This window comes from Odontesthes bonariensis, chromosome 15 (genome assembly GCF_027942865.1).
Source record: "Odontesthes bonariensis isolate fOdoBon6 chromosome 15, fOdoBon6.hap1, whole genome shotgun sequence".
In the NCBI taxonomy this organism is placed as follows: domain Eukaryota; kingdom Metazoa; phylum Chordata; class Actinopteri; order Atheriniformes; family Atherinopsidae; genus Odontesthes; species Odontesthes bonariensis.
The window spans coordinates 5,645,335-5,933,692 of record NC_134520.1 but is presented as its reverse complement, the minus strand read 5'-3'; the positions used below and the strand labels follow the sequence as shown (position 1 = coordinate 5,933,692).

Sequence of the window (288,358 nt, the reverse complement as noted above, 5' to 3'; positions counted from 1 at the left end):
GGAGGAGCAGATTGCAGTTTGATAGACGGCATCAGAATCCAATCATTGTGAACGGTCCGTTCAGTATGATTGGATAGTGTTTTTCCTAGATTGTACGTTCTAGAGGCCACTAAAACTTTTCATATTAATGTCAAAACTTTTAATTAATTGGTTGCAATGGGGGTGTGAAGAGTATTTCAAGCAATATGTAAAAAAATGTTCCAGAAAAAGATCCCCTACCCCACCTTTAACTCCTGGACACTTTTTTATCAGATGTAGTATTTTTTATGAGGTCTTTTAGAGGTTGACGATTTAGTTCAAAGTGTGGAGAAACGAAACTGCAGCATTGGTTGAATGAGATGTCATATTTGTTTCCCTTGTGATTAGCATAAAAATATTCATAATTGCAGAATACAGTCTGGTTGCATAACAATAAGTAAACAGAATGTTGAATCTTGAATGCAGTAGGAGAGCAGACTTCCACTTGTTATCTGTGGTCTCTTAGCTCTGTGTAAATGTCTGGCTATTTGTTTTTATACCATAAACTGACTGTACACCAACATATAAGGACTTCTATTTGGTCCCCACAGGTTCAGACTGCTTTCTGAAGGTTAAAACTTGCTTTTAGGGTTAGCTCTAGCAATAAGTGAAAGGTTAGGCATTCCCCTGCTATTGTAAAGGTTAGGAAGGAGTGGATTACGCCAAAGCCTTGATGCTTAGAAATGTCTAACACTAAGCAAAGTAAGAGGAAAAGAAAATACAGGCAGAGAACAGTCTCATACAAAGGGATCATACATTATACATTTTTAAAAATCACCATCTTTAAAGTTTCAAGAGATAGATATGCCACAAATACATCTATTAGGACCATGCTGTGTATTTTTCAATTGACATCCGTATTGTAATACATATATCATCTAATGTGAAGTATCATTGAATGCAGTGGACTTATACCTTCTTATGTTTTGTATTAGTTCCCGACTGAGAGGCAAGTGTAGTTTCCTCGGCTAAACGCTGATGTGACTTAGGCCAAAAATAATTTTGCTGGCATGGATAAAAGCATAGGCAACCTCAGTCTGCGGATGACCTGTATTGGCTTAAATATGTCACCATTCCATGTATCCAAGTCGTGAAAGACAGAAAACATGAAATTCACCTGCATGTTGGCAAATTGCTTGCGTTTGAGAATACACAGGAAAATAATTGGGCACTATTGTTTCAAGATATGAAGCATAATATAATATTAAGGTAAATTGAAAGCCAAAGCTTGAATGGTTCAATTTATAAGAAGTACAGAAAGTAGAGTTTCTTTGCCAACAGTCTCAAGAGCTTTGTTTCGTCACTTTCTCAATGACGGGTACTCATGGTGTATTTAAATAATAAAAAATGTAAAGATTACCAGTTGAACAGAAACTCCAAAGCAAAAATCTGAAAATGTGTGAGGTACAGTCAGCAGTTCCTCTAAATACGCACAATAATTGCTGTCAGTATTTGATATAATTATACTTCTGCTCATCATGTTCCTCCTTATCAGACATATGCAAAGGTTTCTTTGCTTGGTGCTGCTGCGTTAGAAAACTGGCTTTCTTTATTACAAGAATAATGACAAAAACAATTACATCACTGAGCTGGACCACTTTAAAGGCCCAACATCTCTTAGCTTCAGAGTAAAAGTGTTGACTAAACAAAGCTGTAGAGCTTTGGACAGGAAACAAAGATTTGCTGCTGTGTTTGGGACCAATGTTCTGTTGCATGACCAAATTTTAACCTAGATTTAACAAGCCCAAATCCTCAACCATCCATCAGTTCACAGCTGCTATGAGGTTTTTGTGCTGATATGCTGTGTTGGGTTTTCTCCAAACGTGCTGCTGTGCATTATGACCAAACATCTTCACTTTGGTCTTGTCTATCCAAAGGACATTGTTCCAGAAGTCTTGTGATTTGTTCAGCTGCAACTTTGCAAACCTGAGCTGTGCCCATGTTTTTTTTTTAGAGAGAAAAGGTTTTATCCTGGCAACCCTTCCAAACAAGCCATATTTGTTCGTTCTTTTTCATCAACATTTAAACATGCTGAGGCCTATACAGTCTGAAATGTAGCTCTTGGGTTTTTTGCAGTTTCTTTGAGCATTGCACGGTCTGACCTTGGGGTGAACTTGCTGGGATGTCATCTTCTGGGAAGATTAGAAACTGTTTCTAATGTTTTCCACTTTTGTATATACTGTTGGATGATGGTTTCTAAATAGTTTAGAAATGGCCTTATAAACCTTCCCAGATTGATGGGCAGCAACATTGTACTTTTTCCACATAACTGTAAAAGATAAAGGCCAATGATCCATTAGTGTTTGAATGATTTCTGTAAACAAGGGGAGGATTTCATTCAACACCATCAGGTGCATTATTTGAAATGATGTATAGAAAATGATGAGGCAACTAACTCAACTCAACAGATAACTCAACAGATGATAGAACTGCAGCTACAGACATAGCAAACAGACTAAATATATCTCGTGTCATACAGGAAATAACATCATAAGGTCATGTCATGTCGTTTTGTAACAGAATATCAAAATAGCTCTTTTAGAACAACAGGAACACATTGAAATTTCTTTTCTTCTTTTCTTCTTCTCTTCAAAGAGATTTGGAAAAAATTATGTTTCTGCTGTGATCTGCTCTGTAGGCATCTGAGGGAGTTCCAATTAGGTTCTTCACTATGCTACCTGAGCTGGTAGAGGCGTATTACGGTCCCAACATGGGTTTGGTCACACATCTTCAGTGCCCTGTCCAGAGGGAGGAGGAGATAGACGAGGAACAAGGTGAAAAACATCCTCTTCATTAAATGAGTGGTCATAACTGAAAGCACAATGAATTGCCTGTTTAAGAAATCTTAAAGCTCCCATATGTCTTTGTATTGCAGAATCCAACAATCATCCACCACGCCTTCCACCCAGGAACTTCACAGCTGATGGAAAAGAATGTGAATCTAAGACTTCTGAGCAAGCCAGCAAGTCTCTGTCAGAAACCTATCAGATGAGACTGCAGCACATGGACTTGTCCATGTACGGTCATATTTCTAATAAACTGCATCACAAGTTGTAACTATGGCCACCATTGAGCCAGTCCACATCTTGCTGTTATCATCCCTCTAACGTACCAACAGAATCAGCTAAATGTTTTTTTCTTTTATTTCTTGCTCTCTTTTTTTATGAGATTGTGAAAAGTACTTTTGACTACTCAGTATCTTCTCTGCAGTAGACAGCAGTCAGAGAATCTTTGAGGAATACAGACATGGGAGCTAAGCCCTACTAAGAACCAGGCCAAGGAAAAATGGATCTGAAAAATCTCAAACCTCAAAGAGGGTTATAAAGTGAATTTTACACAACCCTAGTTTTGCATCAGATAGTTGTTTACTTTGTCACTGTTTTCTTAACCAAAGAACATCCAGGTTCGTACTCTTCATTGCTGGCACGGTTGCTGCCCTGCTATACTGCTGCTAATCAGCTGTGACTCAATCCCAAAATACAAACTACGAAATGATAAAAATGAGTGAAAAGCCTGGAAAAGCACATACACTTATCATCTTTTAAATCTATGCAAAAGTAATGCCCAGCAGTAAGAAACAACTGATGAATTAGGTGATCAGTAGCAGGACACATAGCAGAGCATGCAGTGATGCCTGGCAACATGGACATTGTTCGGTTGAGAAAATAATGAAAACTGATAATAGATATTGTTTACTCAAGCCACTATGAAACTTTTGAGGCCTGAGTTGTTTTAGACGGTGAAAATGTTCTTTATGGCCCCATTTTGAGTACGTCTTAGTTTAGCTTCCCCCTGTCAGAATTGCTCCCTGATTCTCCAAACAGAGAGCACTCTGACCAATGTCCATTGATTGTAAGAATCTCACACAGTTCCAATTAAAAAGAAACTGGAACATCCCTTTAATTTCCTAATATGTTATATTTACAGATTATCAGAGGAGCATCAAATGGCCATCCAAGAGTACTTCAGGACCTCAATCTGCTTAGATGCTGAGCAAGCACAGAACGGTAACCCTAACCTGCCTGGCCTGAAGAAGCTACTCATGGCAGTCTGCAAAAATCTAAACAGGTATTAGATTAGATATTTGATTTTATTCAGAGTGTTTTGTGTGTAAGATTTGACCAAGTTCTGATATCTTTGCTTGGCAGTGAAGTTACCCGAATCCTTCCATCTCTGGAGATCCTTCATAGAGCATTGGATCAGCAGCTGTCCCCTGGGATTGGCCCGTATTCAAAACAAGTTGGTTTCAACCTTGATTCTTTTGTAGCTTTATCAACACAAATGAAAAATACTCATCTCATTATGTATTCTCTTTTTTATTTTCAGATTTTTGTTAATTCAGGTCAATTCGTATCCTACAGGCTTGAGCAGCTAACAAAACTACTTTACTCAATAGAGGAAAAGGTAAAGTACCAGTCCTTGTTCTTGTTCTTTGGTTATGTAGTTTTCTGTCCTACCAAGAGATGATCTTAGCAACGGAAGACAAATCACTTCTGTATTTCTTTTTTTCAGGCAAAAGGTTCTGTTTTTGAGTCAGTTGGATATGACGGAGGGCACAGGAACTCTATCATACCAGTTGTTATATTTGAGGTGCTTCCCTTTATTTGTTATCATATAACACAGCAATGAGAACAACAACAAAAAAAGAGATCCATTATCTTGAGGATTGCTGTTTAATCTGATGAGATTCCTCTTTTATTGGCAGGTCAAGCAAGAATCTCTTGGTATTTCCACAAAAATGTTCCTGAAAGTGGATGTTGAAAGTGGAAAGCTCTACTTAAAGAAATCAAAAGATGGGCCTGAAGACAAATACTTTGTTCACAATAAAAGTAAGGAATCTATTATCTGATTCATTAGTATGTTATCTTAGTAATGCTATTCAAGCAATAGTCAACTCATCCAGTTTACTAAATCTGATTTTTATTCACTTTTTGCCATTAAATGATCCCGAGAATACTCCTGACTGTCTCTTTCACCATGATGATCAATTTAAGTGATCCCAAAAGCCTTAGTCTTTCAGTGGATGTCAATGCAAGTTTAGTATCGATCAGCTAGTTGCTGACAAAAACACTAGAATACATAGAATTTTTCTTACGTCACATATCAACTGCATCTGCAGACTGGTATTCAGTCACACAAAAATAAAAAAAGATTGCTTCTTTCTAACTTTGTGCTCAGATTGTTCAACAGATGACGTATTAGACCAGTTTTAGAGCTGTCATTTTCTATCTCAACCCAATAAATTAACTATCTTGCACTGCAGCTTAGTTTAATATAGTGTGAACTGCTAAATTGTTACTCACCAACTCTAAATTTAAAGAAGTCACTGTTGATTGGTTGCATGTAAAAAAATTCAGAACATTTGAAGAATATATTCAACACACTGCACAAAATGGGATGTACAAAACCAGTCACACAGTTATCACTGGCTTAAAATACAAATCACTTTACATTGTTTTATCTAATTTTCAGATGGGGCAGGATAAATTCCCCAAGAACATTGTAAAATAAAGATGTGAAACATATTTCATGCCATGAAGGTCCCCCTAACACAGGGTTATACAACCCGCGGCTCTTTCATCTTTATGCTGCTGCTCTGTGTGACTTGGGAAAATAAATTAAAAAGTATCCAATTGAAGTGTATTTTATTTGTGTTAGTTTGTTTTATTGTAGTTCTAAATTGGAATATTATTGTGATCTTGAAATATTAAAATAGAATTATATATTTTTTTTTTCATCGCTCAAAATATTCGTCACACTCGCCGGAAGCCAGTATATGCCCGCCAAAACGCTGTGCATTTATCGAGACTTTCAACCCCAGATAGACCAAGTATGGAGAAATGTAGGAAAAACGATCTGAAGAAAATAGAACATTTAATGATGCCTGGGCAGATTCATTTGCATTTAACTCGGCTTGTTTTTTTTTTATTTTCATTTTTTTAAGAGTTCAAAATGTTCAAAATGTGTTCATTACATAAATAAAATTTCCTTTTCTCTGTAGCACTTCATGGATTTCGTAAACAACACACTATAATTGTTTATACAAAGCGTAAAGGTAGAAAAATAATGTCTTCTTTTAGATGTCGAAAAGTATTTGCGGCTCCCAGTGTTTTCTTTTCTGTGGAAACCGGGTCCAAATGGCTCTTTGAGTGTTAAAGGTTGCCGACCCCTGCCTTAACCTAACCCTAACCATTTTCCTAAACTTGAACAATCAAATTGTGAAAATGAATGTAATGATGTAAAACCAAATAGAGTTTAAAAAAAATCCAAGTCCACATAGTTAACTAACAAGAATCTCTTGGAAGCAATTCCTTGTATTCTGTCCTACCCCAGACCACACAGCCTCCATATGCGGACTCTTTGGCCCCTTTCTGCCTTCTTCATGTCAGTGTCCAAGAATACAAATCAATACATTTTGTCTCATGATAGTCACATAAATTGCCTTGAGATAGGGCTGGATGTAGTCTTAAGGAAGACTATATACAGAGTTACACAATGGCTATTCACTCATTTTAATAAAAGCAGCTCAGTTGTTTATATGTTGAAAGGTTTCTAATGCTTCCACCATGAGATAAGACAGGATGTACGTTGAATGCAACTGGGTGTCGTCTCGTAACTTTCTCATTAGCTGTTGGGAGTACTGTGCTAAAACACCATACTGTACCTGCCAATGTGGCAGCATTTGTCAATTAATAGTCAAAAGTACAAAAAGTAATAAATCCAAAAGACTGCAAAAACAAGGACCTGCGGGTTCTATTAAACCAAGGGAGTTTATAAGCCACAATAAAATTAAATAAAGAATTTTCAATGAACTCAGAATTTTTTTTTTTTAAATAAATCAGGCCAAGAAAACAGTCACCAATGAGGTCATATGGATCTGTGCATACCCTTATTTTATTCCCACCTGCAACTATATGTTCGTTTGCCAGAGGAGTCCACCGACAATACCCAGGTCAGACCCAGTCACCCGCTGCCCGGTCCCAAAGCCAACCCTCTGCCTTATATCTGTCATGCCAATTAATTAATGAACTTACCTTCTTCTTGGGTCAAAGGAACATGTTACTGACCCAGGCTGAAGTGTTCACATCAAACAGATATAGGCTGCTGCACTTCAGACTCGCCGCGGTTCTTTGCTCTGGTTGGGTCTCTTTGTGTTTTGACCCTCACACTCAAACCAAGCTTGTTGACATTGTCACTGTAAGCATGCTAGCATGTAGACTTTTCACTCATCTCATCTCTGTATCTAACTGTCTCATAGTGCTGCTAGTATTACTCTTATTCTTGCTTTACAACAGCTTTAAGAGTTCTGTCATTATTCCTCAGTCCTACAGTTGGTAAAATCCCAGAAGATGCATGCCAAACTTACAATCGTGGCAGAGACGCAGAAAGAGAAGATTTTGAAAAAGGAGTTTGTGTTTGATGACACAAAGGTAATCATCGTATTCAATCTAATGCCAGTTGTGTTTGGGATACAGATCTGTTCATGAAGTTTGTCCTAATTCTTGTTCAGTTTTTAAGATCTGATCTTTTTTTTTGCTGTAACTTCAGAAAAGAGAAGGCTTCTGTCAGCTGCTTCAACAAATGAAGAACAAGCACTCGGAAAAACCTGAACCAGACATGATCACAGTGTTTGTTGGCACCTGGAACATGGGTAACAAAAATATGATATTCAGCTATTGAATACATTTGGATGGACTGATGGTATAAAAACTGATCCTCAAACCCACAGGAAATGCTGGGCCTCCACAAAACATTGACTCCTGGTTTCAGTGTAAGGGCCAAGGCAAGACACAAGACGACACGGCAGATCACATCCCACACGATCTTTATGTGATAGGGAGTCAAGAGGATCCTTTGGGTGAGAGGGACTGGGCTGAGACAGTGAAAGGTGTCCTGAGGAACATCACAAACATTAGCTTTAAACAAGTAAGTACTTGTGACAAAGTGACAAAGCAAAGGCAAAATTTTAGTGCAAAGCAAAACTGCATCATAAAGGACATCTCCAAACATCCAGGTGGCGATTCACACCCTGTGGAGCATTCGGATTGTGATCCTGGCCAAGCCTGAGCACGAAAACAGGATTTCCCATGTTTTCTCAGACAGTGTGAAGACGGGGATTGCAAACACTTTGGGTAAGTGGTCCCATATTTACACAAGGCATAGAATGAGCTGTCATAAAGCTCCACATGAACACTAGCACAATCTGGGACTATTGATTTGTTTGCAGGAAACAAGGGAGCAGTAGGAGTGTCTTTCATGTTCAACGGAACATCTTTTGGCTTCGTCAACAGTCACTTGACCTCTGGAAGCGAGAAGAAGCTCAGGTGAGGAGCAGCTTACACTTCCTGTAGCATCAAGTATTACGTTATATATGGATATAACTAAGGGGGTAACTTTAAGGATGTCCCCAATACTTTTCAAAATCCTATATTTGTTGTCCTTTAATTGCCTGGGTGCATTCATAGCACCATGACTGCAGTATATAGGGGCATTTTTCCCTGAAGGATTACCTCTAAGGTTATATAACTATGGTTATGCCCACTATGATTGCGATTTAACGTCAAACATTACACCTTTGTTTACTCATTCACCGACAGTAATTCTCTCAGTGATTAACAATAACTGCCTTATATCGGGATTTTGCTTTATTACTCACAGATATTGAGTAATTTTAGCACAAGTAATTTGTAGAAGTATAACTTTGTTTGAAATTTTAAGCGTTCTATAGCGGACCTTTTAATTCATTCACTTGCACAGGTTCCCTTTGAAAAAAAGTGAAGTGCAAAAGATTTGGTGTTTACATTTCTTGTGTCAGTTAAAAGAATGTACATCTTTACATTTTTCTTTATTATGCATACAAAACCACAGGAACAACAATGCTCTTTTGTGATTTCAGAATTAGAAAGCTATTTCATTTAATACTTTCTTAATCACTTGAAATTTATTGTTTTTCAACAAATAGAAAAAGGAGACGCAGTACTACATTTATATACAGACACATGTGCCTAAATTCAGTGAAGCACAATACGGTAAATTAGGTACACTGAACAATAAAGAAACTAAAGTAGAAAAGGGGGGTTGGGGGTGGGGTAGGAGGGACCATGTGTAACTGAATGAGACGAAGATTCAGCAGAAGTGTGGATCAAGGTCTACGTTTATATATGATATAAATATACAGTATGTTTAGAGCCATAAGATGGCAAATATAGCCCGTTTACATTGCCACAGGTTTTTGTCTTTGAGTTCTGGAAAAGGTGAGAATATTTACAAACAACATCCATTATATTTTTTTTCCACAGCTGTTGTTCAGTTAGATGGGATGCGGCCCCTTCACTAACAATCATTTCTAGGAATATTTGAAGCCTCTTTCAGTTTATCTGCATCCTTCCAGTTCATTGGTATCAGTCTTTCAGCCAGCATATATCCAGTAGTTACAAGCATCAACAACATTAACATCTTTTTTTTCATTACTCAGTTTGACCTTTCCAAATACCCAAGGCTTAATTAGCAAGATTTAAAATGTCCTTATGAAGAAAGTAGCTCTGTGTTAGAGCTGGAAGATGAGACCAAAAATGTTCCATCTCTTTTAGACCAGATGGCAATACAGTGATATCTCTCCAATTTCTACAAACATTTACTTTGATGATACTGCTAATGATATTATATAATAATAAATATTTGAGCCCTGGGTGATCCTTTAACAACTGTTTGCTTCTCTCCTGCTTTGTCCTCTTATGAACTGTATAATAACACAACTGCATGCCAAATTAAGGTGATCTTATTTGGATACTTTTCTAAATAGCAATTACAAAAATAGCATAAAAACAGTCTTTTGATGTTGGCTGCATTTATGTAAAACCACTCACTAGCTCACCTGTGCAGCTCTTTGCCATAGTCAGAGCATTTACATGAATAAAGAAAAATGTCAGATTATTGTGCTTGCCCTTTCAACACCGAAAATTCATGTAAACACCTTAGCATGACTGAAATCTGATTAATTCAGAGAATGTAGCTGGAAGATGAGCACCTCTGTTAAATTCGATCAAAACTGGCCTGGGCACTCAGTGCATGCTCTGCAGTTCACTGAAAAAGAAGCCTGTAACAACAGAAAAGGAAAGCATACCTCTCATTTGTAAAAATAAGTTAAAAATACAGTGTGTATAAAATGTGCAGAGCTGCAAAGATGTCCAATTCACCACTCGACATGGAACCAATTTGTCCCCAGCTAAATTTTTTTGTCAATTGCTTTGTCAAACAGAAAAGTTCAATACTAACAAGCTGAAAAGGGGGCATATTGACATGTATCGTAGTGGAGATGGACACACTGCAGTCAATAAATCAATTCCCTCTCCATGCATGTATACTGGGACAAGGAGAGTAGTCAATTAAATGGCCTAGTTGTGGCCTGGCTACAACCATAGCTCAACTTAACTGTGCATTGAAATATACTGACTACAGGATACAATGGATATACTTACCCTCTCAAATAACATAGTAAATAGCCTAAAACATGCTGAGTACATGAATAGAAAATATAGTTATTTAAATTATTAAACTGTTGCCCAAACATGTAAATGTAAAGTTCTCCACCTAAATTATATTTTTTGTCAAAAAGGCCAATTGATTTTTTTTTCTCTATCATGGCCATGGTTCATATTTAGTGGTTTATCTATTTTTCCTCTTACCCCCATGTATGTGTGCACTGCTTGTTAAAGAGAAGACACATTTTTCTGCAAAGATTTGATGTGCCTTTGAATTTCCAGCCAGTGCTAGATCACTCACTTCGTCATTGTTTTACTCGCTGTTTTGTTCCTGCTTTTGTTAGCGTTAGCTTGCCTTGTTGGGAAAAGAGGGACGTGGCAGGAAAAAATCAGTGGTGTGAATCCCGGTTTCATGGAATCAGGAACTCCTTTGAAAAACATTTGTCAGAGAATATTGTCTGCCACTACATCCACAAATTCAAGTTCAGAAACTCAACCAAGCAAAGTCAAAAGCAAACAACAACAACTGTTGATGAAGGGGAACCAGAAACACTGCCTTGCACACTCATTCAAAGACATGTACCTTTTTTTTTGTTTAGTTTAGTTTGTTTAGGTTTTGTGAAGTATTTTCAGTGTCGTACCTGCAGTGGGCAGCAGTCCGAATGCTCCCTGTTTTGAGAATCCGGAAGGAATTCTAAGGGAAGCTGCTAGAAACGAGGATAGGAAAAGAGTGAATTCTCATCATCTAAAACAACTCAAATGTTGTAAACTTATAGTGATTTAAGCACATGATGGGATGAGTAAGGTTTTTTTTTTTGGAAGAGCAGAATAAGCTCTACTTTGTTGATCAAAGTGAGAGTTTAAAAAAAAATGTTTTATCAAAGGATGTTCTTCAAGACATGAATGTTTGGCTAGCATCACTATTTGCCCAGGAACTACTTCTTCCCGGAAAATAAGTTTTTCTATCATGGACAAAGTCTTTGCATAATTATATAGAGAATGTAGTTGTAATTTTGTGTGGTGCTTAAGTGAAAGTTGTAGAAATTAAGAATACTGTCACAAATTCAAAAACTGAAATACAAATTTCTGCCACAAAAATGTTTTAACTGAATGAGGGAAGAGCTTGTTCGCATCTTAAGAAATCAAGCTGTACCACAGCATGGCAGCAACACAGAGTCTGTCTCTGTTCTCGTGTACTGCATCTAATACAGCTGAATTCCCAAGAAAGCTGGTGTATTTTGCATATCTTTCTGTTTCTATTTTCAGACAGCAAAACGTCTCCAGAATTGATAGTGAAAAGCAGTCCATTAAGACTCGTGTTTTGTGTTCCCCCACAGTCTCTTCTGAGGCTTCTGAGGCTCAGCACTAATGACATTCATGTTCACAGCATACACAATCTTCAAGTCCAATTTGCCATTCACGTCTTGCGATTGAAAAACTCCCACTTTGATTGGGAAATACCAACTTCCCTTCTGCAAAAACCTCTGCTTCAATGATATGGATAACTTATACATCTGTGAAGAGGTAGTATCTATGTCCAATTAAATAAACAGGTTTTGGGGAGAGATATTATTTCTCTTCTAGGGAAGGCCTTGCATATTTTAGCAAGACAATGCCAAACTACATTCTGCTGGTAATATGCCAGAATGAAGTCAAGTTGTCAAGTCCTGTTTCTTAACTTTTGTTTGTGTGTGTTTGTGTGTGTGTCTGCGCACTGCCTTTCTATGGAAAGCATAACCAATTTAATCCGAATGCGTCAATTCTATTATTCAAGTTATTTACTCCATTGTGCTCCTGTCTCTGAAACCATTTTTGCTGTAATTGCAGGCGGAATCAGAATTACACCAACATCCTGCGATTTCTGAATCTCGGAGATAAAAAACTCAACCCCTTTGACATCACACTTCGCTTCACGCACCTCTTCTGGCTTGGAGACTTGAACTACCGTGTTGAACTTCCATCTTCAGTAAGTTAATGAGAATTTTCCTTACAAATCATCCAAAGAATGAGACTGTGTAGTTAGTTTGTTATTGTCTTGTAACATTTTCCCTTGAAGTTAGAGATCCAGCAGTGCTGAAGCAAAGTGCCTGGTGTATAAATGAGGCATGCTGGTTGTCAGGTGTCTGGTCTCTCAGCTGCTAACATTTAGTCATGAAAAGTGACTGTTTCCCTTTACAGGAAGCTGAGAACATTGTGACAAAGATCAAACAGCAGCAGTACCAGGAACTCCTTTATAAAGACCAGCTCAACATGGAGAGGAATGATGGAAAGGTCTTCCTGCATTTTGGTGAGCTTTGGAAAACACAAATAATCCAGACATATTGTACTAATTTTTTGTCATTATAAAAAAAGTGTTTTCTTTTTTTTTTTTTTATGTAGATGAAGAGGAAATTACATTTGCACCCACATACCGGTTTGAGAGAGACACAAGAGAGAAGTATGCCTACACAAAGGCCAAAGCCACAGGGGTAAGCCTCTGTTTAGTCAGATGTCTGTTCCTGTCCTGCCCTGTAATGCACACACAGAAGAAGCAGCTACATCACTGAACATAGACCTCATCTGGCTTTCTTGGTTTAAGATATCCAGGTCAGAGTTCAGGTGAACATTTGATCTCTGGATTGGATTCAGGCCCGCAAGAATGTTGCTTATTTTTGTCAGCTCATCCGTCACACACCACACTATTCACCAGCAGAAGTTCCAAAACTTTCAGCCGTTCTTTATTTTTTAAAGTGCATTGCAGCTTGGACTATGAAAACTGTTACTCTTTCAGTATTTTATGCACTTATGACAAATTCAATTTGCAGACAAAATACAACTTACCCTCATGGTGTGATCGCGTCTTGCGGAAGTCATACCCACTGGTTCATGTCGTCTGCCAAGCATACGGTGAGTAGTTCCCAGCTGTTAATTGTTGGTGCTTTATTTTTCAGAAGCAAATACTAAATTAATTCCAATTAAAAGAAACAGACCATATTTGGCTGTTTCACTTCCTTTACTTTCAAATGATTGTATTGTCTTGTCTTTTAGTTTAGGCTTTTGGTATAGGGTTAGATTGAGAAGTGTAAAATATTCTAAAAATTAAATATTTAGCTATTGTTTGCATTTAGCTATGCATTTTGGAATCCAGTATTAGTTGGGCTAAGCCAGACCAATCAATTCATATAGGTCAACATATCAACGCATCACTAAATTATGAATGAATATGCACAGGACCAGTGCGTTGCTTATGCTCACCTTTCCACATCCCAAACATCTCACATCTCACTTTGATTTTGATTGGATGAGTGTGGATGTAGCACTGCTTCGCTCTTTTTGTTGGTCAAATACTTTTGGTAACTGTCCTGTTGAAAAATGGTGGCCCCATTAAGTGCAAACCAAATGGGACGGTTTGTTGCTACAGGATGTTGTGGTTGCCATGCTGCTTCAGTGTTGCCTTCAGCTGTGACCTGAACGAGAATAGCTTCAACACACCAACAAAGCCACTCCACACCTTAACGCCTCTATGCTCAGCAGCGGACATAACTCATGTCTTGTCTCTGCCACTCACAGCAGCTAGAAGATGAAGTCTCACCTTACCAAGGTCCAGATTTCCTCGGATTCAATGTTAATTTCTTGCTTTTCTTGGTCCAAGCTGTTCTTCTCTTATTTGTCTACCTCAAGAGGGATTTCTTTGTCTATTCATGGTCTCACCAACAGTTAATGTTTAGATATGTCTTTGACTTTAACTCTGGGTTAGGATTGATGTGGGCTCTTATCTGAGGTGTTATCCTCTGGCAATACTTATAAATCTAATGATCATTTCCTGAAGGGATTTTTAGTGTTCCATTTCTCATGAGTGAAACCCTCAGCACAGCGTTTCATGGTTTGCGTGACAACACTCACAAAATCTTTCAGTTTAAAGTTATCTACATTTTGTAGACTTATTAATCTTCATGGATCAAAGGAAAAATGTTATATACCCTTTTTTTACAAGTTGAAACAATTTCAGTAGGCCTTAGTGAAATGTCTGTGCCATGTTTGAGTCAAAATACCACAGAGATAGTCCGTCTTCTTTTGTAACCATGAATTCATAGATTTTTTTTAGATCAGCTTATTTCAAGGCGTGGAGTAAGTAACCCACTTTCTATACTCCACCCTTCTCTCAGCACAATATTTTTGTATGAGAGAGCATATAAATAGCGTAAGAGCATATAAATAGCCTAAGTAAATAGCCCAAGAGCTCAGACTACAACCCACCAGACTGGTAGAATAGTACTTGACTCTCAATTCTGTTCTCAAATACATTTCCTTTGTCTGGAGTTCAACCAAAGACAATTTGTAATGATCCTGTACTGGTTATCAAAACACGTACAGACAGAGTACGATAATGACAAGCTGGCCACTTCAAATACTGGTCAAAAATCATGTTGAACTTCCTCCATCTCGTATCAGCTCCATAAACCCACAATACTGATTAATACTGATTTTACAATTTCATTTTTACTCTAATATAATGCTGTGTTCAATTGAACAATACGTGAGAAACTGGAATTTCCAACTTTTGACTTGGAAAAAAATTAATACTGCCAGAAGTCAGATTTCCTTGTAAGGATATACAACATTAGACAAACTTTCTCAGCTCATTTCTTTCTTATGTTAAGTGAATGGTACAGCTACTGATGAGAATTTGCTGTTAAAAGCAAAGCAGAAATCAAGCGCAAGAGTTTCACAACAGCAAATGCAGCAAGGTATGATCTTGAAGTTGGGTGGCGATAAAGATCACGATCATTTCCTCTCATGTGACGTAGAAATCCACTGGAAATCTAAAGCATTCAGTGAATGAGCAGTTCCACAAAGGGCTCCAATCAAAAGACCTAGGAATATCGTATATACAACTAACAAAACTGCATTAGGACAATTAAAGACACGTGTAGAACTGTGCACAGAAACCGACACATACAAAATTAATTTTTGGAAGAGCACTATAAGGAAGTAAAGAAAAAGAGAATGAGGCCAGCTAGCTTAATATGAGGGATGTAATAGATGTCTTAGCACAGCAGAAAAGTCAGATGATGTAAATTGAAAATCTGTTTTGGCCTTGGCCACAAACATTTATAGACTCTGTCTACATCTGTGTCCTGCACTGCCCATCAGTATGATTTTATCTGCTGTCATGCTCCCACACCAGATTTTGTCACACAGCTCCTGTTCTGTTTTCGTGTCTTTTACAAATATGATATTTAGCTGTTGATAGTAATTATTAAAGCTGCAATTGTTTTTTATTTTTTTATTTTACTCACCTCTGAAATGACCTTATGTTAGTGTGATGTTTATTGTGAGACTGAAACGTGTCACTGGGCCCCTGCTGGCTAATATGCTTTCGTTGCACCACAAGCTTTATTTTTTGTTATTACAGTTTGAATTTCTAGTATTTTGATGGTTAGTAATAAAACAGATAAATGCAGAGATGTGCATGTTGCTCAGATGGCCATGGGGCCAATGTTCCAGTACTTCATGGCACTTTTTAACACTGTGTACCAAATAAAGAGGACATTCCAAAGGAAGTAATAAAAAACTGAGAAATGAACGTGAACCCGTTCATTTTGAGACTGAATTTCAAACGGCGAACTTTGAGCATTAATTTTTTTCAGTTTTATCAGTGTAAACAGATCTTTGAACTAGCTCTTCTGATGTCTGCGCTTGCACAACACTGCACATCTGTCACTATAACCAAAACTCAACCAAAACCAAGGCCCTCAAAAAGCTGGCGCTGTGTAGTATGCAAAGCTGTCATCAAAGCAAACAGTGGCCACTTTAAGTAATGTGAAATATAGAACGTATATCGGCTTGTTCTCACTGTTTTGCCCACTGTTGCATTGAATGTGTGCCATTTGAGTTTATTCTACACTGCTCACTTGAGCAAGCACGTTCAGACATTGTACTTTGGTTAAAACAGAGCTGTTCAGACAGAGCACGTTCAGACATTGTACTTTGGTTAAAACAGAGCTGTTCAGACAGAGCACATTCAGACATTGTACTTTGGTTAAAACAGAGCTGTTCAGACAGAGCACGTTCAGACATTGTACTTTGGTTAAAACAGAGCTGTTCAGACAGAGCACGTTCAGACATTATACTTTGGTTAGAACAGAGCTTTTCCTGTGTAGAAATCATGTGGAAAACATAGTTTAATTTCGTTTTTTGACAATAAAACTCCCATTTAGCCAAACTGTTTCACTCGCAGGTTGCACTAATGACATCATGACAAGTGACCACTCGCCAGTTTTCGCCTCATTTGAAGTGGGAGTCGCTTCGCAGTTTGTCTCAAAGCACGGTAAGGTCACCAGTCGGAGTCAAGCATACATAAGTTGCCTCAAAACTGTTGTCTGATGTTTTCTTTGTTCATTTTCAGATCCAAACAAAGCATCTCAAGGTGGAATACAAATCATGAACTGTTTGGCCATCTTGGCGACAAAATCGAAAACAAAGTTCTTCATTGAATTCCATTCAAGTTGCTTGACGAGTATGTTTTGTCTTTTTGTTGGCCCGCATGTTTTTTGGATTCTTCTCTAAATGGGAAAATATAATTTAAACAAATATTTCCAACAGAAACTATGAAGACTTCAGAAGGAGAAAACACAGAACAATCTGACGGCTCCATAAAAGTTTGGTTTGGCAACCAGGTTGAGGTAAAATTAGTTTTCAGTACTCAGAGTGAAAGATGATTTTTTTCCGGCAACTATCAATCGTTCACTTCATTGCCTTTCATCTTTCTTTCCAAGCTCATCCCCATCATCTCTGACCCCGAGTACCTCTTGGACCAGCACATCCTCATCTGTGTAAAATCGACAGACTGCGACGAGTCGTACGGTAAGGAGCTCTCATGCGCGTTGTACAGTTTTTCGTTGAGCTGAGTCGTACTTACAGTCAGCCGATGTGTTATTCTCAAAGGAGAGGGCTGTGTTGCTCTGCGGGCTGCCCAGTTCTGCTACAGGGAGTTTCAGATCACACTGACTCACCACGGAGAAAAGACCGGCACATTGACAGGTGGCATCCAGTTACGCACCTCAGAGGGCAAACCCACAGAAAAGTTATATGGTGAGGCTGGAGATCATCTCAGAAATTACAAGTTGAAGACCTTTTTTATTTCTTAAAACATCTTGTCTCATTCTTCTACTCTTTCAGATTTCATCAAAATCGAAAAGGATGACTCCGTCCCCTCAAAAGGCAAAGCTGGAGATCCCAACAAGTAAGATATTTTTCACATTATTGTAATGCAAATCACATCTCAAACTTGATTCCAAGAGGTAATTATTTTTTCTGTCTTTCAATTAACAGGTCTTCCATCGCACAGGCACATGATATTTCTAACCCGAATTACATGGGAGTGTCATTCAAAAGTGGGAATGCGATAGATAAAGGCTGGAGTTACAGCATCCCACCGCGAACTATCCCCATTGTGGGGCAAGGGGGCAAAGATCCTAAAAAGGCTGCTTATGATTTGGGCACACGCAGTCAAACAGGAAAACTTTCCACGTAAGTGACAGTTTTTAATGCAAATTAACTACAGGTTTGTTTTATTGCTGATATGATTCAATACAGAAAAAGTTGAGATGATATGGAAAATGCAAACAAACAGAAAATACAAGAAGTCATTAGCATATATCAATTTTTGCATTTCTGGACTGCACTACATTCCAAAATAAGCTTTTAGGACTTTGTAATGCTGCTGTTCTTTCTCACAAATCTTAAAAGATTTTCTGGCACCAAAGACACCAGTGCATGAAGAATTCAGGTTACTTTTCTTTTCATTCTTACTGCAAACACGCCTTAAGGTGTGAAACAATATGGAGTCATCATTGTCACTCTTTTTTCATTTCAAAACTCTCCACAGATTCTCTATTAGAGACATATCAGAACTGCAGGCAGGCCAGTCCAGTACCCGTACCTTCTTGTCCTTTAGCCCTACCCTTCTAATGTGTGCGAAACATAGTTTTGCAATGTCCTGCAGAAAAACGTATGGATTTCCCTGGAAAAGATGCCGTACAAAATGCAGCATATGTTACTTTGAAATGTCAGTGAACTAATATATTCCATATTAATGCTGCCATCACCCAAGTGAGAATAAGCTTTGCCGAGGGCACTGATACAACCCCATACCATAAAAGAGTCTGGCTTTCAGACTCGTTGCTGATAACAGTCTGGATGTAAATTTCTTCCATTTCTTCTAAAAAAGAAAGATTACTGGAATACTTGGAATACTGCTTGGTTTGACCAAAATACACATTTCCACTGATGCTCCATATCAAATGCCTTTGAGCCCAGAGAAGCTGACGCTGCCTCTGGACAAAGTTTACAGAAGGCAAAGTTGCATTGGTGGATGTAACTCTGTATTGTGGTGCTTAACAAAGATTCACCTGAGTAATCCCTTGACCATAAAGTTATTTCAGCTATTGATTAATGAGGGTTCCTATAGCGTAGCTGTCTAAGTGATCAAAGATTCTTAGTGTCCGGCATAGCTTCCGCCTTGCCCTTTCCTTGAATTGTTTCATGACATCATCAATAGGAGAAATATGCAAATCCCTGCTAAATTCTACTTCAGGAACATTGTTTTTACCCATTTCAATGTTTTTCTAGTGCATTTGTTTTGACACCAGAGATCCTCTGTCCATCTTTGTTCCTTCCACTCATTTTGTGGATACTACTTCTGCTCAAAATCATACTTACCTGTTGACACCACCTGTTTAAAATGACATCATTATTTTGTTTTACCATATTACTTATCTTAAATTGCCCATACTTCAACTGTTTTTTGGAAATGTGTTGAAGGCCTGAAATGCAAGAATTGATGCATATTGCCAAATTAAACTTAAGTGGACAAGAAAAAACATCATATATACCTGAGTTCATACTTTCTACAATAAAATACAAGTAATATAAAATGTAGGAATCAGTCCTAGTTTTTCTGATTTCGAGTTTTGGGAAGTGATATTAAATCCTTACTGTGTGATCTTTTGTTTGCAAGGGGTGAGGATGAAAAGGTGTCAGAGATGTTTGACAATCCGCTGTATGGTTCAATGGGAAAAGCACACAGCCGGTCTAAAGACCAAGATCATCCACAGACAGACCATCTTACACCCACAGAATCACAATTAGCTTCCTCCAAAGTAGCAGATGGAGACACTGATCGCCCCCCAGTGCCCACCCCACGTAACCGCTCCTTCACCTGCTCTGAGAACAAACCTCAGGCTCCAACACCCATCAACCTGACCCCATCAACATTCAAGAAGCCGGTGGTGCCCTCCCGTTCGGATAGTGGGATGGCACAAAACCGGCCTCCATTGCCTGCCAAGTCCCGACCGGAGCCCCAGACCCCCAAACCCAGAGACTACAGAGACAGCTCTGAGCTCCCTATCAAACACAGACTGCCAGCAAGACCTGGGCAGCCACAGCCTCACAAAGATAGTAAGTAACGCTCTCAGATTTCCTGAGTGATTTAATATATATGATGATGCAAATTATTTTTCTTTCTTTAGTGCATCCAGATGTTCCCAAGACAGGCCGTCCTATGAACTGAGATCCAGATACAGCCACAGTTGGCATTGACAGAACAGCTTCCTGCCCAACATGCCCAAAACATGAAATATACAAAGTCAAGCTAGCCAGTAAAGATTATCACTGTGTACCACTGAAGAGTGGCAACTCATTTGTCTGCACTTTGGGAAATACTTCTGTTTTTTTGAAAGTCGAAAGTATAAAGACGGTTAGCAGTTTTCCTCTGTTTCTAGTCTCAGATTTGTTGAGAGCGCCATACTTTCACCAACATGTTCAGGTTTATCTAGGTGATACTCAGTTGGTTGCAATTTAAAAAATTGCCACCAGATATCACTAAATCCTTCACATCGCTCCTTTATGGTTACATAAGCACGAGAGACACATATTATATCTGATGTCTGCTAAGCTAGCATTATAAATAAGGTAAGAAAATGGTCTACGCTTTCATGAAGTTTTACACTATACTGTGGCCGATGAATGTTTACCGCACAGTATTATCTTGCGCAAACATTGACATGTTTGCCTTTGTATGTACAATAATTGCAGAAATAAATTCGAATTTGAAAGCTTGATTCGACTTTGTGGTTTTTTTTGAACAGCATGTCATGTTCTGTGCCTGTGAGCCTGACAAAACAGCTTTGGACACCAGTCAAGTACAACAATACTAGGTCATGTGCTTCCATCTGCTGCTTCCCTGAAGAATTGCATGCTTCAACGACTCATTCCAGTTGATTATATTCAAAGTATTCTTTGATAAACTGAATTTGATGTAACATTTACATTAAGATATCCGTGATGAAGGGGTCCAGTTGACAACAGACCCTTTTGGGTCCTGAAACCAATCATTTCAAGGAAGAGTGAATCAGTTATCCTTTGTTTACACACATGGTAAGCTTGTAAGAACAGGGTATGTCCTCTACACTTTGATATAATCTGAATGCATATGACAAAAACATGGCATATTTTTGTGCTGGACCACATTGCTCCTTAACTGAGTACCTATTTGTAGGCTTTCCTGATCATTTTCCTGAGTGTTTAAGGATTTTCCTGGAATGCCCTGGTTTAACAAGCCTTTCCACGATAATATTGAGTGTCCCTCTTCCAATGTTGACCTGTAAGAAAAAATATTCACTTTTCTGGTATGTGACTATATGTGGTGAGTTGAACATAGATTAAAGACATCCAGCAAGTTTCATCTCACAGGCTTTATTTTAGGTTCTTCATCTTACAGTTATCATGTAATGTTTTTCGGGAACAACATTCATCAAACAAACTCCAGTAAACCTACAAACCTCAAATGGTGCAAAGATCATGCCTCTTTCAAAATGTGAACATTGAAAATGCATATAGTTCCCTCTCGCTGAGGGGGCCGGTATTGCACCCATGTACGTCACAGCAACGTGCGCCGAGGGTTGATACGTCATCAACGGCAGACGCAGTATCACAAGAAAGCCACCGCAATAATGGTAAGAAATCTGTTCGAACACATGAATATGTTTTATAGTTTACATTAAAGATTTAATAAGACAGTCTGTGATTTACTTAGAGTTAGGTGTATTGCATTGTGTGGTGTATAGTTTGCTGGCTATCGGCAAACCTCCCTCATAGCCCGCTGCTAACAATAACGTTAGCGTGTCGTTGTGTTTCTCAGCTTTTCTACTCGTTTTTCAAGTCGCTGGTGGGGAAAGACGTGGTGGTGGAGCTCAAAAACGACTTGAGGTGAGTTTTTACAATTTAACCACGGAGCGTAATAATATTTTTACTGCGATGTCCGATGATTATTTGCTAAATAAAGCGTGCTTGCTGCTTGAAGCAGTGTAATGTGGATGGTGGTAACAAGTGATTTTTTTGTTTTTGTTTTTGTTTTTACACCGAAGCTTTGAATTAACGTTACACTGAAGTCAACTAAAATTTTTATTTTTATTTTTTTTTTGTCGTTGAATTAAATAGAGAGGTGTCCCTATATGAAACTGTATCAGAAATGCAATGTGAATGGACGTTGTAGAGCTTAGGAGTTTATCCAATATAAAAATGTTATTTTATTGCAGTGTATTGTAACATGAATATCCATCAAATCCTGTGGTCATTTCTATCCCCACATCTATGTTTCAGCATCTGCGGAACTCTTCATTCCGTTGACCAGGTTTGAAATACAGATTTATTCACCATTGTTTAAAACAAAGCCTTTCAGATATCACATTATTGTCCATTTTTTAAAAATGTATTTATTTAATTGAATAATCAGAAGTCACCATCCTTTGTGTGTTTCAGTACCTGAACATTAAGTTGACAGACATCAGTGTCACAGACCCAGAGAAATATCCACACATGGTAAGTTTCACTGCCCGGCACCTCTCATCCAGCTTTCTGCCAACATGTCAGTCTTAACCTAAATGTTGCTTTAAGGATTGCTTGTAAACCCTGGGCTCCTTTCTCTCCAACTTTATCAAACAAGCCAGAGCACGGCAGACTGAAGAACAGTCCTTAAAGTGATGGTTCGGAGTAGATTCACCCTAGGGTCATTTGAACAGTGACATCCAGCCAAGTAGCCCACTCAAAGTTTTTCCGATATTGGCTGAACATCAGCTGAGTTACTGAGTTATCCCGAATAGCTTAGTACAAGCGCTAATGGACCCTGGCAGTATCTCCAAAATTACCACACTAAAATCACATGCCATGACACCAAACTTCTACAGTAGTACAAATATGGTCTGTACTCACAAAACGTCACTTCCTTGATCTGGGAGCTTCAATGTAAGATGAGGGTTGATCTACTACTTTAGACAACAAAGTATATGCTATATTCTACATGAATTTTTATGTTGTAGAGTTGTGAATTTATTTTATCAATGGAGAAATTGAGCAGCCTTGCTTTGTTGTCTACAGTAGTAGATCAACCCTCATCTTACATTGAAGCTCCCAGATCAAGGAAGTGACGTCGACGCAGCTTTAGCAGCAGAGAAGCTATTAGGCTTGTGTTGATAATAATAAACTCCTGGACTATGTACAAACTTCCAAATGCATCGTTTTGTGAGTACAGACCATATTTGTACTACTGTAGAAGTTTGGTGTCATGGTATGTGATTTTAGTGTGGTAATTTTGGAGATACTGCCAGGTTCCATTAGCGCTTGTACTAAGCTATTCGGGATAACTCAGTAACTCGGCTGATGTTCAGCCAATATCGGAAAAACTGCGGGTGGGCTACTTGGCTGGATGTCACGGTTCAAATGACCCTAGGGTGAATCTACTCCGAACCATCACTTTAACCGTGTTGCAACAGAAAAGCAAATGTTATAGTGCTGGCTAATAAAGCTACATTGTCCCTAAGAAAAAAGGAGGTTTTCCATAATATTGCATAACTAAGCCATTATTATTTATTTTTTTTAGTCACATCTCTTCCAGAAAATTCCAGAGGAGAAATTTCTCCCACCTGATGATTGTTGGCCAGGTTGTCCTCGGCTGTTTCATGGTTATCTGCTTTTAAAAATGTGACATTTAAACTAACTTTGTGTATCTTGACATTTTCTAATGGTATGGCATTTACTGATAAGCGCTTTCTTACATTAATGTGTCAAACATCCCCCGTCAAAGATAATAGATTCTCCTGAATCTAGTGAAGTTTGTCTACATCAATCCACACACCTGCACATTTGGAGGTCCATGGAAACCTATATATTTACAAATCAGTCTTATATATACAAAATGGCAAATGTGCAATTTGCCCAGTTTGAGAAAACGAGAGGGTTGCCACAATAAACCTTGTCTTAATCACATCAACACAAAGCAAATGCACAAAAATTACGGATTTCTTGCGACTACTGCTATTCATTAAAGTTTAATTGAAGTACAAATGAAACCTCTTGACACAAATATGCGTGGCACATACAATGCCTCAGCAATTCTGTCATCAGTTGTCTATCGAAAGCATTGTGGACGTACAGGACGATTCTGTGTTTTTTGAAGCTGTTTTTCATCGTCTTGACATCAAACTCTGCCATGTTTTAATGTGCTCCAGCTGTCTGTGAAAAACTGTTTCATCCGTGGATCGGTGGTCCGATATGTTCAGCTGCCGGCAGATGAAGTGGACACTCAGCTGCTGCAAGACGCTGCGCGAAAAGAAGCCATGCAGCAGAAGCAGTGATTGGGCTGCGGGGTGGGCTTCGGTCCGGGGGTGGGGACTTTTGTAACGATAAACGATGACGAGTTTAAGTTTTGAGTTAACTTCATTTAAAGATGGAAAAAATGTCAACAGTCCGTACAGGTCTTGTCATCGAGGCTCTACTTTAACACGGACAACTTTAAGTGCATTCCTGACATTAGTGATCAATGATTTGCAAAGCAGTGCTTATTGGAAATTGTCTGTACCTCAGTGGCAGTTCAGAGATGATCTTTTGTTTTGTTGAAAAGAAATCGATCCAAATCCAAAATAGAGTCCAGAGAGCTGAGGTAAAGATCTGCTCTGATGTTTATGTTGACTGTCTGCTTACCTTGTAAAAAAAAAAAAGACTTTTTTTTTATGCCACTTGGAAATAAAAGTTATTTATATTTTCATCTTGTTCAGTGACTTTTTTTTTCTTTATGGATTATCTCAGAGTTTTCGCCCAAACTGAATATTTAAAAGAAAAAAAAATTGTCCTTTTAAAGGAACTGATTTTGGTCGTGTCGTATATTGCAACCATGGTAGAAGTTATTTTGTAACTGACTGCATTTTTTGGGGAAGTAAAGATTCAAATTTCATGGCCTCTTTGTGCCAGTCGCCTGAGTCGGATTACTGAGATGACTGAAACTGACGAGATCGTCAGGAAGACTCATCAGTGCGGCCCGAGTGATGTACATCAAAGTTTGTGTCAGCTGAACGTGATTTTTAAGATTTACAGATTGATTTTGATACCAGTTACACATTAAACCACTTGCTTATGGGGATAGTTTTCTTTCCTTCTTTTTACGCATTTTTGCTACAGTTCCATAAACATCTATATGTCCCAAACATTGTGATTTGTGTTGGTTTTTCTGTCAGGTTTGCACAGGATAGTTGTGTAAAGTTAGCAGGTAGAAACCGGATTAATTATATTGTTTTCTCGCAGTGTAACGGCGAGTGTTTGACATGTTTGGATTTTGAGAAGAGGTGGAAAAATATTTGCCAGCCTTCAAAAGCAGAAGAAAAAAAAAATCTTTCTCCAAGCTTTTTATTTTTATCTTGTGCTTTAAGGGAAAAACACTAGCTGTGAAATCTTTCTCCAAGTCTATTATGTTTTTAATGGCCTTATTATCCATTCATTAAGCCATCCATCCAATGTTTGTTTTTTTGCTGCTTGTCCACATTTAAAGATGAAATTTCCTGCTGTTTTCAGTCTATCACCCGCTTTACGAAATGCTAACAAAAGAAAAAAGAATCCCATCAGTGTTATAAGACCAACATCTTTCTTTAACTCATTGTTTTGGTCTAAACATAATCAAAAGACATCAGAAAATACCCATCAGTGTGCAACAATTCTCAGTAATTCAGCTCATTATGTGACAAACAGCAACTGAAAAGTGAGAAGCTAAAACCACCAAATGTCTGACGTGCACACAAACAGTTACTGAGAGTCAGAGTAGTTTCCTCGATTATTTGGCTTTCCTCAACTGTTAAATGCTGAAAAGCACTGACCAAAACACTCTGGAACCAACTGCTAGTTATGCCTGTATTGCAGGATTAAAACAGTCATCTTCTTTAAAGCTCAAAGTCTCGTGTACTTTGTGGGTACAGTTCATGGTTTTATAGTCTAAATTTGTGAACTTTTTTTCTTTTCCAAAGTTGCACATCGTGCTGTTTGGACTACAAGATGTCATCATTGTAGCCATCTGGACTCAGAGCAACATTTCAGGAACAAGTGAATCCTTCTGCCCACACATTCATGGTCATCCCTCTCAAGCACGACAAACTCTGGTGTCAATACATAGAAATCCAGAACCTTTATTTTACATTCATACATCTATAACGTTGTACAATAATTTTAATGCAGTTTAAAAAAGCCCAATCCAAAAAAAAACTAAACAAGTCCTGAAAATTTACAATGATAAAGTTGCATGTTCTAAGGTTATTGACAAGCATATAGAAATATATATACACACACACACACACACACACTCTCACACAGGGATTTAGGACAAGTGCTGTCCTTGAGTTGTACCTTAATAGAGCTGGGCTGAATGGAGAGGAATTCAGTCACCATAGAGAAAGGCACATTGAATACACAGTGCATCTACAAACAAAAACCTTAACACTGACACAACTTTACTGTAGGATTCTAGAACAAAGAGCAAAAACTGTAAACTTTCACTTATGAAAAACAAATGAACAAAAACGAATTTCACATCTATACAAATACATCTGAAGCAAAAATGTTTTTCTTGGTCAATACAAAGCAGTACCTTGAAATGCAGTTCAACACTAAGATTGGCTCTGCCAGCAGAGAGCAATCCCACAGATATATTAACACAATATGTCACAATATTTATGTAGTCGCCCTCTTCATGTACGCTAACGACAGTAAGAGTGTACCTCATGCATATCTTCGTCAGATGGCAACAGTCATCTGATATGTTCCAGACTAAATCCTACGCCATGTTTTTTTTTTTTCCCTTTCGTGTGAATATGGCAACTTGACAAGAAGCGACACGTCTGTACATCCACATAAAACTGTATAAACAGCTTCTTTACATCCGCAAAGCCCGTTATCTTAAAATATATGTACCACTCGTCGATCAAAATTTTCAATACTTTCAGAAAAGTAAGTTCTCTGATATAAAATACTGTATTTTAAAAAAAACACATCGTTTACATTCCGTCCTCAACAAAATAAAGCTTTATATACGTACCCTCAAAGCCTAAAAACACTCCCAACATACACATATATATTCTCGTATTTATATAGAAACAATAAAGTGACTAAGAAGCCAGAAGTGGCTCTACGTTCACATGTAGTGGAAACCCGTTTAGAATGGCATACACAGCCAATTTAATTGTCTAATGAACACAGTGTGGCACTACAATTTAGGATGATTGTACAAGTTGGGGTCTATAAATGCCATGGTCAATGCCTCCGTAAAAACTCTTTTCCTCGTGTAGCTCAGCATGCCTTTGTCAAGTCAGTAGGCATGTCTGCTGTAGACATACGGTATTGGATCTTTGTGTTAGTGATGGCACCGTGCTTCTGTCGAAGATGCAGCCGGAGCTGACTCTTGTGGCGGAAGTGCAAGTTGCATTTTTCACACTGTAAAAGACAGAAGAGTGGCATTACTTTCAGGTGTTCTTGTTGCGTCTTAGACTTGACTTGAGAGGATTTTTAACTTCTCGAGGAGTAAATCGTGTCAACCTACATGGTAGGGCTTCTCTCCCGTGTGTATGCGCAGGTGGCTCTTCAACGTCTGCAGATGGCGGAAGCGTGTTCCACAGATCTCACAGGGGTATGGCTTCTCACCCGTGTGGATCAACACATGGGCACGAAGATGAGCAACCTAAACAAGAAATAACATGAAAATCAATCAAATTCGGCCGAATGTAGACATTTTTGACAGACATGAGTGGCTTTCAGAGCAGAGCGAACTATAACTAGTGAATGACTTAGCTAGTCCCGTCACACATTGATTGAACTTCTGAGCCGACACACTTATTGTACAACAAACAAAGTAACTTATATTTAAATATCAAGCTGAAATGAACCACAGCCACAGTAAGCTGCTCAGAAGCAGCAGAGTTTCAAAACTAGGTTCAGATTTTTTATGAAGGGGGTCACTACCTGCACAAAACGAGCTCCGCACGTCTCACATTTGTATGGCTTCTCTCCTGAGTGGATGCGAGTGTGAGTTTTGAGGTTAGCTGGTCTGTTAAACTGAGCACCACAGATATTACAGCGATACGGCTTCTCTCCTGAAAATAGGAAATCACTTAAGAATTCTGCAACAAACACACATGAAAAGCAACACATGAGCAAGTGGAATTGCTCTATTTTTAATAGATTTTTTTTTACCTGTGTGGACAGTTTTGTGGCTGGCAAGGTTGCCCTTGTATCGGAATGCAGCTTGACAGCGGTCGCATTTGTACGGCTTGTCACTGTGTACCTGAAGCATATGCTGCTTCAGAGCTTCATCCTCAGCAAACTTGGAGTCGCACTCGTTGCAGAAGAACGTACCGTTTTCTGTCCAGGAGAAAAAAGTAAAAGTTAACTGCTGCTCACACGTAGCGCTGAATCAACCCTGATGTGAAAAGAAATCACACACGCACCACAACTGGAGTCTGAATATTCAGAATGAAGCTCTGCCATGTCTTCTGATAGGCGGGACCTGGACGTTTTGGGACAGACCTCTGAGTGCTGTGGGGACTGGGAGCCGCAGGTTGAGCAGTTGAGGCGGTTCAGGTAGTGTGGAGGGTGGCCATCGCCATTCCTCAGCGACCCCTCAAGTGCACTGTAGATAGACAAATTGTTCAATCTAAACACATATTTCATAATATAAGTAATCCAAAAATAAAGTTTCAAAACTGGTCCTGTTTTAAGTTTAAAATTGGGCGAGGTAAATTTAAATTGAGTGCTGTTTGTTTTATGAAATAAATTAAATAATCAAATGGCCTTAAATGTCCACCAGCACCTTATGAAAATGGAATAAGCTTGTTTTTTTTTTGTTGTATTTAAAACAAATGCCGTGCTGTGCTTCGTAAAGAAACCTCACCTGTTTATGATGTTGTTGAGACGACTGATTTGCGGCACAGGCAGATCCTCGCTGTGGTCACTGCTCTTGCTTGTGGTTTGAGGGTCGAGGTTCTCTGAGTCACTTGGGTGAAGGTAGGGCTGCTGGCCGAGCCGCTGAGGTGAGCGAAGCCCGGGATCCCTCAACCCCACCTCGTCCTCCTTGGCGCTCTGGTTCAGCACGATGAACTTGTACTTCTTCCAGTTGCGAGCTTTGGGGTCCGGCATACCTTGTGGGCCTTGTGCTCCGCTGGCTTGGGAGAGGCTGGCGTTCTTGCTACTGCTGGACTCTGTCGGGGAGTTGGGCTGGCAGTCTGATTTGAGGGGGCTCTGCGGGCTGCTCACCAAACTCTTGCGTCCAGCGGAGGAGATTCCCAGGGGATAGTGCTGATTGATAAGGTCCTCCTCTGCCTGAGGAGTGTGCTCTTTGCCCAAGTCTTTCTGGTGCTCGAAGGTCAGCACTGGAAACACACGCTTCCTTGAGCCGAGGCCAACAGTCTGGCCGACACCCTCGTGGCCCTCCTTTCTCATCTCATCGTCTCTCACTACCTCCCTGGAAGCGTAGGTGGTGGAGTGAATGATGCCGGCGGAGCTCGTGCCAAGCGCCCTGGCGTATTCTGCCCTGATGGCATTGGTGCTGTCATGTGGAGAACAGTGCTTGTGGTGGATGCCACTCTTTGAGAGGTCAGCAAAAGCGTTTTTGGTATCTGTCAGCTTGCAGAGAGGAAAGGGGAATCCTGGCATGGGAAACTGCCCATAGAGAGGGTAGTTGCTTGGGGTGCTGACCCCAGTGAACATGTTTGTGCCGTAGGGCCTTCCATCCCTGAACGGAGCCATGCGGCTGTGCAAACTGTCAACAACATCATGGGGCCGATAAGCATGGACATCTTGAGGTAAAACCAAGGGACTGACCAAAAACTCATCTCTAGGAAGCTTGGCAGTCGGATCACTGTGCAGAAAATGAGAGGTCTGTAAGCGTACAGATGCTGATGATCATGGATTTACACTGAATTGTTATGGAGCTTTGTTCTACCCACCTGGATTTAATAAATCTGTGGCAGGTGTCCACCACGTGGTCCATCTGCAAGTAAATGGCTGTATTCATGATAGCCATGATCAGACTCTCCTTTAGTGTGAGTCGGGAGGTGTACATAAACTCCAGCAGAATAGCAAAGCCTTCTGGGTCCACCTTTGGGTCCAGACTGATAGCATTAAGGTTGCACTTGTGGGAGTCAGTGAAGATGGAGTAAAACAACCCACTGCAGAAATTAGACAGGAAGAGACACAAGATTGTATGAAAATGAGTCACTTATTCTGCAAACAGTAGCTGAAAAATTTACTAAAAAGTTAAATGTTTAAATGTCACGCACCTGCAAGCCATGAGAACAGTCTTGTGCGCACGAAACTGCTGTCTGTTAACCAAGATAGTGACATCTGTGAGAATATCTCTGCTTCGCAGCCGGTTCAGGTTGAGCAGAACATCACTTGCATGGCGTGTGAACTGTATGCAGCTGTCTGCTGCACAAGCCATTTTTTCAAGTTCTGCAAAAGGGACAGAGGACATCGAGATTATTTTGCATTTGAAAAAGTACCTCGATGGATTTTTGCTGCAATTGCACAACGCATCTATTAGTTTTAACGGCAGAGAAAGGGGTTATCTCGATCAAAAGAAATCTGAACCTTTCCAAAGGTAGCAGATTAAAAACAAGAACAGATTCACAGATCACCGGAAGGCGGCGCCCTTTAATAAACAAACAGCGTCCGGACGTCTCAATTTCCACCTTAAGAATAATTTCTCTCCCCTCACTGTCAGAAACACTGGTTGACAGCCCAATATAACAAATTCAATTCTTATTTTATCATGAAGATGAATTAAAAAAAATTTTTTTTTTTAAAAACGAAGCACATTTTCAGTCGTAAAAATATCCATTACATATAATTATATCATGACTTTATATTAGAAAATTGGGAACTAAATGCTACTTTAAATAAAAACAAACAGACAAACAAAATTCAAAAAAAATAATTAGCACCTTAGCATTATTAAATTTAAATTTAAAATGCAGTGTAAGAAAGTTCAATCTGCCTTCAGCGCGGCGGGGTCGGCTTTCCGACCAGCTCACGTCTGACAGGGTGGAGAAATTAGGGAAATTATTTCTGCAAGCATGCTGACTTATTACTGAAAACTTTTAACACGCGCGCGCTCACATACAACAAACAAACAAACATCCTAATTTCGATTTCAACCGCAAGATGTCCTCGCCATGACAGAGTCAGCCAAATAGCCCCGTGCAGGTGACAAGGTTATAAGTAACAGTTTGCTTTGGAAAAAATAAAAGAGACAGTCAGTGTTGTTGTGAAGTCCAACAAATCACTCTGCCAATAAACTGCGCTGGATTTCTGGCTCAATTACTTTATGGAAGCGAAAGCTAATACTGAATTAACCCGAGGAAGAGAAAAAAAAAAGTTTTTTTTTTTTTTTTTTTCTAAACACGGAGGCGGATTTATGACAGTATCTTTAACTCAATGTCAAGAGAGAAGTCTAAAACCGGACACGTCTCTAAATAGAACCAAGACACCTAAAACTGACGGACTGGTAAATAGTTACCTGCTGCCGCTTAAAAAACAACCAGTAACGTGGACAAAATTAACTACCCTTTTAGGAAATCTTTAACGAGGATTACAGCCAAATAACTTAAGTCGTTTGGCTTTAGTGAGAGTGAAGCCTGCCGTTTAAATGCCAATGCATATTTTAATCCGCTTAAAATCGTGCTAGTCACAGTTTCTCGTTTTATTTGCATTTTATGGGCCCTAAATGGAGACTGTCGCTGTTCTTTAGCATAATTACTACGTAACCGAAACACTTAGGCGACACAGTATGTGAGACACCTCTCGCAAAGCCCGAGCAAGCTCAGGGCTTTTTCTTGGTGACACCTTTAAACTTGGCGTAGTTGTTTTGCTAGCTTGTCAAACAGCGCGCTGTCACTGTGGGGGAAAACGAGAGACAACTTGTAGCCTCCACCACGGAAAAAGCACACCCCACAACAGTAATATATTTCCGCTACAATGTTACAGTAAGAGGAGGTTTTGTTCTGCACTACCTTTTGCACTCCATTAGAGCAAATTACCTTCGCTACTACCGCGAAGTAAAAATATCCTGAACCTGCGGCTGCCATGCTGCCAGCAAAGTTCGTGTGACAGCGCGCGCGTGCCTCCGCTCCACTGCGTGCTGACACTTGAACGTACAAAGTGGCATCAAATCAGAGCGCATCAACACAGCCACATTCACCCAAGCCCGTGTATAATAGCCCGGGTTCCGCACAGCTCTTAGAAGTCCTATTTTCGTCGGTGTAGTTATCTAACCCGAGCGTTATTACAGCTTTACAGCATGATTAAGTGTCAGCGCGACAAGAGGAGCTACAGCGGAGGTAGGCAGCTGCCTGCCCTGCTGGTTCACCAGCCCAGCGCCGAGGCAGCCGATCTGTCAAGACAGCGGTGCTCCGGCTGTCACCACAGCAGCCTCAACAGAGTTTCGACTCAGCACTGTTCACACTGACAGTCTCACACACAGCCCTGGCTTCACAAACACTTCACCAACACAAATGAATAAATGTCTAAAGCATCAACAGAATATAGTAGATAACAACTTCGCGCCAAATTAAAGGAAAAATGGAATTTAAAAAATCACCTGGTAGCGCTTTCCTAGAAACTTCTTGCATCACCACTTCTAAGAACCCCAGTTCTAAGAATCAGACGAGCACAATTCTCGGAATTTGAGCCCGAGAAAGTACCACTCCCCCGGAGCAGGGGAGAGACGCTTTTTTCCCAAATTATGAAAAGAAATGCATTTAAAAGCTGTTAATGCAGCTCGTACTGCACCTAGCAGTTTTACACTAATACTAGAAATAAAAATAATGTTTAAACGAATGCGAAAATGGGTATAATTGTAAAAAATAACGCAGTCAATTGCTGTCTGAAGATCAAAATCCCCCTGCGTTTGGTATAGTCCGCAGTCAGAGGACGTCGGACTGCCTACGTCACCGGTTCTTTTAACCCAGCCCCCGAAATTCTCAGAACTAATTTATATTCCATGACTTAAGCAATGTGTCGTGTCGCTGACTGCCGTCGCATTTAATAAACAGACCCTACATGAACAACACAAAGACTGAGCTCTAAATTAGGTCCAAGCGGACAGGTCCATGTTACAGGCTTGCTTTTCCTGTTGACATTTTGTAGCCAGATTTTTCTGCCGATATACCAACTTCATAGACGAAGAGTACTGCGAATCGCCATCGGGGGTTTGTTGAAAAAGGAAAGCTTTAACAGATTTATTATTCACACGTCTGTAGGTAGTCAGTGGAGCGTTTGGATAGGACTCTTTTTCTCTGCGAACGGTTAAAGTGGCACTTTATCTGCCCATTTTAAAATGGGACGGTTTAGTTTTCTTTAAATTCGCACCTGCGCGTGTAACGGTTTTCTGTGCTGACCTTCCAGCTGTTGCCGCGTTAGAACGGGATGCGTTTGGCCAAGTTGCTGCTAAAAACAAAGCTATTGGACATTTGGAGTAGTGCTTTATAACAAATCAATTTAAGGCCTGCTAAGAATACTTGTTGCGTTTAAGCAAGCGCATCTCTTAACAGAAAAGCTTTGCGTGAGCCAACTTGAAAGCCTTTAGCCCCTCGTTATGAATCTGTTAATGTTTAAAATGCTGTTAAACCTGTTGTACACGTTGTAAAGTGTGAAGCCAAGGTCAGGTCTGTGTGGTTTTGGTGTTAAACGTCTGTATTGCTCAGTTTAGGGTGACTGCTGCCTTTTTTTGTGTGTATGACTCGTTATGATTGGATTTATACTAGTAATTCATTTAAAAGGGTGAAGGTGCCTGGGAGAGTTGTCCATGTCAGCTGATGCGACCATTTACAAATGCAAAATGAATGAAAGATTCTTGGAAAAGTAATTGAATCCCCCCCCACACACACACACACACTCTGCCATTTAATTAAAAGCCATGTGTACTCCATATTGCATCATTTCTCAGAGTTGAGCAAGAATAAACCAAGTCATTTTTTTTTTTACATCTCAGCATTGTAGCATTGTGTCGGTTCTTTCATTGTCTGAAACTATCACCAACTAGGCACTTGCACAAAATGAAACAAGACTAGCTGAACTGTGTCGCTTTGTTTTGTCCCGCATGCAGGGGAGAACTGGTGAGAAATTGCACATTGTTTACCAGCTAATAGGTGGCTTCTGATTCTTGGTTATGAGATGCAAATGACAGCAACTGAGAACTTATATTCATCTCATGAGATGTGGGCACACATTTACTGTCAGTGACTCACCTTGGAAACCCTGTTTGTGGTGATTCCAAACCACAGATTCCCCGTCTTTTCTCATCCCTTTCACTCCTTGGCACAGAAGCAGCATTTGTTGGGCTGGAGAACACAGAAAATCACATGAAATGTAAGATATGTGGGAGTGCATTTAACAGTGAAAGTGTCCAAGGAGTTTCAAAAACTCACTCTTCAAAATGCAGCCATAATCTTCACCAGTTTTTGATACTAAAAAGAATATTTCATTCAGAACAGTTCAAATGTTTTGCTTTTGTATCAATGTCAGTACACTTATAGCTGTAAAGATACATGTGTTGACTGATTGGAACATAGCCTCCTTTCCAGTCAATGTTACTACTGTTAATAACCAGTACATCCCACGTTGGAGAGAATCGCCTGGTAAAATGGATGTGCATTTTATGCTGTAAATGTTGCCACAATGAGACTTATCTTTATATATATATCTACTCCTTTTCCGTGAGGGATTCGTGTAATATAGAATGATCTTATAAGTTTATTCTTTCAGCGCCATTAAGATGATATTCTAATTTGTTAAGTAACATATCTGAGAGAGTAAAAAGTTTTGATAAGATTTCCCACTGTCATTGCACCCGAACTGCGAGCTGACACTGGTGACATTTGAACTGCCTGATACCTTCTCCATCCTGTGAACAACAGACTGTGTTTCTTTTTCTTTTTTCAGCTCAATGTACGCCAACACACCCTGCTTTAAAAGTGACATTTCCCTGTGGATTGCCCGAGCATCCGCCCATCTAGATCCAGCATCCCACTGAAAAACACTTCAGGTGTTCCCAAACCATTGGGGATAATAAATGGGGGGGATAGAAAAAAAAAAGTCTCCAAAATAATTAAGACGCACACTTTTAGAGCAATCTGCGATTCAGCACTGCCAAATAAAGACTGCGTTGAGCTCTAAACAAAGAGCAGCGTCAACTTTATTTCAATCCACTTGGGGGATGTTGAAGGCGCTCCAGCGCAGTTATGCATAATGCACGGCCATAAACCATCCAGGAGTTAGGAGAGAGATGTGTAATTTACCAAGGCCTCATGCTGTGCCCAGCTATAGAGGGATGAGATAATTACTGCAAATCCTTGGCAAACTTTTCCTCAACCAATTTCTTGCAAAAATAAATGACCCACTTACAGGGGGCAGAGGAAGAGTGCAGAGAAGCTGATCAATATGCCCCCGTCTGAGCTGATTGGGGGTGCATTATCACACAATGAGCAGTGTATCAGCTAATCCCCTGATCTCCATTCAGGCTGTATAATTAAACAAGCGCTCATGACGTTAGGGTCTTGGTCTCACTGTCAGAAACCATCACATCTGAAGGAGGCTGACTGTGATTTGAGTCCGGTCGGCCACTAACAGAAGCACACTTTAAAAAAAAAAAGAAGGATCTTGTAAACTTGTGACACAGTGTGAAACACCTCTTAGCCTGTTTTTGGTGCATGATAGGTCACTGAATAGAATATGTCCACTGACAAAAGCCTGGGGCCCGGAGGTTGCCTCACTTTTTTTTCCCTTCTTTTTTTCCCCTCACAAACTGCACACTTTTGTCTCGTTTCATAGCAAATTTCTGCCAACTTCAGTGTTCATTGTCAGCAAAGATGTGAGTGTGGAGTTTTGTTCTGAGAGGCATGATGCAACCACGCTGTAACACCAAACAGATAATGCTGTTAGCTACAGAGGTCTTTTTAGTTCCTTTCTCTGAAAGAATTTCTTTTTATATTGTTAAGTTTCACTTTTTTTAACTCCATGCATCCCAGAAGCTTTTTTTTTACCCCCACCCCCTCTTTTTTCTCCCCCTTTTTTTTGTTCACGCTTCACTTTCTCTTTGTCAAACACCACCATGACTGCAGGTGTGAAATGTGGAGCAATTGCAGCGTGTCAATGAAAAGATTTGTTCTCCACGTCTTATTGTATGCATTGATACAATTTCCTTGATCGTCTATTTGAAGAGATCACTGAAAACAGACCGCGCGGCATGCATCATTTATAACAGCTGTTAAGGAACACAAGGTGTAATGAGTGAGTGCACTGAAAAATTGACTTCAAAAGATTTCCTGTGCAGGAGGGCTCCTTCTTTGGAAGTTTGCCTCCTGCTTTTTTTTCTTCTTTTTCTTAATTAACAGACAGACAAGTCATATTCTCACACAAAATCGTGTCTGCTCGTAACAAAGCTGCTGTGTGCCTCTCCACATGTGCACGCTTCGGGTTGAAAGTTGTCTTTTATCCCGATTGACAAGGTTAAACAACCAGGGAGATTACCGGCAGCTCTGAATGAGGTAAAGAGCTCTTTGAGGTTCACACTTATCTAGAGAGTAGCTTCATGATTACAAATGATCATTTTGGCAATGCATTTTATTCAGAGGGTTTCAGGGTCTTCTCTTAAAACTTGTATTCATAAGTTATGCATGTGTTTTAGCAGCTTCGGTGGTCAATAACAAGAGTCTCTGAATGTGTGAAAGCTTTGTTGAAGACAGGGTTTTATTCTGCTTTATCAGTTCCTTCAAAAACCAAAACACAGCCACACTCATGAAAATAACTTTGGAGTAAGTTTCTGCTGAGTGCCTCTGTGGACAACCTTGAGTTCACCCGTTTGCTTGTGCAAGCTACATGCTAAGGTTATAGTCAGAGCAGAGGCGTGTTAGTGGGCTGGAATTCCAATTTAGTCAAATCAAAGCATGTAGATTCAGGACTTTCTCAAGGCCAGCTGCAAGGAGCCAGGAATGCAGCCTGTGGAGTCGAACTTGATGGAATTTTCCACGCATACCACAAAGAGCCTCTCGCCAGTGTGCCATCTGCTGGATGACGGGTCGGTTTCTTCCACAAAACACAAGGAGAAACAGGGAAAGCATGCAGCGATCGCCATCATTCACATATAAAATCTTCACACTCTTTGGTGTCGGCTCTGTCTTCCTATTTTGTTTCAAACGCTCCAGGGCTGCAAAAACATGCAGCAGTTCCAGCGTGCATGAGGAAAAGTTGTTAAATTTGGGAGAATTTGCCCAGATTAGTTTCAAAGCTTTGTTTATGTGCCTCCACGTGAGCTGAGTTTAGTTTCTTAACAGAGGTATCCTGTCTTTGACAGGAAGCTTTAGAGCAGGGATTCAAATGGTAAACAAGAGGGTCTTATTTCTTTGCACCACCCTCGATAATGATCCAATAAGAACCATCTGTCGAAATCAACCCTCTTTTTGCTCTACTGTCAAAACATCCACCAGTTGGCTCCAAACAGTAGATTGTGATGGGTCTGGCTGTGTGGTGGAAATGTTTCTTGTATCACAGCATTTTTTGTTTTTTTTGTCTTTGACATTAGGCACATGCCTGTTTACTGCGTTGGGGAAATTCCCACCAGGGTAAATGTCTCAAAAAGTTGAAGTAATTGACTTAGAATAGTGATTATGTGATTAAAACAGAAAGCTAAACAGTTAAGGAAAAAAAGTCGTATGAAAGCTAACTGACCTAAACACTGACAGCTTAATAGTATTACAGAACATCTACTTCTTCCATTGTTACTTTAAGTTCTTTTTTTTCAATATTTGGACATAATTGAGACATTGTCCAAATCTTTTTCACAGCAAGAAAGCATAACACGCTGTCTCCAAAAAACCCACCGACTTTTGTTTCGAATAAATTTCAAATTGTGCAGAATTCATGTCCAGCTCGCTGTTTTGCACTGTTTAGGAAAAAGAGACAACATCTGAAAGTATATTTCCACTGACGCAGTGGAAGCTTCCACTGTCAACGAGTTTGTATGTGATGTAAATGGGAACAACTCAAAGCTGCCAAACCGGTTTGAATTCTTTGTCGTGTACGTAGCTAATGCGTGGCCTCAAACTGAGGGGGAAAGCTGAGACTGCTGCGATGTATGCCCACATTATCAGTTGTAGAGATTGACTGCACACCGATTCGGTCTCGCAGCAGTGTTTTGTTCCTGGACTCTCATGCCATCGCTCTTCCCTTGCTAGTTTTTCTCTCCCTGTGCCTAGTTTTGATATCAACCATATACAATTCTCCCATGTTACACTGTTTCTACTGCCAGGTCATTGTATCTGCCTAAATCTAATGTCAGCTGCTGATACTGGTCTACAAGGCTGGTTAAACTACAAAAACCTAGATCCAGGCCACAGTTCAACAAGAGCCAATGCGCAAGTGGCAACTGTGCACTCAGCACATCCACTGCTCGAGCATTCCATCTCTGTTGCTCCCGTGCTGGAAAAATCCTAAAATATGAATGCAATCCTGGTTAGAGCACCGTTAAAGTTCTTACTGAACACATCTACATTTTTAATTACCTCACGTTCAGACACAGGAGGTCAGATTCACTTCCTCTCTTCAAACATGCAAAAACAGGAGCTGCAGACAAGCTCTCCATGAGAGAAATCTGGTCTTAGCCCTAACATTTCCACCAAGATTCCTGTGCATCAAACATTACCAACCTCCAGTGGCATATAGGTGTATTTTCATGTCAGCTCTTTGGTGGTTTCCTCCAGCCAAAAGCAGTAAATGGATTTAAATCCAACGTAGAAACATGGGATTGGGGAGGATGAAAGCGAAACCACCAAGCCCCAGAAGTCAAAAACAGAAAACAAACCTCAACCTCTGTGTGCTCACATGGATTGAAGAGGAGATAATTACAGCATTTTATTTAAATAAAATATCACAGGAAATATATGAATAATTTATTAAATGCACACGGACATTTGCAAACAAAGAAAATAACCTCATTTTCCATTTTTCTTTCATATTGCTCCCCAAATTTGACCCAATATGCATGTAGTTTGGTTTAATTTTCACATGAAACTGACTGCATTTTATTTAATAAATAAAGACATTGAAAAAAAAAAGAATAAATAAATAGAAATCATTCTTTTTCTGCATTCACGAAAACCTCCCACGGTCTATTTTTGCTAGAAACAAATCAACTCAAATAACCATCAGCTCTCATTAAGCAGCATTTTTGCTGTGAACGGTATTTTTGATTGTACTCTCGTCTCACTAACAGCGGATGCATCCCTCTGTGCTTTCATTAAAAAGCATCTCTACATCCCAGGAAATGGCAGGTGGAAGTTCAGACTGTGCCAGCTCCTGTGTTCGGAACTTTTACATCATTGTTATCTGCGCATCATCATGCAGACAGCCAACTTTGATATCTGCAGCACTTTGAGAAAAAAAAAGAAAAGAAAAGGAAAAAAAAAAGTTGTGTTCTGCATGCGCGAGACCACAAGCGATTCTCTGTAAAAGTAGCACATGTGAACTGAAGAGAAAATCAACCGACCAAAATTGTTCCAACCAAAGCGTGGATGTGCATTAACGACCTGTTGGCTGTTAATTTAAACATTAAAAAATAAGAAGGTTTGGCTTCTACAGAGACCTCTGATGGTGTAAAAGTCTTTTATCTGAAGCACTCACCTTTGCTTTTTGTGTCCTTTGTGCGCTTGAGGGAAGATTCCTGTGGTGCAAAGCTGGCACGAAAATCAGAACGGAATCAAAAAGTTCTCTCAAAATGCTCATATCTCCCCTTGGCTCATGTTAAAAGTCTTCTTTACATGTTTTTACATACTGGAGATAACGTCTGTCAGGACAGTATTTAGGTAGTGAGATTCAGTTCTCCCATTTGCTTATCAGATGTCAGTTGTTTTTATCACACATGTGCTTACTGTATGTGCTTTACTGTTAGTTTGCGTGCTTGTTGAGACAGAACAAGCCATTCAGCGGTACATTGATTAAATCTCTGATATTAGCTGACCAACATGAAAGTTGTATGGAAATATACAGTATTATCAAGGCAGCTGTTAGCAAGCCAGTGTTTCTGGCCTTTGTATGAAGTTAAGTGTTTGACTGCCATTCATCTTGCTGAGGTGCAATATTCCAACAATATATAAAAACTGTTTTAAGATGGACACTCAGATATTCCAGCTTATTTGTTTTTTAAAAATTGAAGGCACATGCACGTATCATGCACGCTACCAAAGGATGGAAGACAAAGGAAGCCGTTCATAATAACATGAAATGAAGTGCATTATTAGAAAAAGATTAATTACATATATAGACTGACATTTGTGGTCTGTGTTCAATGGCATTTTTTAACTGTTTTATCATCTTGCAAAGCCTTGTGCCCCTTTGCATGGCATCAAGTACCAATTTTCAGAAATTCAAAACACGCTCGAGTTCACTGAAGGCTAAAGTTAAGAGTTTTTCTCTCTTTGCTGCACTCGACATTCATTCATCTTCCACCAGTGCAGAGATTTCCTCTCTTTAATTTTTACCCAGTGCTGACAAACAGTAGATATAAGTCTCACCTTTCTGCTGGAAGGAGTGAGGCATGATAGGATCTGTCAGGACTCAGGTGGCCGCTCTGAATCTTCAGCTCAAAGTCCAGCTCAAGAAGTGATGGGACCTCTCCTGGGGGTTCCAGAAAGCGTCTCCACCAGAGGTTTATTTGTCTGGCAAGTTTCTGGTAGATCCAAGATGCAGAGGCTGACTGGTGCCTGAGCCTCTACCCTGAGTGGCAGCTAAAGCTTGGAGGGATGAAGTTGTTCTTCAGCAAAAGAGGGCACCGGATCTGTGTCTGGCGGTGGCGGAGCAGCTCTGGTGAAGCCTCGTGTCTGTCCTTGTCGAGTAGGATGGGAACGCTTCTGGAAAGGCGGGCACGGCAGCCGGGCTGAAGTGAGTCAAATTGACTGAGCACGCTTCACGTTAGAGAAACGGTCCACAGGGCATCTCTCTGGCACTCTGAGCTGATAGGCCGCCTGCGCTCTAGCGTTCATTGATTGTAGCACTCACAGTCGCTCCACTTTTCCACGAATGCTAAAACCGTGGGACAGGCTGAGTTTTTAAAAAAATAAAAAAGACATGAGAGAGACAGAGAGAGAGAGAGAGAGAGAGAGAAAAGATTAAACAGTCTGTAAAATAATCCCAGTTTTTCTATATAGAATTGATTTGAATGTAGAGTCTGAAATCCCATTAAGCCCCAGCAGCACAAACCATAGACTAGCCGTGCCTTTAACATGGAGGAACTCTTAGAGCTCAGGCCATCTGCCAGATCAGAGTTTCTCATATACAGCAATGACACATTGTTTTATAAACAGAGCTTTTACACAACAAACATTTCAGTGTCCCAGAGCATTAATCTACCTAAGCTTATCTCAATCCATGGAGATAGATATTGCTCTTTATAACTTGAGTAGTGGAGGGGGCGTCATTACATCACACCAGCTGTCACTCCAATATGGCACAGCCAATAGGAAGGTTAGTAATGTTGCAGCTGGAGGGAAAATTAGGGAGGAAAATAATGACAACATGAAAGGAATATTTTAGATAAAAAAAAAGCTCATGTCAGTGTTGAATTATCTTTTTCTTTTTGTCAGTGAGTAATTAGAAGTTCGTTGCAGGAAACCAAAATAAAATCTTTAGCATTTCACTGCAAATGTGCCTTTTTTTTTCCATCTTTGTGCATGTGAATCCATAGTGTTAACATAAAACTGTTTTGTGAATCAGTGCGCAATTGTACTTGACACCTGATGCTGCACTCAGATAAAATTAAAACACATCACGTCTGTGCAGATAAGCTCATCTCACCGGAAACAACTCCCAAAAGCTCTCACAGTCACCAGCACTTCTATGTGAAGAGGTACACATTAGCAGAAAATGAGATATGTATAGATATTTGACAGATCTTACCATGTAAAGTGTGTTCATCGCAGCTATGAGATAATCCATTGGATGAGTGGACTAATATCCAGCCAATCCTACTAAAGCCAAATTAGTCCAACACATTTCCATCATATTCAGACTGAGTAAAGCAGCCCTTACAATCTGAGCTCCTGGGATACTGACAGCAAATGACCGGTGAGCCTCGCAGATCCCTGTGATCCAGGGATAAACTCATGAAGCAAGCTTAGACCTCTTAATGACACACAAATCAAAGTCAACAACAGGTCAGGCTGCTTGAGAGGAAAATTTTGGGGTCTTCTTCCTGTCTCCAGCAGCCGTAGTGGGGCAAAAAGAACCTGGGCAGCTTTGGAGAGGCCTAACAATAAAGACATCAAGACTAACTGGAGTCCAAACGGTCAACCTACCTCCCTCTGTCCCCTTTTCTCTTATACGGCTTATACAGGGACAGCTTCTGTAGAACAGTGTATGAGTGACCTTAATCATCAGAGGGATATTTGGGTTTTACTTGGCAGCGATGCAACGCATGCGGTCATCACTACATTCGACTGGCAGGCATATAAAATGAGAGGGGCCAAGGTCAGTTTTCAAAGTGTAATCCATATCATCCCGTTACAGAAGCTGCGCTGCCATCAGCCCCGAGCGTCAAACACGTTTTGATGTTGATAATGCTGTCGGATTATGCTGTCATCTGATATAATTTTGGACGGCATCAAATTAACAAAAGGGGGATCATCCGAGTTCTTTAAAAGGGACCATGTTTTTGCAACCTTCCAGATGCAAACATGATTTGATTTCATAAAGTGGCTCATTCTTTTTCGCTTGTTTGTTTTAGTCCAGACAAACTCGATCATGTTTATAGCCTGACATTTCCCTTGAAAATACAAGATCAAGAACTCCCAACATCGTTGTTCTCTACGCATGCTTCGCAGTAGTTCTTATCAGCAGCGTCTGAAACTCAGATCATTCTGGAAGCTGAAAGCACTGACGCCTCATTGCCTGCACATGGGTTTACCACCTTCTGTCTTTTTCAAAACCATTGACTTGAAAAGTAGTCCCTATGGGAATGTGAAATGAGTTTATAGATTATCAATCTATCAATTGTGTCATTGTCACCTAGACTGTTTTCAGCCCTTGTGGATTTGAAGGTACAGCCTTCCATAAACAACCTGCTGTATTGCGTTGGTATGTTTTCTCAGAGCGTATACTGGTCGTCTGTTTGTAAGATAACCTTTCTGAGGCAGTCAGCTGCAGGTAATTATCACATCAGTGAGGGATAATACACGCTTGTCATTTTCACTTACCTTCTATCACATAGATCTGTAATCTAGCCTCACTACTAGCCTTTGTTGTGCCAGCATGGAGCTCCCTGGTATCCATGGCTGCCACTATCAGCTCTAATAAAGGTCACAAGAGCCAAATCTGGAGCTTTGCATAAGCTGGCATTTATAAAATGAAGAGGATACATATTTTGGGGAGTGACACAGATTGCATGTAACAGATTTGACAAAAGTCTTGTTGTTAGCATTCTAGGATTTACTTTTTCAGTGAAAACATACTTTGCTAACAAATGTGAACGTCATGTGCTGTTCGGCTTTGGGACTGAAGTCTGCCACGAAGCCACATCAGGTGTACTTTTTCCTTTGTGTCGATATTTTAGTGTGTTGTGATCTTTAATTAAAAGTAGTTATCTGTCAAAAAAAAAATCAAAGATCTATCAAACTTTCTTGATAGATTCCCAAAGTCTGTTTTAAAAGGCTAGCCCCAAAATACAGATCGCTGGTCAATTTTTTTTAATCATTTGAAAATTATATAGATATAGACAGCAGCAAAATTACTCAGCATAAAGTTTGCCACTAACTGTATGTCTCAAAGGTATGCATTTATGTCCAGTCATGATGAAATGTCACTCTACAGCTTCAAATATGCTTACATCTGCCTCCAAAAAGGCCAAGACGGCAAAATCCCAAACGTGAGGCTTCAAACTGGCAGTTTAATAACTAACTGAAGACATACCTGTGGCTACATCTACCTCTTACTGTTCATAATTGAAAATGAAATTTGGGATTACAGCTAAGAAAGCAAAGCTAGAAGACAGAAGACCGTTAGCTTTGTACTTTCCCATCTTCTCTGGAACCTCCATGGATTCAACAGCAGCCACAGACCTGGCTAGAAATTCGGACTGGTGAGGCTCATTCTTGTTGAAGTGGAAAGGATGTGTGAAATCCCCTTTGTCTTTGCCTTTCTTGGTGAAAATGCCTCGCGATTTGAGACAAGCAAGGTGGTGATGTGATAACAAAGACAGATATGGGCATAACTGCCAAGTTAATATGTTATACCTACGGAGGTAAAGCTATGAGACATAACATGAGCTAACATGCTATGCAAATGCTGTCCTCTCTTCAACATTTATAGACTTTGCTCCAGAAAGTGCAAACCTGGTTAGAGCTTCATTGGTAAGCTTTGGGATGTCTGTGATCATCTGTCTCAAAGTCAAAAAACTTGTGGCAGACTTAGAAAAAATAATAAATTAAGATTTGATTGATGCTAAGATTGATAATGTCATAGTGGTATTTAGTGTATGAATCTTTCTTTGGCACTGGTCTGCCTCTTCTCTAAAAGTATAAACTGTTGTTCCCTGACATGTGTCTCTCACTACCTGTAACAATAAAGCTAGAAAGGCTGAATTTTTATTCTACTATGTGATTCAGAATACTCAGTACTCATAAATGTTCTCCTCTTAAGTTTTTTCTGGACATGCTGTCATCAATGGAAACCAGCATTTTTCAGGTTATGCTTTAGAAGTGAACAACACCCAATAATTTGATTTAAAGAAGAAAATAGAGCTTTGTTTACAGCATGTAATAACAGTTTCTGTTTAAACTGATAACATAATGTTTTCCCAACCCTAACCAAGTCTTTTTACAGGCTTTAACGACATAGCTTAAATGCAAGTGTTTTATTTTTAGTGCTAATAGAATTGAATAGAAAAATACTTTATTCATCCCCCATTGGGGGAAATTCAAAATTAGTCAAGTAGCTCAACATTTTTTTCTTTAAAAAAAAAAAATTACAATGATTGTATATTAGAACAATAATAATAATAATAATAATAATAATAATAATAATAATAATAATAATAATAATAATAATAATAAATGAATACATTAATAAATAAATTTGAGAAAAACATCAAAGTCAGCAGTCACTGTTAAAAAGCCTTATGGCTGTTGGGACAAAGGACCTCCTGAACCTCTCAGTCCTGCAGCGCAGTGAAATAAGTCTCTCACTGCGGCTGCTCCTCCGTCCTGCCTGTTTTTAGTTCTGTGTTTTATGTTTTAGGTCATGTAACGTCTTAGTTTTTAAGTTCATGTTTAGTTAAGTCTTGTCATGTTTTGCCATTGTTTTTTCCTCAGTCCCCATGTTCAGGTCATTAGTTTCATTCACTTGACCTGTCCATTGACATCAGCTGTACTCACTCACTAATCACCCTCCACAGTACTTAGTCTCCCGGTTTGTTCATGCTCATTGCCAGATCCTCACCCGTCACTGTCACATATCTGCATCCGTATCCTTCCACGCCTTGCACCCACCCTTACCTGACACTGCCAGGATACTGTGGAGAGGATGTTTATTGTTCTCCAAAACAGAATATAATTTCCTCCTCATCCGTTGCGCCATCACAGCACTGAGAGGGTCTAGCCTTCTGCCTACTACAGAACCAGCCTTTTTCACCAGTTTGTCCAGGCGACTACAGTTTTTGTCTGTCGTGCAACTAATACTTCACCAAACTGCAACCAAAAAATGAATAAGTTTCAATCAAAGTCAAGTTAAGAAAATACTGGGTCAGATTGGAGATGAAGAGAATTCCATCTGTTAAAAGATATAATAATTTCTCTCAGAATTTCCTGTCCTTGGACATGAAATTAAACATTAAATTAAATTTTGGGACAGTTTCACGAACTTGAGACTGCTAATTTCTGTGGTGTCTGGATGGGTTTTGTTGACGTATCGAGTTAAACTTTGACAATTCAGACTGAAGCACATAATGACAACCACTTTGCATATTATCAATCATCTCAGTTGGAGAGGACTGGGAATTCATATTTATTGGTTATGATACCACCTTTGCAAGATTTGTGTGTAGTTAGGATAAAAAACAAAACAAGGAAAAAACTACAAGTTTATATTTCTCTTAATGTAAGTGATGAGTTTTTTTTCTTTTAAGTCAGAGTTAAATTCAGCTTAGCCCTTTTTTTCCTTTTCATTGTTGCATGCTGTTGTTCCAAAATCTGTTTTCGCAGGTGGAGTGCAGCCTGAGAACATGTCCTCAGATTTTAGGAATGCCTCTGTTACATTCTTACATGTTTGCAGTTTGGCAGTGCACAGACATAACTGTGGTTTATGATCTAAAGATATTGGTTAGCTAGACACAGTTAGACACAATGAAGTGCTTGAGACTGCATTCAGTGCAGCAAAACAAACCCTCTGAAAGTGAAGTATTATCAAATCCTTTGAGTCGGAGGACATTAATGGAGTTGTTGCTTCCAACACTTGGTTGTTTGACTTTTATGGGCATTTAATTTCTGTTCTGGCTATTTCTTTTCTCTTTCCTTCTGTGTATATTTAAGGATATGTATTGAAGACATGATACTTTTGGTGAAAAAGGCTGGTTCTGTTGTAGGCAGAAGGCTGGACCCTCTCAGTGCTGTGGTGGAGCAACGGGTGAGGAGGAAATTATATTTTGTTTTGGAGAATAATAAACATCCTCTCCACAGCATCCTGGCAGGACAGAGGAGCAGCTGCAGTTAAGAGGCTCATCGCTCTGCGCTGCAGGACTGAGAAGTTCAGGAGGTCCTTTGTCCCCACAGCCATAAGGCTTTTTAACAGTGACTGCTGACACGTTCTTCTCAAATTTTTTTATTTATTTATTTATTTAGTCATTTATTATTATTATTAGTAGTAGTAGTAGTATTATTATAATTATTGTTGTTGTTGTCTAATATACAATCATTGTAAATATTTATAATTTTTTGAGCTAGTTGACTAATTTGAATTTCCCCCATTGGGGGATGAATAAAGTATTTTCCTATTCTATTCTATTCTACTTGTGCACCTGACAGCCTCAAAAGACAGCTTTTCCGGTAGATGAAATTAGATTTTATTTTAGGAAGCATGCTATAAGTACTTAGGAGGTAGATGTCACAATTACAACTGCTAGACTAATCTTGTGGACAGTAGGAGTTTTTAGAAATGCTAAAACTATTGATTGACACATACAGTAAATAATTAGTACTTTGTCTTTAATAAAAAATTATTAAAAAAGAATGGACCACAACTGAAAGCATAATTTGATTAGCAGCAATAACCTCACTTATTCAATCCATTCAATTTATTTGGTTTGGCGTGACCAGTAGTTTATAGCAAATATTATTGTTCATCCTGTTTACTCAGCTATACTTATCTCTCCCTGCTGTTACTCTTTTCATGCATTTATGGTTATCTTATTGTGGTAACTGCTCAGCAGATGTAACAGCACGAGGCTAGCTTTGAATCTACAAATACTCCCACACTACATAGCTAAAACAGATAAAGCACCAATACACTTATGATTGATTTTTATTTCAAGAAACGACCACCACCTCCAACAACAAATCCTCATTCATTGCTATACATTTAGTATATGGTCACTGACACTGTGATCTGTCCTGATAGCGCTGTATGTTGTCCAGGTTTTTGCTTGATAATATCAGCCAGACAAAGCGCTTTACTACTCCGTTGTTGATGAGGAAGCAGCCAGGTAGAAACAATTTTCTCAGTGAAGGTAAAAAAAATTAAAAAATAAAACAGAGCAGACATTAAGTGGCAAATCCCCCAAAAATGATTTCAGGATATAACTGTAAAATCCTGCCGCTTTAAAAGGGCTTCAAAGGTGCTGCATGAAGCTCACAAGTGCGAATCATTTATGCTAAAACATTTGCTGTAGGCAGGGATTGTCTCTGTCTACCACTTTAATACATATTTACATGCTAAAACATAAGAATTAGAATTCATTAGTGTAATCTGAGGTCTAGATCTAGATCAGGAGTTGTTTGATTAGTTGCTTTGGGACATTGTTTTTGTAGTGTGTCTGCCTGTCTCTTGCTTTGTTTTTCCTTATTTAGCATGACTCCCTGTAATGTGGTTGTGCTTGAAGACTAAACTCTGCTATCTCAGCTCTAATTAACAGAGCATACATAGTTCCGAGACACAGATTTGTTGTTTGCTTTTTTTCTTTCTTGTTCTTGTTCTCTCTCTGGTATCTTGGTGTTGTTTTTGTGCAAAGCACCTTGATTTGCACAAAAACAAATGATTTCTGACTATCAATAGTCAGAAACTATATTTCTGACTAATGATAGTCAGAAACTATATTACGTTATCTACAAATATACAAAAATATCACTCCACTCATCTCGGTTTCACTTATTCGGATATAACCTGCATGATATCATCACAAACCTTTGATTCCTGAAAACTGGGCCTTATCGAAACCAAGAGAGTTGCATTTAAAAGACGACCGGTTTCTCGTTTTCTTATTCAGCACATAGGTGCAAATACAGATCCTTTCACTCACACTTTTATGAGGAAGTACACATTGACTGTGCAGCTGCTGTGCTCTGTACCGTGTTTGAGGTTCACCTACTTCAGAGGAAGTGGTGTGGGCGCGAAAACATTGTTAGAACCAGCAAATAAAACAGGATATCCGATGCTGGAACAATTGAAACACTAAAATTTGACAAATTTGTTTGTTTTTACTGACAGTTTTCTCTGCATTATAGTGTCCCTAGTTAAAACGAGTCGATCAAAAGTTAAATATAGAGGGAATTATCTGTTGAACCTGTGAACCCTGCCTGTGAGCATCTTTCTTTTCACATGTTGTGGATAAACTTGAAACCCATCATGTCAATGACATGCTTAGATCCACTCCCTAACTGCCAAACATCAAAGAGCCCTTGATTTCCTCTCGCCGAGCATGTTAATTGGTGCTTGATTGATAACTTGAGTTCACAGGCGATGGCAATGTGTCATCTAAACTGTTCCAGGGTGTCTTTGTGAAATCAGCTTTAAGAGTGGAAGAAGAATCACTGGCGGGCCCATTAAGAAATTGCCAGTGTACATACTTGCAAATAAGCTGTCACACATTACAAATGAGATTACCTTTTTCAGTTTGCCCTGGAACTTTGAGATGAGGGTATGCGAGGAGAAGTCTCTGAAATAGCTCAAATTGTTGGTTTTTATCAGTGTGCTCGATCTGCAAAGTGCTGTTTATGCTTTCTTCATGCGTGCTGAAAAAAAGTACATTCACAGCTTGAAGCACAATGTAATCAGCTGCAGCAAAGTATGAATTAAACCAAGAAAAGATGAATGATGATTATCAGAATGATTACTCTATTTTGCATTTATGGCACTAAAAAGAATTTATTTTCTTTTTTTTCTGTGCCCCACCTCATAGAGATGAATTATCAGTTCACACCATCAGTTCACATTTTGAAGAGAGAAGAAGACCAACTAGATCTGACTGTACTGACACGAACAAACACAATGTCAGTATTATCAGTGACAAAACAGTGATACAGCTGAGAGCAGAATCAGATGTGAAAAAGCAGTTATGGCATTTGCATGCAATCACAAGAATGCAAACTAATTGCCTAGTTTGCATGGCAGAGATCACAGAGGTCAGGCAAACCCCACAGGAAAGAACTTTGTTGGTCCATCTGCCGTTGGCTTGCTTGTATACACCAACAGGAGAGTTATTAGCTTTGACAAAAGTGAGTGGCTTTGTGTCTATGTGTAGTGAGGATGAGTAATGAATCCTCAGCCATTATTAACCAGAATATGTTTGAACATCATTGTAGAACATGAGCAAAGCACCGACATGAATATATATGTAAAAAAAGAACTGTGTCACAGTTAATGCAACAGTTTTACCTGTCTACCAATCCCACACCATACATCAGTTCTGTGCCAGAACTTTATGTGTATAATTTTGAATGTAATGTCAGTGTGACTGGATTGCATTTTCTGTCAGGCAGCGAAAAACAAATTATGATTGACTGAGTCAAATTGACTGTATCCGTAACGTTCGCTGACCTATGTCAAAAAATATAAATATCCAATTCCAAAAAGTTGGGACATTGTAAAATCTTAACAAAAACAAAATGCATTTATTTGTAAATCATATAAACCTATATCCTGTTTACTATAGAAGTGTTGAAAGTGAGACGTTTTACTATTTCATGAAAGAATTGGCAGCAAAAAAAGTTTACCAGTGTGTAGCATCCCCTCTTCTTTTAACAACTGTTCATAAACCTCTGGGAACAGATGAGACCAGTTGGTGGACCTTTGCGATAGGAATGTTGTCCCATTTTTGTCTGATATTGTCGCTGCTCAACAGTTCTGAGTCTTCTTTGTCATATTTTTCATTTCATGGTGCCCCAAATGTTTTAAATTGATGAAAGGTCTGGACTGCAGTTCAGCACCTAGAGTCTTCATCTATGAATTCATGCTGTTGTAATAGATGCAGTATGTGATTTAACAAGGCTTTTCCTGAAAAAGATATTTTGATGGAAGCATATGTTGCTTTAAAACCTGTATATACCTTTAAGCACTGATGGTGCCTTTCCAGATGTACTAATGCACCACAATACCATCAGAGATGAAAGCTTTTCAAACATGTGATGATAAAAAGCTTGATGGTCCCTCTCCTCTTTAGTCCCGAGGACGTAGGATGGCACGGTAAGCTGTGTTTGTGGAAGAGTTCTTGAGCCCATGCAGTGATTTCCATGACAGAATCATGCCTCTTTATGATGCTGTGCTGCCTGAGGGCCCGAACGTCATGGGCATCCAATGTTGAGATTTGGCAGTCTCCAGATCTTGGGAATATTTTGATATTATGTACAGTAGATGATGGAAAATTTAGTATTTTCAATTTCACATTGAAGAACATTATTTATTAAATTACTCCACAACCTGTAGATGCTTGTAAATGTTTTTTTGGAGACTGCTGAATAGGGATGGGAATCGAAAACCGGTTCTTTTTGAGAACCGGTTCCCAGTGTTTCAATTCCTTGGAATCGTTTGGCGATTTTGCAAACGATTCCCTTATCGATTCCAGTGGGCGTGAATGACGTCACCACACAACGTTGCGTGGCGAGTCCAGTGCAGTCAGCAGTCAACAGTAAACATGGCGCCCAAGCGGTACAAACGCTCGAAAGTTTGATTACACATCCCTAAAATAGACAACAACAGGGCAACTTGTAAAGTGAATATTTCACCAAAAGGAGGAAATACTACCAACATGCAATAATAATTAATGAATGTCGCTTTTTCGATCTGCTCCGGACTAACGTTGGTGAATCTGAACCCAGCAACCTTAGCAACGTTAGCATGTCCTCGGCTAACACTGCAGGTAACTAACTAACTAACTAACTAACACTGCCTATCATGTTAGCGCATTTGCCTCATTGTAAAACCTGCTGTTAGTAACGGTTATGGTTAAATTAATGCCTTCTCAGGCATTACATTTAGATGAAATCATGAGAGACAGAGCCTGACTGGCTCAGAGCCAGAGGCTGGTGGTACTACCCCCAGTTCACGTCTACCTCCAGCTTCTCCTTTCACCAGAGCAGGGACGAGTTACCCAGGCCATGATAGACCAATGTGGACCTCACCATTGTTGGGTTTGTACGATCATGACTCGTGTTACTTCTAAACTAAACAAAATTGATGCTAATCGACCGGTTTGTTGTCCTTTTTCTCCAAATGAGAATCAATAAGGGAACCGATAAAGAACCGAATCGTTAAGCAGAATCGAAAATGGAATTGGAATCGTAAAAATCTTAACAATTCCCATCCCTACTGCTGAAGCTCTGCCTGTCAAGTGTGGGGGCGTGGAGGTGATGAAGGAGGACCAGGATGCAGATATAAACTGAAAGAAACTGTAACAAAAAACGTGGCAAAGCCGGAATGCAAAAACCTAAACTGAGACTATAAAAAAACTGACAAAACAAAACTTAAGAAACAAAAAAAAATCTGACTACGACTATGAAAAAAAACAAAAAAGCTGACATGAATAAGGACAAATCTGATGCAAACATGAATGCCAGTGTCTTTGCATGAGTGACGGTGAGGATCTGACAAGGAATATGAACCAACCTAGAGACTAAGGCTACGTGCCCACGACAACGCTCTGAAGCATAAACGCAGATGTCCGTTTTTTTCCTCCACAATTTATCTGCGTTCTCACGAGCGTCTTGGGGTGGATATCTGTCTATCCATGGGAACAGGGAAAACGTATAAAACTCATAAAACTCGCAGTTTGCCGATGTAGTATGCACGCCCCGGAAGTAGGTGGCAGTAGCAACAATACCTTTGGTATTGTTATATGAGTTATATATATATTAATAAATATGAGAAATGCCTGTTTTGTGGCTACTTCCTCCGCGTCAGTTGGAAGAAAATGGCGAAGCGCGGCGGCAACAACAGTACGCCTTCAAACTTTGTTTGGACAGATGAGGTCCAGTTGCTCCTGAACACGACACTGAACTACAAAGGCAGGAAGGCAGTGGATAATGTGGATTGGGAGAGTGTCCAAAATAAATATAGTGAGATATGTGAGTCGTTAATGGAGAACTACCCACTTAACGTGTGGAAAAAACGCACTTCTGCGTTTTGAACTGTTCCTACGGCGACGAGTGGTTGGATCGTTTTCAAGATCTCCACTCTGGAGGGCGTTTGCGTTTGCTCCGTTTTGAACTCCTAAAAACGCCGTCGCCGTGTGCAAGATAGGCACATCTGTCGAAATGTTCTGCGTTTATCTGTCGTTACCGTTGTCGTGGGCACGTAGCCTAAATACAGAGGAAGGTGATTAGTGAATGAAAGCAGCTGAGGTCAGAAATACAGGTGACGTGAGTGAAACTGATGGCAGGGCAGGAGAGACTGAGGAAAAAAGTGCCATAATATGGCAGAAACGTAAAACATGACCAAAAATGCAAAACCTGACACTGCCCGTATTTACATCTGAGAGACTCTGCATCTGAAAGGTGCTCTTTATGTACCCAGTCATGTTACTGATGTGTATCTAGCCTTGTCTCCCGAATCCCAACTTTTTTGACATTAGCTAATATTTTTCATGAAATGGTAAAATGTCTTACTTTCTATATGTTATTGTTATACTGTATTTTGTTGTGAATAAAGAACTGGTTGATGAGATTTGCAAACCATTGCATTCTGTTTGCATTTACATTTTACACAGTCTCCCAGCTTTCTTGGAAACAGGATTGTAATCTTTTTTCAAACCAAATTATCCAAACCTGCGGTGCCACTTCTTTAGGGTCAGCACACTCGATTAAGGAAAGGAACATGTCCACAGTTATTTGGGGCACAACATGTTTATTTATGTGTGATGGAGACCATAATCCCTTCCCAACCTTAACTAAAAGTGTTTTTTTTCTTAAATGAACCACAGGCAGGGCTCTGGATGTAAACTCCAGTCTTTGGTATGAGATTTGTATACTTTGTACACCTACCATCCACGCCAGCCAATGAATGCCACAGTCATTTACTAAAAAAAAGAAAAAGAAATCCAAACAGCAATTATAATTAAGCCAAATGTAATTCAGTCTAAAAAAGTTACATTGTATGTAAACATTTTTGTAGGTAGGATTGCACAGTGAGAGCTTTTTCACAGTAGACATTGTGCCATGCCAAACCTTAAAAAGCATCAGTGTATTCTGATCAGAAGAGCCAGTGGACACTTTACGGAAAAGACGACAGAGATTATTGACGAATGGAAAATCTTTTTCGGGTTCAAAAAAGTCCTCTTTATGAGTTTCTTTATTTTATTGAAAAGGTTTCATGGCTCTGCATCTTAATCCTTATGATGTGTATGTAACTACCTCCTCTTTTTACAACTTCATGGCGTAAAGCCATTATTAGTATCGGTGCTTCTATGTGTACCTCCTATAGCTCAACTACATTGTCTGGTGTGAGAAAGATTTCAGTAGATTTCTGATTATTGCTTCTCTCTCTTTTATTTTGGTCTCACTGACATAATTTGTGTCCTTTCCAAATATATAACAACATATGACGAAAATACAACAAGCGATCACCTTATTGCAGAGCAGCTGGCAGAAACCATGTGCTAAAATAAAGGCCTTTTTTTTCATAGGAAAAATTATACCCTTTTCTTTTTTTTTACAAGCTGACACAATTTTCAGAGGTCTTAATGACATATCTGTGACATGCTTTGGTCAAAATAACACAGAGAGAAAGTACAGCAGCTCCCTTTTCATCCATTAATTTACACCTATACGCAAATGGATAATTTTAGGGCGCAGAGTGAACCCACACAAATCCACTCTGCTACACTCTTCCTCGGCGTGTGCCTCTTTTGAGATCTGTTGTACTCAACAACCCTTGGAGCCCATCATATAATATGAGAGAGCATGCAGTGAATAGTTAGAACTCAGACCAAACATCAGATTGATAGAAAAATACTTGACTGGCTGTTTTATTCTCAAATACTTAGAATTCCCTTATCTTCAATTCGATCATGTACAGTTGTTAGGCTACTGATCCCTCTTTTTAGCACAGCCTCGTCGCAAGTGATGTGTTGAAGTGACCCAAGTTGTTAAAACACACGCTGCAGAACGTCACGGCCGCTGGCCAGTGAATAACACTGTTGAGAACATATGTAATTACTTTGTCACATATCCGCTTCATAAACTCTACATTTTAGTGTCGCTCCATTCCTATTTGTTGTACTTAACCTCATATATGGCCAATATTTCACTGTTTGCTTTTGTAAGCACAGTTACCAGTGCTGTACAGATGGTATATTCAGTGACGAATGGGAAGTCAAAATTTTTAACTTCTGATGGGCGAAAAAAAAATTTAAGCAGAAAGCAAGAGCAAAAGAGATCCAACTTCCCACTTCTGAGGAACAGCGAATACAGCATGATCTGAAGATTGAATAAAGTGGAGATACAGAGGGAGGAGGGTGGATATCTTTGTAGAGTGACGCAAGTTTCCCTGACAAATCGTATCATCCTGTGGTTGATTACTTCAGGCCTTTGCACACCAAGTCTGTATTTTTGCCTTCTTTAGTACCTAATCAAAAGTAAATAAATAAATATTTGGATTATTTTGGAAAACGATGTTTGAATGCATGGTGGCTCTGAGCCATCAACTCTTAAAAGGCATGTCACTGGTGTGAAAAAAAAATGCAAAAAATGAAACCTTTTTGTAAAAACTTTAATGATGGACGAAAGCTTTGGAGTGTGTGTGTAAATCTGATGATATGAAGGGACATTGTATTTATCTATGAACATGCAACAATATCAGATGATAAATACAGACTTTTCCTGATCTGATGATTGTCACGCAAACGGGACTCATGTTTTAAGTTTCGTGTTTTAGGTTACGTTTTGGTTTTTAGTGTTAATCATGTCTTAGTTTTGTAGTCCATGTTTAGTTTCTAGTTTTGCCATGCTTTAGTTTCCCTTCATTCAGTTAATTAGTTTCACTCACTTCACCTGTGTTTTTCCCCTCAGCTGCACTCACTCTCCAATCACTCCCAGCCCTCTATTTAGTTTCCAGTCTCCCCTGTCATGTCGCTGGATCTTTACTTGCCATACTTACCTGACCTGCCTGCCTTACCAACCTGACCGCCTACTTACCCATGTTACCTGTTTTTCCCCATGATCTTCATCACCTGCCAGGTTAAGTATTTATTTATCCCATGCCATGCTTAGTCTTTTTGTTTGTTTTTCACTGTCAAGTTTTTTTAATCTGCCTTTTGTTTGAACTTTGTTTTTTGTTTGTGAAATAAACAGTTTTCTTCTGAAGTCCGCATCCGTGTCATACCTTCCCAACCCCACCCTGACAATGATTGTCTCCTGGTGAGAAAATAACTCACTAATAGAGTACACTCACTGTGTACAATCTAAACTCTACTATAAAGACACATCTCAGATCGTCATGCAGCAACGCTTTACTCTGACAGAAATACTTGTTTTTGTAAAATTTAACCCTTTAGGAAGCTAGTACAACTGCCTATTTTTCCACTTGTTGATAAATGCTAAACCAAAAACATGTAAATTTCAGTATCTAGATCCTTGTTGAGATCATTGTACTTCTTAACACAGAATCCATGAAGTATGCAAAACCTCAAGACCCAAGGCTGTGCTGACATAATCTGTGCATGCAGGGAGGCACTGCTTAGCTGACAAACCACATCGAGAAGGTGGAAAAGCCATAACTACAGTAAATGCAATGAACCAATGCAAATGAGGAATGAATGAATCACTTCCCACCAGCTGTCAAGTTTAAAACTTGTAACTTTAAAACTTTGTCTCAGTGCCAGTTGTATGGCACAGAGGCAGGTGACAGGGCCTCAGCTGGCTATATACCTTCATTACTGCTGTCTGATCTTCAAGATCATGCTTATGTGTGTGTTGAGCAATATTTCAACAGATTTCAGTAATATTTACCAGAAAAATAGCTAAAGCTAAATATAGAATTTGGTTAAGAGAAAAAACCACAAACACTAATGGACACGGTTTCTCACACGTCCAGATGATAGACAGTGCATGACAGGATGTCGGAGCACTGCGGCATAGCATTTGAATTTAAATTTGAATCAGATTATAACATGTACCAATTCACACCTCACTGGATGAGTGCTCTGCATGTGCTTGTAATGAGACACCTTCTGGGCTGTTTCCTTTTCAGCCGCTACTTTGCTAAACCTGTCCAGTCATCTTTATCAGAACACCCTTAAAATGCCCCGTTTTTAAAACAGCAATGCCATTTTTTTTTTTTAGTGTGACATTGCTAGAGATAAATAAATACAATAAAACAAGCACATAACTACTAAAGTCGTTAAGACCTTGTGGCCAACACCCTGAGCTGTTTATTGCCTGGCTTTATCACTATGTTGTCCATTGTCTATGCGATGTAAACGCCTGGATCTGTGATATGTTTTATTCATTTTGGATAAGACTTTTTTTTTTTAACGGTTCATAGTAATAGAGGGAACTGCCTTACATGATATGTCTCGTTCGGCCTTTTTCTGCTTTTTCATACAAGAGTGTGAGTGAAGCACTCGGTCGCTGTGGGGCCGTGGTGTTTTGGCCTGCTGCCTTACATGGGCAAACCTCTGAACCGACTGAGACGGCTGGAATTTCAGAGCGTGACGTCACTGCCTACAACTCTCCCAGAATTTGGATCAAGAAGTTTCACTTTTTTGGTGGGATTTCAACCTTTCACATATTTCCTAGAAAGCGAGGTAAGCGAGCTAACCTTCACACTTTGAACGATTTAAGCACGTTGGTGGTTACCGGCTGCCTTAAAACTGCTGCGTGAATACATGGAGCTGATAACGTCGGGAGCAACTCGCCCTCAATTTGTCCGGCATTGTTAGACCAGAATATGATTTTTTACTGTAGCTCGGACGGAGTTAACAATGAGGGCGTGGACTCGACACGATAGCCTTGGCCGGTAGGAATGTTACACGAGGGTATTAACAAAGCTAACTTGTCGCTAGCGCGTGCTGAGCAAGGCTCAGTCATGCATTAAAAATATCAAACACTGCGAACCGACAAGTTCTGCTAAACGGGACTCTGGGCGTCTCTGGGGGTTTCTGTATTTAGCCAAGTGGTCTGCTGCCGAGCAATGCGGAAGACAGACTGTCACCGGAGAGACAGGAGGAGAGCCCCTTTCTGCAGACAAATATGTCGCTGAGTTTTACCTCAGTGCTCACAGAAGCACATATTTACTGAACTTACTAAAACGAGAACTAGCGTGTGGTCGTTGCTTTGAGGGAACGTTCTTGTTTACGACAGTACAGAAATGCCACGTTAAGTGTTGTAAATTACCATGTGTCTCACTCAAGTTTCAGAAAACTCTGCTTCATTGCGAGTTCCACGACTTCTGTGTCTTTTAGACTTCCACAAGTGACACGACAAAAGCATTAGTTGCTCATGTAAATCAGTGGAGACAGAAAAACTGCGAGTATACGTGACATTAGGCCTGTGTCATCCACAGAGGACACACTGACATTACTGCCTTAGACCTGCAGTAGAGTTTAGTTAGTCCTGATTTGGATTAACAGAAAGTGCAGGCAACCATCACATCAGACTTGATGATAACCTTTGCCTATTAGACTTGTTATGCTATAAAGCTCATATATTGAAAAAAATTGGTAAGGGCTTGTAAAAAGCGTATAGAGAACTTACAAATATATAAGTTGTAGGATCTGCTGAACAAAAACATGTCATCATTTTGAAAAATACAGCCTGTACACTTGTAATGATGCTCCCAAGAGCATTTATTAAATGACCAACTAACTGTTATTTTCAGTACAAAAGCTAGTCTAGTCAAAAAACACCCAGAGATGCTACCTGTAAGTACACAAGTGTGTATCGCCTAGCCACAATGGAAAATATTCTTTATATTTTTTTGCTCACATCAGTAAAAAGATAAGTTAAAGGTTTGAGGAAATTGATATTCAGAGTGTCTACATGTAGATGGGTTTATGTGCTACATCATCACAGAGGTGCATGCACATCTGGAGGGCAGGAAACCGTTCATCCTGGTTTGGTAGGCACACCAAGCTCCTAAGCAGAGACGACAAGCCAGTTAACTACAAAACAGCAAAAAAGATGGAAAGAAGTTGTTCAGTATTCCGAGGGGATCAAAGGCCTTTGCCGAGTGTAGAAGAAGATTGTAGTTCCAGGGCAGTAAAAGGGCAAATAGGGGTCCCTAAGGTAGCAAAGTGTCTGCAGTGCCCTCTTTGTGTCTCAAAGTGCAAAACTCTGATCTTGTGTCATAAGACTTCATCTCTTGCAACTGCAGAGGTTTTCTACATATAAATATGTAATCTTATAAACTCATATTATTCTTTGTATGAACGCTGGGTTTCTCAATGACATGTACATATTGCCATGTAATTACTCACTTGGAAATGTCTAATCGTCTGTTGTAAAGAATGTCACGATTTCTCAGTTTAACAGCATATTTGATAACATATAATAATATATGATGACATGGACATAACCAACAATGTGATCAGTTTGAGCAACTGTCTCACACTAAACTAGCGGTCACTTTTTTCCTACAGTATGTTCGCTGCTTGTTTTGTAGTTCTGTTAAACGTGATAGGTTGTAAAGTAGCCTTTTTTTCCACTTATTTAGCCCAGTGGGACTAACATTACCTACTGGCTGCTTATGTTGTAAAATAAGGAGAGTGGAAGTACACAAGCAAATCAAAAACCAGGTAGAACAACTAAGAAATGTTGTCAGCTTACTTTTCCCTCAGGCTATATTAAAACTCTGAACCATGAAATGGCCTTTTGCAATTGAGTTATTTCCTGATTTAATCTACATGAATTTACAAATGATACAAATGTTACTTTTTTTTAAGAAATTCATTACTACCTTGAGACAGCTGAGTGCAGTTTTGCACCATGGATTCATGTGCAGTCAGTAGCGTTTGAAAGCAGGAAAGCTGTCTAGAACAAAAAAGAAGGTTCAGTGGGTAAAAAAATACATAACACCTGTGTACAAGAACATCAGGCACCAGATTAATAAATGGTACAAAAAACAACTGTATGTTCAGCTTTTCCTTCACACAAACTCGAATTTAATAAGACAAAAAATCAGACCATGCGTACACACATATTTAGATCAATTAATTTGTTATTAGGGTAGAAACATAAAAAGTTGTGACATAAGGGCTGCACAGTATATAAAAAAATGTATCGTTTACACAATATGTACATGCAGGAACATGCTCAACATCGCAAAGAAGCACAAGTTTTGCTTTTTTGCATAAATTTTATACAGCAAACTAGCATGCACGGATGGGTTCACAAGTGGAATGCAACCCTCATGAATAGGCCTGAGTCTATCAGTGTGTATTAAAAGTATTTGCCTATATATCATCATCACGTTATTCTCGCTGATATTGTATTTCGAGTGTTAAATAGAATGCAATTTCACAGAGCTTGGTCAGTATGAAAGTGATTTCTTTTTCAGATTTTGTTTCTTATCCTTGATATTTCTTATACACTCTTATTTAATTAAATCTTACTTATGTTACCACACTTAAAGATGTTAACTGCAAGGTATGTAGTAAAAAATGTTGCATATGTGGTCCATGCACAGCCAGTGGAGCCACACGGCACCCCAAAAGCTTCTCTTTTGAGCGATAATGGATTCACGTCCTCTCCACATGAAGATGATTAACCAGTTCAAGAGAAGCTTGGGTAAAATGCACTGCTACTGAGCTTCTAGAACCATAGTTATAGATGGTGAGAATTTGTTCCTGGTCTTTTGTGGAAGTAGGCTTCCTATGTTTTCCTGAAGTTTTCCTCTCACTGTTGACTTAACTGAAAACCTTTGTAAAAGTCTAGAGAGCATTGTCTCCTGCATCAGGAGTGGAAGCAAAATCTTGGTCTAAACCATAAATATTGTGCTGCCATGAAATGGAAAAGTAAATTCCACTTCCTTCTCTAAAAGCTGAATACAAACTTTGACTAGGATCTTAATTTCAAATCAATGACATCAAGGTCCCCTCAGGAGAGCTGTCATCAAACTGAATACATCTGTGTCGCTCCGGCACATTTCCATCTCAGACAACATTAAACAGAATTGTCTTTAAAATCTCTGTCTAAAAAGGGCTCATTTGACAGCGCTGATGATGTTTAACTTAAAAGATGAGTGACTCAGCTGCCTGTGAGCCTGGGCCCCCCTGGTCGGTTTAGTCAAGTTATTCTACTGTTTGTTTCTCTGCATATCTTAATGAGGATGCCCTGTTCTTGAAGAAACAGCAGCAGTTTGCCAGACTCAAAATTCCAGGAAGCTGCTGCGCAAGATTCTAATAGTGGGCTTTAAGAAGGATCAGCCTGTTACCACAAGCAGAATCAAGTATGCATCTCTACAGTAAATAATGTCCGAAAAGATTTGAGACAATGGGCATCATGCAACAACCGTTCGTACGCACAGATTTGTTCTTAAGTCGTGCGTACGAGTGATTTAAGAGAATTTGCGCATTCACCAATCTTTTCGTATCTTACGTTTTCTTTCAGATACGAACAGAATTTACGAGTGATCCAGAGTATGCAAATTTACAATCCTCGTGCACGTGCACTTAAATACGCACGGGTGGGATTCATCATTTACGCAGGTCGTTAACACACTTTTTCCGAAGTTAAGAGCGTTTGTTGAATCTGACGTGGCGTGTTCATACGAGACCTTCTTACGAAAAAAGTAAGAGAAATTTAGAATAAAAATACAAAAATGTTCTTGCATGAGGCCCATTGTATTGATATTAATTTCCATAACTAAGCATCAGTTGTTTAAATGGATGAATGGATAAATAACCAGAAGATGATTTAACAGAGATAACTATTGTTGTGCAGGTATTTTCAGAGTCGACACTAATAATAATTCCAATTATTAGTTTCATTAACAGTTAATTTTTTTGTTATTTTCTCTTAGTTATTCTGAAATGTTGTTTGTAAGATGTCAACAAAATAACTAAAAATGTCACCTCTTTGCAACTTCGCCAAATTCAGACTTTCAGAGTTTTGCTTAGACAATAAAAATTCACTAAATAAAATCATTACTCTCAATTATTTTTTTATTATAAGTTAAGATTCAAACTCTGTGTTCATAATAAAACACTGACTTTAAATAACTTATTTTTTCTCCAAAACTGCAGCAGATTAAAGGGCCTTCTCTCTGTGACAATCAAAAATTTAAAATAAACTGTTCTGGGTTACTGCACAGAGGTATTTGTACAAATAAAATCCAAATAAAAAAGAAATCCAAATAAAAAAGAAAATAATAATGTTTTATTCCCCAAAGAGACTGTTGTAGAACAGATTGCTGGTGTTGTACTGGCTTTTGATATGTTGTGTGTGTTTGGGGCATGCAATGAGATTCAAACAATTCTAGTAAAACTTTCTAGAAGTATTTCATGCTTGGTATTCAGTATTTTGGGCTCACTATAATATTTCAGAAACCTTTATCCTTGGCCTGGGAAAATGGCCGGTCATCTAGTAATAATACTTTGTGCTCTTCCTAGTTTAAATGTTCTCAGTTTGACCTTTTTTATCTTAAAAACGCATTGGTATGCTCAGCAGGATTAAGCTGTTTTAAGTGTCAGATTATCTTAGTTAACCAAAACGTTTTTGTGGTTGCTCCTTCACAGCTTAATTTCATTTATATTTTCCTTCTTGACTTATTTTGAGTTTCTATATGTCCACGTTGTCTGCCAAGAGTTTCCCTGTGTTAGGATCTGAACACACTTCTGCAGGGTCTCTGCATTGGGGCTTCGCAAACACATGTCTACATATAATATAATTGCCATTTATTGGGAGTATCAGATATATGCGGAACAATCTGAGCTGTGGACTGCTCTTGGTTGTGTTTGTGTTGTTGTTGGTCCTTTAGCTTTGCTCTGCTGTGGAAAACACAGAAGTCATGGACAAAGACCTTTGTGATGGAGTGAAGCTAAGTTAAACACTGATAATTGTTTGGTGTAGCTGTTATCTATTTTTTCATCTCTGCTTCTTTGATTTTTAGCATTTTTGGTGCGTTGTCCTGTTTATTATGAAATCAGCTGTTGTCGGCCCCTCCCAGTATAATTGAACTTTTAGTCATCAACACATTGCCTCATCTCTGAAGTCTATTTGCTATTAGCATTTTGAAGGATTACACGTCTGTCCATCTGCTTTGAAAAAAATCTGTGTCTGCGTGTCTCACTGTGAGTGATGCAATATGATACCTCTGTGCAAGTATAAACGGGCCCTTACTTGCCTTTGATAGTTCTGACTTCCTCAGCTCAGCTACTGCCAAGCTACACAACACCCTGCTGTGTATATGATCTCTGGAGATTTGAACTCCTTCCAACTTTCCAACAGTAGTTCAACTGATTATTATTCAGAAATGTTATTTTTTCCTCGTTATACAACAACAATATTATGTCCCTCAGGGAATGATGAAGCATTTTTTCATAAATTTTTTGCCTTACAAATGTTACAAATTGTGCGCTTTGTGTTTTCCTGAGTGATGGGGAAAAAGTTTCACAACTCATAGCTGGTTAATTAGAACATCAGGCAATTCATTTTTTGTTGATCCACTATTTCAACCCATTGGCCACCTAATTTTCAGATCGAAGTCTAATGAATTTGTCCAGTTGTCTGAGAAACAGACAGATGGTTTTTAATGTGCAGCTTTGGTTAAAAGAGTCCTCTTATTCCTCCAGAAAAGTCGGAATGGTTGTTAAACGACCAACAAAGATCATTCTGTGTTTATTTGATATGCATGCATTTATAAGAAATGTGCTCCATCATGTTTGAGGAACATCAAAAGAGAGTAGGTTCTTTTGAACAGATATTGGCATATTTGAACATCACCAGGTTCATGATTGAAAATACAGGGCATAACATAGACATGTCAATACCTGCATGAAATTTCTTCTATGGTTGTGGGAATGGGTGTGACCTGTAATATGTTGGGTTGTGCTGTTGTATCGAAGACTTTTATTGAGTGATAAAGAAAAGCGAAAAATTCTCTGTCCTGCTCGGAAGTTCCAGATTTAAAAAAAAAAATAAAAAATAATAATATGTGCTGTTAGTGATCACAGTCCTGTGTTATTACCAGCCACATAAACCTGTATCCCCTGTTGTTAGTGGACTTGATGTTTGTTTCCATGCAAAACAGATTTGTCATTAATACTTTAATGATTGTGTAACCAGAAACTGTAATTATTGAACCTACAAGCAGACTTTATGAACTGATACATTTCGAATCCATTATTTAAAAAAGCGAACTCAAACAACTAGTCATTAAATTATTGTCAACTCATAGTTAAGTAAAAATTTAAGCAAAACCAAGTTGGAAAGAATTCCTCAAAGCCTCTCAAATGTTATGTTTTGCCACATTTCTTTGCTTCCTAACATTCTTTCACTTGCTGGTAGACAAAATAAACAGTGATGATGGTAGATCCTTTGAACTTGAGACGTCATCTATATCTTTCATCAGGAGCATCAATAGAATAATGTTAATCCATTATTAATTGATTGCTATAGCTCGCAACAACACAGAGCAGCCACAAATTAATGAAGAGCTGCGGTGGTAGTTCATGTCAGTTTGAATAATATTGTTAAGTGTTTTGGCACATTATAACAAGTTATAGAGCAATATTATTCTAAACTGAGTTCAGATTACCAACATTCCCCCCCATCATTAGGCTGAACTGAATTGACTTGAATTGTATTGAATGATGCTTTGTTAATCACCAAAGGGAAATTATATTGTTGCAGTAGAAATTATTGAGGAAAAATAATAGAAGTAAATGAATAAGTAAATAAAATCAGTTGACAAACTAATGGAAGTGTAGCTGAGCAAGAGGTGTGGTTAAAATCCCCAGAGATCACTACAAATGCACTGGGATGTTGTGTCTGTAGCTTGGCAGCAACTGATGCTGATGGCATCACATGCAGTATCAGCAGGTAACACTGGCGACTTCTCTCAATAGAAAATTTTGAGGAGAAACTCACAGCCAACAGCACAACATCCCAGGTACAGAGATGCTTCTTTTCAGCAATGTGTCCTGAATTACGCTATGTTTTTTACAAACCCTGCAATCCCTCCTCCTTCATGCTTACTAATCTGTCTGCAGTCTCTGTCTGCCTTTATATCTTTGATCAGTGTAGAAAGGCTTTGGAGTATGGAATATGTTCCTGCAGCCATATCTTGGTGGAACGCATAATACTGCATTTCCAAAATTCCTATAGTGTTCTTGTTGTCCATTTTATTTACCAGTGATCTCTTACATTCCCAGTAATAGTCGAGGGAAGAAATGGGTATATCTGTCTCATCATTTCTTTCTCTTTTGCTCCTGCTCTGCATCCAAGACATTCCTCTTCAACTAGCCTAGATTTGGGTTTTTATTCCAGGCATTGCTTGGGCTTTCAAAAGTTCAATCAAGCTCAACATGTAAATAATTTTCCCATTGGTATGATTACGCACAATGACAGAAGTTAAAACGCTTTTTAATTACCTTCCGAAATCATTCCAGTGGTACGGTATAAATTTAAAAAAAAAAATCTGGTGTTTTCACAGTAAATTAGAAAATCTCAAGACGATACCAAGAAAGACACCACATGTTTAGAGGTACTGCAACGTGCTGCAACTATTGTGGCGCTATTATATCAACTATTTTCATCATAATTATCATTATCAATCATGTTAAATTGTCTAAAAGAAAAACAAATAGGTGTTGAGTACTGCAGATAATGTTTTAAATCCTGTAGTTGATCAAAGTGCCTTTTACAACAGGCAATGCTGCGTCTTGGGAGGAAAAAAAAACGCACTTTATGTTCTCTTAGTTTGTAGGAAAAATTCCAAGATATGCTTTATGACGTAAATGGATAGCAGCACAGAGTATTTTTCCACAGTCAACTGTAAACATAATGAAGGCAAAGATAAAGAACGAATAGATAAAAGCGACAGCAACACAGAGGGCAAAAAGTGATTGGTTACAGACCAAGTTGTATGTTTATGTCTCATGGTAAAGTTGTGACTCTTTAGTTGTCACATATGACACAGCTACCATTGGACATGATTACAAGAATCGATCCAACTTGTCCTTCACCTCACAGAGATGCATTACATTGTGTTAGATATTTTTGTCTGTTGGTTGACTTCTCCAAATGACTGTTTTGCTGTGGTGTCACTTGTCAGCATTGTTTCCTCTGTGGTGGCTGTTTTTCCATGGATGTGTTGCTCCCAGCAGTGTGACAGGCGCCCGACAGATTAGAATTTAAATGGCCAACTTGCACTGCAGTTCATCGGTGGAATTTATAGGAGCCAGGCCAAGTTTCATCTTTCCGCTGATGAACGACACAATCAAAGGAAAAGAAAGCCTCATAGATGACAGAATCTATTTACTATGCTGGTGTGGTCCTGCACAACCCAATTATAGTTGGGTAATCTATTTGACTAACACAGTCTTGTCTTTATTTCTCAATGACAACAGATTACAACATACTGCAAAGAGCTTCAGTTGTCTCCCAGAAATTCCTTTGATCCAAAGAAGAAAAGGTAAGATTACTACTCTAGTGTATTGTAATTTGTTCACATGTGATGTGTTGGTCCTTTCTCTTTTGTATTCACTTGTCAGATGATGGTTGATCTCAGTTTAAATAAAAGGCTTTCTTCATGCATAAAGATAGACACACAGTGTAAATTTAGACCCAAGACGTTCGGCAGGCAGTTCAGTGGTAACATTAGACTGAAGGATGTGCTGATCATTGAGTTTCAGGATGTACCTTTCCAATAAACGTCTTATTGCTGTGCTTTCTAGTTGTGCTTTTGCACACCAGGTGTAATGTCACCTTTGTATTAGGCTGGGTCTTCGAGGGGAGGGAGTTATGGAAAAAGTTGCTTAATTTTGGTAGCTCCATACTCCAACCAAAAGATAATGCTGCTCATTGTGGGTGATAAAGCACCACATTTTGACAAGGAAAAATTTACTGAATAAAAAAGACTAATCCCTTGTATTTCTATTTCGATTTAAACAGTTCAAACAAATCCACAACCATTCAGACTCACTGGGGAACTATTTAAGTTTGGGAGAGGTGAAGGAACTGATTTCTTCCCTTTTTAATAAAAGATCATTTTGGGGCATTTTGCCTTTCGTTCAGGAAATGGGTAAAGAGATAAGGGAATGACACAGATACAGACACAGATATTCACCATAACTGTCGGCTGCAGGGTCACCCCTAAAAGGACTCACTTTTAAAGCCATTCTGTAGTAGGCCTGTCTGTTTAAAAACAGTGAAACTGATGAAATTTTCTTCCAGCAATTGATAGAGCTGACTGATAGTTTACGCTCTTTTAATGATGTCGTTCCGTTGCTGTGGGTATGTCACATCTGTCACTTGCAATTTTGTCTCAAGCATAAAAGGCAAACACATTTTTTAAATGTATGTATTTGTATTCATTTCCTATAAATTTCTGTTCTGCCAGAGCATCCTGGTCACTTTCCCTTAAGAAACCCAATTGCAATCTCACTAAGTCCGACCCTGTAATGTTTATTTATCACTTTAAACATGAATCAAGTCTGGACTGCGTGCGCTCACTTTAATGGATTGGCAAGTACAGGCATGGGTGGGTTAATTTGACTTATGCTTTTCGCAGGAGTCCAACAGATCGCGTCATTGTTTAGAATAATTAATAGTTCGGTCCTAAATTGTCTTACGTCATGTGTTCTCTGACAATAATTAGGAGCTCAGGCTAAACAAGAGTGCCTAATTTGAATGAAAAGGAGAAATCTGGGCTGAAATCTCTACCACTTTTGCAGCCTTTTAATCTCTGACACAAACACAGCAGAACAGCAGACAGCAAGACGGAAGTGGAGGTAGCAAATGCAACTAAACTAAAGCTTCCAAGACTTGACAGCAATCGTGCTCATTACTGTAAGAGCAATAAAACATTGTGAATAAGAAGCCAATAGCAGTCCATTCTCATGCCAACAGTAGGCATTAAATATTTAAAATTTTTTATTGTCAGCTCCCATCACTTTTGGGACTTGAATGGCTACACTAACATGATATATTATGTATAGAAAAATTAGAGCTCATGCATTAAAACTTACTTGATATACTATTGAATGACATATATTGTTGTGCATGTTATATGGCATATTCACTTTGTCATTGTTTGTTTTATGAAAACAAGGCCAAAATGCTTAAACGATGTGTAAAAAACAAAAAATTAGGAGGAGAGTGAGTAGGAGCCAGGTGCAGCTCATCATTTGCACTTGATTAATTGATAATCAGTAACATCTCTGTAAAACATTATCTTAGCTAAACAAGTGCTGCCCATGGGAAGGGTTTGCCAGATACAAACAATTTAGTCCATCAAAGAAAGATTATTCACGAGTAGAAAACATTCACGAGAGCTGCCAGTCTACACAGGAGTGGATGTAACAGCAAGTTCGCCCCCAATGTCCGGTTGTGCAGTGCTCAGGCAAAATCTGCCAAACTCTCAAGAGCTATATCTCAGACTCTACAGGCCTCAGTTAGAATGTTAAATGTTAAAGTTCATGACAGTACAATTTGAAAAAGACTGAACAGGTACGGCTTGTTTTGAATAGTTTCTAGCAGAACATGACATCACATCTTAGGTTTTTCTGAACCAATGCATTTTGGACAGATGATCGTTTGGTCATAATGCACAGTGCCATATTTGGAGGAAACCAAACGCAGCATATCATCATCAGGTGGAGGGCTGATGATTTGGGCTTATTTTTCAGCCACAGGACCTGGACATCACGATTTGATTGTATCGCGATTCTAAGGTGCCAATTCAATATGTGTCACGATTCTTTATAATTGCGATTCTACAAGTATTGCGATTAGATATAATCAGTGGTTGCAATTTTCTTTTCCTCCTTAAAAAAAACAAACAAGTTGAATCATACAGTTCTAGAGATGATAAACCATGAATGTCGTTCCCATACACAATGCACAATGTCAGTCAGTCCAGCAGCTGACATTTATTTCAATTAAGACAAAAAGAGGTACATAACATGTACAGCATTTTTTAAAGTTTACAGTTTCAAAATTAATTGAAATGTCCACACAGCACAAATGTGGACTAGTTTTAATATAACTTTATGTATCTCTCTAATTGTTCAATAGATTAACCAATATGTTTTTAAATAACAAATTAAGTGCTCTGACTACTCAGTGTTCTCTAAAGTAGTGCTGTAAGGTAAAAAAATAAAACATTTGGCCAAAATAGAGCCTCTATAATAAAATAAAAACAGCACAAATGTGAGCCTTGAAATTAAAACCACACGTCGCACTCTTCCTAGTAGTCTTACTACATCTTCAGTGCACGCTGGGAGACCAGGTTGAGGGTGTGTGTGTAGGACTTGATGTGGAGAAAGCCAGCTAACTGCAGCAACAGCCATATTAGCTGCGTTGTCTGTGACTAAGGTAGCATCTTTCTCACTCGGCTGCTACGTTACGAAGAAGCTCAGCAACGTTTGCCCCTGTGTGATACTCTGACATGGCCCTTGTTTGGAAGACGTGAGAGGACAATGACCAATCTTCTGCGATGTACTGGGCTGTGAAGGTGACATACGACTCTGTTGCCCGTGAGCTCCAGGCGTCGCAGGTAAGAGCAACTCATTCAGCTCTGCTCAGCTTTTCTTTGACACTTGACTTCACCTCGTGGTAGAGTTTAGGACTGGCAGTCTCTAAAAAAAACTTCCTTGACGGTATAATGTATAATGACGGTATAATGATCCAAATTGTAGACCATATTCCGAAATCCTGTATTTTTGACGACGCTATATCTTTGGTCTTTGCACATAAAATGTGCAATTGACGTTGCTATTCGTTTAGCTTTATCTAAGTTACTTGGGAGTTTGTTCAGTGATCCATCCGGTGTCCACTGGCTTGCTGCTGTCGGTCATTTGGCTTGGTTCGTTTTCATTTCTTGGTGGTGGCGCACAAGATGAGCACTCATGTTAGTCGTATTAACGCAGTACGATACCTGTCCGTGACAAAGTTTGCATACAGCTTTGGTCATATCTAGCTCCGTCTTTCCGGGAATTGTATTAAAGCTAAAGTGTATCCATACTTTGGATTTAAAATGTATTGGTGCAGGTCTTAATTCCCGTGGTTTGGAGTTGTCTGCGTCCCCCATTGTCAGCTTTCGTCCTGCTCTGTGCTAACATCTCACCTTTACGGCAGGGCCGAAATATGGACACGGATATGACGTAATATAATCGATTCCGGGGAGAAAAATCGATTTTTAAAATCACCCCATAAAAAAATTGCAATATGTACATGAATTGATTATCAGGCAAGGCAAGGCAATTTTATTTATAGAGCACAATTCGTACACAAGGTAAATCAGTAACATAACGTAAAGCTTGGCTGAAACTGGGTCACCAACAGGACGAAAATCCCAAACACAGCAGCAAATCTTCAACAGAATGTCTCAAAGAATAAAAGAATCGAGGTGTTGCATTAGTCCAAAGTCCAGACAAATATAAATTGGCTGATAAATATTTACCTAGTTTTAGGACATGGTAATGACATTTGAGTTGTTATTTTCCTTTAGTCTCTTATAATTTGCTTTCAGACAAGCAATATGTAGGTACAATCTTTAGCAATTTGGCTACATATAAAACAAAATAATAGCACTTCACTTTTCTTCCCCAGATTGTCACCTCTCCACTATCACCTCTCATCTTTTCCAAAAGGGCTGGATCTGAGAATTGACAAATATTGTGTTAGAGTTAGTTGAGAGTTCCATGACTTCTGTGATAGCTGTATACACAAAATTGGTGCTACCATAAGTTGTGTTTTTACCAGGTTTATGAGCAGTTTGGCCCTTAAGAATATGTGGTCATGAATTGCAGTGAATGTGGCCGTATCCTAAGGGACTTAGGATACTGAAGTAGGTTAAACTGTTTCAGGAAATGAGGACCCTCAAGCCAAGTTGCTCTTCAATACAATTCCAGTCCAGGAAGGGTAACATAATGTTCTCTCGTGGCGGCTGTAAAGCGGTTGACCTATGACACCCATGGGAGTAATCAGACTTTAATTACACCTTCTTAATCACTTGAAGACAATCTGTGGAACAAGATGACTTCTCATAGTAAATAGGCTGTATGTGCCAATCTGGGAGTACTAAATTCTACATTTCGCTGTAGTTTAGCAATTCACTAAAGAGATTGTCACATATAGTTTCAATCCACCTAAGTTTCTATTAGATTTCTATTTATCATTAAGTCTTAAAGACAAGAGCCGATAGAGCAGGCTCACATTGTCGCCCATCTTAGGTCAGACTGAACCCAAAACAACTGTAAAAAGTTCTCTACAATCATCATTATTATTCCAAGTGAGAGGTATGCACCACAGAACTGGCTCTGTGGAGTGACTCTGGCTCTCAGAGTATGGCATTCCAAAACTAAAAGCAAACCAAACTGATATTGCCCTCAATACTGTCTTCATTTTTTCTCCATATTTGGAAATGTTTACCTCCTCATGATGGTTGACAGAGGTTGGAAGAGGGGATGTGAGTCATTTCAAAAGGCTTTCTAGGGGTGAGAGGAGTCTTCCATGTGACTGCCATTTAGTGAAGTTAGCTGTTAGTTCTCTGTGCTCCTGTGATCTAAAGAGAAACTGTGAGTATCATTTTGTCCTCAATTTATGATATAAGCTAAAAGCTGCTAAAGTGGTTGATTCATCTGTGTCTACTTTGCATTGCCCAAAATGGTGTAGATTAGGTTGCTTTTTGGCGAACTGTCATTGTTTGTTGCTGTTGGAATGAACATTTTAGAAGTGTCAACCAGGTGTCATTGTTATATTCTTGCATCAGACTTCACACAAAATATTCCTGCGCCTATTTGCAAGTATGGAAAATACACAAACTCACCCAAATGTCTAGAAAACGATCCCTTTTTTTCCCTTTTTTATTAAGTTCAGACAAGCTCAGCACTGCAAGTGAGGCATTTGTGTGCATCTAACTGTTAGTAATGCAAGGTTAGAGGTGAAGAAGAAAACCGCAAAGATCTGGCTGGTCTGAATACACATATTCAAATACAGTAGCCCAGCGTGTTTTCCTGTAGATATCTTGTGGTTTTCTGTGTGTGTGTGTGTGTGAGCACTGAGTGAGCAGGGGCAGCTCAGGTCGTTGAAGAATTCTGTTTTTTGCAAACATCCCGTCTTACTGATAGCTGCACCGTAACTGGTCTGACCTCCCTCCTGGCTCTAACGTTCACACTTCAAACGTTTAATGGTGGCTGCCTGGCAGTTCCTCTCCCTTAACAAGTTTAGGGAGAGGTAAATGATTTTGCTTGGCTGTGAGGGCTGTAGCTGCTGACTGTAGTGATGGTGTTGGGCGATTATCTAATTACTTTTATCTTTAAATTACACTGGGACTCTATCAACTTTCAGCCTTGCAGTCAGCTGCTCTGTTTGCTAGAGGTTAGCTTTTTTTTTTTTTTTGAATGAATATTTTTTTTAATGTAGGAATCACTCTGTTAATACATTTATTACTTAACATACATGTTTGTAAATTAAGCATGAAACATGACGTCATGCATCACCTCTTTTCCTCACAGTTTATAGTTCCAACAAAAAACTTTCATTTAAAGCTTAGTGTTTATACAGTACTCCGATGAGCTCGGACATGACAATAGTATAGTGCCTAGTTGCCTCCAATGGCGCATTTCCACTAGCTCGGCACGGCTCGATACGGCTCGGTACGGCTCGGTTTGGTTGTGTTTCCATTTACAACCGAGTATCACTTCGTGCCTCCTCGACGTGGGCGGGGTCGCCGTAACACGGCTGTGCGACCAGAACAACAACAACATACGAGGAGGATAGCTTGGAGGACATCGAGGCGCTCGAGTTGCTGCTCACCCTGTGGCTTTTTGTCGCACAGAAGGCAAGAGAAGAGAGCCAGAGAAGACTCCTGGCCGCCAGACAAAACAGTATTGAAAAGTGACGACACTCATCGGCCAATCAGTGGAAGGCAGTCGGCTGACGTCACATTTTAGTAACGCTTCGGCCCGCTTGGAACCAGGGCTGAGGTGATACGGAAAATCTACCCGGTTGCAGGTACTGCGTGCTAGTGGAAACACGCAATAGCGAGCCGAGCTGAGCCGAAGTGAGCTAGTGGAAAAGCGCCACAAGTTGTGGGCCTCTCAAGGCCCCTGCAGGTGCTCTGTATTCATTTGCACCAACATGTTCACAGCAGATCTTGAATTCCTGAATTGGAGCTATTGAACATCTTGTTCCAGTACATCCTCCAGCACCTAATCACACATTTGTTGGGCGCCCTCAGAGGGTTCTCATCGGGGAACACCCAGCAGGTCTTGCAGTTTCAGAGCTGAATTGTCTTTGTCACATGTCCATTTCTACTGCGTCCATTGAGTTCACTGCAAAAACACAGTTGCGCTTACAGTTTAAAATATTCCAGGATACCTGCAAATCCGAATGGTGAGATGTGAGTGGCCATGACGTTCTGCTTCTCTAGAAGCACAGCTGGTCACGAAAACTTTAACAAACAACAAGGAATAAGAGATTACCAATGAAATAACCAAAAGACCTGTGGTCCAGTGTATGAGAAAAGCTTCTCTGAGACAATAGCTAAAGCTTAGAGCAGCAGGCCTGTGTTAGGGGTTGGTCTCTTAATATTTTATCTGGCAGGTTATGTTCAGGTCCATCTTCTCTGGAATATTGTAGCATCTAAACAGAGGTGCCAAATTTCCTGCTGCTGCAATGGTCATATGCAGTGTAGTATGGAAGCTGGAGGAGGCATTTAACTGCGCCAAATGGACAAAACATTTCATGAATACATTTTTATTTTTTAAAGTTTTTTTGTGAATCGGTTTTATAAACTCTCATCAGTACTAAAAATAACGGGTCCATTTACTTCCAGCCTTGGCTGACTGAGGCCGATATGATCACTAACGTGAGCAGCTAATGAGTGCAGGGTTGATGTATAAAAGTGTGCCATATTCGCACACATGCACTACATCCCATTTTTAAATGCAATGACCAGTTTTACTCCTCACTTTACAAGTAAGTGGTTCCAAAAGATTTTCAGGACAAGTTTGCATTAGTCTTTTGACATGAATGGAATTATAATTAACGCTTTATGAGATCTTAGAGAGAACTGTTTTTACAGCTTTCCAGCTGGAAATGAAAAACATGTCGTGTGTTGCCCATATGTTAAAAAAAAAAAAAAAAGGAACCTGCAGAAGAAGATCAAATACATGTAATGCCCTCTGGGAGAGATGACCATAAGAGATAACAGACATGAAGCTCTGAGAGCCATGTGTGACAGGGAAGCCTTCAGCCACTTTATCACCTCTGACTTGGGTCTTGTTTGGTCCTGCTTGAGGAGAGCAGCATAGGCCATACTGCTACCAAGATGTTTTAACATGATGCTCCATGGCGATGATCTGAAAGTTGGACTATATTCTCGGCTAGCTCGCACTGTTTAACTCCCACTATGGATCACATGAAGTCAGCATCTGGACAAACAGAGGACTTTCCAGAAGGTTCTGTGAAACCTGTGTCAATACACAACTGTCCTCCAAGCATTTTGAAGTGTGAGATTATTGTTGGCAAAGACCAGGCTGCTCTCACGACATGAAACATGATCGACCCTTTGAAAATCTGAGAGACGAAAGAAGATGTTCATTTACAAGATCATTTGTAATAGTCAAAAAATTATATGCAGTACTGAATAAGAGGTTTTTTTTTTGTGTGTGTGCAAACAAATAACCTCAACATGGATGAGGGTTGGAGGGAGGAGGCAGGGTGGAGGAAAACTTGAGTAGAAATCTTAATTTATAATGAAAAGATGGAATACAAATACGTTCTCATGCGTTGAGATGTGAAAATGGTGCTGGTATCATATTGTTCTATGTTTAAACAAAGTGAAAGAACATAAGCACCACAGATGTTGATTGTACCCACCAGTTCATATGATAACAACTGAAAAGGCAAGATGTTAGGATGGCAGTACAATAGCAGGTAAACTTTCATTGGAATTCACTTACCTGGAAACTTTGTACCCACTGGCAGACGTACCAGTGAAGTCGAGGTTTATCAATCAGAATGATTATTCTATAAATTTAGAATCGCATCAAGTCAATTTGTACTTCATTATATCAGGTTGGAGCAACAAAAATGATATACTGTGATGTCAAAGTATGAAATTAAATTTTTAGACCACTCAGGAGTTGCTGTAACAGTTCTGTATGGTGTGCCATCGAATAGTAAGGCAAGGCAAGGCAATTTTATTTATAGAGCACAATTCATACACAGGGCAATTCAAAGTGCTTTACAGCTACATAAAATCACAAGAAGGCAATAAAACCATTAAAAAGGAATAAAGAAAATAAAAGAAAGAAATTAAAAAAAGAAAGAGTATTTAAAACCCATTAAAATAATCATTAAGTAATTGAAAAGTGAAGAGTGCAGATAAAATACTTTCAGGTGTCATATGCACAGCTAAATAGAAGTGTTTTCAGCCTGGATTTAAACATTGTCAGAGTTGAGGCCTGTCTCACATCTTCTGGAAGACTGTTCCAGATTTTAGGGGCATAAAACTGAAACGCAGCCTCACCTTGTTTAGTCCTGACTCTGGGCAGTAGTAGTGTGTGATGGAAAGGTTGAGGGTGATTCAGTGTAACAAAATTTACTGTGACAGCTCAGTTCTTCGACTTTATGTTACTTCTCTGCGATTTAGGATTTACCTACAATGTACAGTCGTCAGTTTTTGGCATTTTGACAGTTTGTTTAGCAAACAGTGACAGACGTGCACGATGCAAGCAGAAAAGATAAAGCTCCGACTGCGAATCTAGTCAAACTTGTTGGAAGTTTAGTTAGAATTGACATTTCTAATAAAGCATGAGAAGACATTGCTGCATGCAGTTCCTTGATGCCCTAGTCGTCTGTGCAGAAAACAGTCATGGAATGAGGGCTGCTCACACTCTGTCAGACATTAGACTTTAAACCTCTGATTTATGAGACTGTAAGTATCCTTTATAATGTTTAACCACAACCTGTAGAGTTGATTATTCGTTATAGTTCACTACTGGCTTTTCAACCACAGTAGCGAGTATTTTGTTTCTAGTAAGAGTTTCTTTGGAGCCACTGTCAACACGAGTGTTTCTTCAGATGGTTCTTTACATTGGCAGACACTGATCACGGTGTTACATCAGTCTCTGGTGGTTTCTCCCGTGCCCCTAAAAGGATTTAATCTGTTCTCATTCTGCTTCGCACATCCTTGATTTCCAGATGCCGGCCCGGCCAGATTGCTGGAGATTGTGTGTTTTCAACAGGAGTTTTCCAAATGAATCTCGTTAATCACGCCTTAATTTATTGACATGAGCAATTACGCCGAGGATCTTAACTAAGCTGAAGAGAATGATGCTAAAGTGGAGATAATCTTTCCTTATTAAGGAGAATCACTTGAAGGGTTTGATTACTTTCTGTTTTTGTGTTAAACTCTTGTTTACCTTACAACTAATGATCCCTTCTTAACAGTTATTATTGTGTACCGCTGAGACTTTCAGAGTGCAGATCAAACGCTGAGATTGCATATAAACGCATACAGTGCAGCTTCTGTTTCCTCTTGTGGCAACAATTACTTCAGCTTTGGAATTTTTGATGGTTGAAATTGAAATACAGGTTTATTTATTAATAGCTTTGAGCACTATAAATATATATATTTGTCAGTATCTGCTCTGTGCATCTGGATTTTTCTTCAAGTCAAACGGAATTTTATTCTCTTTCGTAGTTATGCTGGACAGGTTATGTCAATAAACCATCTCAGATCCATAAGTTTTCAGTAGATTTCAAAGCTTTGGTCGGGCGCCTCGTGTTACTGTTGATTTGGCTGCATGCTGGTAGTCAATATTATGTTTGAACGTAAATCATAACCTCAGTTTAAGGTCTTCGGCACTTTGATGGAAGTTCCTCGGAATGCATTGCCTGCATTTATTGTTCTTTTTTTCCAATACAAAAAGCGACCCACATGTTCTTGATGATGTTATCCTCTTTCATGGATGTACTGTTGTCCGATCAGGGATGAGTTGTCACTTAATGTCAGGATTGAAGATATTAGTTATTATTATGTAACAGCGACTCTTTTGCATAATGCGTGCTTCACGTGTTTTTTCATAGAAGCTTCCATTGTGTGGTGAAGTGCAGGATTTTCCCTTTCAGTGCTGCCAATGAAATCTAAAGTTCTTTCATTGTCAACTTGTCTTGAGGTAGCTTCTGAGGCCTGTGGCTGTATGTTGTGTTTAGGTCTTTAAAGATTTAGATTTTCCTAATCGCAGACAAATATGGACTTTTTTCAATCAGAAAACCCCAGTATAATAAAATAAGCTTACCTCAGGTGACGTTGCTCCCACTCTCTTTTTTTTTTCTTCTCTCACATGAACTTATTGTGAAGCACCTGTTAGAACAGCCCTTTAAGTTTCAAACCTTTATGAAATTTCTAAACGAGAAGCACAACATTGTAGCTTTAATTGTTTGATAAGAAGGGAAGCTGAATTAAAGGGGCCTGTCTCTGAGCTGGTGATGATCTGCATCTGGGTAATTTTGTGGTATTTCTCTCTGCTTCAGCTGCCCACAGTTAACCAGATTTGTTTCTTGCGTGTACTTTTCAAGATATTGATATTGGTAAGGGCAAAAAAAAAAAGGCTTTTTCACTTTCTGGAACATCAAAGGGGACTTGCCAAGGAGCAGGAATTTCTGGGAACACCTGGCAAAAATTCAAATTTCAGACTTTTTTTTTTTTAAACCTCTGTTGAAATGATGCTGATGTTACTTTACATTCAATTAGCAGGGATTTTTTTTATCCAATGCGACTTTGGGGGCACTGTGGGGTGTGCCCAAGGACTCTTCAGCTTGTAATGGAAAAGTTGGGGACTGAACCATCAAACCTGAGGTCCCGAGGTCCGTGTTCCTGAAAACATACTCTGAGAAATTCCTGTTGTCTAAAATTTGCTTTGTGTCGAGGCAAATTCACACCACCACTCTTTTTTTGACACTTGCTATTGAGAATTTCTCTTTACTATTTGTCAAGCTGTTGGTTACTGGTAAACAGCAGTAATCTTTAACATTGTCACAGAGGTAACACTTCCACACTGTGGAGTGATTGTGTGTCAGAAGTGGCATTTTGTCTGTGCCCCTATCATTTAGGATCAGATCCTACTTAATGATTAATCTTAGATTAGACAGAAGCTGGAGGCTAATGGGACAGTTTTCACTGAGTGACTGATACACTTGCTTGGCATGTGGTGACAGATGCAGCCTCTAAAGGCCGTCAAATTACTGAGGCATGTTGTTGGCAAAACACAGGGCTATTAATGATGTGCCAAAACATTGAAACTGCAAGATACAAATCACCTCAGAATGACAAGGATGATGAAGAATTTTGGTTTTACTTTTGAATTCCAACGACGTGACCAATCAAAAGAGCCTGTTTTTAGGGTTTAAAGGGCAACAGATGTTCGCTGTACACTGTGACCTACCTTAAACTTGTTGATTCATTTTTTTACTGTATTTTTTTTTAGATTAAAACTGCATGAACGTGGCCTTTTTACTTTAGAATATTAGTGAGAGGCGAGCTGTGATAAGGAAAGCGCTACAGAAGAGAATGAAATTACTCTCTTTCCCTGGCATCCCTGGCATCTTGGGTTTCTTTCGTCTCCTTTTTCTTTGACTCCTACTTTTCCTTTTAAAGGGAATTCCGTTCCCTTGAATTAGGCCTGGGCTTTTTTTTCTTTCCTTCTTTTTTTGGTCAGATGAAAAAAGTGTTGAGGTGTTTGGCTGAAGCTGAAGTTTCAGGGGATCAATTGTGGAGAGAAATTGGAGGTCTTTGTGCCCGTCTTTGGAAAAGTGCAGACGTAATTGACTGGCAAGTATTCAGCATCAGGTACCACACAATTCAAAATTTTATAGCTAATGTGACTGTGGTGTCAGCAGCAGAAATTTTACCCCATCACTCTTTGAAAGAGCTACGTTAACAGAGCTGCATTTATCAGTCTCCTGTGCATATTTCACACGGCCCATTGGCAGGATTAATTGCCAACAAGTCCCCAGTGGTCGAGGAATGCAATTACCCACTGACCCAAATCATTCTCTTGGCCTCAAGTCACCGTCTCTTCTCTGGCAGCGTTACACCTGGGACAGAATCGTCACATAACCTCCCACTAGGCCCCAGTGCACCCAGACATCAAGGCTACCATTTTGATATTTCTGTGATGAGCTGGGTGTGCCTGCAATACAGAGACGTGACGGATCATTTGTTACACGTGAGGCCATTTTGTAGGGTGTAACATCAAGGGATTAAGCAAATATCAGAGTTACCTTCCGATTTTAGCTTGTGATCTGGGGCTCGTTCATGTTGATGCGGTATAGACTTTTTAGGAAAAGATGTACTTTGAATTAAGGCTATATCTGTTGGAAATAGGGTGACTTTTCAAAGCAGAGGCGGACGGCATGTGTTAATAAATAAAGACTTGTTTTCTGTGACCATGCATTTTCGAGAGAGGCAGGTTTTCAGGCTGTGAGGTATTTAGTCAGTCACCTGATTAGTTTGTCAAAAGAATTCTCCATAAACTTCAATAAGCAAGACAATTTAACAGATAGTATTTAACACTCTCTCAGGGGCTGGTTGTTTTTTTTTTAACATTATTTATCAATGGAAATACAAATGGCTTTTATACATGTTTTAATGGGGATCTTTAAAGGCCAACTGGCTTCATTAAAACACCTAAAAATGTTAATTGAAGTTGCTGCAAACACTGTTTAAACAGTCAGCATCAAATGGTGATTATGTGTGCTGGTCTATACGTACATTGGGGGATGTTCAAAGATGTAATGGGCAACAAAAACATGAAACAGCAGGACAATGAGAGGAACACTGGTCTCATGTTCTTCCACTTCTGCGCTAACAAGGTTTTTTTTTATTCTCTCCTGATTTGAACTAAACCGTACATTGGCTCTGGACTTTTAAACATGTTGGTTACAACATTTTAGTTGGTTTGGGTTGTCTCCTTAATATTGCCCTTAGCCCCCAGTGTAGCACCAGTTTAGAGTTTGGTGGAGAAGTCAATAGAAACAAGGTGTCCCTGTCGCCTGCAGAACAAAATGAGCCACAGGAGCTTGCTCAGCATGGAGCCGACGCACAACTTCTGTTCTGGAGTGGCACTACATGTAGTGTTTTCTGTTGATATAAACTTTTAAATCTAATCCAAAGTGCTTGAAAAGAAGCAATAGAAAAAAAAAGTTCAAGTTGAGATGAACGAGATTCTACAGAGATATTTTTTTAATATAAAACCTCCATAATCTTAGATACACTCCACTCATCTGTTCTGATATCCAGTCTCCAACCAGACTGAAATGGAAAGAGTTTTCAGAATATTTTTTTTTAACATTAAAGAAATGTAACCAGTTAACATTTTCAGGTGTTTCTTTTTAAGCCCGTTTGGATGTTCAGGTCCAGCAATATGGTGTCTTTTTTTTGCAGAACTTTCTGACATTTCATAGACTAATGGACCTGCATAATATCAAGAGAGTGTTGACAAATGATTTTAGTGTTTTGTTGCTTGTCAGTCCCTCTAATGTGAATTCTTTTTTTATCTGCTTTGGCATTTTCTGTAATGCGAATCAGTTGCCCTTACTGATTAACTTATGTTGGATTCCAGGCAAGATATATAAAGATAAAATACCAAGGCTTAACTAGATGGAAACCATTTATTCACGGTGCTGATGAAAGCACTCATGCTTAGACTTTAAAGCATTGATAATGCTATTACAAGTATAATGGAAAAGGTAGCGTGGACTTCCACATGCTGTTGATCTGTCACATACGGAGAAAAGCTTCTTTGTCTAATACACAAGAGGTTAAAGGTTATGCTTTGTGTCTTAGTGAGTTGTCCTAGAGTCTGCTTTGTTAGTGGATTATCTAATTGTGGGTATTGTTGCGTGTGTTGTGGATCAGGTCACACTGTGCACACACTGAGCTTTGACTCATAGTCTTTGCACTAAATATGTCCCCTTTGTCATCTGAGCTCCCTTCTTGCTTTTTTAGGTTGAAGGCTTGTGGGTCAAAGCTGGTTTTGGAGGGACCTTACATGTCAAATTTAAGGTCACTTGTGTTCATATCAGTTAGACCCAGTACATCGTTCTCCTCTATCCCTCTGCTGGCCCAACTTTCAATATTTGTTGAAGCATTACATTAAAAGGAAATCTATAAACCAAAGCCCCAGATTCTTTTGCCATTTCTGGGGATTTCTCTTTTTTTTTTTTTTTTTTTACCAAGGGCTTTAGTCTTTTTTAGACCAGACTGTTTTATTCTGATGATTTTTAGAATTTAGAGAATTAAACCTTGAATTAAAGGATGTTCTTCAGGTTTGATGGCAACCAGTGTGAAAGCAACCATATATGTATTAACACAGCTTTTTATCTATTGTGTTGCTCTTGTGGTACATTAAGCTTATATGACCGTCCAGCTTAGCCTCATGTCTTTATTAGTAATACGTGTCTAACCATCAGTAGACAATGGTCAGAGTGCTCTCAGTTTGGAGAGTCGGAAAGATTCCTTAAAACAAGAGAGAGGACAATTTTTGCAAACTAAAGCAACTCAAACGAGTTGAATGAATGCTATATTATTGATTTTCCTTACACTACCTTGCTTTTCTTCAGAGCTCTATTTACTTTACTTTACTCATGAGTACCACAACGTCACTTAAAAAAAAAAGAAAAAGAAAATCCCTTTAATGGGGGTGAGTGAATGAATACTAAGAGGGGCGGTCTTCCTCATAATATTCAACTACATTTCTTAGTTGGCTAAGTTGTCATTGGTCAGTTAGTTGGGAGGGTATCTGTACATTGACATCTGTATCTGTACTTTTTGCTGATTCTTACATTTTAAAATGAATGAACATAGAAAGTTCCCGAATTACATACTTTTCCTGTCACTTGCATTACTTCTCAACTGTTGTGCTGCTGCTTCTTCCTTCTTTCTCTCACTGAATATCAGCCACCACCATGAACTCGGCCAAACAAATGAGCTAAGTTTGGATAGAGCTTCTCATGCACCGATGGAAAGCGTCCTTCTTTGTGGTTGAAGTAGAGAGGAATTTTGCTATTGTGCTCTGCTACACGTGCTGTAGTCAGTGTTAAAAGGGACTTTCACTCTCCTGGAAGGTGTCAACGGTTTTCATGTTGGTGAATGTGGATTTAGATATCTCTGTGATTAGCTGATATTGGCTTTAATAAATTAGGTTTCTATAATTCAGTGTGCAATATTTTGGTCTATAACCATATAAGGTCCCTAAACCCAAATTTTTTTTTAGCAATACTAATTATAAAATGTTAGCATGCTAATCTCGGATTATAATTATAGAAAGATCTCCACATGCTTAAAATTAGATTTTAGCAGCGTCAATGTTACCATGTTAGGCTGTTAGCTTGGCAAGGGGTGCTGGCATGCCCGGCACTTTAGTAATGCATCATATATTTTGTCTAGATAAAGATTTCAATTCTGGCCAAGCTTCCTTTGGACAGAAGTTAATTAAGTTTACATTCATAACGCATAACTTTATATAATCAAGTTTAGACCTGAAAATTCTTCTCCAGGTGCCTGTAGATATGCCAGTATGTTGCATAAGTTCAAAACAAGTTAAAGCATATAATTTTCCTTTGAATCTGTGTCACAGTTGCAGCTTCATGTTGAGTTCCATTTCTTTGCTGGAGTTTTTGGTAAATGTAGTTTAAACATGGTGAATGTAGAGCGGATCAGGGGGTTGAAGTTGATCCTCCGCCGATACAACCCTGAGGAGGTCGTAAAAGAGACAAAATATGACTCGTGTGTGAGGGCAAGCGGGCACCCCGGAACAACATGATGAGTCAGCTACTTTTGTGATGCCTGCTTGATGTGTGTAGATACACACCAGTGTGGGGCTGAGTCATTTTGTCTGGCATGTGTGAGTTTCGAAAGAGGAACAGTGGCGGGATAACGGGGATGTCTTTTTTTGCACTGATATGCCACAACTGAGCGTACAGGTATTATCAGGTGACCAAGCTGAAAAATTAGTCTGCAAACAAAACAAACGGGTAAGAGGTGACATGGGAATGGCCGGACCACTACAACAGCCAAGGTAACATTAAACTGGCTAGGCAGGTAGAGGGCTAAGGTTAAACTTAGTTTACTGTTCTCCAATCCCTTTCACCAACACACCTACAAACAAATGGCTTATACAACATGTGGTTGGCTCCTATCTGACATTAGTGGCTAATATGAGCAGGATTTTATACTCTATGGGAGGTTTCTTGTGTCTTTTGTCAGTGAATCAGATTAACTTATTGAACCAGGTAAGGCCAGTATAGCTCTCTGCAGTCTTACAACTGAGGCTTCTTTGAAAGGGCGAACTGTAACACTGTCATAAATTCTGTGAACATTAGCCCACTAATGTTGTTAAAGTCCGAATGCGGCAGCTATAAATCCTCTAAGAACTCATCTGTTTACCTCCAAATTGTACATTCAGCAGTTTTCGCCTGGAGAAAAAAAGGCCTCTCTAATGCCTTTAAAAAATTGCTCGTCTTCCTCATTCAATAAATTAGGATCTATGGATATGTTAATCTGGCCCCACCCACATATTGACCTGCCAGCAGCTGACACCAGCCTTCCCTGTTTCTTCCGAACGATGACCTGTCCTAATATTAGTGGAATTCAGCCATACATCTATACACCATTGTGTTAACACTGTATGTTTAATAAAGCCCAGTTAACTCAGCTATACATCTATGATCTATATGAGAGCAACTCTCAAGGAAGCTTTGGCGTTGACGAAGGTAGTCCGGCTACTTTGCTAGGATCCCAAAAATAAAACGTTTTGCTTCTCAAAACAATATGCGTTCAAAAAGAGTAATACATTTGCATCACAAAATCGTTAGCCAGAAAAAGTCAGACCTCACAATCGCTTGGCGCTATTTTTGCCTCCCTTCATATCAATGCGTTCAGCCACCTAGCGATAGCCGCACCTGTTACGGTGTTTACTGCTCGGAAGCAGGGGACTGCTCGGTCTGCACTTCGGTCTACACAGTTTACATAGCCCGTAGTGATACGAAGGTAGAGAGGCTCACAGGACGCAGCAGGGGGTAAGTCACTGTTCATAAATGATATTGCTAATATGGGATGTCATACAGCTTCATGTCAAAAGAGTCGAACTATCCCTTTAAGGTGCCAAAGCGAGATGTATCATTTCAAACAAAGGGTCTTTATTTTGCTTGTGGTTGGAAACGATAATTACAAGATTCCTGTGAGAGTTCTGCTGGATGAACCTGTGTATTGGCTCAAAAAGCTGTTGAAAGTTGATATTGAAAGTCACCTGACTGTATTCTGTTTGTAAGGTGTGCTCTTGTCCAGATAAAGCTCTGATGAATAGGCAGAAGTTCAGGTATACAGTAGATGAACCTGCTGAATGTATTCCCTGCATTTGTGTATTCTAGTGAGCCCAGTGTGAGTGATTGTGTCCATGCAGTTCACAAAAGGATAACTTGGACTAATTTAATCTGAGCACGTCTTTCACTTTGTAGCGGTGCTGCAAAGGAGCGGCTATAAATATCTCATAAAGCCCAGGAAGAGGGCGAAGGTATTTACAGGCATATGCATTTTTCATGGGTTTGGTTGCATTTTCAGTCTCCAAACATTAAAGCCCAATCAAACTGTTCTGTGTGGGAGCACTTAGAAAGCATGTGTCCAGGAAATGGACCCAGTTGCAGATCTGGATGGTAAGAATGTTTCAGCTGTTATTTAGTAAAAAAAACACCCACGAGTTTTCACACAAGTTATTACTCAGAATATTAAGGAACGTAGTGTGAAGTTTAGTTGAAGGAACACTTGATATTCGTCTCTTTCAATCCCAACCATCATAACCTGATGGGAAAAAAAGACCCTTTCACAACCTAAATTACATTTCTTTGACAGATTGGGGTTCTTTAGAATTGTGTTAATGGTCTAATATTCTTGGATGATCAAATGTGTTTGATAGCAAATTACTCTATCTGAACATTTAATGGTTTTGATTATGTCATCATTGTCTTTTTTCTTTTGGTCTATGAGACTAAAAAAAGTTATCATAATGGAGTTGATAATAAATGAGGTTCAGGTTAGATTGTGGTAGTCTGTACCGTAGGGGCGAAGTGTGTTTGGAATTGGCACATGCTATAATTTAGCACACCTAAATTAGCAGTACTGAAATAATTTAAATGGGTTTGGCTACTTATGTTATATTTTTAATTTAGTTTGACAGTCGCATTGCTGCCTAGTGATGCCAGAGGTTCAAACAACAGAGGAGCAGAATTAGGCGACAACAGTGAGTGAGTGAAGGGACATGGACAGGTGCATGCTGGTGCTGCAAAACCTTCAGGAGCCTAGATAATGCAGTCTGCCTCTGTGGTTTCACCAGCTTCTATTATTGTCACACTTTGAGGCTGTAATTCACTGCTCAAAGACGAACGAGTGCTACTCTAAAACTCTCAGTGCCTGATGGCAGTTATCAAAAGCGGCATTTCTTCTGAGTCATATCTTACAAATTTAACAAATATGACACGTTTGCAGATTGAGTGTGACTGACGGTGGTCAGATATAACTGAAGAACAAAAGTTGTTCCTCAACTTCAGAACGTGTCTGAGAATGATAAAGTTTTTACGTTTTCCTTTGTATCAAACTAATTCACTGATGATGTCTCTAAATTGATGAGTAAGCCAGAACTAATGCCAGTTTCACTAAAGTTAACTAGTAAAACCTCGAAAATGTTGAATCGGAGCCCAAACTGTGATTGACTGAACTTGTGGAAATATAAACTCCCAATGTCTGGTGACCACTCACCCTTCTCCACAATGATAATGGTAGCATGCGCCAAAATTTACGCCACGATAGCTGCCGCCCGGGTGCTCTGGTGACGTTTCAACCGGTGATGCACCTTTCGGTTTTTGTAACCTTGCTCACGCTGTGAGAAGGCCACATGGGTCGAACAGGCATCTGTTCAGGCATCAAAACAGGCATCTGTTCGACCCATCAAAACCCAACAAGGTACAACTGTTGTACATGTTACAAAAACATCAAAAATAGCTTAAAAGTGAATCAGAGAAGTTGGAACTGTGTTGTTTTTTCTCAGTAGTGACACCTATTGCTTAGGAGGAGGACTGCGGTGAGGGCCTGATATTGTGATATTATGATGTTATGATGTTGTGATACTGATATTGTGCTGTGTTGACGTCTTAATTGGCTTGTGCCATGACCTGTGCATAACTGAAGCTTAAACCTGGAGACATTAAAAAACATTAAAATAGTTAAAAAAATAGAGAGGGTTATTTTAAAAAATATACCATTGTATTTGATTGTGTCATGGATGGATTCAGCATTGTATATATTTTTTCACTACATCTGATGTTCACCACCCATTGCAAGACACATGTGGTACTTGCAGTTCTTCTTTATCAGAACTGCCGTTGTGTGAATGTTTTGTCCTTTTTTCCATTTTTATTTGAAATGAGCAAATGTTTCCTTTTTGTTTTTTAAAATTTTATTATTTAAAATTATGCAAGCATTTTTTTCCCTCAGGACTGTGTAGGAGAGCAGATGTTTTCTCTGAGCTAATGGCTAAAATAATTATCCACATATGCAAGGTATTATAGTTGAACAGTTAAGTGCTGTTGTCAGTTTGGTTTGACAGCTTGTTATCGTGTTTATAAGACACAAAGCTGTGATAGTTAGACTCTTTATGAAAGTCAAATTAAAACTTTATTTTAGACATTTTTTATGAACGTTCAGGAGTGTTAAGTTGATTATTAGCACTTGCAGCTGCTGTTTGCATACCACTGTTGAACAGGTATAGAGCTACAGAGCTGGTACCAACATTACACTGCTTAAAATCCACTTGTTTTGTCAGGGTTTTCCATAATTTGAAGCCAAATGACATCTCCCTCTGACGTATTTCAGCATGGAGCGTACCGAACCCCCTCCTGTGTCTATGTATATGTATATGTATATACAGACACATATTTTTTTTCCAACTGATTTTCAGTAAATCTGAATGTGGCACTAGATAGTTTGTGTTAGAACAGTTTCCAGCAGAGTGAATGTGAGTAACTGCCAGTTTATAAGGCTCGGGGCTGATTAAAAATGAGCTCTCACTAAATCGGTCTTGGGTAAATAAAGGTCTGAATAAAGTTTCCAAACCAGTTGGCAGTGGCACACAACCTACGTTAATTTGAACACAAGCAAACAGGAAGTGAGGGGAAAGAGAACTAACTTTACAGATGGCACAGTGTACACAGAGTACATGATGGTGGTAGTGGGGAGACGAAATTTAAGCGGTGAATGCTGTTCTCTGTTTTGCATGATCAGGAAAATGAAAATGATCATATAGGGAAGCACAGTTTGTATTTTAAAAAAATCAAAATCCATTTACTTTCTTCGTCTTCATGCCACAGGAAAAGACTGAAAGACTCATCAATATTTTAGTGGATGAATAGAAGGATTTGCAATGATAATAACCTAAGGAAATAGTGCAGTTTAATGGACAAATTTGGGTAAAATTATCCCTTTAATAACTCCCCAAAACATGAGTCTTAGTAACCACTAACTGGCCACTTACTCTGAACTCTGCAGCGTAACTGAACTGTCTTTGCTCCCAAGACCATGTTTTGTAACCAACACTGTTTAAAAAAGAGAAAAGAAAGAGAGATGAAACCTGGAGTGACAACGCCACACCAGTCAGACTTACCTTCCTTTGATTTTCACACTTTAAGATCAGAAGAAGCTTAGTTCTCAAACTACGTCACAAAGCAACTCACTCGCACAACTGCATCTCTTCCATTAGAAATGCAAATGCTCTGCTTCTTCGTACAAGGAACTCCACACATATCAGAGTCCGAATCAGAAAATCCACAAAGGATCCTGCAGAAAAGTGAAGCCATATGTGATGACGGTGTCATTTATTCATTTGAACCTGCATCTAGATGTGCTAAGAGAACAAAGCAACAAACATAAGTCAGTAGCAAAGATATCTTAACCAAGACACGTAGTTGTAGCTTAAAAAACACCCCCCACTTTATTAGGAAAGTATTAGGAAAGTTAATCAACCAAAATAAGCAACAGAACATCAACACAAACAAACATAAAAAACATCAGATGTAAATGTTAGTGTGATCACTGATGAGGTAGGTGATAGGTGAGCAGTATGGCCCTGGCTAACATGAATAGTACAAATAAACAAAAATGTGTGGCTGATAACTTGATTCTTAGGTAGAGTGAGGAATTATAGTGGAGAACAAATATTACAGTTGGGCCTTTTGTGTGACACTCACCTACTGAATGCAGAGATGGAGCATATAGCACAGAGTGTCTTCAGTCAGAGGCTTCTTCAGCTCAGCTGCAGTAAAGACCAGTAGAAAAGCTCATTCCTAAATAGAAATATATAGCACGATGTCAACTCTGACAACTAGAATTTTCAGTTAAAAGATTGGTTTTGAAGTTTTTCCCTGCGCCATGACAAAATCAGACTAACAGCTTTATTTCAAACCCCTTTTAAAAGAAAAAATACAACCAGTGCTTCATATCTTAAAAACATCAGCAAACTTTGTAGAATAGAAAGCTCCAAATAGTCGGAAGCAGCCTTTATTTTACTTCCTGGTGTCATAGTAGGTATGCTAGTGGCACACCTTGAGCCTTAGCTGAGCCCCATAACGCCTCCCCCAACTTTTTTTATACATCCTGCCTGCTGACTCCCATTTGTTTTTCACATTTCATTTATATTATTCATTTAGCTCATTTGGACTCCCGAATGACTGAAATAATGTTTCTGTGTTATTGTCAGTTATAGACGAGTATCTCTGATTGACGTCCCAATCGTAAAATTAAATGTAGAACGTAAAAACATTTTTCATGAGCTAAACGCATATAAATGAGTAATTGCGACAGCATCAGGATCAAAGTACACGAGATGACACCTAAATAGTGTCTAAACTTGATAGTGCTTGACCCACATCATAGGATAATATCCCCAGTGCCCAGCGGCTGGTAACTTTTTCTCTGTGTCTGGCCACGCGCTTGCAGAAAACAATATGTCTGAAAATGGAGAGCATATGCTAGAAAAAGCTATATGTGTTCCTTATATTTAAGATGGCACAAAGAAAGTGTAGTGAAGTTGAACGAAGACCTAGTTGTGAATTGCATGTCCTCAAAACATTGTTTTAAACTGGGGGGGGGGGGGGGGCTAACAATCCCAAACTGGCGCCCACCAGTAATTATGATGCGAGTACAAAGACATTTTTGCCATTCCAAAGGGAGTACGGGAGTGTAGGTGTAATAATTCTTATTCCTTCCTGCTTCCTCGACTTAGAAGTTCAGATTTAGAAAAATAGCCTCCCCCTCCCTCAAAAGAGAAGAAAAAACAAGAACTGTCACATTGAGTGACACCAATCGTATGTAGCATCTGTGTTCCCACTACTGCTCCCTGTAGTATATGCCACACTGTGGCAACGTGGGAAACTGACACTGTCAATTTATCAGAACAAAAGCTTTCCTCAGCACAAGGAATACACATCTTTGGGCCCTGGAGACAGAAATCATTCCACCCCCACCCTTACCTGCATCTAAACAGAATGTAGGACATTCACAACACCAGAAATAGAAATTTCACTCGCAATTATCATTTTTTGAATTCATCCCCTGCAGTCAAAAGTTAGTGTTTGACTTTAGGAGTTCGAGCTGCACTTTAATGCTAACTTTCTTAAAGTAAACAGCTGAATGAAAGGCGATGATGATGGAGCCAGACAGCTGCTTAAAAACCATGATTGGAGCATTTCTGTTAATTGATTGAGATGGTGGTTTCTTGAAATGATTATCCATTAAGGAATGTTTTTTTTTTTTAATTCATGAAATGTATATTGTGCTTTTTCTTTGCAGGTGTGTAATCCTGTAGTCACCAGTGGCAACATTTGGGTAAGTGCTTTTACAACCAAACACACATATTTTATATATAAATATATATATATATATATATATATATATATACACACACACACATCAGCAGTTTAAATTCTTAATCAAAAATTGGCAGGAGGACCGGAGGTTAAGTCAGCGGTCCTGTGATGCGGTCTTGAATTAGTCATTTAGCCTTGGTTATGAGAGAAACGGATAATGTGGAAGGGGAAAACCGTTTCTTTGTCCTGCTACTTTCTCCCTGTCGCAGCTTGAATTGAACTGTGTGTTGAATTTTCCTCCACCGTTGGAACAGGTTTTTGTGTCATCCTTCAGCTCATTATCACTGCACCAATCTAAGATCAGGTGCACATGTGTTGCATTTTCCAGATACACACGGTGATTTTGTTGCACAGTTCGTGTTGACCTAAAGTTTGAGTTACCCACAAAACCACATTCATTGATTTTATTTTATTTTTTACACCTCTTATGTTCTAAAGCACAAATAAACACACCCACAAGCACCTATTTAATAAAATGCTTTGTCTTTTGATATTTACACAACAGATAAAACGGTATCATAATAGAAATCGGTAACAAAGAATAACTGAGCTTTTCCCACATGAGGAAATATGCTGTATTTTGTTACAGTTGGAGCTGTTAGGTCCGATGAATGTAATCTTTTCTCAGTGTAGAGCTGACTTTTCAGCTTTCTGTTCTATACAGATTGTAAAGAAGACCTGTGTTATTTGTGTATGGAATAATGTTGTAAAGATGGATGAAACGTGTTGGAAAACTAGATTGTGCTGAAATGCTCAAATCTGTTTGAAATACATTACTAGCAGTTACCTTGAATTCCATCATGGATGCTTTAGTTTACATTTGATGAATCAGTTCATGCTTACAGATGGGACAGTGGATGAAGGTGATGGAGGCCAACTGAATACCAAACATTGTTGGTGTGTGCCACTGCTTAAATGCTCTGAGCCTTGACAGATTGATACTAAATTTACTTCAAAGTAATGAGGACACTTATGGCCAGGTTTAAGACCATGCGTACTGTTAATTGGAAAAGGCAGTTAACCTTTAGAGCTTATAATATCTGTTGACAATGGAAATATAAGCAAGACAGCTAAAAATAAATGTAGCTCACCTGTTAACAATGATAAATAAATGTAAGTTTTCATTCAGTGCTTTGTTAAGCTTTCAATCTTTCTCTCTTCATTAGCAGATTCTTATAACAGGCAGATCCAACCTGTGTTTGCACACTCTGATAACATTTATGTTCTTTGATATAAATGATTAAACATAGGATACAATCATTTTTGAAACATGCAAATGCCATAATTGTTTTTGGAAACGAACATATACGTGTTTGATCACCTACACTCACTGTTTTGTCACGTGTTTTATACGTATCAAATTCATGAAATATGCAGCAAATCCAGTATGATACCTTTTTAACACAAATGAAAAAGGCAGGCATTCATTTTGGCTTTAAGTAAGCTCTGAGGTGCCTGTGCTTAGCAAAGCATGCACTGTTGTTAAATGCCAAAATCTTATGTATTCTTGAAACAGATGGTAAGGTGCTCATATGGGAACCTGAGCTCTTCTTCACTGAGTATGAAAATGTTGAACAGGTGGTCGAAGAAGCTTCATTCCCTTCTGTAGCTATTATTAACTCCCTTTTGGTCTTCAAGTAATAATAATAATAAAGCTATTTGTGCCCTTGTCGATACTACACAGACAAAAGAACTGCCCTTCTCTTTGTTGGTAGAAAATGGACAAAACTGTATCATTTTGATGTTAAAAAAGATGTATAAATTGTTTTTTTTGCTGGGGGGGGGGATTATGTTTAGGGTAGCAATAGTTGGATCTTGAAATATTGATTTGGTCATGTTTTATAGATAACAGCAGCTCTTTAAAGTGAAATTTTAGGTACATGATTAAAAATTGTTTAAATGCATGTAGCTGTTTATTTGCTATATCATGTAAATGTATTGATAAATAATTGCAGCAATCTTTTACAGCGATCCCATTTTTAAGTTGATGTATTCTTCAAACTTACCGTTTTTTTTCTTTCTCCCTCATAATTGTATTTTATAGTATTGCCATGGAAACGAGTGGCTTGCATTTGCAGTATGTGAAAGGGGCATCATTGATGTTTTTATCTTGGTTTTTCATCTTTTACATACAAAAAGATCGGAGGGATCTTTTCAAGGTTTCTAATTCTCGCTTTGTTGTTTTATTTGCTTCATAATCATGACTTTGCCAACCTGATTGCTAATATCTCAGAGTAGAAAGAATCGGTGTGCCTGGTGTTTTTTTTATTTAAATGCTACGCTTATATGTCCCTGTAAGGTCATAGAATAATTCTGTGTTTACCTTCACAAGGACAGAGATTTAAAGTTTTATGGAAGTGACAGTAAAGTGACAGTCATTTCACAGAAGAAAGATCTGTCCTGTCAGGTGTTAGAAGACAAAATTGGCAACTCCGCTACAGTGTGTTGGACATTTCAGTGTTAGTTGTAAGGGACACTGCATAAAATACTCTATAATGAAAAACACCCCAAAGATCCCCTCTCGCAGTTGTTTTTGTTAGCCAGCATTAAAACATCACACTCGCACAGAAGTGGAATGATATTCAAATTGAACTTGCCAGGGGTGGTTCTTGGTTTCTGAAACTGTTTGTTTGGATTCCTGGCTCACAGTTCATCTGTTTAGGCCAGATTCTTGAAGCACACATCAAATCGACGGATGAGTAGCGAGGCTGGCTGCCAGCTGAATTTCAAGAACAGTTTCGCTTCTCAGCAGAATTTAAAATGCTTAACTCTTTGTTGGGTATGAAAAGTGCTGTAGCCAAAGTTTTTTTTTGACTCATCTGTGAGTGCAGAAACTTCATGTAAATGGACAAATGTTTCAGTTTTTGCTGGACTGCAAAAGGGGAAATTATGTCATGGCTTCTTCAGCATGAAATTTTGTGGTTTGCATTCAATAGCCATGCATTCCAGTCCAACCTGATACCATCCTACTGTATGCAAGGTAATTACAGCATCTCAGTGGAAGTTTAAATTCACACATCTCTGGCATTTTCTTCAGAGCTTTTCCAACCCAATTAATCTTGACTGAGCATTCATTTGGAGTTAGAACAGCTTTCATACAGTTACTGAAATATTAAGCAATAATGCATCCACGGTGCCATCTCAAGTGTTTGCTTTACTCTTCATATCCACTTTAGGAATCATAGGCTATCTTCAGTTTTATTTTTTTTATTCAATGTCTCACAGTTTTAATGTAAAATTTGAAAAGTGATATTATGCGTTAGATCTTTTCTGTGTAGTGCCTTTGCCTCCTGAACTTTGTAAAAGGCAGAAAATCAGTATGAGTTGTGACGTCGGTGTGTAAAGATGCATCAAACTACCCATAGTTTAGATGGGTAGTTTGGGGTTATGTGATATACTCATGAGCAGGTAGTTCCTCACCTGCAGCAGTCAGATCTCTCTCAGATCGGAGAATCGCGGAGGGACTCCTGTTTGAGAGCTGAGCTAACAAAACAAACGAAACAACTCGTATCTAAAAAATGTCACAGCAGTTCAGCAAACGCTACATTGTAGATTTTTTTTGCAACTCGTGTTGTTTACTTTGTCGCCTCGAGCTGGTCAGCCTCAGGGAAGCAGTTTTCAGGGAAAAGACAGCTAAAACATTTGATGGTCATCATATAGGCTTTATTTATTATCAATTTGTGAAAGGTCCGGACTACAGGCAGACTATTCTACTACAAAGCCATGTTGTTGTAGTAGATGCAGTATGCAGTTTGCCACTGTCTCTTGATCTATACCTTTCAGCATTGATGGCACCTTTCCAGAGGTTGATGTTGTCAGTTCCATAGGCCCCAAGCCATCAGAAATAGAGGCCTCTGATATGAGAAAATAATCCAGATGGTCTTTCTCCTCTCTCTATTGAGAATGTGGCATCCATAATTTCCAAATAGTATTTCAAATGTCCATCTTTACTGGACTCTGCCTCTCTAAGGTGCTCTTTTAATTCCCACTCCTGTTACTGACCTGTTGGTATAGACCTAATTAGTCGTAGCTTGTTAATCAAGCTGTTTCTTTTTAGTACCCCTTACTTTTCCAGCCCTTTGTTGCCCCTGTCCCAACTTTATTGAGACGTATTGCGGCCAAGATGAGTTGATATTTTTCATTAAACATTAAATTGACTCACAGTCAACATTCGATGTGCTGTCTGTGCTCTGTGTTGGAAAAAAGTGTTGGAACGTGAGATTTGAAGATTTTGTTTACATTTTACACAGCGTCTTGACTTTTTTTTTTTTTTGCAGAACTAGAGATGTAGATTCCGTTGTGAAATTCATGTAGTTTTATTAAACTGGTATTCAAACTTTTTGTCCCTTCATTATTAGACACAGTAGCAGCTCATTTGATGAACTATGTCCGGTTCTTCCTGGCAGAATGCATATTCAGAACGCAGAATCAATGCTGCTCTGTCAGATGGGAGAGCCCACATGTCTCACATTGCAATGGAATATAGTGGTGTATCAAACTGGCATACGATAGAGCAATTGTAGCCTTTGTCCACGGCTCTGCAGATATGTTTATGGTTGCCATCACGCTGCATGTTTACACAGTGAGGATGAAGGGCTATTCTTAAACAATTACTGCAGCTTTCAGTAAGAAACTGGAGCACAGAATGGGACTCAATAGAGCTGAGATCACCTTCAACAAGGAAAGTGAAGAGCAGAAAACAAGTAAATAAGACCTGCTTAAGAGGGAAAGATTAGATTAAAACAACCCCAGCATGATTAAGAGCGCTGACATAGATACCCTTGGGTAGATTTTACTGCAGACCAGCGAGTGGGTTTGGATTAGTTTTAAGCAGCAGGAAAAAATAAACAGCAGTTTCCATCAGTCAATTAAGAATAAAGCCTTCCAAAAACAACTCGTTTAACTTCTTCTTTGGGTGTCACTTAGGGTTATAGTGCTGCAGAGTGAGCAGTGGAGAAGGGAAAGATTAAGTCAGAGTCCAAACAACTGGGCACAAATCAAGCCCGTGCATGCTGCACAGATGCTTCTGGGATTTCAGCACTTTGTTTTTCTCCAGGAGTTAGACAAACATCTGATTTATTTTATCAAGTGATGAATCATGAGTTTAATGTGTCCAATTTTTAGATTTACACAATCACCTACAATTGTTTGCTTTCTGAAATCTTTCAGGAACATTTAAGCTTAAAAAAACCAAAAAAAACCCATCTTGGACTCAAAGCGACTCATCTTGTCAGAGTGATCTGTGACAAATCCATGAGCTGTCTTCATCTGTTGTGGTTTAAAATGTCAGTGCTGTTCTGTGGAACTTAGTCAACAAACTTCTCAACCTCATACATTTCACATACAAAGAATGGCTCAACACAGTGAGGCGGCACCGTGCTGCTGGATAATGACGGATGGTCCCTTCAGCATGTTTGAGAATTATTTTCTTTAGTTAACGGACTGAAGAGTTTGTTTTCTTTTCCTGAGCCATTTTTATTTAATTGATTTATTTTTTATTTCCAGTTTTAAAAACATCTCCAAATCCAGTCAGTAGCGGCTCAAAAGGCGATTAACCACTATCGATATGGATGAGAGACTCATTTATTTAGAATCTGAGAATATTTGTATTCAATAATACAACTTCTGCCACAACAATTCATAGCCCAAGTGCCCATAAGGACAGCCTAAGACGGCATACCCCAGTCCACACTGAGTGAGAGAATTACTTTTAATTAGGCCCATACTTTGCCGCAGCTAACTTTTTGTCTTGATCCAAATCCATCCATAACTTTTTGAGTAACTCGTTAGGGAACAGACACACAAAGAAAACACACCACCTGCACAGCCACTTTTGAACACCTTATCAGAGCAGGATGACATAAACAAAGGGGGAAAAAAAGTTCATGGAATCAGTCACAAGCTCTTTCTTGCTGAGACTGTTCTTAATACTCTCCCACAATATGCGAGAAACGTACAGCGAGCTTAGCCACTGGTATTGTGCGCTTTAAAGAAAACATGAGGAAACTCTAGCTTGGTGTGACATGATGAAGTTATGGTCCTAAAGCCCCTTATTGTTTTGTATCTGTGGTCATGCAGTCCAGCGCAGCAGAATATAACGAAGGTGAGGGAAACTGTGCAGACGCTGCCAACCCTCTGCGCCTTTTTTCCTGCACACAACTGAAGCAACAGCAAGTCAAGACAAAGGGGCAAAACACCACAGCGCTTTGTCTGCGTCTTTTTATCGGGCCAAGCTCGTATTGTACGGACACAATTGCGACGTGAAATCTCCGTCTGCTGCAATTGCTTAAATGGTAGCTAAAGTATTTAAACAAGCTCAGATGAATTTGTCTGAAGCTTACATTCATTCATCTGTGCTGTGCAAAGGGGATTCTTCAGCAAAGTCATTTGTATTCAGTAAACAAAGTGTTATTGATGAGTTGATTCTAGCTGGCTTTGCCAGTAAGTGAGCCGGAGAAGAGATTATGTCCTCAAGCCAAAACCCAACAGAAGTTTGAATAAGGGGATAGAAGTGCAGCACTCATTGTGGCAGGAGAGGATAAGCTGTGTTCAACATTTAAGTAACAGCTCAATACCTGTGATACCTGAACAGCTCAGACTCGCCAAAGTGGAAAATGTCTCAGAATGATAAATCTTTATGACTCCACTGTTTACTGAGTTTTGGGGGGAAAGTGGTTGATGTTTGTGTTGATATCAACTTACTGAGGAACTGCAACTGAAGAAGCTTTTTGGGAGTGTCATCTACTAAAGGACCAAAATATTTCGTCTGAGAGAGAAGGGAAAGGTGTAACTACAGCAGCATATGGCAAATGCTCTGAGGAATCCAGAAATCTGTTAATCCACCATGGGTAGGGTAGGGGGATTATACCCTCTGTGACTTTTGTCTGTTTTTATATTGAGCTTTGCATTGGCATGTCCACAGTTTGCTTTCAAGCTGTTGTTATTCAGCCATCAGAGATGTCACATGTTGTTTACAGCTACTTGGAGGTAGTTTTAAAGTAAGCTTGTACTTAGATACACTGAATGGAGAACGGATGAGGAACAGATGTCGGAAAATCTAAAGCAGCATCAAATCTCTGAAGGAACATCTAAAAAATGTTCCAGTTTTACTCACGAAATTAGATAATTACTGCAAGCTCAGTTTGGATTGCAGTTTGAGTTACTTCATGAAGTAAGTAAAAATGTTAAGGTTTTTTTTTACATGGCGTTCTAGCTGGATGTTTGGTATGAAAAAACTGGCAGGAAAAAAGACTTACATTTTCAAAAGAGCATATCTTGTCTTTGAATCAACAAGGCATTGACCTCTGCGTTGTCCTTAATGTGAGCGACTTTAATGTGTTCCATTTGCTTTGGAAGTCAGATGTAGGAGCTGGAAGTGGTGTTTCACCCAAACTGACCACTTTCCAGAACTACAAAAATGAAAACCAGAAGAGTTTTTTCATTGACATGGTTAGCTTTTGAGAGCACTGCCAGTCTCTTTCCTTTTCCCTCTATTTAAACACTCTTTCAAGCTTTAAAACTGGGACAAAAAAGGTACCTTAGACTTTCTGAGCCAAAAGTTGGTCTTGCATTTTCCCCAAAATCTTCGCATCAGTTTAATTTTGACTTGACATAGTGTGCATCAGATTATCTAAATGTAGATGAGTCAACTGAAACCAATCTAATCTTAAACTGTGATCACGATAGTTTTTTTTTTTTTTTTACAATATTGCATTCTTAATATATTAAACCGAATATGAGAGCTACGCTGCTGAAAGCTGTTTTTGAGTCTAAAAAGTAAAAAAAAAAAGTCATTTTGGTTCTTTTCCGATTAATCTGCTGTTTGCTCTCTATACTTTCATCAGATTAGCCAATAAAACGTACTGTTGATTTAACTGAAATTCAGTCTGTTTTTTTTAAGTATTAAGCTGAAATTCTGAGGAAATAATACACTAATGCTGATGTGACCATGATAACGTCAACACCGTGTTTCACAAACAGATTGATTTTCTGATTTTGGAACGCACTCTGTTCCTTCCTCCAGCAGTACACTTGCAGTTTAAACCTAAAAGTCTTTTTTGATTAACAAAAAAAAGAAAAAGTGTTTGATGAGCAGTGGCTGTCTCCCTGCAGGCCGGGTGAACTTACTAGATAAAATGAACGGCCTTTGCTTCCTTAGAAATGACCCTTGGTTCCTTTGTGGCCTCCTGACTATCACATGACTTCCCCTATTGGGACCTTTTTCACCCTTCTGAACATGAATGAATAAATCGATGAATATATTGCCATCTGTAAAATGTTGGCTCATTTTTAAAAATGGGTTTAAATGAGTCTGTTTCGGAAATTTGTCTGAGAATCAGATTTTTGTAGAAATGTATGAACTCCTAAAAGACTTCCCGAACTTTCAAGCACCTGCATTGGTGTGAATGTTGCTCTTAGTAAGCATCTGAGTTCAGCTGACTTATACAGTCAAGTGTCAGTTAAATGTGGAAGAAGACATGATTTTCTTTAGACACAAAACCATGCAATTCCTTTTCTGAGCTGTCAAAAAGACTGGTTATTTTTTCTTTTCTTTTTTTCTTTAAGTAGTTATAATAGTAGCTCTTTACATTGAAAATACAGAGGCTCGTCTTTTCATATCATTTTAGCGTTACAAAAACACGACAAGATGTCTTTTAAATCTCATTATCAATGCAGTGAGTCAACCATAACCACCCCTGTCTCCAGAAGTTTTAAATAAACCTGATTCAAAATTGATTTATAGCTCTTACACCACACATATAGAATTATAAAAACACACACAGCTGACAGCTTGATCCCTCAAATTGGAAGCTTGCCTCCATCATATTTCACCGCTTGAGTTCCAGTCATGCAGCCAGACAATTGGCTTGTTTGAGAGTTCAGGATCATAATAATTAACTCTGTCCAACCAAAATATGTGTCCTCTTGCAATTCATGCTTTTCTCATGAGAGGAGGATTCCAGTCTTTTCGGGTCTTCATAAATTACATTTCTGAAAGCCTTTAGAGCCCTTTGTGTTTTTTCTGAGAAACCCCATTCAGCTTAATTATCACCTTTCCTCACAAGGTAGACTGTCCTTGAAACGCCCAGCTGGATGAGATGTGTGCTGCAGTTGGTCTTCTCGTTTTGACCATCTCATAACTTTACAAAGCCATTTTTTTCCATCACAGAGAGCAAATCTGTAAAAAAAAGAAAAAGAAAAAAAAAGTCACTTCTGCACTCCTGTAGTATCAGCCCTGCGTCAGAGTCGATCCCGAACATCAAATGCTTCCTTCCAAAATGAAAGGCAGCAATTAACACATCAAAGTTGAAGATGGTGCCATATTAATTTTTCTCGCCTTCCTCGGCCTTTGCAGTTAGCTACTGTTGTATGATAAGCGTTTCCTTTTTCCTGCTGTGATAAGAAGCCGAGGGACAGTACTTGTCAAATAAGGCCAGTTAATGATAGCGTGATGTGATGTTTTATCTTTTCAAGGGAAGTCCGCAGCTACTCTCACTCACTGTTGTTACCTCCCAGATAAGCTTTACTTTGTTGACTTTGCCCCAGTCTGTCTCCCAAATTATAGGCACTGATTAGCTACCTATCCAACAGTGACATGTGTAGCTATAGGCCAGCATTGAATAATGGTCCTTCATTTGATGTGATTTTTGACTGCTGTAGCCACAACAGAGTTATGTGGCACTTTTTGAGGCAAGGACCACTGTTCCCTCTAAGCTGCCCCCCCCCATCCCAAGCTGCACACATAACTGCAGTATGCTAGTGAAGGATGGCCATGAACTTACAGTAGGTGAAACATGTGCAGATGGTCACTAGAAGAGGGAATACTTTGTGATGTAAATCAAATTACGATTAATCAAGTTTTGGAAGGGGCTTTTTTGAAGGCCCTAGTGGAAATTCATAGTAAGTGTTACTGAAATGTATCTCTCAAACTAGAAGCAGTTAAAGTTCAAGTTGAAGCCTCACCACTCATTGTAGGGAGTTGACCCACAAACTGGGATCTTAAACACAATTTAAATACATTGGGTTATTTAAGCTCTGCTTCACAGTGGATCTAGAAATAGAACTGTATAATGAAGATTGATGTTGCCTGCCCCCTGTCCTGAAGTTGACTTTATTGTTCTCATCAAAAATATTTATACCAGCAAAAGATATCAATAAGAGATCAATGTCCTGGGCTCTTGGATTGACTTGTTTTACTTACCACAGCAATGCTGTGGGGTTATAAATGTACACAATAAAATCATGCTTAACCCATTAAAAGTTAAACACTTCTCAACCGATGACACCAGGGATAGACTCCAGTTGCGGACCATTTCCACACTTACAGAAAACTGACATGTTAGACAGCGATTTCCACCACCATCAACACAACAGAATGAGTGGATTATCTCACAGAAAGATGTCCCTCAAACAAAGCTTGGGACGTGTGGGGAACGGATAGCAGCACCGAATTTACTCTGGCAGCAGGAAGGAGGTTTTTCCTACAATTTTAGTGCATTTCCATCCGTACAATCACTTTTCCAATCAGTTGGGCAGAATTTCACTTTGCCCAAATATTTTCTCAAAATCCTTTAAAAAACTAACGGCATTCTCATTAGCAGCAGCTTCTTGATCCCATCCATCATCTTCCGCTTCTCTGGAGATCGGGTCGCGGGGGCAGCAACTTAAACAGAGAAACCCAGACGTCCCTGTCCCCAGCCACTTCCTCCAGCTCTTCTGGGGGGACCCCGAGGCGTTCCCAGGCCAGCCGAGAGACATAGTCTGTCCAACATGTCCTGGGCCTTCCCCGGGGTCTCCTCCCAGTGGGACGTACCCAGAACACCTCACCAGGGAGGCGTCCAGGAGGCATCCTAACCAGATGCCCGAGCCACCTCATCTGGCATTCTCATTAGCAGCAGCTTCTTGATCTTGAATGGTATTGAGGAAATATTTGCCTGCAAGCACACTTTAAGTCCCTTCTGCATCAAGCTGCCAGTCAGCTGTTATGTACATGTGGAGCGTTGGTGAATATCTGTCTCTTTGTCTTTTTTCTGCACTGACTGACCTCATCATTTTTTTCTTCTTCAGCCAATTCAACATGTTGAATCAGCATGGGGTCTAACACAGCTGACCTGGTAGTTCAAATTGGCTGTTATGCATAGTCAGTCTCCGTTAGTTGAGTCAATTATCATATAGCATCATTTCTACTTCTTTTTTTTCTCTGCCTCTTCCTGTCTTTCTGTCCACTCCCAAAACAAACAAAAAAATCTCTAACGATATCCACACTTCTATGGTGAGAGAAACTGTCCAAATTGTGATAATAATTGAGCACTTCTAGTTTTCCCTTTTTCAAAACCTTGAATAGTATATCACCCCCTTCTGTGCTGGAGAATTTTGTCCTTTTGAGCAGACATAGATTGTACATCCTGATTTGTAGTTGGATGTGGTCTTTGCGGTGCATTCAAGTGCTATTTCTTTTTACATCGTCGCTGATTCTTGACCCCGGTTTGGGGGTAAGAACCTTGAGTCTTCTGTTCTTATTTGAAACACTGCACGAATGCTTCTCCTCTCAAAGAAAAACACCTTCGGTATTACCATTTTTAGGATCGACTTTCTGGAATCATGAAGCCACAGTATTATGAGAAATAAAAATAGAGATTAGTCTTTTATGCAATCCATCCATCCATATCAGCCTCTGTAGCTCACCGTCACCCACTGCAATCAACTCAAGACAGTTCATCGTCAGTCATTTGCTATTGATTCGCTGAAAATGTGAAATGTACAAACACTGGCTTTGTTTGTTGTTGATGCAAATATTATTTTTAAGTATCTACCGGAGAGGTATGCAAGAGATGGTTATGGTTGTGCTGTGATATATTTACAGCTGTCAGTCAGTAACCTCCTGAGACTCGGATAAGATAAACTCCTGAGACTTTGCATCTTACCAGTTGCAGTTTTAAGAAGCACATTCTCTGTTCATGCAAGCCAACCAAATTCTATTTGATATATCCCAAGCCAATACAAGCTGTCAGTCAGTATTAAAGTCAGATTCACATATTTACAGAAAAGTTGTGTTGTTGTCATTAGGGAGCAAAGGCCAAAAACTCAAGTAAACTATTCAACAGCTGTTCAAAGAAAATCATGCAGATCTTGTTAGGAAGTTTTAAGGTGTTACTTCAACAAACACAGCTCTTAACTTGTGGCATAAGTTGGCATATATGTGCTGGAATGTAGTTCTCATTTTTACTGAAAATCTGAGAGACTGCAATTAAAGAGGGGAAGTGTAGTGAGCATGTTCAAACGGAAGAACTTCTCAGTTATTGTTTTTGACCCTTCAAACTCTGTTTGTGCCTCGCTTCGTGTGCGGTTCCTACATGTTTAACCATTAGCACGGATAAAAAAAACGCTAAATGTGCAATGATGGCAGTAAAAGAAACAGGGAACAGAAAAAGTGAAAGAACTAAGGTTTAGTGAGAGGTCCCTCCCAGTGGAGAGGTGCTCTGTTTGAAAAATGCTGTAGTAATTGGGAGATGAAAAGCCTTCTCGCTGAGAAGACTCTGAAACAGATAAGACATCTGCCACAAGTCGCAAGGCTACGAAGAGTCATAATGCTTCCCTTTGTGGGTGTTTGTGATCTGTTGATTATGTGTTGTAATTTCACGTGTCTTTGCACTCGTTTTGCAGTTAAATTTTTTTAAATTTCTGAGGATGTGTTGTCGCTTTTTATTCCTTTGTGTTGGTGTTCATAGGTGTGTTCATCTTTTGTATCTCTGTGGATTTTTGCATCCTGCTTTTTCTTTTTTGAATAAAATGATAACAATCTTTTGTTTCTGCTGACATTTTGGTCGCCGTTTCTCGTCATCTGTTAGTGGTTGTTTGTCTTTTTTCTTTATGTAAATTTTTTGGTGGTCACTTTATGTCTATTGCTGCTTTGTTTGCTCTTGGTAATTGGGGCTTTATCTCTTGTTATGGTATTTGGTTGTACTCACTTGGTGTGTCTTTGTTGCCATTTCGCATCAGTTACTGCTGTCTTTGTATTCACTGTTGTTTCTAACATCTGTGGCTTTTTGTCCATTAAGCTAACCATTCACATGTATTGCAGTGAAGGGGTCTAACAAGTGGGTCAGGATGAAGAGTATCTTTTATTACACACCTTTTTCTCCGTCTGATACATTTCAGATGATATGAAAACAGTTAACAGCAATTGGGGCAGCTACTTCTTCATGTCTCACTCGTTTTTTTTTCTGTCTTTGCTCTGGGTGGTGGTGCTGGGTGTTTGGTGGGAGGTGGGGGTGGAAGTCTTTGTAGTAGTCACAGCTCCAAATCTCATTTGTAATGGTTATCAACTGGTTGGGCTCTTCACAATAGCTAATGGGGAAAACAAATCGGTATTTGCCATGTTTATCATTTGATTAACCTTCATATTATCCCTGTGTAATTAGCCTAATTATGAGAGGCTTTACACTGAATGTCTGATAGCTCCCTGTACAAGCAGGTCTGAAATTTCCTGGCCTCCAACCAGTGGAGCGCTCCTGTGTTTAAAAACTCTGAACCAGCCAGAGTGTAGCTGTACTACATGTTCCAACATGTTCCATAAAGGATAAAATCATCTTTGCCATTTGGAAATCAAAGCATTCAGTCCCAGTTGAAAGCGCTGCCTGTCACTGGACTTTTTTAAAGAACCAGTGTGTAGAAAATGAGGGGATTCAGTGGTGAGGTTGCAGATTGGGTTACATGCCGCCATTCATCCCACCATTCCGACATGGTCCTCCAACTTTTTTCCTCCCATTGTCGGAATGGCAGTATGTTATATTTTTTATAAACATTCCGCCACTGCGACAATTCCTTTAATAGCCGATGAAAGCCTACTTTTTTTTCAAATTTTGTTTTAGAGGAACTCCACAACCTCGCAAACCAACTATAATAATTTATTATCAAAATCCCCTGAAATGTCAAATATCAAAATACAGGTATCAATGTAAATCGGGCGAGTTTGAAACATGTTAGATTAAGCAGAAATAGTGTCAGTGACCTGTCACAGCAGCCAGCTGGAGCAGAGCTCTCCACAGAGTCCATGCGACTTTTGCACGCATATGCAACATTATTTATTGCAATTACAGACATCAATGACAGCTCACCTGTATCGGACATCCCGGTGCTGCAAATAAAACCAATTTCATATATTAGGCTACCCAAAACGTATTAATTATTATTATTTTTTTATTAGTTTTAAATCAATAAGTGAACAGTGTTTGTCTATGTTTGTCGCTTCTTTTTGTGTAATAAACTATTTGAATATCAATAATTTACTTTTGGAGTGCGTTTTGAAAAGCTGTTACACGCACACACCAGATTTATAGTGAAATAGTAACAACGCAGCCCTTATGGATGGATCTTGAGTGCCATCATCTTTTATTTTCATTTTTAAAATCCGAAATAAACCCACATCCACCTGATCCTCCCCTCTGACTGTAGATTTGACCATTAAATCATCATTCAGTATCAATTTAATATCATTAAAATATCACAAGCTTTGAAGAATAACAGGCAGAGAGAGAGGGGGAGAGGCTTTAATTGCGCTTTTAAAGACTGTATCCCATCTGTACACATGTCTTAAAACATGTAAAATGCATGAACAGAAAGATCGGACTCACCTGTTGAGTAACGCACATTTCCTTATATGGAAAGCCTTCTCGGAATGGTGGGACGTTTGCATGTCGGAATGGCGGGATGTTGGAATGGTGGGATGTCGGAATGGGTGGTGCAACCTGCAGATTGCCCACTACAAAATATCTTGTGCAGACAGGTCTCGTTGCTATTTATGAAACAAAGTTCACATAAGAACAGAAAAGCAATGGCTAAGGTCCATTGCTGCAACTCAGCCGGCAAGTTTGTTTTAGCCTCTCTGGAGATCACTTGCTGCCCGTATGCTGTTGTCAGACCAGAGTTAGCGATCAGGTCAGAGTCTGGGTGCAGACTGGATGAGCTGTGATTGGGACGCTATCCTCACTGAGCGCTGAGCCCTATTGCTTTGACACAACAACAAAAAAAAAAAAGGTGATTTTTGCCTGCTAGCTTCCTCACTCCTTATTGTCACAGCCAGTTTGTGTCAAGTTGCCAGTGTTGGTTAAAAGATTGACTCACAGCAGGTGTTGGAACATGAAGAATTGTTGCTTGTGCTGCAGGTGAATTTGTTTCACTACCACACATCAAGTCCTAAGAAAAGCTTTTCTGTTCATACACTTTATTCAAACCCTTTTTTTTTTCTTTTATAGCCATTATAACACCTACACAACTTCATTGTGACAGCTCCTTTTCTTCGCAGATACACTTTTTTAACACTTGTGTTCAAAGGAGGGCTGTGGGCCTAACCTTCCTGCAGTACTTTTAAGTAACTAACATTTTAGCAACCCCGGTGACTTAAAGTGGAGGAAAAATAAGGTTTTGGAAAAAACATATATCTCTATATGTAACAGTATCAATGGTATCAGAGATGTGTACGCTTTAAAAAAATGCAGTCACATCACATAAAGAAGATCTAGAAAGAGTTAAACTACAAGAATTTATTGATGAAGATATGTTTATGAGCCTGATAGGCATCATAAAGAGCAGGTAAGGGCTAGGATTAGAATGAATATCAGTCATCATAGAGAAAATCATTTGTGGTGTAAGGAGAACCAGAAGACAGCTGAGCTGATGAGTTACTGATGTTAGCCAATCATTGCTGACATCGTGTTCAAAGTGCAGCGAAGTTTGCCTTCGCATGTCATGGTTTTAACAAAAATACCGGCGGTTGTACTCTGCTTGAGTATAAAAGAGGACGAAAAGCAGGACTTAATGTACACGATCAGCTGGTGGACTATTGTCATATCACCAAGTGTAACATAAAGTGACACTACGAGACGTTGGAGAGGGTAAATCAGGATCACAATGAGACAAAATGAAAAAAGACAAATGGGAACGTTGAACAATAGGGTGTCCTGGCACAACCCTGCACAGAGGCTGCTACTAATGATGACACCAATGTAAGACACATCAGTCTTACGTGATTCTGGCTTCAATATCCCATCTGGAACTCCATTTAATTGAACAACACTTTATTCATTCAAAAGAGGATTTTGGAATCAACAACATATATTTTTATTTACTTATCTGCTTATTGTAAAGTACCTGTGCAGCATTCTTATTTGAATGTCAAGTCAAGTCAAATCAAATTTATTTGTAGAGCACATTTCATGTACAAAACAATTCAAAGTGCTTTACATAAAACAAAAGCATTACAGCAGGGAGTGGAAGAAGCATTAAAAATAAATAAAAGAGCATAAATAGAAATAAATAAAATTATTCAAATTATTCAAAACAAGCAAAAGTCTCGATAAGTTAAAAGATACCGTTCAGATTTCATGCATAGACACATGAGAAAATAAATGTTTTTAACCTGGATTTATAAATGTCTCCATTTGGTGAAAGTTTAATCTCCACTGGCAGTTTTTTCTACTTGTTTGCAGCATAACAGCTAAATGCTGCTTCTCCATGTTTAGTCTGGACTTTAGTCTGGGGGGTATTATATACTGCATATTTTTAATAAAATGCATTAAATCTACCAGTAACTCTTCAAAAAGACAATGTCACTAAATGTTTACTTTGTGAATAGGGCGACCTGCAAGTTGCACTTGAGTTTTCACTACATCAGGCTAAAAAAAAGCCTAAAAAAAGTGTTTGTGTTTTATTCTATTGTAAGCTGAATGTTTTTGCCTTTTGAGTATTATTTGAAAAAACTGATAACATTTTGGACAATAAACGAAACACTCGAGAGGATCTCTGTGAAGTTTTCTTGTAATCAGTTATGTTTCCCTTCTGTGCTGCCTAATCAGACTCACTTTTCTAATCGGCATTGCAAACATCCTGTTAGGAAGCCCTCTGCTCGTGCAGCTTATGTGTCTCTTTGCACAGTACTGTCCATCACTGCACCAGTGCGGGCTCATGTGATTGTATGATCGAAACAAGATAGGGGCCAAGTTATTAAAACATTGCTTCGTAGTGCCTCCGCTGGTTTGAAGCTCCTAAGTATGAAATAAATTGTTGATTAAATTCAAAATGATCATTGAACCAAATGAGATTTATGTTGTAAAAATTTACAGATGTATCTGAAAAAAAGCTAAATGTGTATCTAATGTACCTTTTTTTTTTTTCTCGGTGGGGAGGTAAAAAAAAAAAAAAATTAAGAATAAGATCAGTAGAGCAGTATCAGCGGGAAGACCCAGGCCTCTGTTTTGGTCTTGGTGTTGAGATAATCTTGTCATGGAGCTGTACTGTTTTCAGTGGCTATATTTCAGAACATGATGTTTGACTTGCCCAATCATCTGATGTCCTGAGACTGCCAGTGCACCTTCACGATTAAATTTTCAACACTTGAAAGAGGTCCAAAACAGCTTTTTGCTTTGATTAATATGCCAGCACGTAGCATGGCGTCACACTTACGGTACCTTCAAATATTTACCCTCCTTGCTCAAAGCGGTTCCAGATCCATAATGACCGCTTGAACTGCTCGATATTCCCCGTTTTCAAACAGTGGAGCGAGTGCTTGTTTGTTTAATGTCGCATTAACCTGTTCAGCCATTCAACCAGTCCTAAAACAGAGTGAGTCCAATGCTGGGAAGACTTTGTAACAACCTCTTGCAGATGGAACCTTTAATTTTTAAAGCGTTTTCATCCGCATGGCTGATCCTCCGCACGTTGTGTCACGAACTGAATCCCAGTCGCCTACCACCCCTGCACTTGCTCTGAAAAACCTGCCAGCCAAAGTGTATCTCCGTCTTTATCTCTGCAGTGTCTTTTTGTTGGAAATTATGTTTTGATCGGTGCTTAGTGAGCCAAAAGCTGTGTAGTTTTAAGTGTTCTCTTCTCACGGGACAATGTCCAAAGTGGGAGACGAGGAGCTTAATTGCCCTCGTCTGAAGTCTGAGTTCACTTTTAAGCGTACGTATTTGCAAAAGTGTGGCAGTATTGAGAGTTTTTATTCTATAGCATTGATTGTATGCGTCAAAGAAAAATTCAGAGGGAAAACTAAAGCTTATACTGATCTTGCCTCAGACTTAAAAAAAAAAAAAAAAAAAAGCCATTTATTTATTTATGGCTGTTACATTAAAAACTGGGTTCCCTTTTTGCAGAATACTCTGAACTCACGAACGCTGCTTCACAAATTCACACCTGAAACCAGCACAACATAGTCAGTCTGATACTACGGCCATTGAGCCACTCCGTGGAATTAATTATGGGATTAGGCCCGTTTGTCAAGGGGCACCTTAGTGGCAGTAATAAAGGAAAGGAAAGTGCTACTCCTGCTTTGCCCACCAGATTTATATTTCTACTATCAGTGCTCTGCCTCTTGATATTAGCAGTATTAACAGCTTATGTGCTAAAATGTCACCCTACTCAAATGTTACAGTTGCCTTATAGAATCTTTAGAATCAGATTTTAGCCAGTTAGATCAAACAAAAATAAGAATGAAACCTCGCTCGAGCAAATAGTTGGCAAACAGATAATCTCTGTAACTGTATAAAGTATTGGACGTGTATCCGTTGAACATACATGCTTTTGTTATCAGTTTGCTCTCCTTCATTCTCACCGATCAGACCTTTGTTCTGAGGTCTGCCGACACCTGTCCACTTTATGCCGGCTGAGATGTCACAATAGAAAAGATTGTGCAAAAAGGGAGACTTTTTTTTTCCCCATGAAAAATATGAGCTCTTCCTAAATTTGATGTCAGCAACACATCCCCAAAAAGTTGGGATATGGCCAAGTTTTCGTTTAACAGCAGTCTGTTAGCGTTTAGGAGCTGAGGAGAGCAGCTGCTGGACCTTTGAAAAGGACCGACATCACATTCTGGTCTGATAGACAATTCGTTCAAATGAAATTGTGCGACGTCAGCAGTTTTGCTTGCAAAAGTCAACCTTGAGATAATTCCCACATAAATAGGTGGTTTTTCTTAGTTCGGCCATGCTTATTTATTTTTTTTCCTTCAACTTTTAAAGAAAAAAAACAACGAAAGAAAGAAAAACATGGTAACTACCAATACTTATAAGCAGATAAAGTGGGGAAATGGCAGGTGAAAAAAGTTAAGCATTTCACAGCTAAACCGTCCAGTACCTCCACAAGAGATGAAGACCAACCACGATGCTAAAGGCACAGTGGGAACTGCACTCCACATGAATGGTAACGTGGTTTTGTTCAATCACCTGCAAAATTATTCATCCCCTTATTGCATTGGATCGCAATTGGTATTGAATAATTCTACCGACAGCTGTCTTTGCTGGTGATTGAAGGAACTGACAGGATGCAGACATTTTGACCACATCAGATACAACAATGATAATATGTCAGTTTGTCTTTTAGGCTAATTTCAGAAGATAGCAGTTACCGGTCGTGTTATCCTGTTTACTAATGGGTAAAAACCGTTAACCGCTGTGTGCAAATAACGTTTCCTGATGCTTCACTTTCCAATAGAACTACAGCCCAGTATATCTGTGTTAGTCTGTCAATACCAGCTTAGTCCTTTGTCTCTCCCCATATTTTATGGTTACACACAGCCAAAGCATCACCATTTCTTGACAGGCTGTAAAACGAATAATTTCTTTCTCATGTACAGGCTAGTTTAAGCTTAACGCAGATTTTCAGCTTTTCAGTGTTTTACACCAAAGCTTCAAAGAGTGAGAAAAAAGATTAAACAAAACGCTGCTGTTACAGGAGTCAGTCACTAACCAGTCAGCATTTTAAAAGGAGAGGCTTCTGAACTGTGCAGTGTTGATAATGTGCTATTCAACATGCCATTCGGTTTCCCAGCCACAAAGAGTTTTTGCTAGAGAGCATGTCATTCTTTCCCTCTAAAATGTCTGAACCCTACCATCTTACATTAGAATTCAGTACTCTCTGCAGTCCTCTTTGGATGGGCTTGTTTGATAGTTTCCTCAGTGGATATGAAAGATTAATGCAGCTGAAGCACCTGCAGCGGTTCCTCAATGACAGCTGTATAAGTGCAGTGGAACAGCTGTGAGAAGACAACCCGACTACCATGAACTCATAAAGCAAACCGTGGAAACGTGGTGTCACTGCTTTGTGAGTCATTTTAACTGCCCTGGCAATCAGAATTGACTTTCCACAAAACTCCAATACAAATTCAGTCTCCAGTGTGACTGGATGCGTGTCTTTGACCTATCCGAAATGCCTCAATGTTTTGTAGATGTTTTCTTTTGGTGTTTTGCAGTGACAAGGATCAATGAAAAAATGCATTTTTTTTTTAGTTTATTGATTTGATCAAAGAAAATGAGCCAAAATGGATTTGTAAAGAAAGCACGTCTCATCATCAGACCTTTCACCACACTTTCTTATCATGAAAGTAGGAATGAGATGTTATGTTGTAATTAGAAGTTAGAACACGTTTCCAGTAAAGCTCATCATATGTGCATATGATTTACGCTGTAAGAATCATCTTTGTGTGGATCTCCTCAGGAGGTACTCGGTTTCCTCCTACAGTCCATAGACTGCAGCACTTATTTGGGGTGATGCGGATGCTTTAAACTTATACATTTGCTCATCTACCTGCCACAGACACCTGGTCAAATTTAGTAGACATTAAACATTGTCTGTGGATGGTGTCCATAGAATTAAACCTTTCGTGGCACAAAACTGTAATGTTATAATATGCAACAAGTTATTGAAAAAAGTACTGACAGCATGTAGTTGGGGCAAAGATGGATTTGTTCAGATAATATTCAGCTATTTTAGCCTGAGGCAAGCCAGGACCACCACAGTGATAGCACAGCCCCAACAGTGAAGCACAGAGGTGGAAGTGTAATGACATTGGTGCCAAAACTGTTGGGTAGATGACAGTTGTGGATGGAACGATGACGTATAAACCAAAAGCTTGTTGACAAGATTACTTCCAGTCTCCAGCAGCTTGGCAGAACAGGAATTTTCCAAAATGATGATAATCCAAAGCAGAGCTCACATAAGCTTCTCTAACCAACAAAAGAAATAAGCAAAGATGAAAAATAAAATAAAAACATGCATTGTTTTAACTATACACATTAAAACTCTTAGTGCAAAGATACATAAGAAAATAAATGAAAACGTTTGGCCATCACTTCTTCTTTTTTTTTTTTTAAACTAACCCCCTTTAAATAAGTTATGGAATAGACGCATAGCAGTGTATTTATAAAACTAATATGATAAATAACTTAACTTTTGTTGCATTGAGAGCCTACTATGGGGTGTATATTGAGTCTTCAGTGCCGCATAAAAGCAAATGCAATCATATTAAACTAAGCACATTGGTTTATGTGGCCTTAATGTGGCCTATAGGGTGTCCATAAGTTGACATCCTACAATAAATTATTTGCCTTCCTCAAAGAATGCCACCACTTACTGTCACAGAACCTTTTCCTTTCCACATATCAAGTCTTATTCAGACACGCTAAGATCATTCAACCCCCCCTCCCTTTTTTTTTTCTTTCAATCCATCTTTTATTCTGTTAGCCATTTGAGTGTCGGGAAATGAAAGCATTTGCATTGAAAGGACAGGTGGGTGTGAGACACCAGCGCTCGTCTGAATTGTAGCATTAAGAGCAGAGAAAAGAAATCAAAACTAAGAACCATTCAGACGGCAGGAGGAGCAGGGATTTGAGCTGATATTAAAAGATGATTTTGCGTGGGCTTTTCTGCTGTGCTCTGGAGAAAGAATTCAAACCCTGTATCAGTCAGAGTGAGGATAATAAACGACACAAACATCAGAACACTGAACAACAAACACAAACAAAAAGAAAAGGGGGGGAGCACGGCGCATAAATAGTTCAAATATTTCAAGTGATTTCAGAATGTGATGGTGAAATACTGGATGTTTGTGTCCTCAGCCACTGCAAGTTCTTTTAGTCTGTGGTGGTGTTCTGTTTGCTGCTACTGTGGAGAGGATGCACCTTTCAAATAAAGTCGTAGCACTGATTAACAATCAGGGATGCACAGTTTTTGATAATTTGATCAGTTTTATCAATATTTTAAAGTTTTGCTCTGCAAAAAGCACACAAAAACTTCAATTAGATGAAGAAATGAATCGATCACCTCGTGTTTTGTCATTCCTGAACACTGTTCACGGCTCATTTTTGACAGCCACATCAACAGTAAAAAAAAAAATCATTTAGTGACTTCAGTGTTACACCATTTTTCAGTACTTTTTCTCTTCTAAAGACCCTGTTTTTTTAAGATGCTTTGTTGCTTTCACAGCTCTTTGTCTTTCACGTCACACTTTGTTTGTTGATCTTGTGCAGGCATCGCACGCAAGAGTGTGAGAAAAGAAAAGGCTCCAAGTCATAGTTTAAAAGTGATTTCCCCTCCACTTCGATACTTTATTAAATCGGACACATTGCATGTCAACAACACAGTGTGCATTACCCTATTTTTTATTTCCAAAACATAATTCTGCCCGTCGGTATAAAGCTGATTCAATAGATAAAAGAAAAAGACACATACGCACATGATAAGTAGGGCCTTTACTTCTAGAAACCACAAGTTTCCCTTGACATACATTTATTGTGGGTGTCGGGGAGTTTCATATTATCAGTCTTGATTTCACAGTATTAGTTTGAATTGTTTTTATGTTTCTCTCATTAGAACTATGTGGACCCCAGCAAATGACCAGACGGGACAGGTGGCAGCCAGGATGGAGACCACTCCGTCCTTGGGTAGTGCCAGCGTCTCCATCTCTCAGCAGCAGGCACCCAAGAAATTTGCACCGGTGGTGGCACCCAAGCCCAAGTTCAACCCTTACAAACAGTTTGGAGATGCCACCCCCTCTGACCCTGCAGGTAACAGCTCAGAGGACAATAAACTGCACACATGTAGCAAGTTACAAATAAACCATTCCCAGTTTTTACACCACTGGACAATAGGATTTGACTTTTTTCTAGCTAACAACATATTAAGTTAGAACAGCGTTTCCCGTTCTCCACTGTGCAGAGATTCAGTTTTAGTCAACATATGATTTCCTGCTTTTTCCAAAGTAATCCTTTAAATTACTAATAAAGGTTACAGAAAAAGCTGGGATGGTGTGTAAAATGTAAATGCAAGCAGATTGAAGTGTGCAAATCTTATAAATCCCTAATTTATTCACAGTTGAACATAGAAAACATAAAATGTTGAAAGTGAGACATTTTGGTATATTATGAAAAATATCGGCTGTTCTTTAATTTGATGGCAGCAGCGCATCTCAAAAAACACGGACATGTTTCCCACTGTGTGGCATCCTCTCTTCTTTTAACAACAGTCTGTCAGGTTGGGTGGATGAAGGTTGGACACGGATTTCAAAAGAAAACTGGGTTTATTTCACAAACAAAAACAAATTTCAAACCAAAGGCGCCGCTGAGCCGGATTCAAAAAACATAACTGTGAATAAATCAAACAAAAAGACTTGCTTGGCATGGGATAAATAAATACTTAGCTTGGCAGGTGACGAAGATCATGGGAAAAACAGGTAACATGGGAAACAAGGCAGGCAGGTCAGGTTGGTACGGCAGGCAGGTCAGGTTGGTACGGCAGGCAGGTCAGGTTGGTACGGCAGGCAGGTCAGGTTGGTACGGCAGGCAGGTCAGGTTGGTACGGCAGGCAGGTCAGGTTGGTACGGCAGGCAGGTCAGGTTGGTACGGCAAGTAAAGATCCGGCAAACAGACAGGGGAGACAGGAAACTAAATAGAGGGCTGAGTGATTAGTGACTGGGTGCAGCTGGTGGGGAATGAACAGGTGCAGTGAATGAACTAATGAACTGAGTGAAGGGAAACTAAAACATGGCAAAACTAAAAACTAAACATGGACTAAAAACCAAAACGTGACCTAAAACATAAAACTGGAAACATAAGTTCCATGGCGTGACACAGTCTGGAAACATCTGGGAACTGAAGAGACCAGTAGCTGGACCCTTGGGAGAGGAATGTCGTTCCATTTTTGTCTGCTATAGGATTCTAGCTGCTTAATAGTCCTGGATCTTTGTCGTATTTTGTGTGCACCAAATGTTTTTTAGCTTGATAAACGATTGGACTGCAGGCAGGTCAGTCCAGCACCTCCTCTAGTATGAAGCCATGCTGTTGGAATAGATGTGTCCCTGAAAAAGATGTTGTCTGGATGGGAGCATATGTTGCTCTAAAACCTGTATATACCTTTTAGCATTGATGGTGCCTTTCCAGATGTGCAAGTTGCCAGTTCCATAGGCACAACTGCACCTCCCTTACCATCAGAGATGCAGGCTTTTGAAGTGAATGCTGACAAACAGGCCTGATGGTCCCTCTCCTCTTCAGTCTGGATTATGTGAACAGTTATCTACCATGCCTCAATCCACTTTCAACTAGCTTTGGCCCAAAAAAGATGGTGGTGTTTCTAGATCAAGTCCACAAAGACTTTTTCTTTGCAGTATAGAGTTTTTACTTGCATCTGTGGATGGAGGGGTGTGTCTGTGTTCAGAGACGGGGGTTTCTGGAAGTGTTCCTGAGCCCATGCAGTGATTTCTATGACAGAATCTTAAGTTTTTAATGCAGTGCCACCTCAGTGCCTGAAGATCCAATACTGTCCAACCAACCAACTGCCATGTTGGTTGTGCACAGAGCTGCCTACAGATTTTCTGAATCTTTTGATGATAACATGTTGTGTGGTTGATGGAATGTTCAATGTCAGTTTTTCTGAATATGCCCCTGAGAGACTAACTAACGACCTGAGAGACTCTTTGCCCCTGAGAGACTCTGCCTCTCGAAGATGCTCTTTTTTTAGACCCAATCAGGTTATCGACCTTTTTCCAATTAACATATTTAGTTGCAACTAAAGCTGTACTGTTTTGAGATGTGTTGCTGCCATCAAATTCAAAATGAGCTAATAATTTCCATATCTAGCTTTAAACATACGATATATGTTTTTTATGTTCTTTTGTGAATCAAATTTAGGTTTATGAGACTTTTGAATCATCACATTCAGTTTCGTTTGCATTTTATTAACATGTTTAAATCAGGCTTGTAAAACAAAACAGCTGCTGCTGAATGTGCACCCCTCAGTGTTCCACATTATCATCAGTTGAAACAGAATCCCCCATTTTTTTAATGTTCTTTCAAAGACACACTATTTCTAAGTAGTACATTAGCTTGTTTGACCAAAAAAAAAAGGCAAATCTACAGCATTTGACATTGGTTTCCATAGTTACAGAATAATATATAATTTTTTCAAAACAGAGCGTTAGGAAACAGAGTGAAGGAGCTTAACAAGGTTGAAACGCACAATCACTAATTCTAGAGAGTGTCTCTCTGTCATGGTAACACTGAGCACTCATTCACTTCTTTAAGTATTATTCTAGGTCGCATGGATCATACATGGATCTTATTTTCATACTTTTGGCTTCTTTCGTCATCAGCTAAGGAGTGTTCAGACTGAATGGAAGGAGAGCAGAGGCAGCTCATATAGACGGCCGTTAATGATGCTCTGACCCTTGTTTTGCAGAGTAATTACAGGTAATTAGAAAGGTGTTAATGCCATGGATATTTTCAAGGTAAACGTAGTAAAAGTAGTGGGGCTTACAGGCGTTCAGGAAGCCTTGTGTTGTGTGTTGTTTTTTTTTTAGGTCCTTTGTGAAGTGATGGCTTCTTTTTATTCAAAAGACCAGAAGTTTGGGACTTTAATTTTTATGTATAAAGTTTATTTTATTACTCATACTAATTATTAAGCTTTGTATTTCATGAAAAGTTTATTAAAAAAAGTGTTTCTAGTTTAAGACCGGTGGAGGTTTACAGTGTTGCCACTGCTTTCATAATTACCTTTGATGAGTAATATCCTTTGAAACAGGCCAGTGGTGTGAGAGGTAATAATTAGTCTCCTTTAAAAAGACTTTTAAACTGACGATTCTTGCTGTTTACATCAAGAGAAGCTTTTAAAGTAGTGAGATGTGCATTTTATTTATAGGTTTAAAATCTCTTTATTTTTGTGTTGGAAGAACAAGTGGAGTTGTTTTCACTCTGAGGAACAATAGTAGGAAGACTAAATCAAATGACAAAAAAACTTTCTTTTCTGTTTAAATTGGAAGAACGCTTAGTTACTTATTATTTGCTTGAAAGAAGTAACACTGAAAACCGAAATGTTGCAACCTTTTCAGTGCTACTTAACATTAAAATAGTTACAAGCTTCGACATTAAGATTCTTCATGTTTTACTTAATCAGTGGCCGAACTCACTCGTCCGACTTGTAAAATGACGGCCAGTTAAACTGATAACAGGGATTATTCCAAACCATTAACACGCTAAATGTGCTGTTGTTGTTTCTGCAGGAACATTGTGCTAGAATTGATATTTGTTTTTTTTTTTCGTTTTAAACCTTTATTGACCCTGAATGACATAACACTGAACACTACAGACTGAACTGAGTCAACTTTAAAAGTTTCTGTAACCAGTGACTAAAACGATCTGTTTTGCACTTGATTATGATATTAACTCTATCTGGCATTTTTGTTTGATATATAATATTTAAATGAAACAGAATATTTCCATGTTTTCTTTAGCATAAATTATCCAAAGCGCTATTAAAAACAGGTATGGTCGTTTGGTTCTGTCTGCTCAGTATTAACGTTGTTCCAGATATCAGCTGAAAGAAAAAATTTAGTCGGGGCTACACAGTGGTGTGGTATTTAGCACCGTCACCTCACAGCGAGAGGGTTCCAGGTTCAACTCCCGGCTGGGGCTTTTCTGTGGGGAGTTTGCATGTTCTCCCCGTGTATGCATGGGTTCTCTTCGGGTACTCCGGCTTCCTCCCACTGTCCAAAAACATGCATGTTTGGTTAATTGGTGTCTCTAAATAATTGTCCTCTAGAGTGTGTGTGAGCGTGTGTGTGGTTGTTTGTCTCGTTTGTCTCTGTGTGGCCCTGTGATGGTCTGGCGACCTGTCCAGGGTGTACCCAGCCTCTCGCCTGATGACCGCTGGGATAGGCTCCAGTTCCCCCGTTACCTGACAGACGGATTAAGCGGGTATAGAAAATGGATGGATGGAAAATGAACTTGTTTCTTTAAACTTACTCGCCTGTTTTCTTTAGGAATTCTCATTGAGTAAAAAAACAACTCGGTTAGAACATCTGTTGTTGTTTAGCTGTGATCTTTATTAGCTGATTCTTTGTCGTCTTTTTGTTCCGTTTTGTTTCATGAGACTTTCACATTTTTAACGTTTTTAAACCTAAATTCAGCCGATTGCTTGTTGTGCCTGAAACTGTCTGGGCGTGAGTACAACAGACCGTGATCAGTCCGCAGGCCGTGAACACAGTCTTTGATCGGTAAACGGACTCTTTGTGGAGGGCTAACAACAACGCAGAAAATAAATGAAGGCATTGCATTGGTTCTCATTTACCCACTGCATGTGACTTTTCACTTGGCCAGACAGAGATGTTAGCATTCATTTAAACACGAGTGCCACATTTCGCTTGCGTCTGACTTGTCCCTACTGCGCAGCAGGGCAACCCTTTGGTTTGTGCGATGTTTTTAAGTAATTATTTAAACCACCTTAAACAAGTTAAGATGTTGCAGGGGCGGTCTGTGGCGTAGTGGGTACCACAGACGCCCCATGTACAGAGGCTATAGTCCTCGCTGCAGCTGGCCCCGGTTCGAATCCCGCATCGGACGGCCCTTTGCTGCATGTTATTCCCCCTCTCTCTGCCCACTGCTTCCTGTTTCGCTTCACTGTCCTATATAATAAAGGCATAAAAAGCCAAAAAAAAAAAAAAAGGATGTTGCAACGGTGAAACCTGGCACAGAGATGATGTTGCGCTCCCTTTTGTCTTCCACTTTGCCGTCGAGCTGATGTGTTGTAACGTGAGCATTATCTAAGCCTCTACCCTCAAACCCCATGAGAGCCATAGATTTCCAAAACAGGGGAAACGGTTACGAAATTCAGTAAGTTGTGATCGCACTGTGAGGCTGAAAACACGGCTCTCAGTGGGGGTTTGTGGTTTGAGCTCAGACCGTCTTGCACTCCAGATGTTAGTTTTGTGTAAATTGTTCTTAGACGACTGCTGTTTCGGCTCTGCCTACCACTGTATGTTTGTGTGTGTGGAGGGGGTGATATTCAACAACAAGGCGATACACAGTGTTTTACAAAAGCCATAAAAAAAAATCAAGCTAAAATGAAAGGATAAGTTTTGCAGTATAAAAGGAAATACATAAGTAGGTGTAATAGTCTACAAGTCTGACCCGGCCTGTCTGAAAAAGCAACAGTTTTGAGTCAGTTAAACAAAACTGGACTATCCAGACTGTTACGTCTGTGATGGTATGGGGTTGTGTCAGTAAACGCCTCCATCATGGCAGTTTCAATACAGCCACAAAAAGACTAAATCTTCTCCTGGACTATACATGCACGAGACAACACAAAAGCTGTTCTGCACACTGTAGAAGAGGGTACAGGGTAGTGTAGTCCTGACCTTTCCCCGAAAGAGAACGAAAGAGAACTGGGAATTTAAGGCTGCCCCGACGACGCTAAACCGAAAGATGTGTTCGCAGGAGGAATGTGACAAAATAAAGGCGGTAGCATGGTTGCCGCGTCTGTCACGGCGGTGTCGCACCGTGACGTCAAAATGACGTTTCAGGCCTGGCGCTTGTTATGGAATTATTGTCTTAACTCCCTATTAAGATTTTGCTTACCTTCCTATTACATCTGATGAGAAGTGAAATAGAGACTTTCAATGTTTGTGCCGGCCGGCCACGTGTTTATTTTCTTCTGCAAAAGAGGTCAGTCCCCACCAGTCAGCGTTCGTGGTGAGAAGAGACCCAGAACAAAGGAAATCAGAAGCATTTATACAGAAAGAGGAGGGTTTGGTTCTTTCAGGTGACACCTGAAAGAACACACCGTGTGTATTCTCCAACCGTCTCCTTGCCACACCCCCTGGGGGAAAGTCTCGCACTTTGGGGAGATGCAGAATCCGGAGACAATGGTCATTTGAATGATTATTGTCAATGTGTTAATCAACAGACACATGGTCTGCAGACATTGGGTCTACAACAAGGTGTCTTTTAAGAGACAAAAGGTTAGCAGACATCGAATTTACCATAACACTTGTCCCTTTTGATTATTAATTAATCACTAATAGGAGAAAACCATAAAAAATAAAAAAAATGAAATAATGTAAAACTAAAGGAAAACAATATTGAAATAGAATTTTAAAAAGATAAAAATTAGAAATCATCAACCACTTTCTTTCAATTGAGTAGACCTAATCACTAATAGAAAACAAAACAACCTTAAAGAAAAATAAAAAGGAATTAAAAAAAAAATAAAAGGGAACAAAATTAAAAATAGTCATAACTATTATCACTAATTCACATAGATTGAAAAATATATCATCCTGGCGGTTGTCTACAAGAGAGAAAGTAATAATGGGAATATAAAAACAAATAAACAAAACCAAACCAAAGCAAAACAAAGAAAATAAAAATGAACATTTACAAAATGTTATCAGAGTCTGATTTGGTGTCAGGAATGTGAACAGAGGTTGAATTTTGGTCGGCCTTATTGGCATACACATGAACATACGTGGAGGAGTAAATCATCTTTGTTATGAGCACATCAAACAGCCATTTTAACACGCATGGAATTAAGATGCAGAGCAAAAAGAAAATTATAATTAAAAACCGTGCTGGCCATCCTTGGCTCTAAGATTTTTAACCTAGAAAGTCATTCACTGCTGGTGGGGGTTGAATGGCATCTTGCATATGTTTGATGATGCTGGTAATGTTCTCATATTCATCAGAATGGTTGTCTTCAGTTCCAGAGGTCCGCTTGACCGTCTTAAAATCTAACAACATGTTAAATTTGGGAGCCATGTGGGTCGAGTGACCCATTGACTATAACTGAGTTGTTTGTACATATCCGAGCTTGGATATTTAATTCCACACCAATACGTGCCATGGTGTAGTTTGTTGAAACACATCTAGTTGGCGTTTATTGAGTTGATTCCTTGCGTCGTCCTCTCTGGCGTCTGTGCGTCCTTGCACCATTCGTCCTTGTGTTGTTCCTCCTCGGCGTGTGTTCCTCCTTGTCGTTCCGGTTGGCAGCTTGGCTCCTCCGTTGCCTCGGGGATCTTCCTTCAGTGGTTGGCGTGGACCCGCGTCGTTCTCTGCCATCGTCACAGCGGTATGCGTCATCAGAAGGCCCTGGAATGGATCTCGTTACCATTTGGAATGCCGGTGCTTCCTTCTTAGGCCCTCCACCCCCACCCAGTCGTCAGGCTGGCATGGCGTGATGTGGAAACTGGTGGTGATTTTACCTGCTGACACAGAGAGACAGAATAAGTTTTGCAATATTGTAACATATTTCCTTGTGTGAGTGGAATGGAGTGGCCTGGTTACAAACTCCGTGTGTAAAAGAATTGCAAAAGGTCTCATGTGCATGTTAAATGTTTTCCTTATTCTAATATGCATAAGGACAATAGGCTTTTGTCCATGGCAGTCCTGTTTCCTCACAACACTACGCTAATTTGATTTTAGAGTGTCATTTTCTGGCAGGGTGTTATAAACAATGTTGTTTGAGGTTAATAGCAAGAAATGTATTAATTTGGGTTATTGCAGAATTGACAAAGTGAGCTGGGAATAATCTCTGTTAGCAGAGCCTCTTTAGGTATTTTGCTTGGAATACTTCAATTCAGTTCGACCACACGTCGATCTATTACTAAGCAATTATTCAGGTGTTCAAATGGTCTGTCTGTGGTGGGTGAGTGGGTGTGATCGTTTTGTTTTACCTGTTATGGGTTGCACAAACCATTCATGATTGATGAAACTTGAAGAAAATCTGAAAATCCTTTAGTGAAAACAATGTTGGGTTATAGCATTATTCTTCCCCCCTTTTGACACATGGTTCAACCCATGCGTCAGTTATGCAAAGTGAGGAAAGAAATGTTTAGGCAGGAAAGATTTATCGTCAGGTCCACATCACACAGCTTCCTTTTCTGTGTGGCACTGGAGCGTCTTTTCCTGTGGTGTGGCGAAGGGCTGTGTTGCTGTAAGAAAGTTGGGAATGGTAACAGGAATTGATACAAAATCAGTGGCAGTGTGTTGGAATGTCGCTCTGTTTGCAGCCAGCGGCATCCTCGCCTGCATTTCCTAGAGAGAGACAGGATCTGAATGTTGTTAGTGTGAGAATAGAATATCAACATCAGAATAGACCTGCAAAGTGGGATGCAAATCTTTAGGTCATCAGCATATTGTAACGAAGTAGTGTCTGGAGAGAAAACAAAGGATTCAAGACTGTCTGAACGCTTCATTGGCTTTCACAGTATTCTTGAAACAGACGTGTGAATGTATGGCCTCGTGTGCTAAGTTGAAAGCAAACCAGAATTAGCTTCCTGTGTAAACCTGGAGCCTCAGAGTAGATGTCTGAAAAAGTTGACCATTGAAACAAATATTGTATTAATTGGCTGCATTACCTGCTTGCAGACCCTGAAAAACACGCCACTGTGTTTGCTGATTTTTTTTTATCTCTGATCTTCTTATCAGGAAATAAAGGTGTGTGTTTTGGAGAATCATCACCTGGGACAATGACTCCTGCTGTCTTAAGAGACTCAAAGAATGGTGGTTTTCCATCGATGGCTTCTTGTTTAACTGAATTACAAAGTTTAAAGTCTGATTTTGGAGTGATGACAACATTTTCACAAACTTTGAAAAACATCATACTTACCGACAGTCCACAGCGACTTGGAGACCTCCTGTAAGGCTGTTTGAGTACAGTGTTTTCTTTGGACAAACAACAAAAGTTTTTTAGAAGTGCTTTTAGTTACCAGCTGGATTTTCCTTTGGGTGTGCACACAGATGTCACTTTTTCTCTTTTTCTTTTTTTTTTTTTTTTTTTTTTTTTTGTACCACTGCAGTGTAGGTGAGAAACATAAACCAGATTGATCAGATTTTCTTGCTAATCGGCTGCACGCTTACATGATTTCATAACGGGGCTTAAATCTTCCCAACTATCTGATGTGTGTTCTTCTAGTGGGATGTGTGGGCCTGAATGAGACTAGTGCAGCACATTTATGTTGTGTCCAATAAATGTGTTTCAATGCGAGTTTGTCAAACCTCTCCTTTAACCAGCCTTCCTCATATGATTCCTCAGGTGGCACATAAGGAATGCATTCCCGGTCCTCTGGTGTCTTAAAGTCGTTTGCTTTTCTTGGCTGAAACAAAACTCAGAAGCATGTTAAAGTTTGCAATTTCCATTGGTTAGCAAAAGTCATGTTCAGGGTGTGGTAGACGAGGTGTGTGAAGGAGTTGGTGCGTTGAGATTAGAATCCAGCCGCCATTGGTTTCAACTCCTTCGCATGTAAATGGAATCTGTATCTGTGTATATCTCTCACCTCGTGTCTCTGCCTCTGTCCTTTGTAAACAATCTCTTTGAATTTTGTTCTGTCTTATTATTTCCCGTTCCCTTTTCTTCAGTTTTTCTTCTAACTTTGATATGTCTTTTAAACTAAGGGACCCCCTATTGGGAACCCAAACATTTAGATATTTTAACCTTTTTCCCCCACATTTCTTTCTCATAACGTCAACAAGTGGCCCTCCCCGGAGGCCGCGCTCCTCAACGGGGACCTTGCTCCCCATTCCAAATAGGAAGCGTCGTACGACTGATTTAACTTTCCTCATGCTTCGTTTTCTTAAGTTTACAAGCAGCAAAAAACTACAAACAAACACACATTAGACAACATTTACAACATTTAACGTCTCTGCTTCGTTTTCTTAAGTTCACAAGCAGCAAAAAACTACATTAGACAACATTTAACGTCTCTGCTTCGTTTTCTTAAGTTCACAAGCAGCAAAAAACTTTGCCACCTGCTAAGATCATGAGAAATGGAAATGCTAAAACCCAAATTTGAAATAATAATTTAGAAGTCAATATTTCAGTACTCACCAGATGTTTTTTCGCTGATCTATGTTCATTGGATTTCAGCGGCAACGATTCAGGACAAATACACAGTCAGCCCTCCCGTCTTAAAAACTAAACAGACGTTCAGAGGCTGAATTATATAATTCAGGACGGCCAATCGCTTCCCGTGTCTTGCCCCGGACGATTGCGCGTGAATCCTGCCGACAACGCCAAATTGTTATGGAATTATTGTCTTAACTCCCTATTAAGATTTTGCTTACCTTCCTATTACATCTGATGAGAAGTGAAATAGAGACTTTCAATGTTTGTGCCGGCCGGCCACGTGTTTATTTTCTTCTGCAAAAGAGGTCAGTCCCCACCACTCAGCGTTCGTGGTGAGAAGAGACCCAGAACAAAGGAAATCAGAAGCATTTATACAGAAAGAGGAGGGTTTGGTTCTTTCAGGTGACACCTGAAAGAACACACCGTGTGTATTCTCCAACTGTCTCCTTGCCACACCCCCTGGGGGAAAGTCTCGCACTTTGGGGAGATGCAGAATCCGGAGACAATGGTCATTTGAATGATTATTGTCAATGTGTTAATCAACAGACACATGGTCTGCAGACATTGGGTCTACAACAAGGTGTCTTTTAAGAGACAAAAGGTTAGCAGACATCGGATTTACCATAACACGCTTCCCTTGAAAAGACGGCGCAGCGCGTTGTCGTGCACCAGTCGATTTTTGTAACTTGGCGGCGCCGAGAACAACGAACCGGATGGACCGATGTGAGACCAGGCTCAGTGAGGAGGTGCGTTTGTACAGGCAGCTGTACGAAACTGCAGTGAAACAGCACAGGGAGCACGTAAACTCCCCAAACTGGTGCACAGAGATTGGCAGAACTTTGGGGAAAGAGGGAGAGTTCTGTAAGAATGTGTGGAGGAAGCTACGGGACAGATACGTGAAGGCAAAGAAGAGGGCAGAGACTCTGTTGATGCCGGGGGCTTCAAACCTTCACCTCTTTTAACTGAATTAAAAAATTAAAATGATCCGAAAACTGCAGCAGTATCATTAATTACAGTATTCCTGCTCTTGACAGCGGCATTGTTTTCTTCTCCACTTTCGTGGTTGTAGAGTAGAGGTAACCTTCACGTAGCAGCGCCACCTCTGTGACGGAGAAAATTGCAACTACTGGCGCGCAACGACTTGCGCCACTATATAGGGTCCTATGGCGGGCACGAACTCGTGACGTCATCAACACTGCTCGCGCGAGCAGACGCGGCAACCATGCTAGAGCCTTAAGGTCTTTAAAGTGACGTGAGAAGGAATGGAAACATTACTAAGTGGTAAAAGCCCCACCGTCCCACATTTCTGCTGTGTTTTATAGGCCTAAAATGCAAAAATAAATGTGCTATTTTTTACTTTTTTATTATGACAACTATCACATAATCGAGATTACCAAAATGTTTGTGAAAATGACGTAATTCAGGCAGTTACTATGTTACTAAGAAACATCTGTAGACCTGCTGTCACAGCTGACTGTGTGACTTAGGCTACATGTTTATTTGTAAATCCAACTGAGATCCGATGAAAAATGTTCAATCAAGACGCGTCTTGTGTCACATTTTAATGCCTGGTGTGAACACTTGATTTCCACTTATGATAGAATCACCGTCTGAACAAACTTAGAACTGCTGCATTGTTAACTTGTTACTTTTAGTGACAAACTAAAAAATCCACAAAGGTCTGTTAATTAAATCATTTTTTGTGTGCCATTTGCGTGCCAAAAACCAGAGATTTAGAGAGCTTACTACATTTTATCTCCTTTTTCGTGACAAAAGATCAATCGACAAGGCACTGATGTAAACTTTGATATGTTTTGATGATCCACTTGAGTACATTTTGTTCCCCTCCCACTCACCAAAGCATGCACAGGAACCTAAAGTCCAGCAGATGAGCCTGTGCCTGGGTGCTCTCTGTAGGTCTACGCCCAACAGGAGGAAGAAGTGGCTTATTGAGATTAGCAGAAGTGCTGCGGAACAGATGGGCTCCGAGGCATCTTCTTGTGTCTTGTGTCTGCATCAAGTAGATTTGCTCGGTGCTGATGTTGTGCACATGATTGGGAGATGTTTCAGTGCAGCTTAGTGGCGTTATTAACATCACTTCCACTTCCTCCAACTCTAATCTCAACACGTCAGAGATATCCCCTCAGAAGGAACGTAGAGAGGCAGCTTTCTGCGTTCTTGCTGGTGATTTTCCATCATCTTCGTTATGTGCAATGTTACCGAGTGTGCTTGGTGTGGATAGAGGGAGGTGATATGGCAGGAAACGGGAATCCTAAAAGAGTAAGGGGTGAAGGGATTAAAAGACTGATTCATGAACAACTTCTTATATTAGATATTCTAGTTGCCATTTCTGCATGGATGCATGTGTGGCCTGTGGATGCCCTCGGGAAAGGATCACCCACTGACCATTTCCTCAAAATGTTCAGTCAGATTAATCAGCCGACCATTTTATTAGGACTTTTCTGAGTTTTTAAAGAAAGTTGATACGTACAGGCTACAGGGTTTTCTCAAACCAGCCAAAGCAAAGAAAGCATGGCTATGTCAGACTTGCTCTGTATGATACCCCGCGGGTGTGTTAACAGTCCAGCCTAACACGCTTGTTGCTGTTAGGTGCAAAGAAAATTCAAGTTCAGGGCATTTGTGGCAGACTGCGACCGTAACAGTGAGAGTATTACAGACTTTATACTCTCAGAGTAGCTATTACTGAAACGGCTTCAGACATAAATAGCATCAAACACTGTTTTCAATCATAATTGAAGCATCATAATCACGACTTGAAATTTTGATCAAGTCATTTGATCTCTTTCAACAACCTACAGTGAAAGTTTTGATTTGAGGCTCTCTTCTTTGATGTGATGGACTTTGCCAAGAACAGTTTGCATCACACCCCCATACACACACACACGCACGCCCATACACACACACACACACACACACACACACACACACACACACACACACACGCACGCCCCCCTCCCCATCTCGAATTTTAAATTGGACTGTTATTTAATCAAGAAAAACCTCGTTGCTGCTGTTTATTTTCACATCTGTACTTGTGAACCACTCCAAGTGATTATTATTGTCATTAAAGCCAAAATGTGGCTTCACCATGTAAAACCACCGCCACTGTCTCTTTTTCCACAATTATTCATTGTCCGGGTATTAAGAGGATTAATAAACGATGTAGCTTGAAGTTAGGATGTATTTGGAGATAATTACTATGTTGGACTTTGTGATGTAAATGTTTGGCTTTTTATGGGCTTAGAAATGTTAAATGTATCAAAAGAGTGTGTGTGTACATGTGTGTGTTTACATCTGTTGTAAGGGTTAAATGTTGCATTACATTACTCTTTAAATCTAATTTCCTAAAGGGTGCAGCCTCCTCATTTAATATTCCATTAAAACCTGAACATTTAATAACGACACTTGCTGTTATCAGCATTTTAAACATGCATATATCAACAGCAGAGCCATCTGCAGACATCTCTACTTGTCAAAGGATAAGACGTCTTTATGAACAGATAATCTGGGCTTCTCCTCATTTTTTTTAAAAATGTAATTCTTTTATATCAAATGTGGGGACTGTCTGATATAGAATTGAGGATTAGCATAAAAATTAGGGACAAGTCAACTTGGCAGAGCGCCTCGTTGGCCCTTTTGTCTCGCAGGGGCCGGTATCGGGGCTGGAATGAGCAGTCTGAGGTCATGTTTATTATGTGGACAAAGAAGCCAGTGCAGGCGGGGTGGCTCGCAGGGAGCTAGGTTTGCCCTGAGATAATTCTTTTTAGGTTGAACTTGTTCTGATTAAAGCTCAGCAGGAGGAGGTGAATTCTCAGACAGTGACCCTTTACTCAAAAATTCTTTACAACAGATACGATTTTAGGGTTTAGGTTGATCTTATGTGCTACATGCATCATAGGGAGGTCACACTTGATTGCTTTTGTGCAGAGCAGCTTGTGCTCCAGTTCTTTCGTATAGGCTCTTTGCAACGTTTTTGAAGGTTTAAAGAAACTGCAAAAGGTGAGCTGCTATAAATGTCATGGGTGCGTGATTAAAATCAAGGTGCAACATCTTTTAGGAAATCCTTCACCAGATACTGCAATCCAGTGCAACATTCCTGCAATATAAACAACCTGTCTGACGCATGTTCGTCTCAGTTTAGTTAAAGAACAGAATTGACAGCATGTCATGTAATGTACTCTGTCAAGCTCTGAAAATAGTTGAAAAAGCCTTCAAGTTATTGTTAAGTTATTGCAAACGCTGTCTTGAAGACTAAATCACAAAGACACGAGGGAAACCTCGTGTCACTTTTTTAAATTTAAATGTACTCGTGTTACTGGATATCAGTGCAGTGCAGTTCTCTGTGGAACTTCTCTGTTTTGGGGTAAACCGGGCGTTAAACGTGACCTTGAGAACAGAGATCAGATTCCAGCAGCAGACCAGGCATTCACTTTCTGCTCGGTCTGACTCTGCTTAGGTTTCACACCGGCATCGTCTTTATCTTCTGTTTTTCGCCGTGTGCATGTGAAATCTCTGGATCTCTTGAATAATTTTTGTCTGTTCACAATGATCGTAGATAAGTTTTAAACGGGGCTTCTTTTTTTTTCCCTGACTGAAATTAATGTAAATATGCATATGGCGTGACCAAAAATTGTCAGACACCACAAGAAAATGAATCACTCTGTAATGAGTCATCTTTAGCTTTTTCATTCATATTTTTATTTTAGGAAATTAAGATTAATAACCTGCTCTGGTGGGAATGCAATTTCTTTAAAAAAAAAAAAAAAAAAAAAGCCTGAAACCCATCTTTTTAAATGCTGCCATCTTTTTGTTACTGCAACACGCAACATTTGTTTTGTAATGTCTGGCTCTGTAAGTTTTTGTTTTGGGCCAATCATAGTGAAAGTTAAACATCCGAGAAGTGCTGCTTTTGTTTCAAAAGGAACAAGGTTTATTGCCACGTTTCTCCAAACCTGCTAATTATTTGCTCAGAGCAGTTCAAAAAGTATCAAACATGTGCATAAGCTGTTTTTATTCCTCCCTGCTTGACTGGCCAGAGGCAAACTGACTACCGGTTGTTATGTCAGAGTCCCTCATGGGTGTCACCAGGAGAATTTACAGGAAATCCACCAATGAGTGTGTCAGCGTCCCCATAGATACCACAGGCTCATGCTCTCAGCAAATTCAAAGGCAACTTTTATCTAAGTGCAACACAACACTTACTGTACCTCAACTACTTGTTGTGTTCATCCTGCAGTGTGCGCACAGTCTGCTTAAAAGTTTCATACATTGCTGTTTTCACTCTTACAATGTTTTTAGAATATCTTATTTTTTTTTTCTTTGTGGTGTAACCCGTTGCCATTATTTTTGAATCTGATATGGCCAGAATGAGACTTTTCACTTCTCTAAATCTCGCTAAGTCTGTAAGTTTGTAGTGTTGTGACAATATTTTTCTTCACATCCTCTCTGCAATTTCACGCTTTTGTCTGTATGCCCAAAGGAAGTTCAAATGCTGAGTAAGAAGTTAAAGAATTAACTTACACTTGAGAAATTTTTGTTCATCTAATCGACCGCTAATTATGCAGCAGGCTGTATAGCTAGATTTTTAACGGCAGATCTGCAGGCCAGTATTTAAAACCATCCAATATTTATGAGTTTTGACTTTGGACGTAAAGTTGTTACATTGGAAAAGGAGAAATTTAGCTTTTATTTCATTTTCTTCGGTGACCAAGCCCCTTAAATTAGGGATTTTTCCAGTACTGTAAATTTTCAGTTCCAGTTGACACCGTTCTGCTTGACGCTCTCACCGTACACAACAGAAGTCAAATGTCAGATAACTGGATATTGCAGCTTAAGTGGTTCCAACACGAAGGAGCAGCAGTTGTACCCTGCTGTCCCTCTGGATGTTTGAGCTCCACACTTTTATCTGCAAGCTTGGGCATCGCCACTTTGTTGAAGAAGCACGTTTCGGCCGTTTGAATTTGTAATATCACTCTCTACCCAAAGGTCATGTCCATATATAAGGACTGGAATTCATATCAACTGGTAAATTGGAAACTTTTCCCTCTGCCTCAACTCTTAGCTCATTAAAACCTTCAACACTGGGTTCTTTTAGTCATTATCTTTGTACTTTGTGCTGATTACATACTTCATGCTAAATCACATTGTTTTGATAACCAAGTGTCATAAAACAAACTTCAGGCCAGACTGATCAGACAAAATGCTGCCTGCTTTTGTTGAAATTCTAAATGCATTGTCCTGTTCAGTTGTGGAAGTTCATCCAAAGCAAAAGTCTCCACAGAGTGATGCTGCCATCACCATGTGTGACTATAGGGATGATATTAATAAGCTAATGTTCAGAACATTTTCTTCTTTCACACATGAGATTCTAGTGAGGAAGGGGTTCTTTCCCGCTATTCCAGCGTAAAGTCCTGATTGGTGGAGTGCTGCACTGATTTCTGTCCTTCTGTAATGTCCTACCATCTCCGCAAATAATTTCTGGATCTCATTCATAGAAGGGCTACACATTATATAAAAGATGTACCGTCATTGTGATGTCAACAGACATTATGTCAATATGGCGGGAGACTGCTTGGACTGCAGTAATTGGTCGGCCGCACTGTTTTCATAGCAGACAGTTTGACTGGAAATAGTAGGATAAGCACAGGCGTATCTATTTCTACAAGTAGCCAGCACGCATTAAGAAGTGGAATGCAGTGTCCTTTAGAAACACCCGAGCTGAACACTATATACTGAAGCATGTCTGTGTATCACAATTTGTGCTGTCATCACAATGTTCTACTGTGCTAATGCGTATCACATATTGTCCTCCTTCAGCCAGACAATCCTGTCTGGGTTTCACATCAGCCGCTGTGAGATCTGGCGGACAAGCGGTTACCTTTTTATAATTATGTCCAATGGGTTCAACTAACCGCAGACATCTCACAGACCATTTGTAGAAGTAGCTGCAGCAGAGCCCAGTATAACAAACACCCAAAATAACCTCAAAACTTTCCATCTGCTCCGTATTGAGGAACATCTTTTGCCCAAGAAGGTGGGGTTTGGACCCTTCTCATGATCGTGATGAGGATTTAATTTCATGAAGAGGCAGATGATACAGTTTCAGCTGACTGATCAGTAGTTTTTGTTGCCTCTTGTTCGTGTATCTCTGTATCTCATAGTTTGATTCGCGGCTCGCAATTTTGCTGAACAGTTTCTTTAAATGACTCTTTAAATTCTTGGGGTCAAACATCATCTTTACCAGATTAATGCAGTGAATGTAAATGCATTGATAAGCAGTTCTTACATCTGTATGTGGTTCCCAGATATTTGATAACATGTCAGGCAAGACCCGTAAAAGTCTTCATAAAGAAGAAGAAGACACATAATGAATGAAACATCTATTAAACGGTAATTATGCTTGAACGCCTTTACAGCCTTGAACTGTAGTCACTGGCATGGGAATACCCTCCTCACTGGTGTGTCACTTTAATAGATTAGAAAGCCAGAAGTTAAAGGTGATGCCTCACGTAGAGTGTGACACTTGTATCAGAGATAAGTGGCTCTGCTGTAGGTTTACAATAGGTTCCCGTCACAGCTGAGGCTGCTTGGAAACGGTTTATGTTATGAAACTAGCAGAGTTTACACAGCAGTGACATTTGACTGGCTCCATTTACTCTCTGTCAGGCGTGTTTATAAGAAATAACATCAAAGCTCCCCTCTCTACCTTTGATGAATCACATTTTCTCTCATCAGAAAACCTCACTAAACACATATTTCAAAAGACTAATTGATCAGCCAATTTATTGTTTCAAGCGTTTAGAAAAAGAGAGAAAAAAAAGCGACACTTTGACTTTAAGCCATTCACCTTTTCTCAGTATTCTCTTTCTCAGCTTTTATGCAGAAACATAATCTGTCTATTGTGCCTGATCTCGGTTTCGCATCCCGTGGGATTTCTCCGTCGAGAAGCAAGGAGCCAATTTCACTCTACGCCTTTACACTTAAAACAAGTCTATCTCCAAAGGCTTCAAATCCCTCCTTTGCATCTCTAAACCAAATGAAGTCATAAATCACTCTTCTATACATATCATGCTAATTAAGAGCTGGGCTCAGCTGCTCTTCTCCAGCGGAAGATGGAATAAAACAGGTCCATAATTATGTCAAAACAATGTGCTCCCAACCTCTGCCGCAGCTCATTTGGAACGTGTATATGGAGATAAAACATGTGGACTGACACCGAGGACTATGGGTGGAAGGGGCTCTGGATTTTTCATTCTGAAAATTAGAAAAACCTCTGCTTAGCTTTTCTTTTAAAACAAGTTTGTCTTTAAGCAGTGAGGTACAAGAGAAGTTCTTTACCCTCCATCCATGTGATCCTAAAGAGTCACATCTTTGACTCGAGGGCCAGTGACTCTCACGTTGCTAACAACCCCACAACAGGTTGAATACCTGCGACTCCCCGGCAGCAGTTGGAACTGAGGAAGTCCACTTTCTCACTGCTGAAGGTCTTACAATTCTTTAATTACACACTAAGTGTGTGACTCTTCAGTTCAGACTGTGTGACACATGTGGACCCACACTGTCTCCCTCTCCTGCCCTTATTTTGGCTTCACATTAGAAGCTAACAGACACCAGTGGCTCCGGGTCTCAGCCATAAATCCAGTTAAGGTTGTTGGAGATGATTTACGCAGCCAAAAACACACACTCCCTGTATTTTAGGTTTCTTCACTTTGCACTCTTACTGTTGCAAACGGTTTCTGTCAGTAAAAATGTGGGATGCATTCTGAGAAAGGCAGTCCTATTCAGTGCCGGGCTTTGTCCTAAGTCCTCTCAGGCCAGATGGCCGCCGCTTACACACGTATAACTCTAATATTGTGCATATTTAAATCTGTAAACATATGCTCAACCTTCAGTGTTCAGTCTTCCTCCCCCACAGAATTGACAAATCCTTACCGCAGAACAGAACTACTTCAAAATAAGTCATACGCACACGCACACACACACACACACACACACACACACACACACACACACACACACACACACACACACACACACGCGCACACACTCTCTGCTGCTATCTTTTGTTTACAGTTTACAGTGCAATATCACATTAATTCAAGTAGCAAACTATCATCATTAATTATCATCCATATATGGTAACGTAAATGTTAATAAATGTGTCACTCATGTGAAAACAAAGTTTGATATTAGTGCCGATGTCACAGCTGGATCCATCTCTTCCCTCTCATCCTCCCCTTCGCAGCGCTCGTGTTCCCTATAACCAATTAGACCTCTCATGGTCTCTCAAATAACTTTAATCACTGATTAGGATTCATTGTTCAGAAAGCAGCTACTTAAAAGTAATTGCTCAATAAAGAGAGGGGAAGTTGTCGTATTAAGTAGGTGTTCCTGCTGCTTCTCTCATTAGTGCTCACTTGGAGCTTTCATCTCCCCATTGTCACAAATGGAGTCGGCTTCATTCACAGCACAGGAACCCTTCTCACTCGGCCTGATGTGCGCAGCTTAAAAGCAAGACGCCATTAGTGCAGAACAGACCCGCAGAACAGAGAGTTCTCGTCTGCTCGAAACCTTGGCAGATTTATTACAAATAGAAAAACTTGGTGAGGCACGCGCAGTGAAGTTTTTGGGGAGCAAAGGGGGTACGATACCTGGCTGGGTTTTATTTTTCAGAAATCACAGCTGCTCGTTCATGCTGAGAGGTGAAGATGTGGAAAGGAGCAAAAAAGACAAAAATGGCAGACGGTGCTCACAGTATAGGCCGTATGAGTTTATTTTAGTTCTCCTCAGACATTTATGTCAAGATTTCACAGCAGGTGAGAAAGATGTTGTATTTAGATGAGGATAAAGACGGCTCAGATATGTCCTCTCGTAAAGCAGAAGTGGTAAAAAGCGGAGAAAACACAGATGACGTCCATTTAGAATTCCTGTTTACACTGCAAATGGTTTCCCCCATCATTATTCTGAACAAGCAGCACGCTTTAATATGAAAATGAATTCTGAAATAACTTCACTCTGTATTATGGCCTCCTCGCACATTTTCTCTTTGTTTTGGGGCACTTTTGTGCAGGTAATTCTTATAAAGATGGTAACAACAACGTAGATAATAAAGTGTGTGGTAAGTAAAATTCAGTGTAAACTGAAAAGAAAGAAAACTTCACTGATAAAGTCAGTAAAATTCTGATTATTTAGATGGACTCCCTGTTTGAATATCTGATCAGTCACGTGTTTTTAAAGAATAGCTGAAAAATAGTGGAAAAACAGACCCTGACATTTAGTCTCTGCAATAAATGTTGCAATCTGAAAAGTACACAATACGTTGTCATTAGTATGAATGGTTCTAGGATTATTTTTGAAAGTTTGCACCTGCATAGAAAGTTAACTTTATTTGAACGTTATTTCATAAACACCAGACAGAGGACACTCCCCTTTGCTCCAGACCCACGGGCTGCTAACCCTAACCCTAAAGAGTGACATTATTTCCAGCGCTGCAGACCGCTGCTGAAATGTGTAGGCGCGCTGCACACCTGTAATGTTCAGGTGTTTCCGAGCAAAAGGAGAGAAAGCTGCGCACCTGCTTGCATTAGATGCACCAACTGTCATAACTATATCCTTCATCTCAGTGTTTTTGAGTGAATAATTTCATAAAGACTTCTCTACATGTGTAGCTTGATGTGATGTGAGTTAATTTGTCTTACTTCATGTCCTTGCGCTCTTTGCGGGGCCGAAGCAAATATCGCACTGTCCCGTTTTATAGAGTGTGCAATTATGGAAATTGGCCGTAGCATTACATGGTTCTTGATTCGAGAGGCAAGGTTTCTATGAGACGACTGTTTCTCTGCTGACCCTGAATTAGCCACTAACGACTTCAAGGTTGAGCACAGCCATCTGCAAGAAAATGGTTTTGCTTTGAAGGACTGCGACTGCGGGGAACACACACACCTCCAGCGACGAACAAATGAACACATTTCAGTCCTAAATAAAGGAAAATAAAGTCAAATTAACCAGAAAGATCCTTTCAGCAAAGATGCTTAATGACCTCTGATTCAGCTCCAAGTCGTGCTCTCCACTGCTCCACATACAGATCTGTTCAATAAAACATGCCTCTCTGAAACATTTACAACTCTTGTGTTTTCATGAAATGATGAGTCCAAAAGATCTTTGATGTTTGGGAGAGATGTACATGAAACTTAATGTTTCAATTCTCTGTAAGCCACAACTTACAAGTGACTTAAATTGTGGCAGAAAGGATCTGAGGAGCAGGAGGAGGCGTGAAGGGGAGGGTCGGCCGGGGCAGAGGGGCACATTTTCGGTTCTCTCCCAGAGGTTCAGAGGTGCCGTTTCTCAGCTGTTTTAGTGGAGGTCGCAAGGTTATTACATAAACAATTCACACGGACGCCCTCATACGCCCAGCGGGGATGTTTAATGCAGTGCTCACAATTTTTTTTTAATGTAGCATTGCTCAAGACGCAGACGAGTCCAATGTGAGGCGTGCTGCATTATCTTTCTCTCCTCACTTCTTCCGCCTGTTTTGTCGAGGCAGCTGAAAACCACGCTTAATTAATTTGGTCAGCTGCCTTGGATAAACTACACTGATGACATCAATTAGATTCTAATGAAAACAGATAAAAGCCATGGAAAGCAAATGGAATTTCTGAACAGGACTCATCAAAGTCTCAGCATTGGAACAAATTCCCATTACGTCTCATAAAGGCTTTTAATTTGCAAAGCTCATGTCTGGTTTGGTACTTAGAAGTACATGGTCAAATGATTCAGTCTTAAGTCCTGTGCCGAGAGAAGCCAAATCAGAATTTAATTTGGCTCGGAACTCCTTATCCTGTCTGAAACATGTGGCAGGATGCAATCCTTGGATTAGAGTGGACTTCAGAACTACACATTTGGCTTGTTTCTCCTCCTCTGGCACAGCAAACACCTAGTCTGCTCGTTTGTAACACGACATTAACATTTTCAATCTCAGGGAAGGGGAAAAAAAAAACCTCACATCCTTATTCCAGATTTGTACTTCTTAGTTCACCAAATTGCTGCAATTATGTGTGTCAGTCTGTTGATGCGGGATAACGAGCTTCTTTGTCTCTTTCATTCTCCTCTCTCTCTAATAACTGTATGACCTCTTTCAAATGATTTGATTTTACAGCTTAAGACAGAAAACAGTTCAGGCAAATTAAGATGAATCAATGAATTTCTCCGTGTTGGGTTTTCTCAACACTTTGTAGAGACACTGCTTTTAAAACATGCACTTTACTTACGGAAGAAATTCGGTTCAACTTTAGTGTGTTTAGAAAAAATAAACGAATTTAATGTAACACTCATAGAGGGTGACACGCCCCTTTGTTTTAATTACACTTCTTAGTCGTTTGGGAGCTGTCTTACACTCACATGGATCAGGGGCGGACTATGTTGAGTGAAAATGGTTTTCCATGTGCCTGTATTGATCCTGGTGGAATATATTTTTCTCCGCCGCTGTGGCCTGAGGTTTAAAGGTCATGTGTATCCAACGGTAGTTTCTATTTGAGGCCTTTGCGCGCTGAAATTTGCCCAGATTTCCTGATCTTTTCACAATTTTTAAAAGAAAATGTATATTTTTTCAACTTACTGATGATTCTCTGACAGAGTTTGACTCAAAGTGGGGAACCCTGACCTTTCGTTGGACACTCCTTTTATGCCCAATGCTGACACCCTCACCTGTCACCAGTTAACGTGCCGATTGTAGAATCTTCCAGAACACTCTAACTTGTGTATTCTGTGAATCATTCTGTATTTATTTGCCTCTTTCCCGATATTTTTGGAGTGTGTTGGAAGCATCAAATTTTAAATTTGCTTATACTTTTTTCTTAACAGTGAAGTTGATCAGTGAAAATGAATTACAAATTGAAGATTTTATGCATTTTTTAAAAATCTTTCCATCTGTTGTGGAAATTTAGGTTTGTACCGTACTATATACATCAATATTTCAAACAGTTTCAGTGCAAAGCTACTTAAATTCTGTCCAAACACAGATGAAAGTGTATTATTTTCTTCTACTAACAGAAAAAGTGCTGTCAGGCTGCATTAAATCACTAGACTGTTACATTCATCAGCATGCAGGACTCTGCGGAGCCATAAGTTCAGTGAACTTACTTTGTCTTTAACTGTGACTGTGCATGACTGTTTATCCATACATTTTTAACTCTGTACACCTGCAGCACCAGTTGTTTCAAATCAGAACGTTTATTTTGTTTTTTGTTAATTCAGCAGATGCAGCGTGTCTTCTTTCAGAAATGTGACAGTTTGGCTGTAGAAAAAAGGGGAAGTATTTAATAAGCCGTTTTTGTTCTTCTTGGTGCGTGTGTGTCTGTCTGTGTCCATCCCAGTGGACTACCCTCCCCCTCCACCACCTGCCGAAGAGTCAACCGGTTTCCAATCATCGCCTGGCTCCTTCCCCCCTCCACCGCTGGCAAACTCCTACGATTATCAGGTGAGAGAACCTGCTGTTGTATCAAATTTTCTTGCTCGTCAGTAACTCTCAAAGAGTCAGCACAGAGAGCAAACACAGCCATGAGCCCAGCGCCGACTTCATGCACCAAGTCCAGCAGAGCTGTCGATCTGTTTGAGCTGCAGCCAACTGCAGAGGCGTCCAGCCCCAGATGCTGCCCAGAGCAAGCCACTCTTAACTCTCAGACCCACACACAGATATACTTGCTTCATCGCCTCTGAGGGTTCTAATGCTGCATGGATGGAAGGCTGACACCTATTGGTGGAGCTTGGTCATTCATTTTTGCCTTGCTGCACATAACAGCCACAGGCATTTGGCCCCTCTTGGATATCTGGCCTCTATGCTCTGACGGACTCTCTCAGCACTTGACCTCTGCTGAGAAATCCTCCAAGTGCTTCACATTCCTTTGTTTGGTGTAAGCAGGAAGAAGTCTCTTCAAGCCCATCATTTGATCTGACCAGTTTTCTGTCCTAAATGAATGTTTCCTATGCGAGTTTGGAGACAGAAGAAAAGTTATGTGTGTGAACATTCATGGACGCTTTCAGTACAAACTGTAGCCATACTAAATACAGGAATGCTCTCAGGTTTAGCATTCTCATATACTTTCAAGTGGTGCAATGGCCTTATTGTAAACTACAGCCACATTCACACTTAGATATGTTAAAAGGTGCAGTGCAGTGACACTTGTTGTGTCAGGATTTTGCTTCACCAAAGGAATGTTAGGTTCAGCCAGACAGCAGAGCTGCTTCCCCTTAACCCATTTAGAGCTGGCAGGGCCCAAAGAGACATGAGCAGTTAGGAATGCTGTAAACCCTCAACAAAATGAACTTCCCTTACTAGAAATCTACAAAAACATTTCAGCAAATCATCAAAAGCTCAACACAAGCCCTTTGATTTTATCAAGTTAAATCACAATAGCTGTTTCACAACTTCAAACTTGCCATTTTGAAAAATCATCTCACTGAACTCCAAGTGCTCGTCAGTGATGAACACTGATCTGCTTCTTTGGACTTTCAGTTTTAGATTTGCACTGCACACCTATCTGTGTGGAACTGCTCTCTGGTGTCTGATCCTTTAAGCAAAGGCTCCCACTGACAATTGTTGGTATTTGAGTTGAACCCTTCTGCCTTAGTCATCAGTTGCACTTTTACAAGAGCTGCGTGCATGTGATTGTTCTGAGTAAAACTGGATATAATCAGAAATTCATTAAGTTTATTAGAAGTCATAAACGGCAGCAGCAGAACAAACCACTTTTTGTTCTAAGTTTCCTCTAAGCATGTGTGGTATTTCTGGTGACGTAAGTTAGTTTTTTTTCTTCTTCTTTTTTCCAGCTTCATAAAAGGAACCAATTTCCCCACTTAGTTGTCAACATTGGTGTTAGAAAAGCGATCGTACATCTCAAAGGACAGCTACACAAATGTTCAAATCCGTCATGAAAATTGGCTTTTAAAAGATGTACGAGTAGTTGGGAGACAAAATGGACAGGTTTACTGTTGTGAAAAATGTAACAAAAAGTTTACCTGAGCCTCTAGAAGTCAGAGACAGAACAGAGTTACAAGTGCCGGCATCCTTCCTACAGAGTATTGGCTCGATTTTGTTTAAAGGAGTCGTATTACTCTTGTGAACTAAGTGAGATGTAGATCCATCTTTAAAATTTAAGGAAAAAATGACTTGCTTATGTTGCCACATATTCTGTCTGCATCCCCTCTTTGGAAAAAAAAAGGCAAAAAATACAATAAAACACTATCAAAAAGCAACTAAAAATGCAAACAGGTTTTAACCTCTAAACACAACCTTTTAATATTAATTCTCCACAATCTATTTACCCGACATCCTTTGCACACACTGACAAATATTTGTTCTAAAGTACATCAGTGAGAATTTTTAGGATTTGATTCGGCCTCAAACGTTGCATGGATGGATTTCAGAAGAAATAATTCCAGGATGTATTTCGCGCTACTTGATGTAAGTCGCTACCTGATGTAAGTCGCTGCCTGATGTAAGACGAGCACGCTCAAACTTTGCGGTGATGGCATAGATCTATAAAACCAAGAGACTGGTTACATATACTGTATGCTCTCATCACCTGGGTGCCAAAACTTAACTTTCATAAAATGAAAATGACACCTGCCAAGACTACATAAGTGGGCTTATTTTACGTGTGTCAGGGTCCTTGGGTGAAGTGACTGAGCGTACCCCTCTTTAGCTAAGTGTAATAGAATAGAATAGAATAACCTTTATCATCCCACTAGTTACGAAAATTGCATGTTGCAAGAAGGTATGTACAAGATGTAAAATGGTATATATACGACATTTGAACATGATAAGATGCAGGTGAAATGGTGAGTTATAGTGATGATGAGTGAGTGCGCTCATGTAGTGTTATGGAGTCCGACAGCTGCCGATAAGAATGATCTGCGGTAGCAAAGTCCCTGATGACCCTCTCTATATTCCAGCTCCTTCCCTGTTAGGAATACATTGTGTTTTTGGATATCAGATGCATTAATGCCAAAGAAACATCCAGGTTTGCTACATCTATGCAAGGTAAGGATTACGACGCATGCCTGTCTCCTATCAGGTAGTGATAGTGTTAACTAGATACCTGCAACAGAGATTGCATTATTTAAGATGAATAAAAACCCAGAATTGTACTTCAGCTTTAGGGGTTATCATCTGTGCAGCCTATATAATATGTGCAGTACCAAGCACAAATACATGACTCAAGAAAAAATAAATATAGAAATAATGAATATGAATTATATGAATATATATAAAGCTGCCCCCGCTCACGTATACTGGGACAACGACGGTGTTCCCATTAAATGCCACTGTGGAGGTGTAGCTGTAGCTGTAGCTCGACTCAGCTCTGCATGTAACTGTGCTGAATGCTTCCGCTCAGGACCTGCAAGCTCCTGCTCAGCCTACAGGTTTTTTTTTTCAATAGTTCTAATGTCTTATAAAGGCAAAGTTCTGTTTCCACAGTAGCTGCTGGAGAAGTTTTAGCTGCCATGGATTATTTTCATAAATAGTCCTCGTTTAACTCTGAACTGTAAGGAGACTTAAATTAAATGACGCATAAGAAATTAAGTGCCCAGTTAGTTTTATGTTTGCCCCAACTTCTTTTTCCCATTCTTCTGCCTATAGAGTGAATCTGACCTGGAGCTTAATTCACTAATACACGTCTGGGTTCTTAATTATTTGTCCTTTAGCTAAAGCAGAACTCTTAAACTGTTGGACACCATTCAGAAAACGGGATAGATATCAATCAAAATGTCTTGATATATTTTTCTCTGGGCTCAAGTGGAGAAATTTCATGTACTGAATGAATAAATCAGGGATTAAATGGTATTTAACTCAGGATAAGGCAGAAATATGCTCTTTATCACCCAGGCGGAGAGAGATGTCTGGATTATGACACTTAAAAGCTGAACCTTTAGCAGAGAGGGAAAGACAAATCTCTAATCTTGGCTCATGTCCACATTATGAAGCCATACACGCCAAAAAAAATTCCTGCACTACACAAAGACTGCAGTATTTCCTTTCATCCTTTTCATTATGACTGTTAAACAAGTTAGTCTGTTTTTTCCTTTGTTGATTTGAGAGAAGCTATTAGTGTTTTTTGCTTTGTTTATCCCTGCTCCTGATTGCCTTAGATGTTTTTAAGCGGCAGCTCTGCTCCAAATGGAGGCAAACCCCTGCCTGTAATAGATCGTGACAGGTAATCCAAACACATAACATTAGAGTAAGAAGCAGTCACTGATCCAACCAACTCAAAAAAAACCCGCAGGCAATTGCATGAAGTCTCCTTGCAGTTGCAGCATAGTTCAGAGGACTAAAAATACATCTGTCATTTCATGGAGAAAATTCCGGGAATTTTTGTAGAAAACCCTGCCACTAATGGTCACGTCATTTTAAGTGTTTTCCAGACTTTGTTGTAACACTTTTTTGTTTCTTTTGCCCAAGTGTTTAGTGTCTTTTCATGTGATGAGGTTGTATTTTGCTCCGAGGCAAAACAGAAAAGTGTAGATGAATAAATCAGCGGCTTCTGTTGGAACGTTACCGCTCTTTGCTGACGCTTTCAAGTTCCCTCTTGTGTGAGGAAATCACAGTAGTTCTCATTATCAGAGCATGTTTGAAATGTCAATCTAAAAAATATTAGACTTTAATTTCAAAGAATTTGGGTCTTTGTTTGAGGTCATGCTGGATGAGATTGTGAGCAAAAATATGCAAAGAGGAAGATATTGTCATTCCAAATGCGGCGAAAAAGCAGGAGGTGAACAGTGCACGGCGCTATGAAAGTTGTCTTTCAGACAATACATTGCTTCTTATTTCTCACCGTGTTTCTCACATCGAGAGGTCTCTGCTATTGATTGGCGGCTTTCAAAGGGATTGTCTGAGGGCATGGTGAAATGTGAACTTAGAAACTGTAATCCAAAGTTTAAGAAGTGTGGAGAGAATTTCTTTGAGCAGCATAGAGGCAGAATTATTTGTTGTTACTGCAGATATATCTTTAACTGTTAAGCGCAGCCGGTGAACGTAGTTTAACCCTGTCAACCCTACAACACACTCTCCCAGGCGCTTTTTGGGAATGTTGATGTTCTTCACACACTTTGATGTAGAAAATGCCCTAATGCAGCAGCCACTGACTTCTACTACAACATGGATATCACATTGTTTTTAATTTCTGTTGCAAATAAAGGTTAACTTTGCTTTTTTCTTCTTTTCTTTTGGTGATAGGTTCTCAGATTCTTATCAATTATTCGGCAATTCAGAATTTTGATGTGAAATTTTCAAATGAAATATAAACTGTGTCCAATTAGCGAATGAAGGAAGGGCGTGAAATTTTTAGACTTTCAGTGTTCCAGCTGCAGGAGCACAGTGGCCTCAATGATGCAGGAAGCTTTCAACCAGAAGGACAGAGGGTGTGGGGAAAAATCGAGTCCTTTAAAATCAGCAGTTTTTGTTTTCTAAGAACCAGGATTTATTCACAAGTATAAGTTAAAAAAAAAAAAAAAGAAAGAATTTTCAACCCCATTTTGTCTGATCTCTCATCCTTAAAAAATGAACTCCTCAGATTAGTACTTAACTGCAGTGGAAAGTGAAAAGATCAGAGCACGTTTGGACTACAGTTTCACCGCAGTGTGTGAGTGAGAGAAAAACGTTGCCTCTGATATCATCGGACCACCACGACCTTAATCTGTGGCTTGGCGGCAAAATATTCTGGAGAAATTCCAGCCAATTTGTCACAAATTTACCAAACTCCTGTTGGATTCCAATCATAAGAACAAACTGTTCCATCTCAAAACATCAGCACCACATTTAGATTTAGATCAGACCTTAGAGTACTTGTTTTGAGTCAAGAATATTCTTTTTTTATCAAATCATAACCCAACGAATCGGAATCAAACCTTTTGTTATTTGAACAGTCTCCTTATAAGGACTCTTTCAAATATTGGCTGCCTGACCAAACTGAGTAACCTTGGTCTGGAGGATGACCAAGAACCCAACACTCCCTCTACTCTACTCTCAGAGCTGGAGAACTCTCTTTGGAGATGGGAGAACCTGTTGAAGGACGACATGAGACATGAGATGGTTGTCCTTCAACAGGTTCTCCCATCTCCAAAGAGAGTTCTCCAGCTCTAAACTCAACCAATCAGACCTGTACAGCAGAGTGGTTAGACAGAGGCCTTTCTTTAGTGAAAGACCACTTGATGTTTAAAGGGCTCTGAGAGAATGAAAAATATCATTCACAGTGAAGGGAAGGGGTGTGAATGTTGTGTAATGCTGCTGTACTGGATGTTTTTTCTCGCAGATGAAAGGTCCCGAGAAGACCCTGGAAGAGAGGCGCTCTAGTCTGGATGCAGAGATCGACTCCTTGACCAGCATCCTGGAAGACCTGGAGAGCAGCTCTCCGTACAAGTCACGAAGCACACAAGTATGTCACTAACAAAACTCCACACGACCACGCTGTGCTTTCGTTTGGTTAGATTTTTAAGGCATTGGATATTGTTAGGCTTTTGTCTGGTAGCAGAAATGTCTGGTTGCTTTCCAGCAATCTTGATCCACCAATCAACAGAAATGGATTTGGAACCTTTAAAGTGATGGTTCGGAGTAGATTCACCCTAGGGTCATTTGAACCGTGACATCCAGCCAAGTAGCCCACCCGAAGTTTTTCCAATATTGGCTGAACATCAGCTGAGTTACTGAGTTATCCCGAATAGCTTAGTACAAGCGCTAACGGAACCTCGCAGTATCTCCAAAATTACCCCACTAAAATCACATGCCATGACACCAAACTTCTACAGTAGTACAAATATGGTCTGTACTCACAAAACGATGCATTTGGAAGTTTGTACATAGTCCAGGAGTTTATTATTATCAACACAAGCCTAATAGCTTCTCTGCTGCTAAAGCTGCGTCGACGTCACTTCCTTGATCTGGGAGCTTCAATGTAAGATGAGGGTTGATCTACTACTGTAGACAACAAAGCAAGGCTGCTCAATTTCTCCATTGATAAAATAAATTCACAACTCTACAACATAAAAATTCATAAAAATTCATGAAGAATATAGCATATACTTTGTTGTCTACAGTAGTAGATCAACCCTCATCTTACATTGAGGCTTCCAGATCAAGGAAGTGACGTTGACGCAGCTTTAGCAGCAGAGAAGCTATTAGGCTTGTGTTGATAATAATGAACTCCTGGACTATGTACAAACTTCCAAATGCATCGTTTTGTGAGTACAGACCATATTTATACTACTGTAGAAGTTTGGTGTCATGGCATGTGATTTTAGTGTGGTAATTTTGGAGATACTACCAGGTTCCATTAGCGCTTGTACTAAGCTATTCGGGATAACTCAGTAACTGAGCTGATGTTCAGCCAATATCGGAAAAACTTCGGGTGGGCTACTTGGCTGGATGTCACGGTTCAAATGACCCTAGGGTGAATCTACTCCGAACCATCACTTTAAGTCTGAACAAGCTTTTTTTTTTAGGTCAGGCCTACTAACATTAACTTGTTAAATTCTTTGCTTTACTACATACATTTTATGATACAAGAATGAACTGACATGGGAATAAACTTCCACTTGACTGGTTTGTTGAGGTAAACCACTTTAAGGTGGTAATTCTTGCTTCGTCAGGTTACGTGTACAGTTGGCTGAGATGCAAATGGGGTGTAAGGGTGACACTTTTTATTTACTTGAGCCGCTTTCGGACTGTAGGAACCTTTGGCAGTTCCTATAACCTTTTAATCCACGGGGCCGTTTTCTCCCGCATTCGGACATACAGGAACTCGGGACCATGGCCCTCAGTTCCTATAACCATTTTAGCTCCTTCTCCGAGGCTGGGTCTTTTCAGGGTTCTATAGGAACACATAGACGTAGGTGTTTGGTGGTTGGTAGCTACCCCCCATGTCATGCTGTCACAGCTGAAATGTTTACTCATACCACATAGACACAACTGGCGGGTGTTTAATAAGTTAAACTAACACGTTGTCTCCTTTGTCTGCGGCGCTCTGCTCTCCTTCCTTCCTTCATGAAACGAAACCTGCGCTCCATCCTTCGTCTCCTGACTCTCTCTGTGTGCTCTTCCAGCCTCGATGTTAGACTCCCAATGTGATCGTCCATGATTAATATAACCATCATGCAGACCATGAACACGGTGGCCTCCCCGCTCTCCATATTAGCTTCTTTGTGGTGTTTTTTTCTTCTCTCCCTACTTTTCGCGGGTTTTGTTTTGTTGTTGAATGTGGCGCTAAAGTAACACGTCACTGTCGCAGACGGTTGAGCTGCATCAGTCCCGACCTGATCCCGACTCATGTGCGAATGCAGACTGAAACAGTTCCGCTGGGGAAGGACAGTTATCAGAACGAAATTCGAGGAGGACCGTTCTTAGAACGGCTCTGTCCGAATGCGGCTTTGGTAGCTCAACTGATTGAGCGGGTGCCCCATATAAAGAGGCTGAAGGTCCTTGATGCAGCTGGACCAGGTTAGAGTCCCAGACCCCCTGCAGCCCCAAAAAATGCATTTACATGGACTGAATTGCACATGCACCTGGATAAAACTCTGATGAGAATCTACAATGTGCTGAATACTGATTACATGCCCATGCAGGGGAAGTGTCCCACAGCTAACCTTAAAGGTTGCATGTGTAGGAACTTCTGGTAAATAGTCCCTGCGCTTATTTCAAGGAAGTAAAAAATGATTTCGGACGTGGGTGTTTTGGACTCTGGAACTCTGTTTAGTCCCTGATTCCAGCAGTGGAAACAGAGGGGACACAGAACGGGAACCCTCTGGGAACTCGTCACTGGAAAAGGTTCCTGTGGTCAAGTCATAGCTTCTGACTACAGGACTTTTAAATCAGGACTTTTGTCTGAACATTGAGAAATTTAACATTTTTGCATAACTGTGTTTACTTAGATACCCTGTTGTAGGTAGGATGCCAATTGGCAAAAAAAGTTATAGTGTAACAGTTCTGTATTTAGTATTGCAGATACTAAATACAGGATTATGTTGGAGACAGACTGCATTTTTTTTAAAACTGGTTTGGTGACTAAATGAGTCATGACCTATATTGTTAGTTGATATCAAATGATATTAAGAGCAACTTCAAAAAGTCAAAGCCTTGGGCAGTTCACTAAATTGTTTGACACACAATAAATGTAGGACATGTGAATGTATAAAAAAAATCCAACCAATTGTGTTTGCAGTAGGAAGGCTCAGTGGGGCTCGCAGCACCATGCAGATCATGTCTCCAGTGAGATACTCGAGCAAACAGTGTAATACCTGAAAGGTTGCCCTCTGTGGGGGCTGTGCACACGATGGAGATGCAGCTGTATTGAAGTACAAAAATCTCAGGGGTGTTATGAGGTTCATTCTGTGGATATTTCCCTGTGTTGTTTTCATGTCTGAGTGTTGTCTGTTTGAGGTATTTATTAATTGATGCATACGTAACTCTGACAGCAGGACTAAGGTGCTAAATAATTGACAGAGCCTGTTTATTTAGCCACAGAAGAGGGGCTGTGCCCTCGTACAAAAGGCTCCTGGAGCTAGAAATGTACGTCTTGCATGAGTGTTTATCACTATATGTGTGGGGAAAATGCGTGACTGATAGAAGTCAAATGTAAAAAGCTATAGTTATGGAAAAGGTTTCACAATAAAGTTTGGTTTTCAAGTGGTTTGAGAAATATGGTATTTTCAGGGAAGTGTGCAGTGAGACAAAGACAGACAGAGGACTGATGAGTACAAGTGCTGACGTCCTTTGGTTTAGTGACTCCAGGCATTCTGGTTAGAGGGAGCAAACTGGGTGTACGACACGCAAAGTTAGAGTTATTGCACCACACAGGGGAACCATAGCGGATACAGAGAGATAGGAAGTGAACACTGTGGCTGTGAAATGATACGCTTTAAAGAGAATAAGACTTAATGCATAGTGTTGTGGCAAACAAGGGTGTAGATGTGAAAAGGGAAGCTGTAATGACATGAAATTATGTGTTCATAGACTATGTTAAAAGGAGACATCTCACAGTTTATCACTAAGGGCAGACGAAGGGAAGCTGAGGTGGCTCATAATGTGCAGAGATCATATAAACACAATGTGATGATTTGCAAATCTTCTTAAATTTTTTTATTCGCAATAGAACATAAAAAACATGCTAACCAAATGTTGAAATTGAGACATTTTACAATTTCATGAAAGATATGAGTTCACCTTGAATTTGGTGGCAGCAAAATGTCTCAAAAATGTTGGAACAGGTGCAACAAAACACTGGAGAAGTAAGTGGTAGTAAAAAAGGAACATTTTGCAACTAATTAGGTTAACTGGCAACGGGTCAATGACACGATGGGGTGTAAAAAAAAAAGAGAGAGCACCTTAGAGAGGCAGTCTCACAGAAGTAAATATGGACAGAGGTTTAGCAATCTGCAAGAACTGGGTGTACAGATTGATGAGCAGTTTGGGTATTCCATCATCCACTCCATGAAATCATATCTGTCAGTGTTAGACTCCAATTCCAGAAAAAAAAGCTATGATTAAAGAACTCCAGTTAAATGGATCCTTCAGTTTAATAGAAATGGAGTTACTACAACAAAAATCACATGAAGCTCATGTGTTGTTGCATATATTCAGGCATCAGGATGCAGCCCCTTAGACAAGCATAAGGAATGGTAGCAGTGAGACTTTTCTTTTTTATTCATGACTTTTTAAGAAATGTATAACAATGTCTTAATGCAAAATCAGAAAAAGCCAAAAAAGAAAGCTATCAAAAAGGAGTTGATTTTCTCAGACATTTGTCGGACGGTCATTCAGGTTAGACTGGCTTGACAGGACGCAAAGTTAATAGGTGACTTTTAGAAGAGTTTCCTGCTTTTTTGTCACCCTTCTGTGGAATGCCCTCTCCAAACGTAATTTTCATTCTTTATAGTCAAATAACATCTAGTTTCATGTGATGAGGAAGTGAAATTATCACTAGTTTCTCACCACGGTGAGGTCTTGACATCTTGAAAATTTGACTTTGACAAAATTAAATGTGCCCCATTCTTAAGTCTGTCTTCAAAAGGTCGACACATAATCTTAGAACAGTTCAGTTATCAGTTAAGAAGGACTACAGATCGTCCAAGCACCACATAGAAACATGAGTGGTATCAGTCTCATGCTTTTCTCCAAATACTGAACCGATCTTTTCACTGCAGAGAAAACTTTTTTTAAACCTTGTCAGTGTTTCCCACAGATGTGAAGGCAATGTGTGGTGGTGGTGGGCCGGGGGGGGGGGGGGGGGGGGGGGGGGGGGGGGGGGGGTTGGTTGGGTGTAAAAAATTAAAATTCTTCAAAATAATTCCCTCGTTAATAATTGGTCACACAAAACTTTATTGTATTAACCCATAAGAGCCCAGACCCATTTCTACTTAAATGAAAATTAAGGGGGTTATAACACAGACTAAACAGACCACTCAGAATTTTTTTCCAAAATACCACCCCCCACTGTCAGAGATCTGTAATGTGACATATACTTTTTTTTTTTTTTTTTTTTTGTACTTTACGTTCAACAGATATTACATTTAGCAGATGCTTTTACAAATTAGGATATGATGACAGACAGACAGTCATCATTGAAAAAAATAAACGTGCACAATTGGCCTCCTATAATGCAATCTATGCAGTTTCCAAGTATAGAATCTAGCGAGTGAAATGAAAGAATTCCCGATTTCCATGTTTTTTTTTTTTTTTCCCCCCCCAATCTCACGGCCCGGTTTGGAATGTCTCGCGGACCGGTACCGGTACCGGTGGTTGGGGACCCCTGGTATAGAATATGTAATGTAAATCTTCTGTCTTAGCTATTTGTGTTACGAGGTCATGAATTTCAGCACTATTTGTGGAGAAAACAATGCACGACGAGCATCTGTTTCCTATTGCCTTTGTCTTTCTGATAAACATACACAGGCATCTGTGTACGTACTGTGCTCAGGAGCCCACACGTACAGTAGGAATAAGAGGAAACAATCACTTCTTAAAGATGTGGGGCCACCAGCTGCTGGGGTTGTTTTTTTTTTCTTTTCTTTTTTTGCTAAATAAAATATCGTATAAGTGCATACATCTTTCTTGGGGGAGAAAAGTATATATTAGAGCAGGAGTCTGAAAGCTTTTGTCAACAGGACCTAAAAAATTGATGCGCACCTGTTCAGCTCCTGAATGTTGTTCTAACAAATGTATGCCTGTTGTAGTGGTTCTACCTGTCAGGGTCTAAGTCCGTGCATGTTTATTTTTATCATAATGGGCTGCCAGCTTTTTGGGGTTATGGGTGTGAGGCTGAGTCACCTGTGTCAGCAGAGGGCAAGTTCGTGCCTCCGACATGTATTAATCATGAAGTTCTGCGCATCAGACTTTTTGTTTGCGTAAGGCAGCTTTTCCAGCATCTCTGTGTCATCATGTTGCCCTTTCTCTGTCTCTTCTCCCTCAGAGCCCTTTGCACCTGGAAAAGATTTAGCTTTCTATTTGATTGTTTATATTACACACACTTTTATACACACGCATATATATATAAATATATATACACACACACACAGTTACTCTCTCCTCAGCTGATGCTAATTCTAGCTGATTAACTTAAGCTGACCTTTTCCCCTACACAGCTGCTCCTGTCAGTCGGTACTCTCAGTGCATTATTGTACAACATAACACTAGCCTGTGTGTATAACAGGCCAGGTTTCATACTCCAGCTCTGCTGCACAGTAATCTTCTGCTCGTGCAAGCAAAAGAGAAACAAATGCTCTCCATTTACAGATTTCCGTGCGCCAGCAATCACCAGAGCCTGTTCTCCAAAATCAATAGGCTACTCTCCTCTCTCTTTCATGCTGTTGGGAGATGCATCCTCACTCCTGGTGTTAAATTTGGAACTATCAAAGGGTGGCACCTTATGTGTTCTCACCACCCGGATGAAACCGAAATGGACTTTGCTGCTCATTCATAAAAATCTAAACAGCGCTCCTGCAAACATTCAGCAGGCACTGATGCTTCGCAGACATCAGAATAATTTTGTTTGCTTTAGTTGGTATTCTCTGTGGCATAACAGTGGGTAATTAAATGTGATCATTATATAATTCCCGTTTGTTCTGTCTGCAGTTTCATCTCAGATGTCATTTGGCGTTTGACACGATTTACTAAGTTTGTGTTACAGTTTGTTTGCTTCATCCTGTGACAGCAGAAATTAGGCCAAACCATATAATGATGTTTGGATCTGAATTGTTTCTAATTTTCCTTGTGCTATTGGACTTGAGTTTCATCAAACAGAATGCCATGAATTATTAACTGTAATGTTTTCACTTGTCATCACTGACATCACAAAAGTGGATGGCTTTGTGGCTATCAAAGTTAGTAAGTTGGTTCGTTAATTCGGTTGTCGCACACAATACAACAATGATAAATGGTTTTACAATATCAACAGGTAAAACACTAAAAAAGCTCAAACAGAAGCACTTTGCTCTACATAAACCAGATCATTCAATTTCATAACATGAGACTTTAAGAACACTGGATTAAAGTGGTCAAAGTAACCAACCTTGTTTGACTAATAAATATCTATTTTTTGTAATAAAACTTTTTCTTTAATTGTTCTAAAGTTTGATCCCCACAATTCCACACAATAAGACATTTAGGAAAAGTAAGCAGTAAATCATATATAAAGCTTTATGACTCTATAGCATCTTAGATTTATACAGGGTTGCTGTTGACCTTCAATTTAATGCATTTCCTCAGTAATTAATGATTGATTATAGCCCCAAGAAGTGTTGTTTGATAAACCTCCTATTTCCTAATTTTCTTTTTGACTTCCAAATACTTTGCTTACGTTCAGAGACAGCTTATCCACATCAAACCAAGTTTCCAACTCCTTATAAACAGTGAACAAAAGTTCTTTCAGATTTTTCCCAAAGCAAAATGAATTTTTATCATTTGCTGATTTGAGCAAATTAGCAGAATTCTTATTCATTTTTGTAAATTAAAATTGGGAAAATAGATTGTGCTTTTCAAATCTGAGGATCCATGAGGATCCTTATAGTGTAATGTTGTGCTCATGTCTGTGAGGGTCTTCTATTTATGTCATTGCTTTGAAATTTGTGTATGTCAGAATTAAATCCTCTGCAGGCATAAGACATGTAACATCTGTCAGTTAAGGTGACCGCATTTAGTCATCCAGTCACTGGACACTCTTGATGTTAACATTAATGTTCCTCACGACTTCACTTTGTTCATTCAGACCAAAAGAGCCACGGTGCACGCTTTGTATCTTACGTCAATATGAGATTGGACAGGCTGCAGAAAACCTACTGGTGGCGGACGGCATGGGTCTCTGTTAGCTCTTTGAACAGGTTTGTGACAAAATTACTGTGTTAGAATGTATTGATTAAATAGAACGTTCACCAGCTGTCAAATAACAGGCACACAGTACAGATCGTAGTGTTTTAAAGCCTTTACATCTTATCAATAAAGCAAGAATTTCCCAAATTGAGACTAACTCACCCAGGTCTTTGTGACCAGGTGCTGGTGCCGTTGCTGGTAAAAGAGTCTCTTCAAAGCTGGCTCAACTTACAAACCTTCTAAAAACGGGTTTGATTGTCCACAGCCAGAAGGCCACCGCAGAGTCATGTCATGGTGTCACTTTAAATGTCTTGTAAAATATCTTTGAACCTCAGAACCATAGTGCAGGGAGACAGCTCATTTCCACAGAATGTATGCCTCGTTTTCCCTGTAAACTGATGTCTCAGTATCACCGGTCTAGTTTATAAATGCAGTTGTCATTACGGTTTATGTTTGTGGATGTTCTTTGTGGTGCCCACTGGCGTTATCAAACACTGAGCATTATTTATGAATGGCACAGCGTATAGGATTTATACACACTGCTTTGAGTGCAATCAATAAATGTGACAGAAGATATGAAAGCATCAAACAGCAGGACAATGAGAGCAACACTGCACTCATGTTCTTCCACTGCTGCTTCAACTTCACATTCACAAAGATTAGGCACTTCACTGTCTCTGGGCTCTCTAACCCCCATCCCCTGATGTGAGCAATTCTTTGTTCAGGGCCATAAAAGAGTTCAGCACCTTTTTGTCAGGACTGGAACCAGAGCTTAGACGGTTCTAACGGTAAAGAACCGATTTGGTGGAAAAGCCCTCTAAGCCCTTTTTACACTAGTCAAAAAAAGCCAACACCCTCTAACATCTGGCTATTGAGTGTAAATTGAAAGGTGTTCAATCACTATTCAGTCCAGCTTAAAAAATATCTGCAGTAAACACAGGTTTAAATCAGCTCCGGCTCTACTCGCCATCAATTCAAATGCAACACCCGGATGTACGAGTTCATTTTCACTGAGGACGTTGTGATCAGGGCAACAAAAATGGGCAAAACTCACTTTTTTTTTTTTTTTAAGGAAACACACATTTATCGACTGCAACATGGAGGCTCTAGAACTAACGGCAATTACTTGCGGACAGAAAAAGATATTTATTTATTGGTATTATTAGATAGCCTGGAGTTTTTTCGAACACCCTTTCTGATATTTAATCATTCTATTTGTTTGACCTGGTTAGGAAACACAAAGAGTGTGTTCATACTAAATTCTTCAAGTGTGCCGCAGTGCAATCTGAGCCCAACCAGCCCCACTAATACGCAGCGTAGGCCTGTCTAAGCACATCAAATCTGTTTTGGGGGAGTTAACGAGGAGGCCCAGATGAGTGTCAAAACAGTGTGCTCATCATGCACCAGAGCACCACCGCTGCTTTGGTCGGTGCTGCAGAAGCTTCCACTGCTGTGACCTCTGAGTCACACTGACCTGTGGTGCATTTCTAGTAACAAATTAATCAGCCGGCCTCCTACTGACATCCTGCAACATCCAGCATTATGGTACACGTTGATGTTGTCATCATAACATTCTTAACATGAAAACAGGATGGCCATCGTTACATGGAAATGTAGGAATTATATAACTAGACTTGCACATGAGAATATAATTTTTAATCCACTCGAGCGCTGCCACATCTGATCTTTTGTGATGTGTTGTGGTGTTTGTCTTCATACGCGTCGTCTTCATAGATGGAGATCGATATATTTGGCCCACTGCTGCAAGCTGAACAGAAACAGGGACACAGCTTTAGGGCTCAGTAGGTAGTAATTGTTGTTGCTGTTTTCTTCCCCTTTTACACATAGCAATACGTATGAGAGATTAATGTGACTTTCTGTCAAGAAAAGGGATGCACATCAATCCAGAATGTAATCTTTAAGCACGTGATGACCCCTTTTCTTTTTTTTTTTTTTTTGGTGGGTGCACACAGTTTTGAGGCTTTTTAATAGCTATCCACTCTAGGACCACTTAAAGAACTATATTTCTACACATTAAGATGGGACATTTTTGCCCCAATTAAACTCCAATGCCTTCCCTCCATTGAAGCATCACCTCATCCTGATCCAATTCTGTCGGTTTTAATAAGACTTAAGTTGAAATTTAAAAGCTCTCCCTGTCGGATTCATCCACACACTGTGAAACAATAATGTGTGGTGCAGTGAATAAAATATTGAAAACCTAGGCTCACTAAAATGACAAACACTTAATGCCGTAAGAAACTTCCCCAGTTGGGCTTTGCTGCATTGAGGTGTGTGTGTGTGGCACTTTATCTGATGTAGCATCTTTCCTGATGGATTCGAAGACGGAGAAGTAGTCAGCTGTTACTAGGCTGCGTCCTGGCAGTGCCAAAACTTCTGGGTACAACAATATGCAACTCACTTCCAGTCATGGCTCCTCCTCAATTAAAAGCCAGTAAGCGAATTGCATCTCTTTGTTTGCGCCCATGTAGATAAATGTCTGTACATGTTAGAGCTGTCTGGAAAGATGACTTAAACTGTTTATCACTCCTGGCGCTACTGTGGTGCCAAAGTGGGGGTAGCTGCTGCTCGGGAGGCAGTTGTTTGCCTATTGGAAGGTCGGTTGTTTGATCCCTGGCTTCCCCAGTGCGCATGTTGAAATGTCCTGGGGCTTGACACTGAACCTACATTGCCACTAATGCGTTCATCGGTGTGTGAATGTATGATAGAAAAAAAGAAAACATTGGCTGAAAAAACTGTATAGACTAAGGGCCCATTTAGACTCCTATGGAGGTATCCATCTGTGTTTTTCTCAACTCAAACAGACAGAAGCGCAGTCTTTCAAAAAGCTCACATCTACTAGGCATCTGAGCTTATGCTAAGCGCTCATCGAATGCTGATTGGATGAAAGTTAGCTTGAACTTGAAGGGCCTGACAACAACCTCTCAATGCCAACAAAGTATCAGTAGGAAACACAGACAACAGCTGCTCCAAACAGTCTTCATCACTGAACACCTAGTTTCACTCCACCACAAAGCAGAGCTGTGTCCACTTTGACGTCTGGGTTTTGTAATAGTGCAATAGTACGCGTTCCTTTATTCATTCGTCTTAAAGTATTGGTGAAATAAAGACAGATAATGCCTTATTTAGAGGTTGTATTGTCAATGCCCTGTTCTCTCCCATTATATGGATATGCGCGGATCTCGAGTGATCTAAATATCGTCCGAAGGACGCCGACTTTCACCAAACTGTTATCGGTGAGTAGATGAATGTATTTTATGCCAGAAATATGTCCAGGTTTAAAAAAAAACGAACTTCCCCTTTAAGTAGATTTATATAAAAGTGAATGATGAAGTTTGCAACTTAATCACTCATAAAGCATTAAGACTGTTTTCCCAAATGAACTTTTAACACAGGCTGTGAATCAGTGGATGCTGCAGTCAGAATAAAATCAGTTGGCACAGAGGCCAGCAACATTTTCAGTAACTTTTCATGAACTAAATCGTGTGATCAACAGGATCCCTGCATCCTCACGTTCCCCTGAGCTATGAAGAAAAAGTGCTGTGTTAATATTACTGTAGACCACTTGGTCAGTAGACATTTGCAGTGCTAGTCATTCAGGTTAGTTTTGTTTTGTCAGATTATTGCGCCACTGAAGTGTGTCTTCAGGGCCCTCTGCTAGAATGGCGTTACATATTGTAAAGATTGAACATTTTTGCGTTGGTAGCAGGTTTTATTGGATGATTGGCTTTGACTCATTTAAGATAGGGGTTTAAGCGCCATGTGAACCAAATGTTTAAATCTTTCATCGTAGGTTTGAAAGGTTAATTCAGCAAAAGTACTTAGTCAGCTTTAAAGAAAGGTCATGGTATGGAAAAAAATTGACCTCTTTACTACATTATCCATGTGATTGAAAGGCTTACAGACAGAAAACCTCTGTTACATGCACCATTGAAAATGTCACGCATGTGTTTTTTCTTTTCCTCCAAAAAATTAAATAGAAAATACCATTTGAAGGGTTTTTAAGGTGTACTCCAGGGACAGTGTACCTGTTCAACTGTCCTTCACTGACAGAGTTTTCATTTGAAACAGCAGGTGCGTCATCTGCTTGGTTCCCACTTTCTGAAATATCAAAGAAAAGGGTGCTGTCATTCCTCCTCAAGAGCCGCAGCATGGCTTCGGTCTGTTTGCATTGGGGCTCTGTGTCAGATAGCCTGATGTCTGTTTAGTAACGTGTCATGTCCATACAAAAGAGATGGGCGATATTGAAGTCTGCTGACAGTTAAGCTGAAACTGAGTGCTTGAAATGCTGCTGAGATGGATCCTATCACATTAGTGCCTTAAGGAAGCCTCACTTCACATTGTGCCATACCGTGACACCCCCATCTCTCAGCAGTCTGAGCACTGCGGCTGGCACTCGCTGTCATAACATGGCAGAATGATAGGCCCTCTGTACTTGCTCCCAGTTCACCCACTGATCAGGGTGTCTGTTGATCTCTGAAAAACCAGATTATACACCGCAGTGGTGTAAAGGGCATACTTTTAGTGGGGTTGTGTCATTTAAAAGAATTTCAAAGTGCAGTGCAAATGATGATGAGAATATTCAAGAGTCACGAAACAGGGACTCGTGTCTATTGAACCTTTTTTGCTGTGAGAGTCTGGGAGCACATTCACCTCTGGCGCACATGCGCGTACATGCAAAAATAAGTGGGTTGTGTTTACTACTGGCCATCCCTGAGGTGCCTCAGTGCTTAAAGAGTGTGATGGTGTTGGTGGCTTTTATTTAGCTCTCTTCCCCTCGAGACCGCCACTCCTACACTACAGCCATTGCATTTTCTGGCTATGAGGTGCGATGAGCTAAAATCATGCATTATATTCATGTTGAGCATAATAATGCGGCATATTGTGCTGAAGTGTTTGATACGAGGCATTTCATTCCATCAGCAAGGGCAAGAACAAACCTTGAATGAATGGACCATGGCAAGGATTTAATCAGTTTTTCTTCCTTTCTTTTTGTAACAGTCTAACATTTGAGCTGACAAATCCCTGAAACACCGAACAAAAGTCAGGGCTAATGAGCTGTCTACAAATCTGGTTGGAAAAACAGTGAAAAGAAAGATGAGCTGTCCAAATGTGTACGGTGTGTGATGTGATGGTTAAAAGGTGGTAAAATGCTCTCAACAGTTTTTATTTAAAACATTCTCATTACTGTGTAACAAAACTTAAGCAAAAAGTTAACACGGCTGCATGTTGAACTTGTGATGAAGGCACATGTTCATTTCATCATGTCTGAATTGGTTATGGGCACATTTTGTTTGTAGCCTAGCTATGCTAATGTCTCTGAGTTCAACGTAGATCTCTTCCCTTCACATTTGGAGATATAAGCTGACTCATACTCTGGCTGAAAGTAGAGCGAACAGATTGACCCCTCTTTATTTGTACTATGAACCTTTTAATGACTTCACTGAGAACAAAAAGGCTTCGGAAAATATGTTTCTGCTAAGATACACTGTAGTGACTTAAAATGTGCTCTGCCAAACAGAAGAGCAAGACACAGAAATGAGGGCAGGTTGTTGTAGCAGTTCTCTGATGTGGTTGCTGGTATGTTTGTAAGTAATTGTATTTCCTAAACTGTATGACTATTCTTAACATGCAGCAATTTTTTATTGTCCAAGCATCTTCCTTCATCCTAAAATCTGTCCTCTCTTAGATTTTTACACGCGGTGCTGAAACGATCTTTTTGCATCCAATAGTGGAAAGCACTTTATTCTGTTGGAACTGGGGTTTGTTGTGTTTCACATTTCAGAACTCACAGACTCACAAAACGACTACAAAAAAAGTTTTACTAATGATTTATGATCTCAATTCCAAAAAAAAGGTCCAACAACCGGTCTCCCAGTTCCCAGTTTGAAATTAACAGGTGATGCCAGACAGTGATAAATGTGATCTTGATCAAATCTTTTTTTAAACGTTTTGTCGCCATCAAATCCAAGCTGAGCTCATAGTTTTCATGGAAGGGTAAAATGTCTCACTTTCATTTGATATGTTTTTTATTGTGAATTAAATATTAGTTTATGAGATTTTTGCAAATAATCGAATATGTTTTTATTGACATTTCAAACGGCATCCAAACTTTTTATGGAATGTGTCACATGTGACCAATTGGAGGCGTTGCTCATTACTCTTGTCCTGTGTATTTGTGTTATTGTTGTGCTGTAATGTCAGAGATGCCCTTCAGTTGTCTTGACTGTCCAAACACTTAGTTATAAGCTTTTCTTCAGTAGGAATCTATTTTACTGATCAAAGAACATGTGTAAAAAAAGATTCTCGTTTAAGCTATCAGTCGTAGTTTGTGCGATGCCTCAGTGTGATCACAAAGGTCAGCCAGTGGTATGCCCTTCAGGGCAGCTTCAAACAAAGCAGAACTGCACTTTGTGCTCGAGCTATTTAAGCTGTGACAAAAATGTGCTTTACTCCTCAGCAGTGACAGCTCAGGAATATTGTCTTCTGCTGCTGTCACCGGCATGGTATTTGTGCGAGCCCGACCCTGTTATTCCTTTTAAAAGGTCAAGGCTTGGCTGCTATTTTTTTTTTCCCTTGCTTTTCGCAATGGATATTTTTTTCTTCAGGGCTCTGACGCGAGTGTGTGATTGTGTGTCTTCATCTTTACAAGCTGACCTGACAGTCTAGCACTGTAATTTCAGGGCTCAGTGGCGTTGAGCCTTTTCCTCTGTGTTTGTTTTAAAAGCTGCGATTGTCCTATTTCTTTGTTGCTGCGCGGAGCAGCAGAGATGTTGCCGGTGGCATGTATTTAACAATCTGGCAGCAGGTTTTTGATTATTTTTGACAGAGGGAGCCAACTGTGGGGAGAGGAGAAACCCTCCAGGTGCTTACTTATTTCCATCAATGTTCGTTAGTCAAATAAATAGCATAGTATCACCCTTTGTCTTTTATTTACAGGGTGAACCAATGCCACGTTTAGTTGTAGTAGGGAAGCTGTGACAGTCAGTTCAACATGCCTGTTTATGTCACAAAGGCCTGGTAACAGCGCCAAAAGGCCTACCATCCCACTGCTATCATTGCATATCATCCAACTTTATGATGACATAATGCAGCTCCTGATGCAACAGCGGTCATGTCTGGGATTGATGACACTGTAAGCGACTGACCTCCTGCAGCGGGAGGGGTCACAAGTGCATGAAAGCTCATTAGAGATGAGTCAGGGATGTGTGGTGAGAGTCTGGCCTGCAGTTCTGCAGGAGGTGAGTGAAACAATTAGTTTCTGCTGTGCGAGTGCTTCAAAACACACATTTCCCCCCTTTGTAAAGATAGCCTGCAGACGTGTCACGATCTGTGACTCTCATGGACTTTTTTTTTTTTTTTTTTTCCAAGCAGTAGCCCTGAAAATGATTTTTTTAGTTGCATCAGTGAGTAATATGCCCCACTTTGTATGATGTTCTTACATCATCTTAGAAATATTACATACTTCCCCCCCCCCTGAAACCCATTTTTTTAAGGGATTATATAACTGAAATTTGAAACAGAGACTTCATGCTTAACTATATTGCCTCTGCCTCGTCTTGGTGGTAAAACCAAAGAATGTGTGTGTGTGTGTCGTGTATTATACACGAGACAGCTTACCTGCCTGTCAGCATCTCTGTCTGCCTGTAACTGCTGTTTCTGAGGATATTACCTAATGAGAAGAGCAAAAGGCAGATATCTCCCTACTGTTAAGCCTAAGCAATAAAGACTGTATTATAGTTTATAGTGACAGCTGTAACATATTTGAATATGTGAGTACACCAGCATTCCAAATAACACGGCTACGGAACATTTAATTTTTCATGAGATATTCCCTATCTTTACACTTTGAGATGTTACTTTTTGTTTATTGTCAGATCTGGAATGATAAATCATCTGACAATGCGTTTCTACATATAACATTGAAAAAAAAAAAGGAAAAAGGAAAAAAAAACAAATTGGATTAAAGTTAATTTGAAAGGACAAAAAAGGTAATTCTTCATCTGTAGAAATGTTCCAAGCAGTATGCTTTTTTTTAGCATGCACTGTAATGAATCTTCCTCAATATAATTTACGTCAGTGCATATGTAAAAACTAACAACTGAAGAGTTGTTGATACCTATCCGCTGTGGAAAAAAACTGTTCCTTTAAATGTGAAACAAAACCCGTCCAAAACATTTTTTTCAACTATATTTGCTCATTCAAATTCGAATGCCAGCATTTTGGGGAAAAAAAAAAAAAGGGATGTATTATGTGTCAGGTGGAACATAATAATTGTTACTTGGCAACAGGTCACCAACATAGGTTGTTATAAAAAGGGCATTACGAAGAGGCTGTGAAGGGTTCATTGGGTCCAAAGTAGTGAAGTTTTCTGGAGCCCAGAGTCCTGTCCGCATCAAAGGGACGTGGCCAAAATCCAGTGTTGTAACTGTAAACCCATTTACATTCCAGCTGCTGTTGTGTACAGTCCCATTGTGTAATTATCAAATTATCCGTGTCACAAATCCTCAAATCCTGCCGCTTCTTTGTCTGTGGTGACACGGATTTTGCTTGTTCATTTCTTTGAGGAATCAAGCGAGACTTTATTCAGCTGTGGGAACAAATTGATCCCGCCCAGTTTTCACAGGTTTCTGTTGAAACGTAGTAACAGCTGGTGGATATAATTCTGCTGTCAGATGGCATCAAATCATTGTTGAACAAGAGTTATATATAGATGGCATAATTAGAGTGGTGCCACTCAAACCTCGGACACGATGAAAACTGAGATGAAAACATAAATTAGAGCGTCCCTGCTCGTTTCAGGTATCAATCCGATTGCTGAGCAAATATTCACCTCTAATAGTGAGCCAAAGTGACCAAAAAAAAACTCGTGAGTTATTTTCCACCATTTCTATAATTTCCATATGTTGATATGTTATTATTAGTAGTGATAGCACCATTTACAATGAGAGTCTTTCAGGTCAAATGTGGTTAAATTGGCCAATTGTACATTTGTTCTAATTTATAAAAGAATGTGCTGCTTGAAACGTTTGCCTGCAGAGGCGATGGTTGTCCTGCAAGTATCGAAATAAAGAAAAAGAAAAGAACCAGATATACTGATAGAAGATGTGGTGAGCAAAAAGTTCTCAGTATGTGAGCGCTATCTGCGACTGAAGAGATAGCACGAAACAGCTGGAGGTCTCACCGCGTTCAAGAGACGATGTTTAATCATCATTTTTAATGTGCCTTATCTGCAACTATTTTAGGAAGAAAATTGATACCCGTTATTTCGTGACTGCACCGAGGCTGACGGCTTGCTACGCGTGACTATTTTTGCCTGAGTGCACCGGGATGGCATGACTGAGAGCGGAGGAAATATGAGTGAATATGAGCCTCAGTGTTGGCTGGGGATTCCTCCGTGGCCCTTGTGTAATTGCCGAAAAGGACAGATGCAAATGGACGGCCGAGCCAGCAGCCGAGAGGAGCTGCGTCATACAAACAAGAAGCAGGAGAAAGTTTAGAGAGGAATATCCAAGGTCTTAGATGAGTCTGAAAACATGCCATGAGAACGTCTCCCTCTTCAGGGGTTTTCCCCAAGCCGTCTGAAGAAAAATAAGAAAAAAAAAATCCCCCACCCTTGTGGTTTGAAATGCAAAGTTAACAGTTTTACTCAGTGCCCCTCCAAGGCTTCTATAGTCTCTCCTAATCTTTTTTAATGTGTCAAAAGGCTTTCTTGAGAGTCTCTGTGAAATTTCACACTTAAGTTATTTGCGAAGTCAGTCTGAATTATGGTGCAGACGGAGGGTCGACTTTTCTGAAGGGGTTAGGGAAAACTTTTCTAAAACTGTGCGTGTTGTGTTTGTGTGTGAAGGGGATGTTCAGAGACACAGCACGCGTTCACACTGCTGCTGCATGTCGGAGCTTTGGATTCAGAACTGAGGCTCGACATGTGCAAGCCTGATCATACAAACAGACATGAGGAAAACGTAGACTACGTAACATAATGGTGATACTTTATTTTACAGGTTTGTGGACATTTATGATATAGATGCAAAGCTTGGTGTTATAAAAAGATTTAGTGCAAGTTTTCTATACCATGGAAAGAAGATACAAATACATGTCTGGATTGGCGCAGTATTACGCTGCAGTTATTCATACTTCAGATACTTGAATCATGTTCTTGTTAATAATACAGGTTACGCTTTATTTCACAGCTTGGTAATAAGTCGGTACTAGCATGGTAATATTTTGATCATGTGTTTTCTATAGTAATAACCACAGTAATAGCAGTCTCAGCTGGGGAAACTGCAATCAAAGATGACTACAAGGCAAAGCTGTGTATGTATGTATGTACTTCTCATTTATGAAAAAAAGAAATGACTATAGCACACAGCATGTACTAAATTCAAAGAGCTGGATATCCAACTTGGTGATTGACTTGGTACTGATTTACTGAAAGATTAATTGTTTGTAATAGATTAACCATGGGTAACAAGATGAAATGGGGCATATCGCCACCTGTTCTAGCAGAGTCAGACAACAGGAAATCAATTCCTCTCCCAGGAGAGTAATCTATTATCAGCTTTACCCATAGCTCGGCTTAGCTGTGCATGGAACGTACTGGGTGTCTGCATGGTGAACTGAGGTCCAGTAGATTGGCATCTATAGGCAGAGGTATGCTGCACACTGCACAATGAATCGAGTCAGTGGGCAAGTCGATGCAAGCGCAACAGACAAATGGTACACGGTTATCTGCAGTAAGACTAACGCACGCCCTCTAATGACGTTTACGCCACATGTGTGCTCGTGCATGCACAAAGTGGAACAACCCCGAAACTGTCCAGAGATTCCCCTTGCTGCCCATCAGATCACATGCTCACCTGACTAAGGTTTGCTCGTCTTTTTCCTCACATAGCGCCCTTTTACACGAGCATCATATCGTCAAATGTTCACTGCAGGCCACAATTTCTAATGACTGTCTGATATCTTTTCCTTAGATCTAAATGTAGACATGTGTCTAGTTATTATTTCCGTTGAATCAGCCCGTGTCCTGACGCTGAAACTTCTGTCAAAATTATAAAAGCTTTACTTGTTCAGCCAACAGAGATGCACTTCAGTTCTCTGTCACGCCCCAGCTCTGATTGGGAAGCGCAGAACTTAACAGCCTGGGATCCAAAACCAAAAATAGTGACCGTGGCACCAATTCCACACTCAAGTCTCAAAGGATGCTTGTTTTTTACTTGTTTTGCATACCTCATGACTGCAAAGCTGTTGTATTTCCTGGTTGGATCCGGCTGGCACGTGGTTCTCTCCATGGACCAAGACTCTTTTAATCTAAACTCCTGTTTTTCAAGAGATGGCTATCACAGTTCATAGGAATTCTCTACTGATGAGCTCCACTATTTCTGTTTGCCATACTGCTCAGCATTTTGACAAGACTTGCTGCCACTGACCAGTGAAAACACGGAGCAGAGTTTAGTTCATATGGAAATCTTCTCAGCTATGCAGACATTTTTGTTCAGATTTTGCCTATTTGATTAGTTTGATCACCCTTCAGAAAAGGCTTGAATCTATTCTCTTAATGTAATTTGTGGAAAATGCACCATGACAGTGTAATTATTTTAAGGGGGCCAATTTGCATTTCCAGTGCTCTGCGAGCTAAATGTTCTTTTAGGTTCTAAGGCCTTAAAGATAAATGAATAATCTAGAGTATTTAAAACCCATGAAACATTTAAATTAAGTAATATCACTTCCTAAAGGGCATTGTGGAGCTGATTCCATACATATGCAGACAGACACTTTTAAATAAACATCAGCGCTAATCACTGAGACAGAAAGCAGAGCGAGAGCAGGAAATATTTTTTGGAGCTTTTAATGGTTCCTTAGGGGCTCCCCTCCGACTTAGATTAGATGGGATTTAGACAAAGTTGGTGCTGCTACCAAAACTTGGAATTCTGTTTATCGCACTGCATTAGGAGGGTGGCAGTGCTATATACTTTTTCACTATTAAAATGTCAACAGAAGGGTTTTTCTACTGAGTTTAAATGAAGCTTTGGAGGGTGGTGATGGCGTAGCGTTACAGGAAAATATTGCTGTTTGTGACATTTATGTGCAGCCGGCTTTGATCATCTCTAAGGGGAGATCAATTGGAATTGTTGCTCTGCCCCATTTCGGAAGACAAGTCTACAAGTGTGTTCCCCTAGTGCTGCAAATTTAGTAATTGACTCTGATATTTGGCTTCAGGCAGTAACCTAATAAGGCCATCCAAGGTTAATGATAGACCTTTTTTAGAATGGCTGAACGTCTGACACCGATATGTAGTGAAAAACAATTATTACTTACATGAGAGACACTCGGGGCAGAAGTCTCTGACATCTCTGTGAAGCATTTTCATTCTGTCTGTTATTATTTGCTATGTTTTGTGATAAGTTGGCCTGTGCATGCAATGTTGCCATTGGACATTAGATCAAAGTGCTCCAGTCATTCAGACTGCGAGAATCTCAGCAGAAGGGTGTGTTGCTGCTTTATGGCCGTCTCTTCCCAGGAACACCAGCGCCACAAATTTCAGTGATTTAACATCTTTCATGTCCAAGCAGCTGCAGTCAGCACAAGTGTCGTTTGCCATTGCCAATCTGCTGTCATAGTATCTTCTGCCAAGCAATTTACCCCCCCTCCACTCCTGCTTTATTAGCCATAGATTATATGTGGTTGTGGACTGTGCAGAGCCTCTGCTGTCGAGGTAGTCTTACAGCAGAAGGAGGCAGAGTGGATAATCTTTTGAAAGCATAAACCACACTGTGAGTAGAAGGCTGTTGAATATATAATAAAGTAGGCCCCTGCCTTCTCAAATAGTCACATTTTGGGGCAAAGTCTATGCCATACAAAGGAAAGACAAGCCATGATTTATTGTAGTTGGACTACTTCATACCAAATATGTAGTCACGCATTTTCTCTCATCATTATTTCCTTTGACTCATTGGAAGCCAGAGACATTGATTAGCATAAGTCATCATTGGCCTGACCGTAAGCCCTACCCATCCATTCAGGTCCTTCACAAGCTAATATGTGTGTTGACGTTCACTACTATACCTAATAAAAAGTCCTTGCCTGGATTTAATTTAGCACATGATTTGTAATTGTTTCATGACATCTTTCTCATACATGGATTGGCCACCACAGAGTCCAGTCTTATTACTCCATCATCAATTCAGGATCTTAACTAAAAATGAATGCAGTTCTGGACAGAAATGAGTCTTGTTTCGTTGCATAAGCAACATTTAATTACACCTGGAATTGGAATTGGTTGTGATGAGTTTATTTGGTCAGCATAAAGTGAGCCAGGAAGTGTGGTATGTGCTATTTAAGTGCACGTTAGCCCAGCGTGGGAGTCTCTGCCGTGTTTTTGTTGTACTTCTTATTCTGAGAGGACAAACGGATCAAGTAAAAACCTTTTTTTTCCTGCTATTTTACAGAATGCTGGATCTTCGGTAGGCTCCACCCCCAACGCTCCAGTGACTGGTTACAAGCGCATGGTCATCCCAACTCAGCCACCTCTGACCGCTACCAAGAAGTCCACTCCCAAGCCTCAGGCTCCAGGAGGAGTCTCATCCATCCCACCTTCCTCTGTCAGCCCGGTGGCCAAGCCTCAAAGCCACATGGCTCCGCAGCCTGTTCCTGCCTCTTATGCCACAGCATCAACCCCAAGCCAGCCCACCTTCAACGTCCAGGTGAGGTCGGCCCAGCCTGGCCCCCAGCATCAAGCTCCGGCTGGACACCATTTCGGCCAACAGCCAGTCCGCAGCCCCGCGCAGGTGCAGTACATGCCAGCCCAGCCCAAAGGTCCTGACTTTGCTTATGGACCGCCGCAGCCTGGCTTCTCACCAATGGCACATCATGAACAGCAACATCCAGGAGGACCCCAAGGAGGTGGAATAGGCTCCAGGAGACCTGAACTGGCCCCGGCCCTTGCATACCAGCCTCCAGGCCCCAAAAAGACCTACATCACAGATGTGCCCCCAAGCTTGGCTCCGTACACCTCCGGACCAGCTGTTCCACCAAAGGTATGAATATTTTTCATATATTATGCAGGGTCTACTGACACCATTGCCATTGTTTCTAGATATTGGGGTGAAATAAGACTTTCTGAGAGGGAACTCTCTGGTTACTGTCGTCATACTGTCATTCATTCTTTCTGTTTTTAATGATTAAATCGGTGGCAGTAAGCCAAGTAGCCCAGCCTTGCATTGTTTCCCAGCTCCTGCATGAGAATCCTGAGGTTTTTCTCCATCACCTGAGATAAATTATTCCTCCAGCGTTCTAGGTTTCCCCTCTTGGGAATACCTCCACTCGAAGGAGTCCTGGACATATCCTGATTGGACTCTGATACCACTTCAGTTGACAGACTGAAAAAGCTCATTTTGATTACCTGAATCCAAAATATTGTCCTTTTAGTCTCTTTTCATACTTGATCTCGAGGGTTCAAACATGTTTGGTCAAGCAGCAAATCAAGAGCACGTGTTTCACTCTTTTTTTCTGGTCTTTTTTTTATGATCAACATAACGTAAATCCCGGCATCATTGATCCTTTCCATTTTAGCGTCATAAACAATGACCCACACATATGTGAAGTAATTTACCCTGGTTACAGAAACACTCTGTAGGTCAGAGCGTGAGAGGTCTGAAAAACACAGCTCCTCGTTCTCCTCGATTGCATCTTTATATTCATGGTGTACATCATTTAATAAAGTAGAAAATTGTTTGTGATTAAGAGCGTGTCCATGATTAAGAATGTACTTGTAGGGTTTCCTGTGAGGTCAATTGTGTGCATATTTATATGTGAACAAAATGGAAACATTAAGGCAGCACCACATGGCATTTCAGAAGGGATGCAACTGCTCAGAATAAGTAGTTGTTTTAACTGGTTTGAATTTTTTAAAGATCTGCTCTGTTGTTAGCAATTGAAACCACCTGATCAGATTTGTCACATAATAGACAGCTTGTCTTCAAGAGTAAACTCTAAACATCTACCAGCTGAGGTATATAAATCTCACCCTGAGGCCTCTTATCAGAATTTTTTTTTTATAGTAAATGGGTCTGAATCACTCATTAGATTTGAAAAATTTGCTTCATAACAGTGAACAGAAAGTTTACCATCTATAATGAATAACCAACAAACCACAGTTTAATTTCTTAGAAGATGAGGTGCTGCATAATATGCGAGTCTGGATATGCAGTCATTTGGAAATCACTGAATCTCTATGTTTAAAAGAAAAATAGAACAAAAGCAGCATATCAGGCATTGAAACTGAGAAATGTACTTTTTAAGATATATGTTCATTGGGAATTTGATGCCAGCAAAACATTTAAAGACCACATCATTGATATAAATAGAACCCAAAATCCTAGCTGCCTTTTTGGGTTTGTGCCCAGTTAAGATGGACTGGGGCGAAGTCTTGAGGTCTGACAAATGAAAATGTATTATATTTTAATCATTGACACAGTGTCCTCTGAGCGAGAGAGGCGTGGGACAGTCCAGCTTGTTATTAGCACACAGTTCATAAGAATCTGTTACAGTGCCGAGGAAACAGAAATTTAATGTAAAAAAAACAAACATTACAAGCCTCTGGATTGCCTACAAGACCTTTTTATAGATCTGCGGTTTACTGAGTAGAATTACAAAATACTGTCATCCCTTAGAACAGAGTAGTCTGTGCCACAGAGACAGCTATTCTAATCTCAATATATCCAGCCTTCGACAATCTCTGGAAAGTGGAGGGCCCTTGAGTTTTCTTTAATTCAAGGATTTTATGCTAGTTGAAAATACAAACTGGGCCTTCCAGCCTTGGGGAATAGCTCATCAAGGACTGTACTTTACTAAATACAAATTAGCTTCAACATTGCAGCAAGTCTCTTAAAAATAAGTCTAATTATATTTGTTCAGAACAAAGTCTGCATTTTGCTTGAAAAGCTCGCTTTGGTCCCAGTATGATGCATTATTAAAAAAAACAAAAAAAACAAAAGGTGGCGTTTAATAGATTTGTGAGCATCTCTTTGATTTCAGATAAAAGCAAATCACTAATTTTACAGGCTGAGCTTGTTTTCTATATGAATGCATCTGTCTTCCTTTCCCAAGGATATACTGAAGCGGGATAATGGGCTCTGTGCCAAACATATCAGGAAAAGCAATGCTCCATATGCTCAAATTCAATCGATGAGTGTGCTGTATATGTTTGCTGTGTTGTGACACATCAGGTTTGACTTGACTCTCCTAAAATATGTGCATCCGAAGCATTGCGCTAATCTGTTCCCTTAATTGTGTGCAGTATAGTAGATAATTAATGCCAAAACCCCCCAAAGACAGCATAAAAACCAGATTAGAATGAAAGCAAAATTTGTCAACTTTGCCTTTATGATCATCACTGGGCTTGACCCAGCGTCATGGCGTGTTCATAACCTTTCACAAATGGTGTTAAATCTACTTAAAAAGACTGGGTTGTGCCTCTGTTAATCTGTTGTAAATATAAACCAAAACATGGTCAATTAAAAATAAGCTATTTACATATTTGACAGAAGAATCATAAATGACCTCTCGTCTCTTCCAGTGAATGTTGATTTTATGTAATAACCCCGGACTTTGTCAGTTGGCGGTCTGTGGCTTTGATTGAAGACTTTATTAAAGAGATCACTTCGCATAATTGAGGTTATTCATAGAAGGTCAGTTTCATTAGAAGTACTTTAATGAAATCCTATGATCCAGACTTGTTCTGATCAGACTGCGTGCTCTGCCCCCTGCTTCACCCTGTGTCGTCCTCTGCCACCCATAACCCCATCCTCAAAAAAAGCCTCCTGCTTCACACGTGAAGAACATGAAAGAACAGCTTCTTACATCAAAACACGTCAAGGATGCTTAATTTCCCAAATCCACCTGCGTTTGATCTTTGTTGTACTTTATAAAGTTAACAGATTTCATGGCTGCCGGTGAAGATAGCCATTTCCATGAGTTTCCATTTCTCCCGAATTTGGAGGGAAGCTAAGCTGGATGATAGTTTGTGTTATTGCTTGAGCTTGAGTGACGTTTGACAGGGGAGGATTATTTTGAACTGCTCAATCCCTGCAGCCACTGAAAGCCCCCTCGAAGGTCAATGATGGTTTCAGCTGTCAAACATGTTTAAATAACTTTGCATTTTTCTGCCTTCGAGTTCCGGCCACTTCGCCCTTTGACCCGCACGAGAACATTTTCAAATGGTGCCCTCAGGATGTATTAGAAAAATAAGAAAAAGAGAAATTTAGGATCATAAAAACCAGTTCATTCAGAAAATCCAACAGCCTGATAGAGCTTTGTGTTGGCCTACTAAGATCAACAGCATCTTTTTAATTTGTACTCTATTCAAATTAATTTTAAAGTTGTGCTAATTTAAAAAAACAAAAAAGTGAAATGCAATGTTCTTCCATCCACTACTGTCCTGTATTCATTGTTGGGTAAATTTGAAGAGCATCATGCCACACAAACTACTCTCATTTGTGTTTTTCATCCCTCCAAAACGAGCACAATTTTTTCCATTAGGGGTACATTTCCCAGCTGAAGTTTACGCTTGTCCAGCTGAATGTGTCTGACGCAGCAGCAGCAGGGTCAGAAAAGCACCGTCTTTCAACAGCAGGAAGGTTGAAAGGCATGCCATCTTTCTCTCTCTCTCTCTCTCTCTCTCTCTCTCTCTCTCTCTCTCTCTCTCTCTCTCTCTCTCTCTTTCTCTCTCTCTCTCTCTCTCTCAGTCCAGTAGGTAATATATCTGCTGACATTATTGTAGGCTACTTCCTGTAAAAGCAAAATTCCATCATGCTGATTTGTCTCATATCAGTAGTGTAGCCATGCAAACAGCTTTGAGCTGCATGCTAGCTATGGTGAGTCTCCAGACTTAATTAGATACTGTAGGCTGAATAGTGATGCTGTTTAAAGGCGTTCACTTTCCTTGGTTTGTTGATACAAAACAGGTCTTATCGCAATTGTGGTTCCTTGAGAACATCTTATCAGTTGTAATTAAGCTGTATACTAACTGAATTTCTAGAAGATAGTGTTGTATGATGTATGAGAGGTCCTAAAATCATCTGCATGGAAAGGAGATCAGGTGTGAACCCCGTTATGTGTGATATCATCTCTTCAGTTGGATGACCCTAGTTGCCCTAAACTCAGGAGCTATGTGCAGGCCTTAAAAAAGGAAGCAGACGAAGTGCACGGTTACCAGCTCCGATATAGATTACCAGAGAGGATCCTGTGCCTGGTGCAGAGTTACCATGTGTAACTACAAAGCAGGAGCCCAAGGCTTCGACAAGATGAAGGCGTGTTATCTGCAACCCTGTGATCTTCTGTGTGTAAATTCACCTTGAAACAAATTGCATCTTGTTCTATGCCAACTTTCTACAGACAGGAAATTTGTCCCTTATTCCTTGTAACTTTGAAATGATCTGTATTATGCTACGAGGTTTTGAGGTTGCGTAAGTGAGAAGCCATTGCTTATTGTGTCAGCTCAGCGATGATTTGATACATGTTTTGTTTTCGGTGGCCCACAATCTAGTTTCGTGTCTTCACAGCTCCATCGAGACAACACTGAAAGCTCGTCCACATGTTCCTCTGTGCCTCTCTCCAGTTTTATCGACAGAATTTCCCTCTGGCGACATGAAAAAGAAATAAATACCTCATGAGAAATCCTTAAAGCTGCCGTCTATTTTTACCAACCCATAAAGTGTTCACACAACATCAGAAAAAGCAGGCTCAAATTCACACGTGTATTCCTCAGCACATGTATTTATTTGCCTTTCAAATCCCACCATGCATAAAGAACACAATATCTATTTCTGTAAAGAAATTTCTTCCCTAGTAACGTACAGTGGAGCTTTCAGAAAAACTGTGTGTGTGTGTGTGTGTGTTCAGGTAATAAACCTAAAAGTATGATTAGAACATTTTCCTGGCAGTTTGTCAGAGATATTGTCTTGACAACCCAATTAAAAACAAAATAAGTTTTGATTTTGAAAAAGCACACCCACTCATTTCAGAGTGTGAACACTCATTTCACCTGTGGGCCGTTCTGCCCTTTAAATTGTTTGTTTCATCTCATAATGTTAAAGAATGCAGGGTCACACACGACACACGTCAAAAAAAAAATCTCCACATGTCTGTTACACTGTAGCCACACTCAGTCAGGCAGATGCCTCATTTTGTCAAATGTATTAGTTTGTATTGTTAATTTGGTAATGACACGAACAGCATAGAGTGCTTTGCTATGGAGAAAGATATGCTTTTGTGTTTGACTAAAGTACCCCCTTATATTCTCAAGGTGCAGCAGATTATTTAACATTTTAGAACAAGCGTTGGTGTGTCTCTTCTTCCGTGCCTTTGCTTCGATTCGTTGGAGCATTTTTGCCACCCGTAGACAAGAGAATACTGCTGCAAGTGTTTCCAGTCACTTAGTTTTAATGCTTATTGTCAGTTTTGCCTCAAATGTCTTTTTGGAAAATGCAGACCATTTTGAAACTGTTTTTTTTTGCTTCGCTGAGGTAGTAAAATTTGTGACTCAATTCAAATGAATACAACAAAGGAGTACAGAAACGGACCGAAAGCCCAAAAATATCAATAAAAGCTTCACAACCACACAGGTGGCCACACATACTCGCACACAAGCATCCTTTTGATGTGGAGAGAAAGACCCAAAGCTAACTATTTGTTAAGTCTTGGAGCAACCAACACCCAAACATTAGGGACAAAAAACAATATCTGACACTTTACAACAGCTTCACTCTGGTGAGCATGCACAAATTATCGAAGCTAACAAAGGCAAGCTGCTCAAATCCAAGCTAGCAAGAGCAATGTTGCCAGTGAAAAGCTAGCTTTCACCAGCATAAGCAATGAAAAAAGTAATACCTCAAGAGGAGAATTATGGAATTCCTGGTAGTGGATGACCAGAAATGTGTTTTCGGTGATGACAGAGGTTTCAGAAATTTGATAACTTAGCCCATGATATTCACCACTGAGCACAAGATAGTTTCAGGGCTAGTTTCAAAGCACCAGATCAGTTTTAAACAGATATTTAAGAAGGGCTACAGCAAATAATTTAGTTCTGGATTTCCAGGGTCAGAAAGATTGTGGTTTGGGAGAAAAATGTAAGTTGTTTTTTTTTCATTTTTTTTTCTAAAGGAAAGCAGATTTGGGCAAGAAATATTGGAGGTCTTTTAAAAAGTACCCACCTCCACGCAAAAAAATACTAGTGCTGTCATGAGATTAAAAAAATTGAGAGATTAATTAATTATACTGTAATTAATTGATCTAATTAATCTCTTTTTAATCTCACCTAAACATTGCTGAGAAAAGCCCTCAACTTGAGGTATTTTCATTTAAATTACATTATTGTAGCAGATCAAAAGATTAATAAATAACGAAAAAAGTGGCTTTATAAAGTAATTATTATTATTGTTTTTAACAGATTTGAATAGATGCTGTCCTTGCCATTTACATTCTGCCTTGTTTGAGACTAGTCCCAAGTTTTGCCTGCAACCTTCAGTTTCGACCTTTAGTCGATCTCCAAATAATTAGAAAATAAAAATAAAATAAAATACCAGGTCCAGATAAAGTGCTGTAAATTATCACATCAAAAAACAGTAAGAACACTTTTCTGAGCAATACAAGCATTGAACACTGAACGTGTTGCTTTTCCTCTGCTTCAGATAATATAAAATAAAACAGACCCAGCAATTACAGTTCTGTTAGCACATCATGCAGGGTGTTCTCCTGGAGTTTAGTTTGGTGAAGAGCTTTTCTGACGTTTTCGCTGCTTACGTTAGCTGTGGCTGCACTCGCGACTGGGTGCTTTGCGTTGATGTGGTAGGCTAAACTTGAGCTGCTTCGGTGGTAAGCAAACTCTTTCTTACAAAGAACGCAGATCACTTTACATTTATCAATGGTGGCGTTTGTGAAATGTAAATTTATCATTCATTGGACCGACAACTCTCACATGTTCCTCCATTTTCAAGTCTCCTCACCGCTCCTCACCTTGCCTTCCCAACTACAATGGGAGCTTATGCTGAACCATCCCAAACACAATGACAGCCAATCAATGTCCACTTCAGGGTGTGACTGACCATTGTTTCCCACCCCCAACAACTCAAACACAAGAAGCCAAACGCATAAAAACAGATTTTATAAAAGGGCAACTCGCATACAGAAACAGTAAAGTTAGAGATAAAAAATTAGATTAATGCGATAAAAAAAAACACAACGCGCTAACTATGACTGTAATTAATTAATCGCAATTAACACGATAATTTGACACCCCTAAAAATACAACTGGATCATTGACCCAATGTGACATATTGCCCTCTGTGTTTTGAAATTGTTCATCAATCATTTTGTTGTTTAAAAATGTCCGTTGGCTGCTTCGAGGGGACTGTAAAATGATTCTGCAAAGAGTTGAAAAGTAGTAATTTCATGCGTAGAAGCTGTCATTATACCATTACAAAGTGGATACCTTATGTAAAAACTACTCCATCATTATGACTAGTGTTAGAAATGAAATGTCTGTTAAATAGAAATCTGCTGAGATTCAGGAATATACTGCAGAGGAAGGCATTCAAACCCGCTCACCCTTGAAGCTTGTGTCAGTTTGGAATACTAAATCTGTTGGCTCATATCAGTTGACTGACTTGTGCCCTGTAACCATGCAGCGCACATTCTCACTTGTTGTATCATCAGAAGTCATTACACCTCTAAAGCAGGTCAGACTGCGTGACAGGGATCAGTTAGGCTCCCGTGGCATTCCACATGTACAAGCTGCTGTATATGATTACTGCTGTGTCTACGGTCATGTTGCTGAATGGCATGATGTGTGATGGTGGTCCACACGGGATCTGAGTGCTTTATAGACTGAAGGTCAGTCCAGCGGACCTGATCCTTGAGGTTCATCATTTAAAGTGGATATCCTTAAGTTTCACTTTCTCATGCTGGCACATTGAAAAGCTTCCTTTTAGTAGCTGCTTCCAGGTTTAAAACAGCCACCCTGCTCTCTGACACAGGCATGAATGCAGACTTTTAAATGAGTGATTATTTTGCTATAAGGCCACTCCAAATATTTCAAGAATCATTCCAAAGTTGTGTGACTCATTCTTTCTGACGTATTCAGTGTTAACATGTTCAGACCCACAGGAGGAGCATCATGACTTCCGTTTCACATTGAAAAAAAAATTATGAGTTGTACATTTATAAAATGTTGATGAAGATATTGAGATTTTTTAGAATTGAATATAATGTTTCTACTTTTTGGCAGTTACACATATTAAATCAGATCCTGGAATATGAATGCGCCCAGTAGAGTTTTTGCCCATATGAATGTTTGATAAACAGGTCCATGTTTGGTCTGCGTTTCCTGATTTGACTGCGACAAGCTCTCTTTTGCAAGAAAACATTTGCTCAAAGTAGGACATCCTGGTAAAGTAATCAGACAAAAAGGAAATGGATGTCTTGTCTGTGGTGGGAGCTGCAGACTGCAGTAACGGCCGTCTTAACAGAGGGTGGCTGTCGTGTGCGGCTCTATCTGCCGCAAAATAAAAGAGAAAAGCACGAGGGAGGGAGGATCTAATCCATTGGTCGCCAGCTTACAGATGCTAGTTATCAGCCTCTTAATGCCAGTGAGTGGCTAAGTTAGATTCACGAATTACTGCCCAGGTCGAAGGAGTAGATACCCATCATTTGTCACAATTGGTTGCTCAGTTACCAGTGCCGGGTTACTATTGGTCAGATCATTAGCTAGCTTTGGCAGAGTTATAGCCTCCTACAACAAGCATAAAGCCTCTGCTGAGTACTCAGCAGTCTCCATTTTGAACGTTTTACTGTGTCATACATTCATGACATTGACTTTGCCCTGAAACTGTTAAGATTTTATTAAGTTGGGCAAAACAAAGTGTTGTTTTTTAAAAGTCAGGGAATTAGGTGTTATTTAACAGGCTATAATAAGTCTGAAATACTTTAACTGTGTTTAGTTATTTTTCTGTTATACCTAAAACTTTGTTTTCCTGCCGTTAAAGGGAAATTTCATAGTTAAAAACTATTTATATTGGTCGCTGGCCAAACTGTTATTTTTAACATTGGTATCTTTATCAGCCTAAAATTTTACAATCTGTGCATCCTTAGTAAAATCTTGTGACGTCATTTGACATTTTTGGAAAAAAAGCTTGGAAATGTACGGACTCAACGTCTCTCATTGTCTGATGTAGTTGGTTGAACAAAAATGTTACTTCCCAAGAATGCATCTCTTTTACAGCGACACATTGCTTTTCAACAATGTTTGTCCCCAACTTTCTGATACTTTCTCATTCTATTTATTTTCAGCATGTTCATGTTATAGAAGAGAGTGTGACCACATTTGTGCTAATGTGAGGTCTCTGGAATGCCTGAGTTATTCATAAAATCATTCTTTCACCTAAACCTTCAGTAGCCGAGCCACCTTTCTGTTGCTGTTGATTCATTTTGTTACACCAGACTGACTGGCCACTCACAGCCATAAGGCTTTTTAACAGTGACTGCTGAGTTCTTCTCAAATTGATTGATTGATTGATTGATTGATTGATTGATTGATTGATTGATTGATTTAGTTATTTATTATTATTATTATTATTATTATTATTATTATTATTATTATTATTAGCAGTAGTAGTAGTGGTTGTAGTTTTTTATTAGTATTGTTTTTATTGTAGTTGTTGTTAATATGCAATCATTGTAAATATTTATAATTTTTTTGAGCTACTTGACTTATTAGAATTTCCCCCATTGGGGGATGAATAAACAATTTTTCTATTCTATTCTATTCTATGCACATGTATCTGCTTTGAACATGTATGTTACTAAGGAAATTATTGCAAGAATTCTTTGGAAATACAGGATGTGAATTTCCGTCATTGAGCTGTTATGCAATGTGAACCATTACATGGATGAAATTTCATGTCTTCTAAAAAAACCCACACCAATTTAAGGGTTTAAGAGCTGAGAAATTTCGAAGAAAACTTCCAAGCATGACTTAATAGAAGCGAAAATGAAGATTAGCTCAGCACTTTGATTAACTTCCTGTCATTCATTTGTTGGTCCAGCTCGGAAAATACTGTGCGTACGTTCAAGTTTATTTTTGTTTGTTGTTGATTGGCCGATTTGCTCCCCCCTGCAGATCAGAAGTGTTTGTCACAAAACTGCTCATAAATAATACCCCCTGCCACCCTGCTCTCCTCGTGCCCCCTCTGAGACGAGCAGCACAGCTGGTAAATAACCGGGCGGATCGATATCTGTCACTGCAGTTCAGTGAGCCCCTCAGTCCAAAATGTCTGAGCAGCATATTTTCTTGTTTTTCAACCTCTCGTCGCGGCCCTGCAGTGATAAGATGCAGATTTGTATCCTGCAGTACGGATATTATTCAGTAGCTTTTAACTGTGGTGAGTTTGTGTTACTTCGTGGGGCTATAGTGGCATTTACTCACCTCTCCAATTGCAAAGTAGCATTTACTCAGCTCCCTCAGCATCAACCCACCTCCTACTTGAGGCCTTGAAACAAATGCAGTCTTCATTGTAAGGCTAAAAAGCTGTGAAAGCATTTGACATTTTAATTGATGAAAGACCACAAAGTAAATGGTTACCAGCTCTTATGTTGTTTTTTACATTGTGTTGTCTTAATGGTTCAGATTTGAAATGATCCTTAAAGTAGCTACAGAGTGCAAGTCCCGTATTTACACCAGCTTACAGATTATAAAAGTGAGGCTTTTTGAGTGACTTGAGACACGAATGAAGATGAAGAAACACAGTATGCAACGGTGGAATGAGAAATTTCCTCCACCTGATTTAAGATTTAAAGAAAATAGTAAGTATATATAAAACCAACAAAGTTTAAAAAAAAATAAAATAAAAACAGGTTTTTCATCCTAATTTTCAAACTGGTGATTCATTTGTGAAGTCAAATACTTGAAATCCTCATCGTAGATGAAGAAGCAGATTTAACTGGCATTTATCTTACCAACGCAGAACTGAAACAATAAAACAGCATCTTGAAGAATAAAAGAATGATTTAAACCTGTTATTTTTAGAGATATGTACACCTTCTGACCCCGAGGGTGCTCTTTATCGATCCAAGCATCTTCTTCAGCAGTTAATTCACAGGAAGGCATGGTTCAGTCAAAGCCACTGCATAAACAGTGGCCCCTGCTGGCTCCTCCTCTGCATGGTCTCCCGTCTCCTCTCGGCACACAAACAACTTTTCTGTTTTTGGAACGTTGCTGAAACTTTCTTCCTCTCTGCCCTCCTCACATCCTCCTGATTCCACAAATGGGAGCCTTTAATCCTCCGCTGGATTGGAGTCCATGAAACGTGTGCACTTTCTAAACTTTCCACCCCCCCCCCCCCCCTTCTCCCTCATCAAACAAGCATCCCTGAGCCGATTGGCCTCTGTGTAATGTTGGCAGCGGTGCTTCAGCGGTAGTGTTTGGTCAAGAGTTATCTCTCAGGCTGTCATTCACATAAACCATGCAGTTGTTTAGGGAGGACAGGAGAAGGATGCGTCTTGGTTTGCCTGGGAGGTGAAATTACACAGGAGGTGGACAACACTGTGTGTTACAAAAGGGAAGCACAGGTTGCCAATACATCGATTTGAGGAGATAACCTGTATGAGTCTTCATTATGTCCACCACACGTGCTTAAATTTAGATTCAGGCTACCGCATGAGGAAGTAGCAGGGAAATTACTTTGAGCTCTCACCCAAAACCAGGGAAACCTGCATCCTGTTTAATATGGAGTTTGCTCCATTCACAGGGTTGTAATGGTAGACAAAGAGATGCCAAATAAGTTTCATCTCAGTCCCGACAATTTGTGCAGTCATTTGTTGTTGTTGTTGTTGTTTTTTTTTTTTTTAGATTGCTCGTGGCACCCCTTCGCTGCACTCTCAGATTTTCAAATATCTGTTTGCAGGGGAATGTGTCAGTTCCCAACAGATGACCTAGTTTTTACACGCACCATCTAACACACACTGAAAGGCCCCTCTACATACATTACGTGTCTGTGAACACTCTGAAGTTGATCCCTTTACATGAATAGAGTTTACAGCGTAGATCTGAATGGCTGTGGAAAATGTTAGTTTTGGAATTAGATGATTTTTAATTATCGCCGGCTGCTCTGTACACAGCTGCTCTTCAGTTGACTGTTTTATTATTTTTTTCTTCCTCACCATTTAATTGGAGCTGAAACAGCATGACCTATTTTGTTTGGAGAGAATGTACACTTTATCTGTGCCTCCTCAGAACGTGGCCCTGAGCTTCATTTGCGGCGCCGCGATGGTTCCTCTCAAAGTGTAATGCAGTACAGATTACTCGTAACCTGTTTAACATGGCAAGCGGCAAATTCATCAGCTGGATTACATAAAGCCATGCACATGTTCTGCCTTTCATGCACTTTGCTTAAAAAGGAATTAATGACGTAGCTGCTTGGGTAAAAAGAAAATGAGAAGGCAACTTTGCCCACAATCAAGGTGTTAGTTTTATTTTTTCGTACCTGCCAGAAGAGGCGTCCTCTTCAACTCTAACTCAGTCTGGTCAGTGTTCTGAATAAATCATCAGTGATCAGGTGCTCCTAAAGTTTCCATGGAAGCGCTGTCCTGTGTCACCGGGGCATTGACGTAAAGGCCACTTGTTGAACATGCAGTTTGGAATTAAAAAAATTAAGCCATCCAATATAATTGCATAGCTCATAATACACAGCGTCTTCAAGAGTGTAGCGCACGTTTGATTCTAGAACCCCCATCGACACACATGCACACATGCAAATACACAAATACACACTAACTCACTGAAAGGATAGTGTGACTGATCCAGCAATCCTCTCATTGTTTTAGTAAAATGGAGTCGCCTAAGCTGCTATAATCACTCATTTAGTGTTGCAGCAACAAATGCTTATTTTTAGATATTTCCAATCCAATAAAAAATGTTTTTTAAAAATCAATCCCTCATGAACCTTTACTAATGCAACTGTCCATTTGCTGTTGTTGTTGTGTTTATGACTACTCTTTAATAAGGCATTTCCCTTTCAAAGACCCTCTGTCCATTTCAGATAATTCAGCTGCGATTTAGTGAAAGTTAAAAGCCAGGATGTTGGACTGTGAGCCGACTAAAGCACCCCTCCTAAAAGCCTGATTTAAACCTGCTGCTCTGCTGACGGTACATAGCCTTTCTGTATAAAGTCCATCATCATTTAATCTGTGGATAAATATGTTGGTGAGTGATTATGTCCTCCTCAGTTGTGCTGATCGTGCAGGAAATGTTGAGCTATTGTTCAAGGTAAGACAGCTACTTTTGGTTGGTTGTGTTTAGTGAGTCGAATAGAAGCTGAACGATGGCTGCAGGTTTAGAGACACAGATTAGTCCTGTGTTGCTGTTGTCTTTCATTGTGCTCTTTCCTCACTGTGTTTTCCACTTCTTTTTATCATATTCAGCTCACTGGTTTGTGCAATTGCTCTCGATGTCATAGTCTTTGCGTGTTACATTTGGAATGAGGAAAAAAAAAAAAAGACTCGCCTAAATATGAGAATACAACTCACGTTTCTTTAAAAGTTAAACAAAAATGTGAATTCACCTCAAAAGAACACTATGAACAACAAAGCTAAGGGAGCTTCTTCTCTGCCAAGGCCACTGTCGTATTTTGCAGTTGTAACAAAAGTTGTCCCAGTCTGCAGTAAATTATAACAACTTCAACTTTAGTCCATTTAGCTTTCTGTGAAATTATATGAAATTCATCTCAGTAGTTTTTTTAAGACAAATGAACACATAGCTTTAAAACAATCTCTGGATAATGATGTGCTAGTAATATTCTATGTGTTTTTTTGGTTTTAAAAAGAGGAAAATACAGTTGAAATTGAAGTTTCGGATGTATTTTTAAGACATTCCGCATGCTATTTAAAGGGCCACTTTTGCTAGCGTAATGAGTGGAACGTGTCAAAGCCTTACTCGTCTCTGCACCACGTTAGAGCAAATCTCCGCTGTTACAGAGAGTCAATGGGCCTCATGCAAGAACATTTTCGTATTTTTATTCTAAATTTCTCTCTTTTTTCGTACGAAGGTCTCATACGAACACGCCAAGTCAGATTAAACAAACACTCTTAACTTCAGAAAAAGTGTGTAAACGACCTGCGTAAATGATGAATCCCACACGTCCGTATTTAAGGGGCACGTGCACGAGGATAGTAAATTTGCATACTCCACGCCCAAAATTATACCATATAAGGCAGTGCTTCCTCGCTCCTGTGCCAGGAAAAGTTGAATGTTGAGTCATGAGAATGGAATCAAGGCGCATAAAGAACAACTTTACGGGCTTTGAGATTGAAGTTCTGCTTTCAGAGATCCAAAAAGGAAAATCTGTCATTTTTTAGCAGTGTCAGCAGTGTAATTACGGGATCTGCTAAAGCGAAGAAATGGGAAGCAATTACGAGTGCTGTTAATACCATGTCACCTGTGGTTCGTAATGTCACCGAAAAAAAAAAAAAAAAAAGAAATGGTTTAATATGAAAATAGCTTTAAAAAAAAAAAAAAGGCTCGCCATGGGCAGGCACTCGATGACTGCAACTAAAGCTGTGTAATCAGTTGTTACCTCATCATGATGGCACTTTGATGGGGTGGTCCATGAGGGGATCTTCTGGTTCAGGTAGTGGGAGGCCCTCGTTCATGGCAATATTGTGCAAATCTGGCATGCCTTCTCTGGGCTATAGAGCAGTTTGCCCCCCGTATCGAGACACACCCACCTGGCCTTCAGCTCAGTGCGCTCCACGACAGGGGCACGGGTGCTCCGATGCGTATATGTGTCCCGTGCTCCAATTATGTTTGGCAGTCCAGCCACTGCATGAAAGTCCCTCTTAATTTGTACTTGTTGGACAGCGGTGTATGGGAATTTGATGTACCATGGGTGATAAACTGATGAGAGCTTTGATCACCAAGGGGAGCGCACGACTCACAGAGGACTGGGACACACCCGATCTGTCTCCAATCTCCCTCTGAAAGGTTCCAGTGGCCAAAAATCCAAGGGAGCTGAGGACCTGGGCGTGTGGTGGAATTGGGTTTGATCGGCGTGTTTCTCTGGAGTTGTGGCTCTAGTAAGTTGCATATTTGCAGCATCACAGTCCTTGGCAATCTTAATTGCGATGTCAGCCATTCGTCTGTCTCCGCATGGGTATCTACACCGTCTCTTCCAAGAGCCTGACGCGCTAAGGCATCCAAAAGTAGCAAGTCAGCCGCTGGTTACACTTCCCATTGACCTTGTTATATACAGATTCAAATTAACCTTCAATTAGTGCATAATTTAAGTCAAACAGAATAATGTCATCATCATTATGGGGTATAATTATATATTTATTTATGTTTGCTTCAAAGTAATTTAATATACAATCCTTTAGTCAAGCAAAGTTGATTGGAATAACAGCTGACTTTTTTACGAAACTCCTACGACAGGTCTGGATCACTCGTAAATTCTGTTCGTACCTGAAAGAAAACGTAAAATACGAAAAGATTGGTGAATGCGCAAATTCTCTTAAATCACTCGTACGCACGATTTAAGAACAAATCTGTGCGTACGAACGGTTGTTGCATGAGGCCCAATGTTCTGTCCTCTTGTTGAAAACCATTGAACTCAGCACAGGCTCGTAAGCCTTTTTGTCAATGCACTCAGATCATATCAGTTACTTTAGTTAATAGTTTCCCTTGTAAAGAGCATTTAAGTCCACAGGCCATAACCTTGATTGGGAAAGTCAGCACTTTCTGAAGCTACCAAGCCCAAGTAACAGTTGCTAGCTAAAGTAATTCTGAATGTATCACATGACCCAGAGCAAGTTGTTAAAGACGACATAATACCCTCTTTTTTTTGATAGATGGATAGATAGAAACTTTATTTATCCCAAAGGGAAATTAAGGATACAATCTCCTGAGGTCTGAAAGGGACATTCTTTGTTAAAGTTCCCACAGAAAAGCAGTATAGAAGCTCCTTTTTCAACTATGAATTTACAGCTCTAATCACATCAGCATGTTTTAGGATGTGGAGTGACCCACTCATTCCACTCCACCCCTTCTTCTTCTCTTTTGAGATTTTGATTATTCATTATTACCATTTGACAGAGCATACAGTAAATAGCCTACCAGCTAACACTAGCATAAAGAGAAAAATGAGCTCAGTGTACCACTCACCAAATGTTGCAGTTCAGTCACAGACTGCGCCACAGAACACAACAGCCAGCCAGCGCTTTGTGCTCCAGTCAGAACTCGCATAGTAATTCCTCCATCACATATTGGCTCCTCAGTTCCCGCTCTTCACTGACGCTCTATTCCTCTGTGTTTTGTTTAAGGCTAACGTTAAGAAGGGTTGCTCATATGGGCTATTTTTCATCGAAATTGGCATGTTTATTTTAGTAATGGTTGAGCTGCTGATGGTGCAGACAGTGACAGATGCGAAAGTGTGATTGTAGAAACCTACAAATCTGAGCAGCTCACTGAATGAAATGTTTTCAAACTCAAAGGCCCCCCAACAAAATGACAGTATTGTGTGTTTTGGGGGGTGGAGTTTTTGAGCCGGTAGTAACTTCAGACACTCAAATATATGCACAAAAACACTTTTTTTCTTATTTTTTTTAATGAACCCCCTTTAAAAACTTCCAGTTATGGGGGAGAGCATTAGCAGCTAGGATTGATAAATCAACTATTAACCACAGAAATACACGGACTTATCTAGTGATTAGGATTGTATGTAATAATGCAAGAAGAATAGAAACATTTAGTCAAATAAGAAAAAAAATCTGTGAATGCATATCATTCGTCTGTATGTCTGGATCCAGACATCAGGAGAATCGGATCAATAAACTATTTTCATCCTCGTCACATTAGCGCAGAGTGATGCTGCATGATCACAGTGACAGACAGAGCTAACACCCTCTGCCATGTTTAATCCTACAGATGTGTAGGATGAAACCTGCAGATGATGGTATGTAAATAGTTGCAGCCTCTTGTTCTCTTGCACTCCTTTGTTCCACCTCCTCTAACAAAGGTGTAGATTTGATGCCCTGAGAACAGTTGTCTCTGCTGTTCACTCTCTATCACTTCAGTGGGAGCAGGAGAGACGGAGCCTGAGGTTTTGTTCATAGCGGGACACAATGCTGTCAGGGCATCAGGTGAGAGCATGTCATGAGCCTTCCAGCCCTCACCTCACCCCACCCACCCCACTCCACTCCTCACTTAATCAGTTCTGACACAATGCCAATTCCACAGTGGGTGGTGAACACAGCTTTATTCATAGATGTGGCAGTCGGGTGGTGATCAGCTCCCAGACTCTGTCCTGCTGCATCAGGTAGCACGCAACAGCAGTCAACTTCCAGATGTTATTGTTGTTTTTGATTTTAAGTGCTGTGGCATTTAACTACACTCACAAAATCATCCGTCCGGCTGAGGGCTTTTGATGGTTCATCAGGATGTATTTCAGGGAGCAGATGACCTATTCACCCTCCGTGTACATGACAGTGGAAAATAGGTGTCACTGCTAACCCATTCACCACTAAATTTAAGCACCGGCTTAAATGAAAGTGGGGCTGAGTGTCCTGAGGGCACAGGCAAACCATCTACTGAATTGAAGCAGACTTAACTGGAAAAATCATGTCTCCAGCACGTATAGCTGCTTTATGGTTTCCATTGTTGTCTCAGAAAAGCTGAACAGGAACTGCGAAGCAATCACAAAGCACGCAGGGAAGCAATTTCTTTCTCTTATTCAAGTGAAAAATTATTCCATGCTGTCACAAAAGACTCCCTAACAAGGCGCTTTACACTCTGTGGCAGTGCATTGCTGCGGGGTGTCAAAGAGTGGATAAGATATAAATGAAGCTAAACTCCAAAGTCTGTTTCTGGTAATAGCAGTATTTTGTTCCTCATCCAATGTGCTTTTGATGTGAGCTAAGATAAACAGTGTTAAATTGTGTACTTCAGTGTCCTAAACGAAAAACACACAGGCATGATGAGCAGTGGGTTCAAAACATGGGCAACTATGTAAGGGAAACACTGATCACTTTGATTTAGCTTTCTTTTTTGTACAGCTTGTTGTATCGGAATTCAGCCCCTTTCTGCATATCACCTTTGACTATTGTGTATTATTAAGAGAATGCATTTATAAGGTTAGAACAGAGGAACACCCCACCACTGAGGAATGTTCTCTTTCATCTCCTCCTAAACCTCCATCACGTGATCCTGGCCAATGAAGGCTGAGGAGGCACGAGGTGCCAAAGAATCTGTGAGCTCAGGCCCAGCTGCTCTCTGTAGAGTGCCCCTGCATGGCAGACAGATTCTCACATCCAGGGTGTTGATCCCTCAGAGTTAATGAGCCCTACTGTTTGGGCTTCTATTATCAGCCTGCTGCTTCCTGAGCTGGGCCAAGCAAAGGCCATGCATCATAAAATTTTGACTCTCCTTGATACACTGTGGACAGTAAGCAGAGCTCAGTGTTTCTCTAAACCATCTTTAATGTATTATTGAAATTACAGCTACATTATTCTTGAAAGTTGGACTGACATACGGTTTGTCATATTAATGCAAATTAACTTTTTAATTCATGGCTTGTTTTTCTAAACAACTGCATTATTGCATATCTCTTAAACCGTATAATTGGTGGGAAAAAAGTGGCCTGTGCAGAAAATTCACTTTGTTAGACAGAAATATAAAAGCCCATCCTATTTAAAGGCGGGGTAGGGGATCTTTTTCTGGAACATTTTTTTACATATTGCTTGAAATACTCTTCACACCCCCATTGCAACCAATTAATTAAAAGTTTTGACACAAATATGAAAAGTTTTAGTGGCCTCTAGAACGTACAATCTAGGAAAAACAGTATCCAATCATTGTGAACGGACCGTTCACAATGATTGGATACTGATGCCGTCTATCAAACTGAGATCTGCTCCTCCCTCCCCCTCCTTCTCCCTGTGCGCGTACCCTGCTCCGTGAACGTCCAGAAGCTTGGCAGGAAGCTAAACTAGAGCCAGCTTGGCTAGCACCTAGCATTATTAAACGTATAGTTAGCATAAACTAAATACTAAATACTAAATACTAAATACGGCAACGATCGATGCTTGCTGTCAGAACAGCGCTCGTGCACCTTCGTGCTCGTGCGCGTTCATGTACTCTAGAGGCGTGCCTTCGGGGGAAAAGTGAAGAAAAGGGTTGGGACTTTTTACCTGTGTATTTTCAAAATGCAGCTTCGCTGGACTCAAAATCCAGGATCTCCTACCCTACCTTTAAGAATACTACCCACTAAAAATCTTTTAGTGAACATTGAAATCAGCCGAAAACATACCTGCCTGCACTGAGCCTTGTTGCACTGTTAATAAAACATGTTTCCAGTTTGTCACAATTTAAACTAACTGACCCTGCTGCCGTACTGTTCAGAAGGCAGATTACAAAAAGGCAGCCATATAGTGAAACCACATTGCTTGTAGCTTTCTTAAAGCACGCCGTTAACAATACAAAACATGCATGTTTGAATAATATATGACATCTTTACATCGTAGATGCTGGGACAATGTTTTTTTTTTTTCAAAATTCATGAATATTTCTCAGTTGATATATTTCATCTTTATTCTGTCTTATCTTGCCGTTCTAAATTCTCACGACACCATTTTTTTTGGCTCAAGTGTTTCAGATTCTGGAACAATCCTGGCGCTCAGTTTTCTTTGTAATACACACACACACACACACACACGCGCGCACACAAACACACACACACACTTGACTCAAGCCACAAAAGTCACCTTTTTAATTTCAAATTAATTTCAAAGACTTCAAATTATTGACTGTAGCAGCCAAAAACAGCATAAAACAGATGGACATTAACCATGATGTTACACATTAGTGTGTTAGCTGCCATTTTGAAGCCTCAACTTTAGCTTTCAGCATGTTATCTTTCTCTTATTGGAGTTTGATGCAACCATATTTGGACTAAAGAGCAGAACTGAAGAGTCATCCTTGAAACCTGTTTGGATAATTACTTTTGAGACCTAATATTTGTTGAACTATTGAAACAGTTTTTGAATAATCACCACCACCCTGATCAGAAGGAGTGAATGTAATTAATGACACCACAAAAATACATTAACTTTGCATTTCATGAGAGAAGTTGGCACTCTTTGAATGGGATTGCATTAGAGCCACAGATGTTTTGGAGGCAGGAACTAGCGACTGTATATGCACTGCGACTGTTGCACTTTAAGGCACTTCCTTGTTGACTTCACATCTGATACTGAATGACTTTGTCGGTCTTTTATACACAGTCAGTGCTAGCAGCTGAGCACAGTGAGGTCACCCCAGGTTAATTCCCCAGCCACGTTATATAATCATGCCACCCGCAAAGTGTTTTTTTTTTGTTTTTTTTACAGAAGACTCTTCATTCTGGGGCTTATTTTCAGCTGCATTGGCACAATGAGTGATGAATGATAGACATAATTGTGAACTATCACAGGAATATTACAGGTATTACAGTCTCTCTATGAACCCCTTGCTTCAGCTGTGAAGCAGCAAAGTTGAGGTAACCCAGGTAACTACATGAAATCCTGTAATGTTTGAGTCTCAAATGTCATCTGAAATTGAGATTTCTTGCTGCCATCCAATTTAAGATAAGCTCAAATTGTATGTTGTTTTTCATATGATGACCTCCCTTCTGACAAAGCTAGAATAAGACGCCCCCTAATTTGACTCAGTTCTTAGATACTTGTAGCAGTTATGATTATTTGATTTGATCTCGTGGACTCTCACAAAGTAAGCCAAAAGCAAATGTTGTGGTTTGACTCTGTTCATTGTACATTAAACACTTTAAAAAGAGGCCCACCCAAAGCCCAAAGAGTAGTTTCTTACTCATGAAAAGCAGTCATTTTTCAGTCTATCAGAACACTCACTTTCTATCACTCTTCTTTTTTTTTAATTGTCTTTCTTTGTGGTTGTTTTGAGTCCCTCGGTTGTCGTTTAGTGTCTTAGCTGCATTTTATGGTAGTTGTTTTGAGTCCTCTATTGTTTTTTGTGCTATTATTTTTGGTTGTTTATCTTCTGTAAAGGTTGTTTAGAGTGTCTGTGTTTTAATGTGGTTGATTAGTCTCTTGGTGGTTGTTTTGGGTTTCTTAATAGTAGAATCTCTTTGGGAAAACTTGTAGCCTCCTCTAAAACTGTCTTGGAAGGCCAACCTCCCCCTCTGAAAACCTCTGATTTATGAGATTTGCTTTATTTTGGAATCGGGAAATTTTTTAGATGAAAACATTTATGCAAAAAAAGCTATTCTCTAATATTTTTGACATTTTGACTCAAAAACATTGTTGAAGGCTGAGAGTTGAGAGTGAATTTACACAGGGTCTTATTAGATACCTCATTATGCTTCAGGTATATATCCAAAGGTTGAATAAAAACACCAGAGTAATTACTCTGACTGCAAAACTGTTTTCATTAAATCTATTATTGATGATGCAGATTCCTTTATGTGGCAGAGTAAACCACAGATATTTGAGTGCAAAGCCAGACATTCACTCGACTCCCAGATGTCACAATTAGGAGCACCTCAAAGGTCAGCTCAGATATCTGGCCATGCTGTGATATTGAAAATCAAATGTAATGTAAAGATCCAACCAGCGCCAGATGTAGGGAAGGTCGTCATAGCATTTCTGAAAAAGCTCGGTCCAATCAGCCCGCAAAAAGTTGAGTTCAGGGCCCAAGGGTGCCTGAAAAGGACACACAAGCACCTGTGACAGGATTGCACCATAAGCCAGAGCTTATAGGGCAGGGTTTTTTTTTGGGGGGGGGGGGGGGGTTGGAATAAGTGGCAGAAAAGTGTCAAGCACAACACGTCATCCCCAGACAAACACACAGCAGGCAGATGTCAGATAGCAAGATGAGAAGGAGGGCAGGGGAAGAGGCATCTTTTGAGAGTTATGTCATCCTTCCACAATCTATTCCAGATCAGGCCCCCGCATACATCTCCCCCCTTTTTTTTATTGCTCAGGGTACGTCTGAATAACGCATTTCCCAACCTATCAGTCAATCAACAAGCAGCTTTTTTTTAATGGTTGCCTCTTCTTTCTTTTCTGTTATTATTATTATTTTCCAAACGGAAGGATTCGTCAGGGTCAGTTTTTTTTACGCCCACATACTTGTGCTGCCCATAAGAAAGCCTTCTGGGCAGCACAGCAGTGGGGCCTGAGCCAGGGTCAGATATTTCAGAGGGGAAAGGCTGACTGAGGACCATCCAATGAATGTTAATTACAGCGAGTGTGCTCTGTTTGACCTCGAAGCGGTGCCTCATCTTCATATAGTAAAGTCTGGCTTTTGCAAAGTTTTAAGTTGAAGCGGGCCACATTAATGTTATGTGTTCCTTTGCTGCACTCATCCCCTTGTTGTGCTCTGTTAACCCCAGCCTCTGTATGTTTCTCTGTTTCTCAGGGCGGTGCACCCATTGCTCACCCTGAGGATGAGCTAGAACGCCTGACCAAGAAGATGCTGTTTGACATGGACAACCCTCCATCTGAAGAATATTTTGGTAAAATTCTGACGCTCACCTCATCCATTTACGCATGCTTTGTTTTTACTTGCAAAAGTTGCTCAATCACCACTGTGATGAAACAAATTACATCTTGGATACTCAGAATGTCCGCTAAATGTCTACAATGACACGTAAAGATGTGAGTATGAATGGTAAGGGCTCCTTTAATTGTACTCACCAAAATTTTACAAACCCCAGGCGATCTTATTTAACTTCACACATGCAGCTTTTCTGCCAGAAATGTTATTTTCCTTGAGATGCTTCTGTTCTTGCCCTGTGATCCAGCTCACATTTCCTCCATTTTGTGGCAGAACCGTTTTCACCTTGACAACGGACCATACTTTTTCTTTTTACAGCATCGTAGTTCAGTGGAAACCAGTCAGGATATCAGGCCTGTTACAGACCTCGATGCTTTTAGCACCTTATTGCAAGTTTTTGCATCAATCCAGTTACATGAGCCAATTATGTATATGACACCAACATGGACATGATTGGCTACGCCTGCGCCATGCCCAGTAGTGTAAAACGTAGAAACCTGCTGGAACAACATGACTTGGAAAATAAGGAAATGTTGGATATTTCCAAAAATATCCTCACGGCCTGACAAAGAGTGGCATCACTGCACCTCTAATACTGTTTCTTAATATTTTGGATCTGTTTAACCAGGAGTTCTTGCAAGAAATTTGATATATCTACCAATCAAGAAATCCCTCATGGCTCAAAGTGAACACACCAACACATCACGTGAATTCCGTGGGCTTTTAAAGATACAAAAATTGTTTTATGTAAATATGATATGAGGAAGTCAAATGCACAGTGGGCATCATCTAACTTTCCTGTATCCAGTCACATTCATGAAAATAGTGGGGTGGTATTTTTAAAACTCATAATGTTCCTGTCTTTTTAATCTCCCTGCACCCCCTCACCGTGCTCTTCATGCTTCTTGTTACCACACATAGTGACAGGATTGTTTGCCTGATCCGTGCTGCGTATCACACATTGTGCTGATGTGTTAGCTCTGTGTTGGGCTGGGGGCGATTTGAAGCACTCCCTGTGTCTAATGTTGGTGCCTGAATGAAACTAAACAGTAATTTGTGCTATAAATGGACCTCTATTCTCTACAGGAATTGTTGATGATTTGACAAAAGTCTCTATATGATTATGGTTGTCATAGGTGATTTTATAAAGTAGTTGAAAAATCCAAACCTGATTCACATGTAACTACTACTGGGAAGAGCTTTGCAGATCAAACACATTGTTTAATACATTTCATTGGTAAAGTGATGTAAAAATTAGTGCAGACAGTGATCTCTTTAGGAGTCAGATTTTGTAAAACTGTAACAAAACGAGGCTCCTGAGTTGCATCAAGAAAAAATATGGAAAGAAATGATCAAACTACAACAAATTACTGTGTCTAGTATAAAACCTATCTGGTGCCAGGTTTAATTGCTGGATAAAATAATGTGGGATAGTGGGTTAATAGAAGAAATCTGGCATAAGGTTTCTTAGATTAGTCTACCCAGTGACCCACAAAGTTAGTTTGGCATCACTGGAGCACTGTTTTTAGAAAATGGCTTGAGGCAGTAAAAAGGACAAATTACAGACTATTGAGCTGTGAGCAGAAGCTATTTACTTGTAGTTGGAGGCTATATCCCTGCTGAAGCCAACTATAGATCTAGCCAATCCAGTCTTGGTCATTTATCAGCCAGCAGTGACACATGAGAAAAAAACTACTCATTCAACCTGGGTCATAACTCATGCACCTAATGCTCGTCCGTTGCATCTTTAGGTATTCGCATGCATAGGCTGGCTATTATCATGTCTAGGCTGGCGACTAGTATGCCAAAGCTGATGACCTACAAATTGTCATTGTTAGCTCACCTTCTACTTTTTCATTTAGCAGCAGATTGTGTGGAACACTACCTCCACCAACATGGACTGTTATTGCAGTGAAGGGCTGCTACCGTGTTCAATATGGTAAAGGCACAGAAAAATGTACAAATGAGGTGATGTTTGTGTTGTGCGTTTATGGGTAAGTGGCGTTACGTTAGAAGTGACAGAAGTGTTTTAGTAAAGAGTTGTCGTGTTACTGATGCAGCGTATGTTGTTCTCGATCTCATGCCACAGGAAGACCCTTGATTGAAAGTGCAGAGTTTAGCTGCTCTGTCTATTGCGCTTCCTTATGAGGACTTTGTGGTTTTTGTAAATGAAAGAATAACCTGTCCTGCCGCTTTAAGGGATGACCATGAGCCATGCTGAGGGGTGTGAATAGATAACTCATATGATATGCTTTTTCTTACAGAACAACTTTGATTTAACGTTGCCTTTTGTAGAGGTTCCAGGTATCAAGGTTTACTCCTACTCATCTTGTGTGAGAAAAATCTGGTACACAGCAGGGTACATCTCACTTCTTGCACCTATGTTTGTAAGCTGCAGTTTTGTATAACTGTCAGTAATAATACAGTTCTCTTTTCAACAGATTTATCGAGAACAAAAAGTACTTTCCTAGAGGTGTGCAATTCAGATTTCTCTGGAAATTACAATGTTTCTTCATAGGCATGTAGCTGAATTATCTCATTGCATATCTCTCAGTTGTTGGTCCAAGTGGTTGTCAAAGTTTAGATGTATTATTTTAGACATCATTCAATGTTTTTTCAATTTGTGCTTTACTGAGAAAACTAACTGGTGTCAGGTTAAGTTACTGTAATGATAGGCTTAGACTTAATGGCCAGTTACCGTATCTTCAGTAACTGCTTTTGGCTTTTACTACACACAACATTAAGTGAAAAACTTGAATTATATTCTCTTTGACCTTGAAGTAAATAACTTTATAGTAGCAGCCATGTTCTGCAGTAATAGTCATTTCTACAATTGTTGGTGTTCTGCACAATCTACCACTAGATAGAAAAGGAAAAGACGAGCCAACACAGGCAAATTTAATTTAATTTTTCCATGCTAGTAACCATAGCACTTGAAAAATTAGTAGGTTGTCAGCTTTGACATGCTTGTTGCCGAAGCATTAACATGCCTACCCAGTTAGCCTTGCCCTGTTGATTCACAGCCAAGGCAGTAGATGATGTAAGCATTAGATACTATTCAGGTTGAAGGAGTAGTTTCCTCTCATTTACCATCGCCAGGTGCTCAGTTAGCAACATTGGCTCATAATTAGCCAGAAAAGTAGCTGGCTTCTGCAGGGATATACATAGCCTCCCCCAACCGCTCAGCGGTCTGAAATGTTCCCTTTTATTGTGCCATGTGTACGATACAGGGAAAGCTAACCTATTCCTCTTTGCCACTACTTATCCATTGCTATTTGTAATGTAAGAATTACAGCGGCTGTATCAGTCTGAAGCACTCCTCAAGGTAGAGTCTCAAAAGTGATAAGCCACAGCTCTTGCTATTGGATAATGAGACTGAAAGATACACTGAAGGCTTTTGACAGATGAAATACTCCAGATTTTGATGACAAATTCTTTCTTTTTTTAATTGTTCGTCTTTTTCCTCTCTTTTTTCTGACATTTCTTTCTTTTCCTCTGAAGCACTCGATATTCAATTTCCCTTTCAACTGGAAAAATATATATATAACTGCCAGGATTAAACAAATACCAATTTTAATACTATTTTGCAAAATAGGATTCAGCAGGCAAGGATTCTGTGCATTTATATTTCATTTCTATTTTTCCGCCCTCTGCACCCTCAGCTGCCAGAGAGTGCCAGCCCTCTGCTACTCTCTCTTCTTTAGCCTTTAATCCCCTTTGCCCTGGAATTAGTTCCCATGCCCATTAGATACCTCATTCAGAACATTCAGTGGGACTCTGGAGCAGGCTTTATATCAGCTCACAATCACACAGCACACCGTGATAGCACGTGTAGGTGTATTATTGCTACAGGGACATGTATTTAACTGGTATTAAGGGATATTCGGCTTCACGTTGGTGCGCACTGATGTAAAGACGTTAATTGGTTCACATTAGACACAGGTCAAATGGATCTTTTGGCTTTAAACAAGTATAGTCATTTTACAGAGGAATGGTCTTGTTGGCCTATTTTTTAGGGGAATGTTTACACAATGTAGACTTGGCATGAACTCTGTGCACTGCTATACCATGCACGCAGATGTTTGCCAGCTAAGACTGTCAGGCTGAGGGCTGGTAAGGCAAAGACATGGGAGTTGAGAAATGGGTCACATGTGAGCAAAGGTAGCCGGAGCAAGTTGGGGGTGGCGTGTACGTCCCCAGTTGATGGCAGCGGGCTGTTTTTGGAGTGGAGGGGCAGGGAGGGTCATCCCATGGTTAAACAAGGCAACAGCTGAATTAACTGAGAGTTGGGAAGAGAGTAAGGGCAACGGACTACAACTGAGGTGGCTGCTGGGACTCATTAGGGGAGAGTTCAAGCGCAGACACAAGCTGCTCTCGAATCCACAGAGAGCTGCTCCTCCCCCGCTGAATAATATACATAAAGTCACCACAGTTGTGTTGAAATTAAGTTCAGTCCAGCTTGTTTCTTACTGTACATCCAGTGCTGCGGGAAAATCAGTCCCAGGGCACGAGATTTTTGTAATTACAAAGACTCTGTCATACAAGCTTCTTCTTTTTTGGTGTGGGTACAGGGGGAAAGAGGGCTAGTAGTTTCTGAAACCCTAAGGCTAGTAATTAACAAGATTAATCAAAGTGGGGCTGCGATCTCTGGCGCACTACTGGACTGGATCATTGTCTTCCTATTGCAAAGTTTTATTGGTGTCACTAATGTCTTTGATGAGCTTCTAATCTGAAACCGCCATAGTGCGTTTCCATTGGTCCGGAGGGGGTTAATTGAATTGAATTAATGTTACACTCTGCCTCAGTGGCTCTGTGATGTCACAAGGAAACTTTTCATTAGACTCCTTAGAGCTTCTAAGTTACTCAACATTATTATGCTCTTGTACAAAAGCTGCAGTCCAGAAATTACACTGGACAAGTCTTTGAGGACTTTTCAAGGCAAAGCAGGCTTAGAGAAAGCAACCGTTGTCAAATGAAAAGACTCATCAGGCTGTAAAAGGGAGAAAAAAAACCTGAAAATGGTGTACTATAGAAGAAGGGCTTTTCTTGTGAGAAACCCAGTTTACAAGCCAGAAATCCCCCCTATGATTGAAGCTTCTTTGAAAAGCAACTGATTAGTCCTGATTTAGAGTTCCAGATTAGATTTGAGTAATCTGAAAGAGCCTTTTCTCCAAATGTCATCATCCGTCATATTTAATCCACTTAGGTTGTGCGTAGGTGTACTGTGTTTGTGGAAATCTAATAAGACACAGCTACTCAGCTTGCAGAACAGATGCCTTGGCATTTGTGCATCAGAGGAACTTACAATATTTTGTCATCTCTACATTTCTGTCAACCAAAACCAGGACATAAGGCTGAATAATTGAAAGGATGAGATGCTTTGCATTATTTACAATTAGTGATGATGATACTTATGCAGTGTTGTTCCTTCTGCTGCTCAGAATGATTTTTTTCCTCCTTTTTACACCAAAATGGCAAGATGAGAACTTCTGTGTGTGATCCTCGACTTTCAGCAGTGCGCTGTATGGCATAGAATTGAGATAAATTAGAATTTTTAATATCCAATCAATATTTATACGAGAGATTCTTGAGTAGTGGCATACATGTTATTATCTGATGGTAGGGAGGCAGTCATTGGAAATTAGCCAATAGATTCATATGGGCATGCTGAGCTCCACGCAGGACTCTGAGCTGTCGGGAAAGCCTCCCCTTCCCGTTTGAGCTGGCCTTTGTTTTACGATAAGAGTCAGAGAATAAAAGGCAGGCTTTGCCATATTTCCTGATATTGTCAGCTGGAGAAGCGCTCATAATTTATCAGACACCTCACATGAAAAGTTTATGAGGAATCTTGGAAGAGATACAAATGACAGTGTGGCTCCAGTAACACCACAGGCCAGGGGAGTCGGAGCATAGCAGCCAAGGTAATTGGGTCAGAAAAAGTTTAGTCTCACACAGCGAGCTGTCTGTAATTCTTCATAAAACAACAGAGCCTCGCTACTTAATGTATTAATAGACTTCCAGTTTAGAAAGCTTTGTGTGTTGTCTAAGATACGCTGGTGGAATTAATTTGCATTTTACTGAGGTCGCCCTTAGCAGCCTCTTAGGAGTTTGCTCTTAGATGTGCCTCTACATGTCATAACAAGTCGGATGTGTTATAGTAAAAACCTTTCTGCTCCCTAAAAAAAGACACCCCCACTCCTCCTCTCCCCAACTTGCTTCCCTACTATGCTCCACCTCAACAATCTCTAAATGCCTAGGAGGAGACCCCATTACAGATACATTTGTCTGTTTAGTTATGAAGGTGTTTCTACACTCTACTGCCTTCTGAAATGATAAAGTTTGTTAAGCACTTTCACTCTTGTCATTTTAACCTAATCAGACCGTCTATTTTAATACATTTGTAGCTAATATTTTTCAACAATAGCTATCAAAAATATTCTGATTATTTCTTATTGAAGGCTCCCTTGCATTGATGCAATCCAGTGTCGCTGCTTTCAAGGACTTTGAACTCTTTGTAGCAAACAAAGTCAACATACTAGCATCATCACGGTGAGCAGGAGACTGTACTACGGAGCAGATTTATCGTACCCCACGGAACTTTTTGTTTTCCAAACACAGCGTCACAATGCTGGGTATTAAGCACTGTCAGCACATTCGTGTTGGCTCCAAATGATCAATAAAGGCTCTGCAGAAAGTTTCGAACAAGAAGTACAAACATTGATTTTATAGAAAGAAAATACATGGAATTGAAATCTACAGTGCGGATGTCTTTGAATTGCCAGGAAAAAGTTCAGAAATGTATTGAAAAGTGCAAACATGAATGGAAATACAGTATATAACAGAGATAGACTTTGTACAGCTCTAACAAGCTTGAAAAGTCAATATTTCGAATGAACACTTTTATTCTTCAACACAGCCTGAACCCTCTTAGAAAAGCTTTCTTATAGTTTCTTTATATAGTCTTCAGAAATAGTTCTCCAGGTTTCTTGAAGGACATTCCAAAGCTCTTCTTTGGATGTCGGCTGCCTTTTGTTCCGCTCTCTGTAACATGATCCCACACTGCTTCAATAATGTTGGGGTTCGGGCTCTGGGGAGGATTCATCCCTCCATAAGACCTGTTGCCGTTGATTTTCAGTCCACTTCTTGTGTCATTTGGCATAGCTCAGCCTTTTTTCCCTGTTTCCCCTCCTTAAGAACGGCTTCTTGACAGCCACCCTTGAATGGAGACCATTTCTGATGAGGCTTCAGTCAACAGTAGATGGATCAACTGAAGATCCAAATGCATCTCTCAGGTTCTTTTTTACTATTTCTAAAGGACATCACTTTCAGATAGTGTTTATCTGCTGTAGGTGTTTTTTAGGTGTATCACATTTCTTTTGTTCTCCATTTGTCCAATTTTCTTACATTGTTTTGAAGGACACACTGCACACCATGCTCAGATATGCAAATATAAGTTTTCAGCTAATAGCTCTTTGGGAATTGCCTCGTTGGTTTATAAATACTATTTTTTGTTGGTTAAGCTTTGTTATCTTTGGCAATTTTACATAGATAGAACTAAATAACATAGTTAGAACTAAATAAATGGGAACAAATGATGTGTCTTTGTAACAGGCTGCTGGTAACAAAGTTTCTACATGTATCATTATAAGTTGTCTGTTGACATAATACTGGTTCATCCCATGGTTTTGATGTCTCTTCATGCTCGGCTGATTCACAGGCCAAGTCACATTTTTCTGAAAATGCTCAGTTACAACAACTGGATTAAAATGAGTTAGCCAATGTCCAAAGGAAAACTTTGAAAGACCTTCAAATCTGGCTCTTTGATAGCAAAAAAAGAAAGAAATAAGAGGTGGCTCAAAACTTTGAAACGATACAGCATGTTATCCAGACCTAAAGTAACGCTGTTTTTGTTGGGCAAAATGATCATGAAACTGCAGGCTGTGATGAATGAACAAGCTCAGAAATGTCACTGCTGCATCGTTAAAAAGTCAATCTTACTATGATTATGATGGTGTCTTTCATTAGATTAATGTGTTTGCAGACGTATTCTTGTGTTAAGTAAGACACGTTCAGCCCTCTTCTATCAGATACAGCCCTGTCTGTGTTACAAAATATTAAAAAAAACAGTAGGCGGGCAGACTTGGACGTTTCACAGGATTAAAACAGTTTTGCTTGCCGCAACTTTTAGATCCTAAACAACATAGTTTGAAACAGTTCGACAAATAAGGGTTTTGACACTCTTTAACTTTATATAATAGGAATTAAACCTTCAGTTACCTCACTAAGCCACTCCTCCTGCTTCATTCATTCATTCATGATCTGACAGAAGCGGAGCAACTAAAGTTGACAACAAAACATTTTCTCCGAATTTTATTTTTTATTTTTCAGGCTGTGAGCTCAAGTCTCTTCATAACTGTTTATTCCAGCAACGCGTTGTCTAAAATCTTGGTCAGGCTCTTGTATCAACAAGCAAGCAAGTGAATTATGTCCAGGCCATGCTCATATATTGTACAATAAGGTATCATTGTAACAGACCTATAATAAACCATACTTGTTACCATGGTAGCGTAACCACAGGTGTTGGTAACTAAACCAGAAGTGAAATCTTAAGACATAAATTAAATAATATAAATTAAAATGGAATGAAAAACTTTTAAAGGGCTACCAACAACAGAGTGACATGTAATGAGTCTTTTAAGAATATTATATTGATATTTTCACATGGTAAAATTTCATGTTTGAACATGTGAGGATTTCATCAAATCACAGGGGACCAAGTGTTGACTCCTCATTGTGTGTAAACATGTATGTACACTATGTTGCATCAGTCACTGTGAGACAGAAGCATAATGCTGCTGGAAGAAGGTCACAGACCACCCAGGGGGAGGAGGCCAGCATACAAGGCAGTCTGGTGACATGGCAACTTGTCTTAAGCCCAAACACCATTGTACCTCCTACAGTGGATTAAACTGTGCTGTACGACTGCAAAGGGCTAAATCACACAACACAATACCCACGGATGATCCATCATAGCTGCCTTTTATGAGAAAAATGCAGTATGTATGTCAGTGTGTGGCTGCGAATTTGACTCCAAAGAGCCTTTTTCTCATGGAAATAATGAAAAATGTTTGGAATCTCAATCTACAAATTTGCCAGATTAAACAAATTCTACAAAAAACGTGAGCTTCTGTTTTGTTTAGATCGCCTGCGATTAAATCTTTTATGAATGAAATTCTAACGGTTTTGCTGCACTGTCATCATCTTGTTTGTAATTGGTCATGTGGTGTCTTTTAATGCTGTTACCAATATGAGCAGAGGGCCTGCCTCAGAAAACATGAAGCATTTCTTCAGCAGAGTTTATGGGTCCTCTGCCCCCCCCACTCTACATCCTCACTGATGCTGACCTTGCTGTGCTGCTTTCTAGTTTCTCAGCTGATGCAGTGTGCCAGCATGGGGCTTCTTTTCCCAGCGACAGAAGCCCGCTTTTTGGCAGCGGTTCATACGAGGTGACCCCCCGCCCCCGCCGCCCTCCCCTCCCCTGCTCTCCCCTTCCTCCCCCGTCAGGCTCGGCGCTTGCTATCCTGCCTCGTTGAGACAGCTCCACTGAGGCTTGCAAGATCAGCTGCCGTGCGAACCCAGCTGAGGCTTCAGGGCACTCACGTTGCTAGATTTCATTTGTGAGTGAGCGTTTGACCATGGCGATGAGTCTGCATGCTCATGCATGCAAGCGCAGACGTACGGGTGCGCACAGATAAACAGCATATAAACAGCATATAAACAAACATACAGCTTCTCCACATACGCCACTTCAAACACACCTGTCCCTTGCCTTTCTCCCCGTCTCTCTTTCACCCACTTCACCAGGCCTGCTCACTCCACGGCACCCCTCCACGTCGATTCTGCCAACCTGCTCCTAAAACATGTAACTTACACTGGGTCCCCGCCCCCTCCTCACACTGACGCCGTGGGCCCTGACAGGCTGAGCTGTAATGCTTAGTGGCACAGGCTCGCCGATCCTCTATCCTCCACCATTGCTGCAGCAGTTCTGCAGATTGCTATTTGCTGACATCGGGAATGAGATTAAAGGCTGAGGTTAGGAAAGAGGCATACAGAGATTGAAACGCAGCGATGACAACCATTTCTCTCATCATTCCATGGCAATTGAGGGTCACAGCATTGTCAGGCTGCGCAGAGGGCAATCCAAATCAACAAAGTGGATTAACCTAGAGGGGAAGGAGATGAAACGGCACACAAATTGTGGCCTCTGGCTTGTCGGTGGCTGGCAGTTACACTACTAATGTGTTCAACAGACTTATTTTCTGCATTTAACCACTCATTGACTCACTATTTCATGCCTTTAATTAAGTGTGAAGAACTTTATGCATATTCATACCTTTATCTGGCTCACCTTTTTAGAACTTGACACAAGAAATTGTAGCTGTTTGGTTTCTATTAAGACCCTGAAACAATCTTGATTGAGACAAAGATTATTGGTTGAAGTGACGAGTTAAATTCAGCATTTTTAGCCTCGCTAGGGTCCTAATATCAGTGGCTGAACATGTTTTGAGTTTTGTAACAACACAACTTTCAGATATTTGAATCCAAGCACAAACTTTGGTTGAAGTCCCAAAATGGATTTTTTGGTTCTTTTATTGGTTTTGGATTTAAGCTGCAGTTGCTTTATTTGCCTTTGGGGTTTACAAGGGTTGTACCAGCAGCATTGTATTCTTTAGTAACATAGTGTGAAAAGTTTGGTCTCCCACAAAAAAAAAAGTTCCTTGCGATCCTTCTTTACATGCATGATCTTTGATTTTTGACGATGTAAGATCAAATTGAGCTGCAAGTGCGCTCCCTCTCTGCCTTTCATGCCGCTTCAATATCACCGCATGAAAAACAAAGAAGGCAAAGACTGAGGGAAATCTGAAGCGTTCTGCCACTCAACATCCCCCAATCCCAAACAACACTGTCTCACTGCCACTACAAATACATTAGAAATCAATTATTTATGGAAGAGAGTCAGGGCCTCTTTAATCTTTTCCTTTTATCCAATTAAATTGTCTAACCATTCTAAGCCTCTATAGCTCAGAGGGAATGTGCTTCTTTAAAAAAAGAAAAGAAAAGAAGAGAAGATTTTTCTCTTCAGTCCCTCTTTTGACTTTCGATGTAACGGAGAAGAGACACTTCTGAGGGTTGCAAAATGAAAGCAAAGAAAAGTGAGTAAAGTGTAAATGAACTCCCCCTCCCGCCCCGTCACCATTGCATTGGTTCTACAGGAAGTATTTGAAGTTTAGATATCAAGACTCTGGTTCCATTCCCTGCGCAAAGGGACACAGGGGAACGGTGAGGTCTTTCATGATTCCTTTATGCCCAGCTGAAATAGTTCGAAAGTATTTGGGATCATCTCCACAGGGGTAAATACGATCTTGCTTCAATTGCTGTCCTGTATTATTCAAGGAGTCAATTGAAGTAGTGTCTGAAAATTGAAAATGCTTATTTCCAACGCAGACGTATGAAATTATTGATGTGAAGAATGGTAAAACGCTCTGCACTCCTCTCTGTTATCATACAGTGGAGCTTTTAGAAAGAACACTTGCAGACACACTGAGAAGCTTTGCATTTTCACACTTTGTGGAATCATTTTCATGCCTCACGATGAAAAACATTACAGTAGGACAAGACTTTCAAACCAAATGTATTGTGCAGCATGTTTAATTCTTTCAGTTCTGTTGCCGTAAAACATTGAACTGTTTTTAAAAAGTGATGCCTTAACACCTCAGCACTCAGCAGCAAGGACATGGGCTGAGTTTAGATGGCATCAGCTCAGTCTGAGGTTTCACAATGGAAACCACTGAAAAATACCAATAAATATTGTACAGCAGATCCAAACTCTGTAATACAAGTTTGTACACAGTAAACAAGAGCAGTTCCATGCTTTTTCCTGTGTTGAATCACTACACTCTGCACATTTCTGTACATGTGCAGCAAACCAGGTGCTTTCCGAGCCTTTTTCTTGTTTTCTTTTTTAACTTTATTTTTATTCTTTTGTGGATCAACCAAAATTAAGGCAGCAATTAGAATAATTCAGTCCAATTTATCTATACACCTTCAGTTTACAACATGCGTCATCTCAAGGCACATTACACAGTTAATATAAGCGTTCAATTAATTCTATTTAGTTATCCAAGTAGAATCCAGTTCAGTTCAGTTCAATAGAATCCAATTCTTTGTAATCATGTTTGAAATGAGCTAATATAACTAGTCAGTCATGACAATGCAAAAACAGTCCATTGTTCTATCATCCCAAACCATAAGAAATTTTCTACATTCTATGCTCGAATTAGATTTTTACATTGCTTGGACTGCATGCCAGACGAAGCACCTTCAGCCTAATGGACATTAACCAAAACTGAAAAAGTTGTAAATATATTTAATCAGCTGATAAGTCTCAAGAGAATCAAATTACAATAACATATTGACTGCTTAAATAAATAAGCTCAGTTGTCTGAGTTCTTCTTCTATTGATCTGGAATCCTGTCAGTTTTCTAACTTCCACTGAAACCAAATATCTCCATCATTTTGCTCATCCACATCCAATGATGATTGCTGTTTTAGGATTTCTTTCCTCCTGTCTTTTCCTGTGTGAACATGCTGTTCTTTGTAAAGAGATTTTAAACTGTGGGTCAAAACAGGGACACTGTCTCATCTAGGAAAAATATCATGCATATTTCAATCCATTCTCTGAGATTTTACAGCCTAAACTTTTATGACCTTTTATTAACAGTGTTTTCATTTTATTAAGATGACAGGAAATGAAAGCGTACAGTAGCTTCAAGGCCGGCTGTTGACAGCTTCAGATCTGCTGCTGTATGTTCCATGATGTGAAGTCATGTGTGGGCCGTACGCAGCCTGGCACGACAAGTCTGTGGGTATGCATACAGTGTACGATACATGTGTCTGCGTGTGTATGTACTTGTCAACATGTGTGGCATGTCTGTCGCACTGTGAGTGTGTATGTTGCTGTAAAACTGTGTACACTGTACCCACAGTCGTGCACAAATAGCTCCTCAGGGCCCTCGCGATCACAGACTGCCAAAAGGAAAAGGATTTCCGAGAGGTTTCCTGCTCGTTATTTAAAGTGGGAGCCCTGTGGGACATGTTTGGCATTCTCATCCACTCACTGAAGATGGCCTGTGATCTGAAGCCACTAACAGGCTCGGCGGGCTTCGTCTTCGTCTCTCGTTAGCTCTCTCTCCTTTCTCTCTCCCTCTGGCTCTCTGAAGTGATTACCCTGCTTGTGATTCCACTGACACCCACATGTCCCCCGGAGACGTGCCTTCACTAGTTTGTTTAATCTGCCTCCCTGTACAGTAGGTAGCACAGCCATAATTGAGGTGTGGATAGAGCTTCGGGAACAGATGAAGCCGATGGAAAGCTTTATGAAAATTTGTCTGCGCTCCATTTTGCCAGGGAAGGCGGCAGGTTATAGAATAATGCCCAAAATTCAGCTGAGATAAGAATTCTGAAATAAGAATGGAGGTTAAACATCAGTTGTTTGTTTTGTTGTTTTTCACCAGTCAACAAACAATAAGTCAAAAAGTCCCATATTTCATCGTTCTAATAATGCTATCAAAATGTTGCTGCGGAAGTTGTGGGTCTACTCATCCTTTGAGATACTTTCCCTCCGTTCGCAATGCGGCCCTTGATAAGATAATAACTAATCAGAGATTAAAATACCATTAGCAAGCCTGGCAGTCGAGCAGATATATGATCTCTGCAACATATGACTTCCAAAAGTTGCGCTGATACCTGAGACAGATTCCGCTTTACACTCTGTTTAAAATTTTTTGATATGAATACAGCAAGTGGAACTGTGAAAATGCGAGCATCAGATACTCTATCTCCCCGCGGTTAGTGTCTCGCCTCTGTCTGTAACACGCTTGAACCGCTCCGTTCAGAACATACAGAGTGTCAATCATCGCCCCAAAATCAGCCTTTAGATGAAGCAAAAAGTGAAATAGGAAGAAAAATGATCCATAGAACTGAACTTGAATTAATTAAATATACTGTATCATGCTTCCTCTGAGAGATTGCATCTGTCCTCAGATGTGTAAAAAATAAAACATCCTCAGATATCTTTTCCAGTCCTATTATTGTAAGATACCAGTAATTAAATTGACAGTGTTATTAATTGGGTTGAAGATAACTTGCATTGAGTCGAGGACATCTTAAACTCAATTAAAGATATCTCCAACTCAATTAAAGATATCCAAATGCCATGTCCCGCAATATGCAATCAGGCTCTTTGTGGAGCAATAATATCAGTTCACTTGTGCCCCTTTTACAAAGACTTCCTTGTTCTTCTAAAGTTTTCTTTTTATCATGTAAAGGCTGACTTTTTGAACAGATGTCACTCTTTGGTGATGTGTAGAGTTTCTTTAATGTGGCATAATTATAGTATTTAATCCTTCCTTATCCAGTGTGTTTGAAATAGAAATGAAGATTAGGCAATTCTGACATCAGGAAATTGAGCATTTAAAGGGGTAGCTTCAGATTTTGGGTCAGGGGTAGCACGAGTTGATTCTGTCACTTCAAGCATTGAACAGAAAATGCATAGACTTTTTAATAAATTACTAAATTGTACTAAACTTTGGATCAGCATTTTCTACATTTTTATTTTTTCTACATATTTTTTTGAGATACTGTAAGTAGGCAGGAGCTAGTATGTATTCTTACACGACACTAGAAAATAACTAAATTATTGTGCAAGTCTGACAAAAATCGGACTTTTGAAATGCATGTAAACATATTAGTTTGACCATAACTGTATAAAATCGAACCTCTTGAAACTGGACTAACACATCCAGATAATGCAGTTGGGGTTCGAATCACTTCTGCCTCTATACGCCAAACTAGACTCAATAAGTGTGCATCAATATAGCCAAATTCCCAATAAAGCTGCTCTCATTCATGCATTTTTCAGACGGCTAAACACGACCCAAAATTGTGACTAAAAATCTTCCCATTAAGACTACGTTTCAACTTGTGGTCCCTTTAAGCGTTTTTGGACTGTTGCTCTGCTCTAATGAAAACCTTGATTTTCATAGCCGTAGAGTCATCTGACAAAATCACCATTAAATTACGATTAAAAAAAACATCTGTCTGGTGAATGCAGCTGTACTTGTATGTATGTTGATCTCCCACAAAGAAAGTTAGAAGTCTGCATGCTAATACGAATGCTGCCTGGATTCTTTATTAAAATACCACCTCACATCAAGGGCAAACGTTCTTCATTAGACAAAGAAACACCCAGAGATGCCCGAATAAGTATATATCAGGTCACCTGACAAGTAGAGTGATCAACAAACATTTCAATCTATGGAATATGCACATTTAACCACATCATAACATCAGTCCAATGATGCTCAACAGTTGTTGGTGCTTAAAATATTCACAGAAAATTACACTCCCTGTCGAAAAAGAAGATCACCAACTGGATTTAAACAAAGTAATGAGAAGGAACCTCCTAATGGAAATGTGATTAATATGTTTCAGCTTGCAACAAGTTAGTCAACCCTGACTGAAAGGTCAAGGTCAGCAATGTTATGTGGCAAAAAAAATGAGGTCAGCTGACTTATTGAATTTCAATAGAACTTTATTTCTTCCCTGATGACACAGCCCTATTCCAATATGACAATGCCAGGATTAATTTATCTCAGATTGAGAAAAAGTAATCACTCTTTCACAATCTGACACCAATGACTCCGGAGACATCATTTTCACACATCAATTCACCGCCACAGAAAAGCCAATAGAAACCGATAGACTCGATAAAAAATCTACTTCCTAACTATCTAGTTCTAAGCTTTCTTTTATTGTTTCTTATTGTTCAGTAGCTCTTGTACTTAAGACAGTGTCATGATCATCCACAGAGATGTTCATCCTCGAGCTTCTCCTCTCTACGCTCTTTGTGTGGTGGCACTGTTGCACAACATGTGCTATTTGCCAGGCAAACAATTAGTTCCACATCTTTTTAAGAATTTTGCTAAAAGTATGTATCCTTTATCAAAGGCCACTTGTTTTCATCTATTTTTCAGATAAGGGAATGTGACTGTTAGTTCTCTAATAAGTGTTACTTGACCTGAAATATCATTCTTTCTACAACTCCTCCTCCTCCTCTCCTCAGGGCGCTGTGCCAGCTGTGGGGATAACGTGGTGGGAGAAGGCACCGGCTGCACTGCCATGGACCAGGTCTTCCATGTCTACTGCTTTATCTGCATGACCTGCGGCACCAAGCTGCGCGGCAAGCCATTCTACGCTGTGGAGAAGAAGGCATACTGCGAGCCTTGCTACATCGTAAGCAACTTCTACCCTTTTCAATCCACCTGCCACCTCACCTCCACTAAGTCGCATTCTGGTTGTTCGTGTTTCAAAAGTGTCCATGCTGACATAAGGAAGTTTTCAGGAGTTTTCATACATCTGCAACCACATTCATTTAATATAAGCCTGCAGAGCTGTCATCACTCACGACACACACTTTCATTTCCTCTTCTTCTTTTTTTATGTTTTTTTTTTTTTTTAATGTTTTTTAATCGAGTGGAAATGATTCTAAAGAACTCTTCACCTGAATGAAATTTATTTCAGTTACACGTCTTACAATGGCAGTTAATTAACATGGTTGATCTTGGGAAATATTCAGTCCTTGAATGTGTTACACTTTAAATTAGCCTTTCAGTAGAATCAAAAATGTTTGACATCGCTTGAATTTGTAGCTGCACTCATCTATATTTCACCCAGTGATGATGCATGTTTAAGTTTCACTCAGAGTAAAGAACCTACTAAAAAAGTAGTACCGGAGCACTTATCTTTCAGAAGCTTTTTAGTAGCTTTCAGCTCCTAGTTTTTGTTGTGCTCTTTTATTTTGCTCTGATTCTTCCATCTACAAAACAATCAGCAAGTATCAGGCAGAAAGTTGGCTTCTAGCTGGTACATATGGGGCAAAGTTCAGCAGTGTTGCCTTAAAATAATCAACTGTTTTGAAGTGGGAAGATAGCGGGGTGTTTTTTTACATGTTGTTCTTTTGTCCTGGTGAGGCCAAAAAAAAAGAAGGAAATATCTTATAGCAGGTTTAAGTCAGTTGAAATGTTGCTAATGACTCGTGTTGGCAGTGATATCAGAGGCAAATGTTACAAGCAGCCTCAAAAGACACTGGCACAGCTTGGCATTTATCTCCAGTCATAGTCATGAGCAGAGCCTTGTTCCGGACACCAAGTTTAACAAACTCCGAGAGCAGCCCCGAACTGTTCAACCTGAGAGGGGAACGGTATTCCATTGTATTCACCTATAAATCCTTTCTCCAACTGAATTTTTTCTGAATGCACAAAAAAGCTGGAATCGCAGCATATACTGCAATTAGCTGTGACAGGACAGACTTGATTAATTTTATGCTTGTGCAGCAGATGGTTCTACAGATGTTGGTCTGTTGGAACATTGTTTTCCATGTAAAAACTATGACAGGAGGTGTGCATTTCTGCAGGGGGACCAACAACCAACTGAAATAAGTAAAGAACTAATATCTGTGAAAATCCTGCGGATGAATAAGTTGATATCAACTGTTAAAATGAGGAAATGTGTGAGAGAGGAGGAGTCAGAGAAAAACCTGGAGTCAGTAACCATAGTAACAAGGTAGGGCAACAAGGTTGGTCTTGCAACATAGTAAATCTCCCAGCTTTTCTCTCTTTTCTCTCAGGGTTAACAAACTCAAATTGAACAAAGCCTGTTTCTAAAACAGACTTTAACAAACACACACACTCAGTACTGCTCCTGTTAGAGTAATTCACATTCAGACTTTTTTAGGTCACAACCACCTGATTGATACTTCATAATGACATTACTGACTTTATGATACAGGACTTTCAGATTGCTTTTCCTGGCTGAATGTAGAAGACGATATTAAATACAATGAGTTTCATTCAGACATCACTCAGTGGGCTGATGCATAACTATCTTCAATTAGAGCTGATCAGCAGACAGATATGGCTCAAATACACTTGAGTGATTAAATTATGTCAGAACATGACAGGGTGTTAATTCTCTTTGTCGATAAGATAAGACAGTAGATTTATTTTATTTTTTCTACTTCTCAAAATCACTGATCTTATCAAGAGTTTAACCAAAAAGAAGAAATGATTGACAAGAAGAAATCCCAGAAGTTAGCCGTGTTATTTTTTAAATTGAGCGTTCTTATTCCGTCTTATAAATCTGTGACTTGTTTTCTTGTCAATGAGTTGCACAACATCCATGAAAGTGTTTCCTTTCTCAACATTGTCAGGAAAGACATGGTCTTGCATCATCTTGCTAGACCACAAGGAAATTATTTAGCAGAAGTGTTTCCCTCCGTCTGTTTCACTGGAATGTGGTTCAGTTCTGTCATCGGTCCAGCTGCTAAAAGTGACACGGTTCACGTGACTTATTGACAGGTTGTAGGATATTCTCGATAACTAAGTTGGGACGTTGCTTTGCGGCTCAGTGAGCAGTAACATAAGGAATTTGGGGAAATAGCTTTGAATCCTCACTTGTTTTTAGTTCAATGTAATTAATATCTTTGGACTCAGTTTGTAGAATTTTATACGGACCTCTGTTGCCGGCTTCTCTTGTCTGCCTGAGGTTGGCAGCTTCAGGCCCCATTAGCTCTTACTGCTTGTATTATGAGTGACCAAATGGCAGGGTAGAACAATTAATTAGAAATTGTTAATGTTATGTTAGGATTTTTCATCTGCCCTACTTGACAACAGCCAGGACATGAGTCACTGAAACCTCCTCAGTATCTTTACTTCATGCTGTATGTGCACAGTGAAACTACATGAGTTGGGCCGGTGATCATAAAAGACACACATCCCATTGTTCAGATTGTGGAATGGGGGCGTTTAAAGAGAGGTGACTGATATCTGCTTGGACGTAAATAAGGATTTGAGTCCTTGAAGTCCACCTGAAGTAAGAGACTTACTTCATCCCTCCTCCACCTGAAGTAAGACTTACTTCAGGTGGAGGAGGGATGAAGCGTCTTGTTGACTGGAACAGATTTCTAATAACTCCAGATACACAGCAGGTGATTTTAAGAAAACTAGAAAAGGATATAAATTATTTGTTCGAGTTGATTACCCATAAAGCACTATTACCACATTTATTCCATTTTATTCTGTATCATTTGCAGGAAATGGTTTGATATGCACTTCACCAGTAATGTCTTGACACTGAGATACATGACATTTCAACCAGTGGCAGGCCAGCTCCTAAATCATCCCTCCTCAGGGGCACTCACTGTGATTGTGGTTGTCTTGTCTGGAAGTTCTCCAACTCTGATACATGCACTAAAGAGGAATGGGATAATTTAAGAACTTTATTTATGCATTTCATCAGCATAAATGTTCTTCTGGCACAAGATCAAAAGGATGGGGGAAATCTGAATTTCTTAATGAAACTAATTTCTTCTTCTTTTATTCTCTTCCTGGGGGTCATACGCCTCTGTGCGATTAGAGAGCGAACGTGAGAGTTGAGTCTCTGAGGAGAAATGTCAAATCCCTGAGAGGAGGAGGAAAACTTAAAGTTAGCCTCCAAGTCAGTCAGTCAGTCAGTCAGTCTGTCTAGGAATATCTGAAGATCTAACAAATAGTCATCACACACTTCAAATCTGTTTTTCAAATGTAGATTCCCCAACTGTTGTCCACCTCTAGCCAGGGACAACCGTCAGTGTTTTTTAATTTAGTTAGCGTAATTTTGTTATAAATGTTGCCTTCTCATGAGTTGCCAGAAGTAGTTTGATATTTTTGGGAAAACACAAATGTTTGCTAGCAGTGAGGCAAGATGATGGTTACTGCTCTCATGTCTGTGGGTTAAACAGGCAGCACAGCTCAGCTTAGCTTAGCTTGAATGCACAAAGCAAAGGGAGACTGCTCTGAAGTTGGCCTTGCTCTGAAAAATCTAAGTCAGGGCTGCAGAGCCTCACATGCAGTATGTAGATGTGTGTTTGGAAGTACAAGTCAACAGTGAGATTGTTTTTAGGCCCTCTCTGCTTCATGTCCTCAGTCTGGTACATGGAGTTTCACTGAGAATGTCCCAAACCTCAGAAAAAGGCCCTATGACATCGTGAGGGAAAGTTTTCACGGAACGTCTTCTCTGTTGTTTTGGTCTGTGATGAGTGTACTTGAATTTTAAAACTGTGCAAGTTTCCCTCTAGATTTTGATCAGCATGCATCAGCCGAGAAACAGTGTTTCCTAGTCCTGGTCCTGGAGAGCCACTGCTCTGCACATCTTCAGGTGCATTTTCACCAGCAGCACCCAGTACTTACACAGCATGGGGCTTTTTCAAGTAGCTAAACATTCAGGAAAATTATTTCCATTGAAGTGTACTTTAACAGTCCTCATAAGAGAATCAGGACCAGGAAGTGCACTTGAGCAGTATTAACGTGAAACTAGTTCTTGTTATGGATTTCAACAGGCTGCCTTAGAACGTCACCGCTGTGAAACAGCAAGAGATTAGATTTTAAACCTTTTTTTGCTACAAATTAAAGCGGTCTTCCCTCAATATTCCGGAGCTCCCTCGATTGCTGCAGCTCTCAGCGCCCACTGTGTCCCCAGCTGATCTAAGCAGACATTAATGCCTGAGTTGAAATGTCGGGTTTGTGTGAGCTATTGTGGATACTAGAAGTGAAATGACTGAGGCAGAAAAAAGGAAGTGAAATCAGAAAATGTTCAGTGCCACAAGGTTCTGAGTCATACCAAAAATACTACTTTCCAACCAGGGTCATTTCTAAAGGTTACATATCTCCCCTGGAGCTCTATTCAGTCCCTGGTTCCTGTAGTGGAGATTAAATTCACTGAGAAAAAGGACACCCTAAAAGATCCTGGTTCCTGGAAAAGGCTCCTGCAGTCAATGATGTTTTGCTGCTCCAACACACCTGAATAAAATGAAGGCCTCAGCAGCTTATCTGCAAGACCTGCATTGGCCGGTTATTGGCTTGTTAACTTGAGCCAGGTGTGATGGAGCGATCTCAAACATCCAGTACATGACAGGGAAACACGTTGCTTTAAAAAAAAAAAGTTTGTAAAACTCCACCATGCGAGAATCATGTTAATTCCTCAGTAAAACATGGGTAGCTGTTATCTTAAAAACTGGAAACCACATTTATGATTTGTGCTTTTGTTCCATATCCTCTGTACTCTGTGTGTGAAATAGATTGTTTCCAACACCCCGAGGCAGCATATTACATTTGATGTAGAATGTCTTACAGGTACAACAGGAGCCTGAGGAAACTCGCTGTGTGTAGAATCTGTGTAATGTTATGCAAACGCTATTAATCCCTTTGCCAGGAATTGCAGGAATACATTTTGCACGCTGATTGCCATCCAACAAAGTACACTGCCATGTATCAAAGTAGGCAATCAGCAGGTCCCTTATCTGAGCTGACACTTTACATATTCTGTGGAACAATGGTGGCATTTGAAAGGGCAAGATGCATCTCTTCCGCAGAGTGATTTTCATCATTCAAGCTGTTTGCCTAGATATCATGAATTCCTTTCAGTAATATACAGAAACTTACCCACACCTGTTATCGTTGCAGGTATACTTCCTGATTTTACAATCTGCTATCTTTCTCTCGAACCAACCTCAGTTAAACCACTGCCCCACAAACTGCAGGGCAGCAATCAGCCTTTGTCCGCAGCACTTCCCGGCTTGCCTCCAAAGAGGACTTATCGCTGCCTATTTGAATACACAGCGAAGCTGATAAACTTTACAGACGCCCAATTAATGTCTTGTTTTGCATGGAGTGATTCCAAATTGCGTTAATGCGTCAACATCAGCGGATCTTTTTATTTCTTCCCCCCTTTGTCTGATTTGTCTCTGCCTGAGGTTCCCCCCACCCCCTGCTGCCCTCATTTAATATTTGCACACATAATACAACCCAAAGAAACACCACCCGGCAAGGCGTCCATCTTTGTTACTGAGAGACAGCAGTCTTCAGCTTTAGTGCCACTAAGTGTTTTCCAAGAAAGCTCTCTTGTGAAATGTTTTCCATTTAAATCAAAGTACTGCTGACTGTTTCTGGAACAGATAAATCACCGGGCATCTGGAAACACTGAGCTGGATAAGAGGGGAACCCAGTCAGAGAAATAATCATCACAATGTTTCTGACTCAATGTGTCCTTTTATTAATGGCATGGTGGCAACGTGGAATGATTATTAGAGCCACCATGTGTTATTAATTCTACTCCACGATTAGGATTAGCCAATTCATTTCTGCTTCTACAGAACAAATAAGATTGTGCTGTTTTAGTACACTTTTAGACGGTTATAGTTACAGACCACTCCTCTCGATATTCATATTTAGAGTTTAAGTAGTTTGCCAGAGCAGAGACAAACAACAAACATAGATGCATTAGACTGTTTAAGCTATTCACCAGCAGGTCATCCTCATGTTGAGCTTCATAACAAATTTCAATGCAGTCCAGTACAGAATGAGTCATTGATGAGGATTAATGATAATGATATAAACAAGCATTATTTTTTTTAGTTCTGTTTCAGTGATGTTAGCCTCCCTGTGGACATTTCTTAACTCGATATCAAGCTGCAAATCACAGTACCCCTTTGGTTAAAAGCCTTCCATGAAAAAGAGTCATCTGGATGGAAGCATCCTGCACACTCTCATCGACGGAGGGGTGCAATCGAAAGTAAGGTCCAGCCAGCCAGGCAATCCGGCGTCTCCTCGTCAGGTCAGACGCCTGCTCTCCCTGATGCTGCATCCATTTAGGAAACCGAAAAAAAATGTATTTCGTTGTTCCTGTATTTCCCAAACGTATTATGTGAGCTACTGGAACAGTTCTTCACACAGCAGTGATTTCCAGGCATGTTCTTGCAATTCCGAACTGTTTAAACTTACTGATTTAAAAACACACGCGTACAATGTAAACGAACGGAGAGAATGGCGTTTTCTCGCTAGCATTCTGCCAACATGGCGGATAGGGGCGGGGCTCTGTACTATGACGACAACTCCTCATTCTCAATACCTTTCCGTATTGATGGTGTCCTTCTAAATTTGGAAGTTCAAAATTTGGACCTCTATACCATCAGAGGTACAGGCCTTTGAACTGAGCAGTGATAACAGGCCAGATGCCCCCTCTCCTTTTTAGTCTGGGGACACAACATCCATGATTTCCTAAAAAGAATTTCGAATTCCACTCCGGGTACTCCGGCTTCCTCCTCACTGTCAAAAACATGCATGTTAGGTTAATTGGTGTCTCTAAAATTGTCCTTAGGGGTGAGTTTGAGTGTGTGTGTGTGGTTGTTTGTCTTGTTTGTCTCTGTGTGGCCCTGTGATGGACTGGCGACCTGTCCAGGGTGTACCCCGCCTCTCGCCCAATGACAGCTGGGATAGGCTCCAGCCCCCCCGTGACCAGACCGACAGATTCAGCTTGTATAGAAAATGGATGGATGGAATATTTCTGACCTCAGAAGCGTTTTGAACTGAGAAAGCCCTGAATGTGGCTGTCCAAAATGTGTCCACAAAACAACAGTCATTTTCTGAGTTTATTTATTAGTAACTTATAAAGGGAATAAATGGAGGTGCGCTGCAAACAGATATAGCTGCTGCTTTTATGTAATATTTGGGCTAAAATAGCTGCTCTGGGAAAAAAATTAAATTGCTCGCTGCAATAATAAACGCTTATTGTTGCCACAGTGACTACAGTTGTAGTTAAAAGCAATATGGACTGAATTCTGTAGACTTTCTCATTATTTTCTAAGTTTATAAAGATAATGAATTTTATAGATCTTGGAACTATTTATCTGACCCTTTCTTTTTTACTTAAAAAAAAAAAAAAAATGCAGGAAATTACGTAATTGTTTTCCAGTAGTGATTCCACCTTCTAGAGAGCTCAAACCACAAATACTCTCAATCAGTGGGATTATAGAAGTGAAAGTATCTGTTTAAAAGTGCCAACTTAGAAATGGAGAGTAATTTTCTTTCTCCTTTCACTTCAGGAAACGTGCCTCTAACCATGAAAGCACATCAGTTAACAGAAATTAGAGCAACTGGGACTCATCACATATCTGATAGCTTAGTTGGTCTTTGAAGAGGTTCAGCAGTGGGACTCGGTGTCACGGAGGTTAATTGCTTACACAGGTTACCATGCCTACTGTTCTTAAGTCAATTCTGTGTTTGCCATATTCGTCTTGTTACTACAGCAGCTGGTTATTTGGCTGCAGGTATTCTCCAGCCAAGTTTGGGCCCAGTTAATTTCCTTTCAACAGGCTCTTTAACTGCCATCTACTTTGTGTTTTATGCCCAAACTCATTCATTCTGTTTAACTGTCATCGGTGAATGGTAAAAGTGTTGCAGAACCCCACTCTCCTGTTTATACTACCACTCTGTCAAATAAAGACCATCCACAGTGTAGCCAGTTGAAGTGTAATGTAATGAGGCTGATGTAAGTAACACAAGGTCACATCGGCAGCAGTTTCATATTGAAAGAGCAGCAATAAAGAATGGGGACTTGGCTACACAAAAAAACCCTTTATCTATTTCTGCCTCTTTTTACAGAATTTCAGAGAGCACCAAGGTCATGGACATCATCTTGCTCGAATGTAATTATGCTCATTATCTGGTGTTGTACTATGGCTCTGTTATTTAGATTAAATTGGCTTTACTCTCATTGGCTTCTTACAGGAAGATTTTCCATTCTGCTATTGTAAAGGAAGAGCTGCACAGTGTAGCCCTGACCTGCCAGTCACCAGGAAACTTTCATTATTGACTGATGAGCTTTTACCCCCTCCAGTCTGTTAGACTATCTTGGAAAGGCTTTTTGTCCCCCGCACCCCCACCCACCACCTTCCTACCATCCACATCCATGCGTGTATCCCTTTTAATGGCTTTTAATGGCTTAGCTATTAATTATTTTTTACATACACGTAGACTGACCCACTGGTAAAGATAGATAGTTCACTACTGCAGTGGTAAAGTAAAAACGTTTAATTTCTAAACTTGTGAACTGTTTTTGTGTCGGGTTCTGCTTCCACTGTTATGTCAGTTGGAGAAACAGTAGTAAAGGGACAGCTCGGCGTTGTTCCAGGATCAACTATCCCTATTTGGTGACACAATAGATACAGAATAAGAAGAAAATAAGGAAAGTGTAAAAGTTGCTTTGAGATCCCGATCATAATTTAAAAAATAATATTCTTAAACACCAGAAATCAGCCATAGCCACAAGATATCATTTATTTCCTGCTCTCAATTAGATAAATGACTTAAAATAGAACAACAAAGAATAACAAAATAGTTTATTCATTTTCTAATAGTTAATAAAAACACTTAACATTTCAGCATCACAGTATATCCTTCATGAACTAAAACACAAAACGGGGTCCTCTAGTTCAGTAATTACCAATTATTAAAATCACTATTATATAAATAAATGAATAAATACAGAACTGTGCTGAAGTCTGCTTCCAAGGTGCCAGACTTTCTGTTATCTTTTTAGCAATAGTTCTTCAGGCTTTCAGAAGGACTTTCAAGGATTTTCTTTGGCTGCTTTTTCACTCATTTTCAGTCCAGTCTTTGTACCTGACCCTTTTCAAAGAATGTGTTGTTTTTTTTTGCTTGATATGCTACCTAACACTGACATATGAATCATTCAAACATAAAAAGGCCCTTAACTCAAGGGATGAATCAGGGTTGTGTCTACACATAACAGGCAACTTAGCAAAGAACCTATTTTTAATTGTATCTTTAGGCACTTTGTTACAAGCAGCCTGGAGCAAAGATACATCATTTGTTCCAATTTATTTAGTTTCACTATGAAAAATGCCAAATATAACACAGTTTGACAGACATAGGAGTATTTTTGCACCAACAAGGTGATTCCCAAAGAGCTATTAGCTGAAATAGTCTCGGCATGGTTTGCAGTGCGTCCTTAAGAAATTTGAGGAAACTGAATGGTAAATTAGCTTCAGACTAACAGTTTCTGAAAGTGATGTACATAAGAAATAGGAAAAATCCAACAAAGGCCTAAAACAGGACCTGAGAAATGCATCTGGCCCTTCAGTTGATCCATCTACTGTTCACTGAAGCCTCATCAGAAATGGGACACATGGAAGGGTGGCTGTCAAGAAGCCATTCTTAAGGAAGGGAAACAGGGAGGGCAAGGATGAGCTGTGCCAAATGACACGAGAAGTGGACTGAAAATCAGCTGCAACAGGTCTTAACGAGGGATGATTCCTCCCCATGGCCTGAACCTCAACATTACTGAAGCAATGTGGGATCATTTTGACAGAGAACGGAACAAAAGGCAGCCTATGAAATTGATAGATGTGACTAGGAAATCATAAATCCTGAAATTAACAAATGAAGTAAATGTAATTATATAGATATAGATAAGAAAATACAGTTCAATATTTTTAAAATTACCTATTTGAAGGTCCCCATTGCAGCAATGCAGAAGAATTGACAAAGTAAGCCATCACTTTTTGTTGAAGGTGTTTTTGCCAAAAAAGAAAAGAACATTGACATTGGCCCCATGAGTTAAACGTTCCAGAAACTTTTGGACTAAAATCTCAACAATTGGTGAAGGAACAAGAACCCTCAAGTGCATGACAAAGTATCCAAACAGTACTCACTCCTCGCAGTGTTAGAGAACATCCACGTCAACATCAAGTAAAATTAGCACATTAATTGTTGAGTTAATCTCTAAGCAATGTGGTGGAATGTCAGCCCAAAAACGAAGTGCGCTCAGATTGAGGGCAACATAATCAAACTATCCAGATATCAAAGGGAAGTTGCTGAGGGTGCCACAGCACCCAGAGGCGACAGGCATGCTGCCAGCTGTATTGGGGCTCATGGTGATGAATGTCCTCCACAGCACGTCACACGAGACTTTCTAAACTAACAATGGGATATCCCCAAGAACTCCCCTGAGGCTGCTGCTGTCATTGAGAAAGGGAATGGAGGAAACAATGACTCCAGTCACAGAGCATCATCTCTCCGCTCCCAGCCATATGAGGAGCACAACACAGGAAGAGAAAGTTTGTAATGTAGCAGTAATATGGCTTTAATTAAAAATGACTGCACAGCACCCACACACCTGTCACTTGTGTGTGATGGATATCCAGGTAGTCAGATGCAGAGGCTTTCAGCCGGCGTGGTGAGTTCAGGACCCCCTGCGCGCTTGTTGTTGCGGGCTGTGGCCACGCAGAAGGCAAGCGGTCGCGGCAGGTGCACGCCCACCCTGCTTTTACTTGTCGTCTGAAGCACTCTCTCAAACACACAGAGAATCTGCTTTCTGCTGACTTTGTCATCAAATATTCATGGCTGTCTGCATTAGCTTGCAGAGCTCTAATTGAGTTCTGTATATTCAGACGTGATTAACTCGGTCTAATTCCTCAAAGGAGAGAGCCAATTAGATAGCACTTGCATGAATAGGATTTCACATCTTAGTGCGTCTCCAGACTTGCCAAGACAATTATGTGTGTGTATAATTGTGCTGTACAGTGGGTGTGAGCCCAAGAAATTCAAGCAAGTCATTATTTCATATTACTGACCCGTAGTACAGGAAATGCAGCTGTCCTATCCATTACAAGCGAGTGAATAAGAAGCATGAGTGTGATTATAATACACTGTTTAGACAAGAGATGAGAGTAAATCCATACACTGAGTCTTCTAAATCTTCCTACTTCGTGTTTTTTTTTGTTTTTTGTTTATTTCAATAACCCCCCCACCAGGAGCAAGCAGGAGAGAAAAATATCCGTGACCTAGTGCTGACCCACCATAATGTCACTCTAACTCATGGCATGAGAGAACTACTGCCGGGGTCTTTGTCAGTTTCTCTCTGTAACCAGAGCAGGAGACATTGCCCAAAGTCCAGAGGGGTCACATTTTGCTGCAGAGCTGAATTTAAGGCAGAGAGGCAGACAGGCCATCCGGCCACTCTTACTGAGCCTAAGATAGAGAGATGGGGGGGCCCCCACTGCCACCTTTTTTATTTTAAATAAAAGGCCTGAGCAAGCCATGAGCTGTGTGTCAACCCTGTCCCTTCATGTTGGCTGCAGCTTGACGTTATCATGCAGCCAAAAAAGGAAAACTGTGAGAACTAGTAAAGCTGCACAGCTGAGCAGAATGGAATGTATGGAAATTTAAATCTCACTGGACATGTGCTGTTTCACTCGTTTGTCAAGACTCCTGTGAAAGAAGTGAAACCTGCACAAGTTGCTGGTGAAACAGATTTCACTGACTGAGACTAGTCAGACAGGGATTTTAACTAGATGTAAAAATCTGGATGGGAAGGCTCTGGCAGGATGCGATTCCATTCCTGCACACGCTGGTCATCCATAACCCTGTGTAAATTTATCACACTGACAGAGAGGGTGAGCCGATCTGAACTGGGCGAACCCAGATTCAGGAGAAGCAGAGCCATTCCAGGTCAGAGACACCGAAACCTCAGAACACTCATCCGGACTGAGCTGCATGCACACAGATGAGTGTCAAAAGCGTTTTAAGGTCACTGATCTTGAGTTAGCAAACCATTAGTAGAATCACTTTTCACTGCATGACATGCTCACTCACACCCACATGTAAACAAAAAAACATGCACACCTCAGTTACGTGCATCCAGGCAGCAGAGAAGATTAGAGTGGGTGATTTACATAACGCTCTTATAAATGACAGGATTTTTTAAGGGAGTCATATCTTGTTAATATATCATCATGTTCTCACAATTGTGGGCCTGATGCTTTGAAAATGCACAGACAAAGTCAGCATGCCAGTGCTGCTCACTGGAAAGCAATCAAAGATATAAAACTAGATTTTTATTTGTGCTGAATGCCAGAGCCGTGGATTGGATCGTGTCTGGAGTCTCAGGTGAGAGATGGACTGCAGGGTGCTGCTCACATGTTAACCCTCTCAGGATGAGGCCGGGAGGTGATCACGATCAGCTGAAAAAATGAGAAACAGAAAAATGGAGTTCTACACACGTACACGACACACACAGAACTTCCGACCTTTGTGGCCTGTGCAGACCACAGAGCAGGGAAAGGGGGATGCTTCACAATCCTGCAAATGTGTGGTGATTTCAATTTGCTCCCAGCCATCTTTAACCAAAGCAAATTTCTGGCATTTTCCTCTGGCTGTCACCTCTATGATTTAGCTAAAGAATGTAATAACACACCATTAGCTCCTGCATGTGATAAATCTATCTCCTTCTTTGTCAGCTGACTCAAGTTAGCTCTCAAAATCTCATAGTAACTGTCCATCTTTTCAATTTACTTCCTTTTTATGTCTTAAACTAAATATTGAAGTAGCAACCAGCCTGTCTTGTGAATATGCAAGACAGGATTCGCACAAGATTGAAGTCTGTTCACAGTAGCATTGGAAGGGTTTTGCCAAATCTGCTATTGAAAAATGTAGGTCCACCAACAGAGGTTGGTGCCAAGTCAGCTGTGAGTGATGTAACTATACTTTGAATGCACTTCAAAAAGGAAGGCATACAAAGATAATAACTTAGTGCTGTTGACGGCTTGTTCCATGTCGGCATCCGTAGACACAGGTGGGGTAATTCAACCCACGAGTGGGATGGGTTTTCAATAAATAGATTTAATACTGTAGCTTTAATGCTGTAACAAGACATCTTCAGATTCTGGCCAAATGTCAGAAAGTATTAATTTAACGATTATTCATAATAATGAAAAAAAAAGAAAACTGAATCTAGATGAAATCTAAGAATATGTTGAATTTATTTTATTTGGGTTTGTTGGTTGAAAGGTAACAATGACGAAACACTTGTGAAAATACTTGATGCCGATTTTTACTGATAGTTGTTTCAGGTGGTTGAAAAAAACTGAAGAGACATTTTTGTTGTTCTTAAACATGACTCTTATGTGGGTCTGATGGTATTGAAAGATTTTTCTTCCAACTTAAGATGTGTGGTATTTATTCAGAGGATGGGCTAATGAAAATAACCATGTTCAACAACAAGTCTGTTACTATTGATGTTACTATTACTGTCAGTCACTTTTTTTTTTAAAGAAAAAAATATCATTTTTCATTTTCTTGGTCCAACTTAATAATGTAGGGTACCAGTCTGTGTCCAACAGCCACAGCAAACAGGTGGTTAGTTTAGCTTTGGAAGCAGATGAATAAACATAATGATATCCAACTCACAGCATTAAAGCTAACTCATTAACACATAATATCTCAGGTGTTTTCTCCATTCATAAAAATTCAAGCCGGGGTCCTACTGGGTGAGATATTCAGCAAAGATTCTAGGAAACCACATCCCGCCAAGACGCTAATCCACTGCTATTGCTAGCTTCATATTTAGTGTACCAGCTGAAACAGTGCTGAGCAGTGAGGTCATTTAAAATAGTGTTTACAGTCTGCAATGCAACTTCCAGACACATCATCAGATTCACACTGTATCATAATTCCATTCCTTGAATAAGCACAATGTGATCCATGCACGCCAGTAACATTTAAAAATGTTCACGAAAAGATCGTTTTTCATGAATTGAATTAAATGATATGGTCTCATGTGTGCATTCTTTTTGGGTCCAGAAACAGAAAGACAACGCCCAATAATGTGAATCAAGCTTCCAGGTCTGTCTTCATGTTGGGTTCACAGTGTTCAGTGCCCCCCCCCCCACTGGCCCCGCCCACGTCTTCTTGTTTTGCCTGTGGACTTTTCTGGGCTCTGAGAAATGTTTGTTGACAAACCCTGATGGACTGAAAATTCTAAATTTAGTCTTGTTTGCTGGTGTTCTGTTTTGTAGATGTCTCTTTTGTAAATAGGGGTGTGTGAGAAATATGTTTTCTGGACCTCTGGGAAAAACTTGCAGCACAGCAGCTAAAGAGGTTAGGCAGAGCTGCTCAGATGTGGTCACTCGCTGGTTTGTGGACTCCCAATTTGAATCAACAGTTTTCCGATTTTGGCCATCGCCATCTTGCTCTTTGAAACCTGATGTTACAGGCTAGTGGCAGATCTGATTGATAACTGCAGAAGCTGAGAACTGGGTAGTGACTTGTCAATATAACTTCCTTACGTTAAGACTTAATTTTGCAACTTTAAAAAAATGAGAATCGCTTGATTAGAAAGAGTGCAGGTTAAAGGCATTTTGACATCGGCTTAATTGATGAGACCTGGAGCTCATCTTTTATATTATGTGACAAACAAGTGGGAAGTTGGACAAAAGCATCCATTTTTTAATGGGGAAAAAGTGGATCTTCATTTTTGCGAGTCGAGTTGCAACCGAGTTAGTTGTTAGCTGTAGTTTGCAGTTTTGGAATTATTTCATCTGTCTTATGTCATCGTTATTGCCCTCATTATATTTTCCTTGCTTCTTTTATTTTACAGCAAATGACAGGTACATGGCAGTACCTGGTATTTTACATGCATACATAATACATAATAATACATTATAGACCCTTTTTGGGAGAGAATCAGCACCTCCAAATCTGAGACCATGGTCCTCAACCGGAAAAGAGTGGAATGCTCTCTCCGGGTCGGGAATGAGATCCTTCCCCAAGTGGAGGAGTTCAAGTATCTCGGGGTCTTGTTCACGAGTGAGGGACGAATGGAACAGGAGATTGACAGACAGATCGGTGCGGCTTCTGCAGTGATGCAGGCTCTGCACCGGCCCGTCGTGGTGAAGAAGGAGCTGAGCCAGAAGGCGAATCTATGTTCCTATCCTCACCTATGGTCACGAGCTGTGGGTAGTGACCGAAAGAACGAGATCGCGAATACAAGCGGCCGAAATGAGTTTCCTCCGCAGGGTGTCTGGGCTCTCCCTTAGAGATAGGGTGAGAAGCTCGGTCATCCGGGAGGGGCTCGGAGTAGAACCGCTGCTCCTCCGCATCGAGAGGAGTCAGATGAGGTGGCTCGGGCATCTGGTTAGGATGCCTCCTGGACGCCTCCCTGGTGAGGTGTTCCGAGCCCGTCCCACTGGGAGGAGGCGCCGGGGAAGACCCAGGACACGTTGGAGAGACTATGTCTCTCGGCTGGCCTGGGAACGCCTCGGAGTCCCCCCAGAAGAGCTGGAGGAAGTGGCCGGGGACAGGAACGTCTGGGCTTCTCTGCTTAGGCTGCTGCCCCTGCGACCCGATCCCCGGACAAGCGGCAGATAATGGATGGATGGATGGATGGATGGATAGATGGACCCTTTTTGGCTAAATGTTTTATTTTTGTCCTGCTTGATTGACCCATATTAAGCAATAAAAGGGAGAAAAGCTGCTTGCCAGGGTTGATTAAGTCTGCAGACACCTTCCAGCAGCAAGGAGGAGTTTCAGTATTTTAACTCAATTCACCAACAAGTCAGTATGCCTTATTCATTCCAAAGGAAACCAAACCCAGCAGTGACAGTGCTCGGCTCCATCTTTTATCTGGCCCTTGTTAGATATTTCTGAGCTGCCTTCAGTAGAGTGTAGTTAATACCCACGGCAAGGCCTGGCATCACATTCTTTGAGGGTTTGGACACATATGCACACGCACAGAATCAGATCATCTGTAAATTTGGCTCACTCTGAGTTCAGCGTGCCAGGACATAAATTGCGTGCGGTCTCACTGAACTGTGGCCGGCCTCCTGTCAGCCCGACTTGGCCATGTGCAAAAAAAGGGAACAGATAGGTGTAAAATGTGTGTTGATCGGGGTGGAGGAGATGCAAGCAGCTTCAGCTTACTGCAGCCGTAGTGTTTACTTTTTGCATCACACGTTTTTGTTTCAGCCACGTTTCAACAGTAGATGTGTTGCATTGAGTCAGGGACCCCAGACTCATTTATTTGAAGTATTTTCAGAAGTGAGGAAAGAAAAAAACTGTTTAGCTCTCAAACTGACTGTGTGTGAGAGTTTATTTTTATGAGAAACATGTGAGGCTCCTCCATGTGAAGAATTTTTCAGTGTATTCTGGAGTTTTATCCCTCTGGCAGCTATAATTTTGATCAACTCTGTTAGTTTAGTGTTGGACCTTTATTTAAAAAAAACTGATTTTCTTCATTGTTTTTAAGTTATTTGGACGTAATTTGATCTAATAAATCTACAAAGTGCATCTAAAGTTGAAACGACTGAGATGGTCTTACTCTGTTTGCATTTTTGAAACAAAATACTCAGTTTCAGACTACCTGACCCTTCATGATGTATGTGTTTGGCTTGTGTGACTGCATTTATTTCCTTCTTTCTCTCTCAGTTCAAAGCACATGGGACCTCTAAACTTTGTTACATGCTTTATTTGCCATCACACTCCTCATTCCAATAGACAGCTGTGTCTAACACAGTTTGAGAGACCGTTACTAAACATTTAGAGGCCGAGCCGGACTGTGTCGGCCCTTTTGGTGTTTTGAGAGCACTTTGTAGCAATTGGAAAGAGTTTAAAATAAGAAAAGAGGGCCACAATTGACTTTAACGCACTCCGCTTACCCCTCGGGTCAGCAGGAGGCTGTCTGACCTAAATTCACTCCACCTCATCTGCCTAGACATTTGTTTAGCCTTCTGGGCAAACACTTAGAGAAATGTATGAGGGAGAGAGGGGGGAGAAAGAGAATACATATGCTTGAATACATCACATTTAGTCAAGGGGAAAGCAAAATTCTGACATGTGCAGACGTATACAGCCCTCTAGTGGCAAACTGCAGAGGACCTTAATGTCCGACAGAGAGAGCAGAAATTGTAGAATTTCCCAGACAAAACCCATGTGCATTTTCCAGTTTTGACATCGGATCTGGGTTTATATAACCGGGCAAATAAATGTTATCCCAAACAAAAGGAGGCAATGCAAAGACAACAGAAGCTGGGCAGAATGAATGAATTGAGGTCATAGAATCTTACCGTCAGAGAAAAAGAGAGGAAATTTTGTCTTTTGAGTACTGTACTCATTACAGTAGCCCCGAGGAACTGTGTGCTGTGAAATCATATGCTCTAGTTAAGCTAAACAAGGGCAAGGTATTCCCACATGCAGGCCAGATGAGAATAAGTAAGTAGAAATGCAGACAGATGAGTTGAGGATGATTTCGTGCTGTTTGGCCCTGGTATCTTACTCAGATTCTCAGGTTGCAAATGTAACCCCCCCCAGCCCCTCCCTCTACCTCCACTTCTCTCTGTCTGTGTGTGTGTGTGTGAGGCAAACCTCAAGGGTTCAGTGCAGCGAGCTCATTAAAGGCTTTATTCCACTTCCAGGATCGCACAGGACTGCAATATGGACATTGTTTATACACAAATATAGCCCTGGGAATAATGTTTATTTCTATTACCATCTTGGAGGGATGAAAAAAAAAAAGAACGCAGAGCTTGTCTGCACACATTGCTTTTCATGAAATACAGCCTCTCCAGGAGTGCTTTGAAGAAACGGCCGTTTTTCAAACCCACTTTTTTTTCCCTTCCAGCCTGGAGTCATACATCAGCTGCTCTCCTCTCATGCCCTCTTAGCCTCCGGTGGCTCCCCATCGTGCTTTTAGAATCATGTCGGGAGCTTTACAGTGCAGTTTCACTGACCCTCGTCCTGTAAAAAGCTTTGCCGCTCATTAGAATATAAACCATAAATGCCAGTGCATGTGCAGCGTGACCAGACGGGAGTGGCTGGGAGTTTACCTCAGCCGAGCGGTCTTAAAGTGTCATTTTAAACGGCAGGGCCCGGTGGGGCATCTGGGAGGCAGCGGATGACGCAGCGCAGTGTTGCTACACACCCCGAGCTGTGTTTGGAAACACTGAGGCAGCTTGCTACTACAGCGGGGGCCAATGGGAGCAGCTGAACCGTGCACTCTTTAGCCCAGCCAAGCGCAGACAGAGAGGGAGCGAGGGGGCTGGAGGGAGGGGGGGGGGCAGAGAGGCAACAAAGATCCAGGAAAAGCCTGAGCAAGAAGCAGTGACAGCGGGGCCCATAAGCTCGTACACGGCCTCATCAGGTTGCACACTGATCACCCTTACATGATATATCCATCCCATGTAATTGCATAGCTGTTTAGAGAGGCAGTCGTTATTTATGAAATATTGAAATAACAAATGGCGTCTCTCGGTAGATATTAAGAAGAGAGATGCCACCAATAAGTCAGAGGCGGGCAGCCGCCACGTCCCCCCGCGGGCTGCCTGCCCAGTCGCCTGGCTGCAGAAAACCTGCAGTCATCACAAAGTGGAGATATTTACTGCGCACACTCTTGAATAGGGGAGGATGGAGTGTGGGAGAGGGCAGCAGAAAAATGACTGTTTGTGTTTGGAGGGGAGTGCTAATCAGATTCCTTCAGCTTCAGAGGCATTTTAGGACAGCCGAGCTAAAGGTCCTATCTGTGTTGATTTATTTGTTGCACAGGCCCAAATGGGAGCAGAATGGAACACTGGCAATGGGTCGTTCCAAATCACATGCTTCAAACCGGAAGAAATGCAGAACAACCACTCCAGATTTTTCACTCTGGTTTAAATCAGTTAGCTAATCGTTTAAGTTTTTAAGTCCAGCTGGAAATGGGTCTTTAAAATCACTTCCTGCATCATCAGGTTTCTTGTGTAATCACGTGGGTGTCTGTGGGCTTTTGTGTTTGTGTCTACAGAACACCCTTGAGACCTGCACCATCTGCAGTAAGCCCATCATGGAGCGCATCCTGCGGGCCACAGGGAAAGCCTACCACCCTCACTGCTTCACCTGTGTGGTGTGCCACCGCAGCCTGGACGGCATCCCTTTCACCGTGGACGCTTCCAACCACATTCATTGCATCGAGGACTTCCACAAGTATGAACTCAAACTTGTTGCACACATTTAAAGCTGCTGTTATCAACACCTTTATTTGAACTATTTTACATATAGAATGGAAACAAACCTTCTAAGAATCATCAGCTAAAGTCTGTTTTAGCACCTTTCAGATCATTTTTCGATAGCCAAGATGTTCACTGTTTGAATTGATATCAACTTCTTTCATCAGTACTGTCATCCAGGCACATGCAGTCAGCTTGTTTTCATCTGTCCAATACCAAACATCCAGCAGAGAAGATTAACAAATAGACGTTGAAACATATCAACTATTAAGCAGTTGGAAAAATTTCTTAACTTGGGAGGCAGCTGGATTCTCACAAGATCAGAGTTTGGGGAGAATCCGAGCTGTTCATTTGTGGCCAGAACACAGAAGTTTGAACCAGTCGGGTCTTGCTCCTGCAGCTGTGGACAGCTTTTACAACGGTTCAGCAGTTGCTCCGTTTCACTGACTGGCTTTGCTGGCTGTGATTTGTTCACCTGATTGGTTGGAGTTGGCTTTTGATAGACAGTGAGAAGCTTCATCCAATCACCTGCCAGGGATTATTTTGGTGAGTGTTTGGTCTATTCTAAACAGGTTCCATGGAGGACATTCCAGATGGTTCTCTGTAACAAACTAGACTCTGCCTCAGGTTAGAAAATGACTTCAGCACTTGGCAGAGGTGAGAAGAGAATGAATGCTTTAGTTTATGTGAACATGAATATTTTGTCTGCAAATTCTTAGAACAGCTTCAATAACACCAGTGTCGCTGACTCATTGTTTTGAGGCTGTTGTTTCTCTTTAATCACACTTTTTATTTAACAGTTTAAATGTGGCCTGTTGATAAGGAGAAGAAAAGTGTCTTATCAGTGGAATTAGGTTACTCAGTGGGGCTTTATAGTTGTGGCGGTGTTACTGATGGAGTTTTAGGCTCTTTTCCAGAGGGAAGTAAAAAAAAAAATGTCAAAAGGAATATGTTCACATAAAGGGGCTTAAGGTATTAAATGCCATCAGAACTCCATCCATCCATTTTCCATAGTCGCTTCATGCTAATAAGAGTTGTTGGGGGCTGGAGCCTATCCCAGCTGCCTATCCAAGGCTAAACCCTGCATACATCACCAGTCCGTCACAGGGTTAACACATACATGACCAACAAACATGGACCCTCACTTCTAAGATCAACTTAGAATCACCAATTAACCTAACATGTATATTTTGAGGCTGTGTGCTGAAACAGGAGTACCCGCAGAGAACCCACACATGCGTATGGACAACATGCACACAAAAAGGTCCCAGCTGAGATTCAAACTCCTGTGAGGCGGCAGTGCTAACACCGCACCACCACGCAGCCCTCATTAGAACTCTTTGTTGATGGTACCTTTTTAGCTAATATGTAGCTCACTGTTTCATCCAAACCAAAATGTGATTTCCAACTTTGTGCAGAACTAGGGCCCGACCGATATGTTTTTTTCAGGGCCGATACCGATAATTATGGAAATGGGAGGCCGATAACCGATATGTGCAACCGATAAATAGAAACATTATTCACGATAAATTAAAAATAGCACACACTGACACAAACTTTCATATCCATTAAGTCTTTTTAATTGTAAAAATGAAAAGTGCATGGAGCTGCCAGCAGCATTAGTAAAATAAAGCCAAACATAACTTGGAATAAAACGGGAAATAAAATAATAATATAAATACACAATTATCAATAAAAAAATAAATCACTCCCTGCTATGAGAATACTTGAATATATGCTATTTTTATATTAAGAAGTAATAGAAAATTAACTGACTGAGAACTAAAAAGCAAGTGTAGGGAGCTGCTTATAGCATTTTTAAACAGTAAAATAAACATAAACATCCCTGTACAACTTTACAATGAACCATCTGAGTCGCGTCGTGTACGGCTTCATGAAGTTGTTCACCTAACACCATGGTTGTTAGCGCAAGCCTGCTAGCTACTTGGTGGTGGTGTGACAGCCTGTCTGGCTACCCGTAACAAGATGTTACTCCAGATGTTTGAAACGCATCGACTGGCCAAAACTTAATTTTTATTAAAGTTAATTAAGAGGGACATTACGATCAATCACCGTTGGTTCTAACGTGCTGGGTAACCAGTTGTTACGGAACGAGATAGGCTCTCACACCGGCAGGCTACCAAGTAGCTAGCAGGCTTGCACTAACAAATGGTTAGGAACAAACACAAACACGTTTTATTTGGTCTTCATTGACCATGGCTTTCAGTCCACCTTTCGTGTAGAACTACAGACACGTTCACGTTTCCATGTGGAGGTTTAAAAGTTACTGTACACTATGCTGAGACTGCTTTATGGACAACCGTTTCAGTGAGGAGTATTCGCTGTCATTCTGGTTATCCTTACGTGAGCTAAAGGTTTGCGTCGTTACACAGATCAAATGGACCATTTTCACTAGTTGTATACACTAATAAAGACGTTGTGGTGCCGTGCTTTTGCAACGTTGGTGTGTTTGTGACTTATTGCAGGGGATAAGGCTCATATATGCTTACCTTGAAGGGAGTTTGTTCTCTCTGCTTCAAGTAGTACTGCCTCCACTGCGGCCCCACTTGCACCGCAGCCGCCTTGAAACCAGAGCTATAAAGTAATACACCACTCTGCTTGAAACCGCTCACAGCATTCAGTAGCCACCCCGCCCCCAACTTGCGCCACAGCCGCCTTGAAACCGTTTGCAGCCTTGCGTGTTGATTGGTTGTATTCTGTGTACCAAACAAATCAGATGCTGTGACGGGCGGGGCAATGCTCATGAACTCAAAGTGGCGAGAGCAGAAGACGCGTTCAGAACCAAACGGCTGCAAAATTGGTTGTGAAAATTATATAAACTTATCGGTGGAAATTTATGGAAAGTATGGCCGATGCCGATATCCCCAAAATGCTAAATATCGGCCCGATATATCGGTGGGGCCGATAATCGGTCGGGCCTTATGCAGAACCGTTCTGTTTGTCGGGCTGCCTCCAATCACTTGTTTTAAATCCTTCTTGCCAGGTGCAATGACTGATGCAACATAGTTTTATTTACATACTTTTTGTTGTTAGCTGTACACATGATGTGTAGTAAGCAGTTTATCACACATTTAGGACAGTGCCGTTGCTGTTTCACTCCTGTAGTAGAGATTTTCTGTGTTCTCACAGCAGGACATTAAGAGGTTGAGCAGCGCCTGAGTAAATCTTACAGGGACTAGGACATGATGCAAAAACTACTCCACAGAAGCACTGTTGTCCTTGCATTTCTTGGAAATGACATACAAGACCACAAAGTTTCTTTTGCAGTTACTTGCTCGATTCACACATCCAGCAAAACGCCTGGCCCATCAGATGTGGACGTTTGTCTTCTCACATGCGGGGCTCCTCACATTCATTAGCTTTAATGTCATAGATCATCAAATTATACGAAGTGTGCTGTTCAGAGTGACAAGCCGATGATGAATCATCTGTAGCCTCCTGGATGCTGCATTTCCACGTAGGATACTTCTGAGGAGCATTTCAGTGCATTGTGGCTGCAACATTTTGTTGTTGTTTGCTCCTGAAGAAAAATATCCAATAAACCTTAATTAAGTTTTCCATCCAGCACCAAACAGAAGACAAACAAAAGTTAGCAGCTAGCCTGTGTGCATTGTACAATATGTCAGCTAAAGAACCAGAGATATGCCAAAAGAAACACAGATTGATGCTGTTGTAGATCTTTGCCTGAATAAAAGGGTGTGTGTGTAATGTAGAAATTCAACTATATTTAAGCCTCAGTACTATGAGAGCTTGGGGTTTCCTTTACAGGAATTATTGCTAACAATTGCGCAAGTCTGGTGACCAAGGGATGTAGACATGAAGTTAAGTGTACATTCCTGTCATTGTATCACCCTCCACTGATTGCATAACCATCACCTTACCAGAAGTGTTCCACTGAGTGACCAGAAAGGAAACAGAAGCTAACAGCTGGCTCTTGGTGTGTGTGTGTGTGTGTGTGTGTGTGTGTGTGTGTGTGTGTGTGTGCGTGTGTGTGTGTGTGTGTGTGTGTGTGTGTGTGTGTGTGTGTGTGTGTGTGTGCGTGTGTGTGTGTGTGTGTGTGTGTGTGCGTGTGTGTGTGTGTGTGTGTGTGTGTGTGTGTGTGTGTGTGTGTGTGTGTGTTGTGTGTGTGTGCGTGCGTGCGTGTGTGCGTGCGTGTGTGCATGCATCCTACTTTGTGGCTGCACTGGGCCACTGTTTAATTCCACATGACAAGTTTGACCTCAGCAGACCAGCCCTTTGTGTCGAGGAATAGCTGAGCTGGGGCCCAAGCAAATACTGTGCAGCCGTGGTTTCCCCAGAGCCACACAAATACTTCAATTCCTTATTCCCAGACACCGAATGAGAATGAAGAATAGAGGAAGTGTTCACCCGACCCCTGGTCGCCTGACACGACCTAAAATCTCAGTGTGCTTTTCATATCCTCATCAATGCTATTGTTAGAAAGACCTCTTCCCATTCAAGGCAATTCCGGAGTTACTGGCTTGAAGTCTTGTTCTGTAAATGTTTTTATGAGTCAGTTATGAAGATATTGTAAATGCCTCACTATATTTAGCAAATGTAGTTTTTTTACTTTACCACCCTGTGTGTGTGTGCGTGTATTTATGAGTGTTAAGCTTCTTAAGGAGAAGAAAAAGCTGTGGCTTTTTTAAATAGTTGAAATAATTGACATAATTTTCTAATATATTACTTAAGTCTTTTATATTCTGTTGCAGTTGTGGGGCTTGGAAGATCAATTGTATGGGTCCGGAAGTGATTGACAGACAAATAAAAACAAACAAAGACAAAACATTTATTGAGTACAAATAATCAAATGGATTTATTTTTTCCATTTAGATATGCAAAACTGTTCAAAACAAAGAAGTAGGGTTGCCCCCTAATTGTTGACTAAGCTTTTGTTGGTATTAAAATTTTCATTATTTGGGTAATTGTGGGGATCGATGTCAGTATTTTGCCATGAACTTACAGCATACTTATATTTTCAGCTATTGTTATTAGATTAGTGCAACAGAATGCCTTAATTTTCCTTTCTCCCACTCACATTCACGTACTTGTCAGCTGTCGTCTGGTTCCTTGAATTAGCTGCAGTATTATCTGATGCCTCGATACAAAGTCTTCTGCTCTGTGCTTAAAGTCAGAAAGTGATGTTTGTTGAAATGTTGCTACATTTTCTTTTTTTTGCTAAGTACTCCTTTGAAAAGTTTGGAAAGTGGTGAATAAGTTGGATCAGTGCCACGGTGGTTGCTGTGAATCAGCTGAGAATAGATACAGCTGCAACATAAACTGCATCCACAACGTTAACAATACAATGCCATTGTTGTGATATCTGTGCTTTCTACTAACTCCTACTCATCGCAGTACTCTTTTCCCCGTATTTTTTTTGTCCATTATTGCCTGTACCGGCTACATCCTCCTCTTCTTCTTCTTTTGGCTCTAAGAGACTAGACACTACAGTGACTCATGTCACGTCCAGTGTTACAAAGTGGTGTTGCAATACAATGTGGTCTATCGCCAGTTGTAGACCTTAGCTGCATGATACATAGGTGTTTTTTACTCTTAGTTCCAGATTAATCTGTTGAGTAACGGACCTCACTATAGTGAGATCACTAAGCTTCTTACGAATGGCAGATTAAAGTTAACGTTGTGTCATATTTGCTATTGTTCTGCGCTTGTTTTTCACAGGAAGTTTGCTCCACGCTGCTGTGTGTGCTCTGAGCCTATAATGCCGGCTCCAGGCCAGGAGGAAACTGTTCGTATTGTGGCCCTGGACCGTGACTTCCATGTGCAGTGTTACCGCTGCGAGGTATGCGTGCTTTATGTGTTCTTTTGTGGCTATGGTGCGCCATTCCACGTGACAGTCACAATCACATGAAGGTTTTAGACATAGTGTATAAACTTGTCCCCGAGTCACCTCTTCAGGGAGACGAGTGAATCAACCCTATGCTCACCTGCCTCGAAATAGCTTTCACTGTCTCCCAGTTAAAGTTCATAGACTTACATAGTAACCAGTCTGTCAGCAGCCACTCGCTGAGTCGATAAGTGCCGCTGAGATATTATGTGCCTGACTAAAAGAGAAGTAACGTTGTCACATTGTCTAAAAGCCATGCCAGTGCGAGCGCGCGGAGCGTCTTGCAGACAATAAAGGTCAAAGGAAAGCAAAGCAGATTAGTTCAGCTGAAGGGGCTCAACAAGAGAAGAACTTTGTCACCAGGGATCCATGAGTAGATGGAATAAGTGTGTGTGTAAGAGAGAAAGAAGGGTCGAGGTTAAGCCTTTGTCACAGACAACAGGGCTTTAATGGCAAAGTATGAGCCCTGAGGTAACTTTTTCCAAGACATTAATTATTGCATTATCACATCATCGTTAAGAAATGTCAGATTATACAAATTTCAAAGCTTTCTAAGAACTCTGACTTCTCCTCTAAGCAGCTGTCTAACATTAAGAAAATTCTAGAAACTTTAAAAACAGGTCACAACTGAGAGGGCTGTACAGAGATATCAAAGCATTCTCGGATAGCTGTTTGCTTAGTTCATAATATCTTTAGGAAACGTTAGTTGAGGTCAAATTTCAGTCTGGAAGAGCCAAAATACTTTTAGAACTGCTCAGTGGATCATGAAACTGATCACTAACTGTGAAAGACCTTCAGGAGGATTTAACAGACTCCGAAGTGATGAGGCTCTGTTTGAAATTAATTCCATCTGGGAGCCAACATTACACTGTCTGTAAGAAAGTTGAAGATGAAAAGAGGATGGTTTCTACATGAGGGTAATGATCCTAAAGACACAGTGCAGCTCAAGAGCTGCATGCTGAAATTGTGGCATATTTTAAAACCTGAAATATCGATTGAAATATCAATATTTTTAACAACATTATTAGTGTGAATGCCACAACGATTGTGTGGTGAGCGTCGGATATTGTGACAGAGTCTCAATTTAAAATCTGTAAATGGAGACAATTTTTTATAAGCCTACACAGAAATCCAGGTTTGAATATGTGTGTTGCCAGTGTTATGCACTAGTAACCAGTTATTTTCCCCCCAGACTCACCAGCTGGCAAAAAAAAAGGAACAGAGGCCCTTTAGTAGGTTGGCTCCAGCTCATTTTTTAAACAACAGTAGATGTGTCATTTAGGGCGTGAACACAGTGAGGAGATGAATGCGTCGGATTGTTGAGTGAGGCAAATGATCTGTTTGTGGACTGACAGAGTGTCTGTGTCCCGCAGGACTGTGGCTCTCTGCTCTCAGAGGGGGATAACCAGGGCTGCTACCCGCTGGACGGACACGTCCTCTGCAAAAACTGTAACACCAACCGCATCCAGGCCCTCACCGCCAAGGCCACCACTGATCTCTGAGCAGCCAACTGCCCAGTCACCTCCACTGTGATAACCCAGCCCACACTCTATCTTTCTTTCTCTTGCAAATCCATAGAAGCCTCCATCCTTCAGTATGGATATATATATATAAATATATATATATATATATATACATACAGTAAATCTATATTTATGTTCACCCTCATTTACAAGAAATGGCGTCACATGTTCACCTGCGTGCATGTAACCACTGACTCGGTACAGTCACTGCAGAGGAGGTTTTGTTATTTAACTGGGTTTAATTAAAAGGAAAATGTAATCATTTTGACACCAACACACCTTTCTGGTGAAGGAGGGAATACCAGCTTCACTTTCATGTCTGTAGGTTTAAATATGCAGCCAGTTAGCTTAGCTTAGCATAAAGACAGGGCTATGTCCACAGGTTACAAAATCTGTCTTCCAGTGAACTGCTGCTTTAAATCAACACTCCACATCCATCAGTCAGTGCTTCAATACAAGTCAACATCAATAACGGTGCATCTTTCAGTCAGGCTGAACATGCATGCATTACCCTAGCGTTTATCTCCAGCTGCTTTCCATGATGCCTGCGCCAGAACAGGCACAATGTTTGACAAGTCTACCCAGCAGGTGAGGTCACGGAGGGAAATGTGTGTGTGTGTGTGTGTGTGTGTCTGTGTGTGTGTGTAACATTAGCTCCAGCAGTATTTAGGAAACACATGAGTTGTTTGGAGCATGAATTTGATTGTGTTGTGCAGAAATACTCCTCAAAAGGAGCTAGTATTCGACTCCGAAGACCATAATTCCAAAACAGTTCTGCATAACTGAACACCAAAGAAGTGGAATTACACTGCCAAATTTCCTGTGTTCTTGTTTTGTCTGCAAGTGCATTAAATGTTACTTACACTGCTAATTGGGACCATAGGAAGTACAAACAGTCTTTTCCACCATCAAGAACAAAATCTTTAACAGGCAGCTGGTGGATGCAAATACTTTCATGTCACATTATTTCCTTTAGACTTTCTGAATAGATACCCGTCGTTGGATACTGTAGTTTATTTTCAGTTGGCCCAAGCAGTACAGTTATGAAATTCCATTAATTGAAATGCAGCCCTATATTGATATTTGAGTGTAATTTTAATCTTTTTTCAGCAGACAAGTGTGTAACTTCCCCCACATTTATCATGCCAGAGAGTAGATTGTACTGTAAGCAGTTTGGCAGATATAAGGAATATTACACGGCTATGCAATTTTCAATCTTAAGTGCATTGACACTTTATAATACATTTTATGAATAAGGAAATATTTTACCTGTACATATTCAAGTTTAAGTGTCCTTATAGCAATCCTTTGATCAGAGCTCTGCTGTTGGTACTGTGCGACCTCGTGTGTCCCTGTGCTGTACGTCAGTCTTGACACTTTTTTTTTCTAGTTAGTGTTTGTTTAAAGTTAATGGGAGAAGAAGGGACTGTGACAATTGAAATAAAGAAAAAAATTATGCAGATTGTATGATTTGATAAATAGAGGAATTATGGATGGGCAGATTCACTGTTCAGTGTAATAATTTCAGCAGTACGATTGCTGTAGAGATGCTGCCTGGGGAGTTAAAGGTACCCTGTGGAGGTTTTGACCATTAGTGGCCAAATGGAGCCGTTTTTAAAGCATTCTCATTTTGGTTAAACCTTGCATGTATACCTGAACCCATATAGAGACGGTGGAGCCAGTGAAGTAGCCAGGTGATGCTCTGGTCTGCCAGAGGTAAAGAGAGGTAGTTGGCTCATAGGTATCAAGCTGTTTTCACACATGAGCACTGGAGATTTTCAGGAGAATGTGCCAATCTAGTTTGGACTTTTCTTGCAGTTGTGCTTCACAGCAGGAGACTGCAGGAGTCAAGACATGATGCAGGAATTACACAGTGGCAAGATGAGACGTGGCTCCTCGTTGTGTTGATATCATTCTGCTGAATGTATCCAATGAAGCACACACCAAGTAAATTCTTCAGAAGATTTGCTGCCTTGTTTGCACGTTGTCTCGCCTGCTGCTCTTTTGTTGATTTTAATAGGGGGCCAGATGAAAAATCTCCACCAGGAGTCCAGAGCGAATACTGCCTACTTTAGTGTTCACACAGACCCTGCAGACCCGTCCGGAACAGCTCTAGAACATTTCAGAACTCCAGTGCATGTGTGAAAATGGCTTCAGAAACTCTGATTAACAATTTTTGGTCAGGTGACGCCATAGAAACCCATAGTTACTAAACAGTGAAATGACCTAAACCAACTAAAGTGGGATAAAAAAAAAGAAGCAAAAATGCCACACAGAGTTGCAAAATGATATAAAACTGCTACACAGACTTTCAGCTCGACTATAGATGGGCACAACACAAAGACAAAAAAACAAAGGCATGCTACATGACTGCAAAGAAAGGTAAAAAAAAGAAAAAGCTTAGCCAGAGGAATTTAACTGTGAGAGTCCATAACTGGTCACATGACTTATTTGATTTATTTTATTTTTTTTCATAGTTGGTTTCACACTATTCTGCTGATTGACACTCGATTAACATAGCATGCGTTGAAACAAAGCACTGCACCCACAGAAGCAGGGAAGAACACAAGCTAGCAGCTACTTATGTAACAATCAGCTTTCAAAATAAATGTTTAACTTATGAAGAGAAACTCTGAAGCATAAGGTTCTCTTGTTTACAACTCCACCGGGTACCTTTAACAGCAAAGACCTTGTCAGGAGTAAGTTAGAACCAGTAAGGGTTTTCCGGTTTATTAACTGGATTAGTTTGCAGTGAGCCACATGATACAAGACAGTGTTTTCCAAGCCTTGTTTATGTTTGTCTTGTGCGTTTGGATGAGTGAATTATGAACAAAGTTGTTAATTCAATTCATTTTTTTCCTTTTCTTTATTGTTTTCTTCTCACACCGAGCAGCAGTGTTTTAATTCCATGTGATATGAAAAAGTAATAATCTCCATAAACCTCATCTATTATCAGCTTGTCTGAGTACAACAGATCAGGTCATCGTTGCCATGGGAACACTTTGTAAATAACCACGCTAATAAGGCTGTTATTAAATTAATGCTAAGAGCTGAGGTTGTACTCGTTAGACATTTGCAAAACCATATTTTTTCCTCTGAAAATAGACCAGACTTAGTTTTTTAAAAAGGTGGCACCCTGGGTTGTGTGTGTGGTGGTAGCGAGGACTGGCCGTCCCAAAGCTTAGGGAACCTAAACTCAGTTTCCTCTGGGATCTTCCCATTAATATATTTTGAGCGAATGGTTATAAACAGTCTGCTGCAGAACTTTAAGACACTATTTACAGTCATGTGAAACATTGTTTATTTCAAATCAAAGAGGGAAAAAAAACTTCATATTTAGGCGTCTCATTGGTAACAACATGTATTCTCTTTGATTTGCTTTTGATACTTTGAAAGAAAAACCTAACATTTTTTTCTTTTCATATTTAGCCATAATTTTAATCCAAGAAATTAGCCTGGAGAAATTCTCAATGAAATAAAGGGCTGCAAGCTGCTCAACACATTCATGAATAAAGATGAGTGACTTCTGCTGTGAAATGAAGTGTTTGAGCATGTTAATAGCGGCTTTATTAGCAGTTTTTCTGCAAAGTGTCTCTCACACAGTTGGTTCTCTGTGACGTGTCAAACTTTTTATGGATCATCTTACTAATAACGTATGACACGAGTGTCCTGAAAAAAACCTGGATGCTACATGTGTGAAGAAGAGCAGTTGATGATCTTTTTTAAAGTTTGTTCGGTATTTTTTTTCTTATCCCCTTTGTTTGTAAAAGTGCCTTTAGCAGAGCAGTATTGAATCACTGTACTGTTGCTGCCTCTTTCATATTTTGCTGTGCCTCAAAGATTTAGCCTTGTTTACTTGTTTTTACCAAAGTAAATAAAGAGGATCTGTTTTGTTTGGACCAACTCTGAATCCTCACTCGAGACGTTTCCATTGTGTGGGGTGCTGTAAAGGCTGCAGCAGTCTTTAGTGGTGCTGAGTGTGAAACTCTTCCAGCCCCGTTCTGCTGTTGTTAAAGCAAAGCATCTGTGCTGAATCTGTTGAAGGGGCATCATGTTGTCTGGTATTATCTTTTTTTTTCTTTCTTTAATAAAAACTTTGCATTAGCATCATGTCTCGGACTTGTTTCCTTTTGGTCTTTTGAAAATGTTTTAATGATATAAAAAAAAAGGTTTAAAAAACCCTCTCAGTGTTTCTGATCCTGATCCAGCGGGCCTTGACCCCACACCACCCTCTCCACCCCCTCCCCAGCCACTTGTTAACTCTTGACCTTTTGGCTCCTCGTGCATCGGATCGACCAGGTAATGAGCAACTTCTGTCTCCACCGCGTGCTCCCCTGAAACCAGCCGGTGACCTCTTGTGCAGTGTACCTGCAGACAAAGGAGACTTCTTCTGAACAAGTAAAAAGCAACACTACTTCACTCTTTCCCAGAGTCACTTAAAAGCCCTTCAAGTGGCAACAAATACTCCCGTGCTCACACAGCTCCAACCATAAGTTCCTCTGTCGTGCTCAGATTTTTAATGCACTCTTTACACGAATGGGAATAACCTGCCTGATAGAAATGAAAACCTACACCCGCAACATTCCTCTGAGTGAACATCTGGGACAGAGGTTTAATTGCACAAAGAAGCTGTGTGGGGTCTCTTTTTCTTTTCTTTTTTTAAGGGTTAAGAGGGGGACACAATCAGAAAATGCACTTAACTATGAGGTATGCTTACAGCTCAGATCAGCTTGATGGAGTTGTTGGAATAATTTAAAGACCTTGTTTTTTTTACTGTTGCTTTTCCAGGACCCGCTTGATTTAATCCTCTCCATTTGTCATCTTTACTTGTGTGCTACAAATCAGCAGTGAGTCACCGAGCATTTCATTTCCTCCTTGCAGACAGCAAAATGGAAGCAGCAGTCTGAAATGTAAGAAGGGCCAAAGAGTTCTCCACAGGCAGAGCTATTCTCATGGAGGAGAAACAAAGCAGCAGCAGCAGTTGTGGGGTAGTGATGGTTACTGATGTACAGCAGAATGTGAAATCAAACATGATCTGTTTATCCACAGCTGACCTGCTGCTTACAGTGAATACACGGGTTACATCATGTTGTTTTCCAGCCTCTGACATGGCCTGTGAACAGGAGAGCGTGCGCTCATTCCCCCTCTGTCTCCGCTAGGAAACCGAGGATTTTGACAACGTGAAATTCTCTAGTAATTTTCTTCTTAAACATGCTGCGGGCTATGCTGTGTGTGTGTGTGAGTGTGTGTACGTCTGAGGGAGACGAACAGAGAAGCCCCCAGCGGATTAGCCTTGGACTTGCTTTACTGCACATAAATCTGGTGTTTACAAACAAATTGATGAGTGATGGACCCTCCAGCCAACATGATGTACCTTCCAATTTCTTCCTCTGCATTAAAAAAAAACAGCATCGAGTCTCCGGGGCCTACTTCAACAATTTTTGAATGTCTTCTTCTAATACTTTGAATTATGGCCTGAATTATTTACAGGGAAGCGGAGATAAGCAAGAGGGAGCAAAATGAGCCACTATCATGCATAATCTCACGCACTCCAATCTGAATGAAGCTGTCATATGGCCAGATTTACATAACATTACAATGTGGATTGACATCGCAGCACTCTGGGCTTAATGTTATTAGCTTTTAAGTGAATTCCCACTGTGCATTTGCATCATAAGCACAGATTTTGTTGCGTCCTTGACTTAGCTAAAGGCAGTGATGTAATCACTGAGGCAGTGTTGCTCTCGGTGAAACTAAGATAGCTCTGAGACTCAAATCGAAGCTGTCCCAGTGTGCACGTCACACAAGAGCAGCATTATTGCTTATTATTCTTGTTCTACAGCTGGCAGTGAGCTGCTGTCAGAGTTCAGCTGTGCCGGCTACCTTCACGAGGACAAATACTGCACTTTGGAGGAGCAGAAACAGACTCTACCACAGCTGTAGACTTAATCTGTGGATGTGCAAGTTTTCCAGACAAATGTGTGACTGTTGCATGATTCGTCCATGAGTTGACAATAAGCATCTTAAGTGGCATTGTCCATGAATCGCAGTTTCTACAGCAACAGCAGTCACCTGAAAGGAAACTTTGACCTCTGGCAGTCACACTGTTGTATCATTTGGCATTGGTGTATATGCATGGTATGTGTTAACTCCCAACATTCTGCTACAGGGAACCACTGTAATCATAATGGTGAATGGTGTAATAATGGTGAACCAGTCAAGTGAAAGTAATGCATCAAATGTTTAAAAATGTTAAGACTGAGAACAATGTTGCACTGAACTGTGAAGTTAGACTGTCTTTTTCATAGACAGATAAGTTTTTTGTTCTTGTTTGTTTTTTTGACTGCTCAGAAATACTGATTCCAAGAGTCAGCGGAGTCAGAGCAGGAAATGTAGTTATAGTTGAAAATATCCTGTAAGGTAACAAAATGTTCCTCCTCACTGCCTTTTTTTTTTTTTTTTTTTTAAATGTGTTAGCTGTAAATGCCAAAACAAAATGTAATTTCATTTCCATTTTTTTTTCCTGTAACTTCCTTCAAGCATCTCCAACGTTGAAACCTTGCGGAAGAAAACACACATTTTAATGATCACTTGCTGAGTTACTGTTTAAAAATGTTTTATCTGGGGAAATGTATTTTCAGTTAAAGAGCCTGACTAACTGTGAGAATCAACATCCGGCTAACAGACTGAGCAAAATAATAAGAGACTGCAACTTCCTTTAACCTGGAGATAATCACCTAATGCGGCAGGTAATGATGGTCAGTACAAACCCCAGAGTGATTCTTTGTGAATTTCTGATCAGTTTTGGCTGCCAGCAGGAAGCCAAGTGCTATCTGTGGGTTTGCAAATGAACATTTTGTGTGGCCCCAAAACAGCGATTATGCAAAACATCCAAGTCCAATCCACAGCTTGGGAAGTTTTATTTTTGCCAGATGTGATAATGGGTGAATTTGAATGCAATGAATCAGATTGCAGCTCATAATTTGGTATCAGTTTCTTCTTAAAATGCCCACATATAGCTCACGGTGAGTATGACGAGAAGATAAACTGCTGCCGCACAGCTGAGTCCTCAAAAAGAGGTTTTAGGTTGATAAGATGTGAACCTACGTTGTAGAGGGAAAGCAGGTTTTTACAGTGAAGCTGGTGGTTATTTGCTGTCGGACAACTTTTTGCTATAAATAGTATTTTGTTAGAAATTTATTTTTAACCACTCCTGACCAAAAATCTTCTGCTCTGGAAGGCTGTGGAAACACCATCCAGCTGCTGAACAACCAGCAGTAACAGACCTTTTTTTTATTTTAACAGGTGTCGCCTCAGAGGAAGCGAACTTTTTAAGATGGTCAGGGTATAAAATTGTAGATTAACTGCTGAAGAATGGAGAAGGTTAGCTTGTACTTATAATTTTGATTTACATGACACTCAACCACAGGTATCACAGCTAGACGTGAATCAGGCTCCACTATCTACACTCTGGCAGAGATTAATAAGTGAATGGTTCAGTAATTGATTTACTTTGGGGCGTGTGAGTTGAAGTGAACACTTGTTAAGCTGCCAGTGATACCAGAGACTAAATAAAAGACACATAGTGTTGCTTACCTTGTTGTTAATTTGTTGTAAAGCTTAACTATCAATATGTTTTTTGCAAAGATTTGTCACTAAATAACACAAAATCAGTTTCCCACATTAAAAACACGAGATACTTAAAACTGATGAGACTTCTTAGAGTTGCTTTGCTTTGATCAAGGCTATTCTTTTATACAGTAACCAAAGACCTAACCTCAATCCCCCTGTAGTCTGCTGATCTGATCCCAAACTTCACCAGTCTACATTTTGAGATATCCTTGCATAAGGTAATGAAGGCAGCATTTCACTGCAATTTACTTGCAAGTCATTTTGGGTTAAAGTGTAAATCAGTATAATGTTATGTAAAACAGCCAATGGACAGAGAAATGAAAATAACAGAGCCTTTCCTTTTTTCTCTCTTATATCACATTTGTTCTGTTGACACTGTCTTTGTATTTATTAAAGTCACACCTATGTCAGGAGAAAAGCATTTGTAGACACAGATGCATGTCAAATTTTTTCCACTCAGCTTTGTTAACTTCATATGGAAAATGATCATCAAGTTGGACAATCTTCACTCCTTAAGTCACTCCGTAGGATTTTATGGTAGGCTACAAGGCAAATGGAGGATATTGAAGTGACATATTTCTTAGCACAAAAACAACGGCTACCTGAGACACAGAGGATGTAGCCCAGTCTCACAGAAATAAAAATCTGTCTTTGTGCCGACATTATCTTTTTCATGCCATCCATCCAGCACAACTTTTAAAGTAAATTATTTAAATAGGACGGATTTAGTTGAGGGGGTGGGACTCAGCAGCCAGAAATATTTTCGATCCAGTATGTAATCATACAATCATTTTTAATGTAAGCTGTGATATTTTACTAACATTGGACATCACATTTTTAATGACTGACCATAACAAGCTTGTGATAGCAGGAGGAGACAGTGCCTGAATGTAAAAATAACATTTAAAAATAAACTTCCTAGAGGAGAAGTGCTGTATGGCTCACCTGGTTAAGCAGGCGCACCACTTACAGAGGATGTAGTCCCTCAATGACGGGTCGGGTTTGAGTACCAGCCAGGGGCCATTTGCCCCACTCTCTCCAACTTCTTTCTTGTCTACCTACTTTAATAAATTTTGTGCTATTTGTGCCCAAAAAAAAGTTCCTAGAAGGCACAATGGTCAAGACAGGTGAGTAGCACATAAATTACAGCAATAGTGTATCACTCTATTGAGTTACTTTGTTTAATTTAGTATGAGAAAAACTGTCAAAATCATGTCTGTGGACACGAATGAATACACTGAATTTATGTTTTTACTTCATGTTTTGTCATGGCCCCGGGTTACAGGATCAGAGCCATAGATCTGCTTCAGGCTTTTAACTAAAGAAATATAGACGGGAAAATAACTTTAGTTATTTAGTTATTATATTCAGTAGCCAAAATCATTCCTGTATCGTGGTTTTTAGTAATCTGCTGAATCACCTTCTTGATTCATTGTTCATTACCATAATTTTATTTTATTTGTATTTTAACTATAGATAATTAGAGAGATTGAGATGTTTAGTTCAGACACCATGTTCAGTTTAATTCCTTACTGTTGTATAACATTTTAATCAGTTTCTTTCCATTTCTTGGTATTAAGATGATAAGTTATCATCTTAATACCAACAAATTAAGCCCTGATGATAACAGAAGCACAAAGTTCATATGATCTCATTAAAATTTACTCACATGCTGCCCCAAAGCGTCCATTAGAATCTGTATACAGTGTATTATATTAGATTGTTATTGCTACTATGTCATTATAGTTTCCATCTCTGAGTATTTTAAACTTGTTAGTCACCAATTTCCAATTCTATAATCTTGAAAATTAATTTGACCTTTTGACATCACAGAAAACAGCCGTGTTTTAAATTTAAACAGTTTGAATTTATTGATTGGAACTGTGGGTATGCCAGGCTTTTCTGTTATTACTATGAACTCAAACATGACACCAGAGCTATGAACCTGTGCTGTTAGCCCTTTAACCGCTCACTTACCCATACATCACAGCCTCTCAGGCTCACACTGAACCCACATAGTCAAACCCATTGATATGCAGCACATGGGGAAGCATTCAGATCTAGATAAATCCACAGACTTTACTGACTTAATGTAGGTGCGTCTCTCCAGCTCCACTGGAAGGTAAAGCAGTTCTCATGATTTAAGGCGTTCTTTGAGCTGTCACCTTTTGACCTTAGGGTAAGCAGCAGAGAGGCGTCTGTGGATTTATTGCAATACCTTGTGTTTCAGAGTGAACTTTCATTCTCACACTAAAGCGGGCCAACTGATTAAGCCAGCTGAGGATATCTGAATACCAGAATAGCAGGCACAAAAAGAATGAACACTTTCTTGTTTCCTTGACAGTGGCTGTTATTGTTGAGCCCCACAAATGATACCGAATCCAACACACATACTGTAGTATTTGAATAGGTGTAGGACTAGAGAAAGTTTTGTCATGTGAACCAGACAGGCTTCATGAGGTGAAAAGATTCTGGTAATGTACAGGTCCAGACTTTGCCATATCACCCCGTTTTAGACTATTTCACCTTCATCAACACATCCAGCCTTTTTCCAGATTAGACTACTATCCTTGTCCCAGGACAACCAGAGTAGAAAATCCATTTAATGGCCCACGTATGTTTGGCTCTCCTATGATAGATGGTTTTATGCCTCCCTCTTATATTGGTCTTTTTCTGATTGTCCTATTACGTAACAGACCATAACCACTGACAAACAATTTAACTGGCAGCCAATCGGTACAGCATTGAGTTTGGACATCTTTACATCTCTCAATGTTTTGTGTATAGCGTGTGCTTTATTACCAGCTTCTTCTGTCATTTCCAGGTAAGATTCAGCAACAGTAAATGTGAAGCAAGTCCAAAAGCGATTAGGCCAATGAGTCCAATTAAACATATACACGCAGGAATAATTTGACTGAATAACATTATCTGAGTGTTAGTTCAGCTGTGAAAAATTTGATTTAGAATGATTTCAGTCGGACTACATGAGAGGGTTTGTTTGTGGTCAAAATTCTGTGGTTGGAGGGGATAGAAGTGTGTTTGAACACTAAAACGCATTTGGATGACTTTGGCTGCGCATGGATGGATACTTGTTCCTTTTCTAGTTTCCAAAGCAGCAGTGTAAGACTGTGAAGTAGTTACACTCTCATATTCCCTGCCATTTAGTGTTCTGATCAACTGTCTAAACTTGATGTTGAAGCCAAGCAATATTTGTTTAAAGCAATTTATATATTTTCAGAAAGGGCAGAATTTTTTTTGCGATATTTAAAGCTTGGTTTAAATAAAAATCTTTTGTGTTTTCCTACCGAACCTTTGTATTCCATAGAATATGATGATAATATACCTGGGGCATACTCTTTGTATTACCTTACCCCAAACAGTCCGGTTTTAAGCATAGGCTATTCTTCTTCTTACTGCATAGAAAGTCGCTGCCCTTGATTCATTTTTGTTTACGAATTGTACAATAAAGATTATGATAAAAAAAATTAAAAAACACCAAAAAATATTAAATAAGCTTCTGGTTTGTTTCACAATGTTTTTCACACACTGGATGAAAAAGCATTAGAGATCTTCTGTATCAGGAATATTAAACCTAATCTACTCACTTTTGCTCCGTTCAGAAGTGTTGCCTCTCCTGCCACTGTATTTATTGTGTGTTATTGTGTGTCTGTCCTTTAGGAAGCCGGGTCAGTTGACATAGCAGAGAAAAGACATCTGGTCATTTTTGCACCAGAACCCCAAGTAAGTAAATTATTCCTTGTGATATCAATAGCAGTTTGATAAAATCTTCAAAGAAAATAACTTTTAAAGAAAATGTTTTAATAATGATGCCATCAGGATGAAACTGTTTGATGTGGTCAAAATGTATTTTATGAGGTGGTGATAACAGGTTAGTTAGTGATAATAAGAAATGATTTTTTTCTTTTCTTTTTTTCTTCTTTACACATGACTTACATAAAATGACAGAGAAATATCCACAGGTGCTGACACAACTGGTTAATAATCACTGCAGGTAGGAGGTGTTTTTAGTTTCTGTTCTACGATGCATTCATTGATATTTCATCTTAATGCACCAGCTTAAGTGGCCCAGAACAAATTAGAGCATGTTAAGACTCTGCTGATGTAATCTGACCTTTGTCAAAGCTCGAGACGGCTGTGGAAATAATGTAAATTAGATTTTTTAATTTCCCTTTTGTTTTTTTCTTCCACATTTTATCTCAAGCACGATGCTGTAGAACATATCCTATCAGTGAAGGTGCAGCACATTCATCTCAACATGTTCTCTTCGCCCTTGAGCCATTAACAAATGTGTGTTTGAGGCGCCTGACGTCTCTCAGAGAATTCAAACACTGTTTGACACGTGTCAAGTGTAGACGATGAGACTCCTTGTGATCGCCTCAGCTTCAAGTTTGTGTTTTGTTTCTAAGACTTCAACAAAGCAATTTTATTAAACTTTAAAATTCTTTAGAAACTGTTCTGTCTTTGTTGAACGAACTTGTGTAGCCATTGTCATTCTTCATCTAAATGGCTTTAAAGGTGTAATGTTGTTTTTAACAATACTGCTTCTTGGGCCAAAAAATGTGGACTTATACCAGGCTAAATTTTTAAATTAATGAGAGAGCTTTCAGTGAAATACCCATGACACTACTGTATGTTTTGCTAAATTAAAATCAGAGGGTGAAGGGTGAAGAGAAATGGGTTATACCCATGTGGCCTCAATAACTTACATTGGCAGTAAAAACATGAAGGAAAGGGTACTTATTTTTGTAATCCCACGACTGAAAATTGTTTGATCACACATAATAAGTCCTGCCACAAATACTATTAAAACTTAAACCCCGGATCCTTTGGACATAGAACAAAGAACTTGGAAACATAAGTAATAAATTATTTACATCAGACTAGTCGCCCTTGCCTCCCCCATCTCTGTTTTGCTCAGACAAACTTGGACAACTCCCCCTTTGATTTGATCGCAGAACTTCTTCTCCTCGACAGGGTCTTAAAGTTCCCATGTTACTCTCGATGGCTTCTTTCTGCTTCATTGTGGAACTGATGTTGCGTCACGCAATGTGCTGCTTTAGCCAAGTGAACAACTTTGTGTTTTATACGAGCAAGTTTCCATTTTGTCATATTTGCTAAATCCATCACTTTGGTTTAAACTGAAAACTTTGAGTGAGATTTCTATGAACTTTGGTGATCTCCTTCAAGTCAGATCATAGAGCTTGAATAAGGACAAATGGAACATCTTGAGCACGTTTCCCCTCTCATATGAAAGGCTTCTTCAGTTCTGAACAAGATGGTGGAGATGGTGAACTAGATGGAGTATCATCTTATAAGCAGAGAGGGTTGTTGTTACAGTCACATGTTAGCCTGGGAATTCCCATGCTGCTTTGCGCGCGATTTCATTCACACTGCAAAGGCAGCCTGGAAACCACCGCCCATATTTTTGCCTGAGTTAGAAACCAATCACAGAACGGGGGGGGCAGCAAGACGATGACGACACCGAAGCTTGTAGAGTGTTAATCCAACATGGCAGCGGACACAACGTTACCGTTCGATGCAGCCTTAGAAAGTGTTTTAAGTAGCTTAGAACGCAAGTTTACTTTTAAAAAAGAGCAACGTTTGGCGTTGAAAGATTTCATTGCCAAGAAGGATGTATTTCCTCGTCGAATTTCTGTCGCTCTACATACGTCATCTGGTATAAGTGATACAATTGGCTATGAATTGCACGCAAAGCAGCATGGGAAGAACCAGACGCCATTTGATAGACATTCGTAGTGCCCAATAAACGGCTGTAGGCATTCGTAAACCACGCCTCGAATACGAGAAAATGCACACCTAGTTCCCAGACCACCATCTCATCGAGATGTGGACGCGTCAGCCAGGCTAGTCACATGTGTCACTGAGCCCCCTGACCAATGTGCATTTCGTTAGAGTCATTATTACCTATGAATTGTTAACCTGCCTGAAAGGTTGCATTTTGGTCACAGGATCCAAGGTGTGAATGGTTGGGAAATTGGGGAGGAGAGACAATGCTACATTGTAGGTGCTGGGAAGGTGATACCTGAGACCACCTCTTCTCGTTGTTTTTTCCAGTTTAAAGGGATAGTTCACCTCTTTTGACATGAAGCTGTATGACATCTCAATATCGTGCATGAACATTGACTTACCCCCTACTGCGTCCTGTGAGCCGAGTTCCGGCCTCTTTTTGGAGTTGACGAAGGTAGTTGGCTGGGGTCAAAAAAATAAAGCGTTTTGCTTCTCAAAACAATATGCGTTCAAAAGAGTAATACATTTGCACAAAATCGTTGTCCAGGAAAAAGTCAGACCTCACAATCGCTTGGCGCTATTTTCTCTCCCTTCGTATCCCTGCGTGCTGCCGCCTGCCGACAGCTGCGCCTGTTTCACGGTTTAGACCGTGCAGACCGAAGTGCAGACCAAGCAGTCCCCTGCTTCCGAGCAGTAAACATCGCGAAACAGGCGCAGTTGTCGGCAGCGCGCAGTGATACAAATGCAAATGTATTACTCTTTTGAACGCATATTGTTTTGAGAAGCAAAACGCTTTATTTTTTTTACCCCAGCCAACTACCTTCGTCAAATCAAATCAAAATCAAGTCAAATTTATTTGTATAGTACATTTCATGTACAAACAATTCAAAGTGCTTTACAGAAAATAAAAGCATTGCAGCAGGGAGTGGAAGAAGCATTAAAATACATAAAAGAATGTAAAGAGAAACAAAGAAAATCATTTACATGAATTTAAAAACAAGCAACAGTCTTGATAAGTTAAAAGATATCGTGCAGATTTCATGCATAGACACATGAGAAAAGAAGTGTTTCTAACCTGGATTTATTTGGTGAAAGTTTAATCTCCACTGTCAGTTTGTTCCACTTGTTTGCAGCATAACAGCTAAATGCTGCTTCTCCATGTTTAGTCTGGACTCTGGACTGGACCAGCTGACCTGAGTCCTTGGATCTAAGAGCTCTGCTGGGTTTATATTCTCTGAACATATCACAGATGTATTTTGGGCCTAAACCATTCTGGGATTTGTAAACCATAAGCAGGCTTTTAAAATCTATTCTGTGACTGACTGGAAGCCAGTGTAAAGATTTTAAAACTGGTGTGATGTGTTCAGATCTCTTAGGCCTGGTTAAAACTTTAGCAGCAGCGTTCTGGATGAGCTGCAGATGTTTAATGCTCTTTTTGGGAAGTCCAGTTAAAAGAGCATTACAGTAATCGAGTCTACTGGAGATCAATGCATGGATGAGTTTCTCCTGGTCTTTTTGGGAGAGGAAACCTTTAATTCTGTTGAGGTTTCTGAGATGGTAAAAAACTGCCTTGGTGACAGCTTTGATGTGGCTGCTGAAAGTCAGATCACCAATGGCCGGAACTCGGCTCACAGGACGCAGTAAGTCAATGTTCATGCACGATATTGCTAGTATGGGATGTCATACAGCTTCATGTCAAAAGAGGCGAACTATCCCTTTAACATAGATGGCTTCCTTGACTCCTCTCTCAAACCATAAAGTGTTATGCTTCATGACCTTTTAATTTTGGTCAGGAATACCTGGTAATTACTTTAGTAATTACATGATAATTACCTAATTGTTACACTTTCATTATCAGACTGTTACCCCATTGTTACCATTTTATTAACGAGCTGTAATCTGAAGTGCTACCTACATAACTACTGTTCATTTGTCTACAGTACATTTATGTGGGAGACACAGTTTGAGTCTGTGTGCGTCACTCCCGTTGGTATGCTTCTACAGCTTGAACAGAGTCTGCTTGTGACTACACCTGAAAGTATACTGTTGTTGAACCCTAAGCATTAATGTTTAACAAAGGAAAATAAACTTTCATTTTTTGCAAAAAGGAAGAACATGTGCATATTTATTCAGTAGACACATTACAGAAACACGTTTTTCTTCCAGCTAATTTTTTTCACGGTTCATTATTGAGGGGAATAAAATGACAGTTGAATCAAATTTTTGGCTTTTCAATAATATTAAGAGACAAAGTTTCAGATAACCACCATGAGCCTTTTAGGCAGATGTGGCTCAGGAGGTGGAATGATCGCACCCACTGGATCGGTGGTGATTTGATCCCTGGTTTCCCCACTCCAGACATGGAAGTGTTCTTGAGCAACTTACTGAACCCATTTCCCGCATTGCTTTCATAGGTGTGTGAGTGTTTATGGATCAGAATGTATTGCTCCAAGTCATTGCAACTACCTAGTGTATCCTGCTGTTGATCAGCTGTGACACTTCTACTGGTCAAATCCCAAAACCACTTCTACGAGACTGTAAAAATAAGTGATTACAAAAGCAAATATGACAACATGCCTTTTTCTGGAGAGATTAAAGGACATCTGTCTGAGCCAGAATAGAAAGAAGAACTGCTGATAAGAGATGCACAACAGAGAGGCAGAGCAGAAGTAATGCCCAGGAGGAAAATATAAGTCTGATATATTATGTCTGACCAACTCAGCTGATTTTTAGGAATTTGGCTGTCTTCATATAGTGTATGTGAGCACAGGGAGTAGAAGCAAACATGTAAAGGGCTGGAACAAAGCACAATGCAAGTGCCCCTGATGCTTTACATAAGTGCTGAACAAGTGCATCTGTTGTTCTACCAACGGAAAATATCATCTGTAATGGACAATGTCCCATGTTAGAGTAAAAAATTCAATGTTTTTGTTTCGTTTGGCTAAAAACAAACAAATCTGACAGAGAAGGGAAGAGATGGAGGATGAAAAAGGGGGAGAGATGATGAACCTTACTGGTAGTAATTAAACGGCACTGATTTTGGACAGTTTATTAAAGTAGATAGTTTGCAGGGGACAGATATATTTAGCAGTTTGAGTGTAAAAACACTGTCCTCGAGTTAGAATTTAGGGTATGTGCACACAAGACAATTTGGCGTCTAAACAAATCTTATGCTTGATGTCAACTTCGTTTTCTCTCTATGCTATCTTATTTCCTCCTTTTTAGATGTTGCCTGAGAAACTGTTGCTTAAGCTAACATTAGCTCTCAGGCTGCAGACAGCTTCATACACATTTACTGCACAGGCAGGGAAAGTGGTGAGTGATGAAAAGGTTGAGCGTCAACATTTTATCACAAAATTAGTCTTGAAACCTGAATAGTGCACTTGTTTCTTCATAGAAAATTGAGTCAAGAATCAATATGGATATTGGTTAAGCATCGATAATGATTTTTGGTATCAATAAAAAATGATCACTTCCCATTGCTTGGTAATATTTTGGGGAAGATGGATTGCTGCTCCATTTTTTGGTTTTTCTAAAGGGGAAATTGTCAACATACAGTTCCCAGAATCAGAAAGATTATACTGAAACAAGCTAAATCAATAAGGATTTCATTTTTGTCTTTGGGCCACCCTTTGAGTCAGTTCCATCCAATTCCTTGCATCATACTTTGGCTGTCCATCAAGTCTGCCGAGGTAGGAAGAATTCCATTTGGGTTTTCTTTGATCAATGACTAAAACTAGAACTTAGGAGAAAAAAATATAATTTACTGAATTTACTGGTTTAATAAAGAGTACTGGGGAATAAATGGACTTGAAGTTTTCTGATTGGCTAATCTGGGGTGATGGCTGGGGGGATAGAGATTCGAGTGGGGGTTCCGTCTCAGGAGGTGAATGTCCCGAGACGACTTAGGACCCCCAAATGCCACCTGAAAAGATAATAGTAGAAGGTAGGGATGGGCAAATGGGTGAGAAGATATGGAGGGGCAGGGAGGGTGGATGGATGAGGGATGAGGTGTTGGGGAGGAAGATCGGCGTGAGGAATAAGAAGGCTGGCCATGTGATAAGATGAGCGGTTGAGTTGATGAGTGGTTTCTTACATAATGCAGGTCAGATGGTATATAAATACATGAAATCTATTGATATATGAACTGAATAAAATTTAGAGTCAGTCTTAATATCATCCATACATTAAACATCATTATGCAGCAGAACAAAATGAACACCGTCTTTTAATTGCTTAACTTGCATGGGAAAAATACAATTGACGGCAACACATTGTGTCAATCAAATTATTAATTTCTGTATACCACATATGTAGTATTAATGTACATTTAAAGTGCATTACATTTCAAATTTAATTAACCTGCTGCGTTAACCTGCTCTTAACAGTTGTCCTATATCCTTTTTCAGGCTGAGGTCTCCGGTTATTAGACGCTCCTGAGTGAGTGATTTTTACTGACAGTGTTTTGTTCAGGCTCAACCATCTGTGGTTAAGGGGATTTGGGAGGGATTTTGTGGATTACCACTCCAACGTTTGTGTGTAAACAGCTGAATGTCACAGGTTGTGAGTGCTATCATGACTGAGTCCATTCACTTGACGGAATGGATTAAGAGGCATCAACACAATGCTGCCGCCCCACCAAACAGCTTTTCTCTGAAATGTGAAAAAACAATGTTACACTATGATTGTTGAAGGGCTTCTTTTGCCTGCATTGCTGAAAAATATTGAGCATTTTCATTGAAGGTTGACGGGGATTTCAAGTAGCAGCAACAATACAATTGAACAAAATTAAGGGTATATTCACTAAATTCATTCTTCTATTACAGGAACACAGTACTGGAAGCAACGATATTTCTTGTCATTGATTATTATCTAGTGTTAGTTTTCCTCCATGATGATTAGCTCAGTTGCTGCTATAAATCTGTGATGTAACCAACTCAAATTATTTTCACATGTGCACAAAGTCCTGTAATTTTGTAGAAATGTTCTGGAGGGGAGGCAGTTGAGAACTCTAATGCCTGATGCATTAACCATTAAAATCTCCAGAGTTTGCTGGGTGAGATACTGTGTGAATGTAGCAGTTAATCTTCAGGAGTTTTTACTGCAAGCGTGCCAGTTGGGAAGAGTCACAGTTTCAGTCTTTTTTCTGCTGACCTCTTTGGTACTTCCCACTTGCTTGTTGTCATTGTGAATACATTCTGATATCATCAAGGCCCCTTCGTCATACTTTTTGTATTCTTTCCTGCTTCCCCTACGAGACTCTTCCTTTATGTCATGACCAAACTATTTGCATATTCTCCAGAACATCTTCGGCGTACATGTGTGACAATTATTCGACTATAAGTTGCTGGAGCATCACAGTCCATTCATCAATTTCAAGAATAGGGAAAAGTATGTTAGCTGTAAATATCGAGGAGTTTTTATTTCCATGGATTTCCATTTTCTCCAAAAATACAGAAACTATTTGACATTGTGTTGAGTAAATAGTAAAGAGAAATTTTTAAAAACGTTTAATTTAATTACTAAAATGGTCAAAGTAACTAGTAACCTACAAAACACATGACCATAAACCAAGCATTCATGCACTGATTGGAGCAAAAATTAGTACAAAAAGACTAAAGGTCAACTTCAGTCATATGTCATAAATGTCATATATATATATCATAATACCCTCCGTTTCTGAGTTTGTTGTGGAGGGAAAATATCTGCGACACTTTATTTAAAATCTGCTTGGTTTCTGGATCAGTGACACTAATACTGAGTGCCAACACTGAAACTGAAGTTGTAAAGATCTGTGCTGCTGAATGGAAAATGTGTGTTATGCGCCCATGTTTTTAGAACTTGCAGCTTCTTTGTAGATTTGCTTTATTGGCTAAGCAAATACACCTAATCCATTTTGTGAAATTCCTCCACAACATAATACATAAAAAAACATATATGATACATAATGAAAGCATTTCATGGCATCTGCCTGTTTGAGGCTTCTGTAACGTAAATTTTATCATCAGCATCAGTCTGTGAGGGTCCATTAGGTTCCTCTGCAGCTGACTGCGTGTAGCCCAAATATTGTAAAAAGAATTCTGTCTTATATTAATGTAAATTTTTTGCCTGACATACAGGAGTATAAGACCATTGTCAGGAAAGTGACACCTTTACGGTTAAAATGCAGCTATTTGTAGCGTCTGTTTTGTTTCAGTCTTTAACAGTCTTCTGACTACGTCTTACATGAAGGGAGCTATTGCAGAATAACCCGACGGTGCTCAGTGTCACAGAAGTTTTACATTCCCACCAGCATTTCGGGGACTGTGAGCACACTGCAGCTCAGGTAAATGTACTAATGCCAACAAATGTCAGTGATTGAAGCATCTGATTTTATTGACCTGTTATTTATCACAAGGGTTTTACTGAAAAAGGATAATGAGTGATTTCTATGGATCTGACCTTTCTAACATCCCTGATACACAGCATAAGTACATTTTCATCTGATTTCATGGTCCTTTGTTAAAGGTCAACCATAATATCTTCCTTTGACTATTTCTGTCAATGTCTCCTTCCAACATTTTATTGTTTGACCGTTGTATTTGAGATAATTGACCCTCTGGGGTCTGAGCCCATTTTGGTTGTTTTTGAATACTTTTGATTTTGCCTTTACATACCACAAAAAAAGTTTGCCATACCCATGCTTGGTATCTTTTTTTTCAGCACAACTTCATGATACGCTCCAGGTGACCTAGTTTGTTTTCTACGGCGCCGTAATGACGTCATGCGATCTGATCACGCCGGCGTGATCATAGACCTCAGAGGGTTAAGATGAAGATGTTCATTTAATTACTGTAATTTTAAGACAAAGGTCACGCTTGATGAGCTGTTCAAGCTAAAGAGAAACATTTAACAAACTAGGGCCCTAAAGCAACTCTTCATTTCTTGACATATTGGCAGGAAAATGTGGTTCTTTCCCAAGTTGTCTGTGTAGATGAACACTGGTTCATCCCATTAGATAGGTGCCCTATTTTCTTTTTTGCTTTATTGATTCAAAGAAAAAAAAACTTTCTTTTGAAGATGGTCAGATCCAAGGACTGGATTGAAAATGAGTGAAAAGGCAGCTAATGTCCACAGAAAGCTCAGAGAACTATAGCTAAAGACCACTTTAAAAGATAACATGAAAAACTGGCTCCTTCCAAACAAAATATAAAGAAATGAGGTGTCGCTCAAGACTTTTTCGCTGTCTGTGGTTTGAAATCATTCACCTCAATGTCATGATACCTAATATTTACTGATTCAGTAGCATCCTTATATCCTTTTAATATAACTCTCCTTCAACAGGTAGTTTATGTGGCTTGATCATGTTAGCATCAGTTTACAATTCAAAGGATAAGATATTCTATTGGGGGCTGTACGGTGGTGTGGTGGTTAGCACCGTCACATCACAGTTAGAGGGTTCCAGGTTCAACTCCCAGCTGGGGCTTTTCTGTGTGGAGTTGGCATGTTCTCCCCATGTATGTGTGGCTTCTCTCCAGGTACCCCGGCTTCCTCCCACTGTTCAAAAACATGCATGTTAGGTTAATTGTTTTTTCAAAAAAAGAATTGTCCTTCAGAGTGAGTGTGAGCGTGTGCATGGTTGTGTGTCTCGTTTGTCTCTGCGTGGCCCTGTGATGGACTGCCGACCTGTCCAGGGTGTACCCGCCTCTCGCCCGATGACCGCTAGGATAGGCTCCAGCCCCCCCGCAACCCGGATAAGCGAATATAGAAAATGGATGGATGTTCTTCTGACATCCTGCTGTGCGCATGCAGAGATGGCGTCCTGAGGTGAAGCAAACAGAATTTTTTCCTCAAGTTTACCACAACTACGCTCTTACAGTAGTTCAGTTAAACTCTCAACAAACCTTGACATGTAGGAAAGATATATTTACAGCTGCTTTTATCCACCACTGTTATATTTCCCACAACCACCGTGAGCTTGGCAAGATAATGTGTTTGGGATTATGATATATTGTTGTGAGACAACAGAAGCCTACTGCACTTCATGCACTGTCCAGTCTTGAGCAAATTGCAACTATTGGACACACACTGGCTGTCACAGGTTTGTCTGAATGAAGGATGAGGAATATTAATGGAAAACTGACCAATATTGCAATGACTAAATCCTAAACCTCAATTAGATTGAAAAGGGCTTTTAGAGATGTCATTGGCTTTGACAAACAGCTCTGTGACGCCAAGAAAATTAGAAAGACCTATTTTTTTTCTGCTGTATAGATCTGCTTGTTCAATGGCATTTTGATGACTGTATCTAAACATTCAGCAAGTTCTGTGGGATCACTTTTTGGAAAACAAAGTGTTCAAAAAAAAAGTTGCAAAAAAAAAAAAATTAAAATCTTCACATAAAGAACTTTCTGCATAATTCACATAAAATATCAATTAATATGTCATTTCAGATTTACTCAGATCAGCCTTTTTTTTGGGCATTCTTTGCTCGATGGCCGCACGTTTTGCATGCTTTCCAGCACCATGTTAAATTATTCAGAACTACAGGATCAAAGTCATTTAGAAGATCTCATGGTTTGGGTTTGTTAGGTTGACGGCACACTCTCATCTCGGCATGCTCACCAATTCTCACAATATTCACACACGCTGCCAGAGGAAACCTAATTTGTGGATTAACCTCAAATTTACATCTTGGAATGTGGCACCTTCCGAGGGAAAAGTGCGAGCAATACCAGTTCGCATTTGAAGAAATCATTAACAATTAAGAGCAGGGGTGCAAGATGACTCAAAATGGTTGCAGAGCAGCACGGAAGCAGCAATTCCATCTCAAATAGTAATGTGTTCTTCAGTGTATATGTCAGCTCACTTAACTCACATCCTTTGAGTTGTGAAAGCTTGTCATGAGATTCCACCAATAAGCATAATGGTTGGTTGTGTTCAACACCTTATAGGAAAATACATCCTAACACAGATATAATGTGTTGCTCCAGTGTGTTTCTACAGTTGTTTATTTTTTTTTAAACATTTTCTCATTGTATCTGCAGAATAAAGTCTTGTCTATCTGTCACAAGATGTACGGGTTGTATTTTGAGTGATTTTGCAATGAGAATGTAAGCTTCACTCTTATCACCGCCTAGTTAAAAACATTGTGTTTGAGCTAATCTATTGTGTATTCTTTGGGAGGGAAGCAAGATAAAATGGATTAGCAAAGTGCTAACTAACTGAAATATTTGAATTTGATTTGAATACAAGCGCCTTCAAATCTTCGGGTTAAAAGGTTAGAGGGTCATAAATCAGGCATACACGTTATATTTAGTCTGTTCTCCAAGGCAGTGCTCACCTCACTCTCCAAGTCTGCTCATGTTTTATACATAAAATCTTTCACACTGAGTTTTCATCTCACATGTTCCCCAGGCATACACTGAAAAACCAGAGAGATCTATGTTTTGTTGCTGTCAAATGTTTTTCTCTCGGTCAGAGTTTGGGCAGCCAGACGGTGATGTTGGGTCCTTGAATATTGTTAGTAATGTCTCCGCAGGCCCGTGGGGATTCTATAAAAGCACTCAGTAGACCCTTAAGCTTTGGCTGTATTAAACACAAAACATATGTGGACCGTCTGGGGAGCAGCTCCCACAACACAACACTTCCACAATCATCAATGAAATTGTCTCCACCAGTTGTGAGAGCAGCACACAAGTGGTAGCATGTCTCCTTTGCAAATAAAAAAAGTCCATGATGATTGTCCATATTCAACTCATGATTAATCTTGAAATAATCACACTTTTTATGTATGTTCTTAATGCACGTTAAAGGGATTTTTTTTAACACTCTTATCAACACAGGGGCAGAGAAAATATGCTTGCTTTTTGCAAATGCAATATCTTGCATATATTGCAACAATCCAAAAACTAATTGTCCTGACAGATACTGTCCACAACATTTTTCAGCATATTACAAAAAGATATGCTGAAAGCTTATTACAGAATAGAATAGAATAGAATAGAATAGAATAGAATAGAAAAATACTTTATTCATCCCCCAATGGGGGAAATTCAAAATTTATTATGGCAAACTGAAGCCCAACAAGAAACAAAAGAAATTCATATTGACCTGAATGTAACATTGTTTCAAATGTGTAATATTCACACTTTAAGAAAATAATCTTACATACAGTAACTGTGCCTAAACTTGCCACAGGAAGGTTTTCTGGGTGTCTCAGTTGCAAACTATTCAATGTGCTCTAAAAGTTCAAATCAAGTCATATTTAAGACCTTCTGAGAACCATATGGCAGGGTTTTGAAGATGAACTTGCTATTCAGAAAATCCTGATATGATACCAGCTGTGTATTTTGTGTTTCATGATGCTCCAAATGTTTTCAACTCGTGAAAGATCTGGACTGTAGATAGGCAAATCCAGCACTCAGACTCCTCTACTACAGAGTTCTGCTGTTGTAAGAAATGCAGAATGTGTTTTAGCATTGTCTTGCTGAAACATGAAGGGCCTTCCCTGAAAAAGATTTATTCTGGATGGGAGCATGTGCAGCTCTAAAACCTGTATAAAATAATATACCATTCAGCATTGATGGTGCCCGTTCAATAAGCACTAATGCGCTCCTGTTCCATCAGAGAACAGACTGCAGGCTTTAACAAGCCAGATGGTCCGTATTCTCTTTAGTTAGGAGCCATGATTTTCAAAAACTATTTCAAATTATAATCCATCCGACCACAGAACGGTTTACCATTTTGTCTTAGTCCATTTTAAATGAGCTTTGGCTCAAAGGCGACAGCAGAATTTCACATTTGGCTTCTTCTTTGCCTGATAGAGCTTTAACCTGCATTTGTGGATGAGATGGTGAGTTGTGTTCACAGACAATGATTTCTGGAAGTGTTCCTGAGCCCATGCAGGGGTTTCCATGACAGAATCATGCCTCATTATAATGCAGTGCTGCCTAAGCGCCCAAATATCGCGGGCTTACCATTCTGATTTTTGGCTGCATCCCTCTTACAAAGAAATGTCTCCAGATTCTCTGAATCTTTTAATGTTCTTATGTACTGTAGACAATGGAATATTCAAAGCCATTTTGCATTAAGGAGCATTATTCTGAAACTGCTCCACAGTTTTTTGCAGATCATTGAACCTTTGCCCATCTTTACATCTGAGAGACTCTGCTTCTTTCAGGTGCTCTTTTTATACCCAATCACGTTACTGACCTGTTGCCAATTACCCTGTTCAGCCCTAAGAGTCTTACTGGGATCCCTGCTCCAAAAATGACATGCTCAAAATGAATTACAAACTCTGTGTAAACCATCTTGGTATCAAAATAGAAAGCTAACACTTGTGGGACTCATCAGAGCCGAATCAAACCGGATGTTCCCCTCCCAGTTCCAGGGTTGAAGAAGGTGATCTAATTAGTTGCAACATGCTCACCCAACTGTTACAATTTAGTACAATTTTTCTTTTCCAGCCCTTTGTTGCCCCTGCCCAACCCTTCTGAGACATGCTGGTGTCATCAAATTCAAGATTCTTTTCTGAAATAGTAAAATGTCACATTTTCAACATTTGATATGTTTCCTATGTTTGAGATATTGGTTCATTATTTGCCAATCCTTGCATTCTGTTTATATTTCAATCAGCGTCCCAAACTTTTTTGGAATTAAGGTTGTAAATGCTTTCTGGAAAGAACCCTTATGAACAAGCAACAAAGATCACGTATACACGTCCGACTCCCAAGCACGAAAGGTGTTTGAGTCCAACTTTCATGTATTTTTTTTCAGTCCTTGGATTGATTTCCTTCACTCCACTACTGTAATACTTCTGCCCATCTAAACATGATCCAACGGAGATACCTTCTGCGTTGAAAACAAACAAAGCGGCCCCTAACCAAACTTCAGTATGTGACGATTGAGGATTGGCTTGGTCGATCAGTAAAATCAACTGCAATCTCAATCTGCCAATCTGTTATTGTTGGAATTTTAACTTGTCTTTTTTGTAGAAGTTGAAAATCGAATTCAAGCCTTTTGAGTCATGATTTGTATCTATAGCGACACTTAACAGCTGCATTCTGTCATAGTGTAGGCAAACTTCAAATTAAACATTGCGTGTGATCCGAAAACCATCAGCCTCCAGGCTGAGATCCCAGAGGAGAGAAGAGATGGAGAATAAATGGCATTCTGAGCTTTCAAACCTCACGCACATGTTTTTTATTTTTAACTCCAGACTTCTTGGGAGCCATTTGTTCAAACATTTAAAGAATATCTTGCGCTTTTCAGTTTAAGAGTCAAGCAGCTTGACCTACAATTGAAAAGAAAGTCAAGGACATATACAACCCCAGGTAGAGGTGTGTCGGGATGAGTCTATAAGAGTGTGTGTGGATGAGCACACGGATATGTCATTGGATATGATTCATATGTGTGTGTGTGTGTGTGTGTGTGTGTGTGTGTGTGTGTGTGTGTTTTGGGGGGGGGGGGGGGGGTACATTTAACCAGCATACATTCTTTTGGCTTTTAAAAGAATTCATCAAATTCCGGATGTTTCCACTGCAACAACCTCTACTGCACATTTTTGTGTGCTGCTCGGAGACCAGTTTGTTCTTGGCACAATGTCTCAGCACTCATGACACAATTACACAATTACAATTGCTGGGAAGAACCACTAAAACGGAGAGGGAATGGACTGGACTGATCACATTAGATAACTAAATCTTTGAGTTCATGCCCTCCCAATATCTCAGACTGAATAACAGCTCTCTTAATCACAGCTTAATGCATCCCTACAATGGCTCAGATGTAAGGTGAAAAAGAATAGTAGAATAAAAGCCCCAACATCACATAATATTTGTCATTCAGGTATGACTGATCATCACTGAGGCTAATTTTCTAAAGAATATTATCAGGTTTAAACTTCCGCTCTTACTTTTTATTTTCCCATCTTCCTGCTCATAATTGGCTTTCTTAGGCGGTTGGCAGTTTTTATAAAAAGCCAAATTGCAACACTGAGTGCCTCCCTCATGATTTCTCTACCATTTTCTGAGAAAGCCTCTGAATAGATCCCAACAACCATTACTGTTCTCCACTTCCCCCTGTTTATTTCTATTTACAGCAGTTAATAGAATTATTCCCAGTCGTGACCTATTTAAGCGGAGCATGCTACGAGCCATTAGCATTCAGCAAGTCTACAAAGTTACCACATTGATAGATTTGTGAAAGGAGGTTGTGTTTTTTTACTGTGTGCGTAGGTGGAGGTTCAGAGGCCTCCTGTTTGTCTTCATTTAACTGATTTTCTGTTGCCATAGGAGCAGGCGTCTTTTTTATTTTTTGGTTTTTTTTTCTCCCATGAAAGTGCAGCACTTCAGAGCAGACTGTCTGGATTTAGATCAACAAGAAGGTGTCGGGGGAGTTGTCCAGGATTTTACACTTATCGTCGCTCCCATTACATGACTTGCAGCTGACTTTGGGGGAAAAAAATGTTGAGTTCTTTATTATTTCGGAGCCATTCATGGGTGTGCATTCATGTGGTTTTAGCAGATCTTTGAAAAGCACGAGTACGTACTGTTGTGCATGTTGGGAAAGAACATAAATCTTCTACAATAAGAATGAAATGAAAATGTAGGATTGATTCACTTTTATTTTGTTTTCCTTCTTCCTTGTTTTGCGCTGGAAGACTCCCTTTAATGGCATTTGATTTGTTACGCCACAAGAGAGGAGTTAAAAAACTTCCCAGTAAATCAAGTGGAAAGAAAAAGTCAGCAGACCGTTTTGGTTACAGGTCATACACTGCTCTCCCACTCTCTGGAAATGTATTCAGCCACATATGGATGGGGATTCATTTTCATGATCTTTTTGTTTGTTTGTTTTTTAGAAATAATAGTTATAAGATCATGCATCGTGCACTTTGTGCACTTCGTGCTCGACTTCTAAGTTGCGTTCCACATGGAGTTCTATAGTTTCCATTCAACTGAATGGTCAGACTGTTAAAGCTGGTTTGGTCTGCTGTATCCTTCACAAACCACGTATTTCCCTTAATCTCTAACAGTTAACTGTTCATCTAGTTTATTTGAGCTAATTTCACTGTTTTACAAAAGTATTTAGTTACTTTTTGTGTACTATTTCACCAGCTAATTAAGTGTAAACTCATTTTGATGATAAACAACAATTGGTCGATTGTGATTTTTTCCCTTAAGGCTCAGTACTGGTGCCAAAACTATTTAATCTTTATATCGAAAATATTTGTTAATTGTCCTATTTTTTATTGTTTACAAATGACACGAACTTTTTAATTCCGGAGATAATTTAAAGGCCCAGAAATGATTAATCAGGAAATTATTCAACAATAAGGTGGTTTGATGATTCAAAGTCATTCTTAAATTTTTAATTAAGCTAAATTTAGGGTACTTGCCAATAAAAAATAAATAAATAAATGAAAGAATGAGGGCATTTCTTTGTCTATGGATGGAGTTGATATTGAAAGAGTAGCAGAAGCTTAGTTTATGTGCATAGTAATAAATTATAAATTAACTTCAGTAAAGAAAAGGTTGTCTGAGAATGTCTTTATTTTTTCCCAAAGTAAAATGTATGTAAGATTTAGTTTCTGTGTAGAAATGTGTGGCACCAAATATATGAGTAATTTATAGCAGCTGTTTGTTTTACAGACAAGAGTTGCGAGACTGTTTCTTACTGTGTACTCAGTAGTGCACACCAACAGTCTTTATAGTCAGAAATATTGAAAATTATGAATTTAATTGTGTTTTAGACTTTGATATTTATGTACAGAGCAAAAAATAAAGTATAACCAGCTACGCTTTACAACCAACTGTTCAGCAGACAAATATCTATTTGTTTGTATTAAACTGTCTGCCAAACAATTTATAGGGATGTCTTTCAGTTTTGGAAAGTGTTCAAAAAGGAGAAAGACCGGATTATATGGTGATGATGAATAGAATATTTTTTTTTGTGACACTCAATAATGTAAACTATTGAGTCCTCCTCCCCAAAACGACCCTGTGGGTCATTTACTCATGCAGGCAGAAATTACTTACCTAATTTCCTTCAAAGAAAATGCGAACTCTAGTGGTTATAAGATCAAATGCATGAGGAAAGTATAAACCCTGAAATTTTAATGCGTAAAGCCGACCAGGGTTTAGACAAATTTTTGCTATTTCTTCCACACATCTATTGCTTCAGGCTAATTTTTCTATTGACAGTCTCGCTGTTACCATGCTAGCACATCCATTGAGCCATGTTTTTGTATGAGCAATTCTAAAGATACTTGCCAAACTGTCAAATAACATCAAATGATAACAACTAAAATTAGACAAGCTGCATTTTAGCTTTGGATCCAAGTTTATAACAGGCCAAAAACATGTCTGTGTAAGGATTACTTTAATAATCATTTAATCGTTTTCTCATACTTGTATTTGTCTGTGTCTACACGCAGTTCCCATTGGTTGGCAAGCAGAGTGCCGTTTGTTTCTGCATATGGCTACAGGGTTCATAGGGTTATTGATCATGTCGACCACAAATTATTCCAGGTGTAAAAGCCCTGCTGTTGGTGTCTGACTTAACCTGTTCTCGTGTGTATCACTAACATGTCTATAAAGGTAGATATCAGTCCACGGTTAAAGCATGGTCGTAGTTGCTTTCAGCAAAGAATACTTACGAAGACAGATGAAACAGATTACTGACACTGAAGAAACCTCAGTGATTCATGGCCTTCACATCAATCGCAGTGGAACCAGAGACTGGGCCCGCTGAGCATTTAAATAAAAGAAAAGCATGCTGCAGATGATGTCATCATAACCTCAAGATTATACTGAAAAGATGGTGACTGGATATTTCTTTAAAGGTTTTGTGTGATGTGATACATCCTTTATACAACAATGCCAGCGAGTCCTATTGAAAAAGTGGGTCAATGGAGCTATTTTTAGTAGCCATTGCACACCCCTTTTTGCAAACAAGCAAATGCAAAAATTCCAGATGAAACGGTACCCAGCTACACTGAACAAATATTTGGGGGGGGGGGGGATCAAGGAGTTCAGCTTGCTGGTAAATGGGGTAAGCTATTTATCTGGTTTCAAACCTCACCTCCCTGCAGAGATGAGAAGCTGCGTGAGGGCATGAAATGACTGGGAAGGGGGCGGCTTTGCCTCCCGGATTGGCTTTGACAAACTGGGGGACTTGTAAGACTTTTTGGGGTTCTCTGTTCTAAAGTGGGCTTCTGTTTCATCATCTCCAAGTCCCGATGCCTCACTTGGCTACCTTGTTGTAATTCCTCCTCATTTTCCCGGTTTCTCGCTCATATTGCCTTTCTTCTCCCAAAGACATCATTTGAAAAGGAATTGTTTTCTGCCTTCTCCTCTGTTGAAAGTGACACAGTGGGCGACGATGAGAAGGAAGCATACCAGAGACGGCGTCCTCACATGCACCTACCTGGTTTAATGTTCCGCAACTACTGCGTGCAAAAGTTTGTTAACTAACAGAGCATGAAGTGGCATGTATTGAAACTAAAGTCTGAGATATGCAGAGGAGCCTCGTGTTCTGCAAGAAGCCAGGAAATGAACAGTAAATATTAGACAGGGCCTTTTCCTAGATCACACACTTTTAATGAAGGCGGGGTAACTGAATTAATGCGTGTCTTTAAATCAGACTCAATAAATCACAAAGAGGCCTGTGCACTGCCCCAACAAACGGGCATGAGAATGTCAGTGGAGCAGAAAGGGATTTTGCGGCCGAGCAGAAAATGTACTGTATTCCTACAGGCATTGCATGACAAATCTGTGAACTCCTATTAAATAGAGGAGGAACATTGTAGGAATTCTTGAATGGCTGTTTCACCTCGAGCAAACCTATGACAAAGGAAACATAAGCATTGTAAATTAAATTAAGGCTCATTTCATCCTTCAACTGAAGTTTCCTGTTCACATCAAATTTATGTAAAATGCTGCTGATGTCTAAAGGAAGTGGTGCCACTTTGTATGCAGGATTTTCCATGTACATTTTTCACAGGGGGTTCATGTAATGGCTGGTGACACCTCAGTGCCATGGGAAAAATGTAAAGCTGTTTATTACCAAAGGGGAAATCTCTCCAAGAGGCCAGCCCCCTTCATCCTTCCAGTGAAAGTGGCGAGGTCATGTTTCCTGGAAACCCCATTTTTATGTCTCACACAGTGAAAGTTCTGTGGTAGTGCTCTTGTTTGTTCGGAAAAAACGAAAGCCAAAGAGAAGTTTGGGAAAAAGTTTCATGAGGTTGTGTAATACAAAGCTATAAATATGCTGCCTTGCTCAAAGGCAGCAGTTAAGAGTAAATGTGTTGCTTGCCATCCGGAATTCATCATCTCCAATCTTGCTGTCATCCTCCTGACATGAGTCCCACATATACAGGCAGTCATTTTTCTGGCTACTTTTCAGTGCAAGTCTCGCTCAGAGCTCAAGGCGTGTGTGCTCCTCGTGTATCAGAAACATCACAATTCCTGATGAATTATACGATATTGGATCGTTGCTTCCTGCAGATTGACAGGGCCAAGTAGGAGCAGTCAGCGCGTCCAGGGTGATGGTGTTTGTCACAGAGAAACAGTTCGGATTGGTGATGACACGTGCCAGGAGGCCTTGTCTGTTTTATAATCAGAGGTGATGTGAGAGAGATGAGACAGAATCAGGCTGGCAAGAGACTCGGGAAAGAGAGCAAAAGCGATTGACAATACAGAAACACAAACTGGAACAATGATGAGGCGTTATATCAGTCATAATGCATCTCCTGTCAAATAGTTGATAAGAACAAGTGGTCTTGTGAGTTTTTATACATGATAATCACGTTGTAATTGCCCATGTATGACATGAGTCTGCTCTGTAGTGCCACGCTGCTTGTTCTGCTGCTGTCAGATCATCACTGGAACAACACTGCCACTTAGTGGCTGAATTATCTCGCCCTCTGGACAACACTCAATCCAAAATTCGCTTCATTTCACTCATACAGCTCTTAGCCCTGTGTGATATTTTCAACATAACTAAACTATCATAATCGATTGAGGTGTAGCAGCATGGGGGCGAAAGGCTTTGCATGCTCAAATCTAGGGCACAGGGAAGAATAGGGCATAGGGGTTTATGATTTAATACCATCCTATTTGTTATTACCCAAGTGGTATTTACACTACCTCACACCACCAATGTCTGTGGAGCTTCCCGTTGGTTTCTAACTTTGTTATTTCCAGCTTAGCCATGGTTTTATTTCAGCCTCATAGGCTATACAAATATTTGAAGTAAAGTTCCTGTACTTCCATGAATCTCACTCAGTGAATCAGCCTCCACTTCACTCTGACATTTCACTCTTTTTTTTTTTTTTTTTTTTTTTTTTTTTTTTTTTTGCTGCAAAACATCTTCATCATCCAGTTTTTCATGCAGCATTGGTTTTTCAAATCCAGGGTTGTTTACTTGCAGGCTAAAACACTGACAATCTTACAGGTGAGCCAGTAAAAATACAAAATATTAATAATATAGCAATGAAAATAAAAGAGTTCGCAACATTTTATATAAAGATGTAAACAGAATTAATAAGGAAAATGGATTAGATTAAAATCCTCTTTTTGAAAATGTTTCATGCCCATAAACTGTGTTATTAAAATGCTCTTTTTCAAATTGTATGTTTAGGTCCTCTGAATGATTCCCACATTATAGTAGCTCGATATAGTAGAAGCTGCTGTGTTTTATAAGCCAAACTACATGGAAACATGGTGAGGAAAGTTCCATTCCTGGTCTTACACGTTATCATTCTCTTTAACAGGAGCCATTTTTCCAGGCAGCAGACGAGTAAAGGAAACACATTTTGTAGTGCAATTGCATTATAAGGTGGAAATGATTGTACAATCATGTTTATAGTTTATATTGCTCTACACTAGTTAAGATTATCTGCTGGTTAACCTTCTCAAGCTGCCCATTCTTTTGTTAAGCACATTAATTATCATGTCAGTCTGACCGAATCCAGACTTTTAAAATGCATGTAAACATGGTAGTCCGACCAAATTTATGGGACATTGAGCTTCTCAAATATTTTTGGTTCCTTTTTTTCAGACAGCTAAATGCATCAGAAATTCATGAAGAAAATGTGTCAACATTTCCGGACTGCCACTCAGCTCTAATAAAATCCTGATCTTATATAACCACAGCAAGCAGGCTCTCTTGCACAGAGGGGAAAGTGGAGCAGCAGAAACATGTCACTTTTATCTTTCTCTCAGAGTAATCAGCATACATGTAAATAGAGCCAAAATCACAGAAAGATATTGTCTTTAACTTTAATGAACTGAGGTTTAGTCCAATGACACTGTGCATGAAAAATCTGGGTTTTATTAGAGCAGAACACAAGCCGGTAATGCATTTAATGGGATCATGGATGAACATGTAGTCTTAATGCGCCTTAATGTGTCTAAATATCAGACTCATTCCACTGTCTGATAACAGAAACTGAAAAGTGTGTGAATGAGAACTGCTTTATTAAGACTTCAGAAGTATTAAGACACTGTATGTGTGAACAGAGAGTAGGAGAGAAGCAAACAGACATACAGGGCTGGCACAAAGCTGGACACAAATGTAACTTGGTGATGCCATGAATATGTTCATTAGGAGATTAGTGATATAGCAACTTTTAACTACTTTTTTGGCAGACTTTAGTTACATTCAATCAGAATTAGGTTGGGTTTGGGTCAGGGTTACCAACACTGTGCTGCTGATATTTTTCAACACAGACATGATTTTCATGCTACAGAACACAAAAATAACACACAGAATTGAGTGAAATAGTCATATTTTGTTTTTTGTGTCACAGTTAGTACAGTAGGTGTCAATGTCCGTAACTGGAGGTCAGAAGGGTGGGAGGATGGTGCAAACGTGACTGGCAAAAGGGAAGGAAGATAGTCTAGTCCTGACGACTTCAAGTGACTTTATTTTGAAATGTAGTTTTTGCATTCACTTGGTGTTTGTCAGGAAAATATCATGGTTTGCATTAAAAAATTACCCTGTAATTACGTATCGGATCAAAATTTCCTTTTTTTTTACTATATTCCTGGCAACTAACTCATTCTCCCTCAGTTAAATGCATAACACATACTTGAACCACACATCTTATGATATTTCACTTTGGAAGTAATGATGGAGGGCACAACAAAAAGTCTAAATTTCAACGTTGTCCACACAAATGCACAGTTTTCTGTAACGTTTCATGTTTTGCCATAAGACCGGGTTGGCTGCTGCCACGTTGTGCAGCTAGCTCATTTGAGATGCTAACAAGCTCTGTCCCTATGTGGCAAAAATGGTTTGCATCAGAAGTTCGTTTGCTTGTTTGCTTGTACAGTACAGTCATGTGAAAAAGAAAGTACACCCTTTTACAATACTAGTTTTTGACTATCGTGTATTCCAAAGTGCACTGAGCTTTAGTTTTACATGCAAAATCCTAACCCCATGAACCAGGTGAAACTTTGTCTTTGGTCTGGAGTGAGAAGGTCAGGGCCTTGAACTTTTTAATGACAGACAGCTACCATTCTGATTTATGTGTGTAATATCACTTTCAGCTTTGCAATGCACCAAACAGAGTCTCCGGAAACTCTCCATCATCGACCTAAAAAGTCCTCGTGAACCATATCTGAAAGGTCAGGAGTCGGCTTGCTGGTCTTACCGGACAAGGTCAAGTGAAACAGTTGTCTGCAGTCATCTGGAAGTGAAGCTTCCAGGCGGTAAACACTGTGGTCAGCATGTGCAGCTCTCCCACACCACATCATTGTCAGCTGAAGACAGCATGCAGTGGTCCTCACATGAACTTTACTGTCCGACAGAGTTAGATACAGTTCAACTGAAAAGTTAACTTCACATTAGATTAATAAAGGGGTTATGATGGTTCAAAAAATGTTAAATACTTTGGACATAAAAGTAAATGTTCTTATTTACAGTTGCACTAATAATAAAGCAGCTTTGTTTTTGGTTCATCAATATTTCAAAATTTAAAAAGAGCCTCACATCAACTCATTTTCCGTGCTGGATGAAATTGCAGTTTTCAGTGAAGCTGGACTAAAACACTAACGGTCTGGAGTTTTCTAGCTCATCAGGCTTGTGCTGAGTTAATGAACCCTCATGGCCCATCTCCCATGCTCTGATCTGAGCATTACTCAGGGGCTAAACAGGGGGAAAAGAAGCTGACACTATCGCTGCGCCTCAGCAAGCCACTGCACACTCATATGGATCATGACTCTGGAACTTGCAGGGTCACAGAGGTCTACACAACATCTGCAAATCCCATGTGATATCTCAGTAAAGTTAAATAAGCAATCTGTGTGATATGGATTAGAAAAAAAAAGAGAAAAAAAAGGAACAGAAACACATTTGGACATAATTAAATTACTTCCAATCACCAACAACATTAAACATGAAGGGTTGATGCCCTCTGGATTTGTTTTTTAGTGTTGATTTAGGCTAAAGTTAAATGATACTTTGGCAAAAGACTATTAGGCATATATTTACAGAATCTTCATAGGTTTTCAAAAGTGGAAAAAAACAGGACAATTTTGGTGAAATATGTGTCATGTGGGGCTGCACGGTGGTGTGGTGGTTAGCACCATTGCCTCACAGGGAGAGGGTTTCAGGTTCAACTCCCAGCTGGGGACTTTCTGTGTGGAGCTTGCATGTTCTCCCCGTGTATGCATGGGTTCTCTCTGGGTACTCTGGCTTCCTTGCACTCCAAACTCTGTGTGGCCCTGTGATGGACTAGCGACCTGTCCAGGATGTACCCTGCCTCTTGCCCAATGACTGCTGGGATAGGCTCCAGCCCCCCCCGCAACCCGACCGACAGATTAAGCCGGTACAGAAAATGGATGGATGTGTCATATGTTGATATTACATGTACAACAATATATCTGAGCATTCCCTTTATATATTTTTTTCTTTAATAAGTGGCCTTCATTCACAACTCCTTGATCTCATTGTGAATTAAGGTCTGTTTTAAGATTAAATTTTCATATAAATCTCACACATCAAATTTCCATAATGTAGATGCCCTCCATCTCTTCAGCTTAGTGCTGGGCAGGTAATGTATGTGGTATTTTTAAGAGCGTTTTTGGTTTAAAACAGCTGCATGGTGCAACTAAAAAACACTGAAATCTTCTCATGATGTTCTGAAGCAGTGGCATGTCAGAACACCAATGCTCCTTCACTTCAGACCTCTTGTAGAGATTTTCCTCCCAGTCCCAGTTGTAAAATATTTGGAACATCACTGGCTGAGGCAGTGTATGAAATTCAGCAAATGATCTGGAGTATTTACTGCCACTGTGAGACTGAGCATGCGTGTGAGCTGGTTGGACTTTCTGCTGACCCGTATGCTGCTCTCTGTCCACTATTGAGGATACGTACAGATGCATACAGCACACATACTCATATGTAAGGAGAAAACAATGAATTTCACAGTGTAATTTCTGAATCGCATGTCCCAAAAACTCCTGCCTTCGCATTTCTAGCCAGGAGTGTGCATCTCCTGCAGAAGGCCTCCTGCTGTGACATGCCTGTGTGAACAATGGCTGTAGAAAGAGTCATGCAAACAAATTGCCAGCCCTTTCTCCTGAAGATAGTTTCATGCTTTAAAATAAAAAAAGTGAGCTTAAAGACGCTAAAATGCTCCACAGAACTGAGGGAGACTTAATTCTGCTGATGATAAAGGCAGTAGTGGGAGTAGAGGTTAAAGGTTTTGGGGGTTGAAATTGAATAGTTAATCTTTTAGAAGTAAGAATAATGATAATTAAAAAAACACAGTCATCCATTTTCGTTTCCTGCTTAATCCAATTCAGGGCTGCAGAGGAGCTTGTCCCAGCTGCCATCTGGGAAGAGGAAGGGTACACCCCACCAGTCCATCATACAGACAGCGAGAAAAAACAACTATGCAGGCTAACACACACTCCTAAGGTTAGTTTGAATCACTAATTACCTAACATGTATTTATTTGGAGTAAATATAGCCCGAGTACCCACAGAGAACCCACGGGTGCACAGGGAGAACATGTAAACCCCACACTGGAAGACTGAACGGCCAAGATCCAAACTGGGAAACGTCTTGCTGTGAAGTGACAGTTCTAACCCCGACATCACTGTGCAGTCCTGAAGTAAACTAATCCTGTTCATATTAATCACATAATTCAGTATTTGTGAACCTCTGTAGCCTATTTTAATTAAATGTCTAAATTAAATCATCCTTCCCTATTATATGCCTTAGATATTGTTTACTTAAAATTGATGTAAGTTATTGTCCTATTGGGAACAAAAGCCTTCCAGTTTATATCCAAAAATTAGAAATGACCAGAAAAATGTTACAAATAATGGTTGAATCACATTCCTGTTTGTATTCATGATGTCTTCCGGATAAATGGTTGGAACAACATTAGTCTTCAAATTTAGTTAAGCTGCTAAACACAAGTGTTTTTTGATCAAATTTGTTACATTGATTCCATCCTCAAAATGAGGTCTGCAGACTTATGTTGTCTGTGGAATTTTTGATGGGACGCTGCAACATCTCAAACTAAATTATTGTAGTTTACCATATCTGGGTATGGCTTGAAGGCTTATAGAATCTGACTGCATACCATCACAGTCATGAATAGAAGGTGTTGGGTCTGTCATTTTTGCAACAAGAACACAACAAGTAATCCCTCCACCTATCTTGTGCAAACCTTTCCTAGTAGCTTGCTAGCTCCTTATTTGATCTGTCCCTTACAGTACATGCAAATTAGCTGGACGGCCCCACCCAACAAATAGTCAGGATTGGTTCCTCCAGTGTTCTACTTACAGATGGACTGTCTCACCTCACCTTTCTGAAACTGCAGATGGTGTTCTAAGCAGAAATCGTAGGCCATAGCACTGTAGCTGACTTGGCTGTCTTATGGACATGTTAAATAGATTAAAAACTTGATTTTTAGAGAAAGGGGAAATTGACAACTGCATCAAGAAATAATTGCGATTTTCCTCTTGTTTGAGCTGTTGTATCAGAAGCACATGTCTCTTACATTGCTGTGGTGTAATTTTGGCCCACTATTTTGGCCCCGTAGATAGTATATGACAAACACATACAGACTCCTCTTTTTAGTTTAAAATTTTTTTTATCATGTTTCTCTCAAGCATAAAACAGACTTAAACAATAAATGAGCAAACATCTGTCATAATGAAACAAATAACAAAAATCTCTTATTAATCTGTTAACATTTTTTTTTTTTAACATTTTAAACATGTTCTTTTCATTTTAACATTTTTGGAACGTTTTATCAATTCTTAAGATCTTATAATTTTAGACATTTTATCATTTTTAACATCTTTTTAAACATTCAACATGTTAAGGTCAAAATAAATTATTCAAATGGGTCTCATCGATATCTAAACATCTGTTCTTATTGTAAGGCAGTTATGGACCTATGGGCATTATCTTGTGTTCTGTGTGGGTTTTCCGTGCCTAGTGTTAAGTCAGTGAATGTGGCAGCTGAACTGGAGCTCATAAATCAAAGATCTCGAAGCTCAGGCCCATCAATGCGGACTACATTTCTTGAACCTGACAGCCGTCGCAGAGAGAGTAGAGACTCTCTTGTACGTCTGCTCACTACCAGAGCGCACAAGAGAGGATTATGTTCTCCTGATAGATCAACTCACTCAACGCTTCGGGAAAAAAGACCCCCCGACCACAATAAGGAGAAGCTTGGAGAACTCCGACAAGGATGAGAGACATCAGCCGAGTTTGCAGAAGAGGTGAGACGTCTCATCACGCTCGCATATTCAGGAGTAGATCTCCAGCTGCAGGACCAACTAGCAACTGATGCTTTCCTCAAAGGCTTACAAAACCAAAAGGTGGCTTATGAAGTCATGAATCGTGACCCAGGCTCCCTTGTTGAGGCTCAAAAGTTTGTGGAGGCTCATGAGCATAACTTCAAAGCTACTGTGGGCCATGATACTGACATAAAGAACAAAGCAAGACGCATCTCGTGGGTTGATGAAGGAGACGTGTGAGGACACAGCTACAATGTCCCCCAGGGTCCAGACCAGTGGTGTAGTCTACCTTTTTGAGGTGGGTATACTGTATAGTTGGCCAGTCATAGGCCCATGGTACCAAACTAGGGGTCGGGACTCGGGACCCCTCTGGACCAATAGTAGCCCCTTAATGCACGCCGTACCTCCAGTGGCGCGCTGTAATAGTCATTGAAAAGTTAAGTACCATAGTACTACAATACTATGACATAACACAGGGCTTTTAATAATGCACTACGACTTGGTCATTGCCATTCTGGTAACAGCACATTTATAATGCTGTCTTAACGTGTTAAGGGACAAACATGTTTGTGGGGTCGTAGCTTTGCACTTACCTGCCCCTTGCATGCATGAGGGACAGCATAAACTCACTTTGATTGTGTGGACTGTGTGCTGTGTATCTCAGTGGCAATGGGACTCCCTGTGGCACTTAATCTTTGTACTCATCCCTCATAGAGCGAGGCCTAACAGAGTGATTGTTTTAAAGCAGCAGAACACCATCACATCTTGAGACAGGTTGTGTGTCTTCGACATGTCAATTTATTTCATAAATGAAAAAGTAAAATGATTAACAATTATGCAGAACACTTAAAATGTAAACTTAAACTAAACAGACTTATTGCTTTAAAGAAAGGAGGAAAAGCCTCAACAGTCAGTTTGTTAATCCTCCAGCCCTACAGAGCTTTCCAGATGTTCTTATACTCTGGTGTTTGAGGTGTGCATCGTCTCCTTGGATGTGCAGCAGAGCGGTGGCTTGTTAGCCATGTTGTGACATACTGCCTTGGTTCAAAAAGTGTGAAAGGAGGCCCATTGACGCTGATCATCATCAAGTTACTAACATTTGACAGCAACAGTGTAGATGTCTTGTCTGTACATATGTTGTTCATGAGGCTGAAGCCCCGTTCACATTCAGCAGTACTGCAAGGGATGGTCTGCATGCAGCGTATGAGTGGCATTAGGCTTTCAGGCTCTCTTTCTGGATTCTCAAGGAAATCTCTAATGCCATTAACAGCTTGCTCTTCACCAAGCTTGAACCGCCTGCTTTGTTTAACCTGGCAGCTCGCGGTCGGCTACCTAGCGAAATTCACTGGCATGTTTTCATCACGCATTGAGGCTTTTCAAATAAAATGATCATCATCATAATAATAATATATGTTCACGAAAGTTAGACAATGTGTTAATAAATCACTACCATACCTGTCAACAGCCATGGAAAAGTGTGCCCTGGAAATGCAAACTCTCGGGTTGAGATGATGAGATGATAATTCCATAATCCGATCAGAATGGTGAGAACATGGAGAACATATCGTATCAGCCCATTCCAGATGTACAATGACTTTTCGTAGAAGCCTCGACTTTACAAAGTCCTTTCCTTAGCCACTAAGCATCTACGTACGCTCCCCATGCTAGATTTTTGTTTTGGCTGACAGCGAGACATAAAAACCGTGTCTGATTGGTTGGTCGCAATGGAAACCATAGATATATATATATAGTTGATGAAACGTGGCTGTGCTATTCTAAATATTGAAAAACGAATTTTAAGTGGGTATACGGAGCATTTTAGGTGGGTATACTGAGCATTTTAGGTGGGTATACGGAAATCCCCCCAAAAAAAGAGGTGGGTATACGCCGTATACCTGCGTTCAACGTTAGACTACACCACTGGTCCAGACCCCCCAGTACGTTACGGTTGACCAGGTTGCTGCACTAATGGAGCAAGTGAAGACTCTTGTTAACACAGTGGGAGATCTACAGCTGCAGGTTGAAAATCTCCAGTCTAAAAACACAGGACCCCAACAGCCCAAAGCAACCCAAATCTTTGTACCGGAAAGAAGACAAAATTACCTGCAGGTGAAAACCAGCAGAGGACGCTCTCGAACACCAAGTCCAAATCAAGGGGCAGTTGAACCATGTTTTAAATGTGGGGAAACGTGGCACTTCAGAAAGGACTGTGTTAGGCCACCCAGCCCAGTGGCTGCACGTAACTATGGTGTCGAGCATACAGACTACTTGCTGCAGCCAGATGGAGCCCTTAACCCAGATCCTCAACTACAAGGCTGGCAAATTGGCTGCACCAAGAAGAGATGTGAGAGTTTACAAATTCCGCTGACCATAAATGGCATTTCAACGCAAGCTGTGGCAGACACTGGAGCTCAAACAACTGTGATCTCAGAGGAGCTATACCAAAGTATCCTAAAGAACAGCACAGCACCTACAGATCTACACCAGACCTACCTACTGAATGCATGAAGGCTAAACATGGACTCACAGTGACCTTTCAAATTGGATCCAAGTCTATTAACTGGGAAGTGCATGTAGCTCCAATAAGAGACTCTAGCCCCTTTCACACTGCCGAATAACCCGCGTTTAATTCGCGAATTTAGCGTGTCCGCTGTTGTGTTCACACTGCCGACCCGGGCTGCCGCGTCAACTCGACTCGCCTTTCGACCCGCGTCGGACCCTAGTCTTTTTGCCGAGCCGAGTTTGATGTGAACGCAATCGACGCGGGTCGGACGTGGGCGTGGCGTGACGTGAGGAGTTTAAAAGACAGAATGGACAACTGATTCAGAACAACAGCGACAGGTGAGGACAAGTTTTACTCTGTTTTAGCCTACATCAAGTTGGAGACATTTTTTAATATGGCCAACTGGGGAGACAAGGAGGTCCGCGAGCTCCTCAGCCTCCGAGCAGAGGACATTATTTTCCGCCACATTTCGGGGACGGTGAAAGATGGACTTCTGCTGGAAGGGCTGGCGAGAAAGATGGGAGAGCGCGGTTTCCCACGCACCATAAAGTAACATCTCCATGAACTGCATATACAATTGCATAAACGATATCTCAAGGTGTCCTGCCATCGTTTGTTTGAAAAATTTGATGCAGACAGGTGTATTTAACCCTACCTCCAACGCATGGCTTGTGCCTATGTCATTGTACACGCCCAGCATTTTATGTGTTTCGTGTGACGCTCTGCCACTAGGCAACGCCCCCTGAACTCGGCTTCAGGCGACACGGGTCACCCTGACACGCCAAGCGTTCACATTGCTCGACGCGGGTCGAAGGTGCAATTTGGACCCGCTAAGGTAGCGGGTCGCAGTGTGAAAGGGGCTTCTGTCCTCCTTGGATTGGATCTGATGAAAGCCCATGACGTCCCAGATAGCAGTGGACTCCGGGGCGGATCCGCCCTCAAGCCGGGCAGGTCGGCCGTCCTGATCAACCGCTCGCCCCGCCTCCACACAGTGTTCAGCGGACCCGTTGCGGACTGTAGGCGGATCCGCACATAGTACACACTCTTTTCAAACCTCGGCTTCATCTGCATTCGGAGTTGGGCAGCGACACGCCCCGCCCCGCCCCGCCCCGCCCCCAAACAATGTACTGTGAAACAGCGGAAGCGCTGCACACTCTAGGCGGATCCGCACCATTCTTTGTTACAGCATCATTCGAGGTTGGAAGTTGGAAAGCAACAGCGAAACGTCTCCTTCGGCAGATCATACACTGTAAGTTTACAGCCGTGGCTCAGTGGTTAGAGTCGGTCGTCCAATAACCGGAAGGTTGGCGGTTTGATTCCCACTCTCGCCTGGTGGAACTGATAGCTGGAGGGGTGTCAGTCCACCTCCTTGTCATGGCTGAGGTGCCTTTGAGCAAGGCACCGTACCCCCCATGCTCCCCGGGTGCTTCACGGCTGCCCACCGCTCCAGGTTGGCATCTGTCTCTGAGTGTGTCTGACATGTGCATGTGTGTGTCAACAGGTGCCAACCTGGATGGGTTAAAAGCGGAGGACAAATTTCGTGTGTATGCATGACCAATAAATCGGATCTTAATCTTAATCTTAAACTTCCTACACTGTAAGTAAACTGTTAATATGTGCTTGTTTATGCAGATGGAAAGCGGGTGAATCTGTCTCTATGATTTAACTTTTAACTTTGTAATATAGCATAGCGATATAGCATACCATAGCTTATATATATATATAATATAGCATATTATAGCATATATAGCATATAGCATAGCGAGCGTGGTTAGCTAGCTCACATAGCATATTGCCGGTAGGTAATGTAGATTTGGGTTAACCCTGGTAGTTTTGGTCACTATATCATTCACTCATCACTCATTCATCTAAGTTGACTATACACAGGTTATTTTTGTTACTCTAAAACTGCATTCCTATATTTAGAAATTCTATGTCTGAAGTATGTGACAGATTGTCTATTTTGGAGTGCATCACTATGTGTATCCTGTCACATTATAAAATTGTGATTATGATGGCGGATGATGATAACTTAATTGAAAATCTCATTTTGTAATCACAGATTCTGTCAGAAAAAATCCTGTCGCTCGTGCTTCCACTGAACATGTCTGCAAGCATGCCATCCGGTGGTTCAACTTGGCAGCAGATAGGGAAACCTCAAGGAGACGCAGAACACACGAGGTTCACTCTGCTGACGATGTCTAAGCACAGCACATCACATGTTATGCCAGTTCTTGTTTATTTTTTTTTATTGTTCATTTAAATGAGTGTGTGAGTATTAACACATTGACTCCCAAGTCACGTAAAACTACGTTTTTACTGCCCATGCGTTGGCTCCCAAACCGTAAAAATACGTTTTTACGGTTTTTTTTATGGATTCTGAATCTATACATTCTAATGCACATTCTGTGTGATTTTTGTAATTATGTGATGAACAGAACTGGCATAGATGGCAGTCAAAAACTGGCGTCATCATCTGGACATTTTGATCATTACGCCAATGGCTTTGCGTCAACTCAAGAACAATTTTGATAACGCTGCATTGATTGTTGTGCATTTCCACATTTTGTCCAATCGCACGTGTCGGTTTCCAGAGGGTGGCGGTAAAGTAACATAAACAAACAACAAGAAGGAGAAGAAGACACGCGACAAGTCAGGAGGCGGTCTTATGAACAGGTTAGCTTAGCTTAGCTTTGCAACGTGCTGCGATCACGCTTGGAGGGAAAGGGAAGCCGATATCTCAGTTTGTTGTTGATTTTGGTGGATACCCGCCTTGGTTTAGCTAAGGATAGCTCGCTAATGGCGGCACCTAGAGACATGCAGTTTTGACCCACAAAGAGTTTAAAGTCTCAGCTTTCAAACGAGCCATAACATGTTTCAGTGGCCCTATCACATAATATGCTGTGACTGTACAAAAAACGTCAAAAAATGGTTTAGAACGCTGGGATTCTTCGAAAATAATTCCGTAAACACCGCCGGTATTCAATGTGTTAATAAATACATTTAAGAATTTCCATCGTGTGTCCATTATCTTATTAGCCACTTGTAGTGATGTGTTGGCCAATCTGGTGTTTGTGCCAGCTCTTTTAAGTGAACTCAATTCCACTTAATTGGTTGTATCCAACCAATCATATGATCACAAGGATCATACTCCAATGTCCCATATATCTCCAGGGAAGTTGGTGGAGGTTACTGTCCTGGTATAGAGGATGAGGGAGGCAGGGAGAGCAGTACAGCACAATGGATAGCAGATGAGATGAAGTAACCAGAGAGAACCCATGCATGTACTGGGAGAACATGCAAACCACATACAGAAAGACCCCTGGCTGGATTCTAACACCTGCAACAGTGCTACCAACTGCACCACTGTGCAGCCTCAAAACTGTAAATTTACTCGTAATAATAACCCAATTATTATTACCCAATACCCAAGTCTTTTGCAGCTTCACATTAAATCATTTTCAGGTGTATAAGGCTAAACGTGTGATTTTTATGGAGTCATTTCTAGTTGGTAAGCAAGTTTTTATCTGTATCTACTTTTGTTAATAAATTCATAATAAATAAAGGTTCTGGACCAAATGAGTCCACCTCCATTATAAGTATCATACACGGATCCGAAACGGCTCTGGGCCGGATGATGTGTTCTATGAACGGATCCAAAACGGATCCAGCCGGATGATGTGTTCTATGAATGGATCCAAAACGGCTCCGGGCCGGATGATGCGATCTATGAACGGATCCAAAACGGCTCCGGGCCGGATGATGCATTCTATGAACGGATCCAAAACGGATCCGGGCCGGATGATGCGTTCTATGAACGGATCCAAAACGGCTCCGGGCCGGATGATGTGTTCTATGAACGGATCCAAAACGGATCTAGGCCGGATGTGGCACTTAATGTGTTGATCCGACCCGGATCCGTTCCGGTGTGCAAGTGGACTCCGATCCGGGTCCATTTTGCGGATCCGTTCCTGAGCCTACCCTAAATCCGGTATGGATCCGGTCCGTTTGCTATCTAGGGTTGTCATCTATACCCGTGGCAAGGTTTTCATTGGAGATGAACTTGTGCCCTCAAAAATCACCAGAGATAATGGATCAGACTACTGTGTGACTAGAGTGACTCTTGGAGAATCCACCGTCATACCAGTGACATCTGAATGTGTTGTGTGGGGTGAACTGGAGGAGCCAAGGCCAGGGGTTACAGCTGTACTAGAGCCTTTACATATTACAGACAATGTAGCCTCTGGAAGTGTTGTTGTCACTATGGAAAAAAGGTGCCAATCAGGGTGTGCAATTTCGCAACCAAGAGAACAGCCCTACCAAAAAGAGCATGCCATGGATTCCTCGTTGAAGCTTATCCCGAAACCTCATGCAAACCAAAGCAAAGTACAGTACAGAGTATCAACAATCTCTGATATTCCTGAACACCTGCAAGGCTTGGTTGCTGCTACAAGTGAGACTCTCAGTGAGAAACAACAGCAGCGGTTCATTCAAGTACTGCTCACATACCAATCCATCCAAAAATTACTCTGACCTCGGTCATATGTCCACTGTTACGCACAAGATCGACACTGGGCCTGCTAGGCCTGTGCGCCAGCCTGTAAGAAGAACTCCGCTTGGATTTCAAGGTGAAGAAGAAGCATACCTTAAAGCCATGCTGGAAGAAGGTGTAATCACGCCATCAGCATCCGAATGGGCTTCTCCAGAGGTCCTAGTGCGTAAGAAAGACGGAGGAGTGAGGTGGTGCATAAATTACCGCTGTTTGAACAACCTGACTATCAAGGATGCTTATCCGCTGCCACAGATTGAAGAATGCCTTGATGTTGTTGGTGGAGCCACCATGTTCTCTACCTTCGACCTTCAGTCTGGCTACTGGTAAATCGCAGTGGACAACAAAGATAGGGAAAAGACGGTATTCATCACCAAATGGGGCCTTTATGAATACATCCGAATGCCATTTGGACTCTGTAATGCACTGAGTACATGTCAGAGAGTGATGGAGCTCGTCCTCAGAGGCCTTCCATGGGAAACCCTTCTTACCCTTGTTACCTGGATGATGTCATCGTCATCGGCAATGGAGTGGACCAAAGCTTAGATCGGCTTGAGCATGTCTTTCAGAGGTTCCAAAGCTATGGACTAAAGCTAAAGCCATCAAAATGTCATCTGCTTCAAGAAGAAGTTCTCTTCCTGGGCCACATTGTGAGTGGAGAAGGAGTCAGACCAAATCCAGCTCTCATGAAAGATGTACAGCAACGGAACCCCCCCCCCCCAACAACCTGAAAGAGCTGCAAGTCTTCCTTGGGTTATGTAACTACTACCGCAAGTTTGCCCCAAGCTTTGCGGAGGTGGTAAGCCCCCTTCATAATCTTCTCAAAAAAGGGTCTGTGTTCCTATGGACTGATGAACACCAAGCTTTTACAGAGCTCAAAGAAAAGCTGACCACTGCAACTATGTTGGGGTATCCCCGTGCTGAGGACAAGTTCATTATCGATATAGACGCCTTAAACAACAGTGTTGGAGCTGTCTTGTCTTAAGTCCAGTGGGGAGAAGAGCGAGTTCTGATTCACGCCGGCAGCCACCTTTCACCAGCTCAACAAAGATACTGCGTCACCCGTCGTGAATTACTCGCTGTTGTTCGTTTCACACGCCAGTTCCGCCATTATCTACGGGGCAGAAAGTTCCTACTTCGGACCGATCACGGCAGTCTCACCTGACTTTTCCGGTTCAAGTGCCCTGAAGAACAGCTAGCTCGCTGGCTTGAAGAGTTGAGCCAATATGACTTCCACATTGAACATCAAGCCGGTAAACAGCACACTAACGCGGATGCCATGTCAAAGCCGCCAGGAGAAAATGTGGAAGTATGTGATTCATACCATTTATGATACCATAAACCTTTCAGATCTGCCGAGCAAAGGGTGCAAGTACTGCCAGAGAATTCACAAACAGTGGGCCAAGTTTGAAGATGATGTTGACGACGTTGTACCACTAGCAGTAAGGTGCGTTGAGCCCAAAAGCGACAAATGGCAATGGCACGCAGTCAGTAGAAGATCAGACATCTGCACCCTTTTCAGAGAGCCCGGAAGTAAACTGGCTTGAGTCCCTCAGTCCTGAGCAACTGGCAACATTCCAGAAAGCATATCCTGTCCTCGCCACTCTTCACACATGGAAGGAAACGGGGATACTCCCCACCAAAGATGAAGTGACACTCGAGAACCCTGCAGTGAGGAAGTTCTGGTTCTGTTGGCCCCAAGTCACACTGAGACAAGGAGTCTACTATTACTCCTGGGGGAGAATCGGAGACCAGCACCCCACCTTGCTGTTATTAGTTCCCGTGTCCAATGTAGAAAGAAGTCCTACAGTCATGCCACAACAATCCATACTCTGGTCACCTGGGGGAAGCCAAAACCCTGGGGCGTGCGCCAAAGCTACCATTGGTATGGCATGAGCGGAGATGTTCACTAGTTTGTCAAGAGGTGCCCACACTGCAGTGCATGTAAAAGTACAGGACTAACGAAAAGAGCAAGACTGCAAAGTTACCAAGTCGGAGCACCCCTGGACCGTTTGCACCTTGACATCCTTGGGCCATTCACTGTGTCTAGCTCTGGTAACAAATACATACTTGTCATTATTGATCAGTTCACAAGATGGGTCGAAGCATTTCCTGTCCCTGACCAAGGTGCTGAAACGACTGCAAAAAAGCTAGTCTACGACTTTATCACCAGATTTGGAGGCCCCCTCGAGCTACACACGGATCAACGCTGTAATTTTGAGAGTTTTCTGTTTCGAAATGTGTGCAAGCTCCTGCAGATTACCAAGACTCGGACTACCCCCTACCACCCCTCCTCTAACGGGCAGGTGGAACGGTTCAATCGGACCTTGCTACAGATGCTTCGATGTTACGTAGACCAGAACCAAATGAACTGGGATGAGCAATTGCCCCTGCTGCCTACCGCAGTTCACGACACACAACAACAGGGTTCACACCCAACAGACTTAAGCTTGGCAGGGAAGTCCACCAATTACAGGATGTCCAGTCTGGTACAGCAAAACTCAAAGCCAACCCACTGGAAGTAGCAGATTTCCTTTATAATCTGGAAGAAGGTTTAAAAGAAGTGCACAACGTGGCAAGAGATCACCTCCGCACTGCACAAGAGTGACAGAAAAAGGTGCATGACGTTCGAGCAAGAGAACACTCCAACACTGTTGGAGACCTGGTGTTTGTCAAAGACGACACGAGAAAAAAAGGACTAAGCCCAAAGCTCCAAGCACTATGGAAGGGCCCCCTGATTGTTGCAGCACGCCGTGGTCCTGTACTGTACGAGATTCAAGGTTCCAAGCGCAGCACGGTAATGCATCATGACAGACTCAAACCCTATGACAGTCAAGTGATACCAGTCTGGGTTTCACGGCAAATAAGTAAAATGCTGCAACAGTGCCAAGACCCAGACCATCAAACAAATGAAGAGGATGTTCTCCTGGGGCCGGCGCTGTCGCTGCCAGATGATCCGGGCAAGTCGTTCCAATCCAAGGGGCCCGGGTGTCAACCGGGACGAAGACGAGGCGGTACAGACTCTTCGGAAGAAACTGTTAAGACATCTAGTGGTCGCATAGTCAATAGACCGGAGAGATTCAGATATTAGTTATGAGTTGTATAAAGCTAAAAGTTATGAGCTAGCAGTTAATGTTTACACTTAAGCCTAATTGAAGGAATTTGATTTGGTTTTATGCCTTTATGGCCTAAGGTTTTCCTGTAATTTGAGTTTAGTTTATTGTAATTGCCTAATTTCTTGGCCTAATGCCTAATCAGTTTTCTCTACATTACCTGGACTGAAGGGACTCAGTACTCCTAAAGGGGGGATAGTGTAAGGCAGTTATGGACCTATGGGCATTATCTTGGGTTCTGTGTGGGTTTTCCGTGCCTAATGTTAAGTCAGTGAATGTGGCGTGACTATCTAAGTAATGCCTGCCATCGCAAGACTTGAGTTCAGTTTTATGTTGTTGTATGATAGTCATGGCTCACTGCATGGACACTGCTGAACGCTGTCTATGCCAGAGCAAGAGGCCAAAACAACGCAGTGTTTATACAGACATACTTCAGCTGTGATGTAACTCACCTGTTAACGGATACAAAAGCACGACATTATGATCACATTCTTTAAAATATTTTTAAATTCACTAACATCTTTTCAAACATTTTAAACATATTTATCTGTTCCTAACATTTTTTTGAGCATACTTTTGGACAGTCTCATTTTCTGTATGCTGTCGGCAAACTTTTGCTCCACCTTACTTCAGTGGGAACAATGGGTCTGTGTTTTTGATGCGCAAAGACAGCTGATGCGGGGACGCACTTCAGAGAGGAATAAATGTAAATCATCCTCCACTTGCAGCCTTGAGCGGAACTTGCTTTTAATCATGGTCAGTGCGGAAAATCCGCACTTACACAGATGGTGGTGGTGGTGAAGGGCATGAGCAGTTTGACAGAATTTTTAGAAAGGTGCGGGAACTCGGATTCCACAGACAGCCAGAAGTGCGCAAGTGTGACTTCGCTCATCTTTTGTTCAAGTCCATGTTGGAGTTCAGATCAATGTGAACCTTCTCTTCTTGCAGGCTTAGTCCATCCCGGGGTGTCACTGGGAAGCAGAATGGATTTCTCACCCACTGATTTTCCAAGCTTTCCTCTCCAAAATACTCTTAAATGCGCAACGATCAATGGCTGTGAAGAGTCCAGCTGCAGCCCTGCTCTCCCCACAACATTTCCACCGAGCCCCGTTAGACCCGAGCACACCACAGGTGTAGCTTTTTCTAAATGCAGCAGCGATTTGATCCTGAGCCGTAAACACATTGCACTCTTTGCCCTGAAGAAAGTTGTTCAGAGTGTGTATGCAGTCATACATGTCAGAAAGGTAGGCCAACTTTGCAACCCAGTTCATGTCCTCCATGTGTTTCACCAGTGGGGAATTAATTTCAGTGAGGAAGAGGAGCACTTCCTCGCGCAAATCCCACAGACGGGGGAGGATCTTGCCGTGGGACAGCCACCTGACCTCGGAGTGCAGCAGCAGCTGCTGGAAGTGAGCACCCATCTCAGTACAGAGGATGGAGAAGAGAAGGGCATTCATGGTGCGCGATTTGATTTGGTTTATAATTTTTACTGCCTCATCCAGGACTCCTGCGGCATATTTTTGGCCTGACGATGGATGATGCAGTGCTTCCAAACAGCTGCAGGGGGCAACCACTTGCACCTGTTTCACCTGACCGCTGTGACGGCCGGTCATTGCCCTTGCGCCGTCAGTTCATATTCCACAACAACGGCCCCAATCAATGTGACTCTCCTGCACAAAATCATTCAAAGCCTTAAATTTTTCTCCTGCTGTAGTGCGAGCTGGCAGAGGATGACAAAACAGGAACTCTTCCTGGACACTGAGCTCTTTAATATACCGCACATACACCATTAACTGAGCACAACTAGCCACGTCGATGGACTCATCCAACTGAATGGAGAAAAAAGGGCTCTTGCACTCATTATCCAGCAACTGCTCTTTCAGAACATCTTCAGTACCAATCCATGAAAACCCAAACTGTAAATAATCACTGTCATACTTCCTCTGTTTTCTTGTTCCAGATTCACACTTTTCTCTCACCTTGCGTACCTTTGAAAACCACTGATTTATAACATTTGTTCCAGACCATTGAAGCTTGTAGGACTCGTTTAGCACAGCTCAGTAAAGTTAAAGGTTCCGCCACAGTAATACAACCAGTTTAAACTTTCTGGATTCTGACTGAGTAATTGCAACATTGTTTTTTTTTTTTCTCCCAGTCATCCTGCTGCTATGTTTGGGATCATCGTCATATTGAATTATCCTATTTAAGCCAAGCTTCAGCTGTAAGACAGATGGCCTCACAGTTGACTCTAGAATACTTTGGTTTACAGAGGAGTTCATGGTGGACTCAATGACTTCAAGGTATCAAGGTCCTGTGGCTTCAGAACAAGCCCAAATCATCAGCCCTCCACCACCGTGCCTAACAGTTGGTAGTTGGCAGTTTGTGCTGATATGCTGTGTTTGGTTTTCACCAAACTTGGTGCTGTGTATTATGACCAAACATCTGTACTTTGATCTTGTCTGTCCAGAGGACACTGTTCCAGAAGTCTCGTGGTTTGTTCAACTTTTACAAACCTCCTTTAGGAAGAAGAGGCTTTTTCCTGCAGCCCTTCCCTTCCCTTCCCAACCCGTCTTTTTCTAATTGTACTGTCATGAACTTTAAAATTAAACATGCTCACTGAGGTATGTAGAGTCTGAGATGTAGCTACTGGGTTTTTGTCATGGTTCTGAGCATTATACAATCTGACCTTGGGGTAAACTTGCTGGGACGTCCACTTCTGGGAAGATTGGCAAATGTCATTGAAGAATAATGGACTCCAAATTGTTTGGAAATGGCCTTATCCACCCTCCCTAGAATTATGGGCAGCAACAATTGTTTCTCTAAAATAATTGCTGATATTTTCCTCCTTGGCATTGTGTTAACACACACCTCAATGTCAAGACCAGCAAAATCAAGTGCATTTGATTAGCAGCAGCTGGCTTCAACAGTTACATTTCGCCATTCCAACATCCCACCATTCCGACATGGGCCTCCAATTGTCGGAATGGCGACACTTAATTTTCTATCAAATATCCCGCCATTCCAACACTTTTTTCCTCCCATTGTTGGAATGGTGTTATGTTTTATATTTTATAAAAATCCAGCCTTTCCAACAATTCCTTTAATAGCCTGTTAAAGCCTTTTTTTTTTTTTAGAGGAACCCCACAACCTCGCAAACCAACTTTAATAATCTATTATCAAAATCCCCTGAAATTTCAAATATCAAAATACAGGTATTAATGTAAATCGGGCAAGTCTGGAACAGGTTAGATTAAGCAGAAATACAGTGTCAGTGACCTGTCACAGCAGCCAGCTGGATCGGAGCTCTCCACAGAGTCCATGCGTCTTTTGCACGTTGGCATCATATGCAACATTAATAATTGCAATTATAGACACCAATGACAGCTCAACTGTGTCAGACGTCCCAGTGCTGCAAATAAAAACAATTTAATATATTAGGCTACCAAAAACGTATTATTATTATAATTTTTATTAGTTTATTACTTTTAAATCAATAAGTGAACAGTGTTTGTCTATGTTTGTCGCTCCTTTTTGTGTAAGAAACTATTTGAATATGATTAATTTTCTTTTGGAGTACATTTTGAAAATGACCACAGACTTTAATTTAGCTTTTAAAGACTGTTTCACATCTGTACACATGTTTTAAAACATGTAAAATGCATGTACAGAAAGAAGGGACTCAACTGTTGAGTAACGCACATTTCCTTATATGGAAAGCCATGTCGGAATGGTGGGATGTTTGCATGTCGGAATGGCGGGATGTCGGAATGGGTGGTGCAACCCGGCTGCAACTTATCTTCTTAGTTCCTATGGAAGCTGTGACTTCACACAGTGCTTCAGTATCTTGGTTTTTCTTAGATAAATAATGACACAGCATAATATGTAATGTGTTGTTTTTCATATGAAATTGTAAGACCTTGTAAGGTCCAGATTTTATTCTTTCTTTCTTTTTTTTCCCTTTGCAGTTATAACCACAGACCATGACTGCATTTGTTATATCTGCAGTTGGTTCTTGACATGACCACACCACAGCAAACACATACTAAACCATGAAATGATATTAATTTACTTGAGAACATTGAATGCCCTTAGCTACAAAGCAGAACATTAGCCTCACTACTCATCCTATCTTGATGTTGCACTACATACAGTTCTGTTACACCTAAAACATCCACCAGAATTATAACATGTATTATTCAACCTATTATTAATTCATGGTCTTTTCCAGCTCTGATAAACATGTATGTCTTTGGAGAGCCATAAAAAACGGCATTGAGAGGCTGAGTCAGAAACTTAAGAAGATGTATCGTGCGGAAGCGCAAACTGAAATGAACACAACAGTGAACACTTCCAGATATGCAGTGTTGATTACTTGGCCTAGATACAACAATTTAGATTACTCTTATCTGCATTCCTCCAGATGACGTGACGCATCGCATCGCAGGGCAAAAGGTTCTGAAGTTCACTGGTTTACAAAAAGCACACTGTAGCATATGTCCTTAAAATTCCCACCAGGCCTGTGATTTATTTATGATCCCCTTTTTCAGTTTGCAGTTATCAGAATATAAGATAGAATGAATTGAAACTGAACAACGGCAAGGAGATTTCGAGATTAAATAGGGCATTTTAAGGAATTCTTGCACCTGTGCTTCCTTTGGAGCAGTATTTACTGAAAATTCCTTTTTAACCCATCACTGAAGCAAAGGGCGTCTGGATTTATTGGAAGTAATTAATTGACAGCTGACCAAAAAAATATATTCATTTAAAAATAAAAAAACAACAACAACAAAATAAACAAATGAGATGTTGACTGAAAGCCACTAACCATTCACACAATACTAAAGAGCATCTCAGCCTGCAGTCTGTGGGGGTAGCTAAGCAGCCATACAGGAATGATGCTTTAAGAAATCTGTCTAGATGCTGTTGACAGCTTAAAATTAACAATGGATAGGTTTAAAACTCTTAACAACACCCCTGACAGAGTTGTGATTGAGAATGATTGGCCTTAACAGTATGGTCTGTCAGAAAGCATTAGCACACATACAGACTGATGTTTAAATGGTGATGCTATTCGAGGATTTGTGGGAGGAAAACGTCTTCCCTTTCAGTGATCGGGTTCTTCCCACAATTGCTTGATTGTGTTATTGTTCAGCTAAATCATCAATGCTATTTACTGGTATTTTAGGAAAATCTCTAGATGAGAATAATCACTAAAGCTAGGGAGTTTTAAGCAAGCTAAATCTATCACTAGTAATATAAACAGTACGTCAAAGGCTTTAGTCAACGAATCTCTTTGGTTCAGTTAGATTTGTGCCTGTATGGCTTAAAATATAACCCTAGGCAACAACTCCTCAGTTTTAATCTTGTGATTGAAATCAACTGTAAGCACTGGCTGGTCCAGTTCCAGTTCTGATTGTCCTGTAGAGAAAACTGGACGAGTAAATACAAAAGAAGAAGTGACAGGCCTTAAAAAACTATTAAGCGCAGATGAATGATATCTAAAAGTGATGTGCTTAAAAAATAGGAAAAATTTCAGCAAAGACTAGTGACAAATCCTCACCCAGAGCCCTGACCTCAACATTCTTTAAGTATTGTGGGACTGTTGTGTCAAAAAAATAGAATAAAAGGCAGCTAGCATCCAAAGAAGAACTTTGGTATGTCCTTCAAGAAGCCTGGAGAACTGAAGACTACTTAAAGAAATGATTAGAAACTTGACTAAGATTGGGCCTCATCCAAGAACCTTTTCGTATTTTTATTCTAAATTTCTTTTGCTTTTTTTGAAAGAAGGTCTCGTGTGAACACGCCACCTCATTGCTAGATAGAATGAGGGTGGACATAGAGCGTTGGAATCAATTATATCTCTCCATGTGGGGGAAGGTAAATGTTATTAAAATGATTTGTACTCCCAAGTTTAACTACTTACTACAGGCTCTACCGGTACATGTTCCTATGATATATTTTAAACAGTTTGACAAGCTCTGTAACTTATTCCTTTGGAATAAAAAAAAAGCGTAGACTAAATCTGCGAAAACTGCAAAGACTAACAGACAATGGGGGCCTAGGTATGCCGAATTTACTTAACTATCACTACGCCTTTTCTCTTAGACATTTGGCACATTGGTTTTTGCCCCCTGAAAGAGCTCCACCTTGGTTCACTCTTGAGACAGTAGCGTGTCTGCCACTTGCATTGTCTAGCTGTCTATCAATTAACCTTGCTCCTCAGAATCAGTCGCATCTGGTGCTTTCCCATATGAAATGGTTGTGGAAAAAGATATCTAAATTTTTTAAATTTGACCCACATCTTCATAAATCTGCCAGTGTCTGGTATAATCCTAAACTTTGCATAGGTAAAACCCCCTTTTTCTGGAAGTCCTGGTATCAAAATGGGATATGTGTAATAGGCGACTTATATAAGAATGGTTCATTAAAGTCCTTTGAAACACTGGTGGTGGAATTTAAATTATCCAGACAAGACTTTTGGAAATATTTACAATTACGACATTTATTGGTGAAGACTTTTGGTTCCTCCACTTCTATTCCTGCAACTACACTGGAGGAGATAAAAAAGGTGTTTGGTCAAGGGCATGAAGCCTCTGCTTACTATAAAATGTTATTGATTGCCTTTGACTCTAATACTATGTCTCTTAAGAGATCCTGGGAAACAGATTTGAACCTCAGTTTTACAGATGAGGAATGGAATTCGATTCTTAGGAATGGGAAAAAAATGTCAAGGGAACTAAGAACGAGACTGGTTCAATTTAAGATTTTACACAGAATATACTGGACACCATATAGACTGTATAGGGTTGGTTTGTCAGATACCCCAGTGTGTTGGAAATGTCAGGAAGAGAATGGCACACTAGTACATGTGCTTTGGGAGTGCCCAAAAATTCAAGAGTACTGGTCATCAGTTCACGAATTTTTAGAAAAAATTGTGGGCCAGAACTTATTTTTTTGCAGCAAGCTTTATATTCTCGGGGACTCGTCATCACTGGTCCACTTGCCCCCCTCCCTGTCGCAATGGGTGCAGACAGCTGTTATGCTGGGGAGAAAGCTGTTGGTGGGAGAGTGGAAGGGTCCGTCTATCCCCTCTCTGACTTATTGGTGTAGATCCCTGGGCAAACTTGCTGCCTTGGAAAGACTATCATACAGATTGCTAAATAGAATTAATGAATACAACAAAAAGTGGTCCCATTACTTTTCATATGTGGGTTAAATGGCATCTCCAGCTCAAACTTAATTTGATGATCTGAATATACTGTAATGCTATAATTATTTAAATGTTTCTGTGGGTAGGGCAAAAAATTATTATTATTTTTTAAGTTAATTCACATACGTAGATTTATGGTTAGCGGTAGTTGATGTTATGTTATTTTATTTTATTTTATTTAGTTATTATTATTATTAATTTTTTTTTTATTTACTCTTCCTTTTTAATAAGTAATTTTCTTTCTATTAAGTAATCTTAAATATCGTATTGGCACATGCTATGTTGTGTATTTTTGTTTTGGAAAACTAATAAAGTACAAGTCATAAAAAAGAACACGCCACCTCAGATTCAACAAACACTCTTAACTTTGGAAAAAGTGTGTAAACGACCTGCATAAATGATGAATGCCACCCATGCGTTTTTAAGTGCACGTGCACAACGATAGTAAACTTGCATACTCCTTTGCATACAACTTTACGGGCTTTGAGAATTGAAGTTCTGCTTTCAGAGATCCAAAAAGGAAAATCTGTCATTTTTAGCAGTGTCAGCAGTGGAATTACGGGATCTGCTAAAGCGAAGAAATGGGAAGCAATTACGAGTGCTGTTAATTCCGTGTCACCTGTAGTTCGTAATGTCACCGAAATAAAGAAGCAATGGTTTGATATGAAAATGGCTTAAAAAAAAAAAGAGGGCCCACCATGGCCAGGCGCTCGATGACTGCAAATAAAGCCGTGCAATCAGTTGTTGCCTCATCATGATGGCACTTGGATGGAGCAGTCCATGAGGGGGTCTTCTGGCACCACACCTTCTGGTCTGCCTGGGCTGGTTCAGGTAGTAGGAGACCCTCATTCATGGCAATAAGCACAGGTGCTTTGACGCGTAGATGGGTGCAGTCTATTGCTCCGATTATGTTTGGCAGTCCAGCCAAGGCATGAAAGTCCCTCTTAATTTGTACTTGTTCGACAGCGGTGTATGGGAATTTGATGTACTATGGGTGATAAACTGATGAGAGTTTTGATGACCAAGGGGAGCGCACGACTCACAGAGGACTGGGACACACCCGATCTGTCTCCAATCTCCCTCTGAAAGGTTCCTGTGGCCAAAAATCCAAGGGTGGTGAGGACCTGGACGTTGGGTTGGGTTTGATCGGCGTGTTTCTCTCTGGAGTTGTGACTCTAGCAAGCTGTATATTTGCAGCAGCACAGTCCTTGGTAATGTAAATCGCGATGACAGCCATTCGTCTGTCTCCACAAGGATATCTACACGGTCTCGGAACACACGCTCTCTACAAAGAGCCTGACGCGCTAAGGCATCCAAAAGTTGCAAGTCAGCCGCTGGTTACACTTCCCATTGACCTTGTTATATACAGAGTCAGATTAACCTTCAATTAGTGCATAATTTAAGTCAATCAGAATAATGTCAGCATCATTATGGGGTATAATGTATATATTTATGTTTGCTTCAAAGTAATTAAATATACAATCCATTAGTAAAGCAAATTTGATTTGAACAACAGCGGCCTATTTTACGAAACTCCTACACTCGTAAATTCTGTTCGAACCTGAAAGAAAACTTAAAATACGAAAAAATTGGTGAATGCGCAAATTCTTTTAAATCGCTCGTAAGCACGACTTAAGAACAAATCTGTTCGTACAAACGGTTGTTGCATGAGGCCCAATGTTCTAGTTTTGTTGAATAATTACATACTGTTGTCTTACATACTGTATTTCCATTTATGTCTGCACATGAATGGCAGATGAAAAAGGATGGAGAATGATATTTCCATACTTGTTCCTTATGAGTCCTTAGGCTATTTCCGACTGGAGTGAGTAATTGTAATCCACGCTGGTGAAGAGGTCTTATAAAAGGTGAGTGTGGCCTAGTGGCCTGATTATGTTGGTGGTGCTGATGGTTGGTGGACTGAGGTGGACACAGAAAAAAATGGTTACTAAAACTGAGATTCAGGATCAACAGACTGGAGTTTCTTGGCCTAACCTTTTATCCCACTTGTGAGAACAGTGATCTGGCGAAGAGTGCTGAACAGGTTTGGGAATTGCCTTGATGAATAGATGGCTTGTTGCTGTGCCGGAAAAACCTGCCGGGGGAGATCCGAATCACGCCTACACTTACACTCTCACCCGCACACACACAGACAATGAGATAGACAGACACACTCACACAAAAGGGAGGGAGAAAAATTACACAATGCAGAAGACAAAGACCTGGAACCAGTGACTCATTATTGAATTAGCTTTTCAATTTCTATCCAAAGAATTACTAATTACCACTTACTTAATAAACTGGTACATAAACCAGAGTTTGAAAGATAGGGCATGCTTTCCGTTCAAAGTGAAACCAAAAGTATTCCAAAAAATTGGTTTTGCTGGGACGAGGCTGCTGCTTATGGGGGAGTCCCGTTGCCATGGTGGCTGTGTTCAAATTTTCATTATGCAACTTTGCATTCAATTTAAGGTGCTTCGGTTAAACACATGCTTCACCGTGTGGTCAAATACACGGTTGAATGATGATAATTTCGATCTCTTGATTTCAATAAAGCTTTTAAATTGGAAAAATCATTTCAAAGCGTTGTGTTGACATATTAATGCTGGTTATGTCATCAAGTCATTATTACACAATGTGATTTAAACTCAAATTTCTGTCACAATTGTTTTGAAACAAATTTCAAAATGTAGTAACTTGAGACTCCTGAATTAGTTTTTTCCAATGAAAAGTCTAAGCCTTTTGGCGTTGCTCTTTCTACACCCAATCCTGACACCCTCAGAATCAAGACCTAATCTAGAATGTTGTTACGTGTATATTCCATAAACTTTTCTGTCTTTCTTTAAAATTTCTCTTCCAGCTTTTATGAAGTTTGTTGTTCGCATCATTTCTTAATACAATGAAGTTGGTCAGTGAAGACACTTACAATGATTTCTTTGTCTGTTGAATAAAGGTTCAAATAAATCAACCAATTACATATGAGTTTATCACTGCGTGTTAGAAAATGTAACAACTTCCCCAGAAATTAAGTTTGTACCAACAAAACCAAAACAGCTAGTTTTTAGTTCACACACAATAGTCCATAAACATGATTATATATAAAGATGTTGGAAAATATTTGAGCTGTGCTGTTTGACTCAGATTAAAAGAAATAGTTTAACTGGACTACATTTTACAAACTTCAGCTTTCCTAAATGTCAAAGGACTACAATCTTCAGCTTAATGGATTTCACTGATTATTTGTCCAACACACACTGTCTGCTCCCTGCCTCATCCTGTTTTTTTTCTTTTCA

At 40.1% G+C, this 288,358-nt stretch overlaps 4 protein-coding genes across 6 annotated transcripts in view; 3 read left to right on the top strand and 1 right to left on the bottom strand.

Annotated features, from left to right (window-relative positions):
- The window catches only part of inpp5d (inositol polyphosphate-5-phosphatase D), a 22,175-nt gene extending 1,584 nt beyond the window's left edge, over positions 1 to 20,591 (top strand). The window contains exons 3-27 of the mRNA XM_075484839.1: positions 2,657 to 2,792; positions 2,894 to 3,035; positions 3,946 to 4,086; positions 4,167 to 4,257; positions 4,345 to 4,422; positions 4,531 to 4,608; positions 4,724 to 4,847; positions 7,342 to 7,448; positions 7,567 to 7,669; positions 7,748 to 7,944; positions 8,033 to 8,150; positions 8,246 to 8,342; positions 12,327 to 12,465; positions 12,678 to 12,786; positions 12,879 to 12,967; positions 13,304 to 13,385; positions 16,720 to 16,809; positions 16,888 to 16,998; positions 17,085 to 17,164; positions 17,258 to 17,345; positions 17,427 to 17,573; positions 17,661 to 17,724; positions 17,814 to 18,011; positions 19,501 to 19,940; positions 20,012 to 20,591. Of these exons, the coding sequence (XP_075340954.1) occupies positions 2,657 to 2,792; positions 2,894 to 3,035; positions 3,946 to 4,086; positions 4,167 to 4,257; positions 4,345 to 4,422; positions 4,531 to 4,608; positions 4,724 to 4,847; positions 7,342 to 7,448; positions 7,567 to 7,669; positions 7,748 to 7,944; positions 8,033 to 8,150; positions 8,246 to 8,342; positions 12,327 to 12,465; positions 12,678 to 12,786; positions 12,879 to 12,967; positions 13,304 to 13,385; positions 16,720 to 16,809; positions 16,888 to 16,998; positions 17,085 to 17,164; positions 17,258 to 17,345; positions 17,427 to 17,573; positions 17,661 to 17,724; positions 17,814 to 18,011; positions 19,501 to 19,940; positions 20,012 to 20,052 (3,090 nt within the window). The 3' untranslated portion in view covers positions 20,053 to 20,591. The remainder of the gene's footprint in view (positions 1 to 2,656; positions 2,793 to 2,893; positions 3,036 to 3,945; positions 4,087 to 4,166; positions 4,258 to 4,344; positions 4,423 to 4,530; positions 4,609 to 4,723; positions 4,848 to 7,341; positions 7,449 to 7,566; positions 7,670 to 7,747; positions 7,945 to 8,032; positions 8,151 to 8,245; positions 8,343 to 12,326; positions 12,466 to 12,677; positions 12,787 to 12,878; positions 12,968 to 13,303; positions 13,386 to 16,719; positions 16,810 to 16,887; positions 16,999 to 17,084; positions 17,165 to 17,257; positions 17,346 to 17,426; positions 17,574 to 17,660; positions 17,725 to 17,813; positions 18,012 to 19,500; positions 19,941 to 20,011) is intronic.
- Positions 20,592 to 21,422: 831 nt separating this feature from the next.
- On the top strand, positions 21,423 to 24,580 carry smx5. Its single transcript, XM_075486217.1, has 5 exons — positions 21,423 to 21,496; positions 21,682 to 21,749; positions 22,143 to 22,173; positions 22,302 to 22,361; positions 24,047 to 24,580. Exons 1-5 carry the CDS (start codon positions 21,494 to 21,496, stop codon positions 24,170 to 24,172), a joined length of 288 nt encoding a protein of 95 aa, XP_075342332.1. The 5' UTR covers positions 21,423 to 21,493; the 3' UTR covers positions 24,173 to 24,580.
- Positions 24,581 to 25,984: 1,404 nt separating this feature from the next.
- Positions 25,985 to 34,177, bottom strand: bcl6aa (BCL6A transcription repressor a). 2 transcript variants are annotated; one of them, XM_075486215.1, is made up of 9 exons: positions 34,094 to 34,177; positions 30,128 to 30,299; positions 29,795 to 30,016; positions 28,741 to 29,706; positions 28,298 to 28,479; positions 28,044 to 28,211; positions 27,813 to 27,943; positions 27,394 to 27,531; positions 25,985 to 27,287 (listed from the first exon to the last, which is right to left on the bottom strand). In XM_075486215.1, the coding sequence occupies exons 1-9, from the start codon at positions 34,146 to 34,148 to the stop codon at positions 27,144 to 27,146; spliced, it is 2,178 nt and encodes a 725-aa protein (XP_075342330.1). In that variant the 5' UTR covers positions 34,149 to 34,177; the 3' UTR covers positions 25,985 to 27,143. The 2 variants fall into 2 exon arrangements, with proteins under 2 accessions (XP_075342330.1, XP_075342331.1); XM_075486216.1 differs by lacking the exon at positions 34,094 to 34,177 and adding an exon at positions 32,446 to 32,523.
- A 22,740-nt stretch (positions 34,178 to 56,917) lies between these two features.
- lpp (LIM domain containing preferred translocation partner in lipoma) lies at positions 56,918 to 233,647 on the top strand. 2 transcript variants are annotated; one of them, XM_075484837.1, is made up of 12 exons: positions 56,918 to 57,111; positions 65,875 to 65,939; positions 89,376 to 89,411; positions 112,094 to 112,287; positions 135,781 to 135,884; positions 141,715 to 141,837; positions 163,229 to 163,816; positions 186,250 to 186,346; positions 202,571 to 202,740; positions 221,950 to 222,128; positions 227,852 to 227,972; positions 229,391 to 233,647. In XM_075484837.1, exons 4-12 carry the CDS (start codon positions 112,098 to 112,100, stop codon positions 229,517 to 229,519), a joined length of 1,701 nt encoding a protein of 566 aa, XP_075340952.1. In that variant the 5' UTR covers positions 56,918 to 57,111; positions 65,875 to 65,939; positions 89,376 to 89,411; positions 112,094 to 112,097; the 3' UTR covers positions 229,520 to 233,647. The 2 variants fall into 2 exon arrangements, with proteins under 2 accessions (XP_075340952.1, XP_075340953.1); XM_075484838.1 differs by lacking the exons at positions 56,918 to 57,111; positions 65,875 to 65,939 and adding an exon at positions 70,979 to 71,046.
- The last annotated feature ends 54,711 nt before the right edge of the window (positions 233,648 to 288,358 follow it).

What these genes read in the sequence shown, in the direction of transcription:
- bcl6aa (XM_075486215.1), bottom strand. Translation starts at nt 34,148, where the DNA reads ATGAGAAAAGACGGGGAATCTGTGGTTTGGAATCACCACAAACAGGGT. An exon ending in ATATTCAGACTCCAGTTGTG is followed by an intron (nt 28,212 to 28,297) that starts GTGCGTGTGTGA and finishes TCTCCTGGACAG; the next exon opens with AAAACGGTACGTTCTTCTGC. An exon ending in CCACAAAACTGTCCACACAG is followed by an intron (nt 27,944 to 28,043) that starts GTAAAAAAAAAT and finishes TCCTATTTTCAG; the next exon opens with GAGAGAAGCCGTATCGCTGT.
- lpp (XM_075484837.1), top strand. Translation starts at nt 112,098, where the DNA reads ATGTGGACCCCAGCAAATGACCAGACGGGACAGGTGGCAGCCAGGATG. An exon ending in CAAACTCCTACGATTATCAG is followed by an intron (nt 135,885 to 141,714) that starts GTGAGAGAACCT and finishes TTTTTCTCGCAG; the next exon opens with ATGAAAGGTCCCGAGAAGAC. An exon ending in ACTGCGAGCCTTGCTACATC is followed by an intron (nt 202,741 to 221,949) that starts GTAAGCAACTTC and finishes TTGTGTCTACAG; the next exon opens with AACACCCTTGAGACCTGCAC.
- smx5 (XM_075486217.1), top strand. An exon ending in CTCTTCATTCCGTTGACCAG is followed by an intron (nt 22,174 to 22,301) that starts GTTTGAAATACA and finishes TGTGTGTTTCAG; the next exon opens with TACCTGAACATTAAGTTGAC. An exon ending in CAGAGAAATATCCACACATG is followed by an intron (nt 22,362 to 24,046) that starts GTAAGTTTCACT and finishes AATGTGCTCCAG; the next exon opens with CTGTCTGTGAAAAACTGTTT.